Source organism: Styela clava, chromosome 14 (assembly GCF_964204865.1).
Source record: "Styela clava chromosome 14, kaStyClav1.hap1.2, whole genome shotgun sequence".
Lineage (NCBI taxonomy): Eukaryota > Metazoa > Chordata > Ascidiacea > Stolidobranchia > Styelidae > Styela > Styela clava.
In genome coordinates, this window is record NC_135263.1 from 13,097,175 (window position 1) to 13,353,217 (window position 256,043).

The 256,043-nt window shown below is 34.6% G+C and overlaps 14 protein-coding genes across 19 annotated transcripts; 7 read left to right on the forward strand and 7 right to left on the reverse strand.

The window, feature by feature from the left end:
* The first annotated feature begins 37,131 nt into the window (after positions 1-37,131).
* Positions 37,132-43,821, forward strand: LOC120341627 (uncharacterized). The gene is made up of 7 exons (XM_039410170.2): positions 37,132-37,328; positions 38,178-38,334; positions 40,088-40,197; positions 40,755-40,850; positions 41,208-41,565; positions 42,111-42,371; positions 42,532-43,821. The coding sequence occupies exons 1-7, from the start codon at positions 37,197-37,199 to the stop codon at positions 42,921-42,923; spliced, it is 1,506 nt and encodes a 501-aa protein (XP_039266104.2). The 5' UTR covers positions 37,132-37,196; the 3' UTR covers positions 42,924-43,821.
* A 3,279-nt stretch (positions 43,822-47,100) lies between these two features.
* On the forward strand, positions 47,101-55,200 carry LOC120340851 (uncharacterized). The gene is made up of 9 exons (XM_078119908.1): positions 47,101-48,021; positions 49,141-49,201; positions 49,341-49,431; positions 49,749-49,833; positions 50,152-50,268; positions 50,455-50,660; positions 52,414-53,739; positions 53,810-53,868; positions 54,189-55,200. The coding sequence occupies exons 1-9, from the start codon at positions 47,939-47,941 to the stop codon at positions 54,684-54,686; spliced, it is 2,526 nt and encodes an 841-aa protein (XP_077976034.1). The 5' UTR covers positions 47,101-47,938; the 3' UTR covers positions 54,687-55,200.
* A 1,144-nt stretch (positions 55,201-56,344) lies between these two features.
* On the reverse strand, positions 56,345-126,022 carry LOC120340671 (roundabout homolog 2-like). 2 transcript variants are annotated; one of them, XM_039408988.2, is made up of 27 exons: positions 125,668-126,022; positions 113,292-113,504; positions 111,435-111,572; positions 84,580-84,737; positions 81,370-81,490; positions 74,344-74,491; positions 73,830-73,957; positions 72,363-72,485; positions 70,086-70,253; positions 69,358-69,560; positions 69,184-69,265; positions 68,521-68,689; positions 64,941-65,110; positions 64,522-64,762; positions 64,319-64,437; positions 63,898-64,194; positions 62,989-63,147; positions 62,630-62,659; positions 61,888-62,095; positions 61,562-61,708; positions 60,562-60,807; positions 60,152-60,322; positions 59,905-60,057; positions 59,692-59,825; positions 59,278-59,393; positions 58,543-59,197; positions 56,345-58,225 (listed from the first exon to the last, which is right to left on the reverse strand). In XM_039408988.2, the coding sequence occupies exons 1-27, from the start codon at positions 125,717-125,719 to the stop codon at positions 57,939-57,941; spliced, it is 4,836 nt and encodes a 1,611-aa protein (XP_039264922.2). In that variant the 5' UTR covers positions 125,720-126,022; the 3' UTR covers positions 56,345-57,938. The 2 variants fall into 2 exon arrangements, with proteins under 2 accessions (XP_039264922.2, XP_039264923.2); XM_039408989.2 differs by lacking the exon at positions 62,630-62,659.
* Positions 126,023-132,535: 6,513 nt separating this feature from the next.
* Positions 132,536-134,599, reverse strand: LOC120341421 (high affinity cGMP-specific 3',5'-cyclic phosphodiesterase 9A-like). The gene has a single exon (XM_039409921.2). It carries the CDS (start codon positions 134,527-134,529, stop codon positions 133,159-133,161), a length of 1,371 nt encoding a protein of 456 aa, XP_039265855.1. The 5' UTR covers positions 134,530-134,599; the 3' UTR covers positions 132,536-133,158.
* Positions 134,600-135,870: 1,271 nt separating this feature from the next.
* Positions 135,871-174,772, reverse strand: LOC120341656 (inositol polyphosphate-4-phosphatase type I A-like). 3 transcript variants are annotated; one of them, XM_039410214.2, is made up of 27 exons: positions 174,634-174,772; positions 173,863-174,000; positions 173,478-173,542; positions 172,934-173,021; positions 172,695-172,843; positions 172,249-172,320; positions 172,020-172,157; positions 169,804-169,897; positions 168,030-168,202; positions 165,631-165,707; positions 162,959-163,061; positions 151,205-151,301; positions 150,697-150,814; positions 149,495-149,658; positions 148,378-148,512; positions 147,290-147,419; positions 146,487-146,691; positions 145,005-145,151; positions 143,990-144,083; positions 143,009-143,187; positions 142,214-142,360; positions 141,115-141,245; positions 140,244-140,310; positions 139,749-139,886; positions 138,992-139,105; positions 138,410-138,564; positions 135,871-137,626 (listed from the first exon to the last, which is right to left on the reverse strand). In XM_039410214.2, the coding sequence occupies exons 2-27, from the start codon at positions 173,978-173,980 to the stop codon at positions 137,494-137,496; spliced, it is 3,231 nt and encodes a 1,076-aa protein (XP_039266148.2). In that variant the 5' UTR covers positions 173,981-174,000; positions 174,634-174,772; the 3' UTR covers positions 135,871-137,493. The 3 variants fall into 3 exon arrangements, with proteins under 3 accessions (XP_039266148.2, XP_039266147.2, XP_039266149.2); XM_039410213.2 differs by having other exon boundaries at positions 172,008-172,157; XM_039410215.2 differs by lacking the exon at positions 172,020-172,157 and having other exon boundaries at positions 174,634-174,770.
* A 713-nt stretch (positions 174,773-175,485) lies between these two features.
* LOC120341658 (AP-4 complex subunit mu-1-like) lies at positions 175,486-177,311 on the forward strand. Its single transcript, XM_039410217.2, has one exon. It carries the CDS (start codon positions 175,945-175,947, stop codon positions 177,307-177,309), a length of 1,365 nt encoding a protein of 454 aa, XP_039266151.2. The 5' UTR covers positions 175,486-175,944; the 3' UTR covers positions 177,310-177,311.
* On the reverse strand, positions 177,289-179,674 carry LOC120341657 (complement component C6-like). Its single transcript, XM_039410216.2, has 3 exons — positions 179,481-179,674; positions 179,257-179,375; positions 177,289-179,039 (listed from the first exon to the last, which is right to left on the reverse strand). Exons 2-3 carry the CDS (start codon positions 179,292-179,294, stop codon positions 177,563-177,565), a joined length of 1,515 nt encoding a protein of 504 aa, XP_039266150.2. The 5' UTR covers positions 179,295-179,375; positions 179,481-179,674; the 3' UTR covers positions 177,289-177,562.
* An 890-nt stretch (positions 179,675-180,564) lies between these two features.
* Positions 180,565-185,846, reverse strand: LOC120340807 (G2/mitotic-specific cyclin-A-like). The gene is made up of 10 exons (XM_039409176.2): positions 185,396-185,846; positions 184,566-184,754; positions 184,379-184,453; positions 183,961-184,120; positions 183,657-183,790; positions 183,121-183,344; positions 182,532-182,736; positions 182,023-182,133; positions 181,817-181,950; positions 180,565-181,425 (listed from the first exon to the last, which is right to left on the reverse strand). The coding sequence occupies exons 2-10, from the start codon at positions 184,716-184,718 to the stop codon at positions 181,365-181,367; spliced, it is 1,257 nt and encodes a 418-aa protein (XP_039265110.2). The 5' UTR covers positions 184,719-184,754; positions 185,396-185,846; the 3' UTR covers positions 180,565-181,364.
* Positions 185,847-194,581: 8,735 nt separating this feature from the next.
* LOC120341138 (polyprenal reductase-like) lies at positions 194,582-196,455 on the forward strand. The gene has a single exon (XM_039409582.2). The coding sequence runs from the start codon at positions 194,636-194,638 to the stop codon at positions 195,539-195,541; it is 906 nt and encodes a 301-aa protein (XP_039265516.2). The 5' UTR covers positions 194,582-194,635; the 3' UTR covers positions 195,542-196,455.
* On the forward strand, positions 196,359-202,125 carry LOC120341139 (tRNA (cytidine(32)/guanosine(34)-2'-O)-methyltransferase-like). Its single transcript, XM_039409583.2, has 9 exons — positions 196,359-196,693; positions 196,924-197,029; positions 197,877-197,955; positions 198,596-198,648; positions 198,817-198,880; positions 199,400-199,492; positions 199,952-200,139; positions 200,460-200,599; positions 201,927-202,125. The coding sequence occupies exons 1-8, from the start codon at positions 196,500-196,502 to the stop codon at positions 200,577-200,579; spliced, it is 897 nt and encodes a 298-aa protein (XP_039265517.1). The 5' UTR covers positions 196,359-196,499; the 3' UTR covers positions 200,580-200,599; positions 201,927-202,125.
* Positions 202,126-202,858: 733 nt separating this feature from the next.
* LOC120341136 (kappa-type opioid receptor-like) lies at positions 202,859-212,032 on the reverse strand. 2 transcript variants are annotated; one of them, XM_078119800.1, is made up of 10 exons: positions 211,862-212,032; positions 209,136-209,298; positions 207,045-207,226; positions 206,371-206,607; positions 205,914-206,019; positions 205,368-205,640; positions 204,401-204,507; positions 203,941-203,968; positions 203,820-203,900; positions 202,859-203,578 (listed from the first exon to the last, which is right to left on the reverse strand). In XM_078119800.1, the coding sequence occupies exons 1-9, from the start codon at positions 211,993-211,995 to the stop codon at positions 203,862-203,864; spliced, it is 1,269 nt and encodes a 422-aa protein (XP_077975926.1). In that variant the 5' UTR covers positions 211,996-212,032; the 3' UTR covers positions 202,859-203,578; positions 203,820-203,861. The 2 variants fall into 2 exon arrangements, with proteins under 2 accessions (XP_077975926.1, XP_039265514.2); XM_039409580.2 differs by having other exon boundaries at positions 203,820-203,968.
* Positions 212,033-219,614: 7,582 nt separating this feature from the next.
* On the forward strand, positions 219,615-221,465 carry LOC120341142 (uncharacterized). The gene is made up of 2 exons (XM_039409586.2): positions 219,615-219,876; positions 220,155-221,465. Exons 1-2 carry the CDS (start codon positions 219,755-219,757, stop codon positions 220,522-220,524), a joined length of 492 nt encoding a protein of 163 aa, XP_039265520.1. The 5' UTR covers positions 219,615-219,754; the 3' UTR covers positions 220,525-221,465.
* A 3,534-nt stretch (positions 221,466-224,999) lies between these two features.
* Positions 225,000-243,436, forward strand: LOC120341134 (putative methyltransferase NSUN7). 2 transcript variants are annotated; one of them, XM_039409577.2, is made up of 16 exons: positions 225,001-225,296; positions 231,027-231,100; positions 231,541-231,737; positions 232,244-232,478; positions 233,250-233,308; positions 234,367-234,537; positions 235,318-235,430; positions 236,780-236,975; positions 237,316-237,443; positions 237,996-238,189; positions 238,946-239,197; positions 239,575-239,831; positions 240,186-240,322; positions 240,872-241,074; positions 241,759-241,877; positions 242,800-243,434. In XM_039409577.2, exons 1-16 carry the CDS (start codon positions 225,265-225,267, stop codon positions 242,818-242,820), a joined length of 2,388 nt encoding a protein of 795 aa, XP_039265511.2. In that variant the 5' UTR covers positions 225,001-225,264; the 3' UTR covers positions 242,821-243,434. The 2 variants fall into 2 exon arrangements, with proteins under 2 accessions (XP_077975976.1, XP_039265511.2); XM_078119850.1 differs by lacking the exon at positions 241,759-241,877 and having other exon boundaries at positions 225,000-225,296; positions 242,800-243,436.
* An 81-nt stretch (positions 243,437-243,517) lies between these two features.
* Positions 243,518-246,060, reverse strand: LOC120341140 (S-formylglutathione hydrolase-like). The gene is made up of 2 exons (XM_039409584.2): positions 245,973-246,060; positions 243,518-245,172 (listed from the first exon to the last, which is right to left on the reverse strand). The coding sequence occupies exon 2, from the start codon at positions 245,133-245,135 to the stop codon at positions 244,275-244,277; it is 861 nt and encodes a 286-aa protein (XP_039265518.1). The 5' UTR covers positions 245,136-245,172; positions 245,973-246,060; the 3' UTR covers positions 243,518-244,274.
* Positions 246,061-256,043: the final 9,983 nt, after the last annotated feature.

Consider the following 256,043-nt stretch of genomic DNA (forward strand, 5'->3'; position numbering starts at 1 on the left):
ATATATATATATATATAAAGGAGAAATTACTTATTGTAATAAAACATTTCTACGCTATACATATGCCGAGCCGACGATATGAGGTACAGCTTATAAAAATGTGCACCCTGTTGTAATGAATGTTGTAATGAAAAACGTGGAAACAGTTTTTTCACTGTTTCTCATAGTGCTGCGGATCCCAGAGCCCCGAAAATTAACAGAATTGTGTTAAACTTAACTAATATGTGAAAAAATATTTAAATCTATACTCTGTATTTATTACAAATATTTCATTGGTTTCTATTTTAAATGCTGTGTATAAGAATCAATAAACACAAAATTTTCAATACTCAGAATTCAACCTATAATAAAAGTTCATGCATGTGAAATTCATGAAACGTTGCAAGTTTCTGTGAATTGTGTATTATCTACTGGCATCTGAACAAGGAAGTTTGCAACGTTTTACATCTGAACCTTTTATTTGGGTTGCCTTCCTTGCCGTTTTGCCCTTTACTTTGTTCCCTTTTTCTACCAGAATTCCTGGTTGCTCGACGCCGTGAATCGTTTTGGCTAGGCAGCGTTTCCCCACCTTTTTTGGTCGCGGACTATTTTCTCACCGGCGACAACCTTTGCGGACTCAACGGGCGTTTATTGCAAGAAGTAATAAACCCAAACACAACAGAATTTGAACGAATTTAAAAATCGGAAATTCGCCGAAATTACGCTTTTGTTAAAAGAGCCGACTTTTTTGTGGATAAATGGCCTTTCCTGTCGCACAATATTCAATCCATGACAACGACGAGAATTTAAAATATCTTTTTAATTTAATTGTGTTCATGGTCACTCGCGGTTGCGTCGACATATGACAAGATGAAAGCATTACTTCTTTAAAATACCACGGCAATCTGCGAACATAATAATGTGAGAATATATTGCCTGATTATATTTAGTTTTGATACATATTTTTTGCAATCTTGTGAATTTGTTATCGCCGTTAAAAAAATCCTACCTCTGCTATAAATTTCTAGAACGTACAACTTGATTTAGTATTTATTAAAAATATAATGATAGTAATATAATAATTAGTAAATCAAAAAAATATTGATCGCCTTGATGATCATTTTGATCTGCGGTTGTGTTGACGAAATAAAAGCAATACTACTCAGAAAATATCATGACAATCCGTGGACACAAAAATGCGTGGTAAAGTGCCCGATTATATTTTGTTTTGACTCGTATTTTTGTGAATTCGACAAATCTGAGCTATTCGTACAAAACTTACGGCGCTCCAGTAGTGTACATACAAATGTTGAGGCAGTAAAGCAAAGAATCCTAAAGGAAATTTTGCGATTATTTTTAGTATTTTGTATTGCCGCTTTTCAATTTAGAAAATTTAGATTGCCACCATTGACACCTACAAAAAAATAATTTCCTCGTTGTTCGAGCTCCGAGAAACATCATCCGGGTATCTATCCAGTGTTTTCGCCGGAAAGCCGCAAGTGAGTTGTGAAATCCAATCGTTTGATTAAGGCGACGCGCAAGTGACCTGTCGCGTCACCTGTAACCTAATTTTCGAATATTAAATTACTATTCTAATAGTTGAATATTCGAATATATGCCCAGCCCTACTCAGTAACCAGTAATTATTGACTCGATGAATGTCATGTGAATAAACTTGCTTTTTAAGTTTTATGTAATTTCTATCGTAAATCGTAACATGGCTAATGGTTAAGTTTCGCAGAGAATTTCTGGCTCGTTGCGGACTCATTCAAACGCTCTGCGGACTCATTTGAGACCGCGGACTCGGGTTGGGAAACACTGGGCTAGAGCAATAATAAATTATTCTCAGACTCTTGAATCGAAAACTTTTTTTTGTCATACCTAATAAATAATTGTGCATTGAAAATTTGGATATAACAATGTTTTCAGATTAATCGACGAATACCTGGGCACAATACCCATGCATTGAACAATTGATTTCGCCAAATTCATGTTGTGACGTCATTGCTGATCAAATTTGTTACTGCGAGGGCTAACCAAAATAAACGAATGTTAGAAATCGGATCGAATCCCGATTTACTTTTGACTTAATAAACAAAACTCAAAATAATATTAAATTAAGCTTCACCGTACATTGAAAACGACATCTCAGGTAACACTTATATACTACATGAATGGTAATTCTGATTTAGTTTATTCACTAGTCTATTCTGCTGAGCGTCAAAATTTTTGTCGGTTCTAATATTCATAGTTTACTGATTAAGGCCATTTTTATATTTTACGTTTGACTTGGTTAAACTATATAATATATCACAATGATCGATTAAATGACGAAATCTGTGAATATTTCATTTTAACTCTTCTTAGTATTCAATTTGATGTTTCCTGCCAAGGCGAGTAATTGCCTTGTGTTTAATCGAACACAATCGACTTGGTTTGTCAACAGCAGATATTTGATAAGAAAAAGGTCACCCATGCAACAGAGATTTCACGTGTAATCAATGAATCACACTATACGGTAATAATCAACTATTGAAACATAAGTTTTAATATTAAAGACTTATTCGTCGCAAATTGCAAAGCAAATTGGAAGTTTGACTCGTACAAAGGGGCATTGCCAAATTTAATTCGTTGCAAGATGTCGCTAGATTTTTATTTCTATGTTGAAGAATATGTGCTATTACTTATCGATCTCTAGATCGGTGAGTATGTTGATAGGTATTTGTCTGTCTGTTAGATGCACGCGATATCTCACGAAGGCGCGGTTGATGGGACACGCGGCGTCACTATAGGGTCATGAATTGAAACCGCAGTTTGGATCGATAAGTCTTCGGTCTCCGACCGATATTCTCGTCTATTCGATTATCTATGTTGCACAGGTAGAGGAAAAAAATTGAGTGAGAGAATGGCTCTTTTACGTAAAGTACCAACAATTAGACGAGAATACCGGTCAGAGACCGAAGACTTATCGATCGAAAGTTAGGGAATCCCCCAAAACAGCGCTCTTACTCCATAGTGACACCTTGTGTCCCATCACTAATTAATTAATAACTCGCTAATTATACGACATAATTCATCCAAAATCAATAGGCTTCTGGTACGACATATGATGAATGCACATGCAAAATCTGGAGAATATTTAAACTCGCTTTCGTGAGATATCGCGTGCATCTAACAGACAGACAGACAAACAAACAGACAGACAAATACCTATCAACACACTTACCGATTAAAATCGATAATTAATAATTATAAATCGTTTCGACCTTCTTAAAATAGTAGGTTCACGTATATCAATGACTGCTTGTGTATAAACTTGTTTGATCTGGAAGTGTGTGAAAACTTATAAAAATAGAACATGATGATTGTTGTTATTATATTTTGTACCGAGAGAATAAGACTTGCTTATTATTACCACGCTTCTCCCTGAACTGCGGCGTGTTCCATATAACGATGGAAGATGTCAAATACATGATGGATATGTCCAACATGCCCCTACTAAAACTGCTATATGACATGTGAGTCCGCTGGTGATTACCAGCGGCGGAGTCGCAGTTCTTACCACTTCTTGCTGCAAGTTTACGAACTGCATGCAGTTTATTTATTTTGTGAACCGAAGTTTAGCGAACTGACTTTTTTATTATTTCGAAGGAAAACCAGTCACAGATGAAGAAGAAGAAGAAGAAGAGTCTACTTTTTGCCTCTATCGCCTAGGCGTAAATGTTTCCAAACTTACTGAGACTAGGGTACACATTAACGATCGAAAAACTGAGTTTAATTCGAAAGCAGCAATTTTTTAGTGTTTTTGAGCCGTGAATTTTTTGTTCTGGTAATTTGGCGCCGCACGAACAAATAATTTGGGAACCACTGTCATAGTGTAAAAAAGTCAGGACACAACCTGTTTTTACATGCAAATGATAAACAAAAATATTTCACATAACTATGCTTTATTTACATATTGTAAAAATCAATGAATTTTAAAACACTATATAAATACAAGGATTCGTACGAATCGTTCATTATAAACATGGTGTTTCTTGCTTCAATCCATATATTCGTATTACAGATATATACAGTGTTTAAGCGGGGGATGGAGTTCTGATGGATCTTTTCTTCAAAGGGTTTTCCCAGCTGTGACATAGACAATACTAAGTGCTATTGACGCAAAGTTCAAACCCATTTGGACAGTCAAAAGATCGTACGTGAAACAGTATGTCCCGTTGTTGACTTCATGGCGGGGGGGATTGAAGTATGTGTTGTTCACTGCATCGTGTGTGGAATTGAAGTATGTGTTGTTCACGGGATCGTATGTGGAATTAAAGTATGTGCTGTTCATTGCATTATGTGTGGAATTGAAATATGTGTTGTTCGATATATTGTAGGTTTTAATAAAGTCTGGATCGTTCATGTACAGGCCTATTCCGTCTTCATTCAGCATCCGCCTTATTGAATTGATGATATTGATGGGGTCAATAGTAAAATTAAAGTATGGTTTGTAGACTTGGTCATCTTTGAAGCCATAGGTTGGATGAAAAAACGTGTCGCTGACTTGGTCATTTCCGAATCCGATATTTGGATTCATGAACGTGCCGCTGTATAGGTCATCTTCGAAGCCATCAGAATGATTAAAGAATGTGCCGTCCAGTTGGTCATCTTTGTAGTTATAGCCTGGATAAAAGTTCGTGTTGTTAAATTTAACTTTGTTTATGTCAGAAACAAATTTATTAGCAGCGGCCCCAATGTCAGAAAACAGCTTCTCCCATTCCTTCCATATGTCATCATTTAACACGACCCCGGCGTAGAATAAATTTACCAATCCGTATAATAACGAAAATAAAAAGGCGTACTGTGGTCGAAAGCTAAGCCATATGAATGCAAATATTGCGCAAAAAACAAACGAGATGCCAGTCCAACGCCACATTTTCCGACCGTTCTTATGATCTACATCATCTTTATCAATGCTACAGCACATATATAAAATTGTGCAAATTGGCAATAGGATGCATGGCAATAATGGGAGGAATATGATTTCCCAACCTTTCTGTGGGGCTCCTGACGCAAAAAGTAATATTCGCGCTGCGAGCGCCAATCCTTTAATTAAGAATACGGAAATGTAATGCGCCCGAGTCTGTTTGAGTTTGGTGTCGTCGCTATCATTGCGGTCTTTCAAGCATCCACATCGAAAAAGTGTTGGAAAATCAAACAAATGGTTAAAAACGGAAATGCTTTCTTCCTGTGTGATTAAATTTCACAAAATCGAGTAGCAGAAATCGCCCTAGTACCGATGAAACTCACAACTACACAATACGAACCAAGGATTATAAGACTTGCGAAACAATGCAACAGTTTCCGAATGATACAAATTTCAGTGAATATCCGTGACCTGCAATCTTCTTCTCCACAACAAAAATATAATTTTTGACCTATTCCTTAAAAGGGGTTCGCCACATCTGCTTTTTTGAAAGATTTTTATGTAACTGAAGAAGTATACTCAGATCTCTCATTGTTTTTTTTTATCAGTGGATAGATGTAAATAATCGCGGGGGAAAATGCAACAGTTGCTCAATAATGCCAACTTTGATTGAATATTCCTGAGGCACAGACTTTTTTCCCACAAGAAGAATATAATTTCACCATCTCTGCACTTTTGAAAAGTTTGTGATTGAAAAAACATTCTTAGTTTTATCATTGTTTCTTTGTATCAATGGATCAACTTTACTTAGAATGCGAATTTACCATAGGGAAATCTATACAGACATACAATAACTTTTGCTTTGACCTACGTAGTATCGAAACAAAAATGGCTCAGTATTTTTATGCCCTATTCATTTTATGGACAATATCTGAAAAGCAACTTCCGTTCTATTTACTATTCATAGTTTCTCTTCCTGGAATAGTTTTTGTTTTTGCCAACGAATCAATATTTTCAATATTCAAAATTCAACCAATAATAAAGGTTATGAATGTTTAGTAAGAGGAATTTAGCAATTCATTTTTATATTTTTAGTTTGACTCGGTTGAAAATATATATTATTATGATAAATCATAACATCCGTGATACCTCATTTTAACTATTCTTAGTATTAATTTCCTAGTTTTAGCAACTTTAGTATCTTTACGATTTGGTGATTCCTGCCTACAAGTGATTATGAAGTTGTCTTATCGTTAATTTTTTGGGGGATTTGATCAAGCACAATTGCCTCAGTTTGTCAACAGTAGTGATTTGATAGAAAAAAGTTAAGTCACTCATGCTTCACTTTCATAATACAAAATCTTAAGGCTTGTCAAAGCTGATAAGGATTTTGTAATAAGACGAAAAGTTTTTTTTTGTGTCTAGTTTTTACTTTCAGCATGTTTCCACAGAGATATTCTCTTCATTTTGACAATTTTCAAACAATTTTCTTTATTCTTTCCTTTTTAAATTTGGCAAAGAGAAAGCGCTGGCAGCTACTGAACTAGGGTTTTAATCAACTATTAGAATATACATTTTAATATTTAAGACTCATTAGTGATAAAATTATATTATATTCTGAAAAATGTGTGTTATCTGTTCGGTTATAGAAAAATAATGAGGTAAGTTGAAATATAATCATAGTAGGCCCTAATCAAAAAGTCATTCATACAGAACATAAATCCAAAGTGAATCGAGTTCGCAAGAAACTTTTTACACCGCGTGGTTGCTCGAATGTGGCTTCTTGGATTTAGCATTTCCTATGGGCGGTTTACAGAAAATTTTCACAGATTTTTCTGCACAAAAACTTGTACTACAATAAATCATCAGCAAAATTTATCCTATTCGAGAAAAACATTGGAATGAACCGTTAATAGTAAAATATTCTAAAGTAAATTCTGCTTTCTATTCGTGATGTATAGCGTATATGGTGTATCATCAATCCTTCAGAAAAGAGACGTTTAGTTGGTAGTTTAGTTTTTTTCGATCACGTTCTGTGTTACGTGTGTGTATATTCAATCAATTTACCTTCATATAAATGAGTGCGTTAAAAAATCCTTGTTTATACGCTGGTTCAAAACTTCCAAAATGGTTGAAAAATAAAATTCCTGAAGTCCAGTATTAGGAATCGCCTCAGTCCTGATAAGGTTCAAAACTGAACAATACCAACTAACGATTATATTGCTGGAAAAATGCAACTGTTACTCAATAATGCAAATTTTGATTGAATATTTATGACGCACAGTCTTCTTCCCACAATAAAAATGAGTATATTATAAGTATAAGTTTATTTTGTCTCCATAATCAGCAATAGACGATAAAATAATTGATAATAATTTTCGACCTATTTCTTTAAAAAGATTCGACATCCTTGTTCTATTAAAAGATTTGTGACTAATAAATATGCTCAGTTTTTTCATTGGCCTCATTTTTTAGATGCTTCCTAACTTCCAACAAATATCTAAGTTTGGTATTACAAACATCGGGGTTCCGAACTTGAATATTTTCAAAACGACATGTTATTTATAACCTGCTAATAAAACGGAGTTCAATTTTAAGAACAAGTTGAATACAATACGTGCACATAATTGAATGAGAAATCATGGCACGTTTGAATTTCACTGAAAGATAGAATTTCCAGAACAGAATATTCCATGGCGGAGCTTTGCGTAAAAATATCAACACCCGTCGACGACGACCTTAATATAACGCTAATACATATCGTATCTCTGTTTCGGAAGCAATGAGCAAATGCCTTTACATCAATCTTACGGCAGGTTTAAATCTGTATAGTGTATGCCTTGAGCCACCAATGTTTTCGATACAGTATCTCACCTTCTGAACCACCAATGTTGCAATTTTTATTTCGCAGTTTTGTTCCATTCCATCGGCACAACTTTTATAACAAAATATATCTTGTTGGCAACGAGGTATGGGCCGCCTGACACCATTGTGACATAACAATGCTCATTTCGACACGCGATCTAGTATCTAAGATTACACCGCAATTTTTGGCGCTTCAGAAGTATGTGCACCAAGATAGCGCACAGTCTGGTAACCCTAACCTGGTACACGTACTATGTTCAGGTTGTGCGCCATCTTGGTGCACATACTTCAGAGCACCCAATTTTTAGAGTGATTCAACGTTTCTTTTTTTCCAAAAACTTTGCGATTCCGAAAAGTATTTTTGTGAAATATGTCATTTAAGAAAAGAACTTGGTTTGATGACTATGTGCAGTATGCCTTGAAATACGAAAATGACAAAAAAATTGCTCTTTTTAAAACTAAGCCACGTAACTCTCAGCTGGTCACTGTAAAACAGCAGCAAAAGTGTCGCTAATACATCTAATGAATAAAGTGTACTGTTTGTTGCAATTTATTCTGCCTCAAACAATGGCACAACGAGGGGTTCTTTCGGTGGTTATTACTCTCTTGAAAAAGCATGTTCTTCAAATTTAACCAGAAAAAACAATCTATGCTCAACAGTAAGGCAACGAATTCATATTCCATCAACTGAAGACGGTTAAATTTTGCTAAATTTGTACAAAATCGGCTTACCCTTAATAAGTTCAGGTTGCGCGCTTAGTTCAAAAGTTTGAGGTTAGACACAAGCTTGCGAGACAGCGTAGGGGTTCGGCAGGCTCATCAAGATTAAGAACCACTGTTTTATACCTTCTCAAAATATGAGTCTTGAGTATATCAATGGCTGCTTGTGTATAAACTTGTTTGATGTGGAGGGGTGTAAATATTCATAAAGAAATCATGATGTTTGTTGTTATTCTATTCTGTACCGAGAGAATGAGACTTTTGTTAATTATTTAAATGCTCCCCCCTGAACTGGGGACGTATTCCATAGCGATGGAATAGTTTAGGAATCTTTAATGAAGCAAGAATTATGGGGTATAAATGAATTGGCCTACGTTGATTGAAGGAAAACAATTTAAAGTATCTATAGTGGTTATACGAAAAAATAAATATTGTAATGAATAACAGACCAAAGATATAATTATTCAGTTGCACGTACATGGAGACACAAAGCGTTTAACAAACGCGGCGCGTCACGCACAATTCCTTGAAGGGAGAGCATTGTGAAAATGGAAACTTTGTGACGCCATACTATGATGCAGCCACATTTTTTGTTTTACATGAGGGATACGTGCCTACTATAACGTCTATGTTACATGTAAGTCCGCTGGTAATTGCCAGCGACGTGGGCTTGCGCATATTAGGAACGTGCCTAATTTCATGTGGATGATAATTCATTTGAATGACAAAATAATTGTTAATTTGAAGTGATGTGTGGACATGGTTTTTTACAGATGGAAATAATATTTTGAAATGAACTGCCAACATGCCAATTATTTGTAGGAAAGCGCTATTTTCTTGCATTGCTGCTTTCAATTGTCTATCTGTTTTTTGTTTTCCGCAATTTCATCATGACCAATATCCAAATATATGTAATTACGTATGCGTGCTTTGTGCGAATAAGAAAGAATACCTTTTTCTTCTGGAAAAGGTCTTCATTGCAAGATTCAAATTTGGAGGAGGCTTGAAATACGCCGAAATATGGGTTATTTGTATTTTATATTAAACTTCGATTAAATTATAACAAGGCATTGTAACGAATTCAGATGACTAAAACTAATTCCAAGTATGCAAACCGACCAGGTTGTGAACTGGCTTATGGTTAAACTGTTTTAGGCACAAAAAATAGTGCTTACGAATCCATAAAAGTGAAAATCGGGTTAACATTTTTTCTCTCTTTCTCGTATTGTAAAGAAGCCAGTCATTCAACGCACAAAAAAAAACAAAATATTTTACTCACAATATACTTTAATTATATATTATATATACACAATGAATTATAATAGAGTAAATATACAAGAAATAATACGAAATATTCATCATAAACAAGGTGCTTTTTGCTGAAACTTCTTTCATTACAGATATATACAACCAGCCATCTTTAAGCAGGCGATGGAGTTGCGATGGTTCGTTTTTTCTGTAATTGTAATATTCCCCAAGTTATGAAATAGACAACACTTAGCGTCATTGACGCTATGTTCAAGCCCCTTTGAACAGTCACAATATCGTACGTGAAGCAATATGTTCCGTTGTTGACTTCAGGAATGGTAGAATCCAAGTTTGCATCATTCGATACATTCATGATGACATAGGTTATATTCATGTAAGTGAAGTTTATGTTAGGATTTAGCAAGTACTCTGCGTAATATAAATTTTCAAATCCGTACAATATTGAAAATAAAACGGTGTACAGCGGTCGAAAGCTAAGCCATATAAAAGCAAATATCGGGCAAATAATGAATGAAATGCCAGTCCAATGACACAGTCGCATAATTGTTTTACAATCACAGATGAAATAACACATGTAAAAAAAAACGCAAACTAACAATATTAGGGAAGGAAGTAGTGGAAGGTATATGACTTGCCAGCCTACCACTAGGGCTCCTGAAGCAATAAGTAATATTCGTGCTGCAAGCGCCAATCCTTTAATACCGTATATAAAAAGGTAATGCATCCAACTCTGCTCCAGTTTGGTATTATCCCATTCACATTTAAAGAAATTTCGGCATTTTAAGCATTTACACTTAAAAAGTTTCGAAAAATCTATTAAGTGACTAAACTGATTAAAAAGGTCATCCATTTTAGTGACTCCGTGTGTTGCCGCTAAAAAAGAAATGATCAGCGTAATGTAGTAATAGAAATGTTCTTCTTTTTTGCACAATAATATCACGTACATTGCAATCGCCATCTGAGGTATAGATTCGAACATTGCTTCCAGGCAGTTGAGATTGCTAATCCATTTTTGAAGTCTTATATTATCTTCTGCATCGGGAGACTGTTCTAGTGTTTTTAGGCGCCAGAGAAGCATTAGTCCCAGAGGAATATGAAACAGCCCTATCAATGCTGCGGCTGTAAAACACACCGATGCCACGATTGCAACTGTTTCAGATTGTTCTTTCCAATAAAGGCCCAAAGCTGTGGCATCTGATATTATATCAAATATCGCAAGAAAAACTAGATACTTTTTTAGGTCATTAGCAATTTTTCTCAATGGCTTTAATATGCGTTCATCAATGGCACTACAACAACTTCCCATATTTGTATAAATTGTACCTGGGAACAATAAAAAGAAGTAATGAGGTAAGTTGAAATATAATCATGAACTCAATTATTAGTTAAGAATATAAATCTGAAGGGAATTCACAAGAACGTATTTATTTACCGTATGATTGCTCAAACGAAGCTGCTTGGATTCAGCATTTGTTATGGGCGGTTCACAGGAAATTTCCACACTTTTTTTTACACAAAAACGTTTACTACGGTGAATATTTAGCAAAATTCAATTTATTTGCGGAGAGTAAAAATGGAAATTAAAATCTTTTCGAGTAAATTCTGCTTTCTATTTGTGCGATGTAGCGTTCGATATTGTGGATATTACCAATCCTTAGAAACGCAGAACTATAGTTGGCGTTTCAGTTCTCGTTCTCTCTCGTACTATGTTATGTGTGCATATGGAGTCAATTTCATCTGTTATTGGTATTGGAAACAAAATTCTAGGCAATTATATTTAAGAACTTTAGATGTCAGTTTTCATGTTGTACCAAATATCCAAGATATCTGATGGTGCCATTCTACAAATGAAAACAAATTGGGAGAAATTCACCCAATTCCCCCCAACGCATCAGCAAGTTATAATATCCACATGGATAAAAGTCCTCAACACCGAGCACTTTATACCATTTCAAGATGTTTGTAACATCCGACGTACAATACGTTTGTGTTAAAAATTTAAAACGCCTTTCATAGTTCCATTGAATCAAACAAGAATATGTTCAAATGAATGCTAACATTTAAATTTTTGCTCTATTGAATAGTTCGTTGCTCCAAAAGAAAATGCCAAGTTTTTTCATTCTATTATCAATGGAAAAGTCAGAAAAGCAAATTCTTATTTTATTCAATCGTAATTTCGCTTTCTGGAAGTGTTTTATTGTTTAAATAAGCAAATCTATAAATAAAATTGATGCTCGTGTTATCCGGTTTCATTGAATCATACACGGATCCATACAGACATATAATAACGTTTTTTTATGTAGTATTGAACCAGAATATGCTTAGTATTATTTTGTTTCATTTATTCTATTATCAATGAAAAGGGTTTAAAAAGCAATTTTCTTTCCCATTCAATCCTAGTTTTTTTTCCTGGAGCAATTTTTGTTTACAACAATACTTTCAATACTAAAAATGAAAGCCAAGTTTAAAAGTCCCTACTTGTTATAAGGTATTTAAATTTTGCAAGTTTTTAGGCATTTTATATTCGTTGATATAATTTTTTTAAAAGTAAATAATAAAATAAATAAATAAAATTTAATAAAAGTATTTACCTTATTTAGAGCAGTGGTTCCCAACCTTTTTTGGCTCGCGACCCCCTTTGGTGGTTTACACATACCTCGTGACCCTCTGCCTCACTTTCTATACTTATCAATACAATAAGGCGTATGTAGGCGCAGTTCTTACCACTTCATGGCAGCTCCTGCCACGAACGAACCGATGGCAGCTCTTGCCGTGGTTATGGCGCTCATACCGGTATATTCACAAAGTCGTGTACTTGATTTTAGTTTATCATGCGAAATTATATCTACTTAAACCTGAAACCTAACCTCAAATCCATCAAAACTGTATTCATAAGAAAAATGTTCCAACTTACCCAATATTTATCACCACCAGGGGCTGCCCTGCCATTACATGCCGTGAATACGCAGCAAAATTTTACCCGCCATTGGTTTTCAATTTGCTGTCGTGGTACCGGCATCCCGCCACTGGTTTGTGGATGCTAAAAAGTCATTCGCCATGGGTTTGGCCATAGCGGCCGTGGTTTGGAAATTCCGCCATGGTTTTGCGGCAGCAAACGCCACAAAATACTTGAAACTGCACTTGGCAAAGTGAATAGTGTAATTTAATCTTTCATCAACCTGCAGTTTTACTGATTGTGACGGCTGGCATTGAAACCGCGTAGCCAACTACGTAATTCGTGGTTAAGTTTTTGGCAAAGCTAATCTCATATCATCGTCGGCTTTATTCGATTTCGTTCCTTTGTTTTTATGTGAACAAGAGCTGAAAAGCCGCTTTCATATTTTATAACTTCATTTTCACATTGTCGCTTCTTCGCCATGGTAAATAAAATAACGAAATTATAACGTTACTGCAGGATGTATGATAATCTTCACGTTTAAACAACTAGACAAGCATACCCTGCAAAAAAACATTTGGTATCGAAATACTGGCGTTCCACAGCATTGCTTCGAAGCCAGCGTGTTTTCCGCATTGCGGCGCGCGGGATGGAGACGAGTTCGTGTGACGTCACAAAGGTTAAAAGGTTGGGAACCACTGATTTAGAGCCTTTAATTTCTCGTATTCAAAGGTAACGTATAATTTTTCAATATTGGTTGTCATCTACTCACTCTTAGTTGCAACTCTTTACATCATAGTCCTATAAAATTTGGCTTTTTCGGGCTTGTTCCACCCATAGATAATCCTTAACAATTTGACAAAACAAGGGAAGTGGTTGAGGCTTGGCTGTTTTTTCGGTACTGCCGAAGTATGTGAACCAAAATGGCGGACACCGGAACGTAGTATGTGTACCAGGTTAGGGTTAGGCCATAATTTTATTCCGAGTTTTCTTATTTTAGTTCTATTGCGAGTTCGGGGACTAGTCAAGTGACGCCCGTAGAATTTTTACCTGAAATTATGGTTCAACCCTAACCTGGTACACATACTACGTTCCGGTGTCCGCAATTTGGTTCCCATACTTCGGGAGTACCACTTTTTTACTTGGGTCGCTTCTCACTGGAATCAAATTCTGAATTCAACTTTCTGTCAACAGTAGAGATTTGATTGAGACAAGTTAAGTCACTCACGTTTCTATTTCATAATACAAGAAGGCAAAAACTCAACTCTTGTCGAAACCGATACGGATTTTGTTACCAGGACAAAAAGCTTGTCTGTTTCAGATTTAGATGTTATTTGCAATATCTCTCGACAATAGAAGCACAAGATATCACCTAATTTAGAAAATTTTCAAATAGTTTTCTTTAGCCACATTGGGCGATCCCAGGAAAACATTCCATCGCGGAGGTTACACGTTTGTTCAATGAATATAACGAATTGGCAACCGGAAACAACTCCCAACTAATGATTTACAGTATTAATCAGCTCTAAAATAGATAATTTAATCAGGAATGACTTAACCATCCCAAATTACCATGTAAGGCAATTTTTTGACTTGTGTGAACCAGTAAATAGCAGGTAAGCTCGTAAACCTGATTTAAATTTATACTCTGGAAAGGACTTTGGGTATATATGCTTAGATATGTTATCTCAATTTATTCATTTACTTTTGATGTGCTTAGTTGGGTATTAAAATCAATTGGATAACTGTTCAAAGTTATGTTGTGATTTTCTCGTGCACACCTCCCCCATACCAAAAAAAAAGTTTTTTTGTTCCTCTTTAAAATTTGGAGCTGCCATTGAACGCTTAGATAATGTGATTGCATTTTCATATCCAGAGACCGTCTTGACACGCCAGTACATACAATTGCATATGATCTTGGGTATTGTCCAAGTTATACTATGGGTTTGCTCATATAGGCGCAAAACGCAACTACTTTTTTACAGTCGTTCTTGAGATATTTGGCGGTAATGTGTTTTGTGGAATATTTAAGTTCATTTATGCGACAACTTTTTCCCGATTGGACCATTTGAAGCACAGTCTGAAAAATTAAATTAGGGACACGAGTGGCAATAATCAATTTAGATGATAATTCGTTCAAACGATGGACAATTGTATGTAGTTTGAAATAAAATTACTTCGTGACTTTAAAGTAATTCATAGCAAATAAGGTCTTTTTTTGCTCTATTGGATCGTTTGTTGCTCAAAAAGAAAATGTTTAGTTTTTTCATTCTATTATCAATGGAAAAAGGTAGAAAAGCAAATTTTTATTCCATTCAATCGTAATTTCGCTTCCTGGAAGTGTTTTATTGTATAAATAAGCAAATCTATACATAAATTCAATACTCGTGTTGTTTGGTTCCATTGAATCATACACGAATCCATACAGACCTACAATAACGTTTTTTTATATAATATTGAACCAGAATATGCTTAGTATTATTTTGTCTCATTTGTTCTATTATCAACGAAAAGGATTTAAAATACAATTTTCTCTACCATTCAATCCTAGTTTCTTTTCCTGGAGCAGTATTTGTTTACAACAATACTTTCAATACTCAAAATCAATGCCAAGTTTATCCCTGGTCCCTACTTGTTATAACATTCTTAAATTTTGCAAAGTTTTCATTAGGCTTGCACGTAATTTACAGATTTACGGAATTACGGAATTATTTCGAGTTACGGAAGGGAAGTTACGAATTACGTAAAGTCTTAATTATTGGTCGAGCGCTTTCGCGACTGAAACGAGCTCTCTTCAAAGCAGTCAATTCCGTCGATTGTAAAAAGTGAAAGTTTAAAAAGAAGTTAAAGCTTTGGTATTTGCAGCCGTTTTTCTCACTTTTCTCTCTCTTGCCAATACGTCACCGTGATAATTAATGTCGCGCTTATCAAACAGCAATATGACGACGGAAGAGAAATTGCGTAATGAACCAACGCAACTTCGTCTTTTCGGCATCGGTAAAGCGATTGAGACGGCAGAGAAACAACAATATGTCGGGATTTCCCGCGATCCGGTAAAAATCCTTTGCGGACCGTTGACGGTCCGCGGACCGGCGGTTGGGAAGCACTGTTTTAGAATACTTCAATCGAATCCAGAATCCTATTCTATTTTTATAGTTACCGTATTTAAATAGTGGGATTTCTCCACCACAATGATTGAAATTAAAAAAAAGAAAAGCTAAATTGTAGCCTAAATGTTTAATGTATAACAAACTTTATGCAGTATTTAATTGAAAATGTCCTGATCATTGGATTATATTTAACCAAGGCAACGAGATTTAAGAATTTCGACGATCGTTTTTTTGTTTGTTTTTAACAGTTCAATATTCTCAATTTAACTACTATCAAATATCAAGTATGAGCCAGTGTGTTTATTCTGTGCGAGAACCATTTTCGATTATAAAACCTTGATGTTCTGTTACCGGTTTTATCGTTTTATATCAGTCCGGACTTGTCCTTGCTCAATATATTTTCCACAATGCCTCGCAATATTTCGGCCAAATATGATTAACTGTCTTTACCAAATGCGGCAACTTATTTTGATTCTTGAAAACCACCGACACTCGACCAAATTTGTGTCAATCTTGGCCGATAGGATCGTCGACTTGAGTTAGAAAAATAAGTTAATTTTTTCGTGCGTGCAAAATAAATGTCACAATATGCATTTTTTGCGATATAACTTTGTATTTCCGGAAAAGCCATATCATATAAGTACGGTATTTAAATTATGCGCAAATAATTAATATTTGATCTAAATTTGTTGCAAATAATGTTACAGCATTTAGGCCGCGAAATGATTTAATGTAAAATGAAGCATGGTAATCGGAATAACGTCAACAAGTCCGCATCAATAATTATTATAAAATGCTGACTAGGTAGTAAAGTCGAATAATGTTAAAAACGGTGCAATAACAAGTCTTCGTCGCGAGGCAAGAGCAAATATAATCAAACGAGAGAATACGCTCGTCATGGCATTGATAAATTGGAAACCCGACATTTTTTTGAATACGATTTTAAAAAAGTCAACTATCGTTTCATAAATATCCGTATACCAGTGTCGGTAATGATAAAATTGATCGCATAAAATTGGGACGGTTAATTTGCGAAGGTGATAAAGGAAATCAAAGCTAGCACAAAAGATAACAATCAGAATAAAATTAATTTGAATTCACTCTTGTCTTAACATCTGTCACCGGCGTGTAGTACTGCCAGGAATATGAAAACCCAAACTCGATGTCCCAATCGAAAATGAAGTGGATTCAATTGGTTGTTATGATAGGTTTAAATGTGTGAAAAAATATCGCAATTACGGGGTCATTTCGTAATCGATTTGGCCGTAATTACGGAATTGATTTTTGTCAATTACGTGCAAGCCTAGTTTTCATGTATTCTATATTTGTTGATATAATTTTTCCAGTATCTTCTGTATTTAGAGCATTTTTGATTACTCGTTTTTAAAGATCAATTTTTACATTATTAATTGTTATTTACCCACACTTTGTTCAAATCTTTACATCATAGTCCTTTAAAATACGATTAGAATGATTTTATTTCTTCAGGTTTGTTCCACCCATAGATAAGCACTTAAAAATTTGACAAAAATCGGTAAAGTGGCCGTGATGTGGCTGGGGCTTGGCTTTTTTTACTTGGATTGCTTCTCACTGGAATCAAATTCTGAATGGAAAAATCTCAACGCTTGTCGAAGGTGATAAAGATTTTGTTACCTGTAAAAAATGCATCCGGAAACAACTCTCAACTACTGATTTACAGTATTAATCAATTCTTAAACTGGAAATTTCATCAGCAATGACTTAATCAACACAAATTGCCTTGTTGTAAGGCGAATTTTAGACTATTATGAACCGGTAAATAGCAGGTAGGCATGTGAACTGAATTTAAATTTATACTCTAAAAAGACTTGGTATATATATGCTTATAAGTGTTATCTCAATTTATGTTGTGATTTTCTCCTGCCCACCTCTCCCCCCCCCCCCAAAATTTGTTTTGAACATTTCAAATTTTGAAGCTTACATTGAACGCTTAGTCACATGTTGATTGCATTTTCATATACGGGGACCATCTGACATGCCAGTAAGTTCGATTGTCTATTTCTAATTTTTTGATACATCATATAGTCTTTCTAATGCCTGAATACAAAACAATGTTGGTAATAAATCGGTCTTGGGTATTGTCCTAGTTATACTTTGGGTTCGCTCATATGGGCGCAAAACGCCCACTACTTTATTACAGACGTTTTTATGATATTTAGCGGTAATGTGTTCTGTGAAATATTTAAGTTCATTGTTTGCGACAACTTTGGGATAATTGGAGCACAGTCTGAAAAATCAAATCAGGGACACGCGTGGTAATGACCAATTTAGATGATAGTTCGTTCAAACGATGGACAATTGCCTGTATTTTAAATAAAATTACTTCGTGACTTTAAAGTAATTCATAGCAAATAAGGTTTTTGTAAAAAATAATTTGAAGTGAGCCTTTTCCAGTCGGTCATATACAGCCTGCCAATGAGTTGTTGGAAGACGCCATTTACCTTCTATTTTTGCTTGCAACTCCAACTTGCCCTGGTGGCCAAGCATGTCTTCGATAAAGTCCGGAGAGAATATAAAACAGTTTTAAATTCAAAGAGTGGGATGTGACCTGCATGGAATAATTAGCTCTAATTCCGAAAAAAATACAATCAGAAAGTAAGACATTTAAGTTAAAGGCCGATATACAACTATCTAAATCAATGCTCGAAGACGACATATGGTTCTATGATTCACGACGACATTTACATTAAATATTGTAAAATCTGTAGAAGATATCTGTAGACTATATCAATATTTCGTTTAGTTCCCGATTCACGATCACAGAATAACGATATTGAGAGAGATTTTTGTGATTCTCATCTGCCATCTAGCGCTTTGACCTAAACTTATGGAAGGGATAATTGAAACAGCCTATGCCCAATCATCACGCAAATATTTGTATATACTTGTTGTTAAAATTATTAGCGGAAAGATATATGTGTAAGCTTCGTAGGGCACCCGGGTACTTTATTTAGGGCTTAGGCAAACAAAACTAATCTCACATAAAAGGATTAGTAAAAATAATTGGTACTTGTGTACTTGTGTCATAATACCGACGTAAAAAAATTTAAAAACATGGTAACGATTATGAACAAATATATCATGGTAACGATTATGAACAATTATGTCGGTTGATATTTATTTTGTCGAAATAAATTTATGAAAAAAATATGGCTCAATAGTACTTAGTTTGATTTGGCCGCTTGATAAGAGTATTGCACTTACAAATTACCTAATTTGCAATGCGAAAAATTTTATAATGTGTGATTTCAGATTACACAAAAAAGCATCCTAGTGAATGAAACATAAATCTTCTTTTTTTCATAAATCGTATTTTTATTTTATGCTGTTTTGTGGGGGCATTTACATCTGTAGTTTCCAATCGAGCTCAAAAAATTTAAAAGCATACAAACGTTCCTGAAATACCAGTCAGTGACATCATCAGCTATGACGTCATTGTGAACGAAAGAACTGCTTCGTCTAAGTGCATACACCAACAACAAACGATGTGATATTATTATTTACTTTCCAATATCGCACGTGTCAGAGAGAGGAAAGTTGTTAGGAGATTTACTCTCCTGAAAGAGCGAGCTCAAGAAGCGATTGATCTTGTTTACAAACGAGTAATTTGGCTAATGAATTGCTAATCGTTTTATCGGACGCTTTTGAGGTTGGAAGGTAGGAACTAATTAGACTAATTGTTTGTGTGGTGATAGAGAGTGAAAGCAAAAAATATGGTGAGATAAAAAATCAGGTTTGTTTAATTTTATTTTCTGTCGCAGACGATAAAATAGAATATCTTTAAATAGTTGCAGATTCCCATGCAGAAGGATTTAGCTAAATTCTGGGAGAAAACGAAATGCACCTCTAATCTTAAAATATTTTGAAGTAAGTTTTTCTTTATATACGTGTGATGTAGCGTTCAATGAAATTTCACAAAGTTGAGTAGCAGAAATCGCCTCAGTCCTCATTAACTCAAAACTACACAATACCAACCAAGAATTATATTCCTAAAAAAGAATTCGCCATCCACGTTATTATGAAAGGTTTGTGACTGAAGAAATATGCTTTTTCATTGTTTCTTTGTATCAATGGATAAAGTTAGAAAAGCAAATTCATGTTGTATTTAATCGCAATTTCTCTTCCTGGAGGTGTTTTATTGCTTTCAACTACAATTGTATACACCTGAACTCAATCCTCAACGTGCACCAATACCATGGGGAATTTGAATTACGTAGTATCGACACAAAAATTGCTCAGTAATATAATGCCCCAATCACTTCATGTTAAATGCCTGAAAAGCAACTTCCATTCCATTTAATCATAGTTTCTCTTCCTGGAATAGGTTTTGTTTTTACCAACGAATCAATATTTTAAATACTCAAAATTCAACCTATATTAAAAATTCAAGCATGTTATAGGATTCTGGAACTTTGCAAGTTTTTGTGCATTATCTAACTCATATACTGCATGAATGGTAATTCTGATTTAGTTTATTCACTATTCTGCTGCGCATAAAAATTTTAGTAGGTTTTACTATTCATGGTTTACTGATAAAGCTCATTTTTATATTCTAAGTTTGACTTGGTTGAAAATATATAATGCATCACAATGCTAGATCAATTCATGAAATCTTCTTCTTTCTTTCTTCTGGGTTTCAATCGAGCACAATTGACTAGGTTTTTCTACAGTAGAGCTTTGAAAGAGAAAAGTTAAGTCACTCATACTTCGCTTTCATAATACAAAATATTGCTTGTCGAAGCTGACGAAGATTTTGTGACGGAGATATAAAGGTTTTTTTGTTTCAAATTAGGACTTCCAACATATTTTGACAAAGATGATACAAGATCCTCTTCATTTTTGCAATTTTCAATTAATTTTCTTTATTTCCCAACAGAGCTTTTGCGTGTGTTCAATGAATTACATAATTTGATGAAGAGAAAAAACTGGCAACCACTCGCCCACAAATTCCAAAGCAAATCGGAATTATGACACGTACAAAGGGGCATTGTCGAATTTTATTCGTCATGATGTCGCTAGGTTTTAATTTATATTTTGAAGAATGTCTTAATCTATTTATGTTATACTATTTATTTATTTCTATTCAATTCAATTACGACGCCTACAAAATTTTGTTGCGATATCTACGTGCCCACCCACAATTAGAGAAAAAAATTAAGTAAGACAATGGCTCTCTCACCTGAAGTACAATAAATTGAATAACTAAAAGTCGTTTTGACCTTCTTAAAATAGTAATCTCGAGTATATCAATGGCTGCTTGTGTATAAACGTGTTTGATGTGGAAGTTGGTGAATATTTACAATAAAAAAACATGATGATTATTGTTATTATATTATGTACCGAGAGAATGAGACTCTTTCATTATTTCCACGCCTCTACCTGAACTGCGGCGTTTTTATATAGCGATGGAATAGTTTAGTAATCGTTAATAAAGCAAAAATATTTACAGGCTATAAATAAAGTTGCCTGCATTGATTAAATGAAAACAATTTAAAAGATTTTAGTGGCGAAACGAAAACATAAATATTGTACTGAATAACAGATCAAAGATACTATTACTCAATTTCTTCTTCTAAGAAATATCGTTTAAAGATTCCACAAAACGTATAACAAACGGTGTGCGTCAAGCACAATTTCCGTGAGGGGAAGAGCAATTGAAAATAAAAACTCTGTGACGTCATACTATGATGCAACCATATTTTTTGTTTTACAGGATGGATATGTCCAACATGACCCTACTGGTAATTACCAGAGACGTGGGCTTGCGCAAATATGAACGTGCATGGAAAAAAATCAATTTCGTGTGGATGATAATCCATTTGAACGACAAATAATTGTTAATTTGAAGTGATGTGCGGTGGATATGGTCTTTTACAGGCGGGTATGATATTTTGAAATGAGCCCTTTTCAATAGGCTGCAATTATTTGTTGGAAAGCGCTATCCTTTTGCATTGCTGCTTTTCGATAGTCTATCTGTTTTTTTAGTTCTTATTCGATGACCGATATCCAAGCATATATATGTATATAGGTAAGAGTACTTTGAAAAACAGGAAAGAATACTTTTTGCGACTTTTTTTTCTGGAATAAGGTCCATTGCAAACTTCAAACTTGGAAGGGGCATGAAATCAACGGAATATAGCTTATTCGTTTTTTATGTTAAACTTCGATTATATTATATTCAGGCATTATAACAATTTCAGATGACCAAAACTAATTCCAAGTATGCAGACCGACCAAGTTGTGATTTGGCTTATGGTTAAGCTGTTTTAGGCACGAAAAATACTGCTCTCGAATCTATGAAAGTGAAAAGCGAGTAAACATTTTTTCTCTCTATCTCATATTGTTATTATTATTATATTATTATTTTAATGGTGCTTATAACTGGCTTAGTTTTGTGCACCAGGACTGTGTATCTCATATTGTAAAGAAGCCAGAACTTCCTGTTTTATTCAACGCAAAAACAAAATATTTCACTCTCAATATGCTTTATTTATATATTATATATACACAATGAATTACATTGAATATATTAAATATACAAGGATAAATACGAAACATTCATCATAAACAAGGTGTTTTTGCTGCAACTTCTTTTATAACAGATATATACAACTAGTCATCTTTAAGCAGGCGATGGAGTTGCGCTGGTTCAATTTCTTTGTAATATTCTCCAAGTTATGAAATAGACAATACTTAGCAATATTGACGCAATGTTCAAATGATTTTGAGCACTCATAATATCGTTCGTGAAACAATATGTTCCGTTGTTGACTCCATCAGCGGAAAAATTCAAGTTTGTATCGTTAGGTGCATTCATGAAGTCATAGGTTAAATTTGAGAAAGTGGAGTTCTTTATTATAGGATTTAACACCAACGATACGTAACTTAAATTTACCAATCCGTACAATATCGAAAATAAAAGGGTGTACAGCGGTCGAAAGCTAAGCCATATAAACGCAAATATCGGGCAAACAATGAGTGAGATGCCAGCCCAATAAAACAGTCGCATAATTGTCTTACAATCACAGAAGGCAAAACCCATGTAAAAAATTGCAAAAAATAACAAAGTAACGGATGGAAGGAATATGTTTCCCAGCCTAGGACTAGGACTCCTAATGCTATAATGAGTATCCGTGCTGCAAGCGAATATCCTTCAATAAAGAATATAAAAATGTAATGTATCCAAGTTTGCTCGAGTTTGGTATTATCGAATTCACATGTTACCAAATTTCGGCATTTTTAGAATTTACACTTAAAAAGTTTCGAAAAATCTATTAAATGACTGAACTGATTAAAAACGTCATCCATTTTAGTGACACCGTGAGTTGCTAACAAAAAAGAAATGATCAGCGTAATGTAGTAAAATATATTTTCTTCTTTTTTGCACAATAATATCACGTACATTGCAATCGCCATCTGGGGTATAGATTCTATCATTGTTTCCAGGCAGGTGATTTTGTCAATCCGTCTTTGAAGTGTTATATTATCTTCTGCATTGGGAGACTGTATTAGGAACTCAAGACGCCAGAGAAGCTTAAATACCAGAGGAATACGCACCAGCGCTATCAATGCTGAGGCGGAAAAAGATTTTTTGACTCGTTTTTATTTTTAACATTTATTCGGCAACTTTTATTAATTGGACCATTTGAAACACAGTCTGGAAGATCAAATTACTGGGAATGCGTTGTAATGGGGCATTTAGATGATAGTTCGTTCAGACGATGGACAATTGTCTGTAGTATAAATAAAATTATTTGCTGGAAGATGTCATTTTCCTTCTATTTTTGCTTCATTCAATGGTCAATCTGTTGTTGTTTTTTTCTGCAACTCGAACACGCGCCGGCGGCCAAGCACATCTTCAATAATGTCCGGCTTCTTGACAGAATATAAACAGTCTTAAATTCAAAGAGTGGTTTTTTTGCTCTCTTCTGCCATCCAGTGTTTCACTCGAAACTCAGAATAATTAAAATAACTTATGCCCAATCATCACACGGATATCTATACGTGTTGTTAGAATTATTAGTGGGAACGGGCATATGTAGAAGCTCCGTAGCGAACCCGAGTACTTAATGTAGGCAAACAAAACTAATCTCACATAAAAATATCACTAAAATTAATCAGTGCGTGTGTCATAATATCGACGTAAAAAAAACTTCAATAACATTGTAACGATTAAGAACAATTATGTCGGTTGATATTTATTTCGACAAAATAAATTTATGAAAACAATATTGCCATACAGTACTTGTTTGATTTGGACACTTGATAAGTGTATTACACTAACAAATTAACTATTGTAATGCGAAAAACTTTATCATGTCGCGGTTTCAGAATACGTTAGATAGCATCATAGGGAATGAATCATAAATTTTTTTTTTATCGAGATAAACGTATTTTTTATTTTATGCTGTTTTGCGAATGCAATTTCCTTTTTTAGTTTTCAATCGAGCTGGATAGCCTAAAAACATTCAAAAGTTTTTTGACATACAAGCCAGTAACATCATCAACTATGACGGCATCGCCTGTAAAAGTACTACTTCGTCTAAGTGCATACACCAACGACAAATGATGTGATAATATAACTTACTTTCCAACATCGCACGTGTCATATTGAGTAGAGTTGTTAGGGGATTTACTGTCCTAAAAGAGCGAGGTCGAGAAGCGACGGATCTTGGTTACAAGCGAGTAATTTGCCTAATGGATTGCTAACCGTTTTATCGGACGCTTTTGAGGTTGGAAGGTAGGAACTAATTAGACTAATTGTTCGTGTGGTGATAGAGAGTGAAAGCGAAAAAAGAGCGTGAGACAAAAAATCAGGTTTGTTTAATTTTATTTTCTGTCGCGGAGAATAAAATAGAATATCTTTGAATAGTTGCAGATTTTCATATAGAAGTATATATTTAGCTAAATTGAATTTTACCCCAATATTCAAAAGCGTTTTTTTTCGGTAAATTGTCATTTGAAATTATAGTTAAATTAGGTATGTGAAATTAATCCAATTGTTCTCTGATGCTAGAAAGTGGTTTTCTAAAAATATAAACAAAATATGTCTAGTGCGGTGTTATATGCTAGTGGGTGTTTTCAAAAAATATTTGACCCGCCAACTCTCATAAATGCACAATTAAAAGTAATTCCAGAAACACTGATAGCTTACTTTATAAAATACAGGCAATCTATAGACCGGCCTGAGTCCGTATCTAGAAGCGAGTCCTTACTTGGCAATTGAAGTGGGCACTGTGCTTTGAATATCTAACTAAATTAAAAAGTTCTTATTTTCGGAACTGCATGTTGTGATGAGTGGATTTATATTTTATTAAAGGTTATATTCTGTTTAATAAGTTTGTGTAGATGATTTCCACGTTACCTATTTAGGGCAATATGTGTTGCCAAATTTTACATAATATCATATCAAAATCTGGCTTTGTAACTATTGGCGTCCACCATAGTCAGGCACAACGTGGATCGCTTAAATTTTGGTTAGTGCGGTAATCAGCCCAACCATCACCTGAAGAGTATAACACGTTGCCTAACAGGAGAGTTTCAAGTTTAAACCAAAGGTAGGTTTTCCTATAAGTTGGTACAACTGGCATGTATTTCAAATTTGATAAAGCTTATTCTGTTTTCTTATACCGTATTCTATGACCTTCAAAATGAAGTCCATCTACTCTAATAGAATTCGCTTATAGTCTGATTCTAAAGTGACTCCAACAGATAAAATAGCTTTTTGGTTTTCTTGAGTAAGACTCATATCAATGAAGATCAGATTATATTTTTGTGAACACAAAATTCATGTTTTTTATACTTCGTGTAAGAAATCTAAAATTAATTTTGTTCAAATTCAAATTTCACTACAACGCTTTCTCGCACAACATATTATGTACTCTCTTCATCTGTCGTCAGATAATTTTATTTGTAAGTGGTTTAATGTTTATTGAAGCAGTATTATATATATATAATTTCATTAAATGTTATAATTAATTGCCATTAATTTATAAGATATTTTAAATGAGATTTAGATGCGACCGATAGTTTGAATTGATGTGGTTCTGATCACAAGAAATAATTCCAATTTTTGAATACACAAGTTCCAATTGTATGTCCAAATTTTTGTATGTATTGGACTAATAAACTAGAATCAACGGTAACATAGTCTTCAGTAGGATTCCTGGCGCTAAAGGTGACTGAAAAGGGTGGTGACGTAACATGCACCGAGGGACGCAGGCCATGTTAACGGGCGAGGCATCTGTCGTCAATTGGCACGGAAACGAAGCCATAGATCAAAATAACAAATCGAAAACACCCGCAAACAAACAAACCCCAGAGCAAGCAACAGCATGTAATGACAGAAGACCAATCGGCTGGGACAATCCCCATGGGACTGTGACGTCACGACCTGTCGTGTGCCACTGATTAGACCTCGTTCTTGTAAGGCCCGCCACTCCGGATATTCCGCTTAATGCTATTTGTTTATGGCACATACATGGTCACTTATTCTTTAGCTGTCAATCTCATATACAACTGAAATATTTTGCATAGCGTTTCACGCCTCGGCGCTGCCGCTCAGGGAAAATTAGCCTAATTGCCGTGTGTTGCCATATAGGCCGCCCTCAACGCTTCATATCTGAAGCAGAAATCGCACAGACTGTGAAGTATTTATGTGGCAAACTATAGAGTCGTACAGTCCGACGCGGTCTCACTCTAGAGCAGATAGTCGATCGAGGCTGACTAAATCACAGGGAGCATTTACCAATTCAACGACCGAGCGATTAGCTTGAACGAAAAGAAAAAAAATATTATTCGATGCGACCCCGTCATCGGTACATGACTTTCGAGGAAAACTAAAATCACCATCGATGAAAACTGCGAATTCATTTCAACAAAACATGCCTGGTCATATAAAAACATATCTTCGGTTTTACTAGATTGGAGTATTGCTTTCCATAAACCTATATGATTCCAGGCAATTTATATTTCGACGACTTTGCCACGAGAAGTGATTAATTTAAAGCATTAGTGAATCCGACCGTGATTCCCTTGGGTGCCAGGGGTGGGGAACGGCAATCGCTAAAAAACAAGTTGCTTGTCAATCAAAGAATCTGGGATTTTTCATCTATTTATAAAAATTTATCCCGTCATATTTTACACACGGAATATGTTAATAAAATTAACTGAAAACCTGATAAAATAGTTAAAACTAAATAATAAAAACGACCATTTTCATTCATCTTTATTTTTTTGATAATATCTTTTGATAATATCTTTTGAACATATCTTTTGATAAGTTTTCTGAAAAGGTCATTCTGGAATTGAATCCCAATTATTCTAAATGATTCAAAAGTCTTTCTGAACACTAACACAAATGTATTTCTGCAACGTTTCATCTGCATATAATGTCATAGACTTTTTTTACACTTAATATTGCATCATTGCATTATATACCTACGGATACAAAGTAAAAATATTAATGTTTGTATATGTCATGAAATTTGTCACCTTACCTCACCCGTAGAAAATCCTAGAAAATTGGGCTGACCATGAGGTAGTTTAAAAATGTGCATGGCAATGTTTTTTTTTTTTTTCAGTTTATGAAATCTTTTATTTTATGTGATTAAGGAGTCTTCTAAACGTTGAGAGCAATGTATTTCTGTCACGTTTCTTCTCCTTCATAGACAAAAATTATATGTAGTTAATCTAGCGTAAGCTCCAATTAATAGACATTCTATTTTAAATAACCAAATTCACTTGAATCTGAGTTTGCTGATGTTGCCAAATTTCTTCTCAATTTCAAATGTAACATTTAAAAAAAAAGTGTTAGATATATAGTTCCAGCCGTTCTTCGAATAATCTCTTCGAAAGCCAGTCAGAGCCATAATACAGAGGAAAAACTTCAGTTGTTTCATAAATTGTTTTCGAAACTATCTTCGAGGGACATAAATTAATTGTTTGCATAACTTTAAAATGTGTAGGGTTTCAAATTAACTGTAAAACTTCATTATATTTTTCGATCCTTTTACAGTGTAAATTGTAGCCGCAAAATTATTTTTCGTCTTTCGACAGATCGCTTGCCGTTTTTGACTAATTGTGCGTATCGGCTAATGAATGAGAAATCTCGTACTGAAATTTTATTTTAACCACTGCCAGACTTTTTAGAAATATTTGTGTCCCCAGGGATAAATTAATATTATTTTTCTTACTATAACCATTAATTCTAGAAAATTGCGAAATAAAAATGAAATCTTTTAGGTGGATTAATTTGAAGTAAAAACTGATAGATATTTGGAATTCAGTTTAATTTTATTCCAAAATCAAATTTCTTCTTTTCGCGAGATAGGTTTTAGTTGGACTAATATGGCATACGAATTTTCATTCGTTAATGCATGGGCCATTCAGGCCACGCATAAATATATTTGAATTGGTATATGCTAATCAGATGTTCCTTCTTTACAATTCAAGAACGGTTACAGTTTTTGAGTTTTTCATTCGTAAATTATAAATTTTAGAATGAACGATAGCTCGAGTGTAATTTTGCATTTGTCAAAAATCATGAAACTTAAAACTTCATCTTTAGACGACAGCATGGAAAATAAAGAAAAGTTCAGTTGACCATCGGCTGCATCTGTACGTTATTTTATCTTTCTTTGAAATTTTTAACACAATATTTATATCTAATCAAGACAGGGGAAGTGGATATCAAAAATCAAAATATTTCAATTAGATTGATTTCTTGTGAATTCATCAATTTCAATCGATGGCACTAAAGAGGAGTATAGTAAAATAGTTGAACACTTCGACCTTGTTTTGAATCGACACTCATAATTTCAAATTCCAAGTATATCTTAAAGTTGAACTAATTGCAAGGTTATTGATTTATGGTTTCTACTAATTCACTTATATCTTGAACCTCGGAATAAGATTTTTTGGACGTGCGAAACGGGTATTGAGCTCAATTTTTAAATGTGTTTTGTACGACATTCTTGTTTCCAATTTCTAAATCAGAGAAGGCTCAAATCTGTCACCGAACTTAACGCGAAAAGCGACTAAGACAGAAGAGATGCGAAATGAATCTTCTCTGCTTTTCTAGCATTTGAGTTAGACATTGTATATATATATATATATACCTATCCACGCCAAGGTTGAAAGTCAGGCCAGAATTTTTTGGTCGTATTACATGTTCTTGATATTGAATTTAGCAGACAACGAATTATATTTCGAGCGCAGTTTTTATCATCACAGATCCTATATATAATATACACTGCTAAATTTGGTAAATATTTCTTGAATTATTTGGCTATCTCGGCTTTTCAGGATTATTTTGAGATTTAAAATAAATAATTTTCATGATCTATTATTTTGGGTTTGCTGTGCAAAATTGCAACTATGGCCCACCATGAACCCGAACAATATCTCAAAATTAGCATGTGTTTTTCTGATTTTTCAAACAATTCAAATCAAGAAATGATAGAAGCGATTAGAGCAGAATTTCTATGACAGCTCTCATAATATACGATTAAAATGCGGTCTCACAAAAGCGCATTAAACGCTCGCCGCGCGCCATATTTGTACCCTAAAGTGTCGCGCTTATGAAAAAGGCGTTAACGGCAAATCCAATTTGCGCCGCGCTAAGCTGAACCAGGCAATCTCCCGGGTGTTATAATCTCACTATGGTAGAGCACACATTTGAGAATCACGCCTTTGTCGGCATATGGCAAAAGAACGTGACTCGAAGAACTCTTTTAATCGTCCAAAACATCCACATTTTTTTTTATAGCCAAACGTCTTTCATGACTTAGAATGAACACATGTCATGAAATGTGAGTCCAAAATCGCTTAAGTCCGAATTGAAAGATTGGGATCGTGCACTTCGGCGTTTGAACGAACAATGTCAAAGTCACTTGAAAATTCTCATATAATTTACCAAATTTATTGTAATTGTAGACAAACGTCCGGTGGTGTGTTCTATGTGTAAAATATTTTGTTTAAATTATCTTACAATGAAATTGGATTTATACAAAATTTGTTCAATCACCTCATCAGTTACCTACATCATCAAATTTATGTGTTAATGTAAAAACTAAATTTTTGCTGCTATGCATGGCGAGATGTATAGCTTAATAAAAGGTCAAATGAAAAAAGCTAACAACACAAAAAAATGCGTTTTGATTTGTGAATCGTATTTCAATCAAATACAATTTTTTAATTCATTACATAAAAGTAAATTTTCTTATTAAAAAACGTTGTTTTATTTCTAGTTTTTCAGCTTTTTTTTTATAAATTACAACAAACTTTAGCATGTATCATGTACCATGCTTAACATGTAGATACATCGCACTCTTTAGAAGCGATTCATGAATAAGCTATGCTTGACCATGTATGATCAGAAACCATACATTTGATGTAAAGAAGGATTGTTGTTTTGTTTGTTGTTTACATTAATTATTTAAATATGCATTAATCTACACAAGAAATCCTTTGTATTGCCATCGATTGAAATTTGGATTTTGTCGAGTAAAAGTACAGTAATGTGACAAATAATTTATTTCTGATCAAAATTAGCAAAATGAATTAAAATCTTGTAAATCTAGAACGGAAAAATATTTTTAATAAAAATTCTTTAATTAGAATAATACAATTGCTTTAATAAAAACGAAAATAGTTTTTAAAATACAGTACAACAAAATTACATAAGAATAAAATATTGGCAAAATAGCAAACAAGTACAAAATTGGCACATAATCGAGATAAATCAAGAAAACCATATAACTGCCGTGTCATCAAATAATTAAAAAAATGCGAATTATAATAAACTTGATTTAAGTTTTCAACGACTTTTAAGGTAAACTTAGTACCGTGTGTGGTATAAGTGTGTATAACACTGTATATGATTCCTGAACGATGTCAAGACAATTTGGCAAAATAGTAAATTAAATTTGGATAAAAATAATCACTTCGTATCACGATATCACTGGCTATTCGTGAATAAGTTTTTAACCTAAGCTACACAGGAGCAACTTATTGCGATGCGAACACTTGCTCGCAATCACAAACAAAGTTTTGTTACAAAAATGATAAAGGTTACAAGCTCACAAAAAATCATCGTGTGATTTAAGAAGATTGCTGAAATCCCACCCCTACCTTGGTAGATGAGGTGAGCGCAGGTCAGGTTATTAAAGTGAACAATATTGTGTAGTAGTATTTTAGCTGAGACGGTTTTCCGTAAATGACTGAATGAAAAATAAAAATAATAATAAAGTATGCGGTAACTAGTGACCTAAATAGATACATATGCAGTAGTATCTGCATTTTAAAGATAGTGTAAGAAAAGGTATGTATGGTCTCCAATAGCCTACAAAAAAAAATTCGCATCGCACTTCCCTATAACTGCATGGTATTACTAGTTAGTTTTCAGAAATTTGCAAAAATAAATAATCATTCTTCATCAACTCCATCAAAGTTTGAGAACAAAAATAAATCTCAGTCTGGTTAAAGTCGGTATCAAGGCTTTCAAGTCAAAAGATTTGGATATAACGTAGCTTGATCAAAAGCAGGTCCGTCTGGGGATGGATAGTTAACACGTAAATGCTTTCCAAAACTGAAGTTTATCTATTGCTGTTAGAAAAGAGTAGAAAAGTAGGAAAAATTTGGTTTAGTGATTTATGAAGAATAGATCACAAGTTTTCAGAACAAAAAGTTTGTATTTTGCATTATCTGAGCATTAGATTCAAGGCAATATTTTATTATTTTGCCCAGGTTCGACAGTAAGCAAGCAAAACTTGTTTTCAGTTTTTTTCGACAGGTGACTTTGGTCGTGCGTTTGTTATGATATCTCGATGCTTTTTGTCTAAATTATATACTTGTATACAAATTGAAAAGTAAGTTTAATAAATCTTGAAATGTTAGTGAATAGTTTCAATTTTAGAATTACTCATTTTTCTTCATTGGTGCTAAGGGTTAATCAGATACCACACTCACTGATACACCCTGTCAAAATTGTAACAGTTTAATATATTGAAGAAGAAGTTTTTATGAATTAGCCTGAAGTTATCATTTTACTACATTTTCAAAATTGAGCGTATATACTATATTTTACCTAAAAAAGCTTATCTCGGGCGCAAAAGCATTTTTGTTCAATGGAGGTGGTTTCATATTGGTTTTTAATGAATGGACACTAAATTATTATTAGGTCTTGTTCGGTTGAGCCTATGTCGTATACCATGAATTTGTCCGAAAGTGATTTTTATCACAGGCGACCATTTTTCCTCACGCGATAAACCGAAACTTTATCGATTTCAGTAAAATGGCGATGGTTATAGCTAAATCTGGCTAAAATCTTTTCGGACACCGTTGTTGAACTACGCTTATCGCTTTTCATTAAAGTTTAAAAAAAATCATGTTTGGATGACTTAAAAAACATAACTGAAGCTAATACTATATTCATGGAATAATTTTCCTACAAACTATTTCAAATTGGAACATTCATAAATCGATTACTGGAATAAACTTTATCACAAACCCACGTGAACTCTTCCATATCTATAAGACTACCATAGAAGCATAAAGATATATAATACCATATGAGGTATTGCATAACATTTATATTCAACGTTTTAATTATTTGAAATCGTACGATAGACTTTAATCTATATTTGATTTCGTGGAAATGAATAGAATTATTTTTTATTCCGCTAAAATATAAGATAGATCATTTTAAGCCATTGTGATTGCAAGAAACATTTTATTGCAAGTGATTGAATGCATTTACTGTAAGAAATACTGGGGCGTCTCTTCCTTCAACTATTACATGCTTAAGTAATGCAGTTTGTCTCGATTGCTTTTAGTTAGATATTTTTAAAAAAGTTGAAAAAAGGAATGGCGGCTGTTGTTGATTAAAAGTCGTCATGAGATTTTTAGGTAAAGAACGGAAAATAAGGGAGTTCGGATACTATATACAAACATGACGTCTTCTGATGACGTAATTTAATTTCGAGTTGATTGGCAAAGTTCAAATATAAACGTAATGTCTAACTTATGACATCGACTGTTAGATAAAGATAGGTAGTCCACACAAAAATGACGTCACTTGATGACATCATTTGATTGGCATTGACTTGGTGTGATTGAATCAATTTGTAACGATGGCCACACAACACGGACTGGCAAACAGAAAAATGTGCCGCTAATTAAATCATATCTCAGCATGACATCACACAATCTGGTGCATCAATCGAGTCCATATTCGTCCATTGTTAGCTACCGTATCACAATAATATGACTCTTACCAGATATTGTTACTGATAGCGTATACGCTCTCTCTCACACGGCGACACGCGGCGCTAGTTACGCACTGTTTATTCCCCGAGAAATGAATAAATAAAACGGATGACCATTTGATGAAAATATGGTCAAGTTGTTTATCTTCAACACTATGCATCAGTCTCGTTATGGTGGACTTCACATTTAATCATATGTTGAATCATCGTTATATGAGGAAAGTACATTTATCAGTCCGTTCCTTTTCGGCCGATATGAAAATAATCTATGCTGGCGTTTTGCGTAGTTGTATAAAAGTTTTTGTTCAGGTGCAGTTCGGCGTATTCTCATGCGTTTTCGTAGTAATTGGAATTCCATAAAGTCTTTGATATGGTAATGTATTCCACCCAGCTGCTACCAGCCGGCTTTTTCACTTGTTTGACCTGACTTGACCCAGGCGCGTTTGTTACGGGAGACAACAACAGGCTTAAAATGCTAAATCTATTAAAAGTTTTCCCTGGAATGTCAAAGATATGGTTATCAGATTTAGTAGTTCTAGTATTCTCAACAATAGGCTGGTTTTCTTGTGAACAGTACTTTTGCGCGAGAACCATATATGCGAACAGATTATTTTGAAGCATAAGGCTTGTAGATTGAAATGAATCTGATGATATCGCTTGGAAAGGATAAACCATTGAAAGACAATTTCAAGGAAAAATTAGTCTGCTGAGATTGAGGTGTTTTTGCAAAAGACAACAAACATTTTCAGCATTAAATTCATCGCAAGGTTAAGGATTACTGTTCACTTATATATGCAAAAAAGACATGCTTATAGTAAACAACAGTTATAAGTATGAAGTTAAGCAGCAACCATCAACACAGACTCGTCTGTAATGGTAGAAAACACACTGAATGAAAGTCACCGGAGAGAAAGGTTAAAGCATATAATAAGAATGCATTTAATGTGATTATCATTCCATAGTAAGTAACTCAAACCAATGGTTTGGCAAGCTCAACTACTCCTAATTGACTGGTTTCTGATATAATGCGAGACAACCTAAATGAGGCAGCACAAAAGAAGTCTAAAGCAGTAATGTGTTAAATTTTTACCTGAATATAAATTCATTACGAGCAAGCAAAATTATCAAGAATCAAAAATACTGGTAATAAAAAGGGAAATAATCTGGTTTAATTAATTGTAAATCTTACATAATGGAATACCAAGAAAACTTTTCATGAATTATGTTTTAATGCCTCTTCTCTGATAAACTCTTTTCTTAATCTAAGTTTTAGTATCTGATTTTTTTAAACTTGAGTAATAAAATTTAAACTATTTACACCTGAAATCGAGACATGTATTGTTAACCCTTTATGCTTATCCCCTACCAGGTAGTTTTCAGCGCTTACACTCATATAAAAATGCGAGTGCAGTACTGATGCGAGGTTGAAATAAATATAAAAAATAAAATTTCTCCATTTTAGGCCTCGACTAGTGACTTACCAAGTACAAAAATAGACATACTTCCGTTTTGAGGTTTTTCACCTGTATAAACCAATTAGCGACAATACAACTCGTTTTCTAAATATAAACAAACAACTCCCGAAAGTCGTTTTTTTATAATTTTCATATTTATATACTTATGGCGATATTTCTGGAAATAATTCAACATGACATACAAACGTACACAAATTGTCCTGCGCTTTCCCGCAACGTAATTCGTATTTCATACCTACATATCAGCATGCACTACATACCTACATTATTTCGTAAAACATTTTGCAACACAAATCACAAAATTTCAACGAAGATATAAAACCCAAACCATTCTTAAAAACGTTTGCAATTGTCACTTTCTATTTTCCCAGCAAAAATCGTTTTAGTCCAAACTTTCAGCGCACAAGCAAAATATCCGGTTGACAAGAATCCAGGCTTTTTTGTACAATATCTAGCAAAAAAGGAAAACAGGCGCAAAAATACTGAAAAAGCGGATCCTAATATCATTTGTTACGATCTGCGCATCTGCAATGCGCAAGGCGCTGAAAACTACTTAAGATCTTTCTTAAAATTGTCCTAACTAGTTTAATATTGAACGGGGGCGTTCTGGAAGGCGCAATTTTGTTCGAATTGACATAGTATAACCCAATTTCCTCAGTCTTGGGCACACATTGGCGCGCGAGATTTGGGTAATTGAATTTGTCGTCCCTAAACAACTTAGACATCGCAAAAATGGGAAAATGTGCAAAACAAGATAAAAGCAATCGCAGTAAATGCTGATTACTACCACTATTTTGATGACAAATAATTCCCAAGTACCTTTAATTATTCTGTTTTAATGAACGTAAAAAAAAATTTCTTATCGCTAAGAATAGGGATGGATAATATATAACATCAATTGTTTAATAATCTTCGCAAATGGATAATACGGTTTGATTTGTAGGGAAACAGCATATAGACGAAATACCTAACATAACTTCATCTAACAAACAAAAAAAAACTTAGTCACGTTTTGCTACCATCACCGCTCAAAATATCTTTTTGAAATTTTCCTAATGTTTCAACATTTTTTATTTCTAATACTCGTATGATATTAAAAGCATCAGTTAACAGATACATGGGTAGCGTTTGGTGTATAAAAATATAAATAATGTTATGATACCATGTATTTTGTACCTTATATTTAATATGAAACAAGAAGTATATTATGTTTTCAAATACATCTTGTTTAATTTAAATTCCAGATCGATTGAGCAGTTTTAAATAGTTTCTTCCTGTGTTCCTTTCCCAATTTGCCGAGAAAAAATGACAACGCGTCGCAGAAAAAAACAAAAAAAATCTCCCCAAAAGACGTTATGAGATTACGACGAGATAAATCAGTTGCGCTCGCGTTTAACTAGATAACGTCTACTGAATACAAGTCCGTGGGCTCATAATGAAGTTTGTATGGAAGAAATTTTGTGCACGCCAAAGTCTAGTGGCAGAAAACATATATATTATTATCGAGTGGCGAAAAGTGACAATAAAATTAGCGATTTTCTTTATTTAATGTAATATAAGAAAAGCGAAGAGAAAGCGAGGCAGTATGGAATCTAATTTTCGTTTTGATTTGATAAAGGGAAGCGGTATTGGCGAAAATTTTTATTACATTAGTTCGAAGATAAATAACTTAATATTGGAAACTTTTTAATTGCATTATTTGGGACATTTGTCTTCTCAGATTTGACTTCACTGAACTCAGTGCAACATTGTTTGCTCAATCGAATCTCTTTCCAATAATTTGATAACAAATTGAAAACGAATGTCATTGTCAATTTCTTGAATGTTTATCAAGACTATGTGGAGCCTCTTTTGTTTTCTGTGGTTTATACAGTTTCAAGAAGATTGAAAATTTTGTTACAAATACATAAAAAAGAAAGTTCATGTCATTTTTTATCGGGAAGTGCCAATGTTCCTTCAGAGCGACAATGTACCATCTTTTTTGACGTTCATTATTTTAAATAAAATACGAAAATTACAAATATCATAAAAAATTATTCAGCGTCGTTAAATTTCGTTCATTCATATGTAAAAAAGAATTCTATTTGTAAGTTTTTTCCGGTCACAAAAAAACTGAATCGCGTCTAAATTATGTTTTGGGGGTTTCCTATCTTTTATGGCACCATCAACTTTAACTCATATTTTCCGAAATTCAAGTCAAAATGAGAAAAAAAAGGACTAACATGGTACGGTTCCTATCTTCACTATAGCATGTTATGATTATACGTTATGTATAACTTATCTGGTTCCAGACAAACTATTGGGAAAAAGTTTCTATTTTATATATAAAAGGATTACAACATAATAATTTAAATAATGTTTCTAAAAATTAAAACCTCTTGCCAAATAGTAGAATATTTTGCAGAATGCGATATAATAGAAGTAAAGTGCGCGACCGATAAGTAGAAAAAACTATGTAATTCGGAGTAACATCATTTTAATCGAAGAAGAAAATTATCAAAAAAAAACATCGAGACAACAAGTAAAATTGTCTGCACGAAGTATCGAATATATTTTATATTATAATATCATTCATTTTCCTCTATTTTCATACAGAAAACGTCTAAAATATTTAAACTAATTTTGTCGAATCCGGCTAATTTACTGCATCGACAAAAAAACAAAATGGAGTATCCATACCTGGGACCGAGCGCTTCATACGACAGCACCGCATGCATGGTAGCGGCAAATGGAGACAACCAGGGGTTTGGCGTTCCTTCGCCCTACCCTGAATTCAACTCCTGTGCCCACGCCCAGGTCAGTATAACAGTCAAAATATATCAAGACCTCAATCACTGCACGAAAATCAACTCACATATGAATCCAAATACATCGAAAATTTCTAAATATTTCATTAATTATATACACAAGCTTTTGACAAGAATGGGATAATAAAACGATAGATGCTGATGTATTTCCCATTTTTGTTCATCAAATTTACGAAACACATTTGAATTGCATAATGAAAAAAATGACCAATATTTATTTAAAATTGTATAATTTTGTTTAGTAAAACGTACCAATTTGATCAATGAATCCGCATAAATTCCCTTTGGTTACATAAAAACAAACCGATAAGAATTTCACTGCGAACAAAAGATGCCCATTGCTGGGAATAATATTTAGACACACCTGGTCGCAATTTCGCTTTCTGGCATTTTAATAGAATATTTCCTTAGAATTTATATAGAACCCAAATTTTACATGTTACGACATTCCCATTCGGAGGGTAATTAATACAATTAGGTTTTTCCAACCGATACTGATTATGTTTCTTCTGGGTTCATTGGAAAAATTTACCTCAATAAAACAAATGAAACTTCGATCCATGTATGTGAAATGTTTTTTAAATTTCAAGAAAATTGAAGGAATATATTTTTATAAGAAGATTTATATCGGAATTCTATGTCTCCCTGATCCATGTTTGCTTTGACGCTTAAACATTCAAACAAAAGGAACAAAATTAAGATAACACCAATATGATATTTCAAAGATCTTTCGTATTCTTTTAAGCGAAAATGGTTTGCATGTACACTCGAAGGTCATGCTGAAACGAGTCTTAATTTTATTTTTCATGAATATAGTTTTATTATAATTTCAACACAGGTGTCTCAGTCAGCATTCCCGGCATCGGCGTATGCGACAAGCATGCAGATGAGATCGGCAAACTTTGGAGCAGCCTGCCACACTTCGGTGCCTCACGTCGCCACCGCTGCTGCTTGCAGTCTTGGCGGCCTTAGAGATACTTCACCATATTCATCTGGTACGAAGATTGTAATGTCTACTATACAGTACTCATAATTTTCCTAACGGCAAATATGCATTGCTATTATTGTTTAAAGATATGAGCATACTTGTACAAAAACATAACTACAAATTATTTACACGTCATGGTTTAAACATAATATTTAAAATCCAAATATGAAAGATTTTTTGAATAACAATATGCGAACAAAAACGGAAAAATTTTTGCATCAAAATTATTTGTTTTATCCTCAGTTAATTAAATAGAATTTACACATGGACGAACACACCTTACTCTAAATAACACAAAATAGGATTTTCAAGTAGCTGAAAACAAGTTGCAGACGTAAATAGCCCGTTTGTGCAAAACATTTTGCGCGATGTGCCAGTTTCACATGTGGCTTAGATGTGAATAAAAAGCAATTAGATATGTTTTGGGTTTGAGTCTTTGGTGACATTGATGAAAAAAGCGGGCAATATTAGTAAAATGTACTTCACTCGCACAGTTTTTACACAAAACACAAGCCAATGGGGTTCGGAAAAAAAAATCAGTTCTCCATATTATGAGCTATTTTCATTGGATTGGTTGCTTATACACAAGTCTCTGTGTTTATAAATTGTATTGTAATTGAATATTTTACACGTAAAATTCCCCAAATGAAAGGAATTAATAACGTATGACAATGACTGAAGCGTTTCTACAATAACCAAATCCTAGAACAGAACGCCTAACACAAGTATTGTAAAACACAGTATAACCGAATTGCAGAGTATTGTTAGTATTTTTTTTTATTTGAGTTTTTGTCTTAAATTGAGCATATTGCTATTTTCTCATTATACTTTCTCTTTTTTTCGAGACAACTTTGATTGAGTATTAGCCGATATAAATTGAATCCTACAGACATCGACGGTTCGGAAATCCTGCTTCAAGTGGTGGGATTTGTGCATAGTCGGCATCCAGACGCGTTTTGTTTGTAAACACTCGCGAATTTCGCGTTCGACGCACGTGGAAGCTTTCCATCGAGCATGATGGATAGGAAGCTCCCAGACTCTATTAATCGGAAAGAGATTACATAGATTGCATTTTAAAGAAATTGGAAGCGGCTTGGTCCGCCGAAACTGTTTGAAAATTGGGGTCAGCAAGGTCAAAACGCAAAAAATATTTAAGCGCGAAATAGGGATCACGAAACAGATGGCGTCGGGGAATTAAGCTCAATTATGCATTTCTATTGAAACCGAATCCATACTTCATTTCGATTTTTGAGTCATATACGATAATATTCATAAGAGCTTTCGGATAAGTTCCACTAATATTTCCACAAAATCAAATCATAACAACACGTGTCTCGAGAACATGAAAACTTATAAGACAACGTTTGAAATACTGTATTTAATTAAATATTAGTAAAATCCTATAAAAACTTAAGCAAAAGTGCCTGAAGAGCGTTTTTATATTTATAGGATCATTCCTAGTTTAGTTGCAAAATTACTTATATTAATATATTGTTGAAATATCTTGATAGTCTTCGTGGACAATAAGCCACGCTGGCAAATAGGTCACGCCTTAATAGGAAGATTTCCTTTTGCAAACACAAAAACTTTCAAAATGCTGGGTAATTTATGGTAAAATTAGTTCAGCCCAAGAACAGTTTACCTGCAAATTCTACCAAAGATCCTCAGCTATGAACCTATCAATGTCGACAAATTATCGGGAACAAACATGCTTTTTTTATTTTATATGATCCGAATTCAATTCTGTGCTTTTTATTTAGTTCCATACAAGTTCTTCTCTGAAACTTCACACCATACAAGTTTTGGAGGATTACACGAACGTAGAAAACAAAGAAGAATTAGGACAACATTCACAAGTTCACAATTGAAGGTAAAGTATTTGATCTACAGGATAACTTTACCGGGAGTCTACAGACACGCCTATAAGAAGGAGCGTAGGAGACAAGTAGAAAGTGTGGCTTATGAATTGACTACGTGATAAATAGGCACATTATCTCACATTCAGCTATCGACAAGAACTGGAGCCTTACTGGAAATAGCCAGCAGGGATTAAAGCAAGGCCGTATCAGTTATCGCTTTTAAATCACACAATATGTGTATAACTGATGAACAAAATTTATATTTGAAAGTGGTATACATAAACCATATTTCCAAAAATACCAATAGAAATATTTCTTTGTTATTAATTGAAATGATGTTAATCAAAGTCAAACGCTAGATTTCGCTCCAAAAATGCTCTTCACAAGAAGATACTCAGGCGCAGGGGATAGCGTATTTGCACATCATTGTAGGAATCGTAGGCTATTTATTTTGATTCAAATTACAACTCATTTTTCTTGAACTAAATCGAAATTTTAATGAGCGTAGATACGGGTTTAACCTAACAAAATCTCAAACTCTTTTAATACTTCTACTTAAATTTCTCAGGAACTCGAAAGAGTATTTTCTGAAACACATTATCCAGATATCTATACAAGAGAGGAATTGGCTTTAAAAATTGATCTAACCGAGGCAAGAGTACAAGTAAGTACTGAATAAATCAGCTCAACTGACTGTTAAGGTGTTTGTTTTGAGCGACGAGGTTGAAGATAAGGCAACTTATTCATCGCAAATCAAAATTTAATTACGATACTCTCAAATATTTTCAGGTTGTGTGTAGTTTTTACAGAATTAAATTTGGTTGCATACCGTGTGATGCTCAATATATTTACTGTGCAAGCTTGTCTCCCTCAACACATATCAGTTTGCCATTTGCCACAACAAAACTGTAAAAGTCGTATAGAAGCACAGTTCATAATGACGTACTGTATTTGGTGTATAACTTTACAATGTTTAGATATAGCTCACACAGTTTCATCTTAAAATGCAAACAATTTTTAGGTCTGGTTTCAAAATCGACGAGCGAAATGGCGAAAAATGGAACGTGCGAAGCAGCAACAGCTACAACCTCACATTCCTCAAGGGAGTCCCACCTCGTCAAGTCCTGGTGACGTAACAAGTATAAACTCAGAAACTTCGTCCTGTCACGAATTGACTGGTAGAAGTGGTACAATGGCGTCATCGGGCGAAGGAGAACTCAAGGCGCCAGAAGCTGGAGCCAACGAACCCGCGGTCGCACAGGCGTCGAAAGATGATCAACAAAACGAACTTAGCACTGCCCTTGCACAAACATCGTTGCAGATGTCAAACCGCGAGCAATCGTCTCTTATAAAAGTTGGCCTGTCTCCAAACTCAACAAGTATGAGCTTCTTGTATCTAACGATAAGAAATTATTTCACATATCTCCCACAGTAGGCTACACCTATTTACGGGTATTCAACGCCAATATTTTAATTTTACGTGGGGATTACAGAACTTCATGTGAACTTCTAGTGAAAAATGTTGAAGTTTACTCAAATAGGGTAATAATGATCATATTGATAACTTGACCACATAATTACAAGGAGTATGACATTTACGTGCATACAAAAAAGAGCATTTTTTCTCAGTTTTCAAATATCACCCTATAGAGGAAGATGGGTAGACCGAAATAATCTATTTTACGCCGTACGCCTAAAAACAAGATAGTTAGAATAGAATTCTTAATACTAATTTTGTTTCAAATTGTAGTACCCTGTAGTAGATAGTCAACACCTTGTTGTTGTCTCTTTCTTATTTTGAACGAAACGTATAACTAACTGTTTATTAGGGCCATTAGGCTCAACCTTGACGGTATATTGAGCATCGCATCCTAAGTAAGATTATTAGCTTAAACTTTAACAAATATATACCCACTTCTTGTAGGTAAAAAGAATAGCAGCAATAGTGAACGCAGTCTAAACTCCAGAAATTCGGGAACTACGTCAACTCTGGCGATGGAAAATCTTTCATCGGCTCATCCAGCAAGCAATGACGGCAGTGACATTGGTGGGTCGCTCTCTCCCGCCACCCCGTGTATGCAAAATTCGCACTACAATTCGTCTTATGATCCCAAACAACACGTTGGACTAAATCAATCTCGTTCCCAGCAGCGTTCTTATAATGGTCATGGAGATACTGTTCAAGGTTAGATTGTTGAATAGTCGCATGGTTTGACGTTATTTGCTAATTACCGTCTACTAAAGACAAATCCACTAATATTATACTTATAATTTCGATTTCGAATAATGTAAAATCAATACCATGCGATCAAACTAGCATTTATTAAACTATCTACATATTCCAGGTTCAAGTCAAGCATATGGGTCTCCCTCGTCTGTTTCATGGTTGTTAGCTAGCGGCGCTGGGAATCCACCAAATCCACTCCACGGCGCACCATTTGTGGACGTCTTGTCGGCTTTGACCCGGAATGTAGGATCAGCTGCTGCCTTGATGACTTCATCCCATATGTCGTCCCCACACTCTGCGTCAATGTCTACGTCACCATTATCAGGAGGCGTTTATCACAACTATACGAATCTTCAATGTGGCCCAAGATATCAGGATTGCTCAAAGCCGGTGGGCGAAGGAGCCATACTTCACGGTGTAACTGTAAGAAATAATTCGAGCAATGACTGCAGAACGAGACGTGGTTCACCGGTGGATGGACGGGCGGAAAATATCATAGCGTCACTTTGAATTCACACTCCGTCAAAGCGTGTGTATTTCTTTGTTCAAGAAATAGGAGAAAAATAGTGTTTTTCAAGATGTTCCTATTTCAATATCTACCTCAAACTAGGTATGGCTTACAAGAAGAAGGTTGAAGATTCCATGCAATTAAGATTGCTTCTAAAGAGTTATTAAAGTTGAGAGCTATGAGAGTTCAATCTTGATTGTAATCAGAGCTTGCAAGGGACAGCAATGTAGATGGAACCTATGGGGGCCAAACCATGAACAGTACAGCAATGTTAAACACCACTGTACGTGTTTGGTAAATTTTTCTTGAAGATTTTATAGAACCTTATACATATTGAATTGCTGGTAATCATTGAGATTATCAAAAATCATAATGCGTCGTCAACGTTTTTGTATTATTGTGATCGTTTTGATGTTTAGATTATTACCAATTTTACAAAAGATTCAGCTGTGCTTGTGTTGGTTTTTTAAACTTCTGATTGCGATCAGATTTAGTATGTAAGTCATAAAGGGTAAAGGGAAGATAGGCAGGATAACGCGTTATCACAAAAAATATACATACTTTTAAATAACAACCACAGATGGAAAACATGAGTTGACACCCAATACCGTAGCCTATTTCATTATAAAGTATTCATCGGGTGAAATTGACTTACTGTAGTGGATTAAAGCAATAAATTAAGGCAGGCTATCTTAGAAGTAAACATATATACTTCAAAAAAATAAATGTTGTTTGGATTTAAATAAAACTTTCCTCGCTACCAAACTAGCACTTGATAATAAAATGATTTGACGAACGTTTTTACATTCAAATTCCAATGCAAAAACGTAATCACTACATTATTCAGTGATAGCAGAAATTTTGTTTCTATTATATTTCATATCTGTCAGTGAGACCTCAGTAAGAAACCCAAGAAACGGGATTACACAAAATAAATGAGATACAACATGATTCCCGATTTCGCTTTATATTTGTGGATTTTATAGTTTGCTGCCCTTTTACGATAATTCAGGTTCAGTTATTTATTTTCGTCATGCAAGAAACATTGTACAATTAAACAAAAAAAAATTAAACAAACAATCATACAATATCTCAAGTGCAGTTGACGGGGAGTCGCGAAAGATTAGCAAGTCACCAAATTAGCGACACCGTTTTTGCTGAGTTTCGCGGCAGATGACGTTAAACAACGTATGGTAAGGAAGTATATTTTTGTATGAAGGAATACACAAATTAGGAACTAAAACGTAACAAAATTCGAGAGATTCAACGAAAAAAATATTGATTAAATATGTGAATTTGGTGCTCCAGCGTCATGCCTCGACGAGTGCAGTCAACAACAAAGAAATTGCTGACTAACATGAATTTGAAAACACAAGATACTAAAAGGGGATTTCCCAGCGACGCTACAAATATATCAATCGGATTATGTGCAGAAAATTAACTATACCAAGAATTTGATGAAACAAATCGTACTGTGGTTATTTTGTGATGCTCGGGGGAAAAGGAATAGTCTACTCGCTTTGAAATTTTCAGTGGTTAAAGCTTTTTTGTATTACTTTTATTTATTATCTTTATATTTTACAATAGCCTAATAGAGGACTTGCACGGGTCACGTGACTTCGTTTACTGGACGGCAATAAAAACAAAAACGTCCATTTGGCTCCTGTCAGTTGCAAGTCGGGTTATACGTTTCCGTTTTGTTTGGCTGTTGAAAATGGTTATTTCGTATTGTTCCGTTGGCTGTACGTATAGTATAGACAACGAAATGGATCTTCAGTTATATTCCACTGTTTTTAAAAGATCCGGAAGGTCGCGCAATGTGGATATCATCTATTGGCAGGACTGCTTGGTGTCAAGTCCAGAAGTCATCTCGCTTGTGTTTCACTGTTTGCGGACAGCACTTCGTTGGTGGTGAGTGATGATGTGCCGTTATCAATTTTTTTTAAATATTCATAAGCTCCCTCATTTCAATGGAAAGCAGATGACAGACTACTGTTATTGGTAGGCCTAGGCGTAGGCCTACTTGCATACTTGACTTGTGTAAGGAATTAATCATCAATTGCCATAAGGTATTGTTTCCCTAGTTAGCAGGTAATCTATTACTAAGTGTGAAAGGTTGAATAGATAACTAAAGTTTAACACCGGTGGTCATGCAAAAAATAACCAGAATTCAATTGAATTCGCCATCTAGTAATACGCTCGCCACCGCATCTCTGATCACCTTGGTAGTTTCACAGGTTCCAATCCCATGCGGGGATAGTTATGTGCGAGAGGATTGCAGCTCTCCTCCCACCGAGGGTGGTTCACACGACCGCTGATCGGTTACGACCATCCCCCACCATCCAAGTCCATGCTTCGTGACTCGATAATACATCCTCAGTATCCATTTATTGATTCTTAACGTAATGACAAAGTAACTTGTGATTACTGTGGATTGGTGGAGATAAAGTGTCCATTGTGCTTGAATGAAAGCAACTTCAATAAGACCCTATCGAGAATTTTTTTTTGTTTCGGTGGGTCTGGTAGTGAAGGTTTCAGTCTAAAGTTGGACAGCGATACTACAACCAAATACAGTTGCCAATAAAACTTAGCGAGGCATATTATTGCGACTTTGGGATCTGAAAGAAAATTCTGATGGGTAGCCGGCTAGCCGCAACCTTTCGTTTAAAGAATATTATGAGATATGACTTAAGAGTCTAAACTTTTATTCGAAAGGGGTGTAACCCAAGCTAATTTGCAAATGGTTTTCATGGTACCAAATGTATCACACACTTTACAGTAATTATAAATTATATTCGAAAAATAAAGCACATAAAAAATAAATTTTTAAAAAATCAATTGGTTTTATCTGCAGATACCTGGTTTATATTGAGATTGACCATTTTAATGTTAAATTTTCCTTAGTCAAAAGGCATACTTGATTCGCAAAGATTTGTGAATGTGCACAGTACACCAATTTGTCTAATGTTTTGATTCCATAGGCAGGAGGTTGTGGATCAGTGCTGCTCAGGATGGGATATTTTTGCTTATAAATGCATATTACGTGTTTCACATGAATCCATCGTGCTCAGATTGCTAAAGGCTCCCAATGCTTAATTTTATCGGTACACAAGAGAATTTTCAGTGTGGCATGCATGGGTCAGTTGGAGTCACTAACATCAAGATATCTATAAGCAAGGATAAGATAACCTGGAAGTAACATTCCATAATTTAAAGTAAAAAATGTATCTGCCTGCACAGCCCTTTCAACTGGAAGATATGATGCCGTAGGGGTAATTTCTATCAAATATTTTACAGTGTTATGGTCTAGTGAAAATGGGTATAGGCGGCTTCTTTTAAAGTGTGGTAGGTCTAGTCGAAAGACACATTAAATGATTATGCTAACAACTGCAAAGTGATATTGCAACGCATACAAGTTAACAGAATTTGTTGAAATGGTCCTGCTTTTTGCCTTTCTTTAGAATCCCTTTTTTTCTAACTATTCTTTTCCTCTTTGGAGATGGCGAAAATTCAAATATTGATAGCTTTTATAAGCAGCTGATAATGGGTTACCTCTCCTTTTTTTCTAAAGAGAAGGTAAAAACTAATCATCGTTTGACAGTGCCAAGTTTGTGTATCAGATCAATATTAGATTACTTGCTAACTAACGAAACAATCAAACAACACATTCTGATCATTAATGAAGATATGCCCACCAATGTAGGTAGTTTTTAGGATAAGATTTTTTTTGGGGGGGGGGGGGTGGGGATAGCAAGGTGCAACATCGTACGATTACATAACTATCCCCGCATGGGATTGGAACCTGTGAAACTACCAGGGTGATCAGAGATGCGGTGGCGAGCGTATTTCTAGATGGCGAATTCAATAGAATTCTGGTTATTTTTTACATGAGCACTGGCGTTAAACTTCAGTTATCTATTCAACTTTTCACACTTACTAATAGATTACCTGCTAACTAGGGAAGCAATACCTTATAGCAATTGATGATTAATTCCTTACACAAGTCAAGTCTGCAAGTAGGCCTATGCCTACCAATAACAGTAGTTTGTCATCTGCTTTCCATTGAAATGAGGAAGCATATGAATATTTAAATAAATTGATAACGGCACATTATCACTCACCATCAACGAAGTGCTGTCCGCAAACAGTGAAACTCAAGCGAGATGACTTCTGGGACTTGACACCAAGCAGTCCTGCCAATAGATGATATCCACATTGCGCGACGTTCCGGGTCTTTTAAAAACAGTGGAATATAACTGAAGATCCATTTCGTTGTCTATACGTACAGCCAATGGAACAATACAAAATGACCATTTTCAACAGCCAAACAAAACGGAAACGTATAATCCGACTTGCAACTGACAGGAGCCAAATGGACGTTTTTGTTTTTTTTGCCGTCCAGTAAACAAAGTCACGTGACCCGTGCAAGTCCTCTATATATTATGCTTATTTTTCTAGTGTTTTTGCGGGTTTGTGGTTTACACGTTTCAGAACCAGCATTTGATTGCAAACTAACCTTTTATTTAAAACTAAGAATAAATACGGTAAACCTAACCTATCGCAGCTTTTTCGGGACTAAATTTCGATTACTGCAACAGAAGACGAACTCTTCGCTTGCCAAACCACGAAAATAAGCTACCTAGCTACTGTTTACGAGCGCATCTGAAAATCGTGGAGCGTTTATATTCATTGATCATTTACAATATACATCTTGCTGATAAGCCAATGTTACGGAAATTGACAAGGAAGTCAATGCATCGTTTTATCGTCGTTTATAGCATTGTGACGTCAAAATGAGCAAACGTCGTAAGGGTAAACGGGCTCAGGCGGTCGAACGGTAGCGTAAAGCGTTCCGTGGAACTGTTGTAGGGATGGGTGAGACGCTTCACTCTTGAACTCCGTTGGTTTCCATGTTCAGTGTGTCAGGAAAATGTCCTGCCTTTAGCCGCGTTTGCAGATACCACCAAATAGTAGCAGCTTTCGACAGTATTACGAGAAGTATAGATCGAAATGTAGCATGAAATACCCTTTCCTCAGTCCGAGTCAAATCAGAACAAAGTTACTGGATAGATGGCGTAAAACTTCATCTTACAACAAAAGGTTTGTATTTCATAGTATTACGGCATTGAATTAGGGACATTTACGCAGTATAAGACTCCGTATTTCTACACTCCAACTGGTTCTTATCCAGATAGGCCGTTGGTCGAAGCTAACAGAGTTAACGTTAGTTATTCTAACCATGGTAATTTATGGTAAGTTTAGTCTATCTGATTGTAGTCTATGATGTAGGATTTTGATTTTAACAATATGATAATAAACTACAGTATTATGAACCTGGACGCCTGCTTCTCAAAAACTAAATACCTGATCAAAAATGCCCTAAGACAGTAAGATGGCAAACTGCTCTTTTCCAAATAGTATGCACACATTTCATTTTCAATGTTTCTCAAATCAGAATACGTATTTTGACACAGCGTATTTCGAACAAGAAATTATTTGATTTTTGCCTATGTATGTTTAAATGGCCACCTTTGGCAGTAAAAATATCATCATATCTATGCTGGACTGGAGTTACCCATCATTAATGACAAGACTATCAACGCGATTTCTGATTCTGTTATTCATTCTAAATTGTTCACATAACCTAACGTGAATACAATCGTAGAACTAACTCTATTTTTGTTAACTTGTCATTATAAAGAGTTTTTGGTAATATCCCGAAACTGTCCAACCACACAGCAACTAAATATCTAGACATCATATAAAGTATATGTTGTGTTAATAATGTCCTGGTCATGTATTAGATTCTACACCCAACCTATTATAGAATAAGAGTTCAACAGAATATGCTCGCACTTCTTTATCACACCAGCATACAGAGCAAACCAGTGAGTGACGCAACTGTGGCATGTTAACACTGTGAACAAAACAGCACAGTCAATTATTAAAGACGTTACTCGACTTGGCATTATTAGCAATCATTAACATGGTGATACTGAAAACAATTTCTTTTATGCGGCTACTGATATATTGTGAATAATCATTTGGTCTGCGTGTTGTATATTTGAGCAATGTTCTCTTATTTCAAAAATACTTTTTACGCGTAGTGGATCGAAATATTCCTATGATACAAATCCATAGTTATATATTGAGACTTAAACATAATACTAGATGTCGTTATGTTATGTGTCAATGTGAAGTTTGTGTGTTTCTATACAGGTGCGAAGAAAACAGAAACGAAGAAAGCGATGAATCAATCAAGCAGTTTGAATTGAAACAGGTAAATTCTGAATTTACATATCATACCTTTACATGTTTCCTAAGCTAGTAACTGAACAAGTAATAATTTGAGTTTTGGCTCTGTCCGTCTGTGCGCTGTTGGTACATTTTTGTTGAGAAGCAAGATATCTTATTTTTAGAGTTATGGAGCTGCATCGGCAGATGTTATACTGAATGTAAAAAAGAAGAATGTTATCGCAACGGCAGATTTAATAGAACTATGTACAGGGGGTGAGTGTCGGGGATTTCGTTGTTCGAAAATTAATACAATACATTTTTCATAGTTTGCTCAAAGCCTGATGACTGAAAACCAATAATAATATTAATCTAGTAATCAATTAACCTATTCTAATCTATTAATCAAATTGAAACTCAATCAGCTGAAGCCATTGGCCATGGCACTTTTAACGAAGCACAGTCTTATATTGGCTTAAGCATGCTCGGTATATAATTTCAAGCATAAAGAATCTGTAACGTGTTGTTGAATTCACATGGCGTATTCATCTTTTGTACAATTAATTATGTTCTGTTTTATTATTTATTATCAGAACAAATAAAAACAAACAACTTGGAACAAGTCACTGACGATATAGAATGGAGCCCTACTAAGAAATCCACTTCGAATCCGAAATGGTAGGTGGCTCTGAATGTTTTATATTTAGTATTGACCTGTGAGTTGATCAACGATAAACGAAGAGACAAAATTGAGGAATTTGGGCAATGAACAACTTCAATTAAAACGTGTTGATTTTCCGTATTTTCAACATTGAGCTGATGGCTAATACTTTTCTAAACTGTTGATGACACGCGATAAAACATCCTAAATGTCGTCTATCTAACAATATTGTTTTTAGTAACATTGTCTTTTTTACCCGAACAACAAACATATTCTGCGAAGTGCAATTTTTTAAATACAAAAATTTTGTTTTTCGTAACGATATATTGGCTCAGGCTTACTGGCGACGTGACAAAAACAAAAGTAATGACTCCTCCAAGTTCAGGCAAGCAAAAACGACATAAAAGACGTAAAAAATGTACTTCTGATAGCGGCATAAGCTCATTGGAAAGGTAAGGAAAATTGTCGTTTCATTTTCGGACAGTTATTGTAACACTCATGTAGTCTCTTACGCCTTTTCACTTTGCTCCGAAGAAAGGTTTTTAGTCGAGTACAGAGCATTTAGAAGTCATTTTGTAAACTAGGCCTTAGTAAGAATACCACAGAGCGGTGGTAAAGTCATTTATGTTAAATTCTAGTGAGGCGATAAAGATATCTCCCAATCAACAAAGCACACCTCGAAATCGTAACTCGCCCAAAATATCTGAGGCTCTAGTCGAGAAAGAATTAGGCTCTGAAACAATTGAACCTTCATCCAACGAAGTGGAGGAGCAAGTTTCGTTCACTTACGACAAATCGACACGTGAATTTTGTTATCTATTCCCTTCGGATGTTGAAAACTATAGTAAGCTATCTTACATTTGAAACATATGTAGTGTCCATAATGAATACAGTACTCCCGCGGTATGTGTACCAGGTTATGGGATAGGTCATAATTTTATTCCGATTTTCCCTATTTTATTTCTATTACGAATCGGGGACTAGCTGTGTTAGCCAAGTGGATATACCCCCTGCCCATAGGTTTCAGTTCCTTTACACAACTTGATGTAAAGTGGGTGAACAAAATTATTTACCTCCATATTGGTACACACACTTCTGTAGCACCAGTAATACTGCGTGTCGGTTCCATTACATTTGAACCCATGACAATTGCACCTGCATACTATTGCACCTATGGAAATTTGTTGTTGTACGGATAGTTGAACCCATACTAACCCTAACCCATGGGTTTCAGCACCCGCATATTGATTGAACCCGCGGATATAGACATGGGTTCAAATGTACGTGAGTTCAAATGCACGGTCACCCTGCGTGTCACGTGTATTGAAGAATATGAAATTTAGTCATAACAACTTTCAACGACTTTACGTCAGAAATGTATTGGTTACATGCATGCTGATAAGAAGCTTTTTCTGCAAGCTTGCTCAAAGTTAGGACCCGGGCCATCAACTTAAAGTAGAACGATTATAGTGATAGAAGAGTTGCAAGCGACCCCGGGTTATATATATAGGTGAAAACACGTGATATATACCCGTAACCAAACTAAATCATGTGGCGCATTCTATTATGTAGTGTCTACCCATCCATATTTTAACAGTAGTACTACATCAATCTAACCCAGCGGTTCCCAAACTATGGGTCGCGACCCACTGGTGGGTCGCAAAAGGAATCTTAGTGGGTCGTGAAAAGATGTAGAAAGCTTTGAATAATTATACTGGGTATTAGGATCGGTGGCGACTCGAATACGTAAATCTTCAAAAAACGAAATAAATTAAATTTAAATTAAATTCTAATCTGTCAAAGTTTCCTCTTTACGATCTTCTCAAAGGAACAAAAATTTGCTACACAAAGCATGACCATGTGGCCTATTTTTATGCATAGCAGTTTTGTAGCAGTTTAGACAGAATTTAGATTTATTTTCTTTTGAAGAATAACACTATGTTTTTTTTTTGGAAGAGATCTTTTGAGTTCATTTATCAAAATCAAAATTACATTGTAGACAACCACGAGATTTTTCAATAACCATTATATAAAAACCGACATCCATTGTTTTTATTTGTATTTCCTATACAAAAATCAAGTGACAAATATCATAATTGTGATTGTGAAACCACACAATCTTGAATAGTGGTGCGATCTTCACCTTACCTCAAGTCATTGAACCTTTTCCCTCTCACACATTTTAAATTCATTTTAAGGGTAGGGTTTAATTAAAATCATTTTTAAAATTCAAATTCGGTCTTATTTTCAGGCCAGAACTTATTTTCGTGGAAGCACGGTAGTTTTACGATGATTAGCCATTGCTGTGTTCAGTGCTATGCATAAAAAATTTTAATGGGTCGCTATAAGCTGTGGTAATAAATAGTGGGTCGCAACTCCAAAAAGTTTGGGAACCACTGATCTAACCTATTGTATCGCGGTATAGATATGATGTCATAGGTCCTTAGCTTCATGACACAATAGGCGTTCCAATTATGATACCGTACATTTGCCACCATAGCATATATCGTTTGAAAAATTTGAGCTACGTTGAAAATATATAAATATAGAAAACGATACTTTTCAGATGAACTTGAATTTTCATTATTTTGATTCAGAACAAGAATCTTCATTAGAAGAAGTTTCAACGAACGATCCTAAATTCCGATCTTTTGATGAAATTTGTGCCGAGATTTCTGGCTGTGATATGGAAACAACAATAAAAGCGGTTGACACTCCCGCTTTGTCAAAAAGATTAGAACTATCTAGTAAACTTGGGAGTGTATTTTGTTATCAACCAAGCTTTGAGGATGTGTGTGCTATGCACGGCATTGATTCGTCGATTGAAATCGAGGATTTGACATGTGATTTATTAGAGGAAAGTACTGAAAATTTGAATTTACAGCTGAAGAAACATGAAACTGATCTAGTTTTTACAGCAGGTAATGGCGATATAGGTACGGCATCTAAAATTAGGTTCGAACCAGAATCTGACTTTCAAATAGCCAACTACGAAGTCGAACAAAAAGACAGTAAGGAGAATGATGCCCTACAGAATGTAGAAGAAACAGACAGTGACCAAAATATAGAAGATTGTAAGATAACATCCTCTTTTACGAAGCATGACAAACAATTAAATGATAATATAAACCCCTCACAGTCAAATGAGGACATTGTTGCTGACACAAGTCCAAGATTTGACGTCTCTCGTTGTCCTAGAAACACTGATGCTACAACCATTCGCAATATTCCAAAATTTTCCGAATCTACGAATGACGAGGAATTGACCAACTCAATCGAAGAAAGCGAGATGAAGATCGCATGTAGTCAAACGCGAATATCGGAGAAAGAAGATACTCCCGACCTAAAGAATCGTTTTGAAGAACTCGTTCGTCTCAGTGGTTCAGATTTGCAACTACAAACACAAATGCCACCAACGTCGCAAACAAATTCTATTCAAACTTTGGTATCTCAAGACAGTGACACATCCAGTGTAGAAATTACAAACGGGCAACCATTTACTCAATCATCAAGTGACTGCTCTTCATTTTTAAACCCGCAATCTCCATTTAACAGTAGTTTCTCGACTATTTCTTCGCAGCTTAGTTTGTCTGTAGATGGTAGAAGAAAGAGACGCAAAAAATGTATCGAAGAAGTGGTGACCAAATTGAGATGCGAAAAAGAAAAGCTTATGATCAACTCATCAGATAATCCGATTCATAAAAATGTGGAATCAACATCTGATTCTGGCCCATGCAAATCGGTGAAGAAGTCAAAAACTAAATTAGATGCTAATGAAGACCAATCAAATTCTCCACACACCAAGCAACCAGTTGTTCAACTTGAAAAGTTGCAGCTTGATTGTTCTATCAATCAGCTTCTTCTCGGTGGAGTTAAATTTTGGATGATTAACAAAGGATCCTCATATCAGTTATTGGACTCAGGTATTTGTGACATGAAAGCCTATATTTATGCAAGGAATTTGTATACGATAATTTCCAATTTTTTTGTCAGATAGTACCTGGACCGATGTCACAGACATTGATGAAAGTTCGCAGAATTCAAGTGTGCAGGTATAATTAAAATTAAATAATCTTAAAATTTTTAAACAGTTTTATTGTATTTATTGAAATGAGTTCCTGGCTTAAGTAGTAATTACTAGCCTTTCCATACATGGACAAAAAGTAACATTATGTTGCAAATTTATATTAGTCCTGCAATATTATTAGGGCTTTGTTGATTAGGAAGGTAGTTTCCGCATAAATACGTATAGTCTTATGAACAAAATGGTTGTTTGGGTCTTAGAATAAGTCTATTTATAGTAGGTTGGAAATTCGTACAATAGCAGTTATCTGTATCTGCATTGTGTCTATATAAATATACTAATCCGCAGGAGAGAATGCGATTGCGAAATACTGGAAAAATCAATAAAAGTCTAACTGATGTCGAAATATGTAAAAATAGCGAGTCATCATATTCTGCCATTGATGAAGTTTGTATAGAGAAAGCGGAGGCCTCGACTCCGAGCGACGAAACTGCGCAAAGCTTTCTCTTCTGCGAAACAGTTGCTACCGAAAAACGAGAGAGTGACGTCGAAATGCACCAATCAGAATCGCCACGGCGCGATCTCTCGAAGGAAAAAGGCGCAGACGGAAGCACAGACATGACGCTCTCTAATGTCGACGTCATCAAAAGATCACAAAAAAAAAACGGAATGAAAAACTGTGTCATTGCGAATGTCGTAGTTCATAGAAATGCCGAAATTTTAAGTAATAATGCAGAAAACGGTATTCTTGCTGTAAATGATTATGAAGAATTGGATGAGAAAGCACATAGCCATTCAAATTGTTCTAACGAAGACCAACTTCTATGTGACTTATTCGATGATTAACTATAATATTTATAGTTTTTAACAACTATCAATACTGTATTACCTGTATAAAATTTGTCTCTCACAACGTAATAATTGCCTGCACAACACTATATGAAGCCAATAATTCCAAGCCAATAAATTTGCCATTTGTTTGAGTGACATTGGTGTTTAAAGCACATGGAAATGCTTACATAGTATCTGCCGAAATAACGTTTGGTATTATAAAAATTTTCAAATGAAATACATTGTTTGTCAACAGAATTATTTTATGATAGTCGTAATAACTTTATGCGAGATCTTGTCCGATCTTTTTACTCCTATTTGAAATAGTGAAAGATAAAAAAAATTCAGAATTGTACAAATTGGACAGTTACTTAGTTGAATGAATTTGTCTGTTTCTTCCACAATTTTAAGTTTGCTATATGGTCTTTTTTTATATATCATGAATATTTATTTGTTTTTGTTGGGTTAAATTAATTGTCTTTTACTGTTTCATGTTTTCTTGATTTTTCAAATTAATAAATTCACATCACTGTTATTTGCTACGAAAAGGAGTGTTTTAAATCTGAAAGAAATTAAGCGATTTGCTATGAATTTAGCTCGGGTGTGTCAGCTACTTGAACTACTGCTAAAAACCGACAATGCTATAAGTGAATTATATTATGTAAATACTGAAACAGCACCCATCCCATGGCAAAAATTTTCGACTAGACAACTTGTTCAGGGAAACTTGCTTGATAAACTTCAAAGACCAAGTGATGATTGAATTCGTATATTCACCGCTCAGTCAAGAGATAAACTATGAATACCAGTGCTTCAATCTTTCTGAAATGAAATTTTCGCTGTAGTTTATACAGTCTTCATAATTGTAAAGTTGAAGAAAATACCGCAGAAAATTTTGAGCTCCCACCGGGAACAAATTTTGAGCATAAAGCTGGGAGTGATAACTAGTCAGTTCGTAAAAAAACTGTAAATTCCACACTTTTTTCCTATTCAATTCGTTGGTTTTGGAAGTAGAATTTCCCATTCTGGAATAAAGGTTCCATTTTTTCAGCATCGAGTCGAGGTAGTTTTTTTTTGATCGCAGTCATATACCATACAACATAACTAACGGTATGTTGTATCTGTTATTCGGCTTCCTAGAAGAAAGCGTTTCCCACGTTGTCCTGTGATTCCCTACTTTTTCAGTGCTGTGGATATTTTTATGATTTGCCAAAAATTTGTGGGGCAGTTTAAATATATCCAGTCAATACTCTTGATACAAATGGCCTACTAAACAATATTTCTTTTCAAATCAGAACATAGAAAACACCTTGAATATTGCGGGTGATAGCCGAAAATGTAATTGGTGCAGATGATCTACCACGGAAAAAGCAGAGATAAACCTTACATTTAATCGGATCCAATAAAAAATTATTCGTTCATAAAAGCAAGAACTTGTGTAACTCCGGTTTATAATGTTGCCCTTGATTTGTCGTCTAACCTTAAAGCGCGCTAGGCCAGACCTCTATTTGATAATTTGATTACAAATTTTGGAAGCCCGGGGTTCTTTGGTTGGGAACCAATGTCTGTATTGAACCACGCTAGATGGGAAAAGGTGTTCTCGCTACACAATTCTTGTTCTCACTAATTCCTTGTATTCATTTTAAAACAACTGTATTTATAGCGCCATACTGCGGACGAAATTTATTTCGAAAAAAAGGGAAAAATGACAAAAGAAAATTCAATTCAACTATCAATCGGCGAAGAAAGAAACATATAACATTATAAATTATACAATTATCGCCTTTTGTATTTAAGAATATTCGCAATAATAATAATATTATTAGCATACTATTGCTTATTTGAGTGAATTAAATAACAATATTGACGCGAAAATATAATAACAATAATAATTAAAAATGACAATTAATCACTAAAAAGAAATGAAAGTGAAAACATAGCAGTTGCAAAAATAAACAAAATTGTTTGTAAAAATTGTAAACAAACAAGCGAGCAAATAATAATAATAAAAAAGCGTCATTGAAAAATAAACACTGCAAGCATGCAAAGAGCCGCAAGAAATGAAAAAGGAAAATGGAATAAAATAAAAGACAACGAATGTTATAAAATGAGAAATTGTGCTTATGTAACCATGTCGTTTCAACATTTCTAATATAAAAATATTAGATAAAAATATAAATTTTTAAACGTTAATTCAGTTATTGTGGTACTCCGCTGTGGGCAATTTTTTAGTTGGTTGTGTATGATTATTCAAAAATTTTCCGAGCTTTTTTAACCTGATTTATGTATGGAAAATTTTGTTCTAAAATTTAACGACAAAAAATTATGACGTCATAATTTGAATTGAAAAAGTATGATAGCCAATGCGTACTTTGGTTTACAGTGAAACTATGATAAACAAATGGACCCGTTTTTGGTCAAAAGTGTATCAGTGACTTGGGCACAGACAGTAGATGAAAGTATTCCACTCAGAGACCCAAAAATCTACTTTTGACACAAAATCGGCAACCTGTGAGTAAAAAAATTGAAAAAAAAAAAACGAAATACAAGAAACAGGAACTTCAAAAATGATTTTATAAATTTACAAAATAAAATATAACCAATCAGCGTAAGCTTTTAAAATAAGTTAAGAGTCAAACAGGGGATCGTCAAACTATAACAATCTGAATGTTGAAGCCAATTGGTAAACTCTCCAACATATTGCGGCAATGGGACATTTTAAAAGCATGGTTAATTTTGTCGCTTATGTCGCAAGAAATTGCATTATATAAGATGATTGAATAAAATCTAGTTAGCAGATGTTAGATAATTCTGATCGATGCGGCAACGTTCAAAATATTTATCCGTGTGGAACGTAAGTGTAAATTGATGGTGGCAGAAGATGAATATATTCGCGTGGAATCAAAAATTTAATTACTAAGCTGTCAAGCAGATTAAAAAACGCAGCAGAACGACGAATATCAAACGATAACATGCCAAAGAGTGCAGCAATGAAAAAAATTAGGTCTCTAAAGCGCCACCTCCAATATAGAATATTAGTACAATAGTACACATGCACAGTGCAAATCGATGCGCCGCCATACGCGATAATTCCAACATGAGGGTTTTTCAGTCATTTTTTTTTTCACTTTTGTGAGTTTTTTTCTGCAAGAAGCAAGGTTCTAATGAATCGGCCACATACTGACCCAATATACAATTATATTAATAGATAATAATTCTATCATTGCTGTTGCGAATCCTCTTATGAAGTGGATTTGAAATCGATTTTCATTGACTTCGGTCGCTGTAATCTTCACAAAAATCGGAAGTCGATACTTCCGGTACATCTGAAAGTTCTGGATGTCGTCCACGGACTGGCTTACCTCCATTAGAAGGGGCAAATACAGATTTGGCGGCAAGAAAAGCGATGCGACTCTCGTCCGATTGTTCATTCATTACGTCATCATCATTTGTTCGATAGACATTGTCTGTCAATACTGTTTGTCCGTCGTTGTCGGGCGTTTCATAATCAACGTACGCCATTGTGTCCCGCGGTGGTAGAGATAAATTGGAATCTGGAACACACAATACAGTTTTTTTATTAAATTAGTATTATTCGATGGGACAATGAATACATGAAATAAGTGAAAGCCGTCGCAATTTTCATGCTTACTATAGGACTGCCATATAAACAGTGGGATTGATTATTGCAGTAGTTGCACAAGATGTGCACTGCCGCGTAGTGTTTTATGTTAATACTTTTTCAATAAATGGTCTCAGATGTGTGTAGCGTGAATGTAAAATAGAAATAATTGTAGCAAGATCAGTGTAACGTTTTGTATATATAATAAATCTAAAAAGTCCCGTTGGCAGTGTTAGAAGTAAATCTTACCTTGTGAATCTTTTCTTTGAGGGCTTTTTGAAGACATTTTATTAAAAGAATCCACTCTGGGTGGTCTTCTTGGTTGTGGTGCGGGCTGTCTCCCTCTTGGATTCTGATATTCTGGTCTATCATGATCAGAATTAGGTAAATATCTCCTATCCACACTTGCAAAATGAGGCGGGGCGTTATTTTCCGTCGGTGGCTGGTCCGCGGATAGACTTCCAGTGGTCCTGCTTCTAGAAATATGTCCTTTTGGTCCACTTTCGCCACTGCTGGTGCTATTTAGACTATTATGTCCATAGGAACCGACGCCAGCGCTCATTCCGCTATCCGCAGTGTTTTGATGATAAGATGACGATTCAGAACTGCTTGCGCTGTTAACTCTGTTTAAAAATTGTTCTGGGGCTAGATTGGGGTTCTTAGGGTTAATATACCCCTGTTGTGGTGGATCTGGGTATATTGATTGATGTCCATTCATACCTCCGACGTTGTATTGGTTTTGTGCATTGTTGTGATTTTTTTTCGGTACTTTCGGTTTGACAAAATTTGGGCGTGTTGAGGGTAACGCATTCCCACCGCCATTATATTGATTATTTATCGGGACAAAAGCACTCTGGCCAGGCCGATTGGGTGACATAGCATGCTGTTGCCCATACATTCCAACCTGGAAAATAAAACATAAAATCATTGAGATTAATGCTATATAGTTGAAATGCCATCAAACGTGCGGTGATTTTTACTTACTTGAGAAGCTGATTCCATATTGAGAGATTCCACTGACGATGTACGACTTCTTATTCCGTCAGATGAACCACAATCAGACTCAGAATCATAGGCGTTCATCATGGACACAGAAGAGACTGAATAATAAGAGAAAACAAGATTTTAATAAGCAATAGTACGTTTTAACTTTGGATTAATACTTATATAGCGTTGGTCAAATGGATTAACTGGGAATATTATTAAAATTCATCGAAAACTTGATGATTCTATATCGCAGACTTTTCACTTGGTGCTTAGTTAAAAATAGGATGGATGTATACCTCCATTCGTCACCTGGCCTTCTTCGTAGCGGTATCGGACTACTATATAAATACATTTGAGAAATAGTATATAATTCCATATTTTAAAAAGTCACATGATCAAAACATTACTTACCGGCAACGCTATTCCTGACTTCTTCTGGAAGTGACAAATGATAGTTATTCGCTCTTGCATGGCGAATTCCTCCGACTTCAGACTCGGTTTCTCCTTCTGATGGTCCACCCAGGTATCCTAGATTTGGATCCGTCCTAAACATAAATCAATTGGTCAGATTGAGTGCAAAGATGATATAAAAATGAAGTGAAAAAATTGAAAATATAGTCTTACATTCTGCTGTACTCCACTGCAATACCATCGTTTCTTCGTCTTCCATTATTATTATTGTGTTGTTTAGAGCTCGGGTATGAAAATGCGCCTTGATTGCGTGGTTGTGGTGCCGTGCTACTCATTTGAGAGTGATTGCCGCGAAGATCGGCTGGTCTGAAAAGAGAAAAAAATATTGCAGAAACGACGTTTACACACTTTCCACTGCGAGCCACACTCTGTTACACGGGAAATACTTTAATATGCTTACCTTGGGGGCGATGGAGTCTGCTGGGGGCTGTCAATTCCTGTGTCAGTGTCAGTCGGGACTCTCTCCAGAGGCTGAAAAGTGCGATTTCGTTCTCTAGATCGGCGACCTCTGCTTCCAGAATGATTTGAACCTCTGTCACTATGCTTGCTGCTACCACGACTTCGATTTGTTCTGAAATTAAAAAATATTACATTATTAGAAAAACAATCTACACTTTATGACCTCTTTCGGTAGGGAGGGAGTCGCTAGAAAGCTATAGCTTATATATAGATTTTTTAAAAGTCCTACGAAGGCCGACATTTTATCCAAAATTTCGCCGTTTTCATTTAAATCTTCTTCTTTAATTAATTTGTTTGTGCTTTTATGCCCTATGAATCTGGAGTAATAAACGAACTAAAAAGCACTCTCACCTTTCACTCAGAGAGGTTTTCAATGACATCGGTGGGCTCGGAGGAGGTGGGGGTAGATCGCTGTCGCGTGTGAAATAAGCCGAATTCGGGTTTTGTTCCAATGGGGTGTTCATATCGATCAAGTTTTCTTGTGGACTGTATTCGTCTGCCAAGACTGTCTGGCTGTCCGATATTTGTCGCCTGTATTGTTGCTGTTGTTGCAATTGTAACTGAAGATCGGCAGTACTCATAATTTGCGTTGGTGCTCTGTTGGGAAAATCGAAAGGACAAACGTGTTAGATGGATTGTTGTATTTGTCTGGGGGTGGAACCTCATTGGATGTCTGGGGGTAAAAGTCCTGGACAAATAATGTTTACGTATTAGTTATCTAATAATTCAAATCCTTGTCAGTCGAGTAGCAAAAAGCACAATACTTTATCTAGAGGATTATGTTTTATCTACTATTCGTCAAGGGAGGATTGAAACAACTCGTAAAACTTCAATTTATACACAGTCATATTTTTCAGCTAGTTAATCTTCGGGAAATCATGTTACAGGATGCCATAAAATGTTAATTACATTTGTGGCAAACCGAAGTCTACCACAAAACGGCGCAAGGGCATGTCGGCGGTAAAACTACAACGGAATTCGGCGAATTTTCGCCGGTAAAAGACATTAAAATCGATTTTGGCGGGACGATTTCGAGCCAAAACTCCTTTTAAACAAGAATTTACGCCAATCATAAACCACATACGAAAGACAGGGTATTACTATTACAACAATGCATCAGGTGGTAGATGTTTTCCTCGTTCCTTTCCCTAACAATGGCCAATCAGAGGAATGTTAATGACGTAACAATTGAAGTATGTACTTGAACATCGTGAAATAAAATGAGGCTTTCGAGTATGTAAACCAGCAAAATCGCCAAATACTCAGAATAAACATCAAAATATCTTAATGGTAAAGTATAGAAAGAATTTTGCTGGGTCGAGAAAAAATTTATGACGAAATGCAAACGTACCTATTAGAATTCGGCGAAGAGAATTGAGGTGGTATACTTGACATACTAGTCAGCTGATCAGTGACGTAAGAAAAAGAGCTAGTTTGTCGGGCGACAGGACGAACATCACTCATGTCTGGCGACAAAGAAGTCCCGACATTTCCATTACTGTAAAAATAAATCATATTATTTATATTAGATGTACGAAGCAATAGTTATATGTTATATGGTATCAATATGAGTGTATATTCAAACACAATACATGAATACGTTTTGTGCCATTCTGAAAAGCTAAACTCTCACTTAGAAAGCTGAACCGATCTTCTGAATCATAAAATCGTTCTCACCTATTATTTAGCGACACTGTTGTATTACGAGCAACAGAGTGCGGCCCTGGCATATTTTGACGTTGAAGATACATATTTCCGTTTCCGGTATTACTTCCGTCAGAGTCAAAATTATTGTTGCTCCCGCCGGGATTTGCAAAGTTGATGGTAAACCCTTTGCTGTATTGTGTATCGCGGAATGGGTCCATTGGTATGCCAGGTCTCCCGCCTGAATAAGAATGTTAGACAATAAGATTTAACATACATTACATATGATTCGTGACGTCATAAACTTGATGACGTGAATTGATGTACCGTAGTATTTACAAAGTCGCTTAAGGGGTGATAAGATGATGTCACTCACATGTGCGATGAAATAAAATTGATGGCTAACAAACAGTTAATCGTTTTGAACTGAGATATTGTCTACAAATTATCTTATGGAGTGATAAGATGACGTCACTCAAATGTGTGATGGTATTAATTGATAAGAGGACGTTACTTAAAAATGTAAATGCGGTTTTATCAGAAAATGTATTGGAAAGATGGTGGTTGTCACCACTTGCAAATGACTGCTATTGAGAAACTAGGCAAAATATTTACGGTAATATGAAACTAATGATAATTTTGAGTTCATAGGTGAAATCACTACAGCTAAATTCTAATTAATGTGCTGTACGTAAATAGTATAATCATGGATAGAATCAAAATCGTGCAATAGAAAAGAAGAAGTTATTGCAAATCACTATATTGCAATGATTACCTGATTGTGGAGTAAAGCTGAAGGATCGCACTATATGTTTGTTTTGTTGTGAGAGCGATGATGCGTGACGAGCAGAAAAAAAAAGAAAAATGCAAGCGTTAATTTCAAGCTGATTAGAGCAAAGAAAATAATTTTACCAAGCAGAATGAAGATTCTAGCAAAAAAATTACAAAAAGCAGTTTAAAATACATGCAAACCCGTTTTTCTGATTTTCTTAAACCCATGCAAATTTTTAATTCATAAAATTGCTTTTATTTTCGCAAAAGCTCCAAAATATTGCGGTAATCACCGATTAGAATTACTTTAAAAATCAATGTCAAATTTACTATATCCTCTTTCAAGCATTTGTTTCCACTTACCATGGAGTCCCCGACTTTTTTGGTTTTTCTTGTGTCTTCGATACAGTATTACACCCACCATAATTCCTATAATAAGAAGTACACATGCGCCAATTCCAGCTAATACAGCGGGATTTTTCATTAGAGATGATAACCCGTCTTCCTCTGCGGCTGAACCAGCTGTTAATTAAGAAAGGGGTTAACATGTGATATTGGGAAGTCTAGCATCTAGTTAGTTATGGAGGATCGCCACCTGAACTGGAGAGTAAAATGGCTCGTCTACGCAGAACGGAAAATATTCCAGTGCTGTGGAAAGGTAAAATATGTTATTCAACCATGTTTTAACGGATTTCTTATTGAAATTACTTTCGTAAGGCGAAGTGGAAATTGTACTATGTCATTCTTACCGCAATGGGATTGCATTAGTTACCTCATTGGCAATAGCTTTTACCAAAGAGCTAAATCATGTTATTTTTGATTCTCGTCCAAGACATTTCCGGATGGAAACATTGCTTCTAATTTATATGACGCAATCAAATGATATTACGTCACATTTCTTGCTATTTTAAAACTTCCATGAGCGAGAGAAAGAATCGATTTCTTGGCGTTAAAAGCTTTAACTTGTATATTCGATGTGGTAGGTCGATCATAAAATATTGATAAACGATGTACGGACGGCCAAACATGATCAGTAATGAGAATGGACACTTTATGTACTCACCATGCTTGATAATACATCGGATGGTTTTTACTTTTCGAATATTGGTAATTTGTAGAAAATTGAAAACGAAATTAACTCTTGCTATCTAGAGCTCAAATTGAAATTTATTTAAACAAAATTTGTGAAATGAATATCAGATTTCCAAGTATGGGCCACAGATGCGTCTCATGTTACACCTACACTTTGTTCGATGATAAAACTACACAAACCTTCCACAGAAAATTCCTTCTTTTCACTTGTTTTGCCTTCTCCTAGTAAAGTGGAAAAAGTAATGGTGGCAATATAGTCTCTTCCTTTTGGTAGGTCATCCAAGGTGTATGACGTATCGCTGACGTCACGAATAAAATCATAGTCCTTGTTTTTGTCATAGCATCGCAAAGTATAACGTGATATATATTCCGGCAAAATACTGGAAGGTGGCGTCCAACTGAATGAAATGACTGCTGCATTGTCCCCTTCTGACGCTTTAGAGTCGATCTCTAAGATTGGTGCTTCGGGCGTTGTGCCTGCAATTTAACATGAAATTTATTTCCTTAGAATGTGTAGAAAAGCAAGGTAGCACGCACTCACTAGTGGAAAGTTGTAAGTCAAATATAACACTGAAATGGTAATAAAATGATGAAGACTTACCTTCAGATTCTGGTGATGCAAGCATAATCGGACTCAAATAACCCATGACCTCAAGTTTAAACGGACGGATCCGTATTTCGTAAACAACTCTTGATTGTAGATTCTTAATTTCGGTATTTCTGTGATAATGATAAAATACAAAAATTAGTTTAGGATCATACTTGATATTTGTATAAAATAGTTATTTTATAGAAAGTTTATACCTGGCATAGCATGATGCTGTTTCTACGATTCGAGCACCATTTCTGACCGATACCGGTTGTAAATAAATTTTAAATCCGTCTATGATGTCACAATTTGCAGATGAATCCCATTCCAAACGTATCCCGCCGCTAGATGTCGATACAGAGAGAGGATTGACTGTCGTCAAACGGACTGAGATTTGAAGAAGTTTTCGCCGTAACTCGCTCATTTCTTTTTCGTCAGCTGTTGTAGGATTTTCACCTGAAATGCAATTTAAATTTGTTGAATGTATTATTAAATAAATCAGAAGCAGCAGTCAATCTAAGGATCTCCTACAAAATTGCCTCAACTGATAAAATTTGCCCAAATATTTCCATACGGTCTATTGCAGAAAATTTTTATCAACTCCTCAATTTTCACTCACTGAATTTCTGCTCACCTCGAGTGTCGATTATCTCTGAGACGTCACTCGGGTCGCTGATTCCATATTGATTGACGGCCCTCACCAGAAAAACATAACTGGAACCAGAAGTTAAATCTTTGACTGTAAATGTGCTGGAAGTAATCTTTGCACTAATCCGATTCCAGGTTGCTACATCACATTGTTGACTATAAAATAAAATTAAAATATTTTTTATCAATGAAATCACCTGATCTTGTGATCAAGAAATAATAATAATGCTAACAATTTTCCAAAATTTTATTTTTAAATTTCGAAAAAATTAGGATTTTAATGTGTATTTTTAGGTTAATTTTCCCTATTTTTTGCATGATTTGTATAATAATGTATCCTTTTCAAAATAAAATTAATTTCAAGTAAAAATGCACAATGCCTAACTGAATAGCAACAACGCTAAATTTAGCGCATTTTATAACACCGTGCACAGACGATATAATTAATTTCTAGTCTAAAAGTTGTTTTCTATATGTCAACTCAAGTGTCATTCGTTATCAGTAATACACATTCCAATTCTATGGAAAAAAATATTCAAAACCAACCATGTACAAATGAATTTAATCAGTACGAGGGGTTGACACAAACATTCCAGAAATGCCTAGACTTAGAATGCGTGAGAGCACCAAGTCAGAAAGATCTTGTGACGAGATTGAATTGAGAAAATTAAATTTTTTTTTATTGTTTGAAATTGTCAATCTGTGATAAATAAAAAAAAATGGAAAAATGATTAAAATAATTATATTATATTGTCGTTATATAGTATCGAGTAGTGTCTAGAAAGTTTCGCAGTTCGAAATTTTGACCACTGTTCTGTTCTTTCATATCAGCGCCAAGATAAAAGACGATCGTCTGTCGTCATAATAATTTTCACTATGTTCGGTACAAAATAGCAACACCAGCGACACGCCAAAAACGGATATTGCTATAAGTGACGACAGCTCAAAAACCATGCGCGAATATTTTACTTTTCGTAATCACGTGATAATTTTCTTCGAGCATGGTCCAAAGATACTGATCGACTTATTGAGTAAGAAAATGGATTAGATTTTACGACGGCGTCGTCTATAAAATCGTAGTCTACAAAAAACTCTGTCGACGTACTACTACTATAATACCACAAAACCATGCGTTCAAATTCTGTTTTCAATATAGAAACGATCGAATATGGGGACGTATTAGTTGTGCTTATATGTATGGCCAACGATAATACAAATGTTGGGATGCGTTACGAGGAATTTCGCTATAAAATGTAACAGCAATGCAAAATAAATTTCAGTAGTTTTATAGTGTGCCGTGGTAAACCACAAAATAATGGCATATAATTCCCGCACTTTTTATTCGTTTCTGCAAGTTTTGCATTCCACAAGAAAGTATATAGTGTTCCCTAACACCGTTATTTCAAACAAAGTGTTACCCTTGTCAGAAGTGTGTCTTATAAAGGTAGTCCGATATTTCATATGATGATTTAAACAAAAATTCTGCCACACGGATAAAAAAATTCAATCATTACCATAAGTAAATCAGCGAAAAGCTCAAAACTATTGCCAATTAGTAATTAAAACGAAAATTATAAACTTGTGTGCATGCATTTCCATAAATGGCTCAAGAAACACAATTTTCGGCATCTTTCCTCCTATGGCGAGGAAAAGAATTCTTATATAAATCATTCTGTATAACTTTTAATTTGAATAAACTTCTGAGCATAGCTAAATCGCTGAATGAGAACTTTTCCTATTATGACGAAACAAAATTAGTCACGTGACTTAGAATAGAAGATGACATCAATATATGGCCAAGTATGATCCAAAATCAGTTATTTTTAATAATTTTAATTAACTTTCTGTAGACGTGTGGGTGTTTGTTCACAAAATCGCTAGTATTTGTTGTTTAACCCATACTGGCGCCGCCATGGTTGCTCCAGTGTTGATGAGTACAACAATATTTATCTCTTTGAAATATAAGGGTTAAAATTTTTCGTCGGTGAGTTACGATACCAGCTTAATAAGCGATGAAATTAAAAGCGATATCATGACAGGGGGTAAACGGGAATCTTAATTAGTTTTGTCAACTATTCAAAATGAGTTACGATCTATTTGGAGTAAAAAAACGGTACTCCCGTAGTGCGTGTACCAGGGTAGGGTTAGGTCATAATTTGATTCCAATTTTCCTTATTTTAGTTCTATTACGAGTTCGGGGACTGTCTGTGTTAGCTAAGTGAATATACACCCTGCCTATAGGTTTCAGTCCCTTCACACAATTTGATGTAAAGTAGGCGAACAAACTAAGTTACTTCCATATTGGTACACACACTTCTGTAGCGTAAAAAAACTCCTAAAAATGGGCCCAAGGTTCTCGTTACCATTTTCCAAATTCAAAATTGTTCAAAACCAGTCCATTCAAAAGCGTATATCCAACGAAGTAACGTGATTGCAATTTATGAACTTATTCATAACACTTAGTTGAATTAATGTTGTTTTTCAATTATATTTCAAGTTCACTAAAAAAGACAAACGCAAAAACACTTGTTGTACGGCAGTACCCGGTTACAAAAAGCCTTATTCAGAGGATAATACGCACAAATGTGTTTGGACAAAGAATGTAGATCGGAAATCAAATTGTTGAAATACAGGCATAGAAAGTCGAATGGTATTTCGCTCAAAATTGGCAAAATACTCTTGAACGGCGCGTGAGGCGTCTTCCGTCTCACTCGACGTCAACAAAAATGCAGTCCGGCGTCACGTAACGCAAATATACCATTCGTAAGTAAATTTTGTGGCCATGAATAGGGTAAAATCAATGTTACATGGGCCACGAATGATTTGAGCCTGAGAAATACGAATTTATGATGGTGCATCATTGGTCGATCATTATCCCAAGTAGCTATGGCATCAATGTTTCAATATGTAATATTAATAGCAGAACAAATAATAAAAGATTGTTACGAGAAAAGAATAAGCATAGAAAGAAGACAAAATGGCGGGCTTAGCGCTAAAACAGCGCATACCCTCGACTGTGGCGCTCTAGCTTAAATCGCGAGAGTACCCGATGGGTTAATATTTTAGCAGTAGAGGGTTAATGATATTATTAACCAACTAGAGCTGAACATCAAATACTCTTGGTATCAAAGTCTCGAAACGGGAGTATTTCATTTCTATGGTTTCATTCCTATCTATCTACTAAAACCTAAAACACGTTCATAGACAAGTCGAGATAACAAGACCAAGGCTGCAGATTTTTTTTCGTGGCGTGAGTTCGGTTGTCTCAGAAGAAACGGACGAAAATATGATAGGGAGTTAACTATAAATGCATGTATGTCAGCCGGCAAACTTCAGAAAATGATTTAATTGTCTGTGTTAGATCTTCTAAAGATAAGAGAACATTTTCCCATGACCGGGAGAGCGTATGAAAATCGTGTTACTCAAAAGAATTAGTTATAACACATACGGACCACGCTTGATATTGACTTAAAACTAGCAAATCAATCTCAATGATGAAATAATTTAGCTGTCATTTTTTTCGTTTTGAATACCGCCTGTTTCTTTCGTATATCATAAACTCTTACCAATAATATTCAATCATATATCCGGTGAGAGGAGTCGATCCGGTTGCAGTATCTTGCGTCCATTGAAGTGAAATAGAATCAGTTGTCGATCCGGTAACAGTCGGAGCACTTGGTGCTTCTGGCACTTTTGTGGCGTCAAATTTCGACGGTGACACTGTAACACCTTTTTCTGAAAAAAAAAATCAAGTGTGATGTCATAATACCTAACGTCCCTGAACACATGAGCGCCTCAAAATAACGAACTTCATCTTTCTTTGGAAAATAAAATAAAAAGTAATATACTAAATGTATTTTTCGTGTACCCTTGGTGCTAAGGTGACATGCCTTCCCGAGTTATCGTCAAAAACTGACATAATACGGTGACGCGTAGCGCACCATTGAATAGCATAGTGTATCGATTTTCGATATTTATGTCACGTCGTAAGGGGGAAAACACGGGTCCCAAGTGGTGCATATGGCAGATGCCAGACCTTAATGCATAATAATAAGGTCAAAGAGTGCGAATTTTGTTTTCCTATTTTATATTGTTTTGTGGTATTGGTCTATTAAACTTGGGCCGTATATTTGGATTGAATTTTGGTGTGTTTACTATTAATATGCATGCACTTTATTGTTACTCTGGCTAGAGTCGCCTTATATTGCAAAAAAAGTAAAAATCTGTACCTGCAACGGTTACCCATACGTCCCACTTGCTCCAGCCGAAGTCATTTGTAGCTCTACATGTATATTTTCCGGTATCAGAATTCTAAAAAAAAAATTCCGAATTCAAAAATAACTAAAAAAATTTCTATAGAAACTTGAAAGCTTTTTTTTAGTATGAATATTAACCTGTTTTACCTGTGCGCTGATAATTTTCAAGTTCCCGGAAGTTATTGTATATTTACTTCCGGGTTCAATTTTTGACCCTCCTTTCATCCAATCGAATTTTGTAGTTGCAATGGCTGACGTTGTGCAACGTAGATCCACTGGAGATCCATATGCAGCAGTTATATTCTGGGGACCTCGGCGAATAATCGGCGGGTTAATGTCACTTTGGTGAGCTGCGTGGAAATATATATATGGGTAAGTATATGGCCACAATATTGCAACAATATTTTGAAATTGGCAAGAACGAAAAAAAAATGTTTTTTTTTTATTCCATTCAGCTTAGAGTTGTTTTAATTCAGTTTTTGCCTTCATGACAGTGGGCTGGCTCCTTTGAGGTAAGTACGTATGACCCTTTTTTGAGCTAAATGCATTTCAATTGTGTATAACATGCTTAGAAAAACTTAATTATGACGCCGAGCGACATGAGTATGACGTCATAATGAATTTACAAGGATCCAACATTTACATAATTCAATCATGACGTCACAATATAATGATTCAATAATAAATTATGACGTCACTCAAAGCACTGTGAGAATATATAACAGACATGAATATTTTATAAATATGCCTACGTCACAATAATCACTGCGGGGAAATACAGCAATAAATGCCTATTTTCAAATAAGATTACGTCACAAATGACGTCACAATTTCCATTGGGATGAAATAACAAAAAATTTGAAAAAGTTACTCACAAACTACAGTAAGTTGGGTATCAGCTGAGACTCGTCCTGATATACTGAGAGCTTGGCATGTATACCGTCCAGTATCGGTAAATTTTGCATTGTAAAGAGTCAGCTCGCCAGCTTCATTCACAGTAACAGAGCCATCTTCACTAACGCTGTCAGCAAATATATTCGCACCTGAAAGTGGAATTTTATTTTGTATATTTTTTGGTATTGCAGTAAAATTATATTTAGTCTATCTGGTGATATTATTATTGATGCAAACATTTTTGTGGTTAAAAAACTGGTAACGTTGTTGTCAAGTGCTACTTTAAACTACTTGACAAATACAATGAAAAGTGATGTTTACGGATTTTTAAAAATAGAATTGTTTTGCGAATGACAAACAACGAAAACCACGTGACCTATGAAGACGACAATTAAGTCATCGAATTTGTAGACGAAAACAATAGATTCTTGGCAAAACCTCAGGATTTTGCATAGAATGTTAGATATATGGAACAAATCATTGGAAAATCGAGCAAACAATACATAGAGTGATGGGAGGTCATATCACAAATCGCACACGGCAAAATTTTTTCCTAAAACAGTCTAGTTTTTTGATCAAAAGCGTAATATGTACCAAACCGGAGACATTGCAAAGTGGATTTATAAAACCAGCAGTAGATTCATTGCAATTTAAACCAAAATTTTTCAGAAAATATAATTTTTAATCAAAAACTGACAATTCGATTGGATTATTTGCTGAAACGTTGCAATTATTACAAGAAAATTGGCAGCTTATATCCACCATCAATGCTTGTAAAATAGATAGAACAAACTTAAAATGTATCATTTTTGTATGTCCCATGTTTGTTACGATATTAAGTGTGACCATACTAGGTAAGTTTAATTTAATCCACCCAGACTAGAATTATCAATGTGATCATAATAAGCTAAATATTGGCTTCCATTAGATTGAAAAACCGCGACCAGTAACAAGAAGACGTAGCATAAGGCTGAAGTGGTGATAACAAATCCTAACCCTTTGCCCACATGCTGTAAAAATACGTCTACTGCAAACAAAACCGAACGTAACGAGGGAAAATGTTCGACGAGAAAAATGTAAAATATCAATATTCTTGTCTGCGTATTTATATGTAGTTTGTACTGAAATGCGACAAGAGGGTTAATCCCACCTTGTTTGGCCGTTATTAAATCCGTTGTCATCTCTAATAAATCTAGTGGTAAATTGCTACGGTATTACGTGATTTTAATCAAGAAATGGATAATTAAATGATAAGCTACTTGTGGGATTAGGCGAACGACAAAGTATTTCACATCGTGGTTTTGGAAATTTGACCCTTTACCCAGTAGGTCATAGGTAATTACAGGGAAATTGAATAAGCGACCACCTTCACCGCATAGATTAAAGTATTTACAGTGTGGAAATTCACATAATTGTGATCACCCACCACTTATATTAATTATTAAACCGAAAAGTTTGGTGAAGTTGGGATTGGTATATGACGTCATAACTATGTGACGTCACTTCACACTTTATGAATCAACAATGGAGGCAGAATAACTTGAAATTTCGAAATTTCAAAATAAGAAAAAAACGATTCAAAATCGCGCCAAATCAAAATCATAAGCCAAATTCAAGTCCAACTTCCGTAAGGTAAGTAATCCCAGGGCTCTGCGATAATATCGATTTCCAAGTTTGAAATACTTTCCCACGCTGGTCGAACATCAACGATGAGGTCCGACTTTAACAATAGCTTCGATTATTTACCGTAAAGTTTAAAAATCAAGCGGTAAACATCTATGAAGTGCAGCATCATATTCGATAAGAACAAGTTGTTAACTGGCTATTTACATACCCTGAATTCATAAACGACAGTTAAATGAAGAGAATATGTGGAAATAACTGAAGGACAAATGCAAAGATAAACAACGAGGAATTTCATTTTGATGACGATGTCAACAAAAATGACGCGATTTATTTGGTGTATTATGACGTCATTATTGATATGAATGTAAAGTGTGGCGTATTATTGGATAATTTTAGCCTCCAAATCTATATACATATTAAAGATAGTACAATTCTAGAATGGCTGAATATTTAATTCTCAGTCAGTCAACGAGACAGCCAATAAAACGCACTGCTAAATTCAATTATTTAGTGTAACGCCATGTTTAACGTTTCGGAAAGCACTGTAAGCAAGACATTAAACATAGCAATAATACTATGTAAAGATCACAAATGGAGCAACGTCATATAAAGTCACCAATGACGCCACTCACCGTCATTTATATGCCACAGTATTGAAGGTTTTGGTTTTCCGGAGGCAGAGCATGTCAGCTTGACGGTGGCACCTACACGCACCGACATAGTTTCTTTTGGAACACGAATGAATTCCGGTTTTGCTGGAAAATCAAAGGAGAATTTGTTAGCATATAACATACGATGTCTGGCTTGATGTAGTGAGTATACGAATCTGCCTGAAAAGGCCATAGAAAAAAGAAAAGTCATACCATACGTTGAATGGTGACAAATTGATCTATCCTACCCACACTCTAAATGCCAAAAAGGTTTTTTGATAAGCTATCAAGTGGCATAAAACATTGGGCAATCGCGACATCGCCAGGCAGGTTTCGTGTAATATTAACCCTAAAATGATTCAAAGCCTTATAAATTTCTAAATAACAGACAAACTGAACAGATCCCTTCAAGATAAATATAGTAAATAGTTTGTTTAGTTCATAATTACTAGCAGGTAGAGGGTTAATACACAGTAGCCTGAGAGCAGAGTTCAGATGCATTAACGACGGATATCTAATTTCAAACGTAAAACGAAACATGACCCGTCTATATAAGAACTATCTTTGATACATATTGCAATAACAAATTTGTTGACCAATAAGGCGTAAACAAATCAACCTATCATTGTCCACTGCAGGTCAACGATACGTATACATAACATGAAACACTGACCAACCAAATGAGGGAGATACTTTATTCCTTTAAAAAATATTCTACATGTAGTTAAACAAATACCATTGTAGATGTATTGAAAATACATCAATATGCCACTACATTTACCGTTTTTGCTACATGACATTGACATACAAAATGGCTTCCAAAACCCAATAAAAACATGTACTTTTTCCATGTGGAGTCATATATCGGTTACCGGTAATGAAAAATACCATACATTTTTCGGCCGGCCATGATATCATATAATGTGAGGATTAGCTTCTAAATCGTTCTAATGTGCCCGAAATAACTTTCTCTTTTACAAAAATCCGTTCTGGCTTAATAACGACACGCAAAATGCCGTTTTTATTAAATTTCATATCGTTTTATTAATATTAGTAATGCCATAGAAGATTGCAGGATTACGGTAACCTCAAAAGTTTTCCCCAAATTGGAATTCTTAACACATAAGGAATGCGGCAATATGATTCTTCATTATAAAAACAAAAATGCCTATCATATGGCTATTCGAAGGAATTTGAATCATGTTTGAAGTGAACTGGACAAAAAATGGACGACACCCTCCAACCAGCGATTGGAATCTGCAATGGTTTGGCTTTCAATGAAGGATGTCCTTCCTGGTGTTATTTTTTGAGAGTATTTGCTCACAGCAAGGTAGTGTTAGGTTCACATAGCTAAAGTATCAGGAATAAATTTCTCGCACAAAGTCTCGAAAGTACACCGACTTTATATTTTAGCATAAATGACGAATGACAAATTAAAATTATTCTTACTGTGGACTGTAACCGTGGCCGAGACGGATTTTGAAGTACGTTGATTTCCAGCGTTGCAAATATACTTTCCTTCATCCTCAGCTTGAATGTCGGTGATTCGGAGATTTCCATTGCCGAGTAGTTCAAACCTTAAAATTATTTAGAAGGTTGGAGTAACACAATAAAATGATCCACAATTGTGTAAGATACTTTCTGTATTAACTAGACGCCGTTGTGTTGAACCAATCTAATGGAACCAAGGATAATCAAGGATATACTTTGTCAGATTTTTCCGACTTGGTGTTCATATCAATAAGCATAAGTAGATTTTTCCAGGTCCAAACTTAAGGGTAAATTGGTTTAAAATTTACGTATTATTTCAAAGCCAATGACTCTTTATGAAATTGCATTTGAAACAAAAGGAGGGAAACGAAAGAAGGAAAACAAAGTACAACAAATTACCTCAATAAAGCATGTCATTAGAAAATATCATACACTCAAAAATGATTGTATAATTACAGAAATGAATTTTTACCTTGATCCTGATACAATTCCATCAGCTTTGGTCCATCTAATTCTTGGTTTAGTTTCGCCTTCAGGTTTTTCTACCTGACAAGCAAGTTCCACGTCTTGTCCTTCCTTGACCTCAACGTCTTCGGGTGTCACAGTAAATTGTGGAGGTTCTGAATATAATATAATTGTATATTTTATTATTGACTGATGGCGTCATAATAAAGACGTTAACGTCATGAATATGTTACATATATAAAAACTTGAGAATTTTTAAATATGTCTGGTTTATGTGGTAAGAATAAAAGGAAGCGTTTTTATTACTGCCTGTCAGATTGACAGAAAAGATTTAACCATAAGTAATTTTCCTAAACTTTACAGCCCAATTATTTCTAGTAGGATATCATAGTTCTTCCACTTATTTGCGTAAAGTAATTGGATAACAGAGTTAGCAATTTAGTCGTTATCCCATTACACATTTGAAAATTGTATAATGACGAACTGAACTTTGATATATTCAGTATTATGAAAATCAGACATTCAACCACGCAATACCAATTGCTTTTTGTGAGTATGCCATGAATTAGAAAAGAATAGAATATATATCACTCCTATATTATGACGTAACAATTTATACAAAATTTGAATTCACAAGTCACAATTCAAATGAATTCTAAATAGATTCATTCATTCAAAACTAACCAGTTACCGATCTAAAATGACATCATCGAATGTTTCCAGACGTAATTAAATTTTACATCAGTCCTAAATCATGTTATTTATCCAAATGAATACACAACAGCAAACATCCTAATGCCAAAACGTGGCGACGTCATGATGAGTAACAGGGGCCCATAGGACGAGAATTTAATCAACTAAGCCTTTGAACGATTTCCCAGGTGCTATGAGCCTATTAGGATAAATTTAAATATAATATTATTGCAATAAAATTCGCAATGATTCACCCGTTTGGTTTACTATTAAAAATATGTATATTAACTAAAAAATTTCAAAATATGTGAAAAGCCAAGTGATATTATTATGCAAAAAATATATGGAAATAGTGAAACATAGATTTTATGCATGGTCGAGTAAGATGGGATATTTTAATCAGAAGAGCAAGCAGTGTAAAACGGCAAAAATAATTCGCCAAGGGTCAATATGCCAATCACGGTAAAAAAGTTTCTGACAGCGACAAGGCTTTAATGGAATCTCCCATATTAAATCCTTGTCGCTTATATTACATTGCTCATCTATTTTATTCTTTATTTGTGTAAATTGACGTTACTTAGCTCTAGCTAATCTTCAGGCTCCACGCAAATGGATTCTCAAGAGCCTAATTTGAGATAACTAGCATAGCGAATAGCACATATTAATAAGTCAGGAAAATCTATATGATTCCCAATAGTTTTATAAAAATCAAGTTACAACACGCCAATGCAAACCCCGTAGCGATAAAAATGACGCATATCCCGTTGACTCAACTTTTTGATTTCTATTTTATTGATATTATCTGGGTGTACCTTTTCCAGTCGAGGAAAAAAACATTTACAAAAGGCTTAACATGCCTATGACTGAATTGGCAAGTCCCCTGTTAGTTGTGGTATGTGCTATATCTTACCTTGTGTATTAGTTGATTTTTAATGACCAAACACAGCCCAAAGAAAAGTAGTATTAATTCCCGTAACCATGCCTGGTTTGTGAATATTTTTACTGATGAAGGTCCCGCTATTCAATTTCATTAACAAACGTCGTTGCAAAGGTGTACGTGCACAGACGATAGAGTAATCGGGTACATACTTCTATCCCCAATGGGCTCAACCTAATGACACATGAATGAGTTTATAATGAACCAAGTCCAATTGATTTTTCACACCAAGGCTGCCGACTTAAATTTCGAAAACAAATATAGTGTTCCCAATTTTTTTTTAAATTGCTTGAAATTGTATAAAATCCGAGTGGGATAATATTCCTGAATATCGCCTATTACACAAATTACATTTATTGTGTATTTACAGCATATAACAGAGTTTTTCGAAAATAAAACAGAAAATGGGAACACATTTTTCAAACGATTTTCAGCAATATTGTCCTACAAACAAAGGCTATAACCCATTACCAGGAAATGAAAAGCACCAAAAGGGATAAAAGCGTTTATGCAGAACAAAAATAAGCAAATCACAAGCGGTGTTTTGGTTATGAGCATGTAACGGGTCATACAAAAACGAAAATACACAATTTAGACGTATATAAACAAACCTATATTCCTAACAGCCAGAACTTTTTCGAAAAAGTATGTAAATCAGATTCAATATCGTACGGTACACATGTAAATTCCCTATCTGTGTGCGTGCGAGGTTGACTAGGTCCCGAACAATGCGTTTGTTTTTACGGCGTAGACGTCTGACGCAAAAATCCGGTTAATATTTTATCTTTTTGTCATATTCGTTTATTCAAAATACAATAGTTACAAGGGATCAAAGAAAGGATAGAGATAAGCTAAAATCACAAGAAAAGGTTTCTTTTATATTTCAAAATTTGATCAAAATCTCACAGAAATGAGAATTTGACTTTAAAAATAATGTGATTCAAAATTACGTCCCAATGACGTTATATTTAGCAAAAAATCCCGACATAGAAGATAAAACCTAAAGAAAGTAGATGCAAAATGCATCAAAAGATCAGATTGTCATGGTAACAATATGACGTCATCACGTGGATGACATGGTAGACAGACAATAATTTAAGTAAATATTAATGATCATAATTTATGAACATTTTGGCAGAAATAAGATAATGTTACATAGCTAAAAATGCTGTTTTCTACACCGCTATTATAACTTCATAATGCGAGCTGCCTCGCAGACAGACAGACTGAAACGAATGAAGATAAAGTTTCATCTGAGAAGGAATTTCTCCATCAATCTTAGTATGGCGTCTGGTAAATGGGTCGAAATGCAGCTAATTCGATGTTTCCTACACAACTTTCATTGCTTTTGGGTGAAATTCGACACCAAAATAAGACTGCAAACCACAAAGATATTTTTTAGCCGGAATAGTTGTTTCTATATCAGAATATCTTTTCTATTGACTATACTAGACACAAGACTATTACTGATGGGCATGTTCACCTGTCGGAACAAAATGTCAAACTTTGTCTGAGACAAAATGCAAAATTGCCTTGTTACAATTTTCAAAATATTTTCGTACGAAGTTAACGATGATAAAAAAAAGTTTATTCAACTTGAATTGTACAGTATTCCATACAATCGGGGTCTTTTCCAAATCCCATAGAGTTGGATTTGGACAGTTATCAGATAACAGTGCTTAAGTAGGTCAGGTAAATAAATGAGTATTTTTCATTCATCAATCCAATTTTGTTTTCGTAAAAAAACATACTGTATTCAATTTTTTAGTAAGGAGGGCTTTTTTTTGAGATTGAGAAATTGACAAAAATGACAAAAATTTGAAAGAACGTAAAAAAGCACACGAGACTCACATTTTTCCGCCGAGTACATTTTCATTAGAAACCACAAAGTATTTTTGGAAGAAAGGTTTTTTGTTTCTCAGACCATTTTAATGGCGCAACAGCAAGTTTGATCTAGTATACATCGAGTATATATTGTATCTTTTCAGTTCAAGCCATACATGATAAGGTATAGATTTCTAAAATCGATTTTAATTCTCTGGGTCGTATTCATGGAACGGGTCGCATGAAAAGAAACGCTGAGTGGAGACCTCGTTGTAATCTAGCTTGTACCTAAACACATGAAGTCAAGGGTGACCAATAAAAACAACAAACAACGCGACACCATATGAGGCATAGGACAGAAGTTTAATATTATGTTAAATTAAGTTCAATAAAGGAAAATAATAGCAAAAAAAATTAACTTTCTACCGCTTCCATGCGTCAAAGATAAAAGCGCTATCGCGAATTTGTGACAAATACAAAATTTGAAAAAATAAGAACATTGTACGATAGCAAAATGGTGGTTTGCTTTCACAAAAGATTGTAATCTTAATAAAAAGCAGCTTCAATTTTATCTCAGATTTGCATGAATTTTTCAGTCTCATATTTCTTTTAGAGAAATTACACCATTTCAAAGATTTTATTGTGGTTTCCGCCATCGATAACATATGCCATCAATCTTTATTGTCCGCCATAAAAAAGTAAGAAGAGAAAGAAAAACGCAACAGCTTAACAATAACACCAACCAAACAACGGATTTCGTTCAAGCACTAGACCGGAATTATACCTTTTACGACAAGAAAATTTCATAATCATAACATATAGGTACTCATAAGGCATAACACAAGCGAAGTCTTATCTCTAGCTTGCCTTGGGTGGTCGGAGATCGCGACTTTGTCGATTGGTCAAATTAACCCTGGATAATCCCAAAAATTTTGGGTTTAGGCAAAATTAGAATATATGTTTATAATCGGTAAAATATCTACAAAGGGAGTTTTTTATTTGAACAAATATATGTATTATTGAATTGAAATCGGCTGAACTCTCGAGTTAAAAGCAGTTCACATTTTTATTTTAAAACAATACTGAAAATTTCACTTTTATATTACCAACAAATATAGATAGCACCGATTCACAGCAAAATTTTGAATCGTGCTGCCTATGTAATCAAGTTTAATGACCAACAATTTGGAACATTAGAAATTTTAAAAATTCATAAATTTAACAAAGAAAATTAAGCAGCGAAGTGTCTGTATCTAAATTTGAAATATTCAACTCATTTCTATGTTTAAAATATTAAAAATATAAAAATTTTGAATCTCATTTCACGCTTTTTAAATTGTAAACTTTCTAGTTTTTTGATATACATGTATGTGTAAGATAATGGAACTTGATATTGACCTCCAAAACGTAAAACAATTTCATAGTTTATATTTTTTTCGTGTTTGACCGTTCTTTATGGGAGAAACTGTTAACCCATTTATCATGATCACTATTAATCTTGTCACAAGATCTCACTTGTTAGTAAAGGGTTATTGTTTTGTTATGTGATATCCATACACAATACAATATCCTAATGCGGGTACCTTTATGCTAAAACGAAGCCAGGTGCGCTATCACGTACTGCGGGGGTGCGGTCGCATGGGAACCGTTTGGTATCATCAAATAAAATGAAATGTTGTACTTGATTATCAGATGTGTATATTTTATGAGGAATTTTCCAATCGCAACGCCTGGCATATTGATATTGTAGTATATGTGTGATTCTCGACCTCGTAGCTGTTTTTCTTTTCATATTGTCTCAAACTGAATTTTCTAGCGCGTAATGCACAACTATGAAACTATATAGCTTTCGCTTTTTTTATGAAACTGCGTTACTTCTGAATAAGTGCACGACCATGCTTTGGGCAAATTGGCAGAAAAATTTCACATTCTTCCCAACACCTAATTGCTATTCTAACAGCAATGAGTGCGCATTGACCTACTTGTCTTAGTTTTTGTTTGGAAGAAAAAATATAGGAATAAGAATAAACTATAGAAATAGATGGAGAAAATCTCAAAAAAATGTTATCAAAAATATAACCATTTCTGATTGTCATTCAAATATCAATATTGAAAAAGAAGTAATGGGGAAACTCACATTCCAAACAGGACAAATCACTTTTCTTTGATATAAAGAAATCATTCATATCATAAATTCATAATGATAGCTTTCACTTCGATTCGAAATTTGATTCCAATGACATTTTACCTCGATATTTCAAATAATATGTTCGCCATAATCTATATGGTTCTTTTCGTGCGATAGAATAGGGACAGGATTAGGAGACCATATCTAGTCAATTACGAGAGATAATTCGAATATGGCGTTTGTATTATACAACATCTTCCATCTTGCATCTTCCTACAATCTAACTATGATACGGCTTGTAAAGGCTATTTCGGAACAAATCACCAAATAGTAGTGCCGAGACTTGATATTCTCAAAGGTAATCCATATAAAAAAAAATGGCAGAGTGGCATTTTGTATACCGAGAACCGCATTTTCAGAAGAACCATGTCCATAGAAACCAATACTAATTACATATCCATTTGTATATAAACATATATGAGGTTGTTACCTCGCTTAATATCGTCATGAAACGCTATTTGATCTATTTCGCTGCGTTGGTATTACGGTCTTGCGTAAGATCAACGTAACCACGTCAGGTCAGCGTGACAAATGTGTTTGTGGTTCGTTTTGTCGAGAAGATAAAATGTTTACGTTACTTATAGTTAATGAAAAATAAAAAAGCTTCTTCTCATCATCGGCCCAAAGTAATTACAAGCCAAATAGGCGCGCTATATACACGTTCTACACATGCTAGTATGATACTATACTAATATCCAAAATTACTGTTGAAGATTTGAAAATGTATTTATGAAAAGTAGAACTGTTTGCCGAAGCTTTAAATCTGCTAGCTAAATGGACTATTTAAAACGCGGTAACCTGAGTTGTCAGTCATAAGAATTAACGAGGCGAGAATTTTTTGCTCCTAAGTGATACCACATAAAAATAAATTATTTGCCACTTTAAAGTGAACAAAGTACAATTTAGGAATTGGTGAAACCAATTTACTGCTGTTTAAATGATAGAATATGCTATAAACATGTGGTGCTACGATACACAGGGTGACTCCAAAAACAGAACAATGTCAATTTAGAATATATTCTGGACAGAAGGTAACTTTTGTGCGTTAGATTAGATTTTTAGCGTCATAGATTAATGAAACTTTTGGACACAATCATACGCGAACAAACCAAACGTTCATGAGCTAAATAAATTTTCTTCAATTTCACAGTAAGTGAGTAATTGAGAAATTCATTCAGGTTAACATGTACGTAGAATCTAGATAAAACTGGTGTCAAAATACAAATACGCAACTCAAAATCTATGAGACGTGCAAATTGTACGAACCTTATACAAATTTGCAGTTCAAACTCAACGAAACGTGCTAATCGTGCAAACCGTGCATTTAGGTCTGGCTATGGAAAAAGATATCCATTTATACAAAAGCAATCAAAGTAAAAAACTTTACTTACGTAAAACTGTTAATAGTACGACAAGGCTCTCTCTAGTTCCTGCTTGATTCGTTGCGACACATTTGTATTGGCCGTCGTCTGATTTCCTTGTCCCGGTTATGACGAGGTCCCCGTTTTCGATCTGTAAGAATACGGAAAATTTTAAACTTCCTGGTTAAGTCAAAGGTCGTGTTGATCAGAATTTTTTATGTTTATTGAATTGGTTTTGTTTGTTTGCAAAACTTGTTTACCAATAACACTCCGATATCGATTTTTGTTTGTATATTCGTATTTGTGACAACTTAATCCATATTTTTGCTTTCATGATTAAAATCGGACGAAATTATTTGAACGGGTGACAGTAATACAAGAAAATGGCGCCTTTACTGAACATAATTGTCGCGGACAGTCCAGATTATCTCTTTGTAGTTTAGCAGTTTATATTATTACTATTTGTTTAGTTCTGTGTTCTAGAAAACTTGGTTAGCAAAAGGTAAACATACAAATATTTTTTCTGACTTGGAAATGAATGAATTAACCAAAAACAAGCTTAGAATGTAATATTATACATCAGATATAAAATATGTTTTAGAGATTTTTAAGCTATCAATTTTAAACAGTAATGCTCATTATATATGAGCAGATAAGCCGCGCCCCCTTTTTAGAATTTGTCGAGTATTGCAAAAAAAGTTGAAAATACGTGGATGGGACGTAAATATCACCTTGACGCACCCTCAAAAAATTGTCTACGACCCCTTTGCGGGGCGCCCCCCAGCAATGCAAAATGCCTTAATAATAATTTCAATGGACTATTGGAACACACATAGCGGCAAATTAGATTATCCCATAAAAATGCTAGTATTCACTTCCCAGTCAATTTTAAGCGAAAATTTCAATTTAGTGCAATTAAAGTGTCGTCATTCAATAATTTAAAACAATTTCCTATGTTGTTACGCGGCTCAATATTTGAAAGTACTGTAGTTTTATTCCGATTAAACCGATTAAAAATCGACGGACGATTACACATTTCAATATAATATCAAAGAATTTGATATAAAATATTAAATTATAGGTTATTAATGTATGACTTCATATTTTCAACGCCACTAAATACGAGGTATATAATTATCTTGAAAATATTTATAAAAAATTAAAAAAAATGGTAATTTTGGTATTTTTCAGGAAATAAAAAACGAATTTTAAAAAAATGATAATAATCAGCGACGACCGTACTCGACAATATTGATCATTAAATATTGTTTCTCACACGGTGTTTAGTTTCGTTCATTCTTTTTCATCAAAATACAAATTTGAATTTGAAAAATCAGACATCAGTCGAATATAATCAATGTACAAGAACTAAGCAGGTAGTCTGAAAACCAGCTTTTCATCTCAATTCACAAAGATTTCCCTTCAAATAAACTTCATTTCAGAATTCAATCGAACTTGCTATTTTTCTTTTTTTGTGAAGACGAAGCAAAGCAAGTGCCGGTGGAATTCAACACATTGGTTTTAGAAGTAACGTAAACCTTGCGTTTATACTCTTATTTCGGTATTTTGGTTTGCCATATTGACCTGTGAAACGTAGGATGGCCGCCACCCCAGTTTGCGGGATTCAAGACATACCGATGCACTATTTTAACTTCAGTTGGAGTGGAATATTATGATAGCTCAAGTTAAAGTATTAAGAGAGTACTCCCTTGCTCAATCAAACGCAGTCCACACATATAGTACGCCTGAAAATATCTTTTATCCATCTCCACGGCTTGGTAGGTCGTCAAAAATAAACAATGCCATAATGGATTAATGGTACGAAATCCGATACAGCTCAAAGAGTTGATCGCACAAAGTGGTTTGAAATCGTTCCCAATGCATTTTCGGATTAGCAGGACTTTGAAAGCGAGATTTTTATTCAAAAGAAAGGCTTAGGTGAGATAAACCAAGTAAGCAATATTTTTATCAACAACTTGAGTTAAAACATTGTCACAAGAATAACAATATTTGATTATAATGCAAGTTTGTTTGAAGTATCAATGCATCGTCTAATTCTTTATTTGATTTACAAGTCAATAAATCCAATGTTGCTACTTGCTTAATCTCCCAATCTATGTTTTCTAATATAAGTACTAAGAATGGAATCATCTTGCTGTTTCAAACGGAAATATTATGTATATAAAAGTCTTGTATTTCATAAAATGTATGTGTATTAAACATACGCAAATATTTTTATTTTGAGGCATTTTTACACCCTTTCAACTCCGTTGTACACGGTGCTACACAAACAACAACTGACTAAGTAGGGAGCTATTATTTTGGAAGATTGTGATCTTATCTTTCCGGCACGGCGGTGCCAAATCAATTTTTAACACCCTGAATGAGGTGGTGGGCAACCGCCTATACTGCATCGCCGCATAGTTAGTTTCAATGTTCGAACCGATAAGCCATTGGGCCCGTTACCGCTATTTTGATTAGCTGGAAACCCCGATAACGACGATAACGCGTTCTTCAAGGTTCTATTTTGGTTAATATTCCTTTCGCTACAGCCAAATCAGCCATATCGCTGTAGCGATAAAATAATTTATAAAGTTAATGAATTCATTGATTGACGTCTCTGGAACACAGGGACAAAGTATAAACGTCGTATGTGGGAGATTTATCTAATTTTAAATTCTATTTTAAAAATAAAAATGGTTTTCAATTACGGCATTACGGACGTAATAAAATAACAACTTAGTGTGAGCAACCGAGCGTTATGTTGACTCAACAAATTACGGGAATCGAAATGACTAAGAGAAGATTTGCATTAAAAGTAGTTTAATGTCGAATTTAAAATTCCTAAGTATAAATTAAATAGATAATTTATGTGAGAATAAAATCATGGAAATAATATGTTATGTTTTTGTAAATCTAAGCAAATTTTGGTTTTTATAGTTGGCAGGTGATAACTAATAAAATACGTCCAAACTATTATTTCTAGAGGTATTTCTGAGCCAAGATTATAGGCTCTTTAATTCTACATTTAAATTTAAACATGGGTTATTCTACAGGCGAATTGAAGTCCTCCACCGCGCCAATGTGTAAACAAAATGAGCAGGTTGAGGCGTAAAGGAAAGATTTCAGTCCGTCAAAGTTTAAAAACTAGCTGTCGGCGTCTATGTGACCCTTCAATTTGCCATGTTAGGAGTATATAAAGAGTAAACGGCTACACAGCAACAGGAAGTTAAAACCCACTCTGACTCTGCCGGTGCCAGTAGGCAGCCATTTGTCATCCTTTTTCCACGTGATTTTCGGTTCGGGTAGACCTTCTGGTCCCTCGCATTTAATAATAGCGTTTTGGCCAACTGTTGATACTTCGTCTGTTGGTATCACTCGAAATTCTTCTTTTATATCTGAACAAGAAGATAATAAATATCAAACTTAGTTTTTATATTAACTTTTACTGATATTCATGGATTCAAGTAAAAAAAAGCGTAAAGGCAACAAATCTAAAAAGTTTTTATTTTTTTAACGATCAAGAAAATTGGATCTATAGTTCAAAAATGGATGACATTATCTTCATTTCATACTTGATTGGTCATGAGGCATTATCTCGTCACAATCGTACCTATTGACTAAGAATTAAAGACTCGTTCCAATTCCCCAGTGGTCACCACGAGACAGAAAGTCAATACAACTGACCTACGATTGGACTTAATGAGACAGGCCACAATGAAAGATTGCTTGGGTTAAAGCAATTAAAATGACTTGCAAGTATACAGTCCTTCAAATGCAACGATCGTAATTGTTTATCGCCTTCAACTCAAGCCTTAATGATGGAGACCACTGGCGACAAGGCACTCATAAAAAAACTCGGCGCCCCTTCACGTGGAAGAACTGACTGTGTGATGAGATGAGCGAACAGGGCTTGGGTCTGATTATGTTCGGTTCGGAAGTTCTCGCGTTCAAGTTTCATATCCATAACCTTACCCAGTAGGTAGGATATGCTGAGCCAAAAGATTACGGTTTCTTTTTAATGTAATATAAATTACTTCATGCATGTATAAGGCATGGCATTTGCGAATGCCTGATAATTTCAGAATCGAATCGAATATTTTTTCGAATCGAAATTCGAATACTTGGGAGATATGTAATTATGTCAAGATTGCATTGAAAAAATATGACTTCAATAACGAAAATTGGGGAAGTTTCACCTTGACCTATGGTGGACAGAAAAAACAAGATGGCGGCGATTCGAAATTTTCGTCTGTACTGATAATTTACTATTTGAATCGACTCGAATATTCGATTCGAAATGACTAGACTAGTCCTATCCATGTAGCTTTGTTCAGATGTTGTAAGTAAATATAACCAGTTTTTCATAATTAATTTCATATCATTCCTCACCGATTCATCGATCGCACCACATTACTACGATTTAGTACGCCTTAAAATTAATCGCATTATATCGACAGGTGTAGGTGTTAGATTTAATTTAAAAATTAAACATGAGAGACTTTTGAATCGTCTGTTTGATTGCCAGTTGGATTGAAAAGGGCGGGAAACCTGCCATCTCTGAAATCAATCGATGCATTATAGTTTCAACTACGGTTTATGTATAATTTTAAACTTCAAACACTTTTTTATCTAAGGCCATATATATATAGAATAAAACTGACAATTGGCTCACACCCAAAATCTAAAAATAACCGCAATGTTGTAAAGTGATAGCCATTTTAAACTGACCAAAGGGACATTAGGGATAGAAAACTCGCGACAGCTGTCATCTAACCTCTAAGTTGCAGTTTTATCACGCTCTTAACGCGGCCACACGTAAACTTGTTATAAAAGCAAAAATTATTTATATATCAAGCCTGGGAATATAGAAAAAATTCGAGACCTTTGTTGGAACAACCACGTGATACTATTGGCGCGAATCACACGAGCTCAGTGGCAGTTGTGTCAGGTAACAGGTGTAAAAATAATATAGCTGTTTTACTATAGTAAACTAAAGACAGTAAAAACCTATTTTGATTTGACTTCTATTTAAACAAATGCCATCCGTAAAAGAACGAAACACCACGATGGTCAACTAATCCGGTAGCAGACAAAATTTACACCAAATTTCGACGAGTTTTACAACACAGCAAACCAAATACAGTACCAATGGAAACTGTAGATCAAAATTGTTTCCTCCCAAATTGAAGAGTATCTGGTACACAAAGAACCCGCAGTTTGCATTATGTTGCACGATGCGAATATTCAATAAATTAATAATGACCTCGCATATAGATAAAACAAATTGCTACAAAGCCGAGGTAAAAGTATTTAATATTTCATGCGATCTATTAGTCCGACGTAAATAAAGAATATGCAAAGACTCTTATTATTAAAATTTGAAGTTTTATGATATTCAGAACAATCTCGATCAAGCATGATTTGTGAATTATGTGCCATATGCTTGAAAAGAACGAAATATTATCAATTTAGCTTGTCATTGTGGACATTTATTATTGGAAGAACGGAAGAATACTGTTTTATCGCCTGTCATGAATCCAATGATTCTCTGGCAAGCAAAGCCAATGTTAATGAAATTAGCAACAAATGCTGAACGACCGGCGCCACTTCAATCATCACTTGAAATATTATAGGCATATCGAAATGAATATGAGTAAGAGCCAAAACTCATATTTAATAGATGGTATGTCGCGTCGAGCAAAGTCGTTAAAGTGACGTGATCAATACTATGGTAAATTTACAAATTGCGTTTCTTGAGACGTCTGGCGAGCGAAAATCTGTTCCGGGGAACTGTGGATACGAAATAGGCAAAAAAATCGCAAATTGGTCGTATATATCTAATTAGGCAACCTAAATGGCTTATTACATAAAAGGCGTGACCAATCGATGCGCTCAGTAAAGCCACACTTACATATCTTACAGTACATAAAGCTGTATTTATCCACGGCACTTGGTAGAAGATTTACTTGTAGTACAGTAACATAATGACATTTGGCTGCGTTATTGTAATGTTACGGTACAAATTCGAACATGTGGTTATCGCCACCATCAGTTTTAGATTTGACGTTTGCAAATGAGATAAAAGAATGGATTTGTTAACGAAAAAAAGAAAATTAGAAATATAAATTTAAGAACATGTCGACAAGGGAAATCAGGAATTGGCATTGTATATATGGGACATATGTGCAAGTACCTATAGGACAGATAAATGTTGGGCTGTCGATAGTAAAAAGAGGAGTTCCAGACTCTCTTAAGCCCCATTTTCAAAAATCTCGTGAAACGAAATAACTGTATTTTTCCTCAAATAGTTGCCATTTTTACAAAGAAAAATCGTTCTTTACCTAAAAAATCTAGGCTAAACTTATCTTGATTTTGTCGTGTAATAATTAATTTGAATTATTTAGTTTATGTAGCCAGTTACGGGAATTTTGAACGAAACTAGAGGGAATGGCTCATAAATTGATTGTTTATATATGTGCTATCAAAATTGTCTCGCTAATATTCTGGATGGGAATTTTAATGCTTCCAAAAACAGGTTTCTCCGGGCTTTAAATCTGCGATAGTGGAGCAACGGCGCTAGCTTGAAATCCGGGTGGTTAACCCCGTGACAGTAACTAATTATTTACATCACGAATACCTCTTTATTTAATCTCGATATATATGTGAATTTCGCTTATCTTGCGCAGTTTTTGTTTGTCCACGTTTAAAATGTATATGAAAGGTTGGCCTGGTTAAACGGATGAAGGGTTAATTTCATCCCCGTAAGAGTACAACTCCCATTGTATTTCAAGCATCATCAAAAGCTCTCGAACGAAAGTTCCAACATGATCTGAAGCACTCAAGACCATGTCGCGACAATTCCGCTACGATAAATGTGCCCGCAACAAGTAGGCTGGTGGCAAAAGCAACTATAGTTAAGCTTAATACTGACGGCACTCGAGTCCACTCTAACTGTGATATTTACCCAACGACAAATCCAAGACTAAAATCGATATCACACGAAATGTCCAAGACAATATAGCATAGTCTATAATATTTAAACGCCAGTTTCAAGTTTAGTTTACATGAAAGTTTGAACCAAATATAAATGAACCGCGTGCAAATGATTATGACATCACAAAACTCAAATATCTTCTTTATGACATCAAGGACACGTGATGAAGAAAATTTTCAGTAGGCAGAAGATTATAATATAAATAGACAAGCATAAAAATGAGAACTCCCTAAAAATTCGCATTCTTATTAACATAATCCATAAAGCACAAATATGAGTGTTCTCAAACATCTACCTTGTGGTAGACCAAATTGACGACAAAGCTGATTGAAATATCGAAATTCAGTTAGCGTCTTATTTAAGCCTTATATAGAGCTAAATTGATGGAAAAGAGATACAAAAATAAACGTTTTGTAATAAATTAACATAATCGGACTGCGCAAAACAGCAAGTACAAAAAAGGAACTTTACTTTAACTGCTCGAGTGCAGAAAAATACTTAACTAATACTTAAATACCAAACTATTCTCTTCTATCTGTTCTAAGCGACTTATTGCATTGTTAACTATAATCTTATGACAAGAAAGTATGTTTTTGAACTCTTCCGTTATCACGCTTCAAGTTTCAATTTGCAAGAATAACAATGAAAGGTAACAATGCCTATGTAAGTAGACGACGATCAAATAATGACAAACAGTATTCTAAGCTGAAGATATGTATCATTCTTTGAATAGGATAAGTCGCTTAGTCTATTCGTAATGGAATTTAAATCCGATTTGAATTAGCAAATCCAGTCATTGTCACGCAGTCCATACGTATATTATGTAAAAATTCGTATATCGATGTTAATTTGATAGTAAATCGCAGCGTATCATAGTTTGAAAAACTTCGACAGCCTGAGTAAGCCTAAGTAGAGAATCCCACCATTTTCTATAATTTTATTTAGTCAATGGAACATGTTTCCTCATTTACACCGTCTACAGTACGCTGGTGATGCCAAATTTGAATTTGAATGAATGGATAATTTTGAAAATTTTGCCTCCTTATTTTTGTACAAAAACCCCTCATTATAGTCCATACATAATGCATTGTTATGTGTTATTTGTATCTTCCTCAAAGTTAATGCAAGTTCGCCAATGAGATAAATAACCCAGCCCTTGATTAAAAAAAATTGTAAAATGTTTTATATTTTAGTACATCCATTAAAATTATTATTTTATTAATGCTTGTGTACATTGTTAAAATCGAAAAATATATATTTCCGTATATATTTGTTTAACAGTACAGACAGACCCAATTTACTGATTCTTAAATATTCAGTAAATGCTCTTTGTCTGGTCTATGGGGCGGATACGGTTACGGCCTATATTTAGGGATGGTAATGGAAAGAGGCGTCGTCATAGCAACTTTGTCCCCATTCGGACATGGAATTGCCAAGACTGTGCAAGAAAGAACAACTACGCTAAAGTAGAATTCCAACTTGACTGCACTTTTTCTGTTTTTGTCATAATTGTCGGATAACTTTCTGGAAGAAATAAGATATCCTCACATTTCCCCATCGTCCATAATTGATGACAATATTGTCAGGCAGGGACAAATACGGAAGTTGACCCAATTGACCCAGGTCGTCTTAAGCTTGTAAACAAAATTGTGACCCCATGACTCGCTGTGGGAATTAGAGTTGCAAAGCTATACTGCTAACAATTTTAAAAAACTCAACTGGAATTTGACTGTGTTTTTACTGCGAAAGAAAATAATTGAATGCCATTCTGTTGTATACTACCACAAATAAACCACTTGGCAGAGAGTTACCAGGAAACCTTAGTGATTTCGATAATATGTCTTATACAGTGAAATTGTTACGAATATGGTATTAATAAGTTAAAGATTCTCCAACATAGGTTAGACATTAAACGAAATCTGTAATACAAAAAATGTGTCACATCAGATTGTCATTTTATTGCATGTATCCGAATTCATAAACCCAAATTATACAAATTTTATAGCAAATGTGGAATGTAGGTAACCAGGTTTATTATAATATTGAAAATGCATACAGACGTCCCATATCCTACAAAATTGTAATGGTCTGTAAATAGGACAAACCTATTTCCTGATGTTTTTCATCAAAACAATAAAATTTGTACAATAAAAATTTTATTTGTAATATTATTCTACCTATATTTTACAATTTTACAACCGTTTTTCACTTGTTTTTCTCGTACCACGATACTATCAGAAATACACCAATTTTATTGACCAATGGACAAGTCACCAACAATGATTTTTCAACAAATTTATTCAGTGGCAACAAAAATATGGTCCCAGATTGTAAATGAATGCTAGTAAAAACAGTGGCACGTGGCAATTATTAACGATCTTTACTAAATTTACCTAAAGAAAACGATTCAAAAGGTATATTTCTTCGTAGCCTGGCCAAATATAGCCCATACATAATTCGCGACGTCCATTATTGGTCCATTCTCGGCAATGCATAAATATTTTCTACCAAGGCAGGAAAACTAACTTTTGACTGACAGGAATTCGGCTTTGTGACGTATTCTTCTCTGCTGGGGAATTAGGGTTGTAATTGAATTCCAAAATCTCAAAGCGACAAATACTGGTTAAACGTCGGGTCTAGCGAAAAACCAACACGACAAAATCGATTTTCTGCTTTTGTTAGCACACACAAAAAGAATAGCTACTACAATTTACATGCGAAAGTGCCTTTTCTGTCTCAAAGTCTTTTGTTTAATACAATTGGGTAACACAAAGCCTCTTTGGGGTCACCCACGCGCTTAAGGTTGACAGATGTGCCCCAAGACGCCCCGAAGCACGCCACAACACGCCGATCAAAGCCGCCGTGTCAAGTCAGCGGATCGACATATTTGAGTGGCGTTGACACCTTAGCAGCCATAATATTTCGGATTATAGAGCAAAGTAACCCAGGTATGGATTGCCAAGTATGAATCGTTCAATAAGCCAGGTACAGATCTGCTAAGCAGTTTTGCCTCAAACAATTCTGTGTTTTGGACAGAAACATAAACAAAGATGAGGGGCTGCTGCGTGTACCTTCTGATCGGAATTTATTTTTCAAATTTAATCCATTGGAAAAGGTTATAAAAATTTGTACAAATGTACCCCGTAACTTATGAAGATGACACATCTTCCTAAAATTCAATTCACAAAATAAAAATGGCCGCTAAAGAGTTAATAACCCACAATCTAGAGCACTATCGCATTTGGACACTACTGGTATATTTTCGTGCCGGTAGCTCAGGGCGGGAAGATTATGGCCAATGGTAAATAGTCATTAATATTCGAACCCCAAAATTAGGAAGCAATGACACAGAAAATATGCAAACCCGTTGTTCCACTGTTACGGAATTATAGGATTAGTTTGACATTATATCAAAATATAAGAACAAATATGTTGAACTGAGTTTTTGCCGAGTTCCGATTTTTTTGAATTTTATACCCGCCATCCACGATGCGAAAGCGCAACTGAGATGGATGGCCTTCGCGATTCTTTTCCGTTGCTAAATATTTATATTCAGAAATGTAGGCCTTGGCCACCATGCTTAGCATCGTGCTCTTCTGGTGACCATGTTTGATAATGGGATAGCCCTACGATAAGAATTACTCTACAGAGATAAGATCCTTTATTGCATAAACAAGGCCTTTCAGTCCTTCTGCCTGCTTTGAAACCGCAGGCTATGTTATCCATAATACATTCCCGTGTTTTGAATACACAAAGCGGAAAATTTTTGGAAACTACTTCCAGACTGGACGGGACAAGGGTACTTTGGTGTGCCATGTTAATTGATGGAAAGATGTGCCGCAAAGTTTAAATGCTTTCGGAGATTGTACATTAACTAATTCCCAAAGTGGGATACCACTAACAGCGTTAATAGCCTACTCGAAGGGCGATAACAGACATATGGATTGATGCCGTACACAAGCCTGCAAAACACTAGAAAACTGTTTGACAACCAATACCGGTTATTGCAATATTCAATTTGATTGTATTGATAATTACATTATGTATGAACCTAATATTAAAATTACACTTTTTGTGACGCTAAGCTGTAGGCCTAGGCTAGTAGGAGCGTGAAAATGGTAATCGTGTGTGGTGTAATATTTTCAACAGTTTTGTTTGAAAGGTCGTCAACATGCGAGCTAATAATAGAATAAGCCTCTTTTCTCGATTTTAAAACGAAATTTTTGCACTAATTTCATGGGTATGTATTAATAATAATTTAAGGCTCAATTCGTGTTAACCTTCCAAAGTGTTTAAATAAAATGTGTCAAAACTGCATATACGAAGGAGGGAATTACAGCAACCTTTCACACGAGATCGGATTGAAGACAAAATCGTGGAATTGCTTTTTAACTATAAGGCAGTTTTAAAGATCAACAGATACTTCAATCGAAGATGGGCAAAGAGTGTAGGTAAAAAAATAAATCATATATATCACAGGGTCAATATTCATCGAATCGTTTTAAAAAAAAAATTATTAATTTGTGACACATACAGACATCCGCTTGTCATATTTGCTCTGTTAATCCGGATTTCATATACTTTTATTTTTGTAAAGTACATGACATCCAAATTTATTGTGCCCTCTAAAGAGCTGATAAAAATGCACTGATAAAAGGACAGTGGCGAAACTAGACATTTCTTGTATTTCAAAAACTCATTGGGATTGTTTGCTCAGATTTTGTCAGCAAAGAAGTAGAAATTGTATATTTCATCGACTTACACGGTCTGTTAAGCTGTAGTTGTAAAACTTGCTGAATTTGTTCATAGTAAGAATCAATATAAAAATTGTATCATTATCGAGTCATCAAAATACAACATCTACATTTTCTTGCTCAAATTACCTCTAAACAACAGTTGAAGCAGCTAAAATGTTATGATCTTATATAGCACGCAATTATATCACTATCATTGAAATACAAAACCGTCATAAACCTTAAGCGGGTGTTAAGTGGTAAATTTAACGACTGTAAAAACGATCCGGAAAATGTCCATCTTCAAGAACGGGAAAGTTTTAAATGTGCCAACGTTCTTATCACACTATGAATCTGGTAACCGAACGCCCATAAAAAATTAACAAGCTAATTTGTCATTTAAACCGCCTAAATCGTTTAGGTCATTGCCAGGGGAATATGGTGTAATGTCTAGCAAACTTGTAGCTTCCGTATGGGATAGGAACCAAGCCACATATATGTCAGCAAGGATATTAGGATGCAATGACTGTCTCGGGGCATGATCTCTAATTAATAACAAATGCAGCATGTTGTAAACTCATTTACAAATGCGTGGAAGCCTTCTCTATGGTTTTACATACAGGCTAAGCTTTATGAGATCAGTCACAAACAATTGTTTCCACTTGTTTCTATTGTGTAATCGCCCAAACAAGCACACGCTAGAGGTTAATTTCTAATAAAAAGTTCGACAAATTTGGTCATCGTCAGTTATATCAAGATTGTGACGTCACAATATATTGTGGATAATATATATTAACGTTAGGTCTCAAAACCTTGTTTTTGATTTAGTCTTTATACATGTCTACATTCTTCCATTAAATCTAATTTAAGTTGGACGTGAAAGCGTAAAATTGCATTTCGCATTCGCCACAATTATTTATTTTTACAAAATCTCAAAATAATTTGACGTCGGGCTTTTGCAAACTTTTCTTCTTATGACGTACCATGTGATATTGAATAATAAATGGGTATTTTAAGCGAGTCCAAGGACATAAAATGATTGCTAACAAGGAGCTAGTTAGAACCTGGCGACCAAACCAAAAAGTATTTATCCATTCCAAAGCGAGGTCCATCATTGATTACTTACTAGCGCTTCACTGTATCTCTACGATTCAAGGTTGATTGTGCATAAACAGATAAATAAAACAGTAATAAATAATATTAACAGTTATCTCCTGTCATTCCAACTTTGATTTACACAACCAAGAAAATGTGAAACAATATTTATTATTACAAAGGAAATTGTCGTCTAGGGTGAGGTTTGATGACTGAAGCCGGGCTTATTACAAACGTGGGTGGTCGGTCTGTGGGCCATTTTGATATCGTTCTGTTGGCACAAAGTTTTGTGACAGTCATTCTAATACCAAGACGGGTAAACTTTTTAGTGGTATTTACATATTATCGAGTGCAACATTACAATCAGTACATTGGTGTTACATATAAATAAAAACGAAATTTTACGAAACCTATTGAGATTAAGGTATATTACCAAAGTATATTATAAAAGATTGCCAAAAATAAATTGTGTAGAAAGCTTCATAGGTAATATAAGATTAGAGGCTGCTTGTACAACTTCTTCGAAGTAAGAGTGTCGAACGCTTTACGGAAAAAAAACGTTAAAATACTTTTTCAATACCACGAGTTAAACATACATAGTCATCATCCAAAGACAATATTTTCAAATTTGGTAAAAATTGAATGAAGGCAAATATGATATCCGCTTTATTTGCCCCTGATACAAAATTCCATGGACAGGAAGAATAAACTTAAACTCTTCAGAGGACAACGCCCTCTTCGAGTTTCCACTCACAGATAGGAATATTAGATAGCGATTTGATTCATTGACTAAACTAAGACCAGTACCAATATAGAAGTTTATTAAACTTCATAAATCTAAATCAAATATATAGTGATCGTAAATTCCAACTTATGTTAAAGTCAAATAAACGTCGACCATATAAACACAATGCCGGTTATTAATAAAATCAAATATAAAAATTTTACGCGTATTGATGAAAATCGTACTATGTAATGCTTATGCGAAATATTTTGAATTTTTGAAATAGAATTATTCATTTTATATTGAGTTTATGTACTTATTTCATCGATATTTATGTCGACCAGGACGAATGCACTAAAGTCAATAGAGCGTAACAAAACACGTGACTGATTCAAATAGACGAAATATCGTTGTCATGAAGAAGACGAAAAAATGATTAATTTTTCAAACGAACGAAAAATATTAAAATTAAAATATAGAAATAAAAAATAATGTTTAGGAAAATATTAATATGTTTTATTTAATTAGACATGACGTGCGGTTGGTCGATCTTCTATAATAATCGTGTTGAAATCTTCAATAAAGAATCATATTTGACAGTGGCAGCAAATAAACTTGCACGCTAAACTACCTATAATAACCTATAAAATGGAAAATAATCTATCGAAATTTAGTTCTGATGTGTAATACCATTCCGCGTACACAAAATCCTATAATAATCTGTTATAGGCGATATGGTCATCTCTTATACCCAGTATTAATATATCCGTAAAATGGTTGAATTTGTTCTTTATTGAAAATATATCCTCAATTTGCTTCAATAACACGCATCCGCGTTTCAAATCAATAAGACTATAATTTGAACAAATTGGTGGCTAATTTTGAATGTTGTGGGCATTTAAAGCGACAACCGACTTTCGTTTAATATCATGACTTTAAATTTACTCAGCTGGTCGTTTTGACATTGCCATAAATTCATTTTCTCGGTTTTATATAAGTAGCACTTTTTACCATGCTTGATACATTATTAAGTCGTGGTATTAGAATTCTCTACCCATGGACCATGTGTGAATACTGTTAAAATATACATATCTATCTGCTTCATAATTTGGAAGATTTGTAATTGCATTCTAAGTATAGGAATGTATGGACACGCCCGAAGTTGCAACCCGCATATTTCCAGTCATTGTTGGCTTTGCCTATTCATAAGCAATTATTTGCTTACATAGGCTCAAGATATGATTTATATTTCCAAAAGAAACTTCTAATCATATTGACTATATAAGAAAGACAACAATATATCGCGTCTTAGCGGGGGAGTCCGTAAAACGTAAATTTAAAGCATATTCAATCCAATATCGGTAAATCTAAGATGTACTGTTTTTCCATTGTATTGCCTACCAAATACTATGTGTTACAACAACAGTATGCGTCCTAGAAAAAGCCTACGCTTGTGTGATGAAATACCATGAAATTGTAGTTATCGTTGTGCTTACTTTCCACAGTATGTAAATTGAAATTTATTGACACCTGATTTTTAACAGACATTATTTTCAAAAGGACAGTAATCAAATTTTGCAGTCTTTTTTTCTCGGCCCCAGACGAATACCAGCTGTCGAATGTCCGATGTTAATTTAATTTTGTCATTTTCCAATAAATTCTTGCAAGACCTGTCAAATTTTGTTTTCTATTTACTTCTACAATTCCATCTATGACCACGAGGTATATTCAATCAGAAAAAAAAATTAAGTTATGTCACATGAGTCGAAATATTTTTCTTTAAGAGGCAAATAAGCTTAAAATTACCATTTACGTCGGCACTTTCAATAGAAAAAAAAAAAATATATATTTTTGAGAGATTTGCTTCAATTAGGGTTATATACATACACTCCCCTCAGAGCAGAAATACGAACTGCCTCGAGGAAACGTCATGTCACACAAATTCTTTCTATTTCACCTTATTTTTAAAAGTATTCATCAAACGTTAATGGTTTTACCGGGGATGAAATGGTTTAGAAAGCAGACGACACATTTCACGCATGACTGAGTTTTCACAACAAATAAGCATACCCCGGTACAGTTTTAGATTTATTTCGGGTCACAACACATACATATTTGTATCATTTCGACAAAAAACGGATAAAAATGCGGTTTTATTTTATTTAATTCGGTGTTTTCTTACAATGTAATGTATTTATTGGCTGGCATGACAAAATTTCGTACATCTAACAGACGATTGGAACGAAAAATATGCGATTTTAAACACTTAAAAGCCGTTAAGAGGTTCAAGGACGCCCATCTTTGGGTCGTGTCATCTCTAAACCCATGACCATGTTTTGGTATTTCTATTAACTCGTTATATATTAGTTATTTTACAAATACATATTTGTATTATATGGATCACAGATAAGCGATATATACTATTCTTGAAGTGTATATGTGACATGCATGATAGTAATAAAACATAAATGGTTTTTGTTACTATTATTTTTGTCACGGTGATGGGTGTTTTCAGTCTCATGGGCCAAAAACGAAACAATAAAGGGTCTCAGATGTGGGTTGAATACGAGAAATGTGTAATTCATTTTTGTAAAAATGTATTTGAATACAAAAGCGATGATTTGTGTTATAGTTTACCTACGTGAGGTTTCGATATTTTTGAATTCTGGATTTGAAATTAAAGAATTTGAATTGCAAATATTCCAAGAGTACTAATACTTAGGAGTGGCAACAGAAACGCTGAGAGTTCTGTGATAAATTAGAAGAAATATGATTTAAACATATATACATAAAAACTTCAAATCGGAAATTTCAGAAGGTGATGCCAGATTTTTACTGCCTTATTGGCGAAAAAAACAACAAAGCGTAATCTATAAACCTAAAATTAAATAAAAATTTCATTCCTCTATCCCCATTTATATTTGAATTGTTATATTATCATAAGTAGATCAAAGACCAAATTTTCACGCATTAAAAAACGCTCCTATAAAATCAAAAGTAGTTAAGACTCGCTGATAAGAACCGCATCCCGAGAAACGACAAAATTGCTATAGTTTTGCCCTTCGGTCAACATGGTCATCAGTTAGGAGATCAGCGGTCTTAGTGGAATTCCGGACAATTGAGTTGGTTTGAAAATAGCCTTCCCCATTAAAAATATACACATGATTCAATGAAATTTTATAGTAACAATTATTGATATGAAACACCACCGACGCCTACTTCGTTTTGTTTTCACCAGCCACCGGAGAGCTATCCATTAGCCGTACATGACTATACTAGTTGGAACGTATTTTTACTAAGAATATCTACAACTACCAGTAGAAGCCGTTAATAAACAACTGATTTTTTAATAGTATATGCAAATAAAAGTATAGAGAGTCTCGCGGAACGACCAGATCCCAAATTTAACGTCATTATAAAACGTCGACGGGCAGACTGAAGATTTTATCTAGACAGGTGGACGGGCATCAGTCATATTAGACACGGTACGACTGATCCCATTTAAAATTCCAAATTTTCATGTGCTTCATATGATAACTATACCTTGTTTGATCAAAGTACATTATTGAAGTAAACTTTTTGATTCAGATTTTAAAGGTTGGACTAAGTTTGTTCCAAATGAACACATGCTAATGCTTGTACATTGAATATTTTGATACTAACTTGTGTGCAAGGAAGCCTGCTACTGTCAACACATTTGAAAATGATCAAAGTTGTAAAATACATTAAAATATACAGTATAAGTAAATCGAATTTTACAGTATGCCCTGTATAGTTCAGTCTCTTCGTGGCAAACAAAAACAAGCCCGTTTCTCATATGGTCAACGATTTTATGGTAACTTATTATCGAAAATGTTTTCGAATCAATTGGGCTATTTAAGGTGATTCTTCATTTGAATGAATGACCGTGTAATGTAAGTTAGGGAACTGAATTTTCATTTTAGGCGGAGAATACTATCTTCTAGGGGTCATAAACAGTCCCGACCTACACGTGAGAATATCACCACAAAAGGTCTACCTGACTCGAGATACGATCTTGGGTTAAAATGAATTCGGGCGGATACTGTTAAAACATCCGCCAGCAAAATGGCAAAAATGTTTGTTCAATGATCAAATAAAAAAGATTCCGCATGGAATCAAAACTAACTTGCCGACATTTTTATTTCAAATAGAAATGACTTTTTTTATTATAACTTGTGATACGATTTCGTCATAAGCGCTCGATTCCGATTTTGTATATCATAAATAGTGGAAATTCAAAAACGTGAAATAAGAATATCGATGAATACTTAATATGAAAAATGGAATTTGTGCTTTTAGGAACTTTATGACAAGCTGGTATAGAAATCTATGGGAATAACATAGTAAACATCCAATGTAGTGTCAATTTATACCCATCAAATGTGACACCTTTCAAAATGAATAGTAAAAAATTGGATTAGCTATTCAAATTTTGAAATAAAATTGTCAAATTTTGCGAGAGATTAAGTGATCGACGCCAAACACTATTAGGCCACACATGCATTTGACCATAGTACTAAGACTATACATTCCACTAAAAATTTATTTTAAAATTAAAAGCCTAAATTTATCTAAATTGGGAAGTCATAATCTAAATGAAAATTAATTACGAATTCCTTGATAAGAAACGTTTTCCATAATTTCATTCCATAAATGGCTATAAATTATCCTTTTTGGTATAAGTGTATCTGTGGAAGAATGGGACAGGTGCCAGAAATGTTACACTGGAATTTAGTTTAAGTGTAATACTAATTCCATAACCGTCGTCTTTAAAAGCTATGATATCGTCGATTATGATCTATTTTGAAAACTGTTCATCTCAAAAGCATTCCTCAGTCAAAAAGCAATAAGTGAACAATAGCGAGATAAGTCTCTGAAATGTGCGGTTTTTAAAAGTTTTCGTTCTTGAAAGCTTGGCTTTTTAAAATATAGAGGGAGACAGAACAAAACATACACCTGTGACATACATATGATAATATTAGTAAAGTTCCCATGTTAGAAATTAAATCTCATTACAAACTAACAGCACTTGAGTATTGATATAAAAAAAAATATGGAAATTAAGTGGAATTTTATAGTAACCATATTTGCTGTTCATAAATATATTCATGTTCACCTATATCCATATCATTTACACTGCACTTTATTATTTGTTCAATTTCTAATATTTGATATATGTCAAAATTCAGATCAACTAATAATATACTTCAATAAATTAAATATCCATGTTATACAAACAAATATTGTCAGCCTACAAAAAATCTAAAAATTGTACTCTCATCCACCCTAATCCGTGACTAATAATGTCTATTTAGAGATAAATTCAAGTCATTATCGACTTTATTTATACCCATGTTGCCTGTTTAGGAACGAGTCGTTAGGCCCGGTGAAAATAAACAAAAATATATCACCCCGTTGCCGCAATGGCATAACGCAACTTTTGCAATTAAATTAACCCGTTTCGGAATGTAAAACCCTGTTCATTACGACGTATCTACACTATGTCGCATCTAGAAACGGACAAGAACGCGTTAAAATACTTCAAAAATACGAATTCGGCTTTTTTTATATTTTGCCTCGTTATAGATTTTCGTGTTTTGTAAACATTCACTAAAAATCCGTGAATTACTTCATGTATGTATTTGTTTGCACTGATAATAAAGTTTGTATTTTAGCAATTAGGATTGAAGCAAATTTAGAGATTTTCGTCGAGGGTAGCGCGCCCAACCCAATACCGGGAAACGTCTGGGAAACAGACCATACTTGTTGACTATTTAATTTTAACTGCCAGGCGAGGCCAGTGGAAAACCGGCATCGCCTTTGTTGTGCCGATTTGTCCGAAACGCCCGGTACAGTCTTCGGTATGGCGTTCAAAACGCATGAAACGTCCCAAACGGTCGGTGACTTCGATATGGCTGCGTATACCTCTGCGGTTTTTCGTTCTCGTCAACGCATGTTTGTAAATAATCACGAATTACAGGATAGAAGAAGAATTCAATTATTCAAACTGTGGAGACGGATTTATTTACAAAATATTTTACTTCTTATGAGAGATATACAAAATATCATAGCTTTCATAGTAAACACGCACCGATCGGTACAATGGTAATTATGCATAGTTCTGAAACAGGACTAATCACCACAAATAAACAAGCAGATTACCTAGTGAACAGTATTATTCCAAATACGTCCCCATGTATGGCCATTTTTAAATATTGGAGATCGCTTATTTTTGCCAGTCTTTATACCATAATATGATCAAGGCAGTTTTGGTTCAAATGAGATTGCCATACACAAACAGAATTATACTGGTGTAACTTACGGTAGTCAACCAAAGTGTAAATATGCACCTGGTCTCTCGCCACCTTTAAATTATTGGTTACGAATTCCAAGTTTCCATAACACAAGAATAATTTATTACCATTTTTGTGACGTTGATGGCGTTTGAAAAATTACTCAGACAATGATAAAGCCAATTAACATCGAATGATTTATCGGAGGCGCTTACCATTGATACTTGAAATACCCGAAGAGAGTGGTGTATTTTCCGTACTGGATAAATACGCGGAATCATAATATAAATCATGGCAACATGGTGAAAAATGTGGTGTCATGAAAACACATGACATATTTAGCTACTCGATACGTGGCAATATAATACAAAACGTGACATTTTAGTGAAAATGTGGCACCATAAAACATAATATGGCATATATTCCGTACTGAATATGTGGCATCATGATACAAAATTTGACATCCTAGTGAAAAAGTGGCCCATGAATCACATGACGTTTAGGCAGAAAACAATAGCCTTTTTACCATTAATAATTTACGTTAAAAAACTGAAATTTATGCAATATGGAATTTGAAATAGAGGTGCAAATACCTCGATGAAATGTTAGCGTAATGGCACGCGCTTTATCATTTGCCAAACGGATTAGTATCAAACGATCAGGATGGCGAACTGTCAACTACGGCGCCGAACGGAAATTCAGTGCCACGGTGTTTTGAAGAGATGCCATCGATGTGTGAAGGCAAGTAAAGGGATAGAATTGGGAGGCAGGAAGCGACAATCGGCAACTATAAAAAGGCAGGAAACTGACTGGAATGGCGGGTGCAGCGAGCGTGAATATCGCCGGAAACCCCAATATATACCTGGAAACAAGAACCGGGGAATTAGGAATTTTGCGTCTTAATAACAATGTTGATACGTATAGAAATTACGACCGTGTAGAATAAGCAGCAAGAAGTTCACAATTTACGATCGACAATACCAAAGAAACGCCACTTCTGCTGAAATTAAACAAAAAAACGACCCAAAGTTTTTCCCATATTTGTTTAAAACGGAAAGCTATAGGTATACCTATAAATAGCGATTCGAAAGGGTGGCTCGATCCTACCAGAACAAAAACAATGGACGGTAAACCTGATCCGGTTTGACCCATTACTACGCCACACAAAACCAGGGGCATATGTATTTCTATAGAAAAAAATTATAATTGTTGAAAAGAGTTAAACGAAAGGTATGGGATATCCAAACTGTGTTCATTGGCAACATGTCTTCAGTTACTTCCTGCTAATGGTGATCGGCAATTAAAAGCGGGAAAAATAAACCGCCAGTTTGGTCAACCGTATAATTGAAAGTATGATCGATCAAGCGTGTCGCGTATATAAATTGTTGATTAATATAACAACGGCCCACACCTAATTAATTTAGGTTCCAATACAACTTCCGGGTGAGGATCAAAATCGCATCTTTTCCAAATTGACCTATGACCCTGTCGGCTTAAAAGTAACCAGCATTCATATATGATTTATCTCAGCAGGTGGGCGAGTTCATTTTAAAATTGGATTTTTGCCATTTTCGTCCAAAAAATCTAAATATTATAAATAGCCATCAAAACTGAATTAATTTTTGGACATTAATCTTAAAAACACGGTCGATAATCTGAACCAGTCCTAAATTTACCATCGACAAGCTTAAATGTAAGCCTGTAAACAGTACACAGATTAAGTTTAGGCTTGTTAATTGGTCGACGTTCAGGCAAGCAGGAAGCGTCGGTATGAACCACCTTAGTATAATCCTTGTTCATAACAATGTTATGACATGACCAGATTAAAGAACACTAAAGCCATTACGTAGTGAACATAAATAATATTAAAAATAACACCAATTCGTATTATATAGGTTTGACTGTATATGAGGCCATAACTAAAATATGAAAGCGCTAATATAGAAGATTTAAAACTTTAAAGCTTTTTCTTTTACACAAATCTGAACATAAAAAATGGCCATGGCGTGGGTTATGTCTAAAGCTTATATAGACCATAGGTGTATATATAGGTTCGTTCCGAATGATAGTAATATTTATGTATATTTATGCCACTGTTTTTAAATTTGGTTATATAGAATTATGCTACCAGAAAATTCATTTCAGTGCTCCCATTTTAAAATTTAAGATGTTTACAATATCGAGTCAAGTTTAAAAATCGAACAAGTGAGCATTATTTTTAGAAAAAATCCGAGTATAATCTCTTATACTGCAAATCAAAATATTGATGCTAAAAACGCATTTTCTCAATAGAAAATAAATCATATGGGTTCGTAGAATTGTTTCGCGTACAAGGTTACAAAGAATAGGATTGGGTTTGTTTGGAAAAGTTGTGAAAGCAAATTCTACAAGATGTAATAAACAAACGACACCATATAATAAGATTAAATCAACCGCCAAGTGCAACGTTTTGACTAGATGCTGCAGAAGACTTCTGATTAGCAATTTGCTTCTTATGATTTGAGTGTTAAATCTTCGGGTCATTAAGCTGTAACCTAATGGGGCGGAAAATACGTGGCATGGCATGTCATGGAAATGCATCTGTGGTATTGAACTGATGCCATCTGGTAATAGAAGTCATTTACCGTGATGTATGAGAAAGGCGTTTAACCATATCATACAAACCGAAAACGACAAAATATCATCACACCATAAGGGCATTTTATACTAAAATCGTATGTACAAGGCACGGCATCACAATATAAAAAGGTGGCACGTGTGCCATGACAAGGACGCAAGGACATCACATAATGAAGTGGCTAATACGAAGCATGGTATCGCAATATAAAGACGTGGTATGTGCGTCAACGCCAAAGGACACAAAGACCTTACATACTGGGGTGGTAAATGAAAGGCATGGCATTACAATATAAATACGTGGCATGTGCGACAGTGCCAACTTACACAAATACCTTCCATTTTCCAGTGGTAAATGCAAGGCATGTCATCACAATATATAGACGTGGTACGTGCGGCAATGCCAACGGTTCATAAAATTTACATAAAGTGCATTTCTTTCTTTCTAATACCACAGCCTACGTATAAAATGCTAAAGTAAGATTTTTCACATCCCACTCATACGTGGTGAAACTAAGTTCCTTTTTGTGTCTGTGAGTTAATTTAGAAAATGGAGCCCCATCGGCGAATATTAATATCATCTCCTCCATATTTTCATGTAACTTGTCATATTGCGGTAGTAATTTTCATTCATCAGCCTTGAAAAATTGATTTTCTGCTCCAAAAGTCTTTCTGGGTTATCATTCTAATGAGAAGGGCGTATTAAATATGGATGGATAAGAATGGATTAGCTTTCCGAGGATTTCCTTTTCGTAAGAAATAATTTATTTTGCATATTACTACAAATAACTTTTTATAACAAAATAATGAAACCTTTGCGAAATACCAACTATTTCCACTTTCTAAAGGTCGAATAGCTTAGTTGTATTCGTTATCTATATTTACACATGTGAGTAATGAAACTAAAATTTTGGTTTACAATTATATATATTAGTAATTCAATATAAAATTAATATTTAAAATTAGAAATATGGCCTCATAATCAGCGTCAAATAGAATAAGATAATTAATGGGTATAAATATCCTCGACCATAATGCTATATGATTTCAATATCTCTTGGCCTTTTTGTGCTCGCCTGTGCATTTGCTCAGAAATGAGTCGCCTCTATCAATGAGTGAGTGTACCTGAACAGAGTCTTAGCGATATATCTTCACAAAATATAACACTACTCGAATGTGAGCGATGGGTACGGACTGATGGCACAAACGTGTATGAAGCGACAGGAAAAATGGAACGAAGGCCATTTGAAGCTTTTCTATAAAGTACATAGCTTTCGTCTTTTTGTGCAAAGCACCTTTAGGTATAATCCTACACAAAAAGAAGTTCCATGTTTTCGGATGTCAAATATTTTTTTTCCCATTTTTGTAGAAATAATTAGAAAATTTATGGATTCTGTTTTGGGATCACCCTGTACATGCTGTTGTCATAGTTTAATACATCGAGGTAGGACACCTATTATTTAGCCACATCACAAAAAGTCTATAACTGAGAGATAAAAAGATGGTATAGACGTCTCAATATGATTTGGTCTAGTTGTAACCACGAAACTATAAGCTGTATATCTTCGTTAACGAGAACCACCTATATGAAACTCCTTCATTTTACATAAGATATGTCAATGGGTAATAAAAGTTTCAATCAATCGATTTTTTGATGAAAGCCTAAAGTTTCCCATGATGATAAGCCTCAAAAGACAAGATATTGTGGAAGTGTGGTTTTCAACCAATGTCGAATTCAAGCTATCAAAAAGCTGATCTAAGCACTTTTGAAACTCCTATCGATTTCTAAGTAACACTAATCCTTGTTAAGAAAATAATATCAGCGATCAAGTTTGATTGATGGATAATTGTAGTACTGAGAGTAAACTTTATTCATGGATCATGTATGTTAATCTATAATGTTGGAATTATCAAATAAAAACATGTTATTTTGAGCGCATTATCTTCTGCAAGAAAAGACAGAAAAATCAAATAGTAAATCCCCCTAAGGACTGCCGCAGATGTTGTCTTGCTTCGATCGACTTGATGAATATTGATCACAAAAATTGATCAAGCGGAATGCGATTTCTTGAAAATGTCAAACTTAGATACAGCGAAACGCTATGAAAAGTGTAACCATCAACAACAAAAAATGAATTGAAAACATATATAAAAGAAATAGAATGTTTATTGCAGTTTCACATTTTTTCGATAATGTTAAGCTTTATTAAATCCGTACCATGCCGCATTGCTAAAGAAAAAGAAGATTCTACAATCTATAGTTGTGGGTATATTCGTGAGAAGAACCTTCTGGGTTTCATAGTATTGAGAGCATGTTCATAGTGAATCAAATCAATGATTTCTGAATCAAAAACAAATTTGACGGAATTCGAAATATCCTAAAAAAGCAATTAATTTGAACATGGTTTGTGTATGTTTATTGAAATTTCTGATTTTTAACAAGGTAATACACAATTTACATTGAGGGTGTAAAATGATAAAGTTTAGCTAACATTTCTACTAAATTATTACTATTGCCAGATGCACAGTGAAAAATCGACCAATATCTTACAGAAAGCACCAAAATGATTAGTGTTGTTTACTATCTCTAAGACTTGTATTGGTTGATTGAAAATGTGATCTAAAAAATCATTAAATCCGAAGGTAATGCGCTTGTTACATGACGGAGCGTGCATATCGATTTTTCTAATTACTTGCTTAAGGAATGCGCTAAGTAACATCCAATACGTTAACACTCAAGCAACGATGCATGATCCTAGAACGAAATTCCATTGTCATTTCATTACAGACCAATCACCAAGGGGTTAATTAGAATAATTAATTAATGTAAGACTCATCTTTTGGGGATACTTTAATGCAGGAAACATATATAGGAAACAATGCAATAAAGAGAACCGTATGGCCCTGTAACTTAAGTTTTTATGAAGATAACTCACATTTCACAATTACCAAATAATTCTATGTGAAGATGGGGCAACTCATTTCATCACTGGGATTGGAATATGGCAATTTTACCGTATTTATTTTTTGTTATTTCGTACTAAAATACTTATTCTCGTGTTTTTAAAACGAACTATTTTCAATCTACGAAGTTTGACGGAAAATCAAATACTGAAATTCCCTTCAATTTTGGTATGACAGTGGCATAGTTGAATTATTCGTGCATAAAATTATCAGCACCCCCAACCCATAGGAATCAAACAAAATATTGACAATTTCAACAATCTTTTGGTCTTTGGCAACAAAAAATATGAAATAGAAAGATTAAAAATGTAGCAGCGAATTTATACCACAAGCAATACAGCTGCCTCTGTGGGGTCTCACCAATTCGACCCAATAAGAAATCTTCTATTGCCAAAATAGAGTCTTTAGTCCGATAGACGCGTTCGTCATAGAGCATAGGCGGATTTGTGAGGTTGAGCGGAAATACCTATTCCCCCACGCTTATCATTGCACGTCCAAATCTGGTCGAATTTTGACGGCTTTTCGAAATTAACGTCTGCGGCGGATTAAAGCGGAATGGTAAATTATGGCTTTTACACCAAATTCGTATTGACTCTAAACACATTACGGCTTCGGTCGTTCTGCGTACTAAACAGGTCCACTCAAATATGCCCTTTGTAATTCGTGTACACTACAAAACAAATAAAATGTCATCATGGAAAAATGATTCAAATTCGTTGTTTTTTAGAAAAAATTAACCCCAAATAATATTCATTTTTAATGGAGGACTGACATTTATATTATTTTTAATTAAATATTAGTTTAATTTCGTTAAAATTTTCACTATGGTCTTAGATTTATAAATGAATACTTTTACTTGGTAATATTGGCCAACTAAAAAGCGACAACAGCGGATGTCCATGTTTGTAGTGTCGCGGTCAGGAAACAAAGACCCAGGTCTCGTTTCCCATCTGACCACCTGTTAATAAACTGGCATAATTACATTGCCGCCGAAAGTTTCTTTTATCCTAGGTATGGGAGCGCCACTAACGCAACAATACCAAGGAGAATAAAGAAAATTTAAAATTAATTTTAACTGGCTGCTAGATTGTTCTTATATGAGCTCTGGCAGTGGGAAAAAGAAAACCCTTAATAGCAATATTACTGTGTGGTCATTTCAATTTTTTTATTCAAATCCACACATGCATCGATAACGAGATCTAAAATCAAATTCAACTCTGTGACGTTTTTTATAAGATTATACGGTTGGTGTGAGTTACGTTTTCTTAAACTTTTATTCAAGAAAAATCGCTTTTTAATCTTTTTAATCCGCCCTGAACAATGAAATCGATTGAAGTTAACGCGAACTACAAACACTTGGAACGCATTTGCACTATATCGACGTTCAAGGTTATACTTTTTAAAAATTTCTGTTCAGTCTCTGCCGAGAAAATGCCTTTAAATGAACAGCTAAATGACTGCGATGAAGGCTAATCTTATTTCCGGAGATAGAATTATTAGTAAAACGAAGCATTTGATTTGTTTGATCATACGGTTCTCCTATATTACATTGAGTTCTTAAATATAAATTCATACAGAAAGGCATTCTCAAACTATACTCTTCGCTATCGGGCAGGTAATCATTTCCCTCCAATCACGAAAGTTCAACTTGTTTATAGTTCCCAATTATCTACGTTGTGCAATGGTTTAAAAATATTTCACGGTGTCAAATTCGACCCTTGACGGGTTTACTGGCCACATCAAACACGCGAGGGTATACCCATAGGAAAAGCGTAGTTGACACCGCATCAAAGATCGAGAAGTATTCAGTTGAAAACGATGAAAGCATGCAACCACAACAGTCACAATGAGAACGATAACCGCTGAAATGATACCTGCCTGGAGGATAATTTGGATAATGTTGAAGGTATATTGGCGTAATTGGATTTCCAGCTGCTCTCTTGATTTGGCTAAACATCAATAGGTATTTAACGCTATAAAAGTTGTGAAAAGTGCAGAAATCGATAATCGTTTCCGTTGAAAATATGATGACGTAGTTTTGATAGAAAGACACCCACTATCAAACTGGTAACGCATTATACTGCTTATATATTGAAAGCCCCACAAACGCTTCGTATCTCCACTTGAGTTGAATGCCAGATACTAACTAACATGTTGGCAGTGAAGTTTATATATCTCCCATGTATAGTTCAGAATCTGAATATAATGGATAGTCAAATTTGACACCATTTGTGATTATTGAACATCGCACGACATATTGGTGTTAAACATCGTTTACGCTGATTTTCAACTTCAAAGGCGACTCAAATTTCCAATAATATGGGTAATATTTTCGACATATGGAATTTATTTACGTTATTGGTTCCTTGGGGCATTACACTGACAAAGTGCATATGCAAGATGCATGAATATTTCATGTTTTCGCAAATAATCGACAGGCCAATATCCATTTCCGAATGGGATGCGTATGTCCGGGTCGACATTGCGGTCACACTAAAGTAATTGAATACGGCTTACTTATTTATGAATTTTAAGGTGCTTCCTCATCAGAATAACATACTTTTCTTTTATAATATCTACGATACAAGCTATAGGTCAATGAAAATTTTCGACTGGGGTCAACTGACAATCACACAGTAAAAGATAGGACGATGGGCAAATGAAACTCTGGATATTGTCGAGTTTGGATCACATTTGGCATAAGAAATGTAGTAAAAAAGTATGGTACTAAAAAAAATCATGCCAACGCTCACAAGCGATTATGCATGTTATTGATATGATCTATAGTGTGACGACGGAATAATTTCATTGGTATAAACTTTTTCTACCTTGTCCTAATCATTACTATCAATATTATATAACAATGGCATCATTTCTCAGTATTCGACAATCTGAATGTCTTGGAATCGTGTATAATTCCTTTACGTTGTCCCATAAGACCACACCCAGGCGTTGAGAGAACACTCGGGCATATTATCAGCACCAACTCCATTCAAAATATAGGATGGTGTAATTTATCGTCGAACTTTGCGAGTATTGCGTAATTTGCGTTCTAAAACTTTAACAGATGTGGTCGCCCATCTGAGAAATGGCCAACAAAAACAAAATAGGCGACAAGAAGTTTCCTTGTGATATGCACGAATATCTGATTTTAAAATGGACTAAGTCGTTGGAGAATTAAACCGGACCAGTGACCATCTGGAGATGTCATTTCGGTATCCACAACATAAGCTAGCACGACATATCTTTTGAAAATTTCCGCCTCAGTTAACCAGTATATGTTTGATTTTTGATGGTGGACGCTCGGCCAGATATAGGATAAGATTATCCAAATGACCAATATATGAGACAGGGGCTTAAGAATGACAGATCATATGATAAAATACATTATTTGTACATTTGACTCACGAAAAGACTGGACGACACGATGACCAACGAATTGAATATGTTCATATCTGTCTATGAATAGTCCGAGGGTTTAAAATGTTTGAATTGGAATTACCATTTTCCGCAGAGTAATGTAGATGTCGGAATGTTTCATAAAATATAAAACATCCTCTAATCCCAGTAAAATACGAAAACGATATGGAATTTCTATCAAAATGTGTTTCAGATAGCCGACATGACTAAAATTTTTGTAAGCAAACAATAATGACTAGGATATTCTGCAGAATAAATTCTCAACTCATAATTTTCTATGAATATGTATGTGCTTTTGAGTGAAAAAAAATAATGGGAGCACAGAATATTTTCGAGTGTGAATAAAACTCAAAATTCACGGATGCGGTATATTCTATGTAATACGTTTTGTGCTTTAACTTTATAAATAATTTATAACTTCCTTGAATAAATGCTCACAAAAATTGAATTGTAATAAAAAAAATAGGAACACTGCTTATCAAATTCCGGTCAGCTGATCGGAGACTTGTAAGGATCGTCCTTTTCGAGTAGGCCTGATATACACTCATACGCACTCGGAAGAACGCGCAATCTCTGTGCAAATATCGGATTGTAACGAACCAACTGGGAGAAAGTATGCTATTACGATGGTCGTGAGAATTCAAAACTGGACATTCATTGTCCAAATCATTGACCAAGGGTGGGATATTAATAGACCACGTCATTGTGCGTAGTTTATCTTTGGGCAATACTTGTTGCTTTTTTGAAAAATGATATAAGCGAAATAATTGCCATTTGTTGCCAAATCGTTCATACTTGATCGAAATTGGAAAATACCGCGTTACAAGGAAACGGCGAATCACCGATGTAAGAACTCTTGAAGTCATCGAAAGTAAATTTTACGTAAAGCACAAAATCAAATATTACGTATCATAGATTTAATCCACCAACGCATAAATATGTCATAACATAGTAACAATGATACCTAACTATATAGTCAACCAATTTACCAACACAAAATACTTGTTGACGCCCACGCTCAAAATATGTATTGAATAATGATATCGTGATTTTGTCGCGAGGTATGATAACTGCTAACGCATGAAAGCTACGATGATTGTACTTCGCTGCGTTTGCCACCCCCAATATAATTTAACTTCTGTACTGAAAATTGAGCGATATTTTGTTATGACAAATCTGAATTAGTTTTATCAATATTCTTTTAATATATTCAGGTGGAAGTAGAAACTTACATGATATAGACAAAGTCACGTTCTGACTTCTTATTGTTCCGCCACCATTCTTTGCCTCACATTGGTAAACTCCTTCCGCCACGCTATTGCGGAGGTTGAATAAATGTATCTTGTTGTGCATGAATAAGATGTTTTTAGCTGCGAAAGAAAATAAATAGTCAACAAAAACAAAATAGGCGGCAAGAAACTTTCTTGTGGTAAGCACGAATAATATAAGATTTTAAAATGGACTAAATCGTTGGAGAACGGTAGTAAAAAGTGGATCCTTTTTTCTAACATTCTTTGGCTAGTAATTGAAATTTCAATGAGAGGCATCTTGTTGTACAAGAATAATGTGTTTTTAGCTGCGAAAGAAAATAAATAGTCAACAAAAATAAAATAGGCGGCAAGAAACTTCCTTGTGGTAGGCACGAATATACGATTTTAAAATGGACTAAATCGTCGGAGAACGGTAGTAAAAAGTGGATCTTTTTTCTAACATTCTTTGGCTATAGTAATTGAAATTTCTATGAGAGGCATCTTGTTGTGCATGAATAAGGTGTTTTTAGCTGCGAAAAAAATAAATAGTCAACAAAAATAAAATAGGCGGCAAGAAACTTCCTTGTGGTAGACACGAATATCCGATTTTAAAATGGACTAAATCGTCGGAGAACTATAGTAGCAAGTGGATCCCTCAAAGATACTCACCTTTTTCTAACATTCTTTGACTAGTAATTGCTTGTTAGTGGGCGGATCAATGCTTACATATCACTTAAAACGTGGAAGATGGCTGCAATGTCAACTTTACAAACTTTTCATCTTTTTCAGGGGTTTTCAAAAATTAAGTAGATTTAATTAGTACATCGCCAATGTCAACAGATCGCAAGAAATATTGCCAAACGGGGTCGACCCCAGAGCAAATAATAAAACTTTGACAGGCTGTATAACAAAGATAGTCGCGGCGGGAATTATTTACATGTGGTCCGTCCGGGTTGTAAATATTGAAAGATGGGGAAAACATGACACAGATTTTTCTTGAATAGGAATGGTATATAACTCAAGATTGGCAGTATATAATCTTCAGTCTAACCGTGCAAAATGGACAGAGTTATGGTATTCCAATGCGTGGCCTATACCTCGTGGAAGATTCTACTTTTGACAAGGGACAATGATGTAATGCATAATCGCGTCGACGATAAAAAATGACGGGAACGTCGCGTTTGTTTGCACTTGTGGTTTGTGTGAAATAAAATATGGCGAATTCGGCCGCAAATTTCGAAACAGATGAAATGAGATTTTTGAGACCAAGCGTATATTAAACCAATCGGGTTTGGACAAAGATGAATCGCGTCTCCTGGGTGTTATTTGCCACTGGTCCATGTATATAAGGTCCCTAATCCTCCAGCAATTTGCCAATTGTAAAAAACTCCATAATCGCGCCAAGATCGTATATCTGTAGACAGAATTTTACCGCCAGAATCGTAAAATAGTCACTGATTAATTCTATTTCAATATTAATAATTTCACGTGAATAATGATATCCATCGTAGAATTAATATTATGATCTCACACCCCACGGCCTACACCCATCGTACGAAGAAAAATTAGCGGGTCTTACGATCTTCAAAATAGCGCAGTTTTCAAAAGTCAAAAGTCCGCAGTTTTAGTTATCCCAAGAATGATTTGGTGCAAGCGTTAGACACAATTTGAAACTGGTAAAAAAAATAATTCCCAATGTTGAGTCATTCTGGTGGATGTACGCGGACGACATGCTGGCGCTGAAACTGGATAGTAAAGCGCGGCCGAAAATCGTAAAACGAACCTCGGAATTTTTATGCTCATATGCTTATATTTTTCTAAAGACAAAACCCAGCTTACCGTTCTTTCGAAGTAAGTGACCATCCTTGTACCAAGATATCTGCGGCGTTGGATAGCCTTCAGCTCGACAGTATAGATCAGCAGTACCACCACGTTTGGCAATTTGATTAGTGGGCTCTTCGATCAAAACAGGCGGGATGGATCTATCTTGAGATTTCCGTCCTGGATCGGCGATTGGACTGGGGCCAGGTGCTGCTTCGGGTTCTGCCCCTACTGTAAAAAGAAATGGATAAATGTTACTAACATTTTGGTGTATATTTAAATATATATATCGAAAGAGTCTTTATCACCAACATGTCGTACGATGAAAATACTCCAAGTGATAAATAAATTACTATTTTTTTGTTTGATTAATTTCAGCAAAGATCTCTACAATTCAAACGCCGTTATCCTGAGACAACAACTTCAATAAAAATTGTTAGAGATAGTCCCAATTATGTAATTTCCAAATCACGAAAAATGTCGTACATTTTGCCACATAAAAGCGGCCAAAATAGTTTAAATTACTGTGAACTAAGAACATGAAAAAACAGTGACAAATCCGATTTTATCTTAAAGAGGATTTCAATTTAAACGCTCCAATTTAGTTTTTCAAGTCGCTTTATATTATCAAGTTAACAATTGGGAAAATTCCCACAAAATTTGGATTTCGGTCAGTACGTTTGTACTGTATACTGTGAAGTGAATTCTGAAATATTATTGGATTAAACAAGCAATTCTGATTATATTTCATATTTTATATTACTATTTTGATAATTATGAGATGCATATGATATTCTGTATATACGCATCTAGTGACCAAAATCACGTGGGTTTATTTTTTATAAAACTACAATGAGATGACAGTAAAATTGATGTAGTTTTTTTAATAGTGAACAAAACGCGACAAAGAAAACTAAGTCGGTCACAGCTTTAAATTTTATATCATACTCTTTAGCCGTTACGGGAGATGGTTATCTTAAATTACGTTAAAATTGCTTTAGATTGAAGCCCGCGAAGCGGAAAATAAGCCTCCGTTGACCAATTCGCAAAGGAATTTAAATAAAATATGTTTATGACGTCAGCGTGAATGACAAAAAATCAAACAAGGTTATAATATATGATGATGTACTGTGTTTGTCTGTAGATATTAAGTTATGACAATTTTAAGGCTAAAACTGTCGGAATTTCAATTTCCTCCATACTCTGACGAATGATGAGGTGTAAATTGAAGTAGTCAGCAAACAAATTGTCTGTTTTTCAACCAATTTTGCGCAGATAACGACACAGGGGAAATTTAGAAATTATTTTCCGATTCCGTGAGGCTTAGCAAAAGCCTAAATCGAAAAACTCATAAAATGAAACGTTTTTTGAAGTATATATGGAGAGCTAATCTTATTTATTCTTGTCATTAAAAATTCAGGTTGGGAATAATACATTTCTAAGCACCGTGCTAATTTCGTGTGTTAAGATGTTCCCCAGCCCTAATCAATCAATTCAAAAAGATGGAAGTGTTCAATTATATTAAATGAAAGCAGGTAAACATATAATATTCATAACTTTAAAATTTCAAAAATGCATTCTATCAATGCAAGATATTCGCGATTGACTGATAAAAGCAACATTTATCGTTCCCCAAATTCCTCGCCACATCAATATACACTAGAGATACGATCTTTCGATGAGGGTTGCATGTTGGACAATATCACAATTACGTTCTGCAAGACTGAATTGAATAAAACGTAATGACTAAAAATAAATTTTTGAGACGAGAGCCAATTTGCTTTTGACAGCAAAAAGTTTGCGGTACTGATGTTCAATCTGAGCCAAGTCAAATACCAATATACTCTCAAGAGAAACGAAAAATTACTTATGACAAAAACACATTCATGTTCATATACAAAGAAATTAGAATTTGAATATTTATATGAGGATCGCTATCAAACTAGAGCAGTCACCATCAAAAAATATATAATATAATGTCGACACGAGTACATATATATGCCAGTGAGAATAGTTTGCCCCGTTATTAAAATATATTCAAATACGTATGTTTCCATACAGAGGAACACAACAAGGTAAAGATTCATTGAGAGGCGACCATAATATTATGGATTTTTGAAACTCGAATCAAACTGACAATATTGGATTTTCAATATTACGTTTTCTCGTGGTTATCAAAATCAGTTGCACGAAAAACGGAACCCAAACTCAAACGTACAATGATCATTTATTTCGGCATTTCATACGCTCGGCGACGTATCAAAGAATTTTCTAATCCCTAACGTACCCGTAAGACGTCTGTGAAGCCTGCGGGAGACCGTAAACATGAAAAGATTCGAAACAAAAAATGGTCGCCACGCGAACAATACCAGCGTATGTCATCGCATTTAAATTATTTGTCATGATTCGTGCTAACTTGACTGCGGTACTAAAATAAAAAAGTAAATTAAACTTGCATTTTGAGGATAATTTTGCAGAGAATTAACGTAAAAGATACATATTTTGTTAAAAGTATCAATAAAAGTTTGAATCTGACATCACCTTGTCGTAATCTGGTCAAAGCATGATGACGCAAAATTATAAACGTGACTTAACAAAATATCACTTCATTGAGAACTTTCAGCGATATGGATTAGTAGGAATTAAACAGTAGAAATCGGCGTCACGATGTCATTTCTATATTTGTTGATATAAGATTAAATCGTCATCAACTACCAATGTACGGAGAAGAAGTTATTTGGACCGCTAACTCACGACTGTGAAAATATTCAAAGAGATGAGAGCCTCACATCATGAGAACTTTTTCGCGTGACTATACCCCAAACAGTTTCTTGAATCTTGCGGTCACAACCAGGGATAGCAACAAAGGGATTTCAGGTATCAACATCCAAAAATGAATCTGATGAAACTTTGAATGATACCCATATCCCACCAAGTATGATAAAGTAATAATAAACCAAATTTATATGCATTTCATGATAGATTGATCATGATAAAATTTTGAGTGGCATTGTGGAAGTCGGTGACGGGAAATAAACTTTTTGGCTGGTTCGCATCCGGAATGTCGCTAGAGCGTAAACAACGTGCGTCACGTGATGTAAGTGGGGCGCGTGGCGTCGCCGGCTTATCACAGGCTTAGTGAATCTACGCTTCGGCTATACGGTTTTTGGACACCGTGTGAATATTTCCACCGTCCATCCGCCGAAATTACCCATTTCATGCTGTTTTCTATTAGCAACAAAAAAATCTATTATCACACGCCCACATTGTCGATACGTAATTTATAATTTGCCCCAAAATTAAGCGTCGAGGCACGTGAGTCATCGTTTCGTAGTTCTGATTCAAGGCTTATGAAAGCCGTCCTACTAAGATTGTGAATGCCCATGTTAGTAAACAGAATTAATGGGAACAGCATTACGTCATGTGCGATTAGATTGAAATGAACAGTTGCAAAAATACTCACAACATCACCAAAGACTCACAGAACCTATTTATCCACAGTGCGCGTTTGTTAAAATCCCTTTTGAAAATTTAGAGTCGATTTGTAAATAGTGTTTTTACATAATAATATTATTGCATTATGAAGTTTGGGATCGACAAAAAAATTCAAAAAGAGACCACTACCCCGCATTTTATACATACATCACATACAAATCATGGGGTATGATTTAAAACAGAGAACGTTGTAATTTAATTAACTTCATTCATATCCATATAGCGCAACAAGAACTAAAATTTGAAATCAAAAAATGTCAGCAATCTAATGGGAACCTATCCTATACAGGCGCACCTGAAACAGCTTTCGTTGCTACGCCTCACTAACATTAGTAAGAAATTAATATTCGTTCAGTTGAACATTGTATGAAAGGTAACCGGCTTTAACAATGGATTAAAAGCATGTAACCCGTGTGAATATGTGGGTTACATGAATATGTATAATGCTACTTATACTTTTCAGTTCATAGCGAATGCAATAAAAAGTGTCGTAGTGGACAACACTTCAAAAAAGACCGAAAGTTCAAAACGAAATAGGATGTTGTTGTTATTCTGTTCTAGTTTGTATACCCCCATCACACTTTTAAAATCAACCGCGCTATTTAGATATATATATATATATATATATGTTCATACTAGGGAGCACATGTGGAAAACGCAAAATTTTTCCGCTTTACATTGTTAAAATTGATATTCTCTTCTAGCCAAATACAGAATGGCCGATTAGAAAAGTATTTCACGGTTTATTCTGCTTATCCGAACACGAGCATAGCAATTTGGCGCGGCTAATTAGGGGACTTAGTCACGGTGGACGCAAATTGCCGGTTAGTTATAGCCATTGTTTGCTTTTATCGAATCAAAATTTTTTATGAACTACCAAGTATAGCACGGACTCGAAGCAATCTTTCAAAACGCTGTTATCTGCGTTTTATGTTAGATTATATCGATAAAATATGATTACGAACCCAGCGTGAAACAGCGCTTCTCTGAGGCCACAAGCGCGTGCCACGGTACAGATGTTCGCTTGTATTGTTTGGGGTATTGGTTTCCAATGACGCGGTCAATTATATTCCCACATAAAAATGGCTGATCAATCTTACTATGACAAGCGGATCACGATTGTTAGGACATTAGGTAAATAACCCATTCTCACTGCTGCTTCCAACCCAACGCAAATATAGTCTGTATTGTAACCATGACCTAAATATTTTTGATATTGCTGACTGGTTGATAGAATTGAAATCTGAATCTGATTTATTTTTCACATGCACATGTCTGAAAGTGTGAACCAAAAAAACGAAACCGATAAAAGTGGTGATTTCTTGAGTATGTTCCAAATTATCTCAGTGATGTTTTTGTTGGGGGGGGGGGGGGGGGGGGGGGGGTCACTTTGAGACTTGAAAATTATGGAATATGTTAAGAAATGGAATATGTTAAGAAATTTGTACTTATAACTGGAAATTCCCGGTGATAATTTTTCTTCTCAAATTAACATCCCCTAACGAGTTTGATATTGGCACGAAGAGTTCCCAATAAAACTCTAAACAAGAAAACAAAATCTCCGACCCTGGGTTAAAATATCTGTATTTCATCATATGACGAAATGAATACCGGTACTTCCGTTGGTATTCACTAACTAGTTACAGCGACTATAATTCTATTTAATATGATTTGAATCTTATATCAGGCTTTATAGACGTAGTTAATCATGGAATTTCGAGTTCAATAATCTCGCGTGACATCATCAAAAGCGACGGAACTTATGAAGAAATACTGCGGTAATTTTTTCTATTTTTTAATGTAGCAGTCACGTTCACGTCGTGGCAACTACCAATTTCATTGTATATATTTATCGTCTGCTATCGGGATTTCGCATTTCATCGTTTTATATAACAAGACCCTGTCGAAGTAAATTACCGGTTTTGCGACACTTTTAATACAAATCACTGCGGCGAGGATTGACTGGGCCGTAAAATGCCAGCTGGCGCCAGTTTTTCCCCTGGGCGGAGATCCAAATGAGAAATTGAAAACTAAACAAAGGTCCACAGTTTACTTGACGGAATTGCCAGCAAACAAGGCAACCGTAATGTCAATTTTGTTAAAGTACCTTCGATAAAAAAATCATTAAGATCTATGTAAGGAATTAGTTTGTATTACTGATAAAACTTAATGGAAGAACGTCGGTGAAATCAACCCCATGCTTGAAGCTGTATTACCCTTAGTATAAAATCTTAATTCCTATTTGTCTCGATTTATTAATTACTGCGTATGTAATCCTTGAACTGCAGACCACAACATTCCTCGTCAATTTCCACTTTGTCTGTTCAGCAAATACACAAATCAGCAAAATGTGGTGTCAAACTATTTAAATGTACATGATCATGATTTACAATCAATTTCGCAATGTCAGAAGAAAATATACCACATTTATTCCAACTTAATCGAAAATATTTGCCTAGTTGCGACATAGATGTAGAATGGTCGTATATACATTTTCTTTCGGGACAAATCCGACCAACTCAAGGCTCAGAATAAGAAAGGGTTAGGGATACTAAAATTGCTGAAATATTGAAGATTATATCCTCAGTTGGATTCAGTATTTACGTTTATTCATATGGTTACTGTTTTGAGCCTCTTTTGTTTTTTTATACGAAAATTTACAAGATGGTGTTTTATGCATTATTCTGACAAATCCCTTTTTAATTGAGTACTCCAAAATTTTGAATTTTCATATAAAACGTTACATAAAATAAATTTTAAACCTGGTATAATTCTTCTGAATTTTTCGTTTATCGATTATCGACAAACAAGACAGAATATAATTAACATTTTTGACTTCTGGTCCGTTAATAAGGTCGGATAAACATCTTACACGACTTGCATGATACAAATCTCTTGTGTTGATGAAGCTTAAAATCGATCGAGTCCTAATGAAAGAAATTAGTCCCTGATCACATATGCCCACGAACTGGCATTGATCTATTATACTGTGTTTTAAAAACTGAATCAAAGCTTGATTCATTCATGGTCATTGTATAGTGGAGAAAAAAATACATTTTGCCCTTTATGAATCTCAATTTATACCAGTCTTTCCCGACATATGGCGACATGGGTATTGAAAATTTTCCTCATGTATAATTCATTGTGAACGAACCCTTGTTGTCGGAATTGCATTACAAGGACAGAAAACACGACAAAAAGGCAGGATAATAACAGCGTTATCATGCATCGATTTTTTGATATTTTTCATAAAATGAAAAGAAAACGGGGGAATTTTTACTATACTGACACATCTGATGCAAAATCTCGAAATGAAATATATATTTTTTACGTTTGAATGTAAATTATGACTCAAGAGTTGATTACGAATAATATACCAGTACCCGATGGCATGTCTAGCTGGATTTATATACACAAAATATTAACTTTACAAAATGATAAATTTCATTCATAATTATACAAAACCGTTATTAATTTGTTATTTTGTTCAAATATCATGAAATAGCGCGTAACAGCATTGCAACAGATATTATATATTTATTCACATAACGAAAATCTTACTTTACAAAGTCGGCGTGAATGATAAAAGGTAAACTCGCGGGTGACAGTTCGAGTGGACGGCAACGTTCACAAGCGGAGATAAGCGCGTCCAGGAAATGCTTGTTTGTTCGCATTTAGCACGGCCAATTATCAACCATACTTGAGGCATTTTATACACGTATTGTCCATCTTTGACCCCGAACATTGTACAAAATAATCCCATACTGAGAACTGATCAAGACGAGCAAATATGGCCTGCTTTTGTTAGCGTTGGCTCTTATAGGCTATAGTTATGTTTCTTGTAACTTTGGTTATTACCAATTTCTTCATAACCCAGGCGCTACGGAACCGGGTCTTACCGTAGAAGCTCTCGAAACGACAATTACAACAAAGTTAACCCGGGCCAGCCCAAACTTGTGCATTACGGCATGTAGTATATTGTATTTAGATCAAGGACTTACGGCGAAAAAACAACTCCATATGGCGATAGACCCAAGTGGATAAATTGCTTCGGTGGAATGTGGGACTATGTGGTGTAATCTCTAAGCGACGACGAAAAACATACCACTTAAATAAAATTTAGATTGTATCAATCTTAGATTGGTATTCAGAACTCCGAGTCGCTGGAATGTTCTCATAAAATATTGAAAGCATTTATTGAATTGAAGTTTGATTTTTTATTTGCGTCGACGGCGAAACGAAAATGACGTATTTTGTGGAAAAGGAGAAAGACACGTAACAGAACGCTAGTGTTGTCTTCTAGTTTTATCATTCCGAAATTATGAATCGTCCATAACGTAATATTTGCCTTCATTCAAAACATTGTTATGAATGCGCTTTCCAATTTCAACAAATGACACGAAATATAGCTACCCAAAATTATTAATTCAACGGGCGTGTCCAGAAATACATTGATAGTTCGATATCCACAAAAAATGAGCAAGTAACCTATTTACATTATTCATTACTTAAATTTAAATATGGCTAGGTCAAGACGGCATGGGTCTCTCTAATCGTCGATCATTACTGTCTGTTTATGATAGGTTAATTAAAGTACCAGACCACTTGAAACACAGTAATTAACTATGGACCGTAATGATGAAATGTATACATTTTATCAGAACAAGACAATCAATCATTCAACTGGTAGTCCCAACAGATAAATTAAAAATAATGCCGTGCAGGATAGAGTATGCATTAATATATACTATATATGGCCATGCCAACTACAAAAATTAGTTATTAAATTCGATTTTTTTTATTGAGATCACTTCGAAATAATGTCATGTTTGGGATTAAAAAGACTTGTGAATATTTTAATTCAATCGCCTATCCTCCCATGAATTTTAACTTCAATAGGCGCCATGGGCTAATTTGATGGGCTTCCGTTCCCACAAGAGATAAAACATCAAACAAACGCGGAGCCTGAAAGGCTAGGTTACGTCAAGGTACTGTAATGGAGATGTCCGAAGCCGACGCACGCTTGACTCGTATATCACTCCCATTAGAGCTAATAATATGACTTCTTATGAGCTGGATGTGGAGGCAGTGATTTATCGAATGCCGTGGTATGTGTAATCCAATTTGAAGCTATTATGAATTACTATTGTCAATTCAAGATATTTTGGGATGGTTTGAAAACCGGAAAACCCCAACCGCAAATTCAATCAATTAACTATTGTGCTTCCGAGCCTTAGAAAGTTTTTGACTGTAAACACCAATTAGTACATTCACCAAAGTTGTCGTTTTGAGGTAGGTAAATTTTTTTTTCAAATTGTTATCTCGGGCCAAACTGGGGAATGAATAAAAATTACACCATATCCAAGCTTGTTTACGTCATAATTTACAAATACCATTATAGACTGGTCGAAACGGTCACGTGGGGTCAGGTGTCGTCTGCCAATTTACTTCTACCACTTTTCGCATTGTTCGCCTCTCGAAATAAATACTGGAAACAAGTACCTCGCGCATTAGAGACAAATTTCGGAAATGAATTGTAATGAAATGAAGTGGTAGTGTCGGTAATTGGCACAAATCCGAAATTCCCCACATAACAATTTTAAGAGAGGCAAAACGAAACGCGTGCTCATCATTTAAGTGTACATGCTGTGTATTGGACCATTTCAAACGTTTGTCTGGGGATTAATTGTTTTCTGGACATATCAATTGACCTAATGAAGTTATATCGATAATATATTTTAAACATAACTAGATGGGCGGCTGTTTTTCAATGACAGGGCGAGTTTATGCATAATCATATTTCCCAGCAAGCCGAAAATCAGAATTCAAATAAGCTTATATATTTTATAATGGAGCAATGAAAACAAATGACGAATAAATTTGTAACAATACCTATATTAAAACTTGGTGTACGTCGCAATTTATGCCATGAATGAATGATATGAGCAAATTTTAAATTGACTAGCACACAATTATTCGACTATATTTTAATGATTGATTGTCTAATTCAAATCTATCGTAACAAGATAGATGTCTTCTTCAGACCTCATTCAGCACTCACATATAATCAATAATTATCAAATTAAGACTTCTGTTAATGGGCAAAAGTAATAACGTTAATAGATGGAGAGGCAGGGAGAGCTAATATTCAAGTACTGAAATACCCTTCCGAATACAGAGAAACAGAAAAGCAAATTCAAGAGGAAGCCAACGATCGTTGCCGTCCATGAATTATAGATGCTCGCCAGAGAAAATGTTCGCGCATCACCAATCCAATACAAATAAAAAAACAGTTGGTTAACTTATATACCCTTGTTATTTATATATTTCGTTATATTCATTGCAATATACTGTTGCTATTTGCTAATAAACAATTTTGGATGGTAACAACAGCTTAAACACTGTTCGAGTTCGTCTATAACCTATAAATATATGCTATAAAATGTTACTAATACTGATGATAATTTTCAACACAGTACCAAAACCCAATATCCCAACGGTGTTGCGTAAGACGTAATGGTGGAAAACTGTCAATCATAAATATCAAAAATTATGACGACACAATATATGGAAATATGGGGTGAAAAACAGATTGCATGATGAATAAATCAAATGCAAATTATTTTTAATAAACTACGCATTGAATTTTATGGACTGAAATAGCCTAGCATTGAGATTTTTGCTCCAGTATCTTATAATTTGTAATTTAAATATAGCCCTGTATGAGAAAAGAAATTGTTGGAAACAACGACGTGATTGCTGAAGTCGTTAACTTCAATTTGTGCACCGCATGAAGGATATAATTGAACTAATAATTTCCCTTTGTTGTACATAATTAACATCATTTAAAAAGGCTAAATTTGGGGTAGAATAACTAATTTTATGCCTGTTCAAACAATTGAATGTCCGGTTTTCATAAGACGTTGTATTCAAAAATATTGTTAAATTTTGAGACAGCTTTTGAACCAAATTTTCCTACACGGCTAAATGAAGTAAATTAACAAGCAAGCATAGGCGAGAAAAATTTAATCACTCAGGAGGATCGCATAGACTCGCACTAATTGGTGTTTTGTTTTCGCTCCATCGGTCAAGCCGTTGCGAGGTTGGAGTTACTCAAAACAGATGTCAGCCTGACTTTGCAGAAACTCAATGCGGGTCAGTCAAAATATTATCTGCCACCATATATTTAATGCTAGTCCCAAATGTTTGGTATGAACAGTCAAGTGCGTACGTTATATTATAACTACTGACAATATCACAAAAACTGATTTTTGTACCGATTTTTGTCCAATAAAATCACCCTATTTTGTTCACAAATGAAGTCCAGCTAACACAAGTCTTTTCTTGGTATACCTGCTCGGGTGTTGAATTACCGTACATATTTCGTTTTAAATATTATTTTATTCTGTACCTGCTGTTTGTTCTAGGAGAATAATGATATAATTAGTCCATATATAAAATAACATGTAACAATAATTTTGTATGAGTATCATATTCTTATATTAAACGGATGTTCAGTAATTCGATGTTTGTAATGTAAAAAATCCAATTACTTGGTCCAGCCATGTCATCTCCTATCCCAACAAAAATAAAAAGCGCAAAAGCTAATCCAATCATTTGCTTTTTAGTCAGTTATTTAAAGCATATCTGTTTACAATTTCAAAAGATGTGACAACTACCGTGCGTCCGTCTAAAGGTAGATAATCCGTTTCGATTTGGTAGTAACGCCATATGCGATGTGAAAATTATACGTGCTCAGAGTAGGAAAGTCGATGTTCGTGTTTATTACGATCCATAATTCAAGAGCAAGTCAAATTTCAATATTTCACTGTTGTCTTACTTCAAGTAAAATATATACTATGAAATTTTCCCTATCCCAATTATCGCGCGCATTTCAATCCCACGTGACAAAAAGTTTTCCAACGTACCAATACTAATTTCGTGTAGGAGTGAATATTTCCAATGACCCTTTTAGACCCTTTTTAGCAGTTGGATCACATTGAAGTATACGCGCATGGAAGTATACGCAAGAATGCCGTATGTATCCGTCGCATGGAAATAACACATAGTTTATTTCCTAAGCAATTTTCATTCTTTGACATATAATTGGGGATTTGCATTTATCGGGGTGATGGTAAGATTCGCTAAACACTTATGTAAACACTAGCTGCATAAATTACTGAAATTATTTAGTTGGAATTAAGTCCCCCAAATAGAATGGTATGTAATTCGTATCTCCTCGCATAATTGATTCTCTGTCAATAATATGATATATACCTCAAGCTGAATGAATGAATCAGATGGGCATATAAATATTAACGGCGATATGGTCATAATTGCAATTTCGCCACAATAGGTATTATGATGGTATTTCAAACTTGGGAGCCTGAGATGGAATTCTCGTCAGAAGCGATGTATATAAGATCTGGCAACGTATGATAGCGACAGTCATCAAACTCATTTTAATGCGATTTGTTTCTTTGAACTTGCAAGTAATGTGAAATTTATATAGATTTATGATCTTACAACTTCCCATTTAACGCACCAGTGCACTAAACGTGTGTAGTAATTGCCAGTCATGGTCACTCTAATTGCTTCTGTACCGGAAAGCTAAGAACGAAAATCCTTTTGATATCGTGAAGTTTTGTAACTTCATTTCCAACTATTATTTTAATTCTGGTCACGACGTTATCAGAAAATGCTAACAATTTGATTATATATATTTGATTGCCTGGCCTACTCGAAACCAAATATATATCTCTACCGAAGAGAGCGCCTCCTATCTATAAACAAATGTTTGCTAAGTAGGAATTTGGGGTTTTTAATTACATTTCCCATAAATACTTCAAGCGATATCACATTTGAACTATAACATGAAAATAAACTTAAGGTAACTCACCTTCAAAAACAAATCCAAAAATAACTAATGCCGACAAGAAAACGAACTGCATTGCTACGTTCGTTTTTCTTCTAAAACATAAATTTCTAAGTTATTGACAGAATTTTAAATTGGTGTATTCCGTTGTAGTTTCGTAGTATTACTTTAAATCCACTATTCAAAGATGATACGACTGTTCCATTCAATAGTTTCAGTTTTTTCAGCTCGCCTGTTTTAAAAAGTCCCGGTAGGATGGTAAATTCTAACTTCAGTAATCACGACATCTATTCTTCACTTCATATGTTGCGTGTATAGGCAGGCATACGTGATATATTTCCAATGCTAACGTTACTTACTCGCCCTACCGGTAACGAACTGCATAGTACAATAAACAAAAAGAAAATTAGTTTTACGACAGGTCACAAATTGGATTAACAGCAACCGTAAAATTACGACTTTCGCGCGCAATGTGACCATCGCACTAATGCAAACAAACATCGAAGTTTACGACCGAGCAGTAGGTTGAATCCACACGCGCGCAATACAGACAATGACAATGTCAGTGCAACACACCATATAATACATTGTATAATTGCACCATCCCAGCGGGATACTTTGCATCAAATTTCTACTAAACTTGCTATGATGGCTGACGGTATGAACTCAATGTCTAACAAGATGATTTTCTGTAAAATACACTAATATCCTATTCCAACGTAGCAGTAGCAGTTGCCCAAGATACCGGTGCCAAACTATCCTTTCTACGAGGTCAACTCAAACACAATTCGATTCGCCTTTTTGACATGCGTAATCAACGCTTGAGTGGCACTCGACAACCTGTCTGCAGGTCCGAACCCAGAAGCTACGACTGACCGGCAACTTTTGGCAAAAGTTTACCAATTAAGAGTAATGCATGACTTAAAAATATTTCCTACTGTTATTATAATATTCTTATTAAGGGTTGTCCTTTCAAAGGTTGATGTGGCATCGCATTCAGCAGAAACATTCAAACTTATTTTTCAAGACACGACATTGTGATATCCGCTCTGCCCGTCATTTATGAGATTATTTGTATGTACTGATATTAGTTAAACTACTGTAAATCTAAATTCTTTTTTTACAATCACTGCAAATAAAGCGGTAACTTTTAGCGTTCACATGTTTGCTACCACCAAGGTAAGCCTTAGAATTTGTTACTAGTCTATGTTTCCGCCTAAATAAACAACAATGATAAAAATATTTAGACTATTGTCTCACCTAGAAATTTATCCAACTCGGTTCTACGCTTTGAAAAATCCCTCCCAGTACACAGCGCACACTTAACGACTATCTCCCTCTACGGAAACTGAAAGCGGATTAGCACTCACGAAGAAGGCGAAGGAAAAGCGCACTGACATTCAGTCTCTTTTGCATGCTCTTCTTCTCTTCTTGCAATAATTTTGATTTTATTCTTTTTAATTCTGTAGCTACGGCATCTTCGCTTTCTTCCTAATAATGTATAACTGATTACACCCGCGTACAAAATCCTATCGAATTTTGTCATCTGACGTCCTAATCCCAAAGGTGATCTTCGTCTTCGAATAACAAGAGTGATTTCGGGTCAAAATCGACATTATACTAACAACAGATGACTCTCTGCCAAGGCGAGCAGTAGTGAAAACTAAAATGAACATCTGACGCATTTATTTCCACATTTACGTTCTTGAAGATTGTCGAACCGCGCAATTTTGTGGCCATTTTATTTGGGCATTCATTTCGTTTTAGCCAACTGCATCCTACATCAAATAATTTATAAATCCAATGCGATTTATCTAATTTATACTCTATTATGTATATCACGATACTGTTGCTTTTCTGCGACTCATTAGGACCCTTCTGAAAGTATTCCGTAACCACCGTTAGCATTACAGTTAAACGTCAATTTTTAAGGCAAAAAATAAAAATCGCAATCTTAAAATGAACTTATACTCACGACGAGTTGTGTGGGACTAAATTGGATATCCTGTCTTCAAAAAATAAACTCTTCGCCGCTTCCGGAATGCCGGCGATGACACAGGCATCTGGCGGGCGACAAAGACGTTTTGCAACCGCCGCAAAACCGCAATGACCGCCTCGTTAGAAAAATAATTCATCAGTTCACGCTCAAATTTAAAACAAAACGAGGCAAAAATGCGGGAAATATAAATATACTTCAAACAATATATATATCAATGAATAAAGGTAATGTTAGATAAAACCCCTGTTACTCTTAATTCAGTAAAATGAATATAGAGATATTCCATATATATTAATTACTGAATCTCTAACTTGTCCACGATATGCCTTATCAAAAATATTATTTATACCCGAACAATATTAATTAAATAAAAACGTGTCCACTGCATGTAAATAGATCAATTTCATTATAATTATAACAGAGTAAAAATATATCGTTCGTTAGGTAAGTAGACAAGGCTTCCAACGAAGGCATCGTTCGGTTTTCGACTACCAAATGAAACATTCCCTGTTCTACAATATCAGCAACATTTGCTCATAATGACTCGAAAATTTCGCGATGATCGAAATAAAACATGCTTCATTTGTATTTTTTAACATGCAACAATCATCAGAATTTACGAAACATATTAAATTATCCACGCGTAAAAGAAATACTAAAACTGCTTAGATGATTCATAAACTGGACTTCGCCAAGTTCGCCTCCAATATAAATTTAATCTCCTTAGAATTCAGTTACCTTCATCGAACTATTTAACCTTCTCTGCCATGTTAATATTATCTCAATGGACAAGCAAACTTATAGCACGCTGTCAATACAGAATATACAAGCCACAATCGACCGTTGTTTCTTCTGTTGATTTTGAAGATATCTCCCGGAATCTGCGCGCCATTCCAAAGTACACATCGGGGAACGGGTTCGTCCACCAAGACGCGATAAGACCATCTCAAGAAAACTTCAAAAACACAACGTGACAAATTTATTGTGACCCCAGCTGTATTGAAAAACACTGAAACTCTTGAACGAGAAAGAAACTCTATTGGTGACAAAATCATGATATAGAAATGTCACACTCTCAAATGTAACCAGATTGAAATGCGCTGTCAGCAAGTGTATTTCAAACTGTACATCCCAATGTTCAATCACACATTACCATCAAAACGTCATTAAACAACATGCTTTGACACGTAATTAAAACATTAAAAGAAGAATTTGAATGCTGATAACAGGACCATGCAAAACAATTCTGGAATATTCATTAACGATCCTGTTTACGCGCGCTTGGCATGAGGCTACCTCGTGCGACGTATTCGCTCGCTGCAGAAATTGGTCAGGACGGCCCTAGCAGCAATCAACAAGATAACGTTAAACTAAGGTATTGATTACATGTAGGGCCTCCTGGATTAAATATCACATTCATTGATTTGCTGGTAATCAGAGAGCAGTCTTAACTAGGTGGTGAATGGTTATAGTCTCGCTCGTGACACTCAATGGATATTCACGAACCGTCATACAGACATAGTACTATCTGATCATTGTCCTGACGTGTTGTGTCTGCTTTACTGTCTTCAAGACTGGCTAGCAGTCAATCTTTATTGAAGCTCGCTCCTTTCGCTGATAAATCTCTACCTATCATTCTTTTTGAACATCAAATATAAACGATACGAATTTATAAAAATACTTCTCTATGAAGCAACGCAATATTCCATTTCAAACCTAATTAACTCTGCGATGCCGTAGCGTAGGCACACGATATTTAGAGTGCTTTTAACTACCAAGGTTGCGGTGCGAAATTAGTTTTGAAAATTTTGTATCGAATATTTTTTCTACCGATGCGGAATTTTATCTCGATCATTCAGAGTCTAATAAATGCAAATGTGAGGTTACTCTACACTACACTCTAGTGTTCAATCCAAAGATAGTAAAGGGGTTATGTGGTCGGAAATTAACATGTTTCCAAAGAGCCGGAGTCGTGTTATCAGGGGCGTGACAAACTCTTCTGCTGCCCGGGGCGAGTTTCTAAAATGCTGCCCCTTATAGCTAACTTCATAAATAATTCGGGTGTTAAACAGCTTATAGATGTCGTTATACATGAGAATAAATGAAGAAAAGATCAAGTTAGATAAAAACGTTTGTTTTATTAAATAAATCGTCAAGCTAAGCAACAAACATAACAAAAAAGCAAGCCACTTTTTATTATTTCTATGTACAATCGCTACTTTACTGTCAACAAATGAGGGATGAGTTTACGTCAGTCTCAAAATGGTTAGAAAAAATCTCGCACTGTCGTTTGAAGGTTTTCAAATGTTCAATATTTTCAACATCAATTGAGTCCAACTTTAATAAGAAGGAAAACTTGTCAGCGAGTCTACTAACGCGGCCTGAGCGTTCTGAAAGTTCGGTCTTCAGTCTGTTTGCGATTTCATTCATAATTCTTTGCATTTCCTCAATTGCTGATAAGCCACAGTCTTTCACACTTTCTCCAGGCATCATTTTTCTTCGCCTGACTCTTGTCAATGGTACATTCCACTCCTCGCAGTATTCGGATGCCGACCTGACTGCATTCTTAATAATGTCCTCAGATTTCAGATCAATAATTCTATTAAGCCCATCAAGATCATCACTTGCCTGAATTAAATCGATCTTGAAATCTTGTAAGCGTTTTGTCACTCTCTGAACGGATGACAAAATAGGGCACCAAAATTTCAAGAGAGAAACGAATGCTGCAACGAATGGCGAAGTAAACAAGCATCAGATTTGGTCTCACTTGAAAATTTGCCATCTTCAAAATACTCGAGACAATATATAATTTCGTGAAAATTTTCATGGATGACTTCAACTGCGTTGTAGTACGAACTCCATCTGGTCTCACAATGCTTCTTGAAAGTTTTCTTAACTTTTGGCTTCAGTACTTCCCAACGTGTTGTTGAAGATGAAAAAAAAACAAAAATTTTGTCCATAATACCAAAAAATGCAACCACTGTTGGATGAACTTCAGCTGCATGAACACATGCTAAATTTAAGCTGTGGTTTTCGCAATTGACAAACTGGGCCTGTGGATTGATTTCCAAAATTCGTTTTTGTACTCCAGTTCGTTCACCACTCATAACAGCCGCGTTATCGTATGCTTGTCCTCGACAATCATTTATGTCAATTCCATCATCATTCAATTTCTCAATCACCGTTTCCACTAAGCTTGCCGCGTTTTTCTCAGAAACTTGAAAAAAACCAAGAAAAACGCATGGCTCTTAATTTCGACATCCTTATTCTCACTGATGTGAACGTATCTCAAGATTTCGGCAATTTGATCTTCACGTGATATATCTTGGAGTAGAATCTAACATCAGAGTGTAATATTTGGCTTTCTCTACTTCAGAAATAATCTTCTTCTTGATTATACCGGCAATAAGATTGATTATTTCATTTTGACTTTTATTCGAAAGATAGTTGACTTTGTTAGGGTTTTTCCTCGCATTCTGTAAATGTTCAAACAAAACAACGTCATAATCTGCCAATAGTCCGATTATTTCCAAAAAGTTTCCAGAATTGTTTTCGTAAGCATTATCGTTAACCAACTTTGAAACTCCTTCATCTCTGTGACTTCGAAACGCAATATTCTGTCTTGACAGAAGGAAAACAACATCGACAATTCGTTCAACAATAAGTCGCCATTTCTTTTTCTCACTTGAAATATGGCTTTGGAGTTCATAATCAATTACATAAGTACATAAGTAATTTTTCAAGTCGTGCTTCAAAATCCAAATATTCACGCTTTGCATTTCTGTGACCCGGAATTTTTTCATGCTTATAAATTACTGGATTCAATTTTCTCCAGCTGCAAAACCCTTTTTCGTTACAAAAACTTGATTCACATTTTGAAAATAAAAAACAGACAAAGCAAAAGGCTGCCTGTTTGCATGGCGAATATATCAGCCACTTTCTCTGCAAACACTCTCCATTACTTGACAAAGTTTCGAACCAATGCTTAGAGAGCTCTTCCTTCTCTTTTAGCAAAAGGACCTTCTTTGTGTTGAAATTTTTCTGGTCTTGCTGAACTAAAAATTTCACTAAATGTGTCGATATCGGTTTCCTCAAACGCCCAAGGTCGTGGTCACGAAATAATTCGATAAAATTTACATCGTTATTGTTACCTTCAAGGTCATCGTTCAAAGTGACAGCATTCGCCTCAGCATTAGCACTCGCCTCATTAAAATCATCAGCGTCATCCGGAATCGAATTGTGCGACTGATTGTCACGAACAATGTCAAGATGTGTTTTACTTGGAATACTGACATCATCTTGGACGACAGTCACGGACTCATGATTTTCATCACCCAATTGATTTTTCGCCACGTATTGCTTTTTCACCCACGCATCTAAAGAGCCTCTCAGGACATTATCTTCTGCTTCCCTGCGTCTTTTCTTGCGACGATATTGAGCCCCGCTTGGTTGTATTCGCTTCATCCGTAGATCAAATTTGGAGATATCAAATTACATAAGAAGAAAACCGAAGAATAAGTAAAACCAATCGTCGTGTTCGGCATTACTGGAATCAAACATAAACTTTTCAGCCTCGCATGCAGTAATGAGCGCGCGCGAAACTGTCGTCATGGCAAAAGATCAGATGGAGAATTTTTCCGGGGTCAAGGGTCGGGGAAACATCCATTGTTGACTCACCATCACCACAATGACTTACACAAAACTATAACCAGCCTAAACTATAACCTAATGATTTTAATTAAATAAAAACACATCGAGAAAAACACATGTTATAACGTTAGCTCTACAGCTTCGTTTTGCTGCCCCCCACAACGTGCTGCCCGGGGCGACTGCCGAGTTCATTTCAGAACCTGTCAATAGGACTAGGAGTTGTTATAGTGAAATTACTCGGCATAAACAACACCTCATATGTATAATATACAAAAACAAACTTTTATGAGGACTATACACTTCAATGAAATTTTCAATTTAAGACAGAAACGGAAGATTCTTCTCATAAAGAATCTTATCAAATTTCTTTTAAAAACAGATTTAATATATAAAACGGAAATATGGTACATAGACAACACTATGCTACTGTAGTACATAACATGTGAGGTCATAAAACTGCTCCATTGGCACCCCAGCAGCACATCAAAATATCACACTCAAAAATTGTTCTGTACTTGAATAGAGCAACGCCAATTTGAATTGATAACAATTATTCTAGATCTATATTAATGGACAAGACTCATGACGAATTTCATCCATACATTTTATTTGGCTAGATACCTAAACATTTTTTTATTTTAAATTTGTAAAATGCCAATTCTCAAGTACACAATATAACAAGACGCATAAATGAGATGCATACAAAAAAAACGAGCATAAAGTTTCGACAAGAAGTTCAAATAACAGCCGAAAAGAATAACACGAGTGTAAAATTCATACATGCAAGATATATGTACACTCAATTCTGAATTACACAATTAGCATAATTAAAACAGACTGCGTAACCAGTAACTTCATTATAGCCTTTACTTGCTCGGGGTAGTCTTAGTTTCATTCTCAGCCTTGGATTCCTTGTCTGTCATTCTTTCGTAGTACCGCTCAGATTCTATGAGAGAATTGGACATTACGTTCCTCAAAGGTGGAAGGACATCTGATAAGCCGTTAAAAAGCGGCATGAGAGTGGCTCGAATGAACTTCAACTGATCACGTGATTTGTGAACTTTATCGCGGTCCATAAATCCCGCAACTGGTAAGCCTTCCTCTTTCTCGACATCGGCTTGAAAGAAAAACTCTTCGAGAAGTCTATCCACCCAAGGTTCTGAAAACTCTAGTGGGCGAACTTCATTAGAAATATCACAGCATTTGATTAGAATCTTCTGCAAAGAAAGGGAGTGCTCTGCGTTGTCTATGCTGAACCCGTTTTTGACATTCTGTAGAAACTCTTCTAAGATTTCATTATGTAGTGCCATATCGGTTGCAAGAATAAGCTCAATGATCATGGTGGTAACGGCTCCTTGAACCTGTTCGGAAATATTTCTGAATATGTTCAGGCTTTCCACGGAAAACACTTGAAACGCAACTGCACAATGATGATGTTCTAGCGGAGAGCAGTTTTCATACAGCAAAGAGATATCGGTTTTTGCCTTGTTTTGATACATATTATTCAGTCCCGGGTGGTCCAAATCATGACAAATACATGCGACAAGCAAGACACCAAGTTGAAGCGTGGTGAACATAGAGGAAAGGTCGCACTCTCTGATGATATAGTACATCATGTGAGTGACTGAAAACGCATGGCGGAAGTTGTGAAATGGAACAGTACGATAGTTGTGTTCAACCGCCACAAGCCATGTATGAAGATCGGCCATCTCTATTTTCAACTCGTCTAAAACGCCAAGATCAAGAAACATAAATTCAATCAAGCGGAGCAGTTGGTTTGTTTCGTACTCCCAAACGTCGATGCTCATGGAAGTCACGATTCCTTCCAGTAAAGCCTCAAATTCAGCACCGCCTGTAACTTGGGCTGCCGCTCCATCAAGTTCTGGCGGCAATGTCATTCTGCATTCAATCAAGTAAGGTAGGTCGGGAGCATTTGCTTCTAGTTCATCGATAATCAAATTTCCTTGCGGGTCGCTTATTTCGATCTGAACAGCAGGAGAGAGTCCGAAGTGAGTAGCAATAGCTCGCCGTTGTTCTGCAGGGGATGATCGTTTTCTTAGATTCACTTTTTCAGGACGTCCTTGAACATCAATCCATATGGTGATTCTCTCCGATACAGATGGACTTGTTGGTTTACTTTCCGTTAATTTAGCAATAGCTGATTCGTACTCCTTCGTTCTCATCCTTGTTCGTTTCACGATCGCTTTTATATTTTCATTGGATATACCGTTACCCATGTTTAGTTTCGTAGAACTGACCACTTTTTGCAACAAAAACGAATAAGTAGATCTATATTTGAACAAATGATCGCCATACCAACCAGTTTCGAATTTAAACAGAGCTGATGACGTCAATCATTGAAAAATGCCACAATCATTCTCACAATCCCGAAAGATTAAGAGACAATCACAGCTGGAGTTGTCATATCTCGTACCTGTATGCGATGGAAATGTCACAAACATTCGCTTCGTACAGAAGGTAATCGATGTGCCTTCCTATTTTTCCAATCTATTCTCCTCAAGTGTTATACGTGATTGTTTTACCTGCTAAGTGGTATTTGGAAAACTGTACATGTTATTGCCTTGAAGTCAAACTATGCTTCTGAAAAAAATCCGCCAAAGGGAACCTAAAAATTAATATTTTTTCCAGACGCGAAATACTAATTATAATAATAACTGCACCCGAAACCAATCTGAAAAGACGTTCGTCGCGATGGGAGTAAATAATCTTACCTGCATAAATCAGGGACTAAAAAGTGTGACCCGTTAGTATTTTGATTGAATCGTTATTTTGAAGATCCTATACTACGCAAACTTTAAACGCAGAAAGGTCCAAACTCTGACCCGGGCGTTAGTATCCGTGAGCCGGTGGTCATTGTTACCTCACTACTATCATAGAATTGACTAGCCCGGACAGTCGATAGGCAGAAGTGATGTTGGTATCGGTATTCGGTAGGGTAGTTGAATAGTGTGCTTGATTAGCGGAAATTGTTAACTAACTTAAGTCAGTTATTTGATTTCGACAGCCATGAATAAATTTGAACTTACACAAATTGATTTTATTTTATCAGGCATGCTCAGGTATATGTGATCTACCTCCCATAGAGATGACAAGATATCTCATTGATAAGCTTTGTTATGATCCAACTGCTTCATTTGCAAATCGCCATGGTAATCCTCTTCATTCACATAATATGTCGTCATTCATAAGATCGTCCTCCACTCGCCATCTAACAATACACTGCGCTACTAAAAACCACAGCCTCTCTGGTTACCATTCCATGTAGAGTATCTGATTAGTCAGTCAGTTATTTGTTTCAGATGCATGGGCTAGATGGCGGAGCAAGCCATAACCTATGAGCGGTTACATAAACCCTCCTGGGGCAGCGAGGAGTCAAGCAATCCTCTCGCATATAATTTCTTACGGGATCCGGACCTGGCGAGCGTATTCCTAACGCTCAGTACGAACATCGTCACATTAGGAATATGACATTTGTATCAGATTTTGAAATGGTTTCAGATTAGCCGATCACCTTGCTATAGGCTACATACACCTTGACCTATAAAAAAATACCATAATTTCTTTTTTTATTGAATGTTTATTGAAGTTATAATATGTGTCAAGAACATAATGTATAATATCGATGACGACGACAAAAAAATAGCTGGTGACATAACATGTACACGTCAACAAGCGATTGTTGTCCACACTTTTCAAAAAAGAAATACTAAACAATTCCCGTAACTGATGGCACAACACAGAAACTCGACCAAAACACTTCACAAATTGACTGTGGTTGTAAAGAATATTCCGGCATTTCAGGGATCTTCGTTCATAAATATAACAAATTCAATGTTTAAGACTATGATATGACAAGGGTGTCGGTCAGATTTATCTCAAATCGGGCATGCACTGTTCAATTTGGCTAACATTACAAAGAGAAACAAATTACTATGCATAGAACGCGATTTTATATTAATATTGGAAGGGAAAGATTATAATGCACCCTTTAATCAAATGGTAAACCACGGTACGTTGTGCCATTGTCACCTCATGGAACTGAGTTCGGATTATATTGCCAGTTTTAAATTAGTTATAATGCAATGGATTTCCGACTTATACTTTCTTTACCACTTTGTAATATATTTTAACAGAGTTGAACAAGTGAGACTAAAATGCTTATAAATATTGCCATTCGTAATAAAGCAGAAGACAAAAAACGAGTATATAATGTGTAAAGAGTGATATATCAGATAATAAAATTGGAGTGGAATTGAAAGTTACCGGTTGATAATGTATGAAAGAATAGGAATAAAGCTGGAGCAATAATTCTTAGGGAAGGTGTTTTTAACATATTCATCACAGGGAGAGCAGAGAATCAAAAGTTTTTAAACATAAAGCAAACAACGGCCTCTATTTTGTCTACCAATCCATACATCCGTGGAATCTGTAACCGACCAGCAGTTACAAGAGCCACTGTGTGACAACAAAATAACAGCAATGAGATTTAAACCTTTGAATCCATGCCGGTAATAAGCAGTGGATGGATGGGAAGCTAGAATAATGAAAACCAGCTGTTTATGTGATACTACTTCCAAATATACAAGTTCAATTGATTTAAGAACTGATGACAATTTTTTCAGACAGACGATTTTTTTTTTAAGTAAGACATGACAAAGGGAGAGATTAAACTACTAGGGGTGCTAAGTAATTCTATCAAATACCAATATACGTTTAACGAATTATACTTAACAAAAGTAACACAAAAAACAACGACGAAACAATTGCACAACAACATGAATAGACATTAAAATGTACTTACAGATATTCGAAAAAATAATATGTATAACTACACAGACTAATTTTCTATAGCAGGCAGTATCATATCGTTATAACCACAATTGAAAAATGCATATATTGTCATGTAAGGTAGTTTGTAGCTCAAACGCTGGGGCTAAGAAAGAGGGGGATGTAATTTAACCCTCTAGCCAAGGCCCCCAACCATTTATTTCATACTTTTTTCAGAAAATGAAATAACCCACAACGTCTGAATACTGCATTTAACATGAAATATTAATTATCGAGAATAACCAGTAATATAGTAAAATTTCATATGAGTTAAAAAAAAAAGGGACAAAAATTGATAAATATGACTATCTATAGCATATACAGAAATAAATGAAAATTCAAATACAATAGTTTCAAGATTCTGATTTTCCATATGTTCCATCAGGAGGTCTATATAATTTAGGAAAAGTCATCAGTTGTACTGAAGTAAATGCATATTTTCGTACTCCAACATTTTTTCGTGTGTTTTCGCGTCTCGTACCCTCACTGGAAGAAATAATAGCGCATATAAGTCATAATATATACAAGTGAGCTATCAAAGACAATGATGCACATGAAATGATAATTTCCTTTGCCAAACTAAGCAAGAAAAACAAGTTTTTCATCATCTAAAAGGTTTTCATTTTGGCAAATCTCGGGAAAGTTAGCAAATAGTAATACACAAATTGTTAGAAAAAGTGTGTTTAACCTAATGCAAGGTGTGGTGAACAAATATTTTTCGACTTTCGATCCATTCTAAACAGGGAGAGCTATGGATCACTTCTGGGCACCACATTGATGTCAGTCTGTTTCTCATGCAATTTGCATCAATTTTACCTCAACAGAACACAAAAAATATGAAACCCTCCATTTTTGATATATAATTAGCTGGGGTGTGCCAAGGATATTTTGAAAAACAAAATAGACCCGGGGCTAAAAATTTTGGCCACCTAGTCTTGCGGGCCATGTAAGTGTAAAAATTACATGTGACCGCACACGACAAACGCACGAGGCGATAGAAAAGAGGTGTGAAAAGCATGTTGCCAAATCGAGTGAGCGAGAGGCCGTCAAGTTTTGTTACCGTCCCCATATCATGAAATTCAGTGACAACCTTAAAAAGACAGACGGCGATCATAATTGTAGCTCATAGCAGGGCCAGATTGAATAACCCAACGAGTCGGATTTGGCCCACAGGCCATACTTCGCCCATGACAGTCACAGACACTATGGTGTATTTATCAAAACAATTCAGAGTTGAACTAGCATTATGCCCATGAATAAATCTCCTACCTCCTCATACAGTTGAGAGCTCTCGAGAACTCGTTAGGTGAAAGTTGATGATTGTTAATTAGAATTTGAACTTGTTCTAACGTTACTGACATCGCAGTCCTGTCTTTCGCACTTTTGCAGCTTGTTACACGAACACCTTTTAACATTCTGGATATCTGTAACAAATTGAAAATTATACACAAAAATTGAAAATTTTATTCGTTAGGTAATTATGAAAATTTGTCATTCTTATTATTTGGCATCTCACGATCACACAAAATTACCATTGAATTCAATTTCAGACATTGTAATAAAACAAAACACAGTTCATCCTGATCATTTTATGTATTTACATAAACATAGAACAGAAACTGGATACATATTATACATCATGAAATTTAATTTTTATGATTTTACAATAATATCTGCCAATTTCTCTGTTAAATATGAAACAATATAGAGTATATTCTAATATTTCATTTCGGAAACCTTATTTCAGTATGTATTCATAATATTTATTTATTTGCTTATGGCTATACCGGCCTTTCATTGACCAAATTGGTGTTCATCCTGTTAAAACTACAAGAGTGTGATGCCACTTACCTCTGAGGAAAGATGTAAAATTTCAACATTTTTATTTTTCTTTGAAAAATTGATTGCTTCTTTTAATTTATTCAATTTAGATTCAATTTCACCTGCTTGACTTGTCATTGAATTCTGAAAATCCAGATCAAAGTATTGTTGCTAGTTATGGAATAAACTCTCAGAGAGTATAGTTGGGGATATTTGAATTATTATTACCGGTATGTTATATATTAGATTTTGGAAATGACAACTGAAAAAAGACAGCGATAGGTATGTATTGAGAGTGGTAAATGTATGCAAATTAATACCTTTTTGATCAATATTCTGTAAGAATTATAGTCGCAGGTTGCATGACATGAATTAACATAATGAATGTACTTTAGTTTTGGGAGCAAAAATTCCAGGATCAATAAATCAATAAAAATTGCTGTTTTCAGAAAGCGCATTAATTAAGAAGCATACTGCTTGCATATTTTCATGCAAACCTAAATGAGAGGTGGTTTGTTGATTAGAAAATATCTTATACCTTAAAACTTGAATGGCAAGACAAAACGCTTTTCTCATCAAATCTGGAAAGTTATTCCAAATTTTATGTACAAAATGTAAAAATTCTTACCAGCTTCATAATCGATGATCAAGATGCTTTTTAAGATATTCCTTAATAAATTTAGTTTCATCCTAATCCCAAACCAATTAAGCATAAGTTTTTATTCATAAATAAATCGAAATTTAACGCAACATGGAATATATCATTTTTATTAAAATATTAACAAACCTGAATAATTTTTTCACTGTATGATGACAGTCGAGAAAGTGATTCTACGTTAATACAATCTTGTAATGAGGTGCTACCAATTTTTTCCGCAAGCGTTTGTTCTTCATTGATTCCAATATTGAAAAGAACTGGAACCACCTACCAAAAAAGCAAATAGCATAATGTTGTAATGACTTCAATTTAGCGATATCTGAGGTTAAAAAAAATCAAAAATTATTGATGTTCTAAGAAGAGTTCCTAAATATTCAAAATTATACTTCTTTATGGTTCAACTGCAAAATATATATATATAGTCAAAATTAAAATTCAAAGCAAAGTTTTTTTTTCATTTTTTGTACTATGCATATATTTTCATCCAATAACAAAAATCTTATGTAAAACAATTTTTAAATCCTTGCCTTAGCCATTACGACAACATATTACAACATTATGTATGCAACATAAAATGAATTCGTACCTGGTCTAAATGCCCGAAGTAAGATATACACAACTTACCTTGAAAGGTGCACCACTTCTTAGTGAATCTGGTAGTTTAACAAATGTTTGTGGATCTAAATGTAACCTGAAATAGACATGAGAAATAATTACACAGTAAATCAAACAGCTGATAATTAGACACATAGTGTACACATTCATCGTTTCACAAAAATGTTGTTGTTAAAAATCAGTATTGTCTCCGGTATTACCTTCATTTTTAAAATTTTTGATTTCTACATAGTCCAATATTTCACCCTGAAATTTGTCTTTTTATTTTAATACAGTACATAGGAATATTTTTATATGACATCGTACATACACTTTCTGTATGACATCTTGTGCAACTCTTTCAATTTTATTAACATTACTGTAGTCATTGAAATACAGAGTTGATTAAGTTTTGAGGTAGACCAGAATGCTTTATTTAAGTTTCAAACAACTTAAACCCCAGTATAAAATAGAAAGGAATATACGCTAACGATACAAATTTAGATTTTTTTATGTACAGCAAAAGGAATAAAGAATAATAAAATAGTCTGCTGTTTTCAAGCATTGAGAATTTACTTATTCACCCAAGCATGCTTTTTTCTGTAAATAACACTGTCAAAAAGACGTTGTTCAATGTTACATTCACGTGAATTTCAGAACAGGACCAATTAGAATTGATTTTACATGTGATACTTTTGCTAACAATGTTAGCGGGAAACAACGGAACAAACAAAATAACTCATTCACCTTCAGTAAGTAGGCTAGCGTTGCGCTACACCAGCAACGAGAACATGTTCGTGTATTATGCTGGATGAATGAACGCCAAAGCGGGACTTTTGGCTGACTTGTCGGGACAAGACGCTAAATAAGTAAAAAAATATTATTCAAGTATGTTTCTCACCTAACAGTGATTCTATTCCTGGTTCCATGTATAGTAGGAAGCAAATGATCCATGTCATCGCCATCTTGTTCCTTCGATTTCTCACAACAAAACGATACTTTATGTAAATCATAAATACCAACAACGTGATCCTACAACGAAACAAATATGATATTAAGAAAAAAGATAACAAGTAGATCATTGGGGGCCAAAACAAGTCATTGGTTTTTACACCAAAAAAAATTTGCAAAAATATTGGTAAACATCAGTTTTGTACTTTGTAGCTCACGAATTGGATTCTTTAGTCATTAGAATTCTGATTAATATAATCTACTGATTAAAATAATCCCAATCGCCAGTACCCAAGAGTAACAACCTAACCCATATTGGACAAAAAAAGTGTATTAAAACAACCCAATTTAAAATAAAGCACAATGGACGAATAAATTACTCCTGGCGAAAATTCGAGACAATTTTTTATATAGAATCTTGCTCGAGCAAGCACACATACTAACTCAAAGATTGATCTCTGAGTAATGTTATGAGCAACCACCGAAGTGCCAAGAGCTTTTGAGACTGTAAAGCAGGGGTCGGCAACCTTTTGTCGCTCGCGGGTCAAAATTGAGGTTGCAAGTCATTGACGGGCCGCACATATTTTTAGAAAGTTGAAAAACCGAACGGATGGTACTTTTTATAATAAAGATCAAGCAGTGATACATCTCTCGAATAGAGTATAGATTTAATTCCTCATTGCATCTCATAAAATTCCATTTGAATATTTTCAGCGTCACTGAACCCTTTGCACTCAGCATCAACTTTTCTGCGATTTGTTGCCATTTGCTTGATTATAATTAAATTATATTCTCATTGAACGAGTAATTGTGGATTATATAATTGTCAGGTTATAATATAATTTAGTCTAAAGATTATATTCATCAAAAGGGATATTTTGTTACTATAATTTAGTGAAGCGTCGCACGCCGGATTATAGTGCCCGTATGTTGCCGACCCCTGCTGTAAAGTATTACAGCATAAAATTGCTCGTTATTAAGCCAACAAGGTATTTTATTCCATTTTATTCGAAAAAATAAAATGAATACATATAAAACCATTAGATTACCTCTAACATCCCCAATTCATTTTTATAAGTGCTTAGAAGAGATTCAAAATGTATCAACATTCCATGATTAGAAATATTGTTCAGGTATTCGGTGTCGTGAATAAACGAAAACAGTGCAGTGGAGACTCCGCAGACACAACTTGACAACTAAAAGAAATATATCTAGTGTTAAGGAACAAAGAATGCTACTAGATTGAAAAGCATGAAAGCCAGCTCAACTCTTAATAGCCCTAAACTGATTCTTGGATTATTTAGAGATAAAACCACACATCTCTATTGTGTGCAGGGATGTCCAAAACGAAATTGATTATATTCGTTATTTTTAATTTCTGATTTTGGATAATTTAGAATTGTTGCATTTAAAAAATGATATTTTGAGCAACTGAAAGACAAAAAAGTATACATTTAATTTTGAAAAACTATAAAAATAAGAACCAGTGGACTAACACAAATTGCTCTCTCATAGATATATATTATGGAACTTCTGTTATGAGACCAGGGTTCTTGGTGTGTGGATAAGAAATAAAATATCATTCAAATGTTTGCGCTACACTAGCTTTACCATGTATACTTTTACTAAAATCACTGAACAATACACCCCTCATAAGAAAATAATATTTATATTTAAAATAAATTTATGCATTTCTGCACATATTTCATTCAAAATATTCAAAAAAGAAGCATATAATAAAGAGAAATACCACAATATCCTATATAATTATACATATTATGATAAACGGCTTGTTTTCGACTTTTGTTTAAAACTTATTACATGCCCCAAAAAAATTTCCTTACCACTTGGCTGAAGACAACATCTCTTCTATATATAAGGTCTGTTGATCCTTGAATATGTATTAAAGAATGTATTGCATGACCTTGCATAGCAAGGTTACAAACTGTTGATAATCTTGTTTCAAGTTCATTTAAGTTCAAGACAATACTGTCATAATCAGGAACGGTATTTGATGCCAAATCTGGTAAAAAGAAAATATAAAATTTTAGATCAGATGAGAATGGAAAGTTAGTATTTTTTATAGTATGTGGTGGGAAACAAATTTTAAGAAAAGGTTCCCTAATTTCAGAAAATGTATGTATGTCACTACGTAATCTACATTAACATGACACGCTTTAGATGAATCTATCACATAACTTGTGAACGTGAATGTAACGCCACTTGGCTGCGATGCACGAATCCACTCCCATCACCACCAAGCCTTGGGTAAAGAAAGAATGACGAAATGGCCTGAGTATGACATCTCACCCTGGATGTGATAAGATTAAAGGGATATACCAGACTAGATCATATATGGTCAGAGGGTTGGCGCAGAGCCGTTCTTGAAATGTTGTCATAATCAGAAAACCTGTTCTAGTTTTTAGACGTTAGACGACTGCAGTAAATGGATTGCTTGCACCGCAGCTGACAACAACTATCGTTATCTTTGACGTTTCAAAGGTTATGTATCAGATTTACCTGTAAATCATAATATGTCATGCAGCTTACGCAGTGACATACCGGTACTTATAGTTTCTGAAATGAGGGAACCTGTTGTTAGTGAGTTGGATACAAAAGAGAACCTGTTCTAAATATTCTGAATCTTGCAACTGGATATGGTCATTACAGTTAGAAATTGAAATGATTTGAAAATATGCAATTTCATTCAAATGAAACATCCTGATTTGCCGTTCAGAGTTCATTTTCAATCTGATGGAATTCGAATATCACTATGAGGTCTAAAATATCATTAAATCAATTATGAAGAATATCATTGTATTTACCATCAATTTCCACTAGATTTGCATTATCCAACATAGTGTGAACCTTCGCTATAATTTCGGACAATTTTGTTTTCACTGAAGACTTTAATTCTTCCTATAAGAGAAAGTAAATTGAGTAAAAATAAACTATTTTCTTTGGTCCCTGCTTGACAATTAACAGGAAACCAAGTGTGAGTACCAGATTGTGTTGATATTTGGTCTCAACAAACCTTGCTTTTTACCAAATTTTGATGAAACTACTCCAACAAAAACAAATTACGCAATCAAAATAATAATTTGCTATGGGCAAAGATGAAATAAAAAGCTGATTTATAAATAATCAGTGAATAATTAGGGGTGTCAAAAATAATCCAATTAATTTATTTCAAGATCCATATACTAAAGTACTATAATCCGACTCGTAGGAAATTTTTTTTTATATTACCAGACTATTTTGATACGAGCAAAGGTACAAGCTTGGTACAGAGATAGAATTCAAGCCCATAATAAAATATCTACCTTATTTTACAAACCCCAAGGCGCACTTAAAATACTTTGTTTTCTCAAAAATAATCGAAGCGCCTCATGTACAGAACCGGTAGTGCTTTATGATGTATTGCCTATGATCAAAAGCAGTACCCGCTGTGCCTTACAGCCCAATGTATGATTAAAAACCCTATCTAAGCAACTTATTGACAGTGCACCTTCAAACCCAGTATACCCTATGATCCATACGATACAATACTTGAAAACGAAAAAAAAGGGGGCAAAGATTTGACATAGTATTTAATTGGTTTGCAGGCCAAGGGCACATGACTCAATCGATCAGGGAAAAAATGCTAATAAAATGATTACAAGTTATCACTGATGCATTGAAAGTTGTATAGGTCAAAGCTTGTAACAAAAATGTCAGCATAGAGCAGTTCCACAAGACTTAAAACAACCCAGGTCTAAACTGCCAGATTAACAGGTAGAACGAAATTCTATAAACAATTTAGCATTATCATAACATTGTAAAATATCGAGATATTCTTACCCATTCAAGACTTGATCCAGAAACTAACTTTGTTGAAGCGTTTAATAAACTATTTCCAGCTGATGACGATCCATTTAAATCATTAGAAATTTTAGAAAGTGCTTTACATAAGTCTTCGTTGTCCAACAATGATACAAGTAAGCAGGTCTGAGAAATAATATACCGTAATTTATGGTGATCTACTATATCAGTGTTTCCCAACCTATGGGTCGTGACTAGGGCTGGACATTTTGAATCGAATAGTAAAATCCGATGGCAATTTTGAATCGTCGTCATCTTTTTTTTGCCCACCCACACACAGGTCGAGGTGAATCTCTCATTTTTTTTATTAATATCAAATTTTTAAAATGCAATTCAGACATATGACTCACTTCTTCTGAGTGATAGATTACGTGTTCTTACTAATTTATGTGGCTGCAGGACCCATTATAAAAAACAGTCAATACAACTGCATTTCTTCCAAGTATTCGAGATTCGATTCCAAAATAATATTTGATTCTGAAATCATCAGAGCCCTGGTTGTGACCCAAAACTGAATCGTCTAAAAATCATCTTGGGTCGCTTGTTTTTCAACAAAAACTTCAACAAAAATGTGTCGATTTCATTTTCTAGAAGATTGTATTGGTAATTTTAAATTTAGTATTGAAGTGTTGCTCAATAGTGATTGAATATGTGGGAAAAGTATTACAGCATGAAAACTTGGCAGCATCGATTTTGTTGATATGTGAAGTGAACCCACGCCGCGATTTTAAAAACTCGGTGATTGCAAACAAGAACGGATTTCTTACTTTGGGGTAACTTCTAGGAAAATAGAGGTCATATAAAAATGATTGTTTCATATTAGTCATTCATTCTAGCGGCCATAAAAGTACAACACAAAAGTACATTTAGTACGCAAGGTTATCCTTGGCTAGCGAGACTTTTTAAAAACATTTTTTTTTTAATTTGGGTCTCAAGAAAAAAGGTTGGGAACCACTATACTATATTACCCTGAAAAATTCAAGAGTATTAGGCTAAATAAAAATGAAATTTTCATTTCATTTTTTGAAAAAGAACAATAAATATACTAAAAAAAGATATCCGTTAGCAAAATGTGTTAAGGACATTTAAATAATGCAGACAGCCCGATTTCATATTTGATACTTTTACTGGCATTATTTGAAAGCTGAAATATATTCCTAAAATTATTATTACACACAATATTAAATTTTGTATAAATTGTATCTATTTTCCAAACTTTAGATTTCAAATTCAATATAAATATCCACGAGTTATTCAAATTCTATGTGTCTAAGTCAAGAAATGCATAATCAGTAACATGACATATTAAAACAATACATCAATAACAAGTGTAGAAAATTCCCAAATAGGAACACACAAAGTCCAAGTAAGTAACAAACTCTAGCTGAACTTTATGACATCACAATAACAATAAAATAGGGAAATTTTCAGCATCTACAATCAACTATAGTTTTTATTCACCTTATCGCTCAACATTGTAACAGCCATCTCAGCAGATGTTCGTGTCGGAACAGTGTTGCATTCTTTACCAGCCAATATCAATGTTTCAATTGTACTGATATGAGATTTAACTTCCTTCTGTAAGTCAGATATCGTCACTGGTAATTCCGCAATGTCATTTTTCAAATTTTCTTGGTTACAAAGCGACGTGAGAGCGAGTTCTCTACTGTAAATAAAAAAGTGAAATTATTTTATTAAACTTATTCAAATGAATCGAATCCTTGACAAACCCAGAGTCATAAATTACTGAAGTTTTGAAAAAGCATTTCAGGAGAGTATTGTAGCAATAAAACCATTTTTCAATATATTTAAGCAGTCTGAAAAAAAATCTTCAAATCAAAATCAAAGATTGTTTTTGATTTTTTTCTGCATTCGATTTGATTTACCAATCTACCGTTGAAATTCTTGCGTTTTTAATGTAAAATCCTGATATGTACTAAATTTGAGGAAGCAAAATTTTAAATAAATCATTTTTCAATCAATCAAATTTGTCGTATTGCATTTCACATTCCAGACATATGAAGATAATTGTAATCACATATATTTGACAAAAAACTTCTATTTTGTGAAAACATCTTATTTAAACAAAATTTGTTAACCATCCAAAATGACGCACCAAATTTCGTTGCGAAAATTGTTTTCATTAATTGAATTTCCGGTAATTTGTTAATATAATAATCTGAATTTCTATATAATTCAAAAATCCATAGTCACATTTATTTTTTCACAGCCACTTCATCGAACGCAAACTTCTGAAAGCTTACCCCTTCTTTACTTTTTCCGAGGAAGATGACATAAGTGACAATAATCCACCTTGCTTATATTTAAAACAATGTGCTGTTGCTGCACCAACTGTTATGATGTCATAAACACGAACAGGTGGTGAACTCGAAGCTTGAAGAAAAAAAAAATAGAAATTTGAAAACTTATGTGTATTACAAGCACAAGTAGACAACAGTAGCAGTGGCGTCGTCAGGATTTTTGAAAGAAGGGGGTCCCAAAAATAGGAATCAGAAATTCCCGCGCAACGGCTTCTAAAATAGGCCCTGGATTTATGCCACTCGTTAAAAATAGCCTTTTTCAGCAGATAATAATTTTTTCTGTTGCATAAAATATTCGATACATGGCCGATGGGAGCATTTGAAAAGGCCATATTAATTTATTGTGTTCGTCGTAACTAACTAAAATAAAAGCACTATTACTCAAAGAAATGCAAGTAGACGGCACGTAGCGTTGACGAAAATGATCAACGTTTTTAACAAAATGCAATCGCATGAGTTATTAGCGACTTTTTCAGTCTTACAAAATTACATAAGTGGGGGTTCCAACTCGCACTCACCCTCCGACTACGGCCCTGTAACAGTAGCTGGTGGTACCCAGAGTTGTCGTTCAGTTGCCGGACGAGTCAAATATTAAATAAATTCAGAATTAGATATATTCGAAATTATAAATTTTTGATTTTATTGTTATATTAGAATATTTTTGTTCCAAAATATGACATTTTGAGCATCTGATATAACAAGACATAAAAAATAGACTTCACAGACAGTGTGAGGAATACAGAATTATTCATAACAACATACAAATTTCGGTACTCCCATAGTGTGTGTACCAGGTTAGAGTTTATTTAAATTTTTCTTATTTTAGTTCTATTACGAGTTCGGGGACTGTCTGTGTTACAAAGTGAATATACCCCCTGCCCATAGGTTTCAGTCCATCTACACAACTTGATGTAGAGTAGGCAAACAAAATCAGTTACCTCAATATTGGCACACACACTTCTGGAGCGCCCGAATCTCTCTGTTTAATATGACCCAATTCACAAATTTTCTAATAATGACAAACAACCTACCATTTTCTGTGTTTTCGGGTGTTGAGGCAGAAATGCAATCAGAATGTTGAACTCTCATTCTTTGAAGATGTAAATTAGTCGGAATAAATTCATATTCTTTTTCGGTCTTCTGCATACTTGCTTTGAATGAAGGACCTTCGAAAGTAACAGGAAGCCGGAATTTAAATTTATGACATCAGTGAAGAATAAATTGATTGTATTTTATTTCTTTCAAATGAGACATAACATGACTTCATGGATGAGGAGGACAAATTTGCCACCTTCCAGATTTAGAATTGAAATTTGGGATGGAAGGTTAGGGTTCTCCATATTGAAATAGCTAGGCATATCAAAATTCTGCCTTAAAATTTCAGTACGGTTTCCAAATAATCTGAATGAAACTATGCTGTAGCGAAAGGTCTCAATGGGGGGTTGCGGACTTGCGATACCCAATATTGTCAGAACGAGCCATATTTACTCTTTTGCTTTTTGCCTCCACTTATCTGGGTGAAAAAGGGACTTGGCACTAACTTATGTTAAAATAAAATATCAATAAAATTTGAATTTGGAACCACTACTGAGACCCACCATCACCAAAATCGAGCCAAGATTCGATCGTTTGAATGAAAACATGCAAGCATATAAGTCCCATTAAAGTTCCTGGACGTTGCAAAAAAAGTCATTATAGATAAGGATTACTATTTTGGGAAAAACTGAATATTTCCAGCTCGACATTGCTTACATTGGGACATTGCATTGGGTGCAGTGGTGGGTTAAGGGTTCCTAGATAGGCCCAAAGCCCAACTACTGCGCCAAAGTTTATCTTATAATTACTCATTACCACAGAGAAATTACCATTGTACCATACCAATTACTAGTACAGTATGTGTACCAGGTCAAGGTTAGGCCATAATTTAATTTAGATTTTCATTATTTCAGTTCCACTACAAGTTCGGTGACTGTCTGTATTAGCCAAGTGAATATACCCCCTGTCTATAGGTTTGAGTCCCATTACACAACTGAATGTAAAGTAGGCGAATAAAATTAGTCCTCCATATTGGTACACATACTTCCGAAGCCCAATTACCAAACATTGAACCAGCAACTCAACAAACTCAAGTATGTTTCCCATTCTTACCTCTCCTCCTGTCCACAATATTCTTGACACCTTCTTGATATTGTTGAATTAATTTTTCTTTATTTTGTGCTTGTTTTATTTTTGTTTGTTGTAAATAATCGACCAAATATTTAATAGAATTTAAAGTTCCAATAAACCTCGTCTCTTGATCTATGAGAAGTTTTCTATAAAAAAAAGAGTAAAAAGTTATCTTCTGAATTCATAAGCAAAAAAATCTGCGGTTAATTAAATACAGTGAAATCTCGTTTGTTGAACAACCCGATACTCGAACAATTCAGTAGGCAAACAAAAAATTTTTGATGCTCGAACACTTGAGCGCGCCACCTAGTGAAATGTCGCCATCCAAACCGTGCATCTCGGCTGCCTCTTGGCCAATCAACAAGAAAGCAATGCTCAGATATATGGACACGGAGGCCAAAACAAAGTAGTATGAGTATGCAATCTGTCACAGTAGACTACTAGTACGGCAATCATCATGACTGAGGTAAAAGCGGAACCGCAACAAATTGCGCAAATTTTGATGACGTCATCTCACACAAAAAACGAATCCCATTGAAATTTTCTCAAACATAGAGTAACTGATAAAAATATTTTTATATTTATTAAGCGTAATCGTGAATGCGTGGAGTGTAAAGGGGGGAACATTTACAATCAAACTTTTCTCCTAACTCTGTGTTGAAGAAATTTTCGAAGAAAATACGATTTCTTAAAGCAAGAGATGAAATGTGTGTAACAAAACAGTTTGATATTCAGAATTTGTCTCGCAGACGATTTTTATACCAATTGATCTAAAGTGGTAAATTACTTTTTTAGCAAAAATACGATATATGATAAAAATTATGATTTTAATGAGAACATATAAAAATTTAAGACAAATTTACTTTTTCAAAGGCATCATATTACAATATTTGGTTTTATATAAATTAACTGACATTTCCAGATTCCCATTAGTAAACAGGGTTTCCTTTCAAATAAAATCTTGAATCAAGTATTGAATCTCCTCAAAAAATGAGATACATAGACAGGGTTGTTTAACAAACAACAATGGTGATCAATTTTTCAAATGAGAAAGATTTTATAAGAATTATTACATTCTCTTGATAAAGTTGTCCAACTGGGTAACATCAATCATTTCCCCAAATGCATGAGTAGCATCCTAGTTTATAACCATCCATCTTAATTATAGAAACAAAATAACTTACAAATATTCAAGAGGAACATGGAATGACAATCTTGTCTCTAACATGATTTCTTGAACGCTTAAAAAACCTTTATTTGTTGTTGGGAATTTGTAAGTTCTTGATATTGCTTCACAGTATACTGGAATAAAAAAACAATAAATTCAGAAACGTTTTCAATTAGCGAGTGGCTGAAATATATATATTATATCGCTTGCCTCTTACCAGTACATGTATCACTACAACAAATCTATTTTAGACAGTTGAGTTATGCCATCCATTTCATGACACTTGGTGTTACTTTAAACAATTCAAGTTGCTTTTAAGTTCCAAATCATTGATACTCGATAAACTGCATTATCAGGGTTTTAAACTTTCTTAGTCTATTACTGATACTTATTTTCCTTGTGATAATACCAAATGTCATGTAGTTGGAAAAACCTTGAAATTACTAAAGTAAGCCAAAATATTTGTACTTACATCCTTAAAAACCAAGATTAGACAATACTGCATAATCGAAGAAACAACTTACAAGATTTAAGGTTAGGAACTTGTCCTATATCTCCATAACTAGCATCAACTTTCAATCCGTTGGCATCTGAACTTGGGCTTCCATGTGAAAGAAGAACCTTGATAGAAAAGTAAACAATTCATAATGAAACTAACTGAGTGCACTACATTTACTGTCAATAGATGCATTGAATCAAATTTGTGCATTAGTGAATAAATTTTCATGTTAAAGGATAAAATAATGATATTATTCTTGCATGTTTAAGATAATTAAGTTATTTCCATAGCCATTAATAATGGGAATCTCGTTTGAAAATATTTTCAATTTCAAGGATTTTTACTTTATGTATATTTTTTAGCAAAATCATTGTATAAATTTGATTTCCCTGCAAAAATGTAAAAACGGTAAAATTCACTTATCATCTTAAATAATGAAATAAAAACACATTTCCACAAAAAAAAAATTGTTTGCATGGCTGGTCCAACTGGTTGTTGCTGTCCTTAGTTACCATGTCGCAAGCTAGATTTTTCATCCACATACATTTTCTGTACTTACCGGTACCACTTTACTAGGATGTATTCTATTGGGGATGTCAGGCCAAATTGAAAATATTCTTAAATATAAGCTCTATATATGTGAATGACTAATTGTGTTGAATTTGTAAGTAAATAATATAAACACTTGTGTAGTGAAAGTGTCTTAGTTTAAATGGTGTATCCGCAATCTTGGCCCGGGACCAAATTACGGCCCCACGTAACGCTATAATAGGGCCCACCGAACTCAGGTGAAATGTTTTCAACTTTTTGCATTCTAGATACCGCCAATTGGCCCCCTGCCCACAAATATCTTCCGCTTTTAATTCTTGGCCCATGGTCAGAAATTTTGAGAACAACTGATTGAAATGCTTTAAAATTTAATAAGGGGAGGAAATTTTCAATCTAGTATAGAACTCTGTACTGGAATCTAATTATTGATACAACTGTTACATTGAAAACAAACACTTTGCAATAGTTTTTTAAAGTTTCTAAAAGTATTCTTAGGCAAGGATTCGTACATGTTGAAACACCTTGTTGAAGCAATGGTACGTTTTGAACTATTGTCATACAGTATGACATATTTGCACACTTGCAGACTAATTTACTGGGGTGATTTCTAATGAGTATTTCATTATGATATCACAATTAGATTTGATTCATCCAGCAATAAAATACAAATGACTAATAGTATAGAGATTATATTAATTAGCAAAGATGCAACATTGCAACAATAAGTGGTTAAAAAATCTTGTATCAGACAGTCAGACACACAAATTTTCTTTTGTTACATTTCGTCTACTAAACAAACTAAGACTTCTTCAGACAAGCAGTTTACAACTTAGATATAAAAATGAATTTTCTCACATTTCAAAATTCTGATTGAATGAATATGTTATCAGTTAAACATGGTCTAAATCAGAATATATTGAATTTGCTATATTCAAAATTATTTTTCATTTTAACTTTTAACCATCTTTGATCATGAATATTATGAATTTGTTTAGTAAGGTAATAGGCTCACAGCAAGATTAGTAAACAAGTATTTCAAAGCAAAATGAATAATTTACATTTTATCTTTTATCACACAAGTTTCCTAATCATAGTGATTTACGGTATTACCATAAGTTTTGCTATAATTTACAAACGAATTTTCAGTATTTTTGATCAAGAAATATAATTCTTATCCTGACTTTATTATTATAATTTTTACTTCCACTACAGCATATACACAATAAGGTTGCCTATGGATCCACTTTTGCAAAGGACAGCAGAAGCAAAGTAATTGGTCTACAAACTAAATAGGCTTTTAAATTAGTAATTCATTTTTTGCTTTTCAATTTTTCATCAAAATTCAGAGACAAACACGATTCTGTACACTACAAAATACAATGGTATTGTTTCCACATACTTTACAGTAAACGAAAAAAATCATACACAAAAAAAAAGATAAAATTCTACCTCAAACGCTTGACGCAAAAGTGTGATCAGAGCAGGTAAATTAGTGCTTGTTCTTTTGCTCAATTTATCCAATAGATGGTTTAAATCGCCAGATTTGTCTGCCTCCATAACTAACTTGTTTTATAATAAATATCGAATTCCAATTCTCAACTGAAATATGCTCTAAACTAAGGAAAATTGCCCATAAGACTGCAAAAATATTTAAAGTTTCTTTCTACCCAATATTGCACTAAAACTGTAATATATTGTCAGATTTTCTATTTTTCTCTCAAAAAATCCAGCCATCTTTAGCCCATACTTTCCATAGAATAAACGGTAGCCTACTCCCGTAGTATGTGTACCAGGTTAGGGTTAGTTAAGCCATGATTTTATTCTAATTTTCCCTATTTTAATTCTATTACGAGTTCGGGGACTGTTTGTGTTAGTCAAGTGAATACACCCCCTGCCCATAGGCTTTCGTCCCTTTACACAACTTGATGTAAAGAAGGAAAACGAAATTAGTTACCTTCATATTGGTACATACACTTCTGGAGCACCTAATAAACTTCTAACAATCATTTCCACTGGAACAATGCTACTAGATAGAATATGAAATCTCTATTCTGATTGTTGCTACCACCAAATGAATCTTCAAACAAAATCAATTTTAAATAAAATTATTTTATACGACAATTGATATTGATATATCGGATATTTGATCCAGTGGGATATATTAAATGCAAACATAATCCAGGATAAGTGTACTATAATCGTAGGTATTATGAAGAGAAATTTGTTTGATGTGTGAGAAATAATAACATCAAAATGATTAATCAAAAATACTGGGTTGGACTATGCTGATGATATTAGACTCTGAATCTCTTTCTATATATGCAGAATGGTATAACAATTTCTATAAGTTGATTTTGTCTGAACCGATCCAGAGTAAATAGTTTCATTGGTTTTCAATCTTTTTCGTTTAATTCCACTCTTAGCCTATTTAGGAACTTTTTATTCCTCTCTCACTAGGCACAAAAAGTACTTTATTTCTTCAATCTTCTATGAACCCTAAGCTAGAGCTATGTGAATAAATCCCGCTTTCGTACAGTTCAAGTAGTTTATGATATGTGTATGAATGAGTGTCATAGTAATGACAAATAACTAAAGACTGTTTATACGAAGCAAACTTCCTCTGTACATAGCTATTATGTCCGAGTTATGAAACATGGAAATAGACAGATTTGAAACTCTGAACTTTCAAAGATTGTTACAATGACATTGGCTGAAATTATAAACTGAGCGAAATTTAAAAATAAATTGTGGATAAATATCTTTATAAAAGTAGAGAATTGCTATATCCCGTAGTAGAGAAATGAAGGAATTTTCTTGCTTGCAAAATGTACTCCCAAGAGTTGAATTTAGCCCCAGTTAAAAACTACTCATTCATTGAATAAAAATAGTTGCTTGCAGAGCAGCTTCTTCTTTTGTGGGAATAGAATATTCAATCTGTTTCAAAGTTTAATTTCTATGTTATATTAGGCCTATTCTATATTTGAAATCCTTGATTTCAGGAATAATCTGGATTATGGTAATTTCATTCAAAGAAATATCACTTTGATCAACTAAGTTTAACAGTATAACCAATATGGTCTTCATTCAATTTTTGAGAACTATCAAAAAAGAGAAACTCAATCAAATCTATTTTTTTCAAAATAATCCAAAGAAAACTAAACTTACTTGTCCATTCCAATAACTGGTTGCATGATTCGTTTTTCTTGATCTATAACCAAATCTTAGTTTTCGTCTCATATTGAGATGTAGTATATAGTATTTCCACAGTGATTAGTAAAAAATAGTAAACTGTACTTAAATATAATATACAATATAACGCAACACAGAATCACTGCAACATTAATAGTAAAGAGATTATCATTATCAGCTTTTTCTGATGTATTGACTAGGCTAGTAAAGACAGCAGTACAATAGTGGAGAAGGACATCCAAACATATTGTAAATTTACTTTGTTCTAATCATACAGGGTGTCTATAATTACGTTTGGCTTTACCGTTTGTGAAAGAACTTTGAAATGCTTTGTACAACAAATGGTTGTCATATAAAGGTGTATTGAATGAGGTAAAAAAAAACCATAAAACTAACGTGGTTTAGATATATCAAGAACAAGATTTCATAACAAAACTGAAATTGTAACAGGACTCATGAACACCCTATACAACTAAAGCGTTTTTCTGCACAAATTACAAAATTTATGTTTCTATTTACTGTCGGTAGACAACAACTCAAATCAAACCACGGACTCATTGACCACTTTCTACTCAACAGCAAGTATTATTAACAACACTAATTCAACTCTCAATAGAAGATAGAAATTCAAGCCACACCACCACCAAAATTTTAGCTACTTATACTTGTCCGATATAATATTAATATTGTATCAAATATATTCAATTTTACTTTGCATTTGGGTACAGCTTATTCCTTTCTGGGATATATCACTGCACACATACAGATTAGGGAGCACTTTCAATTCTGATATATTTTCTTCCAATTTTCAGCACTTGCTTTTTACTCTGCCATTATAACTACAACATTTCAGTGAGTTAAGTTCAGTTTCTATTCTTCAAAATAGTCTCCACAAAACTTCTCAACACAAATGCTAAGACTTCTGTTTGCCTTATTGAGGCTATTGAGACAAATATATATTTTAACTGAAAGCAGAACATCTCCGGTATAATTACGCTAAGAGTGAGTACAAAAGGGGATATTAGGTCTCCTGTGACTGGCAAAGAACAATAGATGAAGTTCCATAACACAACAAACCATATACTAACACAAAGTGTAGGAAAATACCCATACATAGACTAATCTCAATCCATTAGTATCCTAATATAAAAGCTAAAGAAGCTTAAAATAAACAAATCCTATTATCTCTAATGTAAATTCAAAAATCATGACGGGAAGTAATAATGAATCGATGATGTCATAGTGGCCAAATTTCCAAGGAAAACTTGTTTATATTTAACTTTCATGATGTCATACATTGATGAGTAAAATGAATTGTCAGACGTTATGAACAATATGGGTAATGCAATTTTTCACATTGCATGATTTCATCTTTGATAAAGAATGAAGATTAAAATTTAAGTGAAAGGTAAACGAATTGACTTGAGCCCTCAGTTTAAACTTAGCAACTGGCACATCTTTTTATGCAACATCTATGTCAAAGCATGGGTCGAACAGAAAAACTAGATTTAATGATATCTTCTGAAAAATACTTATTATATTATCAAAATTTCATTAAATACCCAATAACAGAAGAAATGCAGAATAAGTTATCACTTGTTAATTAGCATGCTACATATTTTTAATAATACTCTAACAACTTCAAATTTATACGAGTATGCAATATCTAGCTGCTCAGTAGTAGGCAGCTTTGCAAAAATATCTAAAACGAAGCCCAAAACTCCAAGTACATAACTACAGTTACCTTATTCGAAACATTAAGGGATTATATACCTGTGATTCAACTTGTTTAAATCTTTTCAATATATTAACTTTATTTATTGTACCTGGTACCGGTATATTGTTTATTGTTAATTATTTCACAATCACATTTTTTAAAGTATATTGTTCAAGCGAGATCATAAGGCTTCAATACAAAATTGATAACACTGCCAATCCAGCATAATGCCATTGTTTCCTGTAATTATTAATTCTATTTATAGCAGTTCGCATGAACACAATTATTTTGAACTCGAAAATCATGATCTGATATGAAACCATACAATACTTGCCTTGATCATAAGCCAATGCAATCTTAATCGATCCAGAAAGGAAATTGTTACAATCGAGTCATCACCCAATTCTCAATCAAGTAATTCAGATATACGGTAACTAAAGTTGGCCAAAAAATTTTTTTCATTGTGACGCTTATTCACACTTTCCATTCTGAACTAGGATCTGTACAAGCAGTAACTGATATTTAACAATATGCAAAGAGTTATTTAGTATTGGGAAGAATCGAAATTTTTTTTTGTTAGACATTACTGTCATGTTTTTAATTTATGATTGAAAATAACAGTTTGCACTGAATAATTACATTGTTAAGTTATAATTCATGGTTCATAATTCATTATAAGTCTTTACGCTAAAACAGAAGCTTCACACTAATTATTCAAAAATAATAGTGTTAAACAATGAATATATACATAATTTATTTTGGCGTTACAAAATCATGAGTATAAGATTAAATATTTCCACAAAAAGATAATCTGTTCCAAATAAGGACAAGCGCACTCACTAATAAATAAAAGAGATTCATCTGAGCAAATTTACAGAGTCCACTAAAACGTCAAGAGTTACTGAAATTATACAAATTTACAGTGTTGTATTATATCCCAAAAAATACTTATTGATGTAAGACCTGTAACCTTTAGATGAAGATCAATGTTTCCACATAAATCAAATTTGCGGAAAAAACTTGGTACAGAAATTTCTGGGTTGTAATTAGTTTGGCTGTCATATCGAAATGCAAAAAAAATAAAAATTTTATTATAACTGAACAATTGAATCAAAGATGCTACAAAATAACAAGATGCTAATCTGTGATTATTGTTATTTCTTATTGGTGAAATATACTGAGTACTGGATCTTATTTTCATGAGATATATAATGATCTCACAATTTAAAAATATGAAACTGTGCTGCTATACAAGTATTCCAAAATTCCATTATAGTTAGCCTACTATCACCTTGCTTTCTCAAAATATATCAGTTTCTCTAAACACTTTCGCTTACTAATGTGACTAATCCTCATAAAAACAACTATAAACCTTGTTCGATTTCACCATAAAGCTGACTGAGCAACAATTGAAAATCTACTAACAATGGTCAACATTAACAATAACCTGCAATAGGTAGGCGGTAGTTCTTCATTTGGTACATGAGTGATCAGTGATCTCTGGCTAAAATTCTTTCATCTTATAAAATACTTGATTTGCAAATTGGCAATTAAAAAAATATTGTGCATGACACAAGACTATGATGCATGAAACGTTAGGTCATCTAATTTAAATGTATTTATTCACTTGACACAATTAAAAGACAACCGCATTGCATAATTAGAAATTTCAAAGAGAATATTCATATATCTTTCATTATATTTGATTGTCTAGCTAGAAACATTTTTGAGCCATAATAAGAGAAACAGGCTTGGATGTAAACATACTATCATCTAACTGCTCATATTAATAGCCGTAAAACTAATGATAACTTTTTTACAATACTGTTTAAATCTAATTCAAGCTTTTTGAGGGTACAATATTCTTTGTATCAACTGGTTGAAGATAGCAAATTGAATTATATTTCATTACAGATATTCGAAATAAGCTTAGAAAAACTATTCAAAAAAATTTGCCATTTATGTATTATCATTTGTGGCTTAATAAATTTTTGATAAAATTATGTTATACCTCGAATATATGGCCTGCTATAGGACTTAATGGAAATATAAAAATTAGTACAAGTACATAACTACCGCAACTTATTCCAAACATTAGGTGACTATATATATATTGTCAATCAACTGAGAGCTGAGATAATTTTAACAGTTATATTGCTCAATCATGGTCACGAGCCGCCAAATGGAAACATTGCAGTAATTGGATACCCAAATGCAAAACTACTTGATGTTTATGGATATAGATAATCCATCATATTTTCTGTTAAAATTGTTTCCATGCCAGTGATCCATAAAAAGAATCCACCAATGTCTTACACGAACTTGTAATCAAATGCAGAATTTCAAACTGAGAATTGCTCTAAACCCATTATTGTCTGCTGAATAATTCAAACTCGAAATAGTTTTGCGTTCACGAAGTTTTAACAAAATTGGATGACACATTTACCTTTTAGTATTAGATATGAATTTTTCAGAGGCTTTATCATGAGTGGTAACAGCTATCCATTGAACTTAAACATGAACTAGAAACTGTCTATCTTTGTTTAATTATATTAAAATCCATAGTTTTCCTCTTCCATCCCTGGAGATGCAAATTAAATGCAAGAGAACATGTAAAATATTTTTCTTCAGTATTTCAAAAAAGCAAATTAAAAATGCGTAGAAGAATAACTACAAAAAAAAGAAAAAAAAATATAAAAACTTAATTGAACAAAAGCAGACATGCATGATGACTGGTGATGATATTAAAATACATTTCTAAACCTTCATTTCCTGTCCCTTCAAAGTGCATAATTAAATGCAAGAAAACAGGTACAATATTTCTTTACTATTTAGCAAAGCTAACGAAATGATATCCACAGGAATGGCAAAAAAAAAAAACTAAATTGAACAAAAGCAGACAAGCGTGACTTCGATGAAACTGTCTGTTGTGGCAAGAATCCAAGTAATTGATTGATCAGGACGGAAACTATAGAACATTGGAAGTATTTGTTTATTATTGTATGTTGCTAATGTAAAAACTTATTATTAAGAGACAACACATAATATAGACATAACTTAGAATAGAAAATTCCCAGACAAGCCGCTACCGGGATTTTGGCAGTTAATAGACTATCCAAGTTCCAAAATTACTTGCTTAGATACAAAATTGCTGATAAGTAATTACCAGTACCTGCTGGAATTGCCGTAAAGTGCTAATGCAATTTTTCCTATGTTAAGTAAAAATCAGGTGGCGATCCTAAAATTATCAAATTTTTCATAGAATGACATAAATTCATAAATACTAAATATCTTGTGATTTGTGACTTATAAAATTTTTCAATTGCTCATCTCAATTATTCAATTAGGAATCAAGAGTTTCTCAAAGTAAGCTTGAAATAAGTATAAATTTTTATCTATATAAAACTATGACATCTTTCCCATTTTTTCACTTCAATTTTCTTCTTGTTAAAACTACACAAACTATGAATCAATTTTAATCTTGCAGTATGGACTTTGTGAGTCTATGAAGAGAATAATCTCAGAATATTTTCAAATAGTTGAACATACATAACTACCGGTATTCATTTATAGAACCACACTAAACACTGATTGTATACGAGTCTTCAGGTTTCTATGGTAATGAGATACATCTACATATCTTTACATAGTAAATTTAATAGTATGGTGCATAACTTTAGTACAGGCTGAACACACCTAGATTGTAAAACACCTTGAACAAAGATCAGCACCAAAGAGTCAACAAAAGTCACCGCAAATACAAACATAGTTAAACTGCTTTCACCTTCGGGTACCAAGAAAAAGATACAAAATTGGTAAGACTAGTTATAGGTGATTTATATCTATTGGTCTATTCAAGAGTAGGACAACCTAGGGAACCATAAAGCACTTTTCTGTGGAGCTTTTAATTCAGACGAGTCATGTTCAGGGAGGTCCAAATTAAAAACAAGAAGAGCTAATAAAAATTTAGTTAAACTATTTCTTCTTTGTGAAAGAATACAGACAACAAGTTTAGTATTAACCGATGCAAGTTCAACTTATAATGTCACAATCATAACTTGCAACATGGAATAGCTGAAAGTGCAAAATTACAAATTATTGATGCAAAACATACAACCTCATCAAGCAATCTCGTACATTTCAAAAACAAACAAAATTCACGTCCTAGACATGCTTTGTATTACACATCTCACATCCTTAATTTTACATCTGTAACCTCATGTCTGGTTCATAATATACTGTAGTAGGAGGAATTTCACGATAATGTTAGAGAATTTCAAATTATGTAACTGAAATATTGACGCATATAGTAGAGCTTCCCGTATAGTTTCTTCACTACTACATTTACCAAATGGTCAAGCATATAAAGAACATAATTACTTACATTATATAATAAGTCACTAGCGAACAATTCATCATTACCATTTTAAAAGTGTATCTTAAATAAAACCAAGCTTCGAGATAACGACAACTATTTATGATGCTAAAAACAAATGCCATAACTGCTACTAATGTCCACAAGACCTGAATACCCATGTCTAACATACAGGTATTCCCATATTATTTGCTTTTTGATGATTTGCCTGTCAGAAAATTAAGAAACTCAAAATTGTGCAATTAACTTGCTCTGGAATACAGTAAAAAGATGACGTGCTTTGCCTGATAACATACAGTGTCACATGTCCTAATGAACTTGATTAAATAAAAACTTGAATAATCTTAGAAAATAAACTCAGTCTTTCATTCAAATAAGATATTGTGCCACTCCACCCACATCTTTCTATATACCATGGTTGAAGGCTACTGGTTTAGACTATTAGTTGAAAATTTGGTTTCTGTTATTCACTGCAACCCAAGATAGTATTTCAATTTCTCCATAGTCTTAGCCGTGCAGCAGACCATTTAGAACCTAGCTGGAAGAACAAAATTTGGATTTTACAATACCAGACAAGAAATATCTTAATTCTTGTGTAAACATTTGATCAGCTTTGTTAGATGAATTCATCTTGGTATTAGATAGTATAGATTACCAATAGTTACAATACCATCTGCAAATATTAAGATTTAAATTATTGATGCCATGTTTTATGCTGCTAATGGACTAGTGGGCAGAAGTTTCTAATACAATAGGCTACAACAGTGGTTCCCAAACTTTAAAAAAAATTTCCATGACAGACCCCTTTCAATTTTTTTAATGATTCCGCGGCCATGTGCACTAAAATGAAACAATAAAAGATCTCAACAAAAAATTAGTGCGCCGTATGGTATAGTGAAAAACACCTCTTCCCTACATGCTCTTACCAACACTTCTGCGGTCAGTTGGCTTGTAATGGCATCAATTGAACTCTCTCTGTGATATCACAGGCTCGCAGCTCTGTGACATCACAATGGGGCATCGTGTTCGAAACAGAAAGAGCAGAATCAGTGTCCCCAGAAGTGATTGCAAAAGAGACAAATGCGTATTTGCAAATTTAAGCATTCAGTATTGTATTATCAAACTTTATGACATATAATGGATTTCTTTCGCGGACCCTTCGAAGGTGCTTCACTGACCCCAAAAGGACCCTGGTTTGGAAACCACTGGGCTACAAGATCAACACTTACTCTACATTGAATTTCATTCTTCGAAAGCCCTCTTCAAGAAAAACAGGAATGAGAGATGTTTTTCCAGAAAATGAAAGTAACTGCCTTTGAAACAATAGCCGCTATCATATTTGTACTGCTTACAGCGACTCAAAAGCATGCTCAAACAAATTTGAGAGTTACTCAAATCTAGATACCCTCTACAAAAATTGGATTTTATTCACATATATGATATAAGTAATACCAAGTTTATATGTACCGCCACCGGTATATCTTTCTATTTGAGGATTGGTGAAAATCAGCAAAATAAGTTAAAATTTTTTATTGAGTATACTCAATAGCAACAGATTATAGGTGCTGGTTTAAACTGTGATTAACCACAATCAGAAAATGTAATTTCAACAAACATCAAATGTCATAAACAAATAAAATTACATTTGCTGCATGACCACAATATCAGCACATAGGCACCATTTGATTAAAACTGCATTTGTTAAAATGCATAGTAACTAACATTGATCATATAGAGCAGGATAACAGTATAGTTTCATATTTTAGCATACCAACCAAATAAAACCTTTACTTATACAGCGTCTTTTCAGAAGGCCAGTTCCTTACAACTATTTATTTATTGAAGCATCACCGACTAGTCATCGAATACACTCAATTTTCTCACTGCTCTTATTTCAATGTAGTCATAAATTAACAATTATGTTATTCCTCACACTGAAATTTACTTACTGTTGAAAGTTGAGTTTCACTCGATGATCTTGTGAGTTGAGCGGAAACATACTCTCTATGAACAGTGAGGTTCAGTACACCGATGCAAGTGTTATCTTGATACCTGAAATAGTGTAAAAAGAATTAGATAAATTAAAATAATTATTTTTGAACTGTGCCATGGTAGAAAAAATTATGGTATCCCCGAAGTATGTGAACCAAGATGGCGCACACCGGAACGTAGTACGTTTACCAGTTTAGGGTTAGGCCATAATTTTATTCCAATTTTCCCTATTTTAGTTAGGGGACTAGCCAAGTGACTCACTTAGTATTTTACCTGGAATTATGGCCTAACCATAACCTGGTATACATACTACGTTCCGATGTCCGCCATCTTGGTTCACATACTTCGGGAGTACCAAAATTACAATATACAAGATAAACACACAAGATGGAAATCCAGGAAAGTTGCCATAACAAATTGAAATTTAAAACACGAGACACAGAGGCACTGCACATAAGCCCATAGTCATAGTGGATCGGAGAATTTGGAAGGAGAATTGTAAGGGGGTAGGGGGTGAATTTAGGGGTGTAGTAAGATGTAGAGTGCTGTTATGAGGGAACGTTGTTTAAAAATTTGAAAAACACTGGCATAGGCAATCTCACTCATAAGGTGCAAATTTACGTATATCGAATCAAATATAGAACATGCAATTATATTTTGAGCCTCAACTAGTGGTTCCCAAACAGGGATAGCCAAAATCTGAATAATTCACTATTTCAAATGAATTACAAAATATTATGATTGATTATGAGCTTCTATTTATTAGCACTTAATGCAGCTTATACAGATGATATTGCTAATATGGCTTATTTCTGAGATAACAACTCTCGATAACTGAGGGTTCGTGTAGAATGAATAAAAAAACAAGATTATAAAAACCCAGTGCTTTTGGAGCAAGTTCAAAAGTACATGTCTTGTAATGAAGGTGGAAATAATTTACAGATTCCAAATCAATAAAAGAGTGTGAATGCTTATAATTTATTGGCTCTTTGGTGACATCTACTGTCTGCTTTTACATGCAGGTTGACCAAAAAAACAAAACCCAGGTCATATGGAAATAATGATAGAGAGGACATGACTTTTGTGCAAAACTTTCTAGATTACTGGAACTTTTAGGTACAAGCGTACAAAAACAGAAGTTAAAGTGTTGAATGAATTTCTGTCATTTTCAGAGATATAATTTAGAAATTTGTGGGTTAATTTTTTTGGGTCACCTTGTGTATAATTTGAGCCTGAAAAATTAATTGATATATATAATTGAATATAACAATAGTTCAAATTAATAAAATATTTCAAGAATTTCCAAAATCACTAGTTAACTGTGAATCAACAGTGAATTGATACCACATAACTCTTGCAATCGTATAAAGAAACAAGAGATTGATGCTCAAATATATGAACAGTACGTACAAGTACAAGCATGCCAGTGATCATAACAAATGCGATCTCGGAACCGCTACACAAGGTCATTGCAGAGAAAAAACAAATCACAATGAACCCACTGAAATTTTTGAAATAAATAAAAGCTTTAGCAAAAAATACGATCTTCTTATCCACTGAAACTTTCAACGCAATTGGTCCAGTAGTTAAGGAAAAAAACGATATTTTCATAATGATGAGAAGAAAAATCCCAACAAGAACAACAACACAATAAAAAAACGATCCATATGTATGTTTCGTGTCCAACAAGAGAGGGTGATTTCCACCAGGCTTATTCATAGAAAAAAATGCATAGCTAGTAAGAAGGAAACAACATACATTTTGGCAATGCTCCAAGTTTCTGTACCAGAGTGATAAATAGAAATGCGAGTGATGATTCGGAACTAAACAATGTTGAAGTATGATACAATTACTGTACATGAAAAAAAATCTATTTGAAGCAGCAGTTCTACCTATATGATTCAATCATCTTGATGCACAATGACACAAATGGGTATTCTCGTAGTATGTGTACCAGGTTAGGGCATAATCTTATTTCAATTTTTCTACCGGTATTTTAGTTAGAGTATGAGTTCGGGGACTGTCTGTGTTGGCCAAGTGAATATACCCCCTGCCCATACGTTTAAATGCCTTTACACAACTTGATGTAAAATAGGCAAACAAAATTAGTTACCTCCATATTGGTACACATACTTCTGGAGCGCCCACAAATGAACTTTAAATGAACAGTTTGGCCATAGATAAATAATGCTTGTTTGAAATTACTTTGGTCAGACGAAACCTCACAGAAACACATTCCTGTCAGTGTGCGACAAGACTAGATTTATATTGAATTTTAACTCTTGCTGTGACATCCTTGTATTATACCAGTGGTTCTCAGACAGTGGGGCGCGCCACACAGGGGGGTGTAGACAATTTTCTTGCCCACCTTATTTCGGATATTAAAATTTCAATACTTTTCATTTATTGCATTATTTACAAGCCATCCTCGTATTTTCAACGTGTTTTGTTAAAAAACAACATATTTTCGCCTTACTATCTGTTTATTTGTAGCTTATTGTAAGCTAGTTATTTTTGAGGTGGGCCGCGAGACATGACAAATTCTAAAATGAGACTCGGCTTAAAAAGTTTGAGAACCACTGTATTATACCACCAAAGTCTCCAGACATCAAAGTAAAAAAATACTCACTCTAGACTGAGTGTGAGAGGTTTCGTCAAGTAGAAAAAATCACTGACGTTACAATTTGTAAACCCAAGTGTGTCGATCTAAATTGAAATCAAAATTACAATAAAAAAATTCATGAAAATAATACGTTAATTTCATTGTATTAAATCAAAACATCAATACAGAATAAGAATATCATATTTATTTCAATATGTTCCAAATGTGAAGAATATGACTCACTATATATATTCCTATGCCCTACCAGACGGACAGTCAGATGGTATTAATAGATATAGCAAGTTCAGGTTAATAAATGATTTATTGGCTGAACTAGAAAGTCAGTAACCTTATTATTAAGCATAATATGTTTTAGAACAGTGGTTTTTAAACAATGGGGCACGCACCACAAAGGGGTAGACATTTTTTGGAAGGCGTGAAGCTAATTAAAAATGAAAATATTTGTTAGATTTGATCTTGCCTGCCATTTTTTTAGATATTTACATTTCTTTATTTTGGATATTTACATTCCATAGACGTATTTTCAACATATTTTTGGATAAAACATATTTTCGCCTTACTATCTGTTATTTGTAACTTTTTATCAGGTAGTTATTTTATAGGTGGAGCGCGAGATTTGACAAATTGGGGGGCGCTGCTTAAAAAGTTCGAGAACCATTGTTTTATAGCAGGGGTGGGCAACTTCTCTAGTCGACGGGCCAGATGTGGGAAGATGAAGTCCCCGCAGGCCGGATTATTAGAAAAAATACTTCAGTATCAAATCTCTGTCAACTTTACGTTTCTTGGGATATTCCATGGTTAATAAAACTCAATATAAAATCTAATTTCTAAAATCTATTTATATTTAGAATCTAAATATAACGAATAACAGTAGTGGGAAATGTTTACAACGCTCTATTGTTTGTTTGAAATAGTAGTTGCTTAATCAAACATTGTTAGATATGGGGGGTGGGGGGGAGCCACTGGACAGTGGTACAGAGTGGAGTTGTTCAGAGCAAAAGGCATGAATAAGCAGCGTTCTATAAAAACAAAAACAAAATGTGACTCAACGATTAAATTGAATATCAGAAAAAGAAACTCAGCAGGATAGTCTGGCTTATAACCAGTTTTCACTGCGACAAACGAAAGAATATTAACTGCGATTAACTTACATCATTAACATCAGCCATCATCAATGAGGCGTGGCTAATGGCAAGTACATAAATCTATGAATAAAATGAAGCCATACGTTATTTCATTGGCTAGAAACCAGGAAACAATCATCAAAGGTCTATATTGAGCAATTCACAATGAAGTGATATAGTGCAATAGGAGACAGTCATAACTCATAATAAGATCAAAGAGTCGACTTCATTTGACCTCTGACACTTTAATAAATAGAAAACCATATTATGCATTGCTTTCTGTTGCTGATATACACAGATGTATTCAGCATTTCCTTTCGTAATGATATATTATTTGAATTACGTCAGGGATGGACAAACTATGGCCCATCAAAGCATTGCTGCCCTTCGCAAAAAAAACTTTGCCCACCCACGATTTAGGTAATATATCTGCGCATAAGCATGGCCTATTGATGTATCACAATTTATTTACGAGTAATACCATGTACGCATGTAGAATAAAATTTGAAGTGAACATTAATATATCAATGCATTGAATGTTATGGAAACACCCAAGGTGTGATGTAACTGAGAAAGCTTTGTAAGTGGATATGACAAATCTTCAAGTAAACTATGATGCATATGGAACACATTGAGTAAAAATAATAAAAGAAGTACAGTTAAATCAATGCTTTGAATGTTGAGTCACTTAAAAGAAAACAAAACTCTTCATAGTAACCATATGACTAATTCAAAAACAACTTTCGAAGCAAGTATACCGAATGGTAAGTACCCAACAGTTTCTAGTATTCAAAATTTTTTTTGTCTATTTTGATATAAGACTTTAAATCTAAATTTTACCAATTGATGCATGACAAGATATAAAACATATATATCTAGCATACAAAAGCATTGATTGCAACTATTTTGTGATAAATAGTGTGTTTTGTTGAAAAATGGTTATCCAAAAGTCGTTTTTTATGACCTCTAATAAACGACAGTACTGCATTAATATCAAATGAATATATATACTCTTTCATATTATTCTGGAAATGCAGCAGTCGTTGAATATCTAACTAAGATTCATATTATGTCAATTTTAATATATATTGCTCAAGCCATCAAAGAATCAACTATAATTTGGACGGATCAAAATCTTTCTGGTGCGGCATTGCCAACCCAAGTTATAACAACCTGAGTGAGGGGTGAGAGTAATTTTGTAGGAGTTATGGGACCAAAAATTTCCGAGTCAAATGGTAGCATACAAAAATGTAATTGTGAGGGAATAAAAAATCGACTTACCGTTCCATTTTCCTTTTTTTGAACTAGTACAAATCTCAATACAGTGTGTGGAGTGATAAGATGTGATTGATAGAAACTTAGTGTAGCAACAAAATGAACATCAGAAGCAGCTTTGACTTGATCTGTCTTGAATACTTGTGTTAAATCAGTGGCAGGAGGTAACAATGAAAAAACTAAAAGAAATATTAAACAGTGAATAATTATTATGTCAGATGTAGGAAAAATCTAATAGTTGTGAAACATATATATTCAATGTATAGCGTGTTCATAAAATCCTGAATTAAATTAGGTAAAAGAGTTGATGCACTTTGTTCCACTAATAGTGGACATATGAAAGTAAGTTAATTGAAGTAAAAGAGTTAATGAACCAAACACTGATTAAACTCAAACTAGGATGTATTAAAAACTGAGTTCTTCAGAACAAAATTTAGATAGTAATAGGACTTTATTAACTCACAGTATATTCCATGAATATGAATATTGGAAGGCGGAAAATTGGAATAAAAAATGATTTGAATTGTTTTTTCTATTTTATACATTTCTCGGACATTAAGTGTCATCATACCTTGAGACTATTCATATTCATCTAAAACGATTATTTTTCAAATGAAATTAAATTATTCCTGAAGTGTAGAATTGAAAATATTAAATATAATAAACTTTGACATTGTTTCAGACAGGTAATCAATGTACAAATGACAAACGATATTTATTTCAGGAACCAATACTGGAACCAAAATTCATTCAATCATATTGATTTATGAATAGAAATAAACAATCATGCAGCATGTTGATTTAATTTTAGAACTTTTGATACATTGCGTCTCTAATAGAAACCCAGCAATTTTAAAATAACTTCAATTCTTTGAATAGTGACAAACTCAACCATGAAATTTGTGATCTATTTTACATCTGAATGAACAAAAACATCTTCGATATGTAATAATATAATGTAACTTTCACTACGATTCAATTAGGGAAATCTACATCTTTCAGTACTTGGTTGGCAGTGAGTTCTCATCTATTTACTGATATTTTACTATTCTGACAAACAAATTTCACCTGGAAGGTTTTTGTCTAAATTTAGTCTAATGAAGTGTTTCCCAACCTATGGGTCGCGACCCAAGAGTGATGGCGGCATGTGATTTTACAAAATAATTCCTTTTAAAAAATTTGGGTCAACTGGAAAAAAGTTTGGAAACCACTCGTCCAATGCAATCTAATACCTCATATTTATTTTTCTGATCGTTTCAAATTGAAGTATTCAAGAATAGAGTCAATCAGCGTTTGAGTAACGCACCACCATAAATTCAATGTTTTAGTAAATTTTGGCATCTCAATGGTTATTCATAACTTTGCTCAGAGTTGAGTTTGATTTATTTCTTAGTGTGATCTTATTTTTTAACCGAATTGTCTTATGAAAAAACGTTAAGTGTTCCAGAATTCTGTTTGGTAAGTTTTTTGATTATGAATATTTTACATGTTAAAATTCCATGTAAATATACTCTAGTTTGCAGCAAAACCAGGATATTTGCCATATTTCACTACATGAAAGTTAACATGAATATAGTTTCAGATTTTTGTTCAAACTAAATTCTTTGTACACATTTTAACAGCAGTGGGGAACGGCTAACTTTAACATACATTTTAATATCAATGGATATGGGCATTTTGGAGAATACCATGAGTCAACCAGAGCTAGGAATTTTTATTTAAGTCATAATCATGAAAACATAATGAAAATGTTATTCCAGACATATAGTTGGCTACTCACCTCTTATCTGAATAGAACGTTTATGATCGATAGTTTTAGCGATGTTCAGATCAACACAACTGAGTCCAAGCTCAAGAACTGGTAAAACTGAATCCTGTATGAAAAATAAAGCAATGGCGGGTAAAATTAAATTTCATTCAAATATACGTTATTTTTTTTAAAAAATACTCCTATTAAAATTACAGATAATCAAGAATAATTGAAAAACCCATGCATTTCAAATGAAATTTTTCAATATTTGAAGAGAAATTTTTGCAGTAATAATATATGGAAAAGACGCTTTAATTAATCAGAACAAGTTGAAAATACATAGCACAACTGCTGCAAGCAAATATCTTCGATGTGGACTTATCTAGTGGCAAACCTATGTTACTGAGATTAAGTTGACAAACAAAAAAATTTAAACAAAACATAACGAACACTAAACATAAAAATAAATCAAAATAATGGGGACAGGTCAATTTGAAAACAATTTCAACAATTACACACGTTATACACAGTAGTAAAATAAAGAAAAATTTGAAAAACTTTGAAGGCTATGCATAGTATTAATAAGTGCATGCTTCCGTGTATCTGTAAGCCGAAGTAGACGAAAAGAATACAATTTAACATAAAACAAGCCTACTCGAATAAAAATTTCTGGTATCATGAAGGATGTCAAAACAACATTCAGTAATAAAACGGAATCAGTAATCATATCGGAAAAATTTTTATTCGAGAATTTAACACAATAAACATTTTGTGTGAATGCACATCACCAGCTGTGTATGTTGTATTATCAACTCATTAAGGCCATTAGGGTAATGGTATAACAGGCAGCGATCACAGTAAAGCCCTATTGTATTCTACACATATCCAGCATGCCTTGTATAAATTCCTTTGCAATATATTTTCAAAAGTTGATTCAGAGAAAATTTTAGGCAAGCAGGCAATTCTACATGGCTACAATGAAGCAACTGTTATTAGCCTTTAAATTTGATATAGCTAAGCCAACATATCACATATGCCAAGCCAACATATGCTGCATAAGATTCGTGAAAACTTGAAAAAATGCAGGTTTATTTCAGAAGAAACTACATATTATACCTTGTCATCTTTCAGACAACTTGATCTTTTAGATTCAGAATATATAAACTTGATTTCAAATTCAAATTCAAGTACATGCGATGCAAAATCATCCAAGTATTTCAAAAAATGGCTGGAAATTATGCTGTTAGCAAGGCAAAATTGATCGGTTTTAACCGCTGTTGCTTGTTCTTGGAGTAAGTCGAATAGTTATATAATGAACTAATAAAGATCTAAAGATAATGGTATGTGCGAATTAATTTTTGTCAGGAGAATTTGCATTGGAAATAAGGAATCCTATCTCAGATAACAGTTAACGATTTTATATAACATCCAATGAACCATAATGAAAAAAGTTTTCAATACCAAAATTTTTGCAATATGATATTTATTTTCAACAATGCAATAGGAGAAAAATGGGAAATTAAAACAAAATATGACTCAATATCATCTTTCATGCTTCTATTTTGAAAAAAAAAGTCTGCATACCAGAATGCATTATTATTGGTTAGCTTTAATGTGGTTATTACAGCCAAGTTGGAATTTCATATACGCAACTTATCTTCATATCAATTGTAGAGAATTCTACTAGGGACAGCCAAACTTGACATCTTTACTATTACCAATATGTTATATAAAAACATAAATATAAAATATTTGCTGAATACTGAACATCAAAATTTGTATAAATCATTGTATATTGACAGATATCAGAAAAAATGATGCAGAAAAAAACTATTGTTTCAACTTTCAGGTAATCTTTAACAATTACATTTTAATTAAGAAAAAGAATTTTTAATATCGATTTTAACATATCCTAATTATGGGTCTATTTCGCCTATCTATCTGATGTTAAAATATACTTTTATACACAAGAAACGAATAATTATTTTTGAAATCACAGAATTAAATACCTCAGAATGCATTCCATTACCCGATCCATTTTCAGTATCCCTCAATGCAGCTTTTTTAAAGTATTATTGATTAATTATTGGTCTATTTTGAGTACTACCGGTAAGTTGCAGTGTCTAATTGTGCTAAAAAATCCAGGCTGAAAATAGAATTAGTCACACAGAGTTCATGCACCATCAAGGTGTTTCAACTTTCTACAGCATGCTTGTTCATTTGCAATACATTACATGTAAGCTCACAGGAGATAAAACGACGTTTTTACGGCGATTCTTCACTTTCATTTTCTTTTTCTTAGTTTCTGTACCCACTTCAACATCGGAAAGCGTCATGTTGTAATCCTTAGGAATTAATTTCCGTCGTGACAGCATTGGTGAACTCTTGAATCAGTTTTGATGATTTTTATTTCAATAAATATACCAGAGCGAATGAAAATTTGACTGAACACTAGGAAAGGAAATATAAACTCACATTTGCTGATCTTGTTTCTTTTATGATTGTTTGTGGCATTGATGATGGCGGCTGAAGATTTTGTTGAGAACTCTAGGAAACATAGAAAAAAAAAGGACTGGAGAATGTTGCAAAAATTCAAGATTCAAGAGCAATGTGACAATTTCGAAACAAAAATAAAAATGTTCATGGTTTTTTATAGAATTTTAGTTTGTAAAATTTAGCGACATCATTATTTTATTAAAAAGAGGACATTTTTGATCAATTGAAATTTAGATGAGTCACAAGGTAAATTTCTTAAACAGCAAACTATCGGACATAAAAAAAAACTTGATAGGTATACAATCTAACCTGATATCTAAAATATGAATATAAACCAAAGGCATATAAACAAAAGTTGATTGAAAAATAAGGTGAAATTCACAAAAGTAGTCAAGTAAATCAAGATAATACCATACATATCATACCTCTCCCAACATATTTTGTTGTTTCATTAACATTTCATATTTTTCCTTCAGTTTTGTATAATTGGCATCTTCTAATGCCTTTATCCATTGTTTCGCTTCCGCTGGTTCACTTGCAAGAAAGTAAGTACTTCTATTATCTCCATCAAATTCTGAAAACAATTCAAGGTTGACGAAGAGTTTAAAAAATAGAACTATAAAAAGGGGATTTCAAATAATATACAAAATTTTATTTCATTTACCCAAAATAAAGGCACATTCTTGTGTTGAATCTGACACTGGCCTGACATGTGATCCTTCTAATACAAATACACCATGAGGATCCGAGCCCTAGTTATGAAAAAACACAACATTTTGATTATTGTTAGTTTTACCATATAAAAAGTAATCATAGTCTTAAACAGTTGCTTTACTGTTATGAATAATTTTGTTTGTGATAAAAAATTAAAGAAATGTCAAAGCAGTAAAATTTGGAAAGAAATGAATTTTTTACCAAGTCGATTTCTAACTTTTAATTCAAACGATCGCTTGATTTTTCAAAATTAGCTATTAATTTAATTTCAAAGCAGAATTATTTAATATCGCCTATATATCTTATATACCTAGTATCCAGCAAACTAGAAGTCAAGCGAGAAGCGACACATTAGCATATTCACAAAGTATATTTGGCATCATTATGCTGAATAGTATGTTTTCTTACTGAGATTTAACCAGAGTAAGGCCAATGCACTCACTCAGAAGATATGTGTTCATGTTATGCCGAAGCTGAATCAAAAAGAATCTCACCATATCTTTTGTCTTGAAATAGAAGAATAAATTATCCACCAGTCTGCACCAACGTTCTGTCAGAACTAAAATAATAATACAAGAAACTCTCATTAAATATACTGTCATAAAGAAGACTTGTTGGTGGGAGCGTACTAAAACTAGAATTGATTTGAGGAAAAGGAAAATGAGAACAAGATAAAAAAAAATTCTCAACATTTTAAATATGTAATGTGGCCCCAATTTTTTGGAATCAATAACTTAAATTATTTTTATTCAACATGATCGAATTAAGAATGTGCTAAATATTGCACACTCGAAAACATTATTTTAGAATGTATTCAGAAAGGTGACCCATCTGTCACCGGATGTCACCGATTAATACAGCATTATTATGGTTGCTTACCATCAGTTTTGTTCCATAATTTCCCTTCCTTTTCTCTCAAGCTTAGCACCCCTTCTTTAGCGCATAACTTTGCCGATGTTATTGCCATTTGCTTTAGTTCACTGGCATTGTAACGCATTGTTAACTAAATCCAAGAATCTGCTTTGAATAAAACAAAGAGATAAAATGTGTGTTCATCCAGTCATTACAGCATTACTGATTTGAAATGAAACCGAAACATCAATCACTACAAGTACAGATCAGAAGGATTTACATGTTTATTCTGGGGGAGAGAAAAGTCGATAACACGGTTTATTAATTATATGGCGAACCACGGCCTCTCGTCCCTGCGTCCCGTTTCCAGTCTACGTTGGATATGGGATTAGTTAGCCAGTTATTTGTTTTCGGAAGAATGAACTCGATGGTGAAGGAAGCCATAGCCGACCAGCTGTTACGTGAACCACCCTACGTCGGAGAGAAGTCCAGCAATCCTCTCGCACATAACTATCCGTCTATCCTCGCACAGGATTCGAATCTGCAAACCCACTGACCCATGCATAGTAATCAGAGGTGCGGGGGCGAGCGTGTTCCTAATGCTCAGCACGATGCACCACACCACCAGTAGACTAAGCGAGAAATGACATCCCAACATTGTATAGTTAACATACAGACATAAACAATCTGTGTGGGATAACACATAAAGTATACCGTCTCTATTAGCTAAGATTTTATTTAATGCCTGAATGTAGACATGTTAGAACTTACATTACAATTTAATTTACAGTAGCCTACCGTACGGTACCAGCAGTAACGGTACTGTAACCTCCATATCATGGGACGTGGACAACTCGACAAATAGCCTACAAACATCTTCAAATGCTACACACAAATGCACAGGCCAATATCCAGATATCGCCGATAGATTTTAATGCGGCGACCCACCCACCGATGTCTCAAAGAATGATAAGTCTCCGGAGTCTGAATAGGTATATAAATATCGTCTCACTGTTGCCCCCTAACGACCAAAGAAATAAAAGATAATAACATCGTCTATTTTCTGTAACCGCAGTAAAATTGTACCTTATACTTCATCATTGTGAATTTTGTTTTCGCGTGTTGTCGTTTGCAACCTGGTTTAGTTGTCAAAAATTATCATTTGCTTTAAAAGTGGTCAAGCATAAAAAGTACTGAAGCAGTTGAACAAATTTTAATAGTTAAGTCACAGTGCTTGTCACGTACACTGCTGGGGAACCACCGCCGCTTTGCCGCTTACCGGTCCCAAATATTTTGTTTGATGTTCAGTTCTCTGTCGTCTGAATGGTTTAGTTCGGTTATAAGTTTCTGTCAACTCGAAAGAAATAGGAACAGCTTTTAAATCGATTTAAAATAAACTGGACGATCTTGGAAAAATAGAAAGTAGAGCGTAGGCCTACTTACTGCTATATTAATGTATTATGATATCCCGCTTGAATCGTAATACCGTACGGTACCGGTACCGGTACCACTAAATTCACAATCGCCTGGTTAACATTATAAAGTTATACCGGTAGCCTATGTCACGGGCTACCGGTACCTGTGTCTTTAGTTTGCTGCTAACTTAGCTTGTCAAATTCTATGTATGTGTTTCTTGGTAACTTTATTTCTTGATCTGTTGATGGAGATAATAGTCTACTGTTATAACCGCATTAACAATATTACAAACTAATTGTTCATCGTGCATTCTAGCTCGGGTAAAAGCACATTAATGTGACAAACTACGCCCATCACTCTTTACCAGTGTAGGTCGGGTATGAATGGCAATAGCTAGTAAACTCTCCAGAATTGATTTTATGCGAGGAACTCTATGAATTATCATCACAGCGAATATATATTTACCTTTGTTTCACAACAACAGCTACATAAACATATAACGATGCAATCTCTTATCAGAGATTGTTTCATTGTGAGTGTGGATTTGTGACCTCACACTCGCTATAGCGATTTAACCAGTTGTATGTATCATCGAGCTTGTGGTTGCTAGGATATCCATGGTATATGAAAAAAATTTGGTCTTTTCTAATTTAGTGTTCAACTAGTAGCCTATTAAACAAAAATTCTAGTAAAATGCTCAACGGAGTATTTCTAATTAATTCACTTGGTGATGTATTGGCATGTAAAAACTTATCTGCCGCGAAATATACATGGAGTCCAAAAATATTTTTTCAACGAGGATTGCAGAAATTTATCAATAAAGTTTTACCACCATGTATAGAAATTGACAACGTATTCTATACCCATGCTTCCAGCGATGAAATTTTTGTTGTAGCTGTATCTGATTCTGAGGAGATATCTCCTATATTGATGATGATAAGTTTACAGAATTTCATCAAAGAATGTGCTGATTTAATTGGAGATATGAAAAGTGAGAATGTACTTTTACACAGTGCTGTTGTATATGAGTTACTTATACAAACATTTGGCTTGTCCCATCCTGACAATATATCACAACATGCCATTAATGAGTGCAAGCAAATGGGAAATACTGGATACACAGAGGCTGGTATGTTCCCTTTTATGCCAGAAAACTTATTTGGAGTATCACCTTCAAAAGAAGAGAAATATATGAAAGAAAGTAGTGCTTCAAAAGCACCTCTAGCATCTCAACAAGAAAAGAAAAATGAAATATTTGTCGATCTGATTGAATATCTTATTGCGATAATTGATAAAGATGGTCAAGTTATTCATGCTGATATAAAGGGATCATTGAGCACTAAGAGTTACCTCACAAACACTGTCAGTGTTCAAATCGCTTTGCCAGATAAAATCATTGAGGAGAATCCTACAGACACAAGTGATACTGACAAAATATTTATCACAGCGAAGCGTTTCAGATGCAAAAAATCATCGAAAGAAACACAAAATGAATTTCCACTTGTAAAACACTTGTCAGGCCCTGGTCTTAATCCGATAATGGATTACAATGTTGCATCAGACAACCTTAAACTTCCATTTACAATGTATCACAACTTTTCAAAGACCAATAAAGGCAGTATGATTGAGTTAGCATTAACCTGCAAAATTTTTTGTGCTCTACCACTTGGAATTTCTCCGATAAACTGGTCTGCATCATTTCCACTGCCATCAAAACTTATCTCTGTAAGCGGGACATCTTCTCTGAAAAGTATCCATTTTACACAAAGTAAAGATAAAAGGACATTGCATATGCAAAGTCCTGTGTTCCCTGCCCAGTCACATCACTCCATCACGTTAATTTTACTATTATCTGAGATTTTGCCATTTATGGTTTATGAAATGCCTCATTTAAATATTAAATTTGAGGTACCAAATCTTTGTATCTCAAATATGAGGATACAAAGTCTCAAAGTTCAAAATATTAACTCAAACACTTCCTCCACTGTTACCAAGTGGGCCAGATGTGTTACACATAGCAATGACTACACATTTGAATTAAAGTATGATTGGATTTAATGTGTCTCTATCACCTTGTATTATACTATCTTTCATAAAAAAATGCTTATAATATGGCAGGCCATAACCCTTTGTTCAGCATGGGCCGTGCCTAAATTTTCCTCATGGGATTGTTTACATGCACAGGCTAATCAGTCAGGTCAGACTAGTAAGTGAACTAGGAGAAAGGACTTGCAGTTAAGTACACAATATCCTAGAACGGTACCGTACCATAATTATACACAATCATAAAAATAACGGATTCATATCGAAATTAGACCTTTTTCATACATGCTACGCCGAAATAGTTTGATGGGCACAGGCAGACACATTTTCTACCTTGATCCAGTATGACAAATTTCCCACCATTCCTGCAAAATCCAAGACTGCACCGATTGGGATCATAACGATCAAAAAGCTCGGACAATGCTCGTTCTGTGTTTTTTCTGATATGGCCTGAAGGAACCAGATCAGAAATTGGGGCGAGTTTAAAATCTATAATGGCCGGATTGTGCTTTATGCTGTCAACCCATTGCTGGTATTTTCCGTGATCTGTGTCCTCCCCAAGGAGCGTCAACACCGCGGCCGCTTTAGAGCTTCCTCCTACAACACTTGATGTCGTTTTAGAAGCCGAGTGCAAGAAAGTTCGTTCACTAGAGCTCGAGGAACCACTGCCTGCACAATTTTTTGTTGACAAGGATGGTTTTATGCCATAAATTGTCACAGCTGCTTCAGTCGTTATGCAGCTTTTCTGTTCCTCATCTGTTAGTTTTGTGCGTGAAATCAGACTTTTGGCGTACTGAAATACAACTTTAAATACACCTCCCACAACGCCAGAGGAGTAATAATGTGTCCCGAAATCACGAATTAAGTCCATGTACTTCGCGTAGTCGTATTCGATAGGCAGTTCTCCAATACGCTGTCGGAATTGTGAAGACAACTTCAAGCCCTTGCGATTTATATTGAATTGTCCTATGCGAACTCTACTAGTTAGAATAAAATACTTGTAGTCTGTTTCTATGCTGGATTCAATGATTTTCTTCCATACGGTCTCCTCCGATTTTGCTGCCTTTGCTCCGTATGTAACGATGTCGTCGTAGGCAAACGAGATTTCCGCAGAAATCTTATACTCGTAATCTTTGTTCTTTTTCTCATTCAGCTCCATCGTATTTCTGTATGAACTCACCCGCAATGTGGTGTGCACTTCTGCGGAAGAACGGTAGCTTTGGATATTATATGGCTTCCTGAATCTTTTTTGAAATTCGCCCAAATACACGGTGTCACACGTTCCACCATACTTGTTATTATCAAGTACGTGGCCCATGCTTTCAGCTTTTAAAATGTCATACCCGGCTCCGATATTCCCTATATTTGGGATTGATTTGTAGACGACCCCGCCACAAGGATTTCTGGCTGTCGTACAATTACGTTCGTCTGATGTATCTTCGCAATCGGCATCTCCGTTGCATTTCAACCAAGATGCGATACAATGACTGTCGCTGTCACATCTCAAGGGCTGTGATTTCGAACACTGCTGGGTTAGCATGCTGCAATTTCCAGTTATTGTGCAGTTGTAGTCGATCCCCGCGTCACTCCCCTCGCATCTTTGGCCACCATATAGTGAAGGGAAAGCTACTTTTCGGTACCTTGAACGTAACCCTCCTCCACATTTATCACACGAACTCCATTCACCCCAAGTCCCCCAGCGGCATATCACGGGACAGGGTTTCACAAAACAGAGGTTTGTTTGTCTGTAAATAGGAAATATCGGGAATTATATTCCATAATATCCGTATCCATAGACATTGCCTATTTCAAAATGAATTAATTCTGCCTTTCGATCATCGACCATTTTTGTTCGAAAATTCTGAGTCCAAGTTATGTATACTATACTGATTGATTACTGCTTTTGTATAAGATAATTATATATATATATATTAATTGAATAATAATATAAATTGTTCTGACTCTAATGATGGACATCTTTGGCCATTGTGTTGATGCATCACCGTTATATTTCTCGTACGGTATGTCAGCCCTTGTCCGCAAAGTTTACTGCAAGTGGACCAAGGTCCTCACGCCGTCACCTGTGAACAAGAATATCAAAATTGCTATGAGACTAATTCTGCTGTGAAGGCTTTTCGATTTTGATAATTCTACAAACTAGATATACATTTTGAAGTCATAACTACCTGACAATCTTCATCGTGCTTTCCCCACCATAGATGACCATCAGTCACCGCAAAACAAGCCAACATATACACATAACAAAGAAGAATCCTCATAACTTAACAAATAGGGAATCACTCAGGCCAGTTATTGTTATATCAAAAAACTGTATATATACATGCCCTGCGGTCAACATTTTATCGCCCATTGCAACGTTTATCCCACACTGAATGATAACATCTGTCCATTGATGCGTCACGCAATATAATGCCACAATACTAAGGCATATCGGAACTGATGCAACAATGTAATACCGGTAGATAGATTTATTGATTTGTCAACCGAAATTATTTGATTGATTGAAAAAAATACTGTAAATCAGGGGTGTGCAACATTTCTTATTGGCCGGCCATATAACTTTATACATCCATAGCTGGGCCATGTAAAAAAATAGTTTTTCCATGTACAGAACGAATTATAAAATTCTCACAACTATCGCTTAGCCTTACAGTAAAAAGGCATCGGGCAAAATGACGAAAGGTTTAACGCAGTGACAAGAGCAAAAAAATGTATGGATTTTTTTACCCACGTGAGCCACCCAAAAATCGTGATCAACAGAAGCCCATTTTCTCTCTTGCTACGTTGTCGATTTCATTCAGAGTATCATAGTGTCGACCGTCTATGAAGAATTACAACGGTTCTAAGTTGTTATAGGCGGCGTACGCAAAGTGCGTCAAATCATCGTAATACGATTTTTTTGATTTGTCACGGGCGACCTTCGTTTTCTGACCGCAGTTCAAGGTACTAAACAACTTGCCACCGATCGCATTCCGGAGTTGTGTGTATTTCAGACATACAAGATCATATCACCAGCTAGCACAGGGCCCAGTTGGTCTGTCACAGCAATAATATGACACAGGTACGGTACATTTTTATATTTGACGGGATAAGAGTCACGCTGGGATACAATCATGCGTACCCCACGGCGTGGTTAGTCGCGTGATACTGCGAGACACCGCCCTAATTTGAAAACTAGACCTGCTTTCTTTACCCAAAGGCAAATCTCTTCCACTTGCATAGTTAAAGATGGAAGTTGAACACTCAAAGTTAAGTAAAATCATTTATTCTTAGTGATGCTAAAAAGCTTTCCATGAAGATTAGGGAAGCCATAAAATTACAACGAAACATTCGAAAAGCAACTAAAATAACAAGAACGTAGAATTTGGTAAACAGGAATGTAGGTGCAGAAACAAATACCAAGGAGAAAAATCCAAGGGACAAGAGGAAGTGTTCATAAGTCCAGTCAGTACACAACGAATTAGACGAAAAACATGGTTTATTTTGACAAGACCAAAACAGAACTCTTTTCTTCAAAGGCGAAAAGGGCCAAAGAACTTCGAAACAATTTGAAGAACAAGTGTTGCGGATTTTGAGAACTTTTACATATAGACATGATTTGTTTTTGTTTCAAGTTATTCACATAATTTCAGATTTTTTTTTGCTTTTTGAAACGCTGTTGAAACCAACGCCCTACTGCTAGAAAACAGCTGGTTATATAAAACTTAGTAAAATTTGTTTAAAAACTTAAAAAAAAAATTGAAGTGGCAGTGATAAGAATTGTGGAAAAGTAGTCCCAGACAGACCAATAAATTATCTACCATTATAAAATTATGTAGCATTAGTGAAATAGCACGTAGCACAAAGACACTTTTAGGGAGCATTACTGGGCTAACAGCCATTTCGTTTTTATCCGAGCACTACTTTTATGTACATTTGACGTTTGATTTGGGATCCTACATAGTCCTCGCATGGCGTAAAACTTTACCCAAGGACTTTGACCTGCTTGAAAAACTAGATTTCCATGGAAAATTGTTTTCCATTTTCCAAAACCAGCCTCTTCACGACCATCACTGCAATTCTTCAAACGGAAGACTGGCCGGCATTTTTAACAATGATACGCACTCCATTCTAAAAAAAAAATATTGTACAAATTGAGAAATTTATAGAAGCAAGATATATAATTGTGTGAGTGTGTGAATTGTTACGAATATACACGCTTAACTTGTACAAAGCTGTAACAATTGGCAGTATCTTGGAACACAAAAAAGTGTCAAACTATTTCACTCACTCAAGTTTGGCGGGCAATATAAAATCGTTGCGCGGACCGTAACTGACTCGCAGTTTGGGAACCAGTTGTAGCGCAACAAATATGCTTTGGCAACAGGCCACCAGAGTCATGGTCCCCTATATCAATAAGGTCTTGTATATGATTAAAAATTGTAACAGGAAGAACTTTCAGGGATGGATAAAGAATTTTTAGGACACCACCCGATCATACATTTCAAGTAGAATTACTCACTTTGCTTCCTTGTATTTGTCTCTTGCAGCCTGTTGTGGGTTGCCAGGTGCAGCATTGAATAAATTATATAACTTAGATATGCATGGTGCAAGTTCGTCTAAGTTGTACTGCATGTAGTGTTGCATTGTTTCATCCTGGAAGGCAAAATGTAGGTTATAAACTTTATTTGCAGTGCAGTCCACAAAGAAATACGAGCATCTACTTACCCATATTTTACCAGAAACTGCATAGCTCGCCAGACACACCGCTGAAGCAGCTACAAAAGATGGCAGAAAAGCAACCATTTCACAGTCATTGAGTGCAAGTTCACATAGGTACTGAAAGGAAATAGAATTGATAATGATTGAAGAAACTAAGAAACCATCAGATTCATTCATTTTAAAAGTGCGGGGAATCAATGACTAGAATAAATCGACAGCAGCTGTGGAGTAAACATGGCAGTTGCTATACGAATTTTTATAACATAGTTGATACCGCATTATCATATGTATACTTGTTTCATTTATATTATTACAAATATGAACAATATTGAGAAAATGTTCAGTTTTCCTTTTCTACAGCCATTCATTACTCAAGGCTTATCAATATCAAAAGTCTAATATTAATAATGTAATATTTGTGAATAGGTTAGAAAGTTGATAACATATGAGAGTAAGAATTAGTTGTTTGTACTGATTACAAATTACACATGTTTGATTTAATGATAGAGTCTTACCGAAGCAAGCATTTCCGTTTTTCTGTCAGCACAGGCAGCTTTTAAAAACCTAGGTAAAAATTGATTTGAGGTTGGGACGGCAACATCGAAGCTGAGCACTTTAAGAATGAGATGCTCCATTCTCAGAACTTGTTTCTTTGTGTAAGTATCATCAGTAATGTAGACAAATTCACCGACATCTGGTGGGTAAATCTCTTCAAATTTTCTGAAATATGTAATAAATAATAATTTAACCTAATATATATAAAGAAACAATTATAGAGGATTAATGATCACATTTTTATTGAAATTAAAAAGTATTTATTTAATGACCGACTCAATAACTCTTCAAAACCACTCTTAGCACAGTTCCACAACAAATATCCTTATAGGTTCCATTACATTTGAACCCACGTACATTTGAACCCATGACAATTGCACCTGTATGCTATTGCACCTATGGAATTTTTTTTGTTTTTCGGATAGTTGAACCCATACTAACCCTAACCCATGGGTTTTAGCACCCGCATATAGATTGAACCCGTGGATATACGCATGGGTTCAAATGTACGTGGGTTCAAATGTACGGTCACCATCCTTATATACTCACGCGGCGAGAAACATTGCTGCGGTCCCGACAAGCTGAAGCTTCGCTCTCATAACAGCCATATGGGAAAGAAATCTGTCGATGTAATTGACTGCAAGATGTGTAGTTTCTGTGTGTAATTTATATTCTTCTGAAACCTCAATGAGCCAATCTACTAATATGGATCTCATGCTTGCTGTGATGTCTTGCTGTTTTCTCATATAATTTGCTTTCGGGCGATTTCTTGTCTGTATAAATTTTTTTTTAATTTGAAATCTTATTAAATTAATTAATATTAAATAAATTCGAAATAACCCGATCAATTCGTGGCACATCGAAGCAAACTAATTTAATGTGAAGCAAGATCATGAATAATTTTAGTACAGATTCTACTTTTAATGAAGCTATTAGTTTATTGATAATTTTGAATAAAAAAATTAAGTGAAAAGTTTAAGAGTGAAAACAATTCCAATACCATGCTTTGTGTTCCTTAGTTCACAAGTAAAAATGTCCTGTATAATTGTCAAGTCTGGATTTGCCATAGGTTGTAGGCAACTTACCTCAGCTTGTCTTAGGTGTTCAAAAATTTCAGTTGCATATTCGGAGACTCCATAAACACTGGATTCTGCATCAATATCGGATATACTAGATCTGTCTGAAGAATTTAGTGTTGTATCCAAGACCATAGGAGATTCTATAAAAATGAATTGTTGAGGTAATTGTTACAAGTACAGTTCACAAGCCATTTCTAAGATACCTAACGAAAATACTCTCATTATGACATTTATGATACATAACAAACATATCAGAAATATTGGAGTTCCCTAATTGAAGCCCAATTGAAGTTTTTTTACAATTCCTTACCATGTTGTTCTGGAACTGGTAAACTTGTTAAAGGTGCCCTTGATATTGAAGGTAAAGCTGTTAACGCAGCAGGCAAACTGGATTTATCTAATGTTGACTGTCTGGTGACTGGCTTCGTGCTTTCAGCAACACTAACTGCACAAGCAGTTTCATCAAATATCTGTATGAAATCAGGCGATGATTACAGTCCGTTCGGTTGCTAGACCATGTAGTTATGAAGCATAACAAGAGGGAACTTAATTTTTTTTTTTCAGGAAGAAAACTTAATAAAATACTAGCAGTAGAAAAAATGTAATGTAAAATTATATTATAAATTTCATTCCATGTTACAAAAAAATTTTAAGTTCACAATTCAAAGAAATGAACAAAGATCAAATGAGGTAGAAATTTCATACACAAGACTTGAAGAAAATCTTACCTTGAAACCGTCGTTTGATGCAGATGCAGGCTTGTTTCCTCCAAGCGATGTGAAGAAACCCTCTGTCGTGGCATTCTAAAAAAGAGAAAATTATAATTACCGTACATTTGTGAATTTGCATGGTTCATCAACTGGTCAATAGTAAAGTGCAGAAATTTTTACTACGAAAAACCTTTGAATGTCAAACCTGTTTTGCTGCTCTGAATGGTTGCACCCTGCCACCAATTGTATTCTGATTTAGTTCTCCTAAAACAGCCCTTTGCCTTGTATTTTCATCTCTTTTCCCAAGCATTTGGTGCTGCTGGTTAGGATTTTCTGTGTTAGCTTGTGAAGCAAACATGTTGAAAGGTCGAATGAGACTGTTGTCTATATCCGCCTGGAGAATATTTTTTTTTTTTTGATTAGTAAATACCTAGGAGCAAAACCAACTAAACTTATATAAAGTAAATGACGTTAGCCCTAAAATGATTTGACCAAATAACAATGTAAGAAGGGGCAAACGACAGAGAATTACATCCACTTACTTAGAGAAAAATTGGGCGATCTGGTTCAATTAATTGAATGCAGAGATGGCTGTACCAACCATTTTACCAGATGTCCGAGAATGATTCAATATACAAATTTGTCTAATTGGCAAATTTTATATACCCTTAAAGACTAGAACTGACACTACCGTAATCATAAATCAAGAATTAAGTTCAGAAACTCAGCTTATCCAGCTACCAATCACATTTGCACACGCTTAATGTTATTTACATTGCCTTTCTGCAGTGTGAAGTTCCCAGTCATCACAAAATTAGGCTAGCAGAATGGCAGATGAAGTATGGTAACAATTAGGACTGTAGGTACGGTAGTCTATTGAAGTAGACTGCTGGGCCTTGCTTAATTCTGCAATTCATCACTGCATTAAGACTCAAGAAATTTTAGTTTCACTGCTATAACTGTATAGCAACATTTACTGAATAATCTGATAACTGGATAATGGAGAATTCCAAGGTTTATCATCCATCAGCTCACCTTTCAGATATCCTTGTCAATATTCTTCTTTTGTGTAGGCTGTAAATGCTGACTTATGATTGAATTAAATTTCCAAATGCCAAGGTTAAAATATCATCTCTATTCAAATAGAGTAATAAAATTCTTTCTACTCAAAAAGTCTTGTTTTGTAGAAGGCTGTGTCGGACGTTCTTGAAGCAATTAAAATGATAAAAGCTGAAAATAGTTAACGCAAATGACAACGTGTCAACGATTCAGAAATCCAAGCAGTACGATTCCAAAACCTTCTTTCCGTCGGCGCTTTGGCAATCAATTTAAATAATCTTGATTGGGGATTGCGCGTTTTTCGGATTAAACAATTATTACGTCACGGCCTGCAGTTCCAACCCCACGATATCAAAATGCCTTCAGATATCCATGCAGTTTCCACTTCCCAGTCCACCTCTGCTTGAAATATCGGCTGAATGACTAGTTCTATCTACCAACGCCGCCTCCAATCTGTAAATGTACAAAAAATCAAAATTGACGCTAAAAGTCATGTCAAAACAAACATTAAATGCAATCTCCACAACAATTACGCTTTCCTTTTGTGTATATTATACCCCGCAACAAAACGCACGATGCCTGGTTACGGACGCCAAGCCCATTTTGTTTCCCTAGTGAAACGACAAATAGCATCCTACGTAACAGCTTTAGTTTACAGTGTATACTTTTGTCCGAGCCATAAGCTGGCTTGGTGTCGCTTCGCAAGTGTTTCCCGTTTGAATTTTGTATTTTAAATGACCCGCGATGCTCACAGCCAATCATCGCTCGCGTTTACCACGTGACGGCTTTGTGTTGAAAAGCTTGAGTAACGCGCACTTCGTCTCGTAGTAAAATTCTCTCTCGCGTTCCTTTTGTTTGGACTATGACCCGTTACAGTACTGTAAATCGATTAGATTTATTATGTTCGCCGACTCGACGCGTCCTTTCGATTTGTCCTGTCATCTGGAAAGGAGAAAGATCAATGAAACAATATCACCGTGGGCCATTCATAACTATTGCGATAGAAGGTTGACTATATCACAGTTGGTTTACATCTGTATAGAATATTTACGAACCTTTCAAGTGCCCGCTTTGCCGTCGCTGGAAACAGCCAACGGATCACGCATATTATACCACACCCAGTGTTATAGAGTTTCAACTCTGCGTTGGCGATTATCTATCACACCCAGTGTAATAGATTTTTAACCAGTGGTCGGATTCAGGTTCTATAGAACCGTCTCACGGAATTTTGTGAGATCAGCGAACCGGTTAACATTACTGGTTACTGTCAATGTTCTGTTTGTAGTAGAACCAGCTGAAAAAAATGTCCTTTGTGAAAGAACCCGCTGACAAAAAATTTAAATCGCACCACTGGTTGTAACCCCACATTTTCGACTCGGACACATCGATATCCGATGGTTTTGAATGAACGGAGCCCCCCACCCACTTGACAATAAATTATTTGTCGAATTTGTGTTTGTCGGGTGCTAGGAAATGCGAGATTCACGTCGGTGTTGCGATTTCACCTAAAATATGAAACAGAAAAGGGTAAAATTATGATTATATCTTATCCAAAACCGCAACGGTCCATGATCCAACCGATATTTAAATCAAATGATGTTAAATCATTCAAAATCACCAACTTCACGCATTGTGAATATAGCTCTATGAAAACATAATGAAACTGAGGGAAATGAAAAATTTGCAGGTGTGCATTTTTCAATAATTAATACCTGACAATCATAAGTACTCCTCACCTTATCACGAGTATTTATGTCGGATATCCACATATTACGTTACGGGATAGGGGATTTAAATCGGTGGAATCTTTTTGCAACCACGCGACCACGAATGTATGAATAAAACAAAGGCTTTGTTATTGTTAACGAATATACTCGTTTCTAATTCGAATTTCGTATCCTCGGGCTTTGTTTCATTCCATAACAACAGTGTGGGGTCGTTAATTTCGACAATACAATGGAATCATGCCGACGGTTCTGTGGCGGGAAATTCAATTTATCTCAGTCGTAATGCGCAAAAGCATCCTTAAATGTGCCCGGAAATACCTTCCAGTTAATTAATCACGATAAATGCGATTAATACGAGTCGTTGCATATTCTTAAATAACGAAGGTCTCGGTTTATATTTCAATAAGTTTGGTACAATATTGTATAATATTCATTTTTTTCGATACGAAATATGATTTCAAAATTCATTACTACCGGTAGCTGTGTATTTCGCTGACTTCGAAAGAATTCAGATAAACATGGCAGATTTTGATTTTTAAATAAACAAAAATGTTATTGTTTGACAAGGAATATGTCTGTAGTATATCCTTTCATTACAATATTTAGAATTTAATCCTCTTTACATTGGTCCAGTTCAATGCTTTCATGGATGCAGGATGTGGTTTGTGTGAAACCGCATTACAGAAACAATAATTATAAATTTCTCATCCTTAGGAAACAGCAAACTTGGAGTCAAGTCGTTTTTAAGTTTTTTTCCTATCGGTGTGAAAGTTGTTTTTTTCTACTAAAATGGTTGGCATTGCTCATGGAGAACAAGGAGTTCCAATTACTGAAGAACTTGAAACCATCGCAAATGTTACCATTAAATTATCTTTATCAAATATTGGAAACATTCCCCCCAGCTCTCGGCATATTTTTGTCCGCATTCTAGGATAGAGATGTTAGATGGCTCATAGGGAATAAAATAACCTTCAAAAAATTCAAAGACCAAATCGTAAGGATGGAATATCTAGAGGGGGGTGTCATATAGGCTGCCCCGGGCAGCACGTTTTAGGGGGTGGGGTTCGTTGCTCTGTTTGATGATTTAAATTTTAAATGAAAATAATACAAACATTTCATTCTTATCCTAAGTGATTCAAGAGTCTTGCTGCACACTAACACAAATATATTTCTGTAACGTTTCGTCTGACCAAGGTCAGACTTCTTCAGACATACATATTTAAACATGTTGAAAAAATATGCATGTGACTGCTTTTCGTGTTGTAGTTGAATTATGTATGTCTGAAGAAGTCTGACCTTGGTCAGACGAAACGTTACAGAAATATATTTGTGTTAGTATGCAGCAAGACTCTTGAATCACTTAGGATTGTTATCTCTACTCTTGCTACAGCATCCTTGCAATATATGCATACGGATCCACCGGCACAAAAGCATAGAATAAGGATAAGTAGTTAGTCTCGCAGAAACCAAATAATCAGCGCAAGATTTCATTCTTACTTGACCTTCAATTCTTTTCCTCATGTATAAGGACATCTATAATTTGTTTAGCCCCAAATTATATTCGAAGTTAGGTATAAGAAGCGTCCTTATAAAAAAATCGCTCCGGGCACTCGGGCAGCAGAAAAATATGACACGCCCTGTACATATCCCTCCATCAGGCCCTCCTTGCTACGTCTATGCTTCGTATACGGCTCAAATATATAGTGTAAATTCATTCAGTCGATTTTATGCACTCGATGAGATGTTCGACAAAGTCATTTGTATTTGATTCCTTTGTTAATCATATGTAGTGTGTATTGCGCGATCTTGGTTGTTTAACTATCAATTAGATGGTTCAACTACCGAAGTCCGCCCATGAATAAAAACAGTGCTTCAAAAATCAAGTTGCTGAAACTTGCTAATGTTTATTTAGATACTTGAACCTTGGGTGTCGCTGCTTGATAACCAGCTTTGGCTCCCCGCGGCGTCCCTCCCCAGTCAAATGTGTTTTCAATATTATTCGTCTGAATATTGCATGTTAACTTTTTTTTTACTGGATAGAAAGAATAAACTTGACTATGACTTTTTTTTTTAATTTTTCAGTTGCCTTAAAAGTTTTCAGCAGTTAAAACAGCTTCAAATATACGATTACATGTTTCGGTGTGATTCGAACACTTTTATTAGATCCGTTAAAATCGGACAGAAATATTATTGTGGCTTGCTCTCTGTGAAACAGGCGTTTGGGCTCAACCATTTCACTGCTAGGAACCCTTGTGGATCCGGGATCCGTGTTGTGAATCAGGGAATTTAGCGTGTTTAAACTGGAGTATGAGTTGTATTTTCAATCTCCCCGTAGTCAGAATTCCGAATTCCCTTCAATTAGCGGCCGGAGCCGGAATTTCAGACTTTGAGATTACTAAGCATTGTCAACAATCCGTTATATGTATTTCCTAACAAAGTGTCGGTGTCAAAATTTTTCACCTCGGATTGGGGAGTCGATTGCAAATTTTTTCCAAATCCCCTAATTGCGGACTCCTTTTAATAAAACCAATGACTAAAGTAATGTATAGTCTACGAGTGATATCTAGTGAATACAATGCCTCTCATCAAACCTGATTACAGAAGCCGCATAAAACTTGTAGGATGCTATACGATGGGCTTTGCCGGAAGCCACCCGCATGGATGAACTGCCCAAAAACAAACAGGTTCAAGCGACCCGTTGAACTGGATCAAATGGCAACTCGAAAATTTTCCGATAAGAGTAAGCTTGCTCATTGAAATGAGCATGATTCATCATGTCAACTCTGTAGATTGTATACGGAGGTTTAGTTGGTTGCCTCGCGGGTCTAGAAACCACGACATCCTGAAAGTCTCACATCGCCACGCTAATAACCGAATTGCGTAAGTCATTTTTAGCAGTTTTGAGAAAAACGTAAAAAACTTCCTAATAATATTGTTATGTCATTGAGAGTCAATAATTTGCCATGGTTCAATTTTTTGATCGTATCCGGATTTAAGTTAATTTGTATGACGCAGTTAAGTGACTTCATAATGGCGCACTGTGGCTTAGGCAGAAATGTGTCTATGACTTGGGGACATACGCAATTTTGCAACTTTACTATATGCACCAGTCCTTAAAACTAAACATTCCAAAAACGAATGTAATTCTCAGTATCTACAATGTTCAATCCCCAAAATAGGTAATCAGTTTCAATTACATTATTTTTTATGTTTAAAATATATATTTCATCAATATAACATGCAACCCACCGAAATAAAGACTAAGATCAAATATAAAGAATAAAACAGCAATGCACCCAATATAAAAGCCAACCAAGGTGAATTGGACTCGGACAGTGAATATCACAAATGCACGTCTTCTTATTGGACACGTTTAGTAGACATAACGATCGTTTTGTTGTTATGTTGTTGGACACGTTTAGTGGCCATAACGATCGTTTCAATATTATGTTGTTGTTGTTGTTCTTTGACACGTTTTTTAAAAATCGCTTTTCTCTTCGAATACTGGACCAATTGCTTTGAAATTTTCAGTGGTTAAAGATTAATTTCTTCGCTAGAAGGCTATTACTTTTATTTATTTCAAAATTTTGCGTGAATTCTATGAAATTTGATATTTCGTCTAAAATTTTGCTGTATTATTTTTTATCCATGGGAACACGGATTTTAGTCAGTGTCATGACTGGCTGTATGTTTTGATTCTGCAAAATTCTTGCTACTGAAAAATCAGAACTTTTTTGAGGGTACCGGTAGCGTCAAAGGTACCGGTAAAGACTGATTCGCTCTGGTCTAACGTGTCCATATATTTGTGCGTAGCTCTCTTGTACTTGTTGTTCTTTGACACTTTTTGGACACCTAGTGGAAATATTAAAAAACCGCTTTTCTCTCTGATCACTGGATCAATTGTTTTGAAATTTTTAGTGGTGAAAGATGAAATTTTTCTCCAGAAGGCTATTACTTTTATTTATTTCAAATAGTTCTGTTATCTGTGTGAGATTTGTTTTTGTTTGCTATGACGTCACCGAACGTTCTGCGCACATCGGACGCCATTTGGTGTCCTACTGTACTGCTTCGCTTGGTGTGAATATATTTGTAGACTGTGATCTGACGGTACGGTAAACCGTACTGCGAACAGACGTGTCCATATATTTGGACGTAGATCTCTTGTACTGTAGTATAAATTCAAACAAGAGAGCTATGCTCAAATATATAGACACGTATAGTCACATAATTTTGATGACGTCATAGCGAAAAAAAAAGAAATAGCCTTCTGAAGAAAATTTTCATCTTTAACCACTGAAAATTTCAAAGCAATTGGTCCCGTATTCGAAGAGAAAAGCGATTTCTTCAAAACGTGTTGACGTAGACAAATAATAACAATACCAACAACATTTTGAAACGATCGTTATGTTCACTACGTGTCTAATTAATACGCACTAAGCTAGAATCCGAGATGCAAAAACTCGAAAATATATCGCCGAGGTTATTTTGCCTTTGTGACGCCACAATAGTCCTGCGTTAACAATGATAATTCTTTATGACGAAACAATTGCACAAACGTGCATGTCATACTAAATTGCTAAAAATGACATACGCAATTCGGATATTAGCGTGAAGACATGTTAATCAGAAGGAACTAAATTTTGACCTCGATACTTCACTGTTATTGACGATGGTTGTGTACAATGCTTGCGCAAATGGTACGGGGTGTGCATCCACTCATGCATTATAGCGGATCTCCTTATTACAAACGTTATAACGTCGCTCATCCTATAGTTTCTGCTTTTAAGCTTGTTATTAGCTCTGAGCACAATTTTGTTGCATTTAGCGAAAGTTTTCGTGTTTTTATATTTCGGCAGGCGATTGAACGTAATAAACGCTATTTTAAAAAGATATTGATAACCCCTTTTTAATTCATGTTATAACAATTGTTCTGAAAGTATATCAATCAGGAGCGGATAATTACTCGTGGTAGATTTTTTATTTTATTTTGCGATCAACCCTGAAACACACAAATATTCTGCACCAACAAAAACTTTCCGATCATCGGAAAGTTATTTTCGGAAGATCACATAAAAAACAAGAGAGCTACGCACAAATATATGGACACGTTAGACCAGAGCGAATAAGTCTTTACCGGTACCTTTGACGCTACCGGTACGGTACCCTCAAAAAAGTTCTGAATTTCCAGTAGCAAGAATTTTGCAGAATCAAAACGTACAGCCAGTCATGACACTGACTAAAATGTGTGTTCCCATGGATAAAAAATAACACAGCAGAATTTTAGACGAAATATCAAATTTCATAGAATTCACGCAGAATTTTGAAATAAATAAAAGTAATAGCCTTCTAGCGAAGAAATTAATCTTTAACCCCTGAAAATTTCAAAGCAATTGGTCCAGTATTCGAAGAGAAAAGCGATTTTTCAAAAACGTGTCAAAGAACAAGAACAACATAATATTGAAACGATCGTTATGGCCACTAAACGTGTCCAATAAATAGATGCTTCATCAGCACATTGATAGACCACTAATGGGGTTTTATGGTTAGTGACAAATAAAGTGAAATGTCCAACAAGAACTCAATTTTGAGTGCTACAAACGCGTGGTATTGATTCGAATCCAAATCCGTTTTAGAATCTCCTCGGCTCATCCTCATTGAATTGAGAAGCATTCGCTATACCGAAGCTGTTACCAGATTTCATGTAGACATGCGGGAGTAAAAAATATTTTTTCTAGAATAATAAAAAGTGAAGTAAGTTAGTAAGTCTTCCACACTTCTGAGTCAATACATATGATATTGTTTGAATCAAGTAATAGTATAGATAGGCTATATAAGATAAAACTCTCTTCGCAGTGCAGCATTTTCTGGACGACTTCAGTCATTTTTTGGAATCGCGTTTCCAAATTACATTTTTCATAAATAAAAAATATAGTTGAAATTTGCAGAGCTATGGTTTCCGAAGTTTAACTTTATAGCACATGATTCGGACCTCCTGAAGTATTCTGAAAACAAAACTTCTGCCAGCAATGAGCTCTGGGACAGATATTCAAATGAGGTCATGGCGATAATCTGGGTTCTGAGCTGTAGTCGGAGTATATTTTTTACGACCCGGACTCACAATTATACACGGTGACACATCGCAAATGTTTTCTTAATCCGGAGTGGGAGTCAATTTCCAATATTTCCGGACTTCAATTTCCCGACTGGGAAAGAACCTGTGCATACGCTTGAGTTCGGTAGGATTTATCCGTGTACCCACTCTCGTTTTTGTTGGACCATACTCGGGCTGTTGGTGTAACTGGGCAGAGGTTGGTACCGCATTTGTGTGGGATGTATCAGCTAGGCCTATGGCCTATCTCTATATATTACTGACGTGATATGCAGCTACACGTTAAGTCCATCATTCATTCATATTTGCAGTATTCAGATATTCCATATTGGGCGCATGTTCACTAAACGACGAAAGTACCGGTACTTCTAGTTGGCGTGGCACAAACATTTTTGCATATGTCATTCCTGGGTGTCATGTCGTTTCGTACCTAACGTACGGTACTTCTAGTAGGCGTAGCATAACAATTTTTTCACGTGTTAATTCTAACCCCCACTTGACCACACCATCCAAAAATTACGTCACAGTGACGTAATAGAACTTTTCAGACTATGTCATCCATGTCCTATGTCATCGAACTGTCATCCAAGACGCGCAGACGAGAAATCGAACAGCCATTTCTCTCGTTTTCTCGTCGCAGCGATCCCGATAAGAGAGAGATTGCTGACGTTAGTCAGTTCTTTATCGTCGGCGCCGATGCCATTTCGGGCGATCGTACGAGTATTCGGCAAGCTCTATGACGTGATTGTGATGTCGTAGTGACGTAATTTTTGGATGACGTAGTCAGGTGAGGGTTAGGATTGACATGTCGAAAAATTGTTATGCTACGCCTACTAGAAGTACGGTATGTACGAAACTATACGAGACCCTTATTCCTCACCTGGCTTCGTCATCCGAAAATTACCCCATTTTTACGTCACAAACACGTCATAGAGCTTCCAAAGAAAAGCTATGATGGCCGAAATGACATCTCTGCTGAAGACAACGAACACGCTAACGCTAGCTATCTCTCTGATATTGGAATCGTTACGACGAGGAAACGAAAGAAATAGCTTGCTTGATTTCGGGTGATCGTCTGCGCTTTTTGGACGACGATTCGTATACTTTGACGGGTCATATTTCGTAATTGTTACGCTGTAGTGACGTAATTTTTGGATGACGTAGTCAGGTGGTGGATAGATATCATTATGACATATGTGAAAATGGTCATGCCACGCCAACTAAAAGTACTTGACAGCGTTTAGTGAACTAGCTTCCAGTATTTCATGTATTGGATTTAGCTTTCTATAAGATTATAATACTGTAATATGTGAAATTTACAGATTTATTTCACCAGATCAAAGTTATATAACCTAATACTGTAATAGTTGAGCAACTGGCATGGATTATGTTCCACCAACTATTGGAGACACAATTGAATTATTATGGTTTATTATGATATTCCTCCTTGTTCTACTTCTCGTCGCTCTTTGCACCTTTAATAAAGAAAATGGCGGAGTTCTGTGGCAGCTGATGACAATAGCTTCTCAATATGGCAAACTTAATTCTGGAAAAGCCATTAAGTTTTTCAATTTACCAAAGAAGATATTCACACATTTTTATGCTATTTCTGTACTATGGAATTTGATATTCATCGCAGATTTGAGCATAATATTTTGGTTTTCTGATACGCAAAAAGGTTTGATCATTAAGTACATTGTTCCTGAATCGAGTACAACTCGAAATTTGATAACAAAGAAGTCGTTATTGCTTGCTTTTACACTTATACTTATTCAAGGTTGTCGAAGATTATATGAATGTTTATATGTTAGCAAATTTTCCAAGCAAGCTACTATAAATTTATTCCATTACTTTCTTGGTGTTTTTTTCTATATTTTTGAGCCTTTAACTATTGTTTCAAAAATTGGTGCAATTGAAAAATTACCTTCTGGTGATATCGAACTGAGACATTTTGTTGGAATAATTCTCTTTGTTGTGGCCTCATATTATCAAAATCAAAGTTTTCATATATTTGCTAAGTTGAGAAAAATTTCTGATAAATCTGAATATAAAATCCCCACTGGTGATCTCTTTGAATTTGTGTCCTGTCCTCATTATTTTACTGAAATATTGATCTACACTGCTCTGACATTCATAGTAGGATTTTCGCACTATTCTTGGAGATATGCTATTGTTTTTGTCATTGTGATACATATTGGAATGGCTAAAATGTCCCATGAATGGTATTTATCAACATTCAAACAATATCCAAAGCATAGAAGAGCACTGATTCCTTTTGTATACTGAGAGAGAACACAATCTTCTCCTACCCCAGTCAAAGTATCATGTGCAATAAGTCCCAACCTGGATTTGAAATTTGTCCCCGAATCGGATTAATGCAACTCAGCAGGTATTTAGTTGATATGCTCAGTTTATGTAACATACAGAGTGTCCAAAAAGTTCCGCCCGATTTCATAGCATTACCAATTGCAAATTTGAATAAATTTGGTTCTATGATAAATAGGGACTATAACATTCAACATCTATAACATCCAATTAGAAAGAGGTTGACTATAAATCATTTTTAAAAGAAAAAAAATAACATTTGATTATAAAGACTTTATAATCGGACGAAACTTTTTGGACACCCTGTATATTCATTTTTACCCATGGCTTTTGCTTGGTCAAAATTTTGTTAGCAAAAGCATGTTCAATCTATTTTGTCAAATTTAAGTTGTATTAAACACTTATCTATGCATATATACAATACTTATCTTGTTTTTTTAGCAAATTTTCGGTCAATATTTTATTAAAATAGAAAATTGTGGCATTATTCATCCCTGTTGTATGTTTTCAAAGAGCAATTTTCTTTTTTCCTATTTTCTCAAACACTAAATTGTTATTGTACATGCTACTGTAGGCAAGTTGAGAACAAGGATTTGTCGGCATAGGCCCAAACCTGCTCGTTTGTTGGTACTCATCTTGTCCTGAGATATTTATTTTCCCTGTTACTGATAACAGAAGTCATTTTTAATCCAATTCATAGGAGATTAATTGAATCATGGTATTAACATATTTGGCTCTGTATTGTAGAGAAATGCATTTAGTGTTCTCATTGCTCGAAATTTAATATAGGCCTACAATTTGAAATTATCATCTTGGTTCTTTAAGTTATATTTTATCAGCAAATTGAGCTAATTGAAATTTTCTAATTTTTTAGATATTCAAATTTTTTTTAATTCCACCTTTATACAAGTCTAGTTTAATGGGAAAATCGAGTAAAGACAAGCGTGATATTTATTACCGATTAGCAAAAGAAGAAGGATGGAGAGCACGCAGTGCATTCAAATTATTACATTTAGATGAAGAGTTCAAATTTTTGAACAAAAGTGTTGAACGAGTGGTTGACCTTTGTGCTGCACCAGGCAGTTGGAGCCAAGTTTTGACAAGAACATTAAGGTGAATAATCAAGGTTTTTTTGTCATGGCATTAATACTGGAATATAACATTTTATTTTCTTGACTGAAGGATTCTTAAATCCAAGAAGTTTAATAAACTAAGTTCTTCTGGTTGCATGTATGTTATACAAAGTCTTATATGCTACTACAAATAAACATTGTTTTCTGAAGATTCAATTTCTGTTCCCTTGCATTTTCACACTTGTTAACTTGTAGAAAAAAATATTTCAGAGGGCCCACTGGACAAGAGAATCCAAATGTAAAGATTGTAGCAGTAGATTTGCAGGCAATGGCTCCACTACCTGGTGTTATACAAATACAAGGAGATATCACAAAGGCAAGATGTTGTTTTAAAAAAAATTTAACTCATGAGTCATGACTTTATTTCTCGTGTGACCTAGTTTTTTTAGAATATTCATTTTCAAGTTTTTATTCTTCAATAATGTTAGGGCCTACTACTCAGAGAATCAGGGAGCATGGTTGGTCTTAAATGAATAGTCACATCAAAATTGGAGTGCCAATATCAAAATAGCATCGTAATTGTAAATCTCAATCATAAAGTTGAATGGTGTCAGATTAGACTAGATCAGGGGCGGGCAACCTTTTTCGACTCGTGTGCCAAATTCCAAAATCGGCTAAGTTGATCGACAAAATTGTTCCGCGTGCCAACCAAAATCAAAAACCATGCTTTACCACTCTTGAGGCAGAGATACACAATATTAAACCTTTCAAACACGTACGGACAGATACACTAATCGGTGTAATATCAGTCCGACAAATAGATTCGAATAACGTATTGTTTACAAACGATAATGAATAAACGAACACCTCGTTTCATCAGATAATTCATAGTCTTGAAGCTTTTTATCTGAAGTAGAATGATCTCGTTCCCGAAGCCTCCCTCGCGTGCCGGATAAATGGGCCTGCGTGCCAAGTTTGGCACGCGTGCCAGGGGTTGCCCACCCCTGGACTAGATCAATATGTAATATTGTAAACTCATTTTGAATTTCTGTGGGTCTGAATAATGAAAATATCAACATGCAATTGTCATTTGGACACACTCCAATTACAAAAGTCTACTTCATATTATGCTATGTATATATCATCACACAGATTTTTAGATGTATAATTTGTGCATTTGAATTACCATATGTTTTCATTTGTAATCCATTCGTACACCATAGGTTTCAACAGCAGAAAGTATTGTTGATCATTTCAAGGGCGAACCTGCAGATTTGGTTGTTTGTGATGGGGCACCGGATGGTAAGTTTCTTTCTTACTGTTTAATCCTGACCTATGACCTATTGCTTTTATCTTTTTTAAGGGCATCATATGAAAAAATGATAAATAACCAACAAATTTGTATATTTTGAATTAAGTATTACAGGTAAGTAATGATTTCATGACAGTACAGGAGAACTCAAATATATTGACACAAAGTCAAATCTTGAGACAGTGTTCCTTCTATTTAGAATAAAACAGCAAAATTTGGTTTTAAATATCGGACCCCATATGCATCATAAAAAAAATTGAAAATATATTAAAGTTATAGACTTTCATCGACTTCTTTCATCTGCAAGATTTAAAATTTGCAATCGGTTGGTCCATTAGTTCTTCACAACAACAACTACCACAGCAATTCTGACAACATAAATTAGGAGAACAACTCATAAGTACACTTCATATCCAAAATGTAATCTTCATTGTGAAGACAATAAGTTTGATTAATCCACATGAGTGATTATGAACCAGTCAAGATTCAAATTGGCCAAGGTGGGAATGGAAAGACCAAGCTTTATTCTGATAATTATAGAGAATCAAGATTTTGCAGGTTACCGTACCTATTTTAGATTTATTTCAGAGTTACATCTCATCATAATATAAATTTCTCATTTGTTTTTAGTTACTGGACTTCATGACATTGACGAGTATATTCAAGCTCAATTACTTTTAGCTGTAAGTTACAATTTTACTCTTTTATATTTGTAGATTGTTATCTTGTGTACTGTTGCATTTTATACCAATCACAGGTTGATATTTTGTTACTTACATGTTATATACAGTATAGACAATGACTGATTATCAGTGTTGAATATATAACAAATTAACTATTCTTCTTGTCAGGCATTGAATATAACAACTCATGTACTGAAGAAGGGAGGAACATTCATTGCAAAAATATTCAGAGGTATATTTGAATATTTTTTTTTCAGAATTTAATCCATAATTTATCAGTTTATAAATTCTGCCACAGAGCCAAGATCATCTGTAGCGACATTCTACGTTGACTGGTGTTATGTATATATTATACAAGGCCAACGTCAACAATTAGGTATCTCTGTGCCCAAATAAATTTTGCTCAGAACAAGGCTCTGTACAACCATTCACTGATATCTAGAGAGCTACAATTTTTGGAGAGACCGGAATCTTTTTAGTTTAGCATTAACCAATTTATGTCTCAAGTGAGTTGGTGGTCATGGAATTTGAACTAGTGGTCTTTAATTCGCTGTGTCAATTCGCTGCATAGTCAAGCCAAGATTTCTGCGAAATAGAGTAATTGGTCATTACTTGAATAAGGCATTGCTATTAGTGAATAATTTTTCACTATGTTTCTGGACTCTGGCATTGAATTTACCACACATGAAAAAACATTCATATTTCTTATTTTCTCCATATAACTGTATGTAAGCCTACTATTTCATTTTAGGAAAAGACGTTTCTCTTCTTTTCTCTCAGTTGAAGATGTTCTTTAAAGAAGTAACTTGTGCAAAACCTCGAAGTAGTAGAAATTCAAGCATAGGTAAGTTATTGAGTTTAATATTATAAATCAGAAGTCTTCAAACTGCTAAAAAATTTATTTCTGCCCACCAAACTCACTCTTAATGCATAAAAACCAAAATTGTTCTTAGATTTAATATTATCGGTGCACTATTTCATGTTGTAACAATCGGTGTATAAGCGAAAGCACATACCAGTTGTGCCAACTTGTATGTCGTCTACTTGTCTAACATTAGTTGGCAGTTCCCTATAATTTAAAGCTATTTTTTTTGTTGCGGAGCACCGGTAAATTAATCTGGCCCGCTTGCTATCGGATATGTGCATATTTTTACCCAGCAATAAGTAAAGTTTGCCGACCACTGTTATAAATGAACATACATACTTAGCAACTGATTTTGTAGGCTCATTGATAGCTCAACCTCAGCTAGGAGGCGAACAGCTTATTTTAGGTGTAGCGTATCATTACTGTTTTGTATTACAGAAGCCTTCATGGTTTGTCAAGAATACAACCCTCCTGAAGGTTTCAAGCCATCCATGGCGAATCCTTTGTTAAATCATGATTACGATGATTATTCAAATCAACTTGTTGGTGCAAACAGATGTATTTTACCATTCTTAGCATGTGGAGATTTAAGCGGATTTGATTCAGATCGTACTTATCCGCTACAAGTGAGAGGGCTTATTTACTCATCATTTACGGTGCAATTCAAAATTTTCATATGGAGATAGATGAGTTAGATTCCCCTGGTATTCATGTTGTATGATGACCAGGTAAATGTAATTCATTCCTGACTCAACCGACTCGGTAACTGTACAGTTAGCGCAAATAGGCAACAAACTGTTTGTTGTATACTAGAATTCATAACTCGCCCATTCATTTTGTTCTAATCCATTTTTATTGAACAACATCCTTGAATTTTTGTGATATCTATACAGTAATTTTCTTGAATATTCTTCTCATCTTACTTCATATTTTATCCTTTATTTAGTTGGAAGATGGTAAAGAGTATGTTTATCATTCACCTACACAACCACCTATTGATCCACCATATAAAGAAGCTTGCAAGTTGAAAGCTGATAACAAACTTGCTAAAGAATCAAAATCATGATACAGGACAGGATATTCAAGGTAGGTTCTATTACCGTATTTCCTGGCGAATAAGTCTACCTGGTAAATAAGACGAGGCCTGTTTTTAAGCCTGAAAAAATGAATTTTTGCATATAACCTCCCAGTTAGACGGGCAGTAAAATCGGAATCTCAAATTACCGTGCAACATCTCCTGAGAGGTGTTTGCACATTCGTTAAAATAACCCATAATGACTTTTTCTTGTAGCGTAATATTCAACCCATGACAACTACGAGAATTTAAACTGTCTTTTAATTTTAATCTAATTGTGCTCGACGTAACACGGCAATCTGTGGACATAATAATGTGAGATAAACTACCTGATTATATTTAGTTTTGATACATATTTTTGCGCTCTTGCGAATTCGTTATCGCCATTATAAAAATCCCAAGATCTGCTATAAAATCATTGAAAGTGCAATTTAATTAAGGCCAATAAATATACATATAAAGTGTAATATCAAACATACATACGGTAATCATCATCTCGAAGTCTCCAGAAACGATATGTGTTGCTTCATTAATTTAATTGTGATCAATTTAATCTGCGATTGTGACAATATAAATAGTATCTTTGCTCTAAAATACCAACGCAATCAGTGGACATAAACATGTACGATTGATTATATGTTGCTTTGATTCGTATTTTTGCAAATTAAAAAACATATCTGCGCTGTTGCTGCAACACTTATTCCGCTCCATCGCAATGCTGTCACTCCTTAGTTTAAGGATATCACCGTAAGAAAAAAACCTCAAGTCAGCGATAATATCACTCTGTGATAAAGATGGAAAATTTGTTAGTCTGCAATAAGCCTGCCGTAACACTGCCTCTTCCTGGTTTTTGACACTGACACCATTGTTTAATATTCCATATATTTACCTGCGGATTTGTTAATGCTGATCAAATATTTATTGAACAATTTTATACAATAATAGTATGAGTTAAAGAAAGCAGTTGTGCAACATATTTACCATACAAAAGATGGAAAAAATAACATGTGCAAAGAAATATGTAGTTACAATATTAAAAGGTATTGCAATCGAAATTGATGTTAATGGCAATTGTAAGCGATACTTGGAAAGAGATTTCATAATTTGCTCATTATTTTCAATAATAACCTTTAGGAATATGCTTTTCAGAGCACTGGCATTTATTTCTGTCGTAACGTTTTGCAAGTTGAAATTCGATCAGGGATGATTGTGTGCTAGATGATTTCTGTATTCCATGTTACATGGCAGTTCATGTATTCAGTTATAGTTTATGGTTTCATCTATCTTCCACGGTCCCAACTTTTGGTATATACAAAATATTCTGTTTTTTCTTTTTAGACTCTTTCTATGAATGAGCGCCGATGATGGAAAAGAAATATTGTGTCATGTTGCCAATGGGCCATTATTTCTGGGGGAAATGGTTGAAAATACTGTAATATGATCATGCAAAACTGTATGAAGGTCCAACATATGTCATATGTAGAGAGTAATTTATCCGAAGCTTGGTTTTAATACACTTGGTTGCTTTGTGCCAATAGTATCAATTTTTGTGAAATATGGCTATGTAAAAATTTGCTCTATTGCTGTAGAAATGCTCTTCCGATCCCGAAAATAAAAATACCACTTTACCACTTTAAAATTTCAATAAACACCTAGTAATAAGAAGAATTGTTGTGGCTTGTGTTTGGTATTATTACTATTACGGTACCTTAGTGAATTGCTGCCAGTGTTGGGCACAAGTTCAAAAAACCCAAGTCACCATACGGGGTCAGTCGATTTGTGAATTTTAAAGCTGAGATCCTAAGTTCAAGTAATTCATAGTAGATTTCTAATGTAATAGTGAAATGGTTAGATATGATTTAATTGAACAATCAGACTCCAGTTAAATCAAAGTTAATCTGAAAATCGAGCAAGGATCTTATCATATTGATGACGTCCGTCTAGTAGGCATCCATCAGTCTGATTTCCAATTATTATTTAAAAACTAGAGAGTTTCTGTTTTTTTTTTATAACAGCATTACTCACTAGATTATTTTTGCAATTTCAAAGACTTGCCGGCAGTAACTCATTTTTAAATTGTTGGAGTATCTGAACACCTTGAATGGAGTCTCCCAAACACTGGTTGCTGCAGCGTTCGGTCTTTAAGGAGAGACCAGATCTACCGTAGTTTGGTTACAGTTTTTGTGTCAACAATTTATACAAAAAAGGCATTCATGAAACAGAAAATATAGAATAATGGAATACGTGTTGTTGTTTTTTCGTGAAAAAAAAAAGTTTATATATGCAATATCTCCTAATTTCCAGTGCGTAAAGATGAAAAAAGCCGTTAAAAGGAAATTAGTTTCCTTCCGCCAAGCTTGTCCGCCATTTCTCAGCAAACACGGCGCTCAGCTTACTTGCTTAGGGCCTTTGTGACCACATGACGCGTTGGACCTCCGGAAGTATGTGTACCAAGATGGCGCACAACATTAACAAGAATGTGTACCAGGTTAGGGTTCAGGTTGTGCGCCATGTTGGTGCGCATACTTCGGGAGCGCCCTACGTTGATGTTGTGGGTGAAACATCTTGTGTTCGCTCCCATGAGTAACATCCCCTTGGGTAGGTAACGCTGAACCGAAAAGATTTCGTTCTCTTGCTCGGAGTGAATACGTCCATACACAATTGGAGATGTTTACGAATAAAAATGGTGGTTCTATAAAGAAATGATGCCTTTTGCATGATTGTTATCGATATGATATTCATAATTTTCTTGTGAAATAAGGTTAAAATTTCATTCCTTGTATTCTGGATGAATTTTAAACCAGTGCGTCGTGATGTCCAGGTCCAAGTTATATTTGCTGATAAGTCTTACACATTTCCGGCTTTTCATTGAAGCCGGCAGTTGTTGATTGTTGTCAACAGTCGAAAAGGTAAACAATGCTAGGCGAAACATACTTTGCCGTCCCACTATCAAACAGTTGTCTGGTCCGCTTTAATCTTCAGTGGCACGTCTTTAAAAAATTTGGAATATAAAGATAGTTGAAATCAAGCATCGTGCATAGATTATATGTTAGTATTTTTCCTTCAGATAAAAATTATGAACAAAGAAGTGGTCCATGGGTGGTCCAACAAAGCAGCTGAACTGCTGAAATTTATTTTGGCTAATTATTATTAATAGGATAAAATCGAGGTGAGAGAGGTGGAATTTTCATTTAAATAGGCGAATAATTTAATACATAGTGCTAAGATTACCTTCACTATGCGGTGCGCTCCCGTTCCTCTGTTTTCTTGATTTTAATTCGTCGCTGGACATCTGGGATGTTCCTTTCCCACTCACTACTATTTTTGTTAACCGCGTGCCAGTGAACAAAGATCGAGTTCTTTCGTGAGATCTGATTTGTCTGTAGAATATTAATTATTTGTCGTTTACTAAATTGTTTTGACACCAGCGGGTTGTAAATCTCAAGTCCAGGTTTAACAGCAGTGAAATCGTGTCAATTACATTATATATATATACAGTGTCTTTAAGAATCTTCTAGGAGTGAAAATATTTTATCTTCCCTCGATGATACATGTGCTCGCGGAAGTGAAACAACTAATGTGTATATATATATGTAACTTTTCGGTCGAAGACTCACAAACTGGGAAGACTTTTCTTTGACCGCAAAGTAACTTCGCTATTGAATATTTATTGAATATTTAGAAAATTGGGACCTCCTGAAGTATGCGCACCAAGATGTCGCACAACCTGAACATAGTATGTGTACCAGGTTAAGGTTGTGCGACATGTTGGTGCGCATACTTCAGAAGCACCGAAAATTGTTTATACTTACTTCAGTCTTTTTCTAAAAGATCCAAGAAAATTGTACATAAAAGGATTTAGAGCAGAATTAGCGTATGCTAGAGTGAGAAACACAACAAAAGCAGAGTTGCAGAAATTCTAAAAAAAAAAGAATTTAATGACATGATAATAATTACTAATCAGTAATAATCTATTACCCAAATATTTAAACTTGTTGACTAGTTGTTATCTAAAGGGAATAGGGATATCCGTATAGATCAGAGTTCCCCAACCTTTTATGGCTCGTGGCCGCCTTTCGGAGGCTTTCGGCACTCACGACCCCCTGTTTATTATTCCAGTGGTATTTTGATTGGAAGACTCCGAATCCCATTATGTTCAAACAATTGATCAGCAGAGTAAAAACATCCTATGGAAATAACTTTATCAAGCAATGAAACTAGGAAAAACGGGGCGTTTTTTTATAAAGTGAAAAGTAAAATCAGTTTTGCGCCTAGCATTGTGAACCCCTCCCAACTGCTCTTGGGGGGGGGGGGGGGGGGGGGGGGGGCAGGGGTTCCCGTTTGGGAACCGATGGTTTAAATTAAGGTATTAAAGATGAACATAGCCATGTTATCAGCAAAAGTTCTTTTGCTTGTAACGATGAACCGATTGGTTAGGTAATATTCTAGAGATATTGTAGGCTAGTTTATTTTAGTTGTTCAAGCTTATGATTTGCAATGTGTTTAAGCATTAATTAATAGACTATTCCCACAATCTACACGGACTGGGCACCGACTAATGGCAGTGTTTGCTATAAGATTAGGCCGCGTTCAAGCCTACCTATCAATGGTGATAAATATGATAAATCTATCCTTTCCAGTAAATGTAAAACAGAACAGTTTTAGAGCTTACCATTCGTGATTCACACATATATTATTTTGGAATGAGTCTCAAATACTATTTATAACACGATAATAAATGAAGGCAATTTGAAAAGAACATTAAGAAAATATTTGTACCGGATATGGAGTCGAGAATCCGTCAATCATTGCCAACATCATCGAATGGTACGGTAGCCAGCATACAACAAATACCACCACCAAAATAGCGCAGAGCATAGTGATTCTCTTTTTATCTTTCTGTGATCGACCCGTTGATGAGATAGAAGAGGATTTCCTGGATTTGAAAATTCCCCTTTTCGCTTTAGAGTTATGTTCTTCAGTATGTGAATCACTTGTCATCATTTTGCTTCTCAGTTGAAAAACGATTAAACCGTAACAAATCGTAATAACCTGAAAATAGATATTTTAACAGTAATATTTTATTACAATAGTATTAGTAGCATTAAGAATCAAAAACTATTTCTATTGAAGTCCCCTTTGGCCCTGCTCCTGTCAATGTCACTTAGCTCCGCGTTAAGGGTGAAATAAGTTGTGCATTTTGCTCTAATTATTGTAGGCTATACCCAATTAGAGGATTTATTGTAAATAGGGTATTGTTTTATAGCTATTTATTATTTTCCAGTAGAAAGTTCCTAAATACAGTAAATAAAAGCCTATACTTACAACAAGCGGAACAACAAAAAACGCTATAAAGTTGGCCAGAACAAAAGGTGTCATTCCAGGCTGGAGTGAAGTATGCTTGCAGTGAAATTCTGTTTGCTCTTCGTTTCTATAATTAAAAATGACTTTTTTTAAAATTGACAGCATTTTCAATAGGATTTCATTCCAGCGCAAACTTAACCACTTCGTTAAGCGCGTCGCTAAAGAATCTAACCATGTTTTAAAGACACGGAATGCGCTTGTGTTGGTAATAGCCTACAACAGTATTTATCACTACTGTTCTTCAAAAGCTTAGTTACTTCAAGTTCATGGATCGTGGGGTGGTATACTTTATCAGTATAGCAATACAAAATATGCTTTTAATGGGGATTGTCTGCTACATTTTTGAACTATTATTTTCATATTATTTTTTCAGTTGGGTAATTCGAACAAAGTATCTTTAACTAGACAAATTACTCACTCAGTTTCGCCTATCTCTTCTCCGGAGAACCCAGAATAGTCACCATATTCAGGATAATCATATTCCGAGGAGTTCCCCATATCAATCGGCTGTGTTATCGTTGGTGTTGATATTTCAGCAGACTTACATGTTGGCGGTTTGTATCTTAAGATGAACGTCGTGTTCAGGCACTCATTCACATCGTTTCTTGGATCAAACTTTTCACACCAGTTTACAGGACTTTCTGGAAATACTAATCTGAAATACGGGGATATTTTAATAAAGTTGAGACAGTCGTGCCACGAACAATAAATCTTCTTAATAACACACACAAAATATATATGCGAAAGAGTCTCCATATATATATATAGCGTGTGTGGTTTCAATATGAAAGCTGTTTTATCTTTCAAACAGTGCACGTTTTTGTCCTTAAATATAATCGCATCTTCAAAAAAGTGTGTCGGTTCTTTAGACGAAGAGAATATAAACTTTGGTAAAATTTGAATGCATTTTATCTGGTTATGAAAAGCGGATTATACAGGGTGTGCATAAAGTCTCTTCACAATTTAATAAATTTTTCCTTCGACGTTACCTTTTATATTATTCCTTTGCAAATGCAAATGATAAGAAATTATCGCAATTTCAATGAAAATGATGGAAATAAATATATATAAAAAATACGAAAAAAATCTAACCTGCATCTGCAATGTGGCTCTAACCCAGTTGTTCTGGTATATAACATGAGTGGAATGCAGAGGACTAAGCAGAGTATCCAAGTACAAAGAGTGATCATATTGCATTTTTTATTTGATCTCAAGTTTTGTACAAATTGCTTTTGGCCATGGCAAACTGCAAGGTATCGGTCGATTGCCATGATCTAAAAAATTATAGTTTCAGGTTATTATTCAATACACACTTTCCACTTGACTAGAGCATTTGCGAAATACATGCTGGATATGAAAATACACAGGTGCCGATTGGAATACAACTAATCTTGGCGCTCCGGAAGTATTCGTACCAAGATGACGCACAACCGGAACAACGCTAACCTGGTTCACATACTATGTTCAGGTTGTGCGCCATCTTGGTATGAATACTTCGGGAGTACCTTAATCCTAATTGTTCTCAATTGTGAGAATAAAAGATACGATTTCCAGTGGTTTCCAACCTTATTTTCGAGTGACCCAATTTTTTTTTAAATAAATTTTGTAAAATCTCGCAGGACAAGCTCAAATACTAAACGACAACTTTGATGACTAATATAACACAATCATTTTTACATAAGATTTATTATCCCAAAAATGACCCCAAACTGGGAAGGCAGCGAATAATGGGAGGGAGTAAGTTTATTTCTATACATTTTGCACACAACCTAGAATACATTGCCAATTGTGACCATATAGCAAATTGCAACGTTGCGCAATAGTTGTTAGCGCCACTTTTTCATATTTTACTTACAGAACACATGGAATAAACAGTATATATAGAAAATTGAGTGGATAAATTTAATTTTAGAAGTTTGCCAAGTGGTAAACGAGAAGAGGAAGGTTGAGACCCATTCTCTGGATTTAGTAATATATATATATTTTATTTTATTTTTTTTTTTAATTTTTATCGAACCTCAAAATTTAGCAACTCTATATACGGAACAATTTGGATTATTTTACGGTTGAACTAATTTCTTCGCCGAAACAGAAGATCGCCAATTTTGTGAAGTTTATGGCGAGCAGTCGTAGATAGTGTTAATATGCTCTACAGTGGCTTGGCCAAATTGGCCTTGCTGCATATTGCACGTTCTGATGGAAAAATTCGATATTCCATACAAATGCATGTGCTTTCTATACGCTTGAAATTTCCGTTGTGTATTTGGTAACCACGGTTCCATTACATTTGAACCCGTAATTTGAACCCACGACAATTGCACCTGCATACTATTGCACCTATAAAAATTTGCACCTACGGATATTTGAACCCATACTAACCATAACCCATGGATTTTAGAACCCACATATAGATTTAACCCGTGGATATACGGGTGCAAATGTATGGGCTCAAATGTACGTAGGTTCAAATGTGCTGTCACCGGTAACCACCATTGACAATTGTTGCATTTGCTTCATTGACGCAGAAATGTTTCAATGGCTTGTTATATTGATATCGGTTTTAGGTTTCAAATTCCATGCACTCGTGCATTGAATCAATCTCTTACTCATGGGAGCAGACACATTCAATTCCAGTGGAAGTCGGGGAAAGCCGGTCAAAATAAGGGCATGAAATATTTGATAATCATGCCTTATTACGTAAGGATTTGAAATTTGAATCCCATCTTATACAACATATGTACAACAGAGCCGTATTCTTCTATGTTGAAAATGGATTAGTTTTGTACTAAAAATCATAGTATGAACTGCGTGTCGGGTGTTTTCAGGAAAGTAAGATATCCTATACTGTGGGCCTTTTCCGCCATACTTCAAGTTTCTCTTTACAAATTTTCTTTTTTTTTTGTATAATATCGTTATCTCGAATTTTTTTTCAAACTTTATTTAATCTATGTTTATAACCAAATCACCTGTTTGCCCACCAAGTAAATGCATAGATTCGCTAATGCATTTGCTAGTCGTGACATAGGGTAATTCTCACTCCACCAAACATAAGGGACGTCGCAAATTTACGACATTTCATCCAGTATATTAGACACATGCAAGGCAAATAGTGCCACAAAAAATTTTCTTTCTATTTTATATGAAAATCACTAACAACTAATTTAATTTGAAATTATAACTTACCATTAAAAACAAGATGGATGAAAAGTAATTGAAATACAATATTGCATAACACACGGTGCAAAACCACGACCCAAACGCCCATCCTTTATGTAGCAATTGAGTCACCCAAAACGGAACTGTTTGCAAAAATAATAGATCAGCGAGCGCCAGTTGCAGAACGTACCTGAAAAATAAATAAATAATGCATAACTTCCTGGTTAGATTTCCCGATATATTTAAATCACTTCCTCCTGAGAAACCCAACATATATGTCAAGAGCATAATTTTGCAATCATATTTTAACAGAACGTTTTAACTCAAGTGAGACATTTTTCAGAGAATCATTAATAGTTTTCTCAGAATACAAAATATACTGGAGTAGTTTGACTTTTGCGTATATAAAACCTTGCGCTACAAAAATACCGCCATTTTGAAACGTTGTCTTAGGTGTACAACATGCACTCACGTTTTTCATATTCCCCATAATGAATAAATCAATAAATAATTGCACAACACTGATTAAAGTTTTTCTATAAAGCGATTTGGTAATTATTGATCAATATAATTAGGGTAAATGGTTCTCTTGCATCATGACTGTGGTATTTTTTCAATGATAGACTTTTATAACTGTTAAATATACCCTTATTTTTTGCAACATGTATGTGAACAAAAACAGTCTATATTTGGCTTATAAATCTTAATCGATACGATTCAATACTAATACATGTAGTTACGGGATATCCTGCTGCAGTTTTGTGACAAGGGCGCGGGGAAATTTTACCAAAAGCCAAGCAATCAAAATTATTGTCAAAAAGATTTAGCCTCGTCCTAATTGTTAGTTGCATAATGATTTGATAGAGTTGCAATAAAACATTTGAGGCCAGTCTAAACAATAACATTAGTACAGTCTCACAATTGAACGAACCCTTCTTTATTATAAATATGTATAAGTGATTCTAGGTTAGTTTGATTAGTTCTCTATATACGTTTTATATTTATGAAACACTTAAGCAACAATATCGATAAATAGTTAGTTTTTCGTTTCCTAAATGAGTAAAACTTTATACCTTATCGTTTAAATCTGACAACACTAGAAGATTATATATTACGCATCATCGGAAAACGTATTTCTCGCACAAAGTTTTTATCTGAGAATATTAGACTGAAAAAAAACAAGAAAAGGGTGTGGAAACTAATTGTATTTTTTTTTCAAATTTTAATTGCAATACGACACAAATATGCTTGCTTTTTGTTAAGTGAGTGTAATACAATGTATTGTATTAGTTTTATAAAATATAATTTTGTAAAATTAAGAACTCAATATATCACGATTAGAAACTTGCACAATAATAAAGTACATAGACTCTGGTACATAGCTCATTTTTCGATTCCTATAATAAATAATATACGGTTTCGATATTTTTGCTTCTATGAAATTAATCATATCTCGTGCAAATACCAATCCAACGATTACATCACTTACATAATATTAAGTATAATTTAAATTCTATTTAATACATGAATAGTATTTTCATAATATTAAGGGGTGCATTTTTATTAATATTGTAGTACTGGTATATATATTTGTCAGTTATTCAAATGGTATTTTCCGTTGCAGGAAAATGCCAGCATGTTCTATGTCGAAATGTCTCAATTTTGAACCTTGGCAGTGATACTGTGACACAATTTTATCACGTTGTTTACGAAATGATTGAAAACGTTTGTTAAATTTTACTTATTTTTATTCATAAGCAAGTTATGGCACAAAACCGCTTCTTTTGCTCCGGTTTTGTGAAGTAAAAATGCTTTTAATTTAAATATGACCCTTTGTCTCAGTTGACACAATATCAATGGCATAATGTTTAAGTCATCCGTTTTTTGCATGGATTCATATACATTTCTAAATAATAATACCATTTAGAGGTTGATCACGGGAAGCATTTATAGCGCCATTGTGAATTTACTTCCTTGAATAACCTCATTTGTGCTCTGCGTTTTTTTTTATCACACCGTTCATATGAAAATTCAATCTATGGCAAGAATCTCAAGATAAGATTTGTCAAAATCTGCAGAATTTTCTGTTCCAAAACAATATAAATATTTTATATCAAGTGCATATACTATCGACATTAGGTCATGTGTTTTTGATTTTGACTTTGAGAAAGACCATTCCATCTTGAAATTTAAGCATATGAGCATATGATTTGCAAATTAATTCCAAATGTTGTGTTCCTGTATTCTACTGTGAATCTAGGATAAAAAGCTTTCAAAATTAGGTTTTCAAAAACATTGCTAATCATCTAAATATGATGCATATAATGATATATATGTAGCACTGTGGTGTGAAAAAACAAGGAAGTAATTCTTAAATATATGCAGACGAAACTTGCGCATCCCAATGGTAGGGTAAAGGCCTCAGCTGGGCACGGTGTTTGCTGAAAATATCGGCGGACAATCGTGACGGATTAGGGTGTTACGTTCAACCACATTTAAATACTGAAAATAAATTTGGAATTAATTGTTCCCGATAGTTGCGGAGAAAAGCACACAACAACAACAAACCAAGAACGACTACTGCCTTTTTTCAAAACTACTCATATAGGTACATTTCAAGGCCAAAAAGCGCCTTTTTTACGAGAAAGACGAAAACATCAGGTTTTACATGAGACACCTCGGGTTCACATCGGCAAATATATTACTATTTGGAATACATGTGCGGATATAATTTTTACAATAGCAATTCTTACCAATGCGTTATTTTCTTGTATTCTCCCAGAAACAAAATAACGAAGATAACGATAAGGTTTCCAACGGTTCCGATTACATAAGTAAGCAATCTGACAACTGCTTCCGCTATTTCTCCGGAAGTATTCCCATCCATCACGACCAGACAGTTGTACTATATAACCTAGCAAAGTGTTGAATGAATAAAACAGGTAAAGACAAAACGCACATTCAGTAAGGATTTTAAATATAAAAATGAAAGTTAGAAATCTTGTGCTGCATATATTATATATCTATTGAAAGCTGTATAACTGGCAATACATACTATTAGTTTCGCATTTAGTTTCGCATTTACTTTTTGTTTTGTCTCTAATTGGGTCCTTTCTATCTTTACAGAAAATATATACATAGTATTCATATGAATCAACTGTACAAACTACGTCAACGTAATAAACTTCGACGTTATAATACAACCCATGACATCACAATTTCCATACATTTGCTGACTGAACTTTCATCTGCCTGAAATCGCCATTGTCAAGGCTATTGTAGTTGAAACGAGTATAACAGACTATAATACTATTAGTTTCGCATTTACACTTTCTGTTTTGAATCTCATTGAGTCCTTCCTATCTTTACAGAAAATATATACAGTATTCATATGAACCAACCGTACAAACTTTACGTCAGCGTCTTTAACTTTGACGTTATAATACAACTTATGACATCACAATACATTTGAGAAATGAGGTTATGGTCATGATTTAACTGAACTTTCATCTGACTAGTTGCAATTCTACTATTTATATCTTACTACGTTATCATTCAATAGCCAACTTTAGCGATATGTCTGGAACTTATAAAACAATCACAACTTACTCGTTTCTATGCAATTGTTTGATTGATTACCTTGACTTAGAATTTGATTCCAAACGTCCAAAATCAATTTTCCAGTTCAAAATTGTGACGCTACTAATTGAAATTTCAATTTGAAGCTGTTTCGAAATGTTAAAATATCAAACAAACTGTGGCCTGCGTTACAGGGATTAGTGCCGTTTGTGAGATAACCAGCCGCGCAAATTAAGTAAATATAAATGGTCCATAACTACCGACTATATCTTATAAAGCGACCGCTTCTATCTTTGCTTTTTCTTTATATGTACTAACTATAGATATTTGTATACCTGAGGTGAAAGCAGCAAAATTTCTACTCATTTTCGACGTAACAATTTATAGGTATCATTTTATTTATGCCATCATAATAACTTGTTATCCTAACATTTTCCCAGAAAAATGACACTGATTCCCATTCCCAAAATTAGTGGAGCTTTCAAAGTTACATTTGCGCGTCCAAAAGTCAACAATTTTTTTTTATGAATTAAATAAATTTTCGTTACCAATAAATGATTACGGACGATGCCAGTTATTTATCGCAATTGAATTTAAAAGTAGCTCATACAACTCAGAATTGCCATGTAAAACTAAATAATACGGGCCCTATACTACATCGTGTGGCTCCATCAACGTTCAATACTCGAACTGACTGTGCACCATCATGTATTTTTCCGACTGATACATAGAAGAGGTCATATTCGCAGAAATTAAATACACCCGTTTGTTAGTTTTACAATTGATGAGCGTTTTCCATCGTTTCCTGGGATTCAAATCAATTTACCTGATAGATATCGTGTAGTGACACACCAGGAAGACTATTTTCTCGGTAACCTGTAAACCTATGTGAGTCAGCTGATGATGCTAGCTAAATAGAATTTAAAAACCATCCATCGATGTTTCTTTCAGAAATATGTTGGTCCGATATATAGAATGGAAACAAAGTCTTGTACCATGATTCAGGGAAATGTATACAGATATTTGCGTATGTATGTTCTGCTTAGTACAATAACGTACGGCACATAATTCGTCAGCATTTATTGTACAACGTTTGTGACGTTTGGTGACATTTTCAGAAAGGCTCTAAATTTGTTAGAATAATTACTTCATGTAATTCGATTCGTCTTTCCTACGTCGTTCCATTTCAGAATTAACGACAGGCCCAATTCAGAAACTATTTATTCAGGAGTCTTAATAGCTTGGCCGGCCCGACAATCTATGCGCTGTGTATATTGGGTATACTGAACTGTTAAGTTTGTCTCAAACTGAATATTAACTCCCACATATAAATAAGGATGCCAAGTATGAGTACTTACAAGTATTCGATTCTTTTCCGATTCCTAAATTTTCGATTCCGATTCTCGATTCCGAATCTCGATTCCTCGACATATTACCGAAAAAATATACCCACCCAAGCAATACCATATGAAATCAAGCAAGACAGCGATGTTCAAATTCTGGACGGACAAGAAGGCCGAAACTAAGTAGTATGGGTATCCAATCTGCCACAAGAGACAAAACCGCACAAAAAAAAAACGAATCTCTCAGAACCCACAGAGATTTTTAAAATAAATAAACGTTAAAGCCTACTAGCGATATTTATAATATATATATTATACATAGTGAAGTTTGCGGTGTCGTAGCAACTCAACATAGCAGTGAAGCAGTTTATACATATAAATTGCCACAAAACGTTACACATTGTTTGCAATCCAAGTTTCAAACTCGAGAATCGATTCCGGTGCATCGGAATCGATTCTAGTCGATTCCGCGAAGAATCGATTCTGTGATCGAATCCGGACTCGATTCCACCATCCCTACATATAAATGACTTTTCTAGTTCCTTTTCGGAGCGAGTATGTGAACCACCTCATGAGTCAAACGTCTGAACTAAATTCAAATATTTCTGTACGGCAAGCCAAATACTGAATGAGACGGTTATTTTTATAGAAATCGTGCGATCTTAACGTACTGGGAGAAATATCTAATCCTGGTCTTTTTACATTCTGCAATTATTTAAACTTACAAGATGTTTTATCGCTTCCCTGAAAAGCGAGGGTTACATTCGTATCTCTGCTTTTCATGCCACGCTAACTGTGGTTTTTTAAACGTGTCTATGTACAAATAGTCGTTAATTGACAACCTAATCATTTCTATGACTTTATCGAAGCAGATCGCATGAAATATTAATTAGTATCACTTGCATGCGGGATCAACGGAATAAATAGGAAGCTCAAAAATGTGTATTCATTTAGAAACTTTATCATTTTTTGATTTAAATTTATTAATATAAATTATTCTTGGCAAATGGAAGTGTTTAAAAAAAATCTAAAGACTAATCATTACTAGAATAAATCAACTTATTCCTAATATAATTTTTCTTCTCTTACAAAATTAACTGAAACTGTTACTTTAAATGTAATAAACACATCAGCAAACTATAAAGCTATCTAAACCAAACACTTGTAGCGATATATTACAAATGCTCTTTTCATCAAGTGTTCGCGTAATATAAGACCATTTATTGTAATATATTTTAAAATGCGAAGATAAAACGCGTTTTCTTTTTTATATTGCAAATTGTTAAACCAATTCAGTTTATTCATAAATTAAGGGATTTTTATATGTTCGAATGTCATAGAAACTTAACATAAAATATGTTCTTTGAACATTATTAAAAATAGGTTTAAAAATATATGTGTATTATAACTGTTATTGTTACGTAACAGAGACTATCGATAACCACGTAATGCAAGTATAATAAACTATATCAATAAACGCAAATGTCGCCATTTTAATATTAATACCATTTTATCTCCGTGCATACTTGAATTCAGTTGATATCGAACGTGAACGTGCGTTATGTTGAACGTGCTTACGTAAAACTATTTGACGTTTTTATTGGGTGTGAAGATTAATTACCCTTAGTGCCATTATTGCTCGAAATGAAAAATCAATACCTTTTTATAATTATAGTAAAAATCTCAGAAAGTGATTATACTTCAATGGTCCTTATATAGTATACAACATCATCACGACTTGAGTTTCTAAGCAGACTGTTGCATTATTAAACTGCATTAATGTGTCAATTGACTTTTTCTAGATTTTTATTATTTTTCTAAACTTTCGAATCGTAGTATCGACTGAAAATTTTTGATTAAGTCATTATCGGACTTTAGTTGTCGATAGACTCTGATATAGCTATCAAACAGGGTTCATATAATGTGATTGCTAAATTGGCGGGTATAAAAAGGAAGATTCTTAAATCCCTTCTAGCTTCTGGGAAGTGGGAATTTCCCCCTATTATATTGCTGATAACCTTTCACCTCTGGGCATCTAAAAATAATTTTGTTAACAAAATCCTAATATTACCTCAAAGTTGCCAGGTATTGAACAAACAAAAAACAATGGAAAATTGTTTTGAGCTCATTGAAAACTAAACCTTTGACTATTATGAATCATTCTATCCCCTTTGGAGATTAAGCATTATTTATTTTCAGTGGTGAAACACATTCCTTGAGCAATTCAAATCTGCGATATATTGATTTACTGCCTCATACAGCACGTAAACCCAGTTATGATCTGTCCTCAAATATAGTGTGGATGAGTGGGTGCTATACGACGGGAAATGAAACAAAAACATCGAATGAAAAGCTAAGTGATCGCACAAAACTACTTTGATAGAGATTTATACCGGTGATTTTCTCAATTTTAAATATTTTTAAATATTTAAATATTTAGGTAAAAATATGCATAATATAAAGTATTCGGCATACAAATACTGACTCGAACTCAATTAAACTGTGATTAATTGCAATTCACTTAAGAGAGGAAGTAACGAAAAGTTACTTCCTGTGAGCCACCTGTTATATATTACCTGTCTGATTTATTACTGTTTGCACACTTAAACTAGTCGAGTTCATAGGTTATAGGTCACAGTTAAAGTTCGATGCAAAATGAAACATGACATGCTGATGTTACAGAATATGATAATGTATTCAAGTATAGCCTTTTCAAATGGTTTTATTCATTCCATTTTTTACTATACTTTGTAAGTATCAGTGACTATCATAAATATGAAATGCATTGTATGTATTCATGTTACTGCCAACGCATCAATCAAGCTAACACTATTCATAACACGTTACGTTATTCATCTTAGATGGATTCATTCAAATATGTACATAAGCTCCAAGAATTTATTAGATATGAGACTAAAAAATGCCATAAATGCCAATCTTGGTACTGAATGAAATGTCAATTTACGATCATACAAATTGTACCGAAAATTTTCACGTGTTCATAACTGTTGGTTCGTTTCCAACCTTAGAGACAATCTTCGGATATTACGATCGTGCGCACATCAAGATATTTTTTTTATCTAGAAGGTCACCGAAAAGGGCTTAATTTCGGTTAATTGTTCCGATAATAAATAATTTATCCGCAATGAAAATGTTGTAAGATTTAAATGAGTTCGTTTTACTTACACCCTTAATTATTATTGATGAAATTTAACAAATGTTGCCAATTCTGAATAGATACGCCACTTTCTTTAAAAAAATAGAAATGCGCAAATTGATCCGAAGTTGAAGTATTGTGATAAAGTTTCCACTCAAATCATTTCTTATTTTCGCGAAAAAGGAATTTAATAGAAATATGTCGTTATACTTTATTGTACTATAGATTTGGAGTAGTGTTTGTAATAAACTGAGAAATCTTGAGTAAGACAGAAATTCCCTTGATAATTGTTTGATAAAATGTAAAACCTAGCGAATAAATTTTTATACTGATTTTAATTTAAATTTGAGGTTGATTATACATGTTTACTCGGTTACAAAATTCTAGTATAAAACATGCTAGCATTCAACTAAACAAAATAAATATTAATTCATTTCAATCATCGCATTGCATCATAATTAGGGAAAACGAGAAAATAAATATATAATTTTATATTACAATATATATCTGTATAAAAAAATGTTAATACATGATCGTTGCCTTATCATTTGCATGTGATAAATTTTGATTTTACTAAAGAAGATATGTCAAAATGAGCAGGCTGGCGAATAACTATCGAACTTCCATGCTCTATAATATTTTTATTTTCGGCAATTTTTCCTCAAGTAATGATCCAATCAATTTCGAATTTCCATTATTTAAAGAAGTCGCAAGAAGACTATTACTATTTAGTTTCCTTGGACCATAGAGATCCCTATATTTTGCCTACTAAAATGAATTGATAAAAAAAAAAAAAAACTATAACACAACTGAAAATGTTATAAATATGGCTAACATACTTATGAATTCTGAAATATACAGTATTCAAGATCAGTGGTTTCCTATATATACCACCGTTGGACCTATTTTTCTGCCATCGTAAACGCCTGGCTACCGAAACACGCGAAATTTTGTTGTGCAATCAGGTTTGTCTTCTGTCGGTAAATTGTGTGTTTATTGAGTACGTAATTGTCATCCGGCGACCGGGCTTTGGACTTTCCAGGCTCCTACAAGTGCGATTATTTTTTTTCATATTACCGCATTGATTACCCTTTTTTAAATGAAGAATTCCAGACCACCGTCAACAACAGTAAAAAAATCGCTAAATATTTTTTGATTTATATTTTCATTTTCCAATAATATCTACAACGAACAAATATAATTATTATATTGAGATTTCTCACATCATAAACTGTTTCCAGGATTACGAGATTGATTTTTTTAGTCTTTCAATCTACCAATCTCCTGTTGCTTAAAATGAAGGAAAGAATTTACATTCCACCTATAATACAATAGTGAGTCTACATATGCCGTTTTAAAGAAATGTATAATCTAATTTTGAGGTATTTTACATGTTAACTCGGGACAGCCCTAATAGCCGCGTAGAGGCTACTGCAATTTTTGAAAAACGCGAATTGCTTCATTTTCTTTATCAATGACGTACGTGTGAAGAAAGTGGTGGTCTTAAACTGGACATGAGTTCAACCAGACATTGAAAACGATAAATCTTGTCTGGGATGCAAATTTACTAAGAGACTGTTGTACAAGCGACTAACAAGAAGAACATCAAGCTCATTATCGTTACACAAGATCAATTTGAATAATTATTCAGCTAATGACTTTTATGCAAAAGTACTCGGCAAAGAGTAACAATCTAATCAAACTTTATATATTATTCATTTCTGAGCCCATTAAAGTTCAATACTTCTCTACAACATGACAAGTCAATTATTTAGTTGTTTGATAAAGTTGATCAGATTTAGTGATGTTTTAAACTATATTACAAGGATTATAGCCTTTTCTGGAAGACATATTTGTTTCCCGTTTCAAAATTGAAAGATACGAGTTGGATAAACTAAACAAATATATATTATATACATGAATTCTAGATTGTAAATGAATGGGAGCACAAGAATCAAAATAGTTTTTTAGTTATAATGGTATTATAAACAAAAAAGTTTCGCTCAAAATGAAAGTGGACTGTTCATCTAAAAAATCAAATTATCAGACAGTAACGGGGGATACGTGTGCAACGATAATTTTTCAGTCATTGACTTGATGCCGGTATGAATGTCAAAAAATTTCACTCATTTTCACAACTCAACTAGTCGCTTTAGAGACCACTTTAAAGTACTTATGCGTATAACAAGCCAATAGTTATACTGTTAAAAAAGTTGTTTATTTTTCAATTTCGTAGAATTTATAAAAATTACATTGATAAAGACAACTATACATACTAATCCGACCTATTTTGCCTGGGTATATGATAGGTATTCTAGCTACATCTGATTTGCCACATATACACAAGTCGATATGTATGATTTACATAATTTCGTGTTTGCTAATTGACTCCAATGTATGTTAATTTACTGTTTGTTGTTAACAGCACAATTGGGAATCGATACAACGAGTTTATGATATGTACGTGGTCATCGATTGGCTTATCAGGACTTTAAAGTGGTGCATTGTTCTTAACTATTCTAGGAGAGAACATTGCTTGCTTTTATAATCTAGTTTTTATTAGAAAAATGCAGCTAAAAGAAGTCAGCAGAAGAACTTTGTTAGAAAAAGAAAATCTTGTTCTAATTTTTATACTTTTTGCTATTGTCTGTATGATTATTCACGGGGAAACTCTAATACAGATTCCAAGGTTTGTATTTTGTTAAATATGATTGAAATGAGAAAACTTAAATGATCTATTAATAAAATAATATCAAAATTATGAATATGTATTAAATTCAATGTAGTTAACGCATTGAATACTTTTAAGGAAGAATGTGAAGAAAGAAAAAATGTTGCTATATCATCTACTAAATTTTTATTACCTCATTCATAAAAACTATATCTTAGATTGCCGAACTCACTTTCTTTTTCACGGTAGAGTATGGTAGAGGTATGAATCCGTTACAGGCCACCTTCTGTTTTCAGGTATTACACCATTGAAATTACTGACAACAACGGAATAACAAAATGGATTTTCGTTAAAGAAGAAAATCGTTTTGATAGTTTTGCTAAAGGCGAAGACAACAAGTTTTGGGAACCTCCTTGCGTAGCTGAAGATCAAAGTGATGTAGTTACTGCACCAATTGAAATTATGGAGGCATACGATGAAGATGTCCCTGGATCGTATGATTACCCCCCTCCATTGAAAGATATTTTTAATGACTCAACTAATTATGAGGAAAATGACACTGAGTTATTCAATATTAAAGACATTTTAATCCCCCGCGACACTACGAAAAGAGAGCCGAATGTACTCAATGACCAAGGTACTGTTTCAAAAGACGATGATGCATAATATTCTAGTAAAGAATTTGATGAATAGGCCAACGAATACTTTTCGATATATTAAAACGATAATCTTTCAAATTTACAGCATCGAATTTTATCTAACTAAACTAAATCCTGTGATTGTAATAATTTGCCTATGAATTATATAGAAAGTTTGGGATTTTATATCATAAGTGTACCTGATTGAATGTTTATATATGGTGATTAAAATATTTTTATATCTAAATTGCAAAATTTGGTGAGTGGCAAACCCAATGCCAATGAAGAAGTCAACATCCATTATTTTCCTCAATATTAGTATTTCAATTATTATCTCATATGCTCAAAATTTCTAATTGTCGTAGACACCCCACTGTAACTAAATTTATTAAACGATTTTTTGGTGCTTGCAAAGCCATGACATCTGTAACAATCAGATCTCATTCTTACTATAGATTGTAGTGAATTCAGTTTTGTAACCATTTTGTTAAAACTTGGTAATTTTGGTATGGTAGTCCCTTGGTGCATCGAAGTAAATGGTACTCAATAAAACTTTGATTTAGAATATATACATATGAATCGTTATAAATACTGATGGTATTTTTGTAAATGATGAGAAACACTCGCCTCAAAAACATACCTCTTGCACTAATTGATGGCAGCGATATATAATAAAAGGCAAAAATGTGTTATTCACGTTTGCGCACGTTTTTTCACGAACAAAATGCATGGATGTCATTGTTTAGTTATCTGTAATTCAGTGGTTTTATGAGCAAATCAACTTCTGATAAATCCATAGTTTTGTAGTTGATATGTATTGTGTAGTCGGTGACACATTTGAAAGTAGCTGAGCACGCATTAGTAATGGTATATTAATATTTCATTTCCACTATGCTTTCCATTCATGCTTTTGAAATACTAAGAAATGTTTTCAACGATGCAAGAAATGAATAAAATCGAATTATGAAATACTGTATTAATGTTGATTATTTACAGCACCGGCAATATACAACATTCTAGATATAACTTCAAATATTTTAAATCAAGGCACCCTCTCAATTACTTCACGAACCACATGTCTCTCCAAATTGCATCGCTTTGTCTACATAGGAAAGGACCAAGATCTTCTATTTGTTAGCAACACAAGATGCAACATGTTAAAAATGTTTTTTGCAAAGACCAAAACGAAATATTTGACCCACAATTCTCCCTGTTGGTCCAGTGTAGTTTAGTGCCACAAGTATTTACAGTGCGGTAGTAGGCACGGCGGCATAAATTTTGCATATGTCATTCCTGACCCCTCCCTGACTACGTCATCCAAAAATTACGTTACTTATATCATTGTCGTATTGACGTCATTTTTGGATGCCGTAGTCAGGTAGGAGTCGGAAATAACATATGCAAAAATTGTTACGCCACGATCACCAGAAGTACACAACACTAGACACTCGGTTGCGTACCGTGACCGTACTCATATCAAAAAATCTGTCGCGTGGTACAAGATCTGTTGACATGCCGTAGCGGAACCTAACAGCAAATATCGCGAACGCAAAAGGTGCGCAATATTTAAGATTGACGACGTCATCAAGGCTCATCACACACAAAAAAACAAATCCCAGAGATTCCATAGAAATTATAAAAAATGAATCAAAGTATCTTCTAGCGACAACAACGATTTTCGCCACTGAAAATTTGAAAGCCATTGGTTCATTAAAGAGAAATGAGATTTTTATCATAACATCAAGAGAAAAAATAATTCTAATAGCAAAATATTACAAAAACGATCGATAGGTCCATTTCGTGTTCAACAACTGATATACAACGTTGACCAGCAGAGCGGGTACATTATTTTCCGATTTTGAGCTCTGTTTCAGATTTGAAATATTTTCAACAGCACGGAAACACCATACACACCATTTGTTTCCAAGAAAATATCACGATTTGATCGAAATGCTTGAAAATAGCGTCATTACTGTTACGTTTTCTTTATTGTCAATTTCTATAGAAGTAGAGTTTTTTTTTACTTTTTCGTTACGAACGTGTGTAGAGCAATATCAGTAGAAGGCTGCCTCGTACTGATATTACATGATGAACAATTGATAGATTATCATAGGGTTAGTTATTAGATCTCTTTTGAGAAATCTCAAGTTACATTTTACAAATTACTGAACATTTACAAAAAGACGCTCATCACTTCCGACGAGAGAAACAAAACGGCGTTGTTGAATTGTCTCTGTTATTCGTTATTCAGGATAATCTGTCATTGTTTGAAGCATCTGATCAAATTCCATTGACGACATCGAAGGATATCGCTTGGTTTCTGTCGTGCGCAATGTCTCGTATTTAATTCGTTACAACATGAAACAAGAGACCAATTCTCTAATATATGGACACAAAAGCCAAAACGAATTAGTACGGGTATGAAATCTTTAACAGTACTAGACTAGTACCTACTCCAAACTTCCCGACTTCGATTAGCCACCAGAACGGAGCGATAGCGAATGCCACAGGGTGCGCAATTTTGATGACGTCATCACACATGAATTCATAGAGACAAATGAATTCCATTGAACCCACAGAAATGTTTAAAATGAATAGCCTTCTAGCTACAAACTACCACTGAAAATTTCAAAATAAGTGGTACGGTTGTTTGAGAGAAAGTGATTTTTCCACAACAATCACAAGAAGAATACCAACAACAACATAATAACAAAACGATCCACAGGTCCATTTTGTGTCCAACTGGATGAGTGGGATGCAAGTCCGTATAGATCCAAAATCAAATTCAACTATCGGATTGGGTCATGTCTGTTAGTATATATTTGGAAAATTTAATTTTTTTTATTTTATCACCGTAAGTTGCTATTGTTATTTTTATATTATATTTTTAATGCTTATAATATGGTTCTCCCGTTAGCGGTGGTTATGGCACTGTAGGCATATAAATTAAATACAACAACGACTATGGCTATCACGAAATGGATTTCTAGATAAGGCATTGTTCAACAAATTTCTATCAAACGTCTTGTATTCATTATATTTTTGAATGACTGAATGAAAAACATGCGATGAGTGTCTTTGACGCTAATGTTTGTGAGAAGGTTAAAAGATGGTCTGAGCTCAACAAATTGACACCCAAGGCGCGCAATGGCAACAACAACAGTGGTCAGATAGTACTGATACAGTAAGGCACCGAACTTGATGAAATGATCAGCGGACAAGCAATATAAAGGCGGTCGAGCAATGGGGGAATAAAAGTGTTCCGTTTTAAATGAAAAATGCTGCAATTTTTTTGTCGAAATATCGGGTCTTTTAAATAAATAATGAATCTGGTTGGTAGATCAGTCACGGATAAAAGCGACTTTCCCCAGTGATAACAATCACTAGTTCTACTTCGCATTCAATAAAGAGACAAACATAATAACAAAAAAAAATTAATTCTAACAAGATGAACAACAGCAACATAATAAAAAACAGTTCATATGTACACTTCGTTTTCAACATGTTTGAATTACGTTTGTATACTAGATAGCATTGAATAGAAGCAATCAGCAATACTGATATAGTTGCTTATAACGAATGTTCCATTCATTTTGATACAGTTATATACGAAAAATAAAATAAAATCAAGGTTTGTTTTTTACGTATGGAATATATTTTTGTTATTACTTTTGGACATTTCTATAATCTACGGACCTATGCGCTGACTACCGCACGTAGAGTGTCTTTGTCCTACACTAATAATAAAACATTGATAGTAAACAAAGGCATTTGTTGAAATAGCTGACAAAACATCACGTAAAACCGAACGTGATCCATTCTCCACGTGAAGTATTTGGCTTGAAGAAGGCTCCAGTAGCGTCGGGTTACAACGAACAGATCCGTAAACTCTGATAATCTTTGGACGAAGTGTTTTTCGTTTCATCTTCTACTTATGGTCACCGATTGTCAACCAGTGTTTTGATGACCCTTTAGTTAATATGACGTCATTATTGTGAATGTATATAATGTGGTGTAGGCTCAATGTGTTTATCAAGATCTTGTTTATATAAGCGGGCGCCAGGGAGAAATTGTTGTTGCGATTAGAAATTTGGAAGCGACCGCATAAGCAAACTTCGGAAATTTCCACAGAATTTATATTGTAAATTGAACTTTCGGAATATGGTCAGTGAAACATTAACTTCGTGGAGAATGCCAGCTGAATGAATTTATAAGGACACCTTCCCACTTTAGGGCAGTTTAATGCTCAAAAATTGACATATGATGATATAGATCAAATTCGAATTTAATCACATTCTAGAAGACTATGAAAGACTTAATATTATGTCAAAACGTCTGGTTATTTGGTTTTTAGATTATAACATTCTCAGTTGGTAACGATGAAGAGTTGAAAGGTCAATAATATTTGCAATTTCGCTTCAACGATAATCGATCGTCTTCGTAACCATAGTTACAATGCATGTGGTCACATTTCACTGATTTCATGGATTTTTAGATTTTAAGAATTTCATAATTTTGTTCGCTGTCATATCGTGAGATAGTGTAATTATACAGTGCCATAATTGAGTGATTTTCAAATTATCGGTGTCTTGGTTGACAGGATGAGAATGGACAATAACGCAATATTGTGACAATTTTATCGATTAGCGGCAATTCATGTATCAGATAAAGTTACCAGATCGTTGAAAATGAAATTTTACTGATGATATAATTGCAGAAAATTTTCACGTAGTATATTCTAACATTTGTTTACTCTACGTGATAGAACATGTTATCTACAAAGGAAAGAAGCACCAGAAGGTATTGTATGCTGAATTTATTGAAACATTTTTGTTATCATTTTCTTTATTTTGTTATTTCTGTATTTGCCTTAGTATTGCTGTGTGTTGGATACTGGGATAAGCGTTTATTACAAAAAATAACTCCTAGACTAAACCAAAATTTCCCAAGTCAAATGATGGGCTGTAAATATCTAACTGATCTGGCATCATTATCCTTTAAATTTGTAAATTGAAATTCTAAAATAATAAATTAGAATTGATGTGCCATTTTCACTTTCATTTTGAGAATATAGATAAGCAAAATGTGACTCATTTAACTCATTTTGAATGCTAAATTGATCACATGTAAAAGTCTGGTATATTTTAATACTATTTCTCATCCCAACTTTTCCTCTAAATAAATTTTATCAAGCATGCATTGTAGAAACAATGCAAACTTAACAGAAAATTGCCAGAGCTTTCCGGAAATGCATTATGATTCATATTAAAAACCATACACTTTTATTTTCTTCTAAAATATTTTGTTTATCTCAGTATTCTAATGATAAAAATATTAAATTTTAAACCCTAAATAAAATCAAAACAATTTATTTTGTCATATATTATGATAAGCCGTCATATTTATTGTACAAATCCATTCAAATCCGACATTGTTTGTCATATGGGTTACATTATCCCCAACCTTCTATTGTTCTCCATTACAATACAATTGACAGATTATGATGTTTTTAATATATTAATAAAGAATAATATTTTGATACAATAGTGTCATGCTTTCATGACATAAATTTACAAAAAATGAATTCAATAATTCAAGATAGCATAGATACTCATTGTTGTTTTTTGATTGCTTTTCCACGACTTATTGTCTTTGGAGCATCGAACGAATTTTAATATTTTCTGTCCAAAAACAAGAATCTACCATAGTTATGAATTGAAATAATAATAATTTTTGAACATAATTGCCTATTTGATACATTCTGGATACATTGTTTGATTGATGGTATGAAAACACAGTGTACATTTCTTTTCATGACATGGACACCAGTGTTCACTATTAGCGCACTTTTTTGCGAAAATTGCGAAGCACTTTCGCAACTTTTTTTAGGGACTGCGAAATAGCACTTTTTTCCGATTTTGAAGAGAAATAGCACTTTTTTCCGATTTTGAATGGAATAAAAATTCAAAGTTAACAAATATTTTCGACTATTAAGTTGACAAATAAGTAACATACTAGTACTTTTGTAACTCAATTCTGCATATCATAACGATATTTACCAGAATTCTAACCTATGAGATGCAGACATAGGAGATAAAGCTTTTGCATTAACGGCAAAATTCTTGTTTATAATATGATTATTATACAAGCACACCGATTCCGCTTCTCCCGCAAAAACGCTCCGCGTCTTTGAAACCAGATGTTGGAATACTACCAGTGCCTTTCTTTTAACGAAAGTGGTCATGTGACTATCAATGATATCCTTGAATTCAAAATGACTATAAAAGTGTTAGTAAAGTGTTATAGTCACTTTGGATGTATTGTGACCAAAGTGCACGATTTTCAAATCAGACGAAACTTTTAGCAGCATGTCACAGATTTGCAAAATCACCAAATTCACAAAATACCATTAAGTGCCATTTTATTGTAATCACAATGTTGAAAGCACGTGGCATTTTGCGATATTTAAACAACTATTTCTCATTGATATGCGAGTACGGGTGAAACATTAAAAAATCGGCAACAAAGCCTTTTTACTGGTTAATTCCGTTGTAATTGCTAAATGTTCTTGTCACCCATCGTTTTGGCGGCGATATCCAGGTTTTGTTAATCTATATTCCCGCCCTCTCTTTTTTACAAATATGAATTCTTGCGGGTCGGCGGACATCGAAGTTTTATATTTCGGGTTTACCCGTTTGTTCACATCGGCAACAGCTGTTGAAGACATTGGGGACTCAAATTAACATTTGCGTTGGCTTTAATATTACCTATCAAGATTTGTAAATTTACGGTCCCAATTTTATGCGAATGGTAATATTATTGTCGATACCGTGATGCTGATATTCATTAAGACGATAATTAACTTACTCATGTTTTTCTATGGTGATAAACTTGGCAAATCTGAAATTGTGCCAATCCTGAATGTTGATTTAAAATAGTGATTGAATAATTCGGCAATAAAGGCATTTCTGCGTGGTCATAGGACGAGATAACGTTAATGAACAGCACTTCTTTTACAGGATATTTTACGTATGCGACTTAATGCTGAAAAGATTGGACTCGAGTGCTTTTTTTTTCGAGTGCTCGAGTGCCTAATAGAGGTCAGGCGCTAATTGTAACTAATTCCCTCAAGTTTCAACATGTTTTCAACAAAACAATACCCCGGCGATAATTATAGCTAAAATGTTACCGAGCAATTCACAATTTTATTTATGGAATTTGAAAATTCACCAGTTTCTTGATGATTTTGATAATGTCACGCCCTAATTATTAGTGCAAAAAATACTCCCCTTCTTCCGCGGCGGTTTGACGGGTTCTTTGTTCCAATCTTCAGAAATTTCTGACACGGGGGGATATAGAATACTAAATTCGGAGGGTTGAATCCCTGTCGACTTACTGGTGATTTTCCGTTTTGGAATGCGTGGAACATTCTCTATTTTAAATTAAATGACGTTTCGCGGGCTAGAGTTCTCCCCGAAAATGATGTGTACCAGACGTTAGTTAGACGATAGATAAAACATTAGATTAATATATTTCATGACGCCCCGTTTTCGAAAATACAAAATTTTACTCTTCATGACACCCGGTATCGGAAAATACAGTTGTATTGCGAAAAATTTGTTTTGTTACATTTAAAATAAAACATTTTTGCGATTAATTTAGATCATATTTTATTTTTCAGGACATCCGTATTCGAAAATACAAGGTTATATCACAAAATGTGTTTTGTTACATTTAAAATAAAACATTTTTGCGATTAATTTAGATCAAATTTTACCCTTCAAGGCAATCCGTTTCCGAAAATACAAAGTTTTATCACAAAAAAATGCGTTGTTACATTTATTTTGCATTACCAACAAAATACATATTTTCCCTAATTAAAGTCGTCGATGAATCTGTTCCTGTCGGTCAAGCTTGACACACGTTTGGACGAGTGTGGGGCGGTTTTTGGTCGACGATAAATTAAAAAGTTGCCACACGTTATTTGTATAACGATAATAACTGAAAAATTAGATTTTATAATAGAAGTGAATTTGTCTCAAGATGGTATTTTACGATTCTTGCCCACAGAAAATAAACACGCTGACAGGCTTGGTTATAATTGATATTCGTTTAATTTATTTTACACTATTAATAAACGCGCCACACCAAGTGCGGCCATATAAATTGCAGTCGCATCGGTATGGACTGTATGTTTTTGGCGCTCTCACATTAATTATAATTTTCAACAAAACAATACCCCGACGGTCATTGAAGCTGAATTCGTTACCGAGTAATTCACAATTTTATTTACGGAATTTGCAATTTCAAAATCTCACTTGACGATTTTGATGATGTCATGCCCTAATTATTACTGCTTAAATGCCTCAAAATACAACAAATGTAATCATTTTCGACGATAACAGGCGCAACAAAACGAAATTCGCGATTGTTGCGACTCTCTCTTGTTTACAATTTTAACATCCCGCCGGCCATGTATGGTCGAATAAAATGTTCATGGTCGAATAAAATATTCGAAACATGACTTGGCCAAGGATGGAAGGGATCACTAAAGAGCTAATAGAGAGTACATACGCGAGGGTATGATATTAATATCGAGAATATTTGTGAGCATATCACAGGACGGAAATATTTTGCACCCGGCTGTTTGTTGGCAGAACAACGATACGCTAAAGTTAATTGCTCGAATACAGGGAAGTATTTATTTATCATCTCACTTGCGAACATCGAGGTTTGGGCGGAATTGTACGATCATGTTGTCTTTCTTAAATAATAACTTTTACAATAAATGTTCATTTTACTTTTGCGTCTTTATTATATGTCGGGCTTTCATTAATTTTAAATTCGAAATTGTCCGAAATACTCCAACAGGTGTATAAGTACAATAATAATAGTACTTAACCAGGGAAGTTTAATACACACGATGTGTTAAGGGCGTCGTAACTCCCGTTTTTTAATTTGATTGTTTTACATTCTGCTTAAAAAACAAACGTCGTTTTGCAGTCATCTAACGTAACTCTCGCGACCAAATCTTTTTTGTTTTGTATGGCATCGTCTTGGCGACGAATTTATTGCCGACTGAGTTTTAATTGTGTTTTAGGATAAGTTATTTTCTGTTTGTTGGTTTCTAAACTTTACAAACGTGGGTAGCAATTACTATTAATGTGAGATTAGTGCATATGAACGATTGAATATCGCGACTGGATGTCCGATATCTGAGAATGCGTATATCATCGTTCATGTGGTCGAATAAAAATTATTTATCAAATGGATTGGTATTTCGAGACACTCTCAAAATTATTTGGGATCCACTATCATATCATTCGTTTATTTTTTATATTCATGTTTTTTTCAAGAATCACCCTCGTTATATTTCGTGTACCTTCGCAAAAGAAAACTCTTTGGTGTCATCGTTCCTATTAGTGTAATTGAAATATATGGAAACCTCGCAGGTGGCGTTGTGATGCGAATATTTGATACTAGGTCAGCAGCATTACAAAGAGTGCTATTTATGAATGCTGAAAGTACATGACATTATTAAACATTTTGCCAATATATGATGTTTTCTGTCTGATTTAAACTAACTCGCACGCAAACCAAGGCATGTCGACATTTAAAAATTACTTGTCTTTGGGTAAGCTCTGAAATAGTATAATATAAATGTAAATGAGAAATTAGGTCACGCTAGCTCAGGAAACGGGAGGATTTTCAAAGTGATCTTGTGTAATATTTCGGAGAAAAAAGTTTAAAAGGAAAGTAGGTCAACCTATCTCCTAAAACAGGGGAGTATCCTGTGTAATATTTTGTTGGAGGGAACGTAGGTTAACCTATCTTTTAAAACAGCGGGTGGCGACTTTCAAAGTGGTTCAAAATCACAAATTAATATTTATCACATTAGGTTTAGGGATAAATCGAAAAGTTGAATTTCCAGCGCACCTAACTCTAATTAGTTGATTTGCTATTTATATTTGGGGGGGGGGGGGGGGAATTATTTTGCACGGGATTTGTACAAATGATCCACCCTGTAACTAATATGGTTTCCAGCCTACGTGTATTAATCGTTGTCTGTTAGATGGAAGGAGTAACAAATGTGAAAGCCTTTGCTGTTCACGCGAGTAAGCAACTGACACCGTGATACATTGCATGAAAGTTTTGTTCGCGGCAAGTGTTAGCAGATGATGTCTTTTCGTTGCCGATGAATTCGCTTGTTTTAATTAAACATGAATTCGCTTAAAGGGAACTAGGTTAACGGAAAGGCTTCTCTTTAATTCATAATATTAACCGGAGGAGCACTTTTTCGAGTATCTATGCCGTGTTAAGTGGGTTATATGAGAGGCTAGAGCACCTAACTTGTTAAAATCGGCAAAAGCACTTTCGCACTTTTTTTTTCGACTGCGAAGCACTTTCGCACTCATAATTCGCTTAGAGTTAACACTGATGGACACTAATCTGATTACTGCATCTGGCAACATTTTATACTAGATAGTAATATTTTGTTTGTTATTACAAATTTTTTTATATATTATACAGGACAGTACATGATATGGCAAGAGTGCCAGCTGCTTCTGATACTATCCTTGGATATACAGATCGTTCTTTGCATGGTTAGTATTGAAGGTTGTCATTTTTAACATTTTCAAATTACTCTTAGGTGTTGGATTATTAAAAAAATTATTATTATATTGTTTATCTTAGAATAACTTATATTGTTAGGTAAGAAACGAACCTAGTTTATTCTATCCTAAGATAACACATAATTAAAGAAATCACTTTTATAAGAAAATTAGCAGTTGGGGAATCACATAATAGCACAAAATTTTATTAAAATTTACATTTTATGCAGCTAAATTTTGTGGTTTCTGTAAAATTTTGTAACAAATTGCCTATTTTAATTTAAAGATTCAGAATTTAAGCACAGTTCATATTTTGTTCAAGCATATTTCAACATATTAAAATAGAAACGTTGCAAGCGAGCTATGATAGATGAAATAGAACTAATGAGTACTATATTATGCCACTTTTTAGCTTTTTTTTTTATCTTCAGATGCAAAAATAGTATATCGATCTCAAGGGCGTGGAGGAGGAGCTTCATCTTCCATGCTTTTTCAATATGAAAATAAGAATGAAGACGAGAATAGATGGAAAGATTCCAGATCAACATTACATCGTCATAGTGATGGAACCCTTCTCAATTCTACCTTTGGCAAACTCCCAATATGGATGACTAAACCTGGACTTGAGGTTTGTTTGTGAAGATTTGTTCGTGATTCTGAATTTTGAAAATTAGGTGTTTCTTTTAGGGTATGCCACTTCCAAATTTGCGATATTTGATAATTTAATGGATTCTATATATTTTTATTATGTAGGAACTCGTATGATTACTACCATGGTTTGTCTTCTTGGATTATCCTATTATTGACTAACTATATTTGAATTTTGCAAATTGTGAATAATTGAAATTGATATTTTACTTGATGGTGTTATGATTATGCTATATAATTACTTAGAAAATTTTTTATCACATTTTTATGAAAATTTGCTCAAAGCAAGGTTATGAGCACTCACACAGGAGCTAATGACTCACTCAAGGCAAGTTAAAAATAGGTACCAATAAGCTTTCTATGACAAAAAGAGAATCAAAAATTTATTTTTCTCACTCAAATTCATCCAAAACAAGATTATTAAATGTACCCACTCAAACGTTTCTATTTAAAGTTGAGTAATTTCAAACAAATCCCTATTCACAGAATTACAGACGATATCGCAGTATACCAAATTTTCTGGCCGGTGAACCATATGGTTATTCGAATAATGTATATGAAGCTGCGGCAATGATTTTCGAGCGACTTGCAATAAAAAAAGATGGCGGACAAAGTTTGATACAATATGGGAAAACAAAAGATGAAGACAGGGAACCATTGAAGTTTGGAACACCTAAAATAAAAAGACAAGCATTTGAGCTTGCTTATCAGGCATTGAAATGTAAGTTAGATGTGCTTTGAGTTGGGTTGCGTGAGACTAACTTCTTATCCTTATGCCCCAATGCAAGTGGATTCGTATGCGTATACTGCAAGGATGCTGTAGCGTGAATAAACATGACTATTCTATCCAATTCAATATTCCTGCTGCACACTTACACGAATGTATTTCTGCAACCATGGTTGTAAACTGCTTGTCTGAGGAAATCTGGCTTTGGTCGATGAAACGTTAAAGAAATACATTTGTGTTAGTGTAATGTGCTTTGTTACAAATTCTTTTTATGTACTTCGTTTATAAGATATGTACTGTTGTTTACTTCACTATCTTGATATTATTATTTAGTGGTGAGCATATTGGGTAAGATTGACTGCATTTCCTTGATCAGAGCACAGGGGTAAAAAAATATGACAAAAATTTGCATGAATGGAAAAAGTGGATTAATCAATATAAATTCTCCAAATTTAGTAAATTCAATTTTGCCTAATGTTCTGACTGTTTGGTTTCTGAATACCTTTTTCAATCGTTGCTCATATTGCTAAAAGTCTGTCCGTATTAGAAAGCAATTAGACATTTCTCTATGTTAGAATCATTTTTAAGTAAAGTGTGTCATATACCGTTATGTTTAAATGAATTTCATTTTTAACTACTGTATTTTCTCACAGATAAGTATTGTATTTTTCTTTTAAGGTTTCTCTCTAACTACTGGTAAGCATATTTCATAAACTATATATGTGTATGGTGTCAATATTGTTAAAGTATAATATTTTATTCCAGACCAGGAACTTCTTGAAGAAATATTAATCAACAGTTCATTTTTGTTTGCTCATCCAATGGTGAGAAATTCTCTCTTTCTTTGTATGATTTATATATGTGTTTACAAAATTAACTTTAATGAAAGTGATTGATTGGGTTGCTGTAGGACTACTTATCCTTCTGTACTTTTCTGCTGCTGTATTTGTATCCTTATACTGCAAGCATACTGTAGAAAGAGTGAAAACAACTATCCCGATTGATTTAAATTTTGCCACACACTAACACAAATATATTTTTGTAACGTTTCACTTGACAAATTGAATTTCTCACACAAATCGACCTAATTCGACCAAAACTAGAATGATTATTATTAATCAAAATATTCCAGTTTTTCTGAAATTTCTGTTTTCATGTCAATTGAAATGATAATTTCAATATTTGGATTATTTCTCATTTCGACATTATTTAATATTTCTCACTTTGTTAGTTATCGGAAGTTGGCTTTCATCTGAAATAATCCACAATACATACTTGAAAAACCACTTCTATTGAATAGCCCTTGACATCTACTCCAAACAACCAGTGTTGAATGAAGTATCATAAGTTTACATGCTTAACAACGATTCATGTTACAGGCGGTAAAATTTGTGTTTTCACGCAATAACATCTTCAAACCTAAATTAGTTCTGTTGTTTCACTTTCATGGACTATTTTGTCATTGTTCCATTTTACATGTTGGAATGATTGAAACTTGGGATGATATGTTTAAACACAACATTTGAGAAAATTTTCTCAAAGCAAAGTCATGAACCTTCAACATAGAATTAAGTGGATTATCGCTGTGCGAAGTGGGCCAGGTGGCCGAGTAGTTTATAAATATGTCATATAAAAATGTTGCGAGTTACTGTTGAGAAGCCATTTCAGAATTATGATTTTTATACTTTTTTTGTTTACGGTAAGTTTCAATAAAATTTCGAATATTGCTTAAATGTACAAATTAAGGTTAAGTGAATATTAAAATTACAAATTGTGTCAAATTTTTCTCACGAAAATTGTCTGAATTTCTCATTTACGACTCTACTTTGCAGACGAATTAAATTTTGTAGTTATTTATTGATCAAAATCTTTATTTTTTCAGGCCGATGATCAGATGGCATTAGTGGTTGTGATGTTGTACGATTATCAGAACAGAAAATGGGCTCCAAGATGTCGAGTCATTGGTGAAGAAATTGATCAAGAGATTGCAGTTGTTGAAAATGCTCTTTATGATCACAAGATTAGACTTGCTGCAGCTCTTGCAAAATGCAGGGTTTGTGTTTAATTTGTATTATCAAAATTATCCCAGTAATATTACGATATACACTCTTGTCTCATTTCTTTCGATTTGAAAAAACTTCCAATAAAGTTGTTATACTCTTTATTCATCCTTTGACATGACATGCTAAGTCAATTCCAACAGCTACAACTCGAACCATGCTCTCCAATCATGTTTTTCATGATAAGAGCGTGCACGCATATACATGAAGCAGCACTTGGTACGCTATGACAGCGATAACAGTCTTTGATTGGTTGTCATACACATGATCGGCGTGTTAAGATTCGTAGAGTCGGCTTATATGGGAATTTTTATAAATTCACCATTTTAGGATCGTTCTTAGTGGGGTCGGCTTATATACGGGGATATACCGTATTTATGAGTAGATTTTAATATGGTCGTCTTGCGTGAATAGGGTTAGTGCATTGTGTTCTGCAGTTGATGCTTCATTATCATGCTAACCATCACACCTCTGTTAATCCTATGCGGGGTCGCAGGTTTTAATATTGTCCAAGGGATAATTATGCGTGAGAGGATTAATCGATTTATCACTGCTGTATAGAGGTTGATGGACTTGCTGGCCAGTTGCAGATTCCTCCATCACCAAGTTTGTGTATCTGAAATAAATAACTGGTTAACTATTCCCATGGCAACAGAAACTTGTTAATAAACAAGAGGCTGGGGCGTGTCTTATCAGCAATCTATCTCCGAGAATAAATATGAAATTTTATACACTATTTACAAATTTCAGTGTTATTTTCTTTGCATTTTCAGGTAAAAAATCAGTCATTGTCTATTGACTATGTTTTACCTGAAACAGTGAGACAACAAGAAAAATGTGCTTCAACTCTTCCACAGAGTACTTGGGTCAACACATTAAAAACTAGGTAAGAACTTGATCAGATATAAATAAAACAATTGCAGAACGATTGTTTTTTCTTTATGAACAATAAATTCAATGCTGTATTGGGTATAGCTGCAAAAGTACTTCTGTGTGAAAACCTTTTTAATGTACAGTTAAATCAGATTTGATTATGCGTTCTCGAATGGGATGCCTATTAAACTAACATGTATAGTTGGAATAAGGCTTGAAAGTTTGAGTATGCCAAAAGCATTGTTTTGCATTAGACGGTGAAAGTCATCTCCTCGTTTAATGCCTAATCGAAAATAAAATCTCCAAATTATAAATTGCTTTACAAAAATATTGTAATTTTATTGTATTCATATATATCCTGGAGAGTGAAAAGTCAATAAGACGACTTAATCATCTGACGAACCATGATCCCGATAGTTCAGTTACTGGTCCATGTTGGTATAGAAATAGTTAACCAGTTACTTGTTCAGATGCATGGAGTGAATCCAGTTTAAAGTGTTCAGGCATTCAGAATCCTAAAATCATTGTATTAAAGAGGTTTAGAAACTGTGATGGGATTTAAATTCTGTAAAGACTTTTGTAAATTTTTTATTTTAATTATCATTGGCATATATCGTGCAAATTGTATTAAAGTTACTAATCCCAACCATTTCATTGGAATCATGTCTTGAAAATTCAATGTTGCTAGCTATTTCAAAACACTTTATTTCATATCGGTATAAAATTAAAAATAAGAAAAACTGCCTACTATCATTGTTGACATAAATTATTGACCCTTTGATATTATAATACTGGACTTTATACCTTTTCATAATAGATGGGATAATAATGCTCATTGATAAATGCCTTTGATTCATGGTATTTATTCTTCAACTGTGTAAATACTAAAGCCTTCTCATAAAGTGTGATGAAGCAATTGAGATTTATTAGCTTTTGGAATTTGTTTAGACTCCACACATTATAAATGGACAGCGTCATTTGACCCTCTAACTTTTGCTCTCCATGGGTTATATCTGATTTATAGTATTATCGGCATATGTGTGTTGGAAGCTCATAAATAGATATTTTTTCTTGGTTTACTGGCAATAAAATGGAGGTTTCTTTATCTTCAAATTAGAACTTGGTATTTATCGAACAATAAAATTTACAATTCAAGGTTTAAACGATTATTTCATAACTAATGTTCATTCTGGTAAATATGTTGACGGTGGTCATAAAACATGTATAAGTTCATAATTAAATAAGTTTGTAGAGTTAGGATAGGATAGAATTTACTTACATATTTGTTTCGAGGGAGAGGAAATATTATAATATAGTTTTGATGCACAGTAAAATCTAACTTCAACTCAACTTTCTTAATAGTGTTGATGATGTTGCAAAGAAACTTGTTGAACTTGGTTATTGCGAAGTTTGTGGTAAACAAGAAAATCTGCTGCCTCTTCGTGGAAAATATTTTCACCGAGACTCACATTGTGAAGATGTTGTTCTGTTTCCATGGGACCAGAAAGAAGCTTTGAAAAGTCTGGAAATTGTGTCAGATGGATTGTTAATATTACAGGTATGTTCATACATTTGGTAATGATACAGTCGGATTCGGGGTTTTGAAATTGTATGATAAAAAAACAAAATTCTGGTTGAGACTGGAATGAACCAGATTGTTCACATCTTTTTCATTGTGAATCTAATAATGTACATATGTGTCAATTTAGCAAAGTTTGCTTTGCTGTACAACATAACATTTTAAATTTGGTCACTAAAGAACTATATCATAGAGTGCAATCTCTGTGAGATTTTTTTTATGTTGTTACGTGTAATAGGACTCACCATACTCAACAGTCACTGAATATTAAAAACTCTTTTATTAAATAACTTCTAAGAAATGCAACTTTTGTATTCAGGATAAAACCAGCAGTCTTGCAGTTCAAGCAATCTCATCTTTACTGACAGAAGATGATGAATATGACATATTACATACAGAAGTTGCTTCGGGATTAACTACAGCTCATCTTGCTATTATTCTCCACAAGTGAGTTGAAAGTATTGTCAATGTTTTATAACATTCAATGTGTAGGTAGTTAACTAAGCCAAATTTTGTTTTATTCAATGTTTAGAATAATATATGGAATACTGGTAATAGGAAAGGATTTACCTTTTTTTTTCTTCCAAGGGAGAGGAAAGTCGATAAGATGGCTTAATTATACGGTGAACAACAGCCTCTTGTCCCGTTACCAGTTCATGTCCGGTATGAGATTAGTTAGCCAGGTATTTGTTTTCAGATGCATGGAATTGATGGTGGAGGAAGCCGTAACCGGCCAGCGGTTACGTGAACTACCCTATGGCGGCGAGCAGTTCAGCAATTGTCTCGCACATAATAAACCCCTGTGGGGTTCGAACTTGTGAACCACGCAGGGTAATCAGAGGTGGTGTGCGTATTTCTAATGCTCAGCACGATGCGAGCCGAATTATGAGATAGTGGGCACAACCTTGATTTGAACAAATTCTTGTTGAAATAATAAAAAAATTTAAAACTACTTCATATCTCATCACTAATTTTTATTTTTTATTCTTCACATTCCAGCATGACGAAAAATCAAGTCGAGACAAGGGGTAAGATGTACAGTCACCCACTTCTCGCTCATCGAGTTATTGATCACCCAGAAGAAGACAATGAAGCCCCAGAACAGCATCGACCCACTGTTTATGCTTGTGGGGTACGAGACTCGGCACACAGAACACAATTGGAAGATATGTTCAGCAGTCTGGGAATATCAAGTATGAGTATAAATTTTTCCAAAAAAAATTTGATCCTCGTTTCCATGTTACTTACTGTGTGTTCATCAGGTAATTGTTGAATTCATGTGAGTTTTCCACAATATGCTTTAAACCTGTTGAAAATACTATGCAGTTGGCATATTGCTATTTGAGGAATAATCTTGCTATTGTACTTCTTTTTATGCTGTGCAGCTTTCTTAATTTCAAATTTTGTGTGGGATCATTATATGAGGGAATATTGCACACAAGTGATTCACACATGTTCTTCACATGAGCTGGTGATTTTTAGCAGTAAACCTCTTGTTATCGGTTTTGCCACGAATCCCACTATATGTTTACCCCAACTATTTGGCTAATAAACTTTACGACGATCCTAATTGCTATTTGCTAACCCATAAATACATCATTAAATCTTGTTTATCCATCAAAATTATAGCAGGTAAATAAGTCAGTGGCAAAAGAAGCTTCCACACAATAAAGCTCATAGCAACTAGCCATTAGCCACCCAACCATCCAGGTTCTAGTTATCTTAAACTCTCTTTGAGTCAGCTGTCAGTTGCTTACTGTTACTTAAGCCATCTTATCAGTTTTTTATGTGAAAATTGTATCAAATCCATATGTTTAGGGGCATCGATGGGAATCTCAATAATGATAAAACTGTTAGACTGTTAAAAATAAATGGCAAATAGACTGCAAATGATATGTTTGCTGTGATGAGAAATAAAGTGGAATATAAGTTCTGTCATTTATTCTCAGATGTGAAGTTATTGTCAGAAAAATTTGAAGACATACATTCTGATGGTGATCCACGTTTCGAGCGACTAAAACTGATTCTTTGTACACCACAATGTACTCGTACCGCAGTCTCAAATCCAATCGAATTTATGTTGATGGAAGGAGACAAAGAAACATACAATATATTGCGAGATTTATCTCATGGTAGACATAACAATCATGCCACAGAAGCAGGCAAAAGACATCTTACTACAATGAAGCATGCGTTAAAATGTAAGTACAATAAAAGTGATAGTCAAATCTTAGTCTATTATTTTCGCATATCTTATGAACTTTTAATTATATATGCACTCCTGCGTTCACTCTGAACAAGTCTGTGGAAAAGCAGAAAAGTATATTCGAATAGGTGTAGATGTCCAGAAGTTAGGTTGAAATGACTTATTCAATTACTACACCATTAGGTTGTTATCATGACTCTGTCACAATAGGCGTTGGGTAGTGAGTTCTGGAAGGTAAAACCTAGAATAAGATTTGGAATGAGACCAAAAAATGTCTTTTATGTATATGTAATGTCCTGTTGAATATCATGCATTTATAGTCTTTTCACCATTACTACTCAAAATATAAATGATATATTACATTATTTGCAGTTCGCACCCTTCAAGCTTGCGTCTATGTGGCAAGAAGTGTACATGAAGAAGAAAATGAGCATGTTGTTAATGCTGCTATCAAGTGGCAACGTCAACATGCATCTGGCAGCATGCCATTCCGTATTTGTCCCCCAACTGTACCACTGATGAATTATGATATGAGAAATCAGAACATGCAATCTCTTTCAAGTAAATTTTTATACCTCAGACAATCGCCAACAATGAATGGTTGTTTCTTGGCCGTCATATCACGAGAGGTTTGTGAATTTTGTACAATTAGTATTATTGTAATTATCATAAGATAGCCAGCATCTTTTTCTCATAGCTTTGCATTACTGGTCAACTGTATATCAATGAATTATTTAAAATAAGGTTGCAGGAACACTGATACAATTTCAGTTTAATCAATTGATAAGCAGGTATAGACTGCTAATACAATGTAGGACTTGGTGTTTGCCAAGTGAACAATGAGACCATTACGTTTCAAGTGTTTGTACCAATAACATTGATTTAATCTTACGTTTTTAAATATGTACATTTTGCCATTTCAAAGTGCAATAGACTGTAAAATGTTGTATTGCTTCACTCGCTTATATATTTTTCAAATATAGATGGGCACTGATGAATTAACTGTTAAGGATATTATCAGAAGAGCAGCACTCAAAGGACTTGTCAAACCACTACCTAATCTTGATATCAAGTCAACAGTCACTAAATCAATACTGGAGCCACAGCATGTTGACTCAGAGTGAGTTTGTTTACTATATTTAATGGCTGAAAATTTGCTGATAAAGATTTTCCGCAATAATGGGATGGGCTTTTGTGTTTATTTCTAATAAAAGTAAATAAATATAAGATGATTCAGTCTTATAACTGCGTGGCGGTGTGGGGCATCGTGCTAAGCGTTAGGAATACGCTCGCAACCGCACCTGTGATTACCCTGCGTGAGTTCGCAGGTTCAAATCCCATGCGGGGTTAATTGTGTGCAAGAGGATTGCTGGACTCCTCGCCGCCGTAGGCTGGTCGCTTACAGATGCCTCCACCATCCACACATCAGAAAACAAATAACTAACTAATCCCATACCCGACATGGATTAGTAACCAGACGAGAGGCCGTGATTCGCCATATGATTAAGCCTTCTATCGGCTTTACATACAGGGTATTCAGAGGTGCGATGACGAGCGTATTCCTAATGCTCAGCACGATGCAGCACATCGTCGAGCCACCCAGCCTGTCTGTTATTTTCTATCTCCAATTTATCAAACTAATTCCTTATTTATTTTATCAACTGAACAGTGATGAAAAGAAGAAGCCGAAGAAAAAGACCAGCAATACTAGCCAGACAACACATACTAGTTCGGGTAGGAAATCAAGCAAACCTGCGTCTCCTTCCAAGTCATCAAAAGCTCTTCACAAGATGTCTGAGACAAAAACAGTTGATGCAAGTGACGTAAACAGACTACTTGGACTCTATAATACCAAACATAGCAACACAAAAAGTAAGTTTTTATCTTACTTATCCTAGTTATTTGTATGAGTTGAATGTTAGAATATAATAGCATTATATACAGAATGAATAGATCTTTTAGTGTAATATTCTGTCTTAACTGTGGATTAATAGATTGACAAAACTAGAAGCATGAAGTTATATTGGCCATTTTCACATATAAAATGTTGTTTGACAACACTATGAAGATGAAAACATTGGATCATTTTATTAGTGTTACTAGACTTGCAACAATGAAAATTCCTTAAAATTCTTCAAACAATTCAATACTTAATCAATTCGGTAGTCGAAAATTTTTTTTTATTAAAAAATGCTGTGGTACTCAAACACGCTGCCGAGTGAGATGACGTCACCCGAACCTGTGACCATTCAACAAGAGATCGATCCTCATATTTGTGGGCATGGGCATTAGGGCCAATAACTACCATCGTATCTTATGGATAAAAAAGTTACTCAAACAGATCAGTAGTCAAACACCACTGCTAAACGAATTAAGTTTGACTTTCGAGGTATCACTGTAATACATAATTTTTGTACATGAATGTGGTAAGATTAAATAAATATAATAGTAGTATGAAATCATCACACTAAGCCTGAAGTTTATTAAATCATGATGTACTTTGGTAGCCAATTTCATTTGCATGTAGCATGTTCTATTGTCTTTATTTTCTTCAAGTTCCTGAAGAGAAGTCTGAGGAAGTTGCGCATGTTAACCTTAACTTAGATTTTGATAAACCAAACACAATGAGATTCCAGCAATCAACATTACCTGATCATACGAAAAAACCATCCAGGGTGAGGAATTTTGCTTGCATTTATAACCTTTTTAGCTTTGTAACACAGTATAAAATTGTAGTAATGATCATGTCATTTAGTCAGTAATAATTAGAATTGGTTGTAATATATGAGAGACTCTCATTATCTTATATGAGAATTCAAGCAATGCCACTTGCTCTCACTTAAAAGTATACAAATTTCATCTCAGAGTATAGTTGAACAATTTTTGATATTCAAAATCGTCTGAGAAGCTATTCAGAATTAGGCTGGATCAGTCTCAGGTCATTTGGATCATATTCTAGCTAGCGAGAACATAAAGTTTATGCAAATCGTCATAGATTTCTGAAACTTTGGGTTACAAGTACAACCAGTGTTTCCTCTAAGGTGTGCGCGTGTGCGCGCACACACAGCTTTCAGAGGCTGCGCACAGACGTATTTCGATGTAATGTAACAATGTGCTCGGTTGGCAGGTTGAGAAAGTTTGTTGTTGGCCCACTTATTACCCGGTTAGAACGCCAAAATTTCTTCATTGGTTTTTGCACAAATATTAGTTATTTCCACTAAAGTGCACACACACCAAAATTTCTGCGCACACATACTACAAAAAATTAGAGGGAACATTGGTTACAACCATACACAAACCAGTTATACAGAATTTTATCGGTTCTGGTTTTGGCGTTACCCTGTGTGTTTTTTATCATGCTCCATATAGATTTTGGGATTTCGGGAGTGTTTACGACTTTCAAGATGGAATTCGTATACTTATAAGTGAGACCAAGCCAAATTTTTGGCTGTTTATTGTTTCTGTTAGTTGACCTAAGCTACAAAGATATGTTTATACTAAAACCGCCCAAGACTTTAACAATTTATAACTCAATGAAAATTCGTTGCAAACTTGTGGTGTTGTGTATCTAAATTGCCAAGTTTTATTTCCTTGCAGGAGAAGGTTCATAGACATTGATGACCCTGGAAAGAAGGCAGTATTGTTTTATTGTTTAAATTTAATATGTTTTAATATTGTGATTTGTAAATATGAAATTTGTTTTATTATAATTTCCATAATTTTTTTTTATCTGTTTAACAATATAAGTATACCTGTCTAAATTTTCTAATATGTATGTACATTTTACAATGCGAATATCTTGCATCTAAAATTGACAGACTCAAATATACTCAATGCAAAATTTTACCCTGCATAGCACATCACATTTCTTCATTTAAGGTTTCACCACTAGTAGTGATTTTTTATTGATAGCAGTAGGTTTCATATCCAACTATACTTCATTTTGTGATGATCTTCCTCATTTATTTCATCATAAGTGTTAATTTCTACTCCACTGTTTAGTTTTACTTTTAAATTATTACTACACCACACAACTTAGTTATTACATATCCATGACAAGTGTTAGAGGAATAAGCTTTTTCTCACATTTCCAAAGCAATGTATTTCAAAATTACAACATGTTATTATAAGACTTTTTATTTAACACAATATTCTTTACAGTACATCTTCATTGTGACTACACAATTTGCTTCATACCTCCCTTGTTTAATTTCATGTGTTACTCTCCAACATGATGTATTTTGTAAATAATAAACTTTTGAAACCATATTTTTTCTCCTCAATTCAATAAAGTTTGTTGTTATTGCATTGCACAGGCTATAGGATAGCGGTTCCAAGTCGAGAGTCACAATACTAGGCACCAAATTGATTTTAGTGCAATTTCGTTTACATATTCCCCGTTCACCCTAGTTCCATCAGCTGATAAGGGTATTTCACAGGGTGTTTTCACTTTATGTGTGAATTGTTTGATCATAATAATGAGATTTGGCATCTGCCAATCGAAATAAAACTACAAAACCTCTGAAAGGGGTCACCATCCAAGGAAGGTTGAGAACCACTTTATCCTAGCATTAATCAGTTCCCAAGATCAAATCTCATTTGCTGATAAAACTTTCCATTACAAGTGCGAATAATACATGAGAATATTTTGCCGTTCTCAACCGAATTTCATTTCAAACTTCACACCTCGGACATGTTTCTACTAAAAGGGAAACCCTTTACACTCAAATGCCGAACATAAAACTGATAATAAAACAATTTTATTTATTGCATGGATTCGATAACATTAAATTAAGAGAAAGCTAATAAATTATCCACTAATAAACTTCCAAAAACCAGATTTATAGTGACAAAATTAGAAATAGTAATAAGCTTTTGGCACAATTCCATGATCGTATATCCTCTCTTTTTGAGCAGAAGGTAACAAATATAGAGCAATTATAACAAACTAGTCTGGAACTAATTAGCTAAATATTTAGCAAATTCTATTTCATACTCCATAAGCGAATCGCCATCAAAATTACTCAGATGACTTGAGATTCTCATCCATGTTAACGTGTTCACAAACAGAATTATATTTTTCCTTGAGAGCACAGGTACTTTGCATGGAAATCAATGTGATCTTCCATAAAAGTAGATATGAAGAAATAGCTGTGATCATACCCCTCTTGCATTCGCAGTTTAGGGGTAACTTTCGTGCCTTTGCAAGCTTCAACAAAGTTCTCAGACTTGAGTTGCTCTTTGAAAAATTGATCACTGGATCCTTGATCAATGAGAATTTCAGTAACAGGTCCAGAGTATTTTTTTATAAGATGACAAGGGTCGTATTCCAGATAAGAATCAGCATTTGTACCAAGGTAGCCTTTGAAAGCTTTTTGCCCCCATGGACAATTTATGGGGTTGACAATTGGAGAAAATGCAGAGATAGATCGATATTGGTTTGGGTTTTTGAGACCGCACATAAGTGCTCCGAAGCCACCCATGCTGTGACCAGTAACTGATGTTTCACTGGTGACGTTGAAATTGTCACGAATTAAAGCAGGTAACTCCTTTGTTACATATGAGTACATCCTGTAATTGGTTTTCCATTTATCTTCCGTAGCATCGAGGTAAAACCCAGCACCAGATCCAAAATCATATGAATCATCTTCCCCTTCTATGCCTAAACCTCTCGGACTTGTATCTGGGCATACGACAACGATTCCATGTCTAGCAGCAGCTCGCTGAAAACCTCCTTTTGTCACCACATTCTGTTCTGTGCATGTTAAACCAGAAAGGTAATATAGGACAGGACATTTCTTTGATTCAATTTGTGGGGGTAAAAATATACCAAATGTCATCATACATTTTACTTCATTGCTTTCGTGTTGGAACACCTTCTGAAGACCACCAAAACTTCGATTGCAGGCCTTTTCAACAAGTTTACCAGCCATAATTGAATATGTTAGCTTAGCAATGTGAAATGTAATGCTGCAAACGATAAAAAAAAAAAATAGGTCTTCGGAACTCCATGCTTTTCCATAAAATTTACTACTTTAAAATGTGACGATAGGAATAAGCTCACCAGTCACCACTGATTATCCTGCATGGGTTCGAATACCATGGGGGACAATTATGTGAGAGAGGATTGCTGGACTCGCCATTGTAAGGTGGTTCCCAGTTCCGCAGTATCCAGTATAGGATAGGATTTACATATTTATCGGGGGGAGAGGAAAGCCGATAAGACCAATATGGCCAATCGGCCTCTCGTCCGGTTACCATTCCAAGTCGGGTATGGGATTAGTTACATTGTTTGTTTTCGGAAGCATGGACTTGGTGGTGGAGGAAGCCGTAACCGACCAGCGGTTACGTGAACCACCCAACGACGGCGAGGAGTCCGGCGATCCTCTCGCACATAACCTTCCCTGCATGGGATTCAAACCTGCGAACCCACGCCGAGTAATTAGAGGTGCGGTGGCGAGCATATTCCTAACGCTTAGCCCGTTGAGCCACACCACCGCGCCAAAGATACCAAATACGTACCGGTAACTAATCAAGGTGCAAGTTCACTAAACATAGATGCCTTCCCAAATAATACTGTAATATGCCGGGTATCAGGTAATTTGAACGAAACGTGGGATTACTGGATTATGCAAGGACCGGTGCCAAGGGAGCTGATTAGAATCAGAAACACTACCACGATTTACCCTTACCTATGTATGTTTATTTGCCTCAAAATGTAACAGTATCTGCATAACAATTAAACAGTTTAAAAGAGACAAGATACTTACATGTTCAAGACCTCACTGGCCTAGGACACAGATGTGCGACATGTACCCCTAACCCAGACTGGATTCCATGGCAGGTGCACGCCCGAGGGCGCTAGCGCTCCGCAAAAATGCACGCGAGCGAATTCAATTTTACGGGTAGTACCTGCATTTTTGCGCCTGTAACGAAAAAAAAATAATCTCTATATCTAAGTAGTTTTGCTCACTTGGCAAGCTGAAATGGCAGACAAGCTGCAGAGAGTAATTCTGGACATCATAGACGTTTTTTTTTATCAGATAAGATCACAAACGCGAGAGCGTAAAGATTTGTGTGAAACATTTTGCAGATAATGACAAAGTTCAAAGACATTGAAATTTCATTTAAAGAGGGTGTCATACAAAACAGCAAAACTGTTTTTACTTCTCCTAACGGTGCTGTGATACAATTCCATAACACAAAGTTTGCACCTATCGAACTTGCTTTAGTAGGTGAATTTATTAGACAAATTACATATTCAGTTAATCGTAGGTAACATTGCTGGTACGTACATAATGCCTCGTAGATAGGTTTGTGTCTAAATTTAGAAATTTAGCTCATAGCCCACTAATTAATATTATCCTCTATGTAGGAGGTTGCAGGACTGAAACTTAACTTGCAGCCTTACCGATCAGCTGCAGCTGACGATGCTCATTTAGTATGGCTCCAGCAAGTCTTCATGAAAGACTTGTGTGAATGGAAACTACCCATATGTTTTTCTTTCCTCCGGTTTTAGAAGACGAATTTATTCTGAGAGATTTCGCATATAATTCTCATTGATTGTTAGCTGTTTATAATTCCTATTAATTGTGAATTCTGACAACAAAGAGTTAAAACAATTTTCACGTAATTCACTGGCACCTTTTTCTTGTCAATACTCCAAGCTGAGGTAATAAACAAGACAATACATTTTTTTTCATTTGGGAGCAAAATATGCACACTAATTAAATGTTTGACACATTGAGATAATACATCATGACAAAAAATACAAGTTAAAGATAAGTATGGCCATCACATGGTAATTAAAATTAAAAAAAATTAATAGGGGCTGTGGAGTATGAAAAGTTCATTTTGCCTTCATTGCTTTGTGAAGGCAATATATTTCGAGTGGCTGAATTGGTTTATCTTTATGATAGCAACGATTTTGTATTTAATATAGCGAGATTTTTTTTTCAATTTAATTGAAGTGATATTATTTCCCAAAGCAATGCTTGAATCGTCTAGAATCTACTCTAGATGGATCAGTAGTGTCAAACTCATGAGTTTTCGAGAGCCGCATTGCATTTTGGAAATTGTAAAAAGGGCCGCAAACTGTTTTTGATAATGTATACTTGAAAGATATTTTTAAGATAGTTTTAGTCTGTGACATATATTGTGATGCAACTAAAAAGTTTAATTAAGTTTTATTATTTTCTTCAATTTCAAATGCAGTTACATATTAATATTTGCATTCCAATATTATTGCAAGTTACTGTATTTATTACAAAAAATCATAAAATTCTATGTACAACCATCAAAATCATTTTTGAACAAGCTTTGGATAAGGAAAGAATAATACATACACTAAAAATGACTTAATCTAAATATATGGACCTAAAATTAACAAAAATACTACAGTATAAACTCATTTTTTTTTTTTAATTACATTTGTCCTGACGTTTGGCATCTTTTTTGTGTCATCAGCATCAAAGGTACCGGTAAGGACTGATTCGCTCTGGTCTAACGTGTCCATATATTTGTGCGTAGCTCTCTTGTAATATAATATATATATTATATTAATATACCAACACATGGAAATTTTCTGTTCGAAGTTGGTCTTCGAATTTGTCATATTGACTGCTAAGCTTATTGTTTTTTTTCATTGTACTGATGACAAATTAAACAATATCTCCAGAATTTTGTTAAATTCAGAAATATTGCAACTTTCAATTTCTTCGAAAATGCCACCTTCTTCATGTACTTTACGTTTACTTTAATCACTCAAGTCTTTTATTTAAGTATTCTTTTGCTAGCTTAATGTGTATTCCTAATTGGTTCAAAATGTGAACAAAAAAAATTAATTTTTTAAAATTAATTTCAGTTATTTGTTTTCTGTGTCAATAATCAATTTCACTTTAAAAGGTTTGAAAAATCTATTACATTTAGATAAAAAAAACTTTCAAAATACTATTACAATTATTGTTAACCGTTCGAAGGCCGCACTGGAAGTTCTCTGGGGCCGTGAGTTTGACATCCCTGGTCTAGATTGAAGTTGTCCAGAATATATAGCAGTATTTTATCATGAATCATGATTATACCCTTTCCTGAATTTCTGCTATGGCAGTGAGTGACCCGTAATTCTCATTTTCCACAGCTGTTTTAAGTATGTCTGGCGTGTTTTGTGCTTTTTTACAAATAAGACTGCTTATGCAATCTTACCCTTTGGAATTTTTATTATTTTCCTCAAGCCCTGCAGGATGTGGGTGCAATACACAACTCTACCGGAGGGTCAAATGTCTTTGCATTCCTCCATTGGTTGTTCTTCTATTGCAAACATTTATGGAGTACTCTGATTATATTTATTTGAACCACACTGTCACTGATGTGTCGCCAGACTTCTGATATCTCCTCTTCTGCTACAGTTGTCCTTTGAATAAATAATAGGAAATTGAGGTTAGACGAATAGTTGAAAGTTTTGCTTTATATCGGCTTAATTTCTTGATTGATATACTTACTATTCTCGCTATTGCCTCTTGTGCTTCAGGAGCTTACCCAGTTTTGTTCACAACTTTCACATCTGAAGAAAGAGAGAAGATTTATTAATTTTCGTTAAGAATAAATAAATTATGTCTATATGATTTAGAATGGAAAAGTAATAAATAAATCCAATATCTCATGTTTTATGTAAAAAATGTTTTACTGAATTTGGTATATAAACCAACTAATAAAGGGGTTTAGTCAGAAAATTACAAGCATTCGTGGCTCCAAATACTTGAGTGATCAGACTATACAATATAGACCGGTATGAGTGAAATGTCAGGTGAACTTGTTAACCCTTTGATTCAATACGCAAATAAAAGTGAATGAGCAATAGTATGTTACAGCAATGAGTATATATCCTCACTGATTAAAAAAATCTAAATGGAGGTGCATGAACTATTTGAAACCATAAGGGTTAGGTAAACATGCAATTTCGGCAAATGGGCAACTACGTACCGCACTGAATTAATAACTTCGTAGTATTTGACAAAAGCTGGCTTTTCCACATGTACTTAACAGTGCGATGCCCGGGTATGATATACAACAATAGTATTCACCTTACCTTTTTCCGATTTCTTTTTACCTAAACTTTCCAAAATATCATTAAAATCGACAACAACTGTCAAAGCAGGCACGAACACCATTCGTGCTATGCCTTGAAAACAGCACACATCCGCTCGTTTTCGTCTCGTCAAGTATGTGCATTGGAGCGCGCTAACGGATACGATCTTAGGCCAAAAATGGCGGAGTTGCGCATCATGTTGTTTAATGTCATTGGTCGCACAAACACTGTAGAAATAATGTTTGGGGGTCAAAGGTCAAACGTTCATTTTTGCTATGATTCAACATATTTTTTTATCCAATACCGGTAATTCTACGCGGATGTATCAAGAGGTATCTAATGTCGAAGTCAGTTGCACGCGGGCGCAGTTGATTTCCACGCCGTGAGCTATATTTGTACAGGAATTTTTATTTGCACGCGGGTATTTCTGACGCCCGATTTCTGGTTTAAAAAGAGCATGGAACCCAGAATGGCCCCTAATGAGTACCGGTATAACAGCAGTTTAGGACTGCTGCGTTATATTACTGTATTCGGACAATATACATGAAGTAGGCCATACAAATAAAACTCCAGTACAATACACAGGACAGAAGATACGGCACAACGACGATATGTACAATAGTCAGTTTATGGCACGTCCTAGGCTTGCACGTAATTTACGGATTTACGGAATTACGGAATTATTTCGAGTTACGGAAGCGAAGTTACGAATTACGTAAAGTCGTAATTATTGGTCGAGCGCTTTCGCGATTGAAACGAGCTCTCTTCAGAGCAGTCAATTCCGTCGATTGTAAAAAATTAAAGTTTAAGTGAAAGAAGTTAGAGTTCCGGTATTCGCAGCCGTTTTTCTCTCTCTTGTTAGGCAGATGGGGAAGGCATAACGCGTCATTTACTAACCTATCGTCAACTTATCTAGGATGGCCAATGTACATATTAACCGTAGATAAGGAATAGAATTGTGTTGAGACCGATGGACGTCAACACACCTGGTTTCAACTGTCCGTGAGGCTTTCTCTCTTTTGTTAGGCAGATGGGGAAGGCATAACGCGTCATTTACTAACCTATCATCAACTTATCTAGGATGGCCAACGTACATATTAACCGTAGATAAGGAATAGAATTGTGTTGAGACCGATGGACGTCAACACACATGGTTTCAACTTCTTCGGGTGAAATGACTAAAGAATGTAAGAGATCAACTTATAAAACATGGTCTATTTGTAAATGCCGTGATAATTAATGTCGCGCTTATCAAACAGCAATATAAAGACGGAAGAGAAATTGCGTAATGAACAACGCAACTCAGTCTTTTCGGCATCGGTAAAGCGATTGAGACGGCAGAGAAACAACAATACGACGGGATTTCACGTGTTTATTCTGCGCGAGATCCATTTTCTATTATAAAATCTTGATGTTCTGTTACCGATTTTATCGTTATATATCTGTCCTTGGCATTGCTCAATATGTTTTTCACAATGCCTCGCAATATGTCGGCCAAATATGATTACCTGTCTTTACCAAATGCGGCAAACTTATTTTGATTTATCGTCGACTCGAATACCACCGGCACTCGACCAAACTTGTGTCAATCTTGGCAAATAGGATTGTCGACTTGAGTTAGAAAAATAAATTAATATTTTCATGAGTGCAAAATAAATGTCACAAAATGCATTGTTTTGCGATATAACTTTGTATTTTCGGAGAAGGCATGTCATATAAGTACGGTATTTTAAATAATGCGCAAATAATTAATATTTGATCTAAATTTATCGCAAATAATGTTATAACTTTTAGGCCGCGAAATGATTTAATGTAAAATGAAGCATGGAATTCGGAATATCGTCAATAAGTCGGCATCAATAATTATTATAAAAGTAGTAAAGTGCTAACTAAGTAGTAAAGTCGGATATTGTAAAAAACGGTGAAATAACAAGTCTTCGTCGCCAGGCAAGCGAAAGTATAATCAAACGAGAGAATGCGCTTGTAGTTGATTAATAAATTAGCAACCCGGAATTTTTATTTAATAAGAAAGTCGTATTAATACGTTCATACGATTTTAAAAAAGTGAACTATCGTTTCTTAAATATATTACCAGTGTTGGTAATGATAAAATTGATCGCATAAAATTTGATGATATAGTGGATAAAAAAAATCAAAGCTAATACAAAAGATAAAAATCAGAATAAAATTATTTTGAATTCACTCCTTGATATTTGTCTTTAACATCTGTCGCCGGCGTGTAGTACTGCCGGGAATATGAAAACCAAACTTCGATGTCCCATTCGGAATAAAAGTGGATTAAATTGGTTGTTATGATAGGTTTAAATGTGTGAAAAAAATATCGCAATTACGGGGTCATTACGTAATCGATTTGGCCGTAATTACGGAATTGATTTTTGTCAATTACGTGCAAGCCTAGCACGTCCATGTACCAGCGTGGACATTGGGTCGCTAATTTTTACAATAAATCTCACGAAACAAGTGAAGACTTGTTCGGGACATTAACTTGCCAATAACGTTGGGTGGAACCACAGCACCAAATGATTAGGTACAAAATAGGTAAAAAACTAGTAAATGACATACCGGTACGGTACCGCCGTACCGGTATGTCAGTATGTAGAGATCCTCTGTTTGAACTTTAGTTGTTGATCCAGTAATCATAAATCGCACTAGACAAAAGAAATAGAAACAATAGAAAGTCTAGCATAAAATGCGGGTCAATTTCATGAGAGCTATTGTCAGATTGCATGAAATTTATTGTCACCATGTCCTGCTGATAATTAATGAACTAACGATGATACACACGCAATGCAGCGGCGATCGCCGGTTGTTAACATGGGGCCTGGTCAAACTTACAAGGGTGGCGGGACTGGAATTTTCCTATTTTTTATTGTTTTGTATTTTATTTATATTTAGTGTCTAGTTATTGCATATGCATTGGTGTGTGGAGTCTGAGCCCTAATTCGGTCGACAGTTAGTTTCAGTTACTCGACTCCAACCGCCACTGCATATGTGAACTGTGCTGCGGATTTGCAGCGCCATTCTTCTTGCTGCTGCTGTCGCTAGGTAAGGACCGTATTTTGTCGCTCTTATTTTATCTGCTTTAAGCGTGGATTTTACACTTTTTTAATAAAGTCTCTTTATTTGTATTGTGAACTTCGAACCTATTTGTGTGTCTTTGCAGCACACTGGATCTTCTGAACTAATTATTACAGTATTACTAGAATGTATTAGTGGCGAGCACCTACCGGTATTCCGGTCAAGTCGTACGGTACTGTTGCAAATTGGCGATAGAGCGCCAGGATTGAAAAATCAAACGATTTTTTGATAAAAAGTACATGATGTCACACCGAAGAAAGAATTGCGATCTTAAACGCACTAAAATATGGGATACAATTGTCGAGATGGAAACCGAAAATGAAGAAATTGAAGATAAGAATAAATCACTGGAAGCTGAGAATAAAGAACTGGCTAGACAAGTGCAAGATGCATTGTCTCAACTGCAAGTAGTCAAGACCTGTGTTATACAACTTGAAGAAAGAGATGTTGGCATGAAGGTAGTACTCGAATAGGTATTATGCCGTCTGGAGAGCATTGACGAGGCCATGGCTGAGGGTGAGGTGCCATCATTTATTCCTAAACCTATTTTAAAAACCCCTGAGGTGCCTAAGAGTGTTCATAAGAATGGTGAACCAGACTGCCCTGATAATGAATGTTTGATAAATGATACCGGTACTGTTAAAAAATTGAATTTTGCTGAGTGTGTGGTTGACCAGTCTACACCTATGCATGCAAGTGTGAATGGTAACGTTTCTGATTGCAAGGCAGTTCCCTTTGGTATGAATAATAAAAAAAGAATGGATATACAGCCTGAAATCTTTTAATGGTGATGATATGTCTTTGGATGATCATTTGTGTCATTGTTCATTCATTACTACCTGTGATGGATGGACTGATAAAATTGCCGGTGTTCATTTTGCTGCATGTATGCGTGGGAAGGCTTTGTTCTTGTTGAATGAATTATCCCTTCCCGATAGGCACAGTTTGAGTGTTGCAGTGAATCACTTGAAAAAGCGTTATTATCCAGAGGGGAGGGAATCTTACTTTGCTACTCTGTTTAAAAACCGGAAGAAGTTGGCCAACGGAAGACGCCAACGGAATATGCTACTTCTCTTATCCTTCTTTGGATGTTATTGCTCCTGAGAATCTGATTAAGCAGCGTTTCATTTCAGGTTTTCCTGATTTCGAGATGTGTAAGACTTTGACAATGAGGCAGACTCAGAGTTTGGATGAATTAATTACTGTGGCTGATGTATGTCATTCTATCGATGCTACGCACAGTGATCATTGTTGTAATCGTGCTAGTAAGCCCTTGGTAGATGTTGTGAATAATTCTCAATGTGATGATGGTGGGTGTGAATCTGAATTTAGTAAGCTGAAGAATGATTTTAAGAAGATACTTGACCAATTTCGTGCTATATTAGACGACGGTCAACGACCCCGATTTTCCCGTCAGAAGGGTGGTCGTAGGAATGAAGGTATTACTTGCTATGGTTGTGGTGCCAAGGGTCACATACGTAGGAATTGCCCTGAGAACCTGTGCCAGAGATGTCATGGTAGAGGTCATATAGCTTCTCAGTGTGATAGATATTATGTTCCACAGAATTCGCAGTCCTCTACTGCTTATTCGGCTCAGCAAACGGCTGGTGGCCCTGTAGGAAATTTTTCTCAAGGGAATAGCTCCAATTCTGTCTGGGGTGGGAATGGCCAAACTCGTGATGGTGGTAATATTCCCAAGTTTCACCCTGCTCCCAAGAATAATGATATGTCTTTTAACAGAAATCAGTAGCGCGGGGGTTCTCAGCTGCTACTGAAAAAATGACAAATTTATGCATGGACCAAGACTTTGATAATTTGATTTGTTCTTTGAGATTACCCACTAGCTGGTATGCTATGGTTTATGTGAATGGCATTACTGTACGTTTTCTTATTGATTCTGGTAGTGCTGCTACGCTTATAGATCATGCAGTTTTTTGTTCTATTTGTTGAAAGGAGTGTGATTTGTCTCCTTGTGATGTTTGTTTTCAAACAGCTAATGGAACTTCTCTGAAAGCTTGTGGTACGATTGATTTGAACATTTGTATTGATTCTATGTGTGCTGTTCAGAGAGTGATTGTTGCTGATCTTGGTGCCCCCTATGGTTTGCTTGGTATGGATTATTTCCAAGAGCATGACTGTGTCAGTGGGTCAAATAGAAGTTGATGGTAAAACTGTTTCCCTGACTAAGCCTGTTTCGTCTGTTCCTAGTTGTAGAATTGTTGTAGATAAATGTGTGACTGTTCCCAGAGAGAGTGAGATGCTGATTTATGGTCGTTTGAATTTCTCATGTACACCCTATAGTGACGTCACTATAGGGTGTACAGAAGATCGGGAGAAAACAGCATTCAGCTTGCCAGGAAATAATCATTCTCAATTTCGTGTTCTCGCTTTCGGATTAGCCAATGCGCCATATTGCTTCCAGCGTTTAATAGACAAAGTTTTGGCTGGAATTTTATGGAAAATTTGTCTGGCATTCTTGGATGATATTTTGTCCTATGGGGAAAACTTTGATCTGGCCATGAGCAGCTTACGTGAAGTTACGAATTCGTGCTGAGGGGCTGAAATTCAAGCCGGAAAAGTGTAAACTTTTTCGTCGTAAAGTGGAATATTTGGGACATGTTATATCTGAATATGATGTAAGCTGTAGCGATGGAAAAATTGCTGCTGTTCGTGATTGGCCCAAGCCTACCAATGTCAAGGAATTGCAGTCATTCCTTGTTTTTTGTAATTATTACAGACAGTTTGTTGAAGATTTCTCAACCATTGCACATCCTCTTGTTAATCTGACAAAGAAGAAATTGGAAATTGCTTGGACAAAGCAGTGTGATGTCGCTTTTCTTCGCTTGAAAGAACTTTTAGTTCGCGCTCCTGTGTTATCATTTCCACAGGAAGATGGAGACGAATTCATCTTGGACACTGATTGTTCTGGGTTTGGAGGTGGAGCAGTTTTAAGTCAAATGCAGAATGGCGAAGAAAAAGTAATTGCATTTTCCAGTGTGACCCTGAACAAGGCGCAGAAGAGATATTGTGCTACGTAGAGAGAACTTTTTGCTTTGCAATAGTGGGTTGAACATTTTCGTCATTTCCTGTGGGGTCCACAGGAAGATGGAGACGAATTCATCTTGGACACTGATTGTTCTGGGTTCGGAGGTGGAGCAGTTTTAAGTCAAATACAGAATGGCGAAGAAAAAGTAATTGTATTTGCCAGTGTGACCTTGAACAAGGTGCAGAAGAGATATTGTGCTACGTATGAAGAACTTTTTGGTTTGCAATAGGGGGTTGAGCATTTTCGTCATTTCCTGTGGGGTTGACATTTCAAGCTACGAACTGATCATGCTTCATTGCGTTGGCTTTTGAATTTTAAAGATCCTGAAGGGTTATTGTAGCTCGTTGGATATCAGTTCTGGACACTTATGATTTTACAGTTGAACATCGTGCTGGCTCCAAACATGGCAATGCTGATGGTTTGAGTCGTATTCGTCGCCGATGTAAGCGTAATTCCTGCACTAGTTGTAGGAATGGTGATCAGCCGTGTGAATTGGAAACTGTCAAAGTTGCCGCTTTGCAACCGAGTCATGGTAATTCTATGGAATGGCTCGCTTCGTATTCATCGATCGATATGCGTGAGATGCAGATGAAGGACGATAACATCTCTAAA

What these genes read in the sequence shown, in the direction of transcription:
- LOC120341421 (XM_039409921.2), bottom strand. Translation starts at nt 134,529, where the DNA reads ATGGGTAACGGTATATCCAATGAAAATATAAAAGCGATCGTGAAACGA.
- LOC120341142 (XM_039409586.2), top strand. Translation starts at nt 219,755, where the DNA reads ATGCAGCTAAAAGAAGTCAGCAGAAGAACTTTGTTAGAAAAAGAAAAT. An exon ending in ACTCTAATACAGATTCCAAG is followed by an intron (nt 219,877 to 220,154) that starts GTTTGTATTTTG and finishes TTCTGTTTTCAG; the next exon opens with GTATTACACCATTGAAATTA.
- LOC120340851 (XM_078119908.1), top strand. Translation starts at nt 47,939, where the DNA reads ATGAAATACCCTTTCCTCAGTCCGAGTCAAATCAGAACAAAGTTACTG. An exon ending in AATAGAACTATGTACAGGGG is followed by an intron (nt 49,432 to 49,748) that starts GTGAGTGTCGGG and finishes ATTTATTATCAG; the next exon opens with AACAAATAAAAACAAACAAC. An exon ending in ATATCAGTTATTGGACTCAG is followed by an intron (nt 53,740 to 53,809) that starts GTATTTGTGACA and finishes TTTTTTTGTCAG; the next exon opens with ATAGTACCTGGACCGATGTC.
- LOC120340671 (XM_039408988.2), bottom strand. Translation starts at nt 125,719, where the DNA reads ATGCAGTTCGTTTTCTTGTCGGCATTAGTTATTTTTGGATTTGTTTTT. An exon ending in GGAATTGTATCAGGATCAAG is followed by an intron (nt 73,958 to 74,343) that starts GTAAAAATTCAT and finishes AATAATTTTAAG; the next exon opens with GTTTGAACTACTCGGCAATG. An exon ending in ATATGGAATCAGCTTCTCAA is followed by an intron (nt 59,198 to 59,277) that starts GTAAGTAAAAAT and finishes TTTATTTTCCAG; the next exon opens with GTTGGAATGTATGGGCAACA.
- LOC120341140 (XM_039409584.2), bottom strand. Translation starts at nt 245,135, where the DNA reads ATGGCTGGTAAACTTGTTGAAAAGGCCTGCAATCGAAGTTTTGGTGGT.
- LOC120341658 (XM_039410217.2), top strand. Translation starts at nt 175,945, where the DNA reads ATGCTCAACGGAGTATTTCTAATTAATTCACTTGGTGATGTATTGGCA.
- LOC120341136 (XM_039409580.2), bottom strand. Translation starts at nt 211,995, where the DNA reads ATGGATGGGAATACTTCCGGAGAAATAGCGGAAGCAGTTGTCAGATTG. An exon ending in GAGCCACATTGCAGATGCAG is followed by an intron (nt 206,608 to 207,044) that starts GTTAGATTTTTT and finishes CCCGTATTTCAG; the next exon opens with ATTAGTATTTCCAGAAAGTC. An exon ending in GAAGAGATAGGCGAAACTGA is followed by an intron (nt 206,020 to 206,370) that starts GTGAGTAATTTG and finishes TTTTAATTATAG; the next exon opens with AAACGAAGAGCAAACAGAAT.
- LOC120341657 (XM_039410216.2), bottom strand. Translation starts at nt 179,294, where the DNA reads ATGCATCAACACAATGGCCAAAGATGTCCATCATTAGA. An exon ending in CAAAGATGTCCATCATTAGA is followed by an intron (nt 179,040 to 179,256) that starts GTCAGAACAATT and finishes TCCTATTTACAG; the next exon opens with ACAAACAAACCTCTGTTTTG.
- LOC120341656 (XM_039410213.2), bottom strand. Translation starts at nt 173,980, where the DNA reads ATGCGTTACAATGCCAGTGAACTAAAGCAAATGGCAATAACATCGGCA. An exon ending in CATGTTCCTCTTGAATATTT is followed by an intron (nt 149,659 to 150,696) that starts GTAAGTTATTTT and finishes TTTTTTTTATAG; the next exon opens with AAAACTTCTCATAGATCAAG. An exon ending in GCTCTCAACTGTATGAGGAG is followed by an intron (nt 137,627 to 138,409) that starts GTAGGAGATTTA and finishes TATTTCTTCCAG; the next exon opens with TGAGGGTACGAGACGCGAAA.
- LOC120340807 (XM_039409176.2), bottom strand. Translation starts at nt 184,718, where the DNA reads ATGTTTGCTTCACAAGCTAACACAGAAAATCCTAACCAGCAGCACCAA. An exon ending in AACACCTAAGACAAGCTGAG is followed by an intron (nt 183,345 to 183,656) that starts GTAAGTTGCCTA and finishes AAATTTATACAG; the next exon opens with ACAAGAAATCGCCCGAAAGC. An exon ending in AAACGGAAATGCTTGCTTCG is followed by an intron (nt 182,134 to 182,531) that starts GTAAGACTCTAT and finishes ATTTCCTTTCAG; the next exon opens with TACCTATGTGAACTTGCACT.
- LOC120341134 (XM_039409577.2), top strand. Translation starts at nt 225,265, where the DNA reads ATGTTATCTACAAAGGAAAGAAGCACCAGAAG. An exon ending in CAGCTCTTGCAAAATGCAGG is followed by an intron (nt 234,538 to 235,317) that starts GTTTGTGTTTAA and finishes TTGCATTTTCAG; the next exon opens with GTAAAAAATCAGTCATTGTC. An exon ending in AATGAAGCATGCGTTAAAAT is followed by an intron (nt 239,198 to 239,574) that starts GTAAGTACAATA and finishes CATTATTTGCAG; the next exon opens with TTCGCACCCTTCAAGCTTGC.
- LOC120341627 (XM_039410170.2), top strand. Translation starts at nt 37,197, where the DNA reads ATGGAGTATCCATACCTGGGACCGAGCGCTTCATACGACAGCACCGCA. An exon ending in TCACAAGTTCACAATTGAAG is followed by an intron (nt 40,198 to 40,754) that starts GTAAAGTATTTG and finishes TAAATTTCTCAG; the next exon opens with GAACTCGAAAGAGTATTTTC. An exon ending in TAACCGAGGCAAGAGTACAA is followed by an intron (nt 40,851 to 41,207) that starts GTAAGTACTGAA and finishes AACAATTTTTAG; the next exon opens with GTCTGGTTTCAAAATCGACG.
- LOC120341138 (XM_039409582.2), top strand. Translation starts at nt 194,636, where the DNA reads ATGGATTATGTTCCACCAACTATTGGAGACACAATTGAATTATTATGG.
- LOC120341139 (XM_039409583.2), top strand. Translation starts at nt 196,500, where the DNA reads ATGGGAAAATCGAGTAAAGACAAGCGTGATATTTATTACCGATTAGCA. An exon ending in TTGTGATGGGGCACCGGATG is followed by an intron (nt 197,956 to 198,595) that starts GTAAGTTTCTTT and finishes ATTTGTTTTTAG; the next exon opens with TTACTGGACTTCATGACATT. An exon ending in ATCGTACTTATCCGCTACAA is followed by an intron (nt 200,140 to 200,459) that starts GTGAGAGGGCTT and finishes TCCTTTATTTAG; the next exon opens with TTGGAAGATGGTAAAGAGTA.